The sequence below is a fragment of the Anser anser genome (assembly GCF_964211835.1).
Source record: "Anser anser genome assembly, chromosome: 16".
Lineage (NCBI taxonomy): Eukaryota > Metazoa > Chordata > Aves > Anseriformes > Anatidae > Anser > Anser anser.
Genome location: NC_139737.1, coordinates 73,237 through 353,829, shown reverse-complemented (window position 1 = coordinate 353,829; position 280,593 = coordinate 73,237). Strand labels below are relative to the sequence as shown.

At 46.8% G+C, this 280,593-nt stretch overlaps 12 protein-coding genes across 74 annotated transcripts in view; 4 read left to right on the top strand and 8 right to left on the bottom strand.

Moving 5' to 3' along the window:
• Positions 1-4,007: 4,007 nt before the first annotated feature.
• CDH22 (cadherin 22) lies at positions 4,008-84,674 on the bottom strand. Of its 7 annotated transcripts, none has more exons than XM_083801876.1 (12): positions 84,284-84,378; positions 57,236-58,172; positions 51,833-52,127; positions 43,670-43,789; positions 34,522-34,689; positions 33,276-33,463; positions 32,198-32,451; positions 25,039-25,175; positions 17,489-17,610; positions 17,075-17,192; positions 8,703-8,954; positions 4,008-7,408 (listed from the first exon to the last, which is right to left on the bottom strand). In XM_083801876.1, the coding sequence occupies exons 2-12, from the start codon at positions 57,458-57,460 to the stop codon at positions 6,870-6,872; spliced, it is 2,418 nt and encodes an 805-aa protein (XP_083658002.1). In that variant the 5' UTR covers positions 57,461-58,172; positions 84,284-84,378; the 3' UTR covers positions 4,008-6,869. The 7 variants fall into 7 exon arrangements, with proteins under 7 accessions (XP_083658002.1, XP_083658005.1, XP_083658006.1 ...); XM_083801879.1 differs by lacking the exon at positions 84,284-84,378 and adding an exon at positions 76,381-78,284; XM_083801880.1 differs by lacking the exon at positions 84,284-84,378 and adding an exon at positions 76,393-78,284.
• Positions 84,675-92,381: 7,707 nt separating this feature from the next.
• On the bottom strand, positions 92,382-127,335 carry SLC35H1 (solute carrier family 35 member H1). Of its 15 annotated transcripts, XR_014573133.1 has the most exons (11): positions 127,107-127,329; positions 126,887-127,037; positions 124,142-124,205; positions 123,845-123,917; positions 123,494-123,662; positions 123,123-123,206; positions 122,604-122,779; positions 121,762-121,891; positions 121,382-121,615; positions 95,367-95,428; positions 93,577-94,491 (listed from the first exon to the last, which is right to left on the bottom strand). XR_014573133.1 is itself a non-coding variant. In XM_083801923.1 (10 exons), exons 1-9 carry the CDS (start codon positions 127,203-127,205, stop codon positions 95,406-95,408), a joined length of 969 nt encoding a protein of 322 aa, XP_083658049.1. In that variant the 5' UTR covers positions 127,206-127,334; the 3' UTR covers positions 92,382-93,570; positions 95,367-95,405. The 15 variants fall into 15 exon arrangements, 10 of the variants coding, with proteins under 10 accessions (XP_083658049.1, XP_083658056.1, XP_083658051.1 ...); XR_014573130.1 differs by lacking the exons at positions 93,577-94,491; positions 95,367-95,428 and adding an exon at positions 92,382-93,570; XR_014573131.1 differs by lacking the exons at positions 93,577-94,491; positions 95,367-95,428 and adding an exon at positions 92,382-93,567.
• Positions 127,336-127,429: 94 nt separating this feature from the next.
• ELMO2 (engulfment and cell motility 2) lies at positions 127,430-152,505 on the bottom strand. 26 transcript variants are annotated; one of them, XM_083801903.1, is made up of 25 exons: positions 152,078-152,505; positions 151,313-151,391; positions 145,644-145,765; positions 144,942-145,067; positions 144,759-144,799; positions 144,213-144,285; positions 143,838-143,888; positions 142,881-143,062; positions 139,849-139,948; positions 139,472-139,623; positions 137,043-137,144; positions 136,752-136,830; positions 136,088-136,126; positions 133,042-133,092; positions 132,587-132,709; positions 131,799-131,933; positions 131,312-131,416; positions 131,120-131,228; positions 130,342-130,478; positions 129,852-130,015; positions 129,657-129,769; positions 129,231-129,338; positions 128,803-128,885; positions 128,393-128,470; positions 127,430-127,840 (listed from the first exon to the last, which is right to left on the bottom strand). In XM_083801903.1, exons 4-25 carry the CDS (start codon positions 145,017-145,019, stop codon positions 127,640-127,642), a joined length of 2,304 nt encoding a protein of 767 aa, XP_083658029.1. In that variant the 5' UTR covers positions 145,020-145,067; positions 145,644-145,765; positions 151,313-151,391; positions 152,078-152,505; the 3' UTR covers positions 127,430-127,639. The 26 variants fall into 26 exon arrangements, with proteins under 26 accessions (XP_083658029.1, XP_083658008.1, XP_083658014.1 ...); XM_083801882.1 differs by having other exon boundaries at positions 145,663-145,765; XM_083801888.1 differs by having other exon boundaries at positions 136,088-136,123; positions 145,663-145,765.
• A 146-nt stretch (positions 152,506-152,651) lies between these two features.
• Positions 152,652-155,411, top strand: SNRPB (small nuclear ribonucleoprotein polypeptides B and B1). Its single transcript, XM_083801941.1, has 7 exons — positions 152,652-152,804; positions 152,896-153,047; positions 153,594-153,705; positions 153,976-154,128; positions 154,551-154,689; positions 154,849-154,974; positions 155,219-155,411. Exons 1-7 carry the CDS (start codon positions 152,802-152,804, stop codon positions 155,254-155,256), a joined length of 723 nt encoding a protein of 240 aa, XP_083658067.1. The 5' UTR covers positions 152,652-152,801; the 3' UTR covers positions 155,257-155,411.
• Positions 155,412-156,216: 805 nt separating this feature from the next.
• Positions 156,217-162,847, bottom strand: DDX27 (DEAD-box helicase 27). Its single transcript, XM_083801908.1, has 21 exons — positions 162,714-162,847; positions 162,423-162,557; positions 162,261-162,320; positions 161,801-161,954; positions 161,383-161,432; positions 161,135-161,221; positions 160,244-160,349; positions 159,975-160,148; positions 159,500-159,650; positions 159,247-159,346; positions 158,993-159,134; positions 158,765-158,918; positions 158,573-158,654; positions 158,322-158,499; positions 158,070-158,176; positions 157,796-157,901; positions 157,601-157,695; positions 157,371-157,497; positions 157,008-157,092; positions 156,720-156,794; positions 156,217-156,464 (listed from the first exon to the last, which is right to left on the bottom strand). Exons 1-21 carry the CDS (start codon positions 162,801-162,803, stop codon positions 156,449-156,451), a joined length of 2,274 nt encoding a protein of 757 aa, XP_083658034.1. The 5' UTR covers positions 162,804-162,847; the 3' UTR covers positions 156,217-156,448.
• Positions 162,772-175,895, top strand: ZNFX1 (zinc finger NFX1-type containing 1; the record flags this gene model as incomplete). 2 transcript variants are annotated; one of them, XM_083801873.1, is made up of 14 exons in its annotated part: positions 162,772-163,027; positions 163,654-163,746; positions 164,446-166,539; positions 167,055-167,186; positions 167,440-167,588; positions 167,794-167,937; positions 168,354-168,471; positions 168,690-168,934; positions 169,078-169,217; positions 169,542-169,696; positions 170,341-170,486; positions 170,850-170,960; positions 171,674-171,769; positions 173,356-175,895. In XM_083801873.1, 14 exons carry the CDS (start codon positions 162,772-162,774, stop codon positions 175,786-175,788), a joined length of 6,312 nt encoding a protein of 2,103 aa, XP_083657999.1. In that variant the 3' UTR covers positions 175,789-175,895. The 2 variants fall into 2 exon arrangements, with proteins under 2 accessions (XP_083657999.1, XP_083658000.1); XM_083801874.1 differs by having other exon boundaries at positions 162,902-163,031.
• Positions 175,896-175,975: 80 nt separating this feature from the next.
• CCNDBP1 (cyclin D1 binding protein 1) lies at positions 175,976-185,005 on the top strand. Of its 3 annotated transcripts, XM_083801932.1 has the most exons (11): positions 175,979-176,135; positions 176,225-176,284; positions 176,837-176,916; positions 177,591-177,672; positions 178,116-178,212; positions 180,845-180,918; positions 181,226-181,302; positions 181,760-182,013; positions 182,970-183,030; positions 184,065-184,111; positions 184,501-185,005. In XM_083801932.1, the coding sequence occupies exons 1-11, from the start codon at positions 176,069-176,071 to the stop codon at positions 184,607-184,609; spliced, it is 1,008 nt and encodes a 335-aa protein (XP_083658058.1). In that variant the 5' UTR covers positions 175,979-176,068; the 3' UTR covers positions 184,610-185,005. The 3 variants fall into 3 exon arrangements, with proteins under 3 accessions (XP_083658057.1, XP_083658058.1, XP_083658059.1); XM_083801931.1 differs by lacking the exon at positions 176,225-176,284 and having other exon boundaries at positions 175,976-176,135; positions 181,682-182,013; XM_083801933.1 differs by lacking the exon at positions 176,225-176,284 and having other exon boundaries at positions 175,981-176,135.
• Positions 185,006-185,362: 357 nt separating this feature from the next.
• LOC310882741 (protein 4.2-like) lies at positions 185,363-201,566 on the bottom strand. Of its 3 annotated transcripts, none has more exons than XM_083801909.1 (13): positions 195,109-201,566; positions 193,113-193,298; positions 192,192-192,422; positions 191,470-191,588; positions 190,634-190,756; positions 190,063-190,240; positions 189,543-189,681; positions 189,064-189,167; positions 188,590-188,832; positions 187,258-187,575; positions 186,760-186,917; positions 186,198-186,358; positions 185,363-185,628 (listed from the first exon to the last, which is right to left on the bottom strand). In XM_083801909.1, the coding sequence occupies exons 1-13, from the start codon at positions 195,215-195,217 to the stop codon at positions 185,478-185,480; spliced, it is 2,220 nt and encodes a 739-aa protein (XP_083658035.1). In that variant the 5' UTR covers positions 195,218-201,566; the 3' UTR covers positions 185,363-185,477. The 3 variants fall into 3 exon arrangements, with proteins under 3 accessions (XP_083658035.1, XP_083658036.1, XP_083658037.1); XM_083801910.1 differs by having other exon boundaries at positions 186,198-186,331; positions 195,109-201,564; XM_083801911.1 differs by lacking the exons at positions 192,192-192,422; positions 193,113-193,298 and having other exon boundaries at positions 186,198-186,331; positions 195,109-201,565.
• LOC310882742 (protein-glutamine gamma-glutamyltransferase 6-like) lies at positions 195,197-220,846 on the bottom strand. 3 transcript variants are annotated; one of them, XM_083801912.1, is made up of 13 exons: positions 218,839-220,846; positions 215,160-215,875; positions 214,136-214,375; positions 213,534-213,652; positions 212,100-212,228; positions 210,665-210,842; positions 209,690-209,825; positions 208,637-208,740; positions 206,558-206,800; positions 205,536-205,883; positions 204,389-204,546; positions 202,549-202,682; positions 195,197-201,747 (listed from the first exon to the last, which is right to left on the bottom strand). In XM_083801912.1, exons 2-13 carry the CDS (start codon positions 215,380-215,382, stop codon positions 201,594-201,596), a joined length of 2,166 nt encoding a protein of 721 aa, XP_083658038.1. In that variant the 5' UTR covers positions 215,383-215,875; positions 218,839-220,846; the 3' UTR covers positions 195,197-201,593. The 3 variants fall into 3 exon arrangements, with proteins under 3 accessions (XP_083658038.1, XP_083658040.1, XP_083658039.1); XM_083801914.1 differs by having other exon boundaries at positions 215,160-215,333; XM_083801913.1 differs by having other exon boundaries at positions 205,536-205,880; positions 215,160-220,846.
• Positions 220,847-221,020: 174 nt separating this feature from the next.
• Positions 221,021-239,857, bottom strand: LOC310882744 (protein-glutamine gamma-glutamyltransferase 6-like). 4 transcript variants are annotated; one of them, XM_083801918.1, is made up of 16 exons: positions 237,849-239,857; positions 237,468-237,665; positions 236,452-236,566; positions 234,246-234,419; positions 233,986-234,038; positions 233,799-233,871; positions 229,373-229,491; positions 228,627-228,755; positions 228,284-228,464; positions 227,942-228,077; positions 226,295-226,398; positions 225,973-226,215; positions 224,547-224,864; positions 223,416-223,579; positions 222,546-222,670; positions 221,021-221,527 (listed from the first exon to the last, which is right to left on the bottom strand). In XM_083801918.1, the coding sequence occupies exons 3-16, from the start codon at positions 236,456-236,458 to the stop codon at positions 221,377-221,379; spliced, it is 1,977 nt and encodes a 658-aa protein (XP_083658044.1). In that variant the 5' UTR covers positions 236,459-236,566; positions 237,468-237,665; positions 237,849-239,857; the 3' UTR covers positions 221,021-221,376. The 4 variants fall into 4 exon arrangements, with proteins under 4 accessions (XP_083658044.1, XP_083658041.1, XP_083658043.1 ...); XM_083801915.1 differs by having other exon boundaries at positions 221,023-221,527; positions 233,799-234,038; XM_083801917.1 differs by having other exon boundaries at positions 221,023-221,527; positions 233,799-234,038; positions 237,468-237,609; positions 237,718-237,853.
• Positions 239,858-240,029: 172 nt separating this feature from the next.
• Positions 240,030-261,521, bottom strand: LOC310882745 (protein-glutamine gamma-glutamyltransferase E-like). Of its 2 annotated transcripts, none has more exons than XM_083801920.1 (13): positions 260,491-261,521; positions 252,439-252,606; positions 251,893-252,135; positions 251,217-251,335; positions 250,584-250,712; positions 248,997-249,174; positions 248,690-248,825; positions 247,695-247,798; positions 246,321-246,566; positions 244,475-244,780; positions 242,590-242,747; positions 242,242-242,375; positions 240,030-240,408 (listed from the first exon to the last, which is right to left on the bottom strand). In XM_083801920.1, exons 1-13 carry the CDS (start codon positions 260,495-260,497, stop codon positions 240,261-240,263), a joined length of 2,076 nt encoding a protein of 691 aa, XP_083658046.1. In that variant the 5' UTR covers positions 260,498-261,521; the 3' UTR covers positions 240,030-240,260. The 2 variants fall into 2 exon arrangements, with proteins under 2 accessions (XP_083658046.1, XP_083658045.1); XM_083801919.1 differs by lacking the exon at positions 260,491-261,521 and adding an exon at positions 254,439-254,599.
• A 10,360-nt stretch (positions 261,522-271,881) lies between these two features.
• The window catches only part of LOC310882749 (uncharacterized protein), a 9,534-nt gene continuing 822 nt past the window's right edge, over positions 271,882-280,593 (top strand). For 2 of the 7 annotated variants that reach the window (XM_083801936.1, XM_083801935.1), the window contains exons 1-6: positions 271,917-272,415; positions 276,913-277,063; positions 278,514-278,660; positions 279,833-279,910; positions 280,211-280,291; positions 280,399-280,457. In XM_083801936.1, coding sequence (XP_083658062.1) covers positions 272,326-272,415; positions 276,913-277,063; positions 278,514-278,660; positions 279,833-279,910; positions 280,211-280,291; positions 280,399-280,457 — 606 coding nt within the window. In that variant the 5' untranslated portion in view covers positions 271,917-272,325. Of the gene's footprint in view, positions 272,416-276,912; positions 277,064-278,513; positions 278,661-279,832; positions 279,911-280,093; positions 280,458-280,593 lie in introns of all 7 variants that reach the window. The other 5 variants (XM_083801940.1, XM_083801939.1, XM_083801937.1 and 2 more) reach the window with 4 other exon arrangements.

Here is a 280,593-nt window from a genome sequence, read left to right as displayed (position 1 = left end):
TAAAACCTCTCCAATTACCATGGTTAAAACACTCACTGAGGGGATGCATCCTGATTAGAAATGGCTGGTGCCTGCTCCCCACAGTGAACAGCTGGACTAATCCATGCTCACCTGAGCAGCCCCTCTATGGCAGAGATGCAGGCAGATGAAAAATATATGTCCATAGAAGTACAGTGTGGCTAGACAGGGCACTTATTATCCCAGTGCCACAAACACTTGCTGTCCCCGGCAAGAGATGAGGGATGTCTAAGAACAAGTGCTTGGCATCCTAACCACAAACAACCGGCAAACGCACCAGCAGAAGAGGCAGGTGGTGGCATGCCAAGCTGCACATCTCAGAAGAGCCAAATGCTTGGGGGGCTCAACTCCCACTGCTGCTTTACCCTTCCTCGCTGCCCAGAGCCACAACGTGAAGGGCCAGGTGCTGCCCAGCACCCAGCAGCCGTGAGGGCAGGCTGGGCTGAGGTCTGTCCTACAGCCGAGGCTGTCCAGCTACCGTACAGTGACCCCTTTTTCTGTTTTGCTGTATTGGTACGATGGCTGCATATCCTGATTGCATCGAATCCTGGATCCAGCTTTGCAAAGCCCAATGTCTTTCCCTGAGAATTTGAAGGATAGCCATTAAATCTGCACTGCTCTGGAAAAGGATCACAAAGCCAGGAGAAAGCCCACACCTGAGTGCTCCTCTTGCGCTGGGCCAGGGGTGCACATGGCTTGGGGCACATCTTTGCAGCTGCAGGGGTGAGATCAGCCCAGCAGGTCCCCACAGGCCAGCGTGGCGTGCTTGCCTTCTGGAGCAGCAGCACTGTTCACTTTCCAGCTCACGTTCTCAGAAAAGCCATTCAAAACCAAGGAACTAATTACCTGCAGGAAGACACATATGAGGACTGTTGGAATGCAGTCTGCTGGGCCATCTGTATAGCTGCTCTGTCCACCCACTGATCTCCAGTGCTCTTCCTCCCAGCGCCTTGGCATCAGGCAGGAGGACTACCTGGAACATAACAGTTGGGGGTGGGGTGGGGTGGGGGGTGGGGGGGCCGAACTGGACTGCAGGTCCCCTGCACGGAAGCACAGCACGTCCAGGGTTTGGTCTTCCAGATGCCATGAGGATCCCAGGACTGCCTGCTGACAAGGCTGGGGACTCACTCCTGGCCTGGTACCCTGCGGGCAACGCTTGTATTGCAGACCAGGTGCTTGCAGCGAGTGCAGCTTTTCCCCTCAGCTCTCTGGTGCAAGGTAGATCCTCCCAGATCACAGCCTTCTGCGACCCCTGACACGAGCAGCCCATCGCCAGCCCCGGGCCCTGAGCGGGATGCGGGCACGGTAGGCAGTAGGAATGCCCGTTCTCAGCAAGAACAGGGGAGGTTTCAGCCCCACCAAGTGACTGCCCAGGAGCAAGCTTCCAAGGCCAAGGGAAATTTAATGTTGTTGTTTCTTTTTGTAACTTTGGCTGCGGCAGCACGTAGCTGTGGCGGCTGCCTGGAAACTCAGCTCCTGTCCCCGCCGGTGAGCCAGGAGGGGTGTCTGCTGCTGCAACAAGCCGAGGTCGCCTCCAGGATGCCGGAATACTCCTGGGACAGGCTGGCAGACAGCAGAGCTGCAGCAAGGAGAAAGCACAAACTGGAGCATCATGGCACAGTGAGGAAGCCCTAACAAGTCACAGCTGCTGTCTCTGCACTGAACACAAAGAGCAGAGATGCAAAACTGAGATTATTCCGAGCTGCAAGAATCTGATACCTACCCTAAAGGAAGCTCGAGGTCTTCATATATGAAAGGATGTGGGGAGCTGTGATATTAGCTATGGCAGATGTGGTTAAAGCAGCCAGCTTGCTGGTGATGGAGCAGCTTCTTGGAGGATTTGGGGGAAAGGTGATCACTTTCCCAGGCAGTGTATTACCAAGGCAAGTGGGAGGCAGAGACTTACATGGCCTTGCTTGCACTCAGTTACCAGAGATGTATTTTTCTCCTGGGGGTGCAGATATCACTGCCTTTTTTCATTTCCCATTAATGATCCCCACGGATCACATCCATCTTTTGTAAATAACTCCCTGGAGGAGGCTTGGACACCTTGCCTTCTGGAGTTCGCCGTGGCACAGAGCAAAGACATTAAAGGTGATGCTGCTGCAGCACCTCTGTGCTGGGGCTGAGAGCGGAGTCACAGCGCCCAGCTGCCATTGTGGTCTGCACGCACAGGGGCACAAATCTCACAGGACGCATTCAGAACGAGACCGTGGCACATGCCACCATCCCCAGCGGCAGAGCCACAGGTGTGGGAGTGACTCTCAGCCCCCTGCAAGCCTGTAGGGTTCCTGATGGGCTGTTGCTCTTTGACAAAAGCACTGGACAAAGAGCTGCCTTGCTCCTGCAGAGCAGCTGGATGGAACAGACTTCCTTCTGTCAGGCAAAGAAATACCCCAACATGCAGGTGCCAGCATGCAGGGGCACAGCACCAGCCAGGTTTCTGACCCAGCAGCATACAGCAGTTGCATCTGCAGGTGCCTTCTTTGCTCCTAGAGGAGCCTGTGCTGCCCAGAACATGCCATTTCTGAACACTCACTGCCCTTCTCCACTCAGATGAGTGTGGGTGTTGTTAATGAGCCAGGAGCCTGCAGCCCTGGACAGACCTAGAAGCATCTTCAGCGCACAGTCACCAGCAGAGCACCCAGCTGTTGGATCCGAACCAGTTCTGTTGCGGGATGCTTCTGCAGAGCAGGACTGGCTTCTCCTGCAAAGCAAGGAGGAGATCAGCCTGCCCTTGTCCTGCCCTGCAGGAGCCAGGGACGGCTGTGCAACTGCTGAAGAGAGAGAAGTGCCTATAGAAAAATTTCCTCAAAACGGGCTGTGCTGAGGGGGCACTGCATGGAGCTCTTAAAACATCTTCACAGATGCTTCTGCAATCAGAGCTCTCAATAATCCTACTCTTTTGTAGTTAAGGGTCTGGCTCTGGCTGGCAATTTGTTGCTTTGAGCTCTCTCCATTCCTCCACAATATCAAGACACAAATCCTTCTACACGGCCCAGACTCATCACACTAATACTAGGCACTTATTACCTCCTTTGTTAGGAGTACACTAACTTCAGGCTCTTTCCTCTGCCAGCAGGATCTCCTAGGACAACCAAGCCCACCTGATCCCCAGAAAGTCCTATGATAGCTAGACTGCTTGCCTAGGTGCCTGGAGTTGGACAGCAGGATTCAGAGAGAGCACATCTCTGTGCTTGCTGCAGCTGGAATGTGAGAGCTCCTGCTGCTGGGGACCTGGACTGAAAATCCAGGGTGCAAACACACAGCAACTGTCAATAGCTCTCTGCAAACAGCAGTTGGCCGATGCGTCCAAACTGTCAAAGCATACAGCTGTGAGTGCAGTGCTGACACACTTGCTGTGTGTAGGCAATTAACAATAATGCTTGTAAAAAGGCCTCCTCAAGGTTTACAGCTACAGAATCACTCACTGCAACTGTGAAAAGAAAAACGGTGTGTACACTGAGGTCTGGCAGCACACCTCACGTGTCTGGAAACCCCTCTGGCCTCAAGACTCCTTCCTTCTGTTACAGCATCCCACTAACTGCTGTCATCAAAGGTCACCAGATGCTTTTTCCATACCATTAATTGAATAACCAAGGGAGCAGGATGGGAGTGGAGGCGTGGGGATGGTGACGGATATGGAAGTGCTTAAAGACCTCAGGGATCAATAAGCCTGTTTCTGAGCGAGGACTGCAAGATGCTATTTAAATGACTGTCACTTTATTGAGGAGGTTAAATTCTGCCTGTGTTATCTGCTGACCTACATTGGTGCCACCACAGAGCTGAGCACATGTCCCCCTCTCCCAGTGCTGGCCAGCTGCTGAGTGCTACACCCAGCCCTGGGCAGCATCCCGCTGCCACCGGGTGCCGCAGCAGCCACAGCTGTGCACCCTGACGAGGCTTCCTGAACAGGGAAATTCATGCTTGTGTGCCGTTAACATGTTGCTCATTTCCCAGTCCCTTGCCATCAAGAAAACCACCAGCAATTGATTTATCTGTGGCCAGGATGGAGTGTCATTTATTTACATCATTTCAGTATTAAAACTGGGTTTAAATTATTTTTTTTTCTGCAGCTGATAACTGAACACTGCACTAATACATGCCATTACTGATATGAAAATGGGTCATGGCAACAAAACCTGTTATCAATGTCCAATGGTACCGAAGCTGGGAAGAACATGATCAGGATCCATGCTTGTCAGTGAGGAGCTGGACACCTACGAGGCTGTCTGTGACTTCAGGAAAACAACACTAAAGATTCATGTTTTAAAGAACATTAAAGGACTCTATTGGCTAAGAAAGGATGATGATGAGGATGCATTATCAGACTTTTTTTTGTCATTTAGCATGCAGTTTGCTTCAGGGATGGCGCTAAGAAGCCTGTGCCCAGCTGTGGCCTTGCAGACTCCAGAACCCAGTGTTGCGTGGCTCCCAGGGGGAGCAGAGCAGCAGGCGGGCACCGCGGGCTGCCTGGGGCACACACTGAGCACCTCAACTAGCTGCTCACAACACAACCCAGCTTTCTTTTTCTGAAGAGATGGAGGAAGCCAAGTGCATATTGTTTTTTCATCATTTCCTTCAAATTCAGCCAGAAAAACAACCTGACATTGCTCATGAAGATGCTTTTTCTGATGAGCATTTCAATGAAAAATGGGAAGGAGCCAGAGAAGCAGCACCCTGCCCTGGGAACCCTGCCTGGCTCAGCTGCTGGCCCCAGCAGGGAACGTGCCCGCCCAAGCTGTGCCGGCCCCTGCCCTCTGGGCATGCATTCATGGGACCACGTTAGAAGCGCAGCATTATGAAACAAAACACGACAAGGTAAATAAGACTCAGGCTAGATGACAAGGAAATAATTTATTTCCAGGTCCTTGAGAGACCTTGAAAAAAATAACAAGGGTGAAGAAATCAACCTCCTAATTTTGTTTGAATAGAGAAGACTGTGGCAGCTGCCAGCTCCTCCTGTGGGTGTGGGAGGGCAGGGAGTGCAGGGCAGTGCCCACGGAGCAGCCAGCTCGCTGGGCACCGTGCTCCTCCCGTATTTACATGGGGGATGGAAATTAAAACGCAAGCATGCGTGCATGCGCAGTGGGGAGGACTGGCTGGTCGGGGAGGGGGAAACCCAGTGGGAGGGTGGCTAAACACGTACCCTGTCAGACCCCATCTCCTACGGACAGAGCCCTACTATTGCACAACACTCTTGCTAGAGGAAAGGCTGACTCCAGAGGGACTCCGACACTTCAGCCCAGAGGGAAAACACGTACACATTCCTGAGGAAGAGAGGGCTTTCTTTTCTCCTGCTCTGGGATTCAGGGCATCACCTCCCATTGGCCCTGCTGCCTCTCCAGCATCATCACAGTGAACCAGTGGCACACCAGGCCGTGGGTGCCTGCAGCCTCCTTGGCAGGGACCAGAGAGACCCTGAGAAATGAGCAGCTCCTGGTCCCAGCAGAAAGCCAAGCATGGTGGCAGCGGGGAGGAGCAGCCAGGGGCAGGAGCCATGGCAAAGATGCATCCTGCCTCTCTCCACCATCAGGACTCACGCTGTGGCCAAAGGGCCAACACCAGCAGCCGGGAAGCAAAACAGCATAAAATGAACACGCATGTACATTTACATTTAAGCCTTCTCCAAGGATAGCAAACACTGTGGCTGAACTAAAAGGACAAACCCAGTGACAAGCCCAGGATGTGTCAGGCCTTGGGAAACCTTATCAGTTACCTATCAAATACATCACTGATTGTTTTAAACGGGAACAGATAAGGAGCTGCAATACCAGCAGGGCCGAGAAGCACTTTCCTTTAGTAAGTAGGAAGCCCGAGGAACAAAGTCAAATCCCACCTGCTGCCTCCTGACCCACCTGTTAAAACCAGAGGTCTCATGCAAAGGAAGCTGTGCCACCCACGGGTGTTTTGCAGGTTTCTTGCAGGGTGCCAGGGCAGGGACACCCGGGTGCACCGAGGTGTCACAGAGCTGCCACCACACCTCAGCAGCAGGCAGGATGACTCCGTCCATCACCGGGGCCTTGGAGCACACCAGGATGCCACAGACAGCGCCCAGTGCGCAGGGTGCGCAAGAGGAAGCCCCTTCGAGTCACCAGCATTTTAACTACAGGAAAGGTCTAAGAGCTGAGATGCACAGCAATTGCAGCTTAGCAGGAAGTGTGTTTTGAAGTGAACTCCTGTGCAGCAGTCACTCTGTTCAGGGTGTGACCATGGAGCCGCAGCCAGCGTGAGCATCCCCAGCGTGGCAGTGTGCGTGGCCTGGCTCCGCGTCAGCAGCCCGGGCACTGCCTGGGTGCCCATGTGCAGAAGGAAGGAGGACTCCAAAAAGTAAGCAAATGTAAGCAGAAAAAGCAAAACAGAAGTTTAAAGCTTATTTCCCTCTGCAAGGAAAGTTCTTAAAGAAATCAAAGCACTTCAAATGCTCTGACTCAAGTGACAAAAACAATTTAGACAACAAAAGGCTCCCGGTTTGCTCTTCCTATCCTGAACTGGGCTCACTGAACAGATCTATTTAAATGATAATTTGTGGGAGAGAAACCCCTCCAATCTCTCTTGAATTAGATTCTTCTCTTTCTTAAATTAATGCACAGTGCTCTAACAGACATCGGCATTAAGGAGATTACGATGGCCCCAGCAGCTCCCATGGGCACGCCAGCCTGGCCGTGTGGGTGCAACACAGCCCTGACCAGGAGGCAGCTGTGGGGAACACCCAGCTCAGGCCCACCCCCACAGCACAGCCCCCCCGGCAGCCACTACCAGCACCCACTGCACCCTGCGCGTGGACCCTGCCATGGCCAGAGCCCTGGCCCTGGAAACGCCCGGAGCCTCGTGGGCTTTGGCTGGCACAGCTAGGACTCCTCGCTGTCCTCCTCGCCACGGCGCCCCGCGTAGAGCGCTGCCAGCTGCCGGAAACGCGGCCCCCAGCCCCCCAGGTAGGAGAAGTCCTGCTCCGAGCTGCTGGACCAGGTGTTGATGGAGCTCAGGGAGGGCACAGGGGAGTCCGAGCCCTCAAAGGCATAGGTCTGGAACGAGTCGTAGGGCGGCACAGAGAGGTCCTCATCCGCCTGCTCCACCTTCCTGCAGATGTAGTCTCTGAACACGGAGAAGTCCAGGTCCGGGCTCTGCACCCACTGTGGGAGGGCATGGCGCTCGGAGGCTGGGTTTCCGCTCGGGCCCCCCTCTCCTAGCCCCCCGCCCCCGTCACCGCCTTTGATCTCACTGAAGTCATAGAGGCTGTGCAGGGCAGACATGTCGTAGGCCTCTGTGTCCTGCTCGCCACCCCCTTCGTCATTGTACTTGATGACATTGTCCCTCATGTCCTCGTCATCCTCGGATGTCAGGTGGCTCTTGTGGTGTCGCTTCAGCGTGAGAATCAGAAGGACCAGCACTGGAGAAAGAAGAGACAGTCAGAGCACATGCAGCGGTCTCACACGGTGCCTGGGCACAACGGTGAAGCCCCTGTGTCACAGGGCGCCCCGGCAGCCCGGACCCCAGCTGCCATCCAGCTCCCAGCAGCCAAGCTCATTAAGTAGCAGCCGTGCTGTGGCACTGGCTGGGAGAGAGACTGGCCTGGGCTCCAGAGCAGAACAGGAGCTTCCTTTTCCATGCAGCACAACCACTGTGACAGGTGGGACAGATGGCTGAATGCACGGCTAGACAGACAAACGGATTGCTTCTGCTGAAGATGAATAGGAAAGGGGATGCGTGAACCATGGCAGCAGCCAAATGTTGGGAGGGTGATTGTGGAGCAGATGGCACAGAGCCTGAGCCACGAGCCACAGATGTGTCCTGGATCATCATCCATTCATCCCATCACCTTTAGAGCACCGATGTGCACTTTATTCATTTGGGCAATTAGGCAGAAATTTGTTTGTGCTGCGTTTGAAAATGAAACCAGTGTAAAGTACACCCTATGGGAAAGGGTTTTCTAAATGGAGACACAGCAGGAGATGGCGAGCAGAGACATGCCAAGGAGAGGAGACTTCACTGAGCAAGGCACTGACATCCACTGGAGGCCTGACAGCCCTCAGGAGCCAGCTGCAAGCCAGCATTGATGCTGAAGGGCTTTCAGCAGCAGTGTCCAACTGCACAGTGCTAAACCTGAGGACACCACAGCACACCACCACCCCCTCCCCATGAGCCCCATTCACTTCCCATGTGCAAACAAGCCCACAATTTCTCTGCTCCTTCATGCCACGTCCTGTCGCGCCAGCATAAGCTTGTGCTAGTGCCGATAGCAGCATGCTATCCTGTCCTGGGCAACGCTCTGGTTTGCGTGCACCCCATCTCTATCCTGCCTGCCTGCTCCAACTCTGACCCTGCCATCTCTGTGTTACAAGCGTGACTGTATGTCCCATGCCCACCACCCTTGGCCTCTGTGCTGGGACACACATATGCCCCTTTTGCAGCCAGATGCCTGCTGCCAGCACAGCTTGGCAGCCTGCATATGGCACCCTGGCTCTTGGCACCCACCCACCCATCGCAAGGGCAGCTGTGCTTCGGCTGCATCCCAGAGCGCTGCGTGTGGAGCAGGGACAAAGCTGGAGTCCCCACAACAGCCCTGCCCCCTGCACTCCATTCTGCAGTGAGCCAGCGACAAGGAGTCAGGGGGCAACGGGGCCGGGTTCGTGCAGGGTTGCAGGCAGGGCGGCCGGGGGCAGCAGGAGCCGGGCGGCACTCACCGATCAGGATAAGGACACACACCAGCAGTGCGATGAGGGCGCCTGGGCTCAGCGTAGCTGACATGGCGTAGGCTGTGCTATTGCAGGACTGGATGGCCCCGTTGCTGTCACAGCCACAGATGCGGATGGTCAGGGTTCCCGTGCTGCTGAGGGGTGGGGGGCCGCTGTCCACCACCAAAATGGGCAGCAAGTACACATCTTGCTCTTGGCGATTGAAGCCCACTCTCTGCGTGTGCACCGCAGCCGTATTGTCTGCAGGAAAGAAGCAAACCGACAGCAAAGTCACTCCCATCACAGAGCAGCAGGACCAGCATGAGCTCCTCTGTACACGGGACAAACCATCAGGGTGCTGGTGGGCTGCTACCACACACACATCAGTTGTACGGATGCCAGCTCCAGCCACCAACAGCTCAGCCGAGCAGGGAACGGTGTGCCCTGGCCTCCCACTGTCCCCCGACAGGAGCAGAGCCAGCTCTGGCTCCCCTGCGCCACGGTCCCCTGGCAGCCCTGGTGCCCAGGAGCATCCGGCCCGGCTCCAGCAGGTGCCCTGTGCTGGCACAGGGCAGCCCATCCCACCACCAGCACTGCTGGGGCTTAGCAAACCTGACACAGGAGCAAAAGCGCATGACAGAGGGGAAGAACCTTTCAGAAAATGCTCTGAGAGCGACACAGAACAGGAATCAGGGTAAGAGTCGGTCACTGACTTGGAGACCCATCCCGACCCAACCTGGCCCACTCAGTCTGGAGCGGATGGGGCTCTGCAGAGGGTGCTGAGCCTGCAGGAGTGGTTATTGCCCCCAAACCTGAGAGCCACGGGTAAAGGGTCCTGCCTCAATCAGAGCCCAACACCCCCGGGGTCCTTTGTAAGACTTCCAAAAAGGCAGGCTGAGCTTCTTCAAGCCTGCCAACTCAGCTGGCTGTCCCCGTTTGCTCAAATCCTGCTGCTTCAAGGGCTTAGCTGGCTCAAGTTTCAGTACCACTAACACAGCCGCTTCATGGGACCTGCCAGTGCCCCAGGGTCAGAGATGAGCTTGAGCAGCAACTGCACACAACCTGGAGCATGGAGGCTAAGAAAAGGGACTGAACATCAGCTCCGGACCCTGCTCATGCGTGCCACTTGCTGCCAGCCAGCAGCAGAGCAGGGTGGAAGGAAAAGGACTGAATAGCAGCTGAACAGTTGTGGCCAGATGTCAGAAGTTGCTGCTGACTGTCTGCAGTCTTTATCTAATAAAGCATAGATTGGCCTGGACACAGCAAGGTGCTGCTGTCTACAGACTCTCTCCTCATTGCTCCTGATTTATGCTGGACTGGCCCCTTTCTGTATCAATCAGCAATTCAATTGGAAAAGATATCTATTTTAATCTTGGCTCTTGGGCCGCCTGCCACCACGGAAATTGCCATATGGATCGGGCGCTGCACGAGAGCACCGGGGCACGGCAGGGGCAGGATGGGAGCCAAGCACAGAGCAGGTGCCCACCCGGCTGGGGCAGAGGCACCGGTGGGCAGGATGCGGGCAGGTCGCAGTGGCACCGTGCTGAGCTGGGGCAGAGCAGAGCGCGGAGGGCTCAGCTGCCAGTGCTGCATACCAGGCTGCTGCTCCCATCCCTAAGCCTCTGTACTCAGTCCTCCAGAGTTTTCCATGTTCCAGAATATGGCTGTGTTGCTGCAAAGAGCAGAGCCTTTTGCACCTTAGCTAGGGAGAGTTGGGATTGTAGCATAAAGGAGATAGGAAAACATCATCTCTCTGTGAGCTCATGTGAGAGCGCAGGGTCTGCCTTGAAGAGCTCACCTTCTGACTCAGCAAAGGCGTGAACACCAGGCAGAAGACCACACCAGCCAACATTCAGGGCTGCACTGAATGCCACAAGTCCAGTATTCAAAACCAAATCTTCTCCCTGCACACAGAACTGTGCTGCAGGTTTCACTAGAAAAACTCTTCCTTTGGATGTAGCACCTTTTATCCTTCAAGAGAATTTCCTAGGTAACTTCATTCATCCCTGCTCGCAAAAGCACACTTCAGGCAGGCAACAACCTCAGCGCACGGACCAGGAGACAGCAATAAGGCAATAACGCATGCAGTGTCAGCACTGTGCCTGCAAGGCTGCAGTACCCAGCACTGGCCCATGCTTCCTAAATCAGACAGGATCCAAGTGCTGCAGCATCGCCAGCCGGTGGAGGGGATTACTCACATGGGGAGCAGAGGCTGCCTATGCCCCATGTGCTGCCTGGGTTCCCTGGACATGAGGCTGGGACTTCAGCCCCGGCCTGGGCAGCCACCTGGGCAGCAGGACATTGCCACCAGGGCCACAACTCTGGGAGCTGCACACGTGGCCCCAGCACAGAGGTGACCTGGCAGAGCTGCCAGGGAGAGCAGGAGAAAGGCTTCCTGTTCCCTACCAAGGATAAGCTAGGGAAAAATGAATTGTTATGCTAATCATTTGCACAAAGGTGAGAAGATCTCATTTGGTGCCACTCCCTCAGCTTGCTGCAGTATAGCTGGGAGATATAAATAACATTAACGATGCTATCACAGCAAGAGGCTGGGACTAACTCCTGTCTAGCCCAGCTAAACGAGCCTTGGGCATCTGGATCCAGTAGAGAGACAAAGGCAGGACAGACGGAGCGAGCGAGGATCCAGCCCTCAACCCGGGAAGGTTGGTTTCGCTGGTGCCATTAGGAGCCAAGTAACCAGCCCAAGACTGCGGCCAGATCCCCACGTGGTCTCCCACCCACGCAGGCACCCACTGGTGCTCCCTTGAGCGCTGTGTGAATGTGCTCGTAGTGCCAGCTCCTCACCTCGTGGCAAACAGCAGAGGACTATGAAGTCCCCTTCAGGTTACAGCCAGCTTGGCTCCTGCTCAGGAGGGCCTGCAATGTTGCACAGCATGCTGTATTTTTAGAAATGGTCTCTACAAATCAAGGGGAAATACATGTGCAAGTTGCAGAAGGGCAGCTGCTAACCTCAGCTTGATTGAAATGCTCCGACCACTCGCTGCACCACTGAGCCCCCTACTTCCCAGTACAGAAAGGAGAAATAGTTTCAATGCTGAACCCACAGTCAGAATAAAGCAGCACGACAGACAGCTCTGCTCTGAGAAACCTCAGCTCAGGAAGAGGCTGAGGTCTAGCTGTGCAACCCAAAACTTCATACATGGGAGAGAGACAAAAATCACAAGTGCAAAACTATTTCAGTCGTCATAAAACTACGTTTTCTCTCTCAAACAGGGTGACATGACCACATGCTACAGGAGGACGAAATTTCACATTCACACCAAAGGCAGAGCTTACCAAGGCTGGACAGCCAGACCCCAACCTCAGGCCCCAGCGGTGGCCCCTGGGCTCAGAGCCAACTCTAGCCTCCCTCCTGGCTGCTGCCAACCCACTGTGCCCCTCTCTCCCTGGTGCCCTGGGACCTGCTGTCCCTGTTGGGAGTTTGCACCCATTACGAGCTTCTTGCGTTCCCCTTCCAGCCACAGACCGAAGAACAAGACACGCCAGAAAGGCAGCGCTGCTGCCCTGCGATGCAGTTTATTTGACTACAGAAGTGAGGTAAATTTTGCCTAGATCGGGGAAAAACATGCCCTGGAAAACATATCCAAAGCAACCTCTTACGTAACAATGTATTTTCTCTTGGTACTGCTGTGTCTTCACATGCAGCTGACCCGAGACAGTTGCTGCCAGGACCTGTGTCTCGGCATCCTTTTGTTTGCACCAGCACAGCCTGAGTGGTTGCAGAGTGAAGCCCGACAGGCCCTGGCCCTGCAGCCTCTCTTATCTCTTCCTACGTAGCAGCTTTCTGCTAAATCCAGTTCTGGGGTCATGAGGTTGGGGAGCAGTACTTCCCATAAGGTGGTACTGAAATTTCAGCAGATGTCAATTCACAACTTTCCTGCACAACTTTCCTCCTCCACACCCGAGTTCTGCTGCCTGATCCAGTGAGGTTGTACTTTGTGACATGGTCACACCGCTCCAAAGGCTGTGCTAGGTTTGCTCTGAGGCCCCAAGCCAAACCAGTTGCTATCCTCGCCATCTTGCTACACCAGCTGACATCTTATAATCCTTGGCAGATTTCCCGTGCCACCCTCTCCACGAACACACGGTGGTTTTATCCTGTACCACATCATACTACCTCGTGCAGCAGCACCTCTATCTGCTTGAGGAGCGACTCACTAAAGGCAGAAACCAAAGGGAGTCGAGTGTGCAGGGATCAATCAATACCGCTGAGAGAGCAAAGTTTAGGAATACAATATACTCCATTGGATACATAACATCACTAGGAATAATAAAACAATTCTCTCAGACTCCCTCTCCAAAGAGGCTCTTGGCAGCTTCAGAAAGAGAGCTCATAAATACTTCTCGTAACTCAGTCTCGATCAGCACCAAGACAGCAGAAGACAGCAACCTACCTCCAGCCTGGATTCCGACACCTCTGCCCTCTCACATGTCCGGGCCTCACTGAGCATCCACCTTCCCCTTCTCTGCCTCTGCTCCGCAGCCCCAGCGCCCGCCAGCTCCGAGTGCAGATGGCTACTGCCCCACCTGCAGCCACGCTGCTGACCTGAAGGTCTCCTTAAAGATCTCCTTCCTTCAGCCCTGGGCAGTTGCAGCTGCTATGAGAAGAATGTTTTTTCCCTTTTGCGTGTTTCTTCTCCCAAGTTCTTTGGGTGCCAGGCCTTGGCACCACTGCTGCTCACTTGCCCTTGGCTCAGCCCAGACAGATTTGGTGCCCTTTTTCACCCTGCATCAGATCAGCATCTGTGCTACTGGTGCTGGGAGCAGCATCCCTGCAGGGCTGGAGGAGGCTTTGTCTATCCTGAGGCAATCCTCAAATCCTAACATTTTGCTTGAGACTGAAACACTTTTCAGATCTTCTATCACCCATTACATGCTCTTAATGAGACCTGCAGAGAGTTCAGACATCTGTTTGCCTAGCCCTTGAGCTCTGGAGTCAGTAGCTCCATGTGGCGCTCCATATTATCTACCACCCCTTCCAGGTTGTTGGGCTTAGATGCTTTCTACCATCCCTTCCAACACAATTAGCGTTTCTTGGAGAACATGATTTCAGGCTTTAATTGCCTTTGATCCTTCTCTAATCAATTTTCTCAGGCCAGAAAGACCCAGCAAAAGGCAAGTTAGGAGTCACAGGATGGTGAATGCCTTTGGAAAGGCACCAGTTGGCCGTGGGTGAGGTCAGCTTTTCCAGTGCTATCTTCTCCTTTGGGCACTTCATTAGCTGGGCATCTTCCTTCTGGACTGGGTCCACTGTTATCACAAATGACTTTTTATTTCATGTCTGATGAATTAGCAAGTGCTTGAGCACTCCCTCGGACAGACCAAGAAAAATGCCAGTAGGAAATAGCACTGTTTCTAAAAGCCTGACTCCTGCAAACTGCCTCAGCTATAATTCAGCTAATGCAAAGCATCCTGCAGGGTGACCTTTTGCTCCTCTATCTCTGACCTGGTGCCAAGGCAGCTCCTGGCAGCCAAGGCAGCTCTGCATGCTGCTGGGAGCTGATGAGCAGGGCTGCAGGTGTTAACTGCAGGTACTTTTGAAGGGCCAGCCCCACTCTGGGCAGCTTCAGCTGCAGTGGGGCCAGACCCAGCATGGGTCAGGTCAGCAGCTGTATCGTGGCTGAACTGTGGCAGCATCAGGCTGCAGCAGACGTGCTCTGCGACTGCTACCATACACCTATTTGCTAGCAAGTCCTCTACGAGCTTTTCATCAGCTAGACAGGCTGCCCCATCACCCCGGGCTTTCCCTGAAGTCCTCATAGGCTTCATCTGCGCTGCCCACAAGGAGCCCCAGGAGAGCCTAGACAATGAACAGTGTCCTCTCCTGCCCTGGCTGGCCCTGGCCCCACACGCACAATAGGGCCGCTCACCATCCGCCATCTCACTCCTGCTTTCCCAGTCTCCTGCGAGGGTTGTTAGCGAGGTGCCTGCCTGAGCCGGGAGCACAGCCAGCAGCACCGCGGCCCTCCCGAGGGAGCCCCTCCACGCCGTGGGCCGGCGCGGTGCCTGGAGCCTGGAGCGGGAGGATTCCTCTGCCTGGGCTCATGTCCTGCCTGATGGACTGTAACGAGAGCGGTCCCGAGAGGATGCTGGTCCCTGAGGACAAGTTACCCTCCTGAGATGGCTTTCTGCTGCCTTGCAGAAGCTGAGGGAAGTAGGTGCAAAGCAAAAAAGAGAAGGATTTAAGCAAGAGCTCAGTGAATCCATCTGTGCTGACATCCATCAGTGTCACTCCTTGGCTGCAAAAGCAATATTTATAAATCACGTTTCAAAACTGGCTACAAATTTGTACAAAGAAACAGATGGGCTGGTGGTAGCAGTTTGTCACCACTGATATTTACATGGAGGAGGAGAGATGAGTGGAAGAGGGGTGAATGCACAAGAGGGAGGCAAGGGGTGGGGGGGCAAACAAAGGAGGATGCAGCAAGGGAATCAAAGAGGGCAAGGGGCGAAGGTGAGCACAATCAGGACACTCAATGGACTGGAAAAGTTGAGGCAGGGAGAAATTAAAGGAAGGGAGATGACGCTAAAGCAAGCACACAGCCGAAGTGAGGAGCGTCTCCATCTGCACAGGCAGCCACCGCCTCTCGCTGTGGAAGAGAGCATTGCTTGGCAATTGGGAGGGTCTCCAAACACCCTGGGAATAACCCTGCAGCAACAGCATTTGTTTTACCAAGAGCAGAAGGCAGGAGGTGATGCCAGCTTTTACTCATTTTATGCAGTGTTGCACCACATGCAAGGTTTGTGGGATCATTTAGCACAGAGGATTACCCTGTGTGATGAGCGCGCCTCATCCTACTCAAGAGAGCAGCAGCTCTGGAGGAGACAGCGAGTGAGAGCCTGCATCCTGCCCCCTCCCTATGAGCCCCTCCTGCAGGAGCAGGGGCAACCCCAGAGCTTCTGAGCGGCCTCCAGCCCCTCGGCCAGGCCCCTGTCCTGGGCAGGAGCAGCAGTCGCTGCAGGTCCCTGCCCAGCTGCAGCGGAGAGCCTGCTCCGAGGCACTGCGGCCCCAGCTTTTGGCAGGGTGTGGGCAGGGACGGGCACCAGGGTGTAACTGAGAGTGCTCTCACATGTTTTCCTGAGGTCCTTCAGAGACAGCAAAAGAAGTTAATCGCCGGGTGTGGGGGCAAAATCTTGCAGAGGATTAAAGTTTACGTACGTGATAAGAAACAAAGGTCTTGTGAACAGCTGCCCCATGAGGGGGGGGGGGGGGGCGGGGATCGGGGGTAGGGGCTTGGATCAGGGACAGCTGCCCTTTTTAGGACACAAAGCGATGTCAGTACTTCTACAATTACATTTGAAGTTTTTTTGCGGCAAGTTCAGTTTGAACTACCCTAACAATGCTGATCAATACTGAACAAGGAGAAAGCATTTCAATGGACTGTAATGTAGTCCGGTGGCTTCCATCTGGGCTGGCCCCTTTGACAAATACACACACATCTGGCTAAAGAAAACTCTAATAACTGCAATGGTCTCTGCTGCTTTTACCAGTGCAATCAGCACTTAGATTCATCAGACACCAGTTAAAAATAGGAAGCAGCCTGATAAATACTTTTCTGGACAGCCATCATACAAACACAGCCTGACCTCGTGGCCCTCGAAGCTGTACAAATGGCCAGGGCCCAGCCAACCAGCCCCTCAAAGCAGCCCGTCGGTTACAGCCGCAGGCTGGGGAGACGTACTGGGGAGCCAGCTCAGCCCAGAAGTTCACAGAGCCCCGGTGCACCCAGGGCTCTCAGACGGGCCCAAGGGGCAGGACGAGCCTTGGGAAATCTGGTGCAGCTTCACCCCCAGGCCACCTAACGGGAATCCGGCTCTGCTGGTTATATCTCGGCTAGTCCACAACAGCCAAGGGCCAGCTACTGCTCAGCCCCGCTGCCTCCAGGACCCATGGGCTGCTCCCGTCCGGGGGCACGGGGCTGCCCGCCTGCACAGCAGCCCAGTGACAACCCATGCTCAGGGCCATGCGTCGGAGAAGGATAAATCACAGTGCTCAAAACAGTGTGTTCACCTGTAAATCCACATCATCTCCTTGCCTGCGGGCAAGTTAGAGATTGCACATCAAGGAAGGGACCGAGAGCCCTGAAAATATTGAAGGCTACCCAGACAGTGAGCTAGGAGCAGCAGAGCTGCCTGCAGCAGAGGAGAAAGCTGGTGGAACCTTCTTGAGGAAACCCAAATAGTCAGCTGGCCAGTCCCACAGCTACAGGTGGGCAAGGAGCTGCCAGGGTGCACGAAGGCTCCTGAGCTCCATCAGCACAGCCAGACGGTGACCCCTGGACAGGCAAAGGCACAGGGCTGCGAGCCACTGTACTGCACGGCCCCGTCCCCTCCGCACAGCCAGCCCAGCAGGCACTTACCCTTAATATCCAGCAGAGAAAAGTGGTGGTTGTTGGTGGCTTCAGGTGGCAGCGTGAAGTAGAAACGATGGCCACCCTGAGGCTCGTCGCGGTCCACAACACTAATAGTCTGGATCAACTGTGGGGAGAGAGCAGAGATGAGAACTGGAACCACCGCTGCAGCCCCTCCCTGGGGCCTGGCTCACAGGGCCCAAACCAGCGGAGCATCATCGGCTCCTGCCGCAGCCAGGGACAAGCCTCTGCCCCTGCGGGCCAGCTTAGTGACAGGACACCAGCAAAGCGGTTCCCAGCATGGCAGCAGCAGCACAGGGACTGGCAGAGGTGAAGGCTGGGCAGGCTGGTGCTGGTCCAGAGCACTGCTGGTGCCATGGGACCACCGCGGGCGCTGAAGGAGACCTGGGGGGTGCCCGATACCTGGCCTGGCTTGGCATCCTCACACACAGAAGCTTCATAGGGGGTGGCGAGTTCAGGTGGGTTGTCATTCACATCCAGGATGCGGATGCGCAGAGAGGCCCTTGACACCTGTGAATGATTATCTGAAACAAAAGAGAAGCAAAGCTTCAGAGGGAAGTGCCATCTGCTGATAGCAGGGAACAGGCCCTCTGTGGGTTTTGCCTGTCCGGAGGCCGTGGTGGCCTCTGCAGCTGCTGCCAGCACAGAGGGTTTAGTGACTGATCCTGTAGATCAGGCTGATCCTGTAGAGCATTGCTCAACCTCACCACCTGCATTTCCCAGTCAGTAAGCCCAGTTGCTGGGCTTCGTGTCCAGGACTCCCAAGGAACCACTGCTAGCCCCTTCTGCCCATGGAGAAGCTGAGCAGCCCAGAGCAAGCCCCCGGGGCAGGGGCCAGTCCTGTTGATGCTGCTGCTCTGAGGCATGCAGGGCAGGGAGCTGCGCTCACAGCTCCTCTTGCTGCAGTGCCGCTCCGCCCCGCGGTTTGTGCCCCAGAGGTGTGCTGAGCCCTCTCTGTAACACCGCAAATCACTCTGGAGGGCCTAATATTTTCTGGAGCTCCTCATGTGTTTCCAGAAATGAAAAATCCCTCCGTCTCCTTTGTTTTCCCCAGAGGTGGTAACTCCGACAGACCCGATGCCTCTCTCCCCACTCGGACAGGAGCTCTGCTGTTTGTCTACAAAATTAATGCTGTCCCCAGTGTATTAGGTGGGGGAGGACCCAGGGGAGAGGAGATCTAGTGCTGCTCCATAATTAGCCAGGAATGTGTTCCCCCTCCCAGAGCTGCCTTCACCCTGTTCTCGCGTTATCACTCCCTCTCACCCAGACCAGCTGCTCTGGTGATTAGATGGTTGCTTCGGGGGAGGGAGGCAGAAGTCGTGACTAAAAGCCTGGAACGATGTGTTATTTTAAAAAGTGTGTTGGTGCAGTGAAATAAACTGCAATTGCTTTCAGGAAGAAAGGCAACGGGAGGCAGCAGGGTAGGAAGGGAGTGGAGAGTCTGGGGGCAATGGAGGGCAGAGCCTGGTGCCCACTGGGACTGGAGAGGAGCAGGAGGAAAAAGGGTTCAATTCCTGCAATATGCAGGGTGACAACATCTTATCACCCCCTCCATGGCTTGCTCACCCTACTGGAAGATGGAAAACCTTCCTTGCCCCTTGGTGCTGAAGCAACCTGGCACTGCCAAGAAAAAGAGGAAAGGAGGCAGAAAGAGAAAGGAGGAAGATGGCAGCAGGAGGCAGCCTGTGGCCCCCCTTCCACTTCCCAACTGTGGCATCCCCAGTGCAGGAACTGATCCTAGGGCCGCTGAATGCCCCTGAGCCCCTTTGACACAGGGCATGTGGGGCCACGTCCTGGGTGGGCGCTGACACACAGGGATGAGCCTGAGCACAGCAGCTCCCCTTCCAGGTGCTGTTTCAGCCTCACCAAGAGGGATGCAATCAGTGCAAGGCTGTTCTGAGAATCAGACAGAGCCCTAAATCTGCCCTCTTCTCCCCAGCCCCGCACAGCAGCGGGCAGCGCTTCACAGCGGGTGCTGGACTGGGGCCAGCCCCCTGACAGAGACAAAGCTCAGCCCGCTCCCTGAGCACAGCCCAAAGCAGTCGTCCCTTCTGAACATGCCCCGTCATAAAAACGGCCTCTTGCAGCCCCTTCCACTATTGTTGAAGCCTGAGGCTCACACTTAGTCCTGGCTGTGTGACAGCATTAAAGTTTGACATCTCCAAGAACATCGAGTTTAGAAGCGTGACCACGGCATCATTGGCAATCCTTCCTGCGATATGTCCGCTCCTTTTTATTTCAGTTGCATCATGATCTATGTGAAAGCTCCTCAACTGCTTTCTTTATAAACGTCCTTCTTCCTTTGAGTCAGTACCTGAATGTAAGTTTGAGTCAGTAACTGAATGTACGAAAAATATTTAGATACAGTGGATAAAAATATCTCCAAAACATCTATGAAATCTGTTTTCTGTAACTTGTGAAGCATAAACTGAATTTACAATGGTCAGACGTGTGACTAAGAACGTACATTTGTGATGAAAAGCACATTGCACCCAGCAGTACTGCAAACGTCACATCTGCAAGTCCAAAAGCTCTGACACGTGCTTCCTCCCTGTGAAGCATCCCGCATGCGCAGAAACGCTCCCACCCCTCCACGTGTTCGCATTTAGCACTGCCAGGCAGAGCAGCTGATGGGGCAGCCGCTGCCGCTGGCATGGACCAGGGCTGTCGAAGGGCTCTGGGAAGCAGCAGCTGGCTGTGGAGGCTGTGCCAGGCTAAGTGTGACTGGGGAGGAAAAAAGTCATTTTCCATTGCAGCGTCTCTCCTTGGTATTCCAGCTCAGCTGACTGACATGCAAATTAGTTTAATTATTTCTTCTTCTAAAATAAATTATATTTTGCAGTGGCTGCAATATGTTGTGTCAGGCAAAATTACATTCAATATTTTTAAACTAATTGATGTCAGCCTTGAGAAAACCTGATTGACAGCAGCGAGGAAACTAGGCTGCTACCTAAACGGTTTCCTAAATTAAAATTAAACATGCCGTTCTTCTGCATTTCCTCCAGGAGTTGGAATACTATTAATCTGAAAAGACTGAGGAAAGAGACATGGAAAACACACAGAACAAGGGGGAGACGCTGGAAACAGCAGTGCAGAATGGGAGCGCCAGGTTGATGACTGGCAGCTGCCTTTGCCAACATGGGCTGAAGCACTGCAGACTCGCTGGAGCCCAGGGACAGAGGTCTGCCACAGCCCTCCTACGCCGCAGCATCTCTGCTCTCCTTGCTGCCACAAGATGCGCTGCAGCGTGTAGGGCCCTGAGTCCACACTGAGGTGGTGCCGGTGGGGAGCACTGTGCATGACCGGGCTCCCCAGGTTGGGTCTCACCAAGATGTTCCTGCTACACAGCCATGCTGAGGCTGAGACTCACATTCTTGATGAATCCTCAGCTACACCTCCAACTATTATTATTATTTTAAATACAATTAACCTTGAAAGTAACCTGAACAGCACACTATTTCTGGCTTAAAAACACTGAGATGCAAAGCACCAAGGATTTGCCCTGTGCAGAAGCTCCCGGACAGCTGGCTGACAGAGGGACACTGAGCAGCTCCAGGCAACTGCTCTTAACAAATGCTGGAAGCTTTGCAGCTGAAGCTGAGTGTGATGGGAAGGGGCTGTGGAGATGCTTAGACATCCCCTCTGCAGCAGGAAGCAGGAAGGCCTTGCTTAAGCTGTGCTGGGATCCAGCTCTTGCCTCTCTAGATCTTCATACGAGGTCACACTAGAGCACTTTGCATTTTTACAACCAAACCTCTGCTGTGAAGCTCCAGCTCTAAGCACTGCTGAAGCAGCTGTACCATTTGCACTGCTACCTGCACACTCAGCTGTGTAGCCACACTGCACACAGAAAGGTGCTCTGCAGCTTTCCTGGGGCCTGAAGCAGTTTGAGGAAAGCCCAGCAGACTGTGTCTTGCCACTTGTGGCTGCAACACTCCCAGAAAACACAGCTCACCGCCATGGCATTAGGCACAGCGCACAATCCACCCTCTTCTGCGTCAAGACCAAATTGGTACAATACTGAATTCAGAATTTTTACATTAGTAGGGAAGCCATAAGAGCCAGGGGTGGAATTTTAATCCTCACCATCTCAGCAAATTGGCAGAACAAAATGGAGATTAGCAGACTGAGATGGGCCACTCTGCTTTCCAGCACCCGCACAACGGCACAGGGTGGTTTTGTAGATGTCAGCACAGCTGCTGATTGAAAAGCAGAGCATCGATGGCAAAGACACAACAGGGGCATGCCAGAGGTACAGCTCATCGGACACGGGTGGACACATCAGAGGCTGGAGCTGAAAATGTGGCGCCAAGCTGCAGGGAAGCAAAAGGGGAAGCAGCAGATCAGCCAAGTAACATATAAATGGCTCTCACCTCTCCTGAGTCCTGCCCGGACTCAGCAGCATGAGAGTCATTAAATCGCATCCAAACACAATGCTCTGATTAAAGCCGGTCTCCAGCAGGAAGATTTATCATCTCAATTACCAGCAGTGGACACAGCAGTCAAGGCCTCATCATTTTACATGAGCAAAGAGGAAAACAGGAAGAGAATCACTAATATTAGCCCAAGGAAGGTAAACAGCTTGTGAGTGAGATGAAGATTTATGTCTGGAAAAGCTTGGCCTGGTCCCAGTCCAGATTTACTGAGCAGTCCCCATGTTTCCTGCTGGCTGCACTGTTGCAAGGCCAAATACTCTGCTCATCAGCAGCTGGCACAGGCAGCTCCTGCTGGGGAGCGCCTGTTCTGGGAGGCGCCCTGCCCTCCCCGGCTCCCCAGCAGCACACAGCCCAGCCACAGACACAGGAGCCTTCTGCTGCTTTTCTTACTGCTCTTCAGGTGCAAATACAGTCTCTTGAGTTTTCTGCAGGTGGGGCATGCACCCCTAAACACAGTCGCTGGAGCACCTGGTCCTAGGACATGCTTTCAGAGGTGTGGGGACAGCGCTTGCATGGAGCTGAACAGCCAGCCTGCCTGCAGGAGCATATGCTGTCAGCTGGCACGCTCTCCATCAGCTGCAGCTCATTAAACCATTCACAGGGCAGTGCTGCCGGTGGACAGGGACGCGTGATCCGGGGCATGCCACAGGAATCGCACGGGAACAGCTTCCCACCAGCTCTGAGCAGACCCAGAGCCAGGGCGGTGAGACACCTGGGAGGCTCGCTCCATTGTTTCTGCAAGGCTTGCATCTCACTGGGGAAGGATATTTTACTACTTGCCTCCGATGGAGTTGATACCATCCTGCGGCTGTGGGCAGACTCAAGGGCAGACAACCTGCACCTCAGTGAGTGCAGGACTGGGCAGCCCTGCAAGCCCTGTGAGATGAAGGCACCAGGCACACCGACACCAGCACGGAGGCTCCCAGCCACCCTGCACTCACACCACCGCTGCCAGTCCAGTGCCACGCCAAGCACAGCGTGACAGCTGCTGCTCGGCCCCACTCCAAGCCCCTCTGTCACTTTGAAGGCCTTACCTTTACAACTGCCCTTTCTGCCAGAGGATTCAGACATAAATTGTACTCTAAATTCAATATCAGTCATTAATATTTCATGATTACAAAACGTTAAGGATAATGTCACTGGGAGGAATGTCTGGGCAGTTAAAACAGATGAGTCAGAGCCTGCTGATGGGAGAAGTCAGAGCACTGAAGAGTCTCCCCGGCTTTTGAAGCAATGCAGCCTGACAGGCTCTCCTGCCGGAGGGTATCCGCAGCATTTACTGACTTGCTCTGAAATCTTAGATGCTGCGTATAAATATTTTCCTTCTGATTCTTGTCACCTCACATTTCCTCTGGATGCTGAGCTGCATGGCAGCACCACAAGCCCTCCTCCCTGGCCAGCGCTGGCAGAGCCTCCCCTGCAGAGCCCTGGGGCTGCCCCGCAGCCAGCAGGCAGCATGTGCGCAGCAGGGCACCACAGCCGGCCGTGTGGGGCTCACCCAGCCTGCAGGCACAACGCCTCAGTGCGGGGCAGCAGAGCCAGAGAGGTCCCAGCCTGGGGCAGCGGGGGTCTGGCCAAGGGCACTGCCCCTCCTTCCCTAGGGCAGCATGGGCATGACAGTGCCCCAGCCCCGTGCGTGCAGATCCCTGCCAGTGCAGCGCTGGCCTTCCTGAAGCCAGAATGATCCTGCAGAAACCAGCCTCTGGGCCCCCATTCAGACCCCTGATGCAGTTTCTTGAATCTGAATAGCATCTTCCTATTCAAAAACGAGCAACGAACCAGGAACCCCATGGGGTCTCTCCAAGCGAAGCCTAGGAAAGCTCCCGCACAGAGTCTAACAGGCAGGTCTTGGCAAATATCCGCAGGAATGGGGAGGCGCTTCGCAGCCAAAGCAGCTCCCTGGTATCAGCTGCCATGGGGTGGCAGAGCACAGCAGGTCCCAGACAGACCTGGTGACATGTGCATCAGAAATGAAGAAAACTGAAGAACATGGCAATGCTTTCCTGCTTCCTAGCATGGTGCCTGGGATTGAAGCCCATCTCCATCTTAAGGATCAGAAAAAGGAAGAACACAGAAGATGAGCAATCTCTGGGGCCCCTGGGCAATACCCACCATCATGCAGGGGAACCTGTGCAGCCCATGAGCCAATGTTCGCACTGTTCAAACATTACAGAGGGCAGCAGGATACCCAGGGCAGTCTCACCCTCTTCCTACCTGCAGTGCAGCACCAGCAGGGAATCAAAGCCTTCCCTTTGCTGCTATTATCTTCTTTTCATTCCTCCAGAGGAGTTTATTCAAAGCTCCTTTGCGCAGCAGGACCCAGGTTTGTTCTTTACTGGAGTAAAGAAGACAAACAGAACTTCTGCTGGAAACGTCCAAGCCAGGCTCTGCCACCCCAGTGTCACACAGGGAAGATCAACCAACAAACCCTGTACAGCTGCTAAGCTGCTCCCTCAGCTGGGTGTGCACAGACTTGGCAGTTACTGCAAATACCGGCCCTGGGGTAGCACAGCCACGGGGGAAGGAGACGACTGTCACACAGGAAGGCCAGAAAGGAGCTCATTTCAGAAGAGGACGAGAGCTTCCTCATCCTCTGCCATGACGCGTGTCCAGGAGACCACAGGGTGAGGCTGAGTGCTGTGGCTGGGGCTCAAGCAACCTGGCAGCGCCAAACCCAGCAGGCAGCTCTGCTGCTGCCACCCCCAGCCCCTTCCCCAGCATCCCCCCGCCTATGCTCCCTCCACAGAGCCACATCACTCCCCCTCCACCTCGCTTGCATTCTCCCACGAGGCGGGTGCTCCTGCTCTGCCTGTCACCACACTGAGTATTTATTTCACCAACTAAAAGCACCTCTCATGGGGCAGAGCAGAGCATGCAGGAGGGGAGCATCAGAGGCAGGTTCAGGAAAGCTCTGGGGGCTCTTCCCAGTTTGCAGCCTTCTAGCCCCCAGTAGGGGTGCAAATGCAGGTCTGGCAAGACTTGGGGCCGAGAAGGAAGGGCACGGGAGGCATCTAGAGCCACATACCTGTCGTGCAGGTACAGCCTGCCACCACCTTGAGCCCCCAGCAGCAGTAAGTGCTGGCAGTCTCTGTTTTGCAGGGCTCCAGCTGAGGGGTCATCCACCCATAGCATGCAGCTGACCGGGAGGATTTGGTGACATGAACACAGATCTTCAAGAGCCCCCTGAGCTGCTCACCAGGTGTGAATGCAGGGAGCAAGCTGCACCGGGATGACTGCCAGAGCTGGTGCATAGATAACACAAATTTGATTAGCGTTCATCAAAGACACTATTCGACCATGATCCCTTATTAATGACTGAGTCAGGAAGAGTATTTTTAGGTTGTCTAGGGAGATGTCAGACTAAGTAATGCTGCGTTTATTTATTTATTTAATTTCAGTGTTAATTAACTGTTGCACCTTGGTCACCTTTGCAGTGAATATGCCTGTATTTCTCCCGCTGCCCCCGCTACAGTCTAGCACAGACTGCCTGCTCCACACAGCGCTCCTCCATCTCACCTGCTTCCATCGCGAGGACAGTGATGTTGTGCCACCCTGCTGTCTCCCGGTCCAGGACCTTTCCTGTCACAATGGCACCTGTGTTGGCGTCGATGTCAAAGATCCTCTCTGTGTCTGTGCTGCGGTCGATAGCATACCTGAGACCAGGCAAGAGGGAAAACCATGAACAACTGGACATGCCAAAGCCAACCTCATAGTCAGCCCTGGGGGTATGGGGTCTAATGCAGCAGGCACCGCGTCACCACTCTCACTGTTCCTCTGCTGCAGCTGGGTACACGAAGGCCGTGTCTCTGCCAGGCTGCCAGCCCAGAGTGCTCCCGTGAAATTAAGTGTAGCTTTTGGTGTAAAAAGTAGAACCAAATGCAGACTGTGGACAAGAGGTAAAACCTGCTCTGATGGGAACCTCATGTTCAGGATAGAGCAGTACAGAAATCATGGGCTGTAACTCCAGCCATGACTTTGGAAAGCTGCTGAGCTGTAGGCTCAGGGGCTTCAGGAAAGACATCAACCAAAAGTGAGCCCTCCTCACCCACCGCCCCCTGCCGACCCTTCCACAGGACCCAGACAAGAGCACAGCAGCTACAGCAGGTGCAAGTGGCAATGTCCCCTCCAAGCACAGACCGAACCCCTGCAACCAGAGCAAGAACCCCGGCAGCAGAGGCGTTGGCAACAGCCAGTGCCCCTGCAACCGGCACAGCACCTTGTCCCCTGCAGCCCCTCAGCCTGCCCTCGCTGGGGCTGCCTGGTTTTACCAGGGCAGGCTGAAGGGCTTCAACCCAGCAGAGCCCTGCTGCAAGCCGCTCATTCTCCTTCCCTGGGGCTGCTCCAGCACAAACCCCTGAAGCCCCTTGCCATGCCTCCGCAGCAGCTCCCTGTGCCCGTGCCTCAGGAGCGCTGTTCCTGCCTCTGTCACAGCTCGTGAGAAGGCAAACAGCTAGGCTTCACCCCACGCTTTAGCTGTGACACCATGAGCCTACGCAGCCAGTCCTGGTGGCATGTCCTGCATTTCCAAACATTGTGCACAGAATAAAGCACGCTAACATTAAATCAGGTGCAATTAGGATGTGTGCTCCTTGAAGGCAGGGACTGGAAGGGAAGCCCAATCCAACTGAGGCCCTTGAGTGCAGCCGTAACACAAATCACCACCACCACCGCGATCAGAATTAGAAGTCCAGAAGGCCTAACAAATCACAAACAATTCAGCATAATGTTATTGTGTGCAGCATCTTTCATACAGACTGCATCCCAGAGTGCTTTACAGAATTAAATAATACAAGACAGCAAAGAGTACAAAGGATAAATTACCAAAAGGGGGGCTGTGAATAAATTAAAACCTTCAGTCACATGTCCAACAACAGAAGGAAGATAAACGCAGAGACAAAGCATGCTGAAAAGCTGACAGACAGGACAGTGCTGAGGGCACGCCAGACAAGCAGAGCAGAGCAGGACGGCTGGCAGCACGCTCAGGACGGCGTGGGCATGCTGCACAGTGGCTGTCCCAAGCCTCTGCACCTCGCACAGCCCAGCTGTGCTCTGCAGGCCCACCTCCTGCATGGCCCACAGCCCAGAGCACCAGCCCTGGGCGCGGGGACAGCTGCCCTGCACAGAGCTGTTGGCAGCCCCCGTGCCTTCCCACGCTGGCCAGGAGGGAGCCAGCTGCACGTGGATTGACTCCCAGGGGCACCTATCATCCACACAGCCGAGCATCGCTACCTGATGGAGGCACCTAAACAGAATACAAATGGCTTTATGCCTACAGAATGCCTACTGTTATACAGCACCAGATTGCATTCCTTAGCTCCCTCCTTTTCAGACAGATGGGGATGAGAAAGTACGACAGCACTTACTTGTAGTTAAGGGAAAATATTCAAAAATCACTATCTAAATCTCATTGGTGCACATGCGCGAACTATCACGTTCTGCACCTGTGTGGCTGGCTTCCTCTGTCTTGGCATGTACTGCAGCCTCTCATCCACTCCGCATTCTCCCACTGCGAAGGGCAAGGAGAGTTCTGGCTGCTCTGACTGGTACAAATCAGTACAACATTCTGCTAGAGGAAGGAACAGAAACTGGGATGACAAAACCTAATATCCTTCCAATAGCATAACTGATGTTTGCATAACTGCTTCCATTGTTCTACCGCATCCCCTGACCTCCACTACATCCTCTTCTGTTCTGCTTTTTACTACTGTCAGAGGTCAGGATGGTACTTCACCTCCTTATGCCTCCTTGCTTCTTGGTTAATCCCATGCCTGTTTTGTTCACACTCATATCATTACTGCACAAAAAAAGACGTCTTCAAAAGAAAAAAAGGCTACGCAGGAAAACCCAGTTAGTGATGGGAGACATCACTGAGCCTGAAAACAGCTGGCACCAGAGCCAGGCTCCTGCATGGCCAGAGGGTGGGAGGCTGGTAGGGGAGTGCTCTGTGTCATGTCACTCATAACCTCTTCTTATGCTTCTAATTGTTTTGCTTCTAAGGTTGTCTTCCATCATTTTTAAGTTGTCTGGTGAGGACTGACCACCCTTACTCTGTGTCAGGGCACAAACCAACATGGAAATCTGATCCCTTTGTCATTGCTGCTAGAGGGAGGTGCCACCTTCTCAATGCTGTGCCATGGGAAGAAGACAGAGCTCTGGGTGCTGCCTGCATTTGCCACCAAAGCAAGGCCAAGATTGTTTCTATGTTCTGTGATTTTGGACGTGGCCAGTCCAGGTGGGTCTATAACTCCATCTGCACAGTGTTGTGGAGACTCTGGAGCACCATGCCGGCACTGGATGTGGGAACCAAGGAGTGCAAGGATGTCAGTCTGCTCCCTACAAAGCCACCCCATAGGCAACTCAGAAATCTTCAGGAAATCTGCTCCACAGTACTCTACATGACCATAGACCTCCCCTTCCAAGAGGTTATAGCCAACCCTGTGGAGACCAGGGCTTCCAATGAGAAGGTAACTATTATGCTCAGTTTACACCATTTTGTGTAATATGATCTTTACCAACCAATGCTATGCTGACCTTCACAAGCCTCTCCACCACTAGTAATCCAGCTTCACCTTCACCTGTTCCACTGAAGTGAAACTTGGGAAGTGGCACCAATTAGTCCCTGGTCCTCCAGGTATGCGGAAGTAGGATATATGCTTATTCCTCCTAAAGCCTGCTGCTGTTCCATATCTGGAACTGCAGTCCCCAGCTCTGATTGGGATGCGGACCTTGTAATCCATTTTCTTCTCTTCCTGCTGGCACTGCCTGTTGGTCTGGATGTTACAAGTGACTGTTTAATTTAGACAGCTTTTTTGGTGCTCATCTTTCTCGCGAATGCATTTCTCGAGCAGTTTGTTTCAATTCTCCCCCTGAATGCAACAAGGAGCACATTTTATGCCATGTGTTTTGTTAATAGGGAGCTTTTCAAGCACTGTGTGAAAAGCTTTTTGTTACGTTTGTTTTTTCCTCCTCTCCCTTTTGTGTTAAAGCAGGTTGTAGTTCTTGCTGTGCTGTTGGAGTCTATAAAATGCCTATGTCCAACACGTGCCTCTGGATTTGGTGAAAGCCAAACAAGAATATCTCTGCGAACCTTAAATCCCAAGCAACGTCTTCCCAGTGCTGATAAAGCCTGGAATGCACACAAGCAGAGAACAGACTTTCACTGCAGAGAGAAAAACAAAAGGCTTCCATGTAAACAGCCTCACGTATGCAGACAGTCTATCACTGTTTTACCTAATACAATGGCTCAGCGGAGAAACATCACACTACATGCAGGAAATACACAGCCAAAGCCAAAAAGCCAACTGGAAACTAAATGCTTTCTAAAAAGAGCGGTTCCAGCTTTTGTTAGGCAACAAATAAGGATGGAATAAAATAAAAAGCACCATTCTTGAGAAAGGCATTTCCTGCCTGCCCCGTTGTGGGTTTCCATGTTCCCCAGAGGAAGGAGGCAGCCTGTGCTGTGCTGAGCTTCAGCACAGCTCCCTGCTTCACAGCATCAGTGCCGGAGTGTGCATGCCCCTCTCCAAGCAGCCACAAGCTGGGGCCATCTGGGTGCCCCAGCAATCCTCCCGCCCAGGCAAGCGGCTGCAGTGGGTGCCACATCCGCACACAGCTGGGGCACAGCGCTCCAGAGAAGGGGAGCAAGCAGTGTCCCCGGGATGGCTCCCACCACAGGGGACTCGGACACTACTTCAGCCCTCACATCTTCATAACAGGTCACTTCAGGATCCAACCTGGCTCACCTGGGAGGGATTTGTTCTCACACCGAGCAGCCGCATCTTCATGGGACGAACGAACTGGCGGGGGGCCGGGAAGCACCAGGCTGTAGCCTGCCTCCAACAGCTGCTTCAGACCAGTCTGTGCAGCAGGAGCCACAGAGCCCTCTGTGTTCACTTGGGGATGGAAACAAAGAGCCAAGGGCACGTCCTGTCCCATTTGGCTAAAAATACTTCCAAAACCTCGTTATTGGCAGCCTGGTGTCAGCAGGACCTGGAAATGCTGACAGAGCTGATTTTTGCTCAGCTGTCTCTGGTGATCCTTGTTCTTTCTTGCCTCAAGGGGAGAGTGCCTCTCAAAATGACAGAAGGTGGTGGCCCTCCTCTCCTCACACGCAGAGCCAACAGAGCAGAGTCCAGGAGACAGCAGCCTCTGCAGAAACACAGCCACGTTTTTGCTCCCACCTCTAGCAGAGGAGGATCAGGAAGTTACAGGGATCCACTGAACTGCAAAGAGTTGAAAGTGTTCATAACAACTTCAAGGAGCTGAGGATCAAATGCTGGTCATGCTGTCAGGACCGGTTGCTCTCTAATGTAACAGAGGTGAAGTACAAGTGCTGGCTTCTTGCGACTGTACTTTGAGTAGCACACTTGAAATGTGAGGTGACTTACTGCCGTCTCCTGCAGACGGGCTAGTGTCACATCCTGGCAGGGCACGGCAGGATGCTTGCATTAATGTTCGTGCACCACTTTGAAGCTGCGAGCAGCTGCCTATGCGGCAAAGTATTTTATTAAACTACCTGGCTAGCCAGGGGACAGGAAAGCAGGAGAGATCAAACAGCACCTCCCTCCTGCATTGGTGCCGCCCCAGCAGCAACCTGCAGCTCCACGCAGTACGCGTGGGAACAGCAGGGAAGGCTCACCCACCCGCGCAAGTGCCAGGGGAGCCTCACAGGAGGATGGACCAGCCACCCCTCGTGACAGCAGGCGCTGCCAGAACAGAGGTGAGTGGAGAGAGGGCCAGGTGGAGACCAAATGCCAGAGGGGAGCCGGGAGGATGCAGGATGAGCTATCTGCCTGGGGACAGCTAGAGGGAGGGGGGCACAGATTCAAGTGCATCATGCCTGACAAGGAAAAACACACTGCAATTCCCAAGCTGCAGCAGATGCCCAGGGGTCCTGCTGGCCATGCCCTCATGCCTCAAGCACGAGTCATTACCTTGCCTGGCACTAAGCTTTCTGTAAGACAGAGATGCATGTACAGTGAAGTTTGGCCTATAACACTCTTGCTCCTACTGAGTACTTGAATCTGCTTCTCTCAGCTCCAAGTCCTCATCACCTTCTGCACACTGGTAGAAAGCCTCTCTGCTTTCTTTTGTTCTGTCTGCAAACAAGGCAACAAACTCCACGGGGAAACAGCATAAAGAACAAGAGAAAACGAGAAGAAGGATAGTTCTGTCTCCATGGCACTTTTCCTACAATTACAGATCAGAAAGTAAAATCTACGTTCCGTAGCACTGCTAGAAACACTCCAGTGGAAAAGTACAGGCACATGTGTACACACACACAGATACGTAGAAAGACTGCACGCATCTAATGAGCGCAAGCTAACAGCCATGTGCTCAGGGCAGGCCACAAAGAAAGAAGAAATCAGACATGCAGCCTGAAGGGAAAGGGAACCAATAAGCCAAGGTGCACGTAGGCACTTTGCGAACACGTCAAACAGTTAGCACCGACAGTGCAAGTGTTGCATGCTCACATACACAGTTCATTCTGTGCCAAGGCTGATTCCCTTACCCCAAAGACAACTTTCAGCACCCAGCTTTGACACAATACCCTCTGCCAGCTGCCAGGCATCTGTAGATAGCAGTCTTCCATTTGCAGAATCTTCTCTGAGCTTTCTATATATCTTGATCTTAATTTCCTTGAAGACCTGGAGATGCCCCCCAGCCCACCCTGCACCAACACGGGCCCCTGCAGCCAACACAGCACCCCAAGCAGCCATGCAGGGACACCATCAATGGGATCGGTACAGTACCCAAGCCCTCCCTGGCCATCCCAAAGCCCCGACACATCCCAGTTTATCGCTGACAGGGACAGGCTTCATACAGAGCTCTCAAATGCAAAGCCACTGCAGCTCATTTGAAGTGAGCAGCTGTGCACAAAGTGCCTGCAGCCCCACCATCACCTGGCATAAGAACACACATTTCAAGGAAATTTTCCACATATTGAGGATGTTTTCAGAACACCAGCTTTTCATCCCAACTGCTCATGACTCAGGCCAATTGGCAGAGCCAGAAGGCTGCTTTGTGCCTTAGGTAATAACAATTTAACAAGGTAACAATCTCTTTAGCCACAAATTAAATGGAAATGGGAAATGTCCTGTGCAGATAAGCTGCTGCCTGGATTATGTCCCCTGCCCATATATAAACTCCTCTGATCTTCCATCCCTGTGCACACATGCGCACACACACACACACAGAACTAAGCTCTAGCTCCACACTTCCCAAGCCTCACCTCATTTATCATTCTTCATCACTGCCTGCCTGTCATTTCTGGTCGCTTGCTTGGCCAGTGTCAGGCAGCGCTGCAGATGCCTCACTGTCAGCAGCAAGTACACGCAAGCATCACCCCGCCACCTTCCCCGACACTCCCCTGCCAATTGCAAACCTGTCACTTGCCAGTGACGTGTCTGTCACCTGCAAGATGGCTGTTCTAGCTTGCCTGTACCTGCGTGCGGACTGTCACTCACTGCCAGCCCTGCAGCACCCATTCACTTGCCTGCGTGCATGCACAGTGCTCATCACCCTCACCTACGCTGCCCCTCCACTTCTAGCATTGCCTCCCCTCTGCCCCGGTGATGGCCGTGAGCCCTCCAGCCACAACCATCCCTTGCAGGTGACCCCATGCCTGCTGCTAAAAGGAAAGGAAGAGGATGAGAAGTTTAGGCAGATGCTTTACCGGACAGGGTGGTTCGCTGTATCAGGGTCAAGGGCAGTGACCACCCCCACGACAGAGCCGACTTGTGCATCCTCCTGGACCTCCATCAGGTTGGAGGGGAGCCGGAACTCAGGGGGCTCGTCGACATCCAACACAGACACCCGCACAATGGTCTGGTCCCGGAAGGTGCCCAGGTCCACAAAACGTGGGTCCACAAATTTGTTCAGGGCCTCCACCACGACGGTGTGCACTTTTTTTGACTCGTAGTCAAGAGGCTGAGACAACAGGAGAGAATTAGCCACATTCAGGTCAAGGAGCCCCTGCCACTGCCCCTTCCTTCGCAGGCCTCTGCTCGGCAGACATTGTGGCAGCACTGGAGTCTGCTCTCCAGAAAGGGCCCGAGTTCTTGCACCCAGACTCTGCCCTCCCACCAGCAGCGCCCACACCGAGGGCAGCAGGAAGAAGAGGAAACCTCCGGCCTGCTTCCCAGGGACCCCACTGGGTGCCCAGACAAAACCCATCAAGAAGACAGCAGACTGCACGTTGGCAAGTGAGTGGTTTTGGATCATTAATCACCCTGTGATTATTTCTACAGGGGCAGCGAGCTGAATGCAGTGGCCTTGGTGAATAATTTTTTCTTGCCTGTAACAAGTATTTGCTTGATTGTTTTTGCTGCCAAAGCAGATAGACTCAAAGTGCTGTTGATCAGGTATGGGAATTAAGCGGGCGTATTCCTCTTCCTAACAGGTGCTATCAATAACAGCTGTAAGTGCTGGTCTCCACTGCCCTGTGCACAGCTTCACCCAAACACTGCTCACTTTGCTGCAGCCCTCGGAGCCGTGCTGTGCCAGGCTCCAGCAGGCAGTGCACTGCTGCTCCTTTTCAGCCTTTCCTCCTAGAGACAGGTCTGTGCTTTGCCATCCAGGCAGAACAGGTCTCTCCCTGCATCCGCAAGCACAAAAACGCAACTGCTACTTCTACAGCAGCACTCAGAAGAGCATTTATTTCAGCTCAAATGCATCAGCAGGAGTCCCCAAAGGAAAAGGCCCCCCTAGAGATCCCTGCCCTCCCTATCCAACCAGCTCTCCTTCTCTCTCACCTTCTGTACTGTGATAACAGCCTCTTGGGTATTGCTGTCTGTGGTGACTTTGAACATCTCCACCCCTTCTTCATCCTTCATCTGATACGTCATATCTGTGTTCTCCCCGACGTCAGAGTCCTCTGCCTTCACCCTCCCGATGGCGGTGCCCACAGGGGCAGTTTCAACAATGCTGAATTGATACATCTCTGGAGGAGAGAAAGGCACCAGGTCACAGCTCCTGCCTTTGTGCCCTCTCCACTCTGGTATGCCCATCTGCACACCTGCTTGGGGCCACAAGGGCTGCTCAAACTCTACCAGTATCTATAGTCCAGAATGCCCTACCAGACAAAAACACAAACCCCAGTCAAAAACAAGGCCTCCAGGAAGATAACTGGAGAGCACTAACGTTTTGAAGAGCCAGGTAAGGAAAGGGCTGGTTTCTCAGTTTCTTTCTGGTTGCACTGCCCTGCAATCAGTGTTCTCCAATTCTTTGCAAACCTTGCCATTTCTAATTTCTAGAAGCAGCAGCTAAGAGCTGAGCTTCCTCCAACTGCAGCATTCTTTCTAGTCTGTCAGCCATGTGCTCACACCCTCTGCAGCTGCTGTGCAATGCAGAAATTGCACAGCCCACTCTTCACAGCAGGATCACCAACTCACTTGGGGAGTCCCGGGGGAAGACAAGAACAAGCCACAGGCCATTGGCCATGACTTGGATAACAGGGCTGTCTGGTGACCACACTGCTGTCAGGGCGTCAGGCAGTGTCACGATGCCTCCTGCTCTGGCAGAAGGTGCCAAGCCCTGAGGCAGCAGCCAGGAGGGGTCAGGCCAGCAGCCAATACCCAAGTCCCTGCCCAAGCCCCTGGGAGACAGCAGCACGACAGATCAGGCTGCCAGAGTGGCCCAGCACTGCCCTCTCCTGCAGCACTGCCCAAAGAGAGTCAAGGAGGGGGTATCCCAGGAGGGGGTATCCCTGCTCTCCCTACCCCACAGCCTGGCTCTTTCCTGGGGCCTTGGGCAGGCCCAGCCAAGGGCGCTGCCCCTCCACCACACTGTTAGGCAGGGGTGCATTCAGAACCAGGCACGCAGTTCTGCATGCTACCGTGCCTTGGTGCTGCTGCCCTGCAAACAGCCCAAGCAGCAGGGCCAGCTCGCCTGCAGCCATGTGCCAGGCTGTGCCGCGAGCTGAACTTCTGTCCCACCACCCACAAGGACTGGGATCAGGTCAAGGGCCAGCGCTCAGCCCCTACCGCTGTCAGGACTTACTCTGAGGGAAGCGTGGTGGGTTGTCGTTGACATCAGTGACCACGATGGTGACTGTGGTGGATCCGGACAGGCCACCCAGCTGTCCGGCCATGTCTGTTGCACGGATCACCACCTCGTACCGGTCCTGCGTCTCACGGTCCAGGTCAGCCACAGCTGTCCGGATCACACCTGGAAATGGGCAGGACAGCATGAGTGCAGGCACATCACAGAGCATCACAGGGAAGGGGTTGCTGGGGGATTACCTAGTCCAAGCCCTGTGTCAAAGCAGGGCCAGCTAGATTTCCCAGCCTCTGCTCATGTGGCAGATTATCCAATACTTCACTAATCTTCATGGCCCTTTCCTGGACTACTCCATTATGCCCCTGTCTCTCTTGTATTTGGCAGCCCTGGAGGTGACACAGCATTCACATAATCTCACCAGTGCTGGGTAGAAGGAAAGCACACCTCCCCTGACTGCTGGTGATGCTCTTCATAAGGCAGCCCTAGGTGCTGCTGGCTGCCTTTTGCATAAGGACATGTTTAGCATCTGCTGCTAAAGACAGCATCTGCTGGGCCCTGGAGCAGGCAAACTCCTTTGCAGCCTTCACAGAGATCACACAAGCAAAAATAGACCAAGGGGAGAAATGTGCTCTGGAGAGAGGACCAAGTACAGGGGATTGTCAGCCAGGCAGAAACAAACTGAACCCACCTTCCTGGCACCTGGCCTCCATGGGCCACCAACCTGATCCCCACAAGTCTCGAAGGCCAATTCGCAGGTTCCTGTCACACAAGGTCCCTGCCTAGCTGCAGTTACTGTGGGCTGCCAGTAGCTCCAACAGGGTTAAACTTCCATTTGGAGGAAGTTTTTGCTTCCCCCCAGGGAGGCCAGGAGCAGGGTGAAGGATTGGCAGGGGCCAGAGGTGCTGGGGCCAGCTGCAAGGTTTGCAGAAGGCAGCTGTGTAAAAGCCCCAGCTGAGTCATGAAACCCCTTTGGCACAAATCCGCAGCAGCCCTCTTATCCTTATCTGCTCAGTCAGGAGCCACAGGAGGATGCGCACAGCTTGGAGCCACGAGAGGAGCAGCTGCTGCTGAGCAAAGCAGCACAGATGGGACAAGGGCAATGAGGGCAGAGCTGGCCCCGCGTCCTCTGCCTGCCTGGCCGGCCTCCACCCCAGTCGCTCTCCCCATATTGTGGGCTCTACGCACCGGTCCTGCAGCTGCCAGGACAGGCTGAGGGCAGCAGACGGCTCCTGCCACAGCCACAGCCCGAGGGGCCGCGTGCTGGTCCCCAGCAATGCAGGTGGCGTGCACGCACTCAGGGCACTCACAGTCATCGGCTCATTACAGAACAGCAGCACCTGGCTCCACTTCATGTGTGCCCAGTTCCCCAAGCATGCCTGGACGACACCTGAACAGAGAATAGGATAGCTGGAGAATCAGGGTCAGGGTATTTCCCAGAGTATGGCTGCACAAAACCCCTCATTTTGAAGTGTCCCTATAAGTTAAAGATGCTGGAGATGCTACTGTTACATGCCCTATGTACCAGAGGCCGAGAACATACTAGAGACCTTAAAGCAAAAAAACTATGTATGGTATGTTAGTGCTTTTTATGAAATGAAATCTAAAAAAGTCTTTATAGGTCATCACTTATCTGGGCTTGGAGAAGTGACCACGATCAAAATATACAGGAATGTAAAACAGGAAGGAAGGAGTAGTGAAACCCAGAGAATACTGAGAATGGCAGAAGACAGCTTTTTATGTCAGCCACAATGTTTCATTTACATGGAGACAAAGCACAGAAGAAACATTTTGAGAATGAAAGAAAGAAGTGACTCTGCCCTTGGGTGGCACCAGGGGCACACGTGAATGTGTACATGAATACAAGGTTATTAGCAGCACATTCCCAGTCCAACTGCCCCAGCAACAGCCCATAACAGCTAGAAATCAGCCTAAAATCCCCTCCAGCTCAGTTTCGTAACATTCCCCCGGATTTAGACACTGCTTTCTGTTTTTGTAATTGCTCTCTTCCAGGCTTTCCCATTTAACTATTAGCTTTACCTCCTCTTATTATGAACCCTGCAAAATCCTCCTTTGCTTTGTTTCACCAACAACCCTGCCTGGCATCAGGGACAATGTGGGATGGGGATGCCCAGCTGTGTCCTATGTAGCCTCCAGTGATGGGGTGCATCCTGGTGGGACTGAGGAGCTCCGCCTGTGCCATGAGGACAGCAGAGGTTCACCCAGATCCTCATGGCGACTTGCAAGACATTTGCTTCATGCTACAAAGTGAGCGACGGCAGAGCACAGCAGCCGCCCAAGCCACTTGCCTCACTAAAGACTCTCTGGGCAGCCTTCAGCACAACCCGCGCAGGGTGGAGGGGAGCGTTGGGTGCCAGCACCCAGCTCCCACACAGCAGGCTGCAAGGAGGCAAGACGAGGCCTCTGGGACATACCCTGAGACTTCCATGCACCAGCCCACCGCAGCCAGCAGGCTGTCACAGCTTCCCTGTTCACGTGTCTAACATGAACTCAGCCTCCTGACAAAGGCTGCGGACGGGTGGGTCACACCAAGGAGCCACTGGTGCTGTGGCCCAGAGGTAGTCAAACAAACAGCACCGAGCTGGAAGGAAGAAAATGTATTTTTTCCTCCTCTGCATGACATTACAGGTGCAGCAGTAGCTGGCAACACTGTTCTGTAGACATTTCTCTCTCCTTGCTTTCTGAAACTAGCAATTATTCCAACAATTACCACTGTTAGAGTTTATTATAAAGACATCACCACTGTTTCGGATCCTTGCAGCTCCCTGGCTCTCGCGGACAGGCACAATTTCACCGAGCTTTCCCCGGTCCCTCTGTCATGTCAGTTCTGTAATTGCCTGGACCGTCGCTGCCTTGAGCCCCATGAATCCATGGGAGGCTCTACCTCACCCACCATCTCTTGGGCACTTCCAGCAACTGCCGGTTCACACTCTGGGGTAATCCTCAGCCCTTCTATTACTCCTTCAATGAGGTCCACGTTCCTGGTCAGCACACCCATCAGAGGCGGCTCAGGGCACTGTCCAGCTCCTGGCAGGGAACATCCCAGCCCCTCTGAAGGGGCGTAGCTGGTGTTTGCCTTGTGATGGGCCAACGGTCTATACTGGTTGCCCAGTTCCTCCTGGGTCTGCTGAGGTGGAGCCATTTGGCCAGGAGTCCCACCCTGCCTCACCCAAAGGGGTGAACGCACCTCCAGGCAGGCATCCTGGCAGAACTGCAACCTGCAGTCTGCAAGCAGCAGGCCTGGCCCTACACATGTGCCCATTCCCCAGGGGCTGCATGGGACTGGCCTCAGCTGCTCATGTTTATAGGCTTCTTCTGTTACTCTGCTATGAATATAAAGCCGTTAGTTCTGGGCAAGCACCATCTCATTGAAATTTAAGCAATTCTGTTAATTAACAGGGTCTGAAGCATTTTATAATGAAAATGATTCATGTCAGCACAATAGTGATGAATTGGGATGAGAGGGAAAAAGCTCATGTATTCACCAAGGCTGTAATGACTTAAGTGAGCTGCTCATAATGATATAGCTCATAATACTCCATGCAAGATGGGAGTAGTGCTCAGGCACTTCCCAGTACACTGCCAAGGTCGCCTGTCCCAGCAGGGAGCAAGTCTGGGCCATTTGGCATGTGCAGAGCACAGCAAACGGTCCCAACCGGCACTGGTCCTTCTAGTGGCACAAGGTAGACAAAATCCTTGTTTTTTGCCAGGGGTGCAGACTGTCAGCAGAAACCACCTCCTGCCAAGACATGCACTGCTCATCCAGCCCATCCTGGAGAAGTGGGGGTCTGACGTAGCTGAATTCCCCTTGCTCCAAGCCTCGGTGAACCCCAGCAGGATTGTCACTGAGAAAGCTGTTCCCCCTAAAGTCACATGGGCCACACCAGGCTGCTACTAGCATATCAGGATGGTTTCATATTTTGTGCTGTGGTGCCACTTACCACATGCTAATGGCCTTGGCAAATCAGGGTCTCCAAACCTACTCCACACCAACTCTGCATATGGCACCATGAACGCTGCCACAAATACCTACGAGCATCAAACTCACATGGTCTCATCTCCTACAGCCAGATAAGCCTGTGCTCCCCAACCATGACCCCCAGGGACTCTGCAAAAGAAACAGTAAGAGATGGTGGCAGACCCCCTTTTTCAAGGCACAGAGACAGAAGAGACAAGGACCAAGAAATTGGAGATTCACCCTCTTTCCAGACAGAAGAACTGCCAAACATCGTCCTTCCCAGACACTGCCAACAAAGCAAGGACAACCTCCATCTCAGACTCATCTCCCTAGTTCTTGTCAGCATCTATTATAGTTGAATAATACAGACATGTAGTGGCACACCCTCGGGTACAAGGCACATGTGGCTTTCTAGCATGATTCAAATTAATCAGTGTAATTAACCAGCAAGGGGACACTTACAACAGCACATAAAATACCACCAAATCTGCTCAATAGCCTGCACTATTTGGGTGATAAAACCAAAGCAGGACAAAGCACTCAGCAGGTAACTGCCTTACAGGAATCTAATAATCATGGGCTTTACTCTGCTGTGAAATACTTCTAGCTCAGATGTCCCATCCTCAGAGACCCTCTGGGCAAGGCACCTTCCATCTGAGGGCAGTCTGGACTAACATGTCCCCTTCCACAAACTGAAAAGATACAACTGTTGTGAAGTAACGCATGTGGAAGGAGCCTCAGGAGGTCTGTGGTTCAGCCAGAGCTCAGAACAGGCCACCATCAAAGCTGGATCAGATTACTCAGGGCCACATCCAGTCAGGTTTTGACCATCTCTAAAGACAGAAGTGTCACCCTCATGGTGGCAAATTTTCTCTTTATATCCTATTGCTATTCCCCTTCCTGCAACTTGTGTCCTGTTGCTGTGCATGTCTGAGAAGAGTCTGGCTCTGTCTCCTCTAACTGCTCATATTAGTTACTTGGAGAAAACATTCACTCCTCCCTGAAACTTCATAGACTGGTTTGGGTTGGAAGGGACCCCTAAAGATCATCAGGTTGTTCAAACGTCGTTAAAACAAACAGATCACTGCCTCAGCAGTGATCAAGGGTGGCAAGCACTTGCCAGATCCTTTGCCTTTGCCCACACCCACCTGCAGCGATTGGGAAATACCAATGTATCTGCCAAGACAGAAGTGCTGTCTGGGGCACACATCCTGGAGGAGGTCAGCCCACTGAAGATGGGATCTCAGCCCCAGGCACCAGCTCCACACCTACCCTTCAGCTCAGGACGATCTGGGAGGCAGAAGCTACGTGCAATCTGAAGAAGGCAACAGACCCAAGGTTCAGAAGGCTCATTGCTCTTCAAACACGGCAGGGAGCTGAGACCCAAAAATGGAAGCTGTATAGCTGCATCAGCTTATCCGAACTGAACAGCAATGTTAATAGGAAGGGTACAGAGCCACATGGCTACTGTGGCTGAGGGATGCTGAAGCCCACAAAGATCATCAAGTCCAACTCCTGGGTCCCCAAAGGATCACCCAAAAGGACCACGTGTCTGAGAATGTTGTCCAAACACTTCTTGAACTCCAGCAGGCTTGGTGCTATGACCACTTCCCTGGGGAGCCTGTTCCAGTGCTCAACCACCCTCTCGGTGAAGAGCCTTTTCCTGATAACCAGATGAACAGGAGCTGTGCCTGCCACAGAAGAGCTTTGCCCCTACAAAGGTGAATAATCTACAGAAGCACAGAGAGTGCAGTGTGGTATAAAGCAATATGGAAAAGTTGGCCTACAAATTTTAATGCATGCTGATTTCTCATCTCACATAAATGTACTGTAACCCACATGCTCCTTGGGCCCATCTCAGCATTGGATAAGTAAAAGAGAGAGGAGGGTGAGGGAGAGCTACCTGGAAATAGAACAGGATCTACCCCCCAACAATGTGTCTTCCTGGACAAAACTTGGGCTCCCAGCCCCTGCAGTGCAAAGCACATATACAGGTGCTGACTACTGTTAAGAGTGCAACCTCCTCCAACAGGAATGCAGCTGCCACAAAACAGTGCAATACAGCTCTCCTCTGACAAAAAGCACATGAAGATCAGCTGCACACTATCTGCAAACTGAGAATGAATAGTGAAAGCAGCACAAAGCCTAAATATGACTAATGCCTGCAGGCTTTTGCAAGGAGCCACAGGGATATTCTCATAGCCGACATTGAAGATCATGCCTCTGAAGTTTGTGCATACGAAGATCCCCAGTTATACACCAGAAAAGCTAGCCTAGATCTTTAACACTTTCCGGGTAAGTTCTAGGACCTGATATGGGATATACAACACAAACCTGGAGACAGTTTCAATGGCTGAAACTTCTCAGAGCATGAGAGGTAGTGCCCTATGTATGTGAAAAAAAAAGCTCATTTATCAGTGGTGCTTTTTCTTCACCATTCCTGCCACTGCAGGAATTAGAATCGTTCCCTGAAGCTTTGCAGACACCAGCACATACCATGCCTCAGTTCCCCCTATTCCAGTGGGGCCGTTTAGTTTCTTGACTCCCTCCTAAAAGACTTCTGAGGGATTACAGGAATTCAGGGCTTACTGAGGGAATTCAGGACTGCACATAGTGTGCTTTTCTGGGCATCCAGGCAGTTTTGGTCCTGCCTTTGAAACCCCTGTCAAATTTGAAATACCAGACATATAGTAAAGCTAGTAACGTCCAAGAACGGAAGACAAACTAAGCAACCCACACACAGTTCTTATCACGTACCCAAGTGTGCAAACCACACTCACACATGCAACACCTACATTATGAAGGACAGCATGAGAAGAGCTGGTTGCAAAGATACGGGAGGAAAAGAGAACCTGAGTTTGAAGGAATCAGAGGCTTATGTAGGGTGCAAGGGAGCACATACATATATGGACCTGCAAAAAAAAGGTGGAGGAGGTCAAAATCAAAAGGGGAAAACAAATTGCTCTTCATTATCGTATATTATAAGAAATGTAACACTCCAGGTGTTGTTTTTTTTTTTTTTAAATGGCCATTAATAACAATGGTGACTCTGAGAGTTATGCTGCTGTTATGGATAATTAAATCTTATGATTAGGGCAGAAGCCTGGCCACCCAGAGTGGTTAGGCCAGGATTCCCACGTGGGGCACTAAAAACGTATTCAGGTGCAGAGCAGGAGCAGGAAGGGGTTTGCTCAGGTGGAAGCTCTGTCTCCTGGCTGGTGCCAAAGGCAGACAGGATGAGACATTTGGCTTCGCACAGTCAGTCCTGTGCCTGCTTCCTCCAGCAGTGCAGCCACGCATGCTAGCACTGACAGAAGGGCAGACAGCTTGCACTGCCATGAAGCCACAGGCAGTGCAGGACAGACGACAAACACACCCTCAGCAGCCAGCAGGCAGAGTTGCACAGAGCATTCCTGGAACCCAGGCGAGGCCTCTGCGAGAGGCTTTTCACAGCTCAGACATCATGAAAGAGTCAGTCCCAGTACATACTCAGTGGTCAGATATTCTGGAAACAGACTTGCTCAAAAGAGGACAAGGATTCTTCTGCAGACTGTCAGCAGTTTTGCTCTTATGAGTCGCAAGCAAGTAGAATGGTAAATCTACCCACCCGGTGTATGAAACAGCCAGCGTAAGAAACAGCCAGTTTGTGAATTAAGATACAAAAAGTCAAGGAATCAAGAAGCTTGGATTCCTGGAGTGACATTAATTCTCACCACAGTCCCACAGGGCACATTTTAGTTTATGCCTTAATACAGCAGCATTAATGTTGTTGCAGGAAGCTGAGCCTCTGCACGTCCTGGCTTGTGCATTTTGCTCCCAGTGGTCCCTCTTCATTCTAGCAGCCTGATTCTCAGCTTCCACTCACATAAAACTGTCTCAGACTAGCAGGATCCCATATGCAAATGAGTTTTCAGTGCTTAGTCCATTGTTCTATACACACACCATTAAAAAGAAAAAGAAATTCTGTGAGAGAAGAAAGCCCAGGTGCAGCAGCTCCCAGGCTAGTAGCGGGTGCAGCCCTAGCTCATGCAATCTCCTGGCCTCAGACAATAACACTTGCCACCACAGACCCCCGCCTGCTGTCCAGCGTGCTTAGGCACCGCTCAGGTTTGAGCAATCCTCCAGCTGCAGACGGGCTCTGGCTATCTGGCCCATGCACACCAGATGGATTTCAGGAGATGCTGGGTTTCACACATGCAGAGGCTCAGGCACGCGTACCTTCCTTACACTTCCCTTATGGCAGAGTCTCTGAACAAATTTCACTCTGACTCCTATAAAAACAGCCTTAGGAAATCTCTATTAGTCCAGACAGGTCAACACAACAGAGATGTAGCATTTCAGGCAAGGAGCTGATCTCAGCCACAACAGGGTGGGGGGACTTTGCTGTCCAGCTTTCCAACCAGAGCTGCAGCTACTCAGCCTGCTTGTCCTCTGACAATTTTTCATTAAACTGCGGGTACTTTACTGCATGCTTTGTGCCTTAAATACCTCTTATTAGCATTTGAGTGTATTCCCTCCTCAGCAAGCTTGCAAGGCTCCCATTAAGGGTAATGAGAGTCACACTCCTGGGAGGCAAGGAGAATATATACCCCAACATCTCTTGGTTATGGTCTACTCTAACCAGTTTGTCAGAGCATCATCTGCTAGGGATTTATTAGAGATGCATTTTACAACAGGCTCTATTATAAGTTATTAAGGAATGGATCAGCTTCCACTGTTCTTTCATTAAATATTAATAGAACATTTATAAACCGATCCTTATTTTAAAGTGTTACCTTTAATCAAAGCCCTGGCGATAACAACGCTGCCTTTGATAAGGCCCCTCCGGTAGCACTTAAACCTTTCATGCAGATTTTACATGCCTACAGGCGTACTCTGCTCTGAGCACAGAGAAGCTATGGCTGATGCAGGCACAGGCAGGGCACACTGGGCTGGCACAGCACTGCCTGCTGTGGGTGCTGCACGGAGCTGCGCAGCAGCCGGCTGGGCTGGCAATTCTCCCTCTCCAACACCTGCAAACACCAGTGCATGGGTACCCCAGCACCAACAGCCTGCATGGAGGTTCAGCCTGGTGGCATACGATTATGCACGGTGCAATGCAGGACACATGGCCAGGGTCTCCTGCTGCTCTCAGCTGGGTCTCCCGGCTGGGTGCTGCTGGATGCCGCTCACCTGTTTTACTGTCCACAGTAAAGTGTTGCTCGCCCTCCAGCACACTGTAGACTACCCGGGCGCTGCTCCCATATGTGGGGTCATCAGCATCAGACGCCATCACCTGCATCACAGAGGTGCCTGCAGCAGGGACAAGAACAAAAACAAAGTCAGGGAGGAGGTGAGAAGAGCAGCACAAACCTTGGGGCCAGGGAGCTGGCAGAATAGAAGAGTGGGGGCCAACACTGACCACTCACACGTTCTGATGAAAACAAGCAGAACAGCTGTGCACAAAGGCAGCACCACCTCCCCCCAAAAGACTGACATCCAGAAATCTGAACCCTTCTAGAAAGGACCCTTTTGTCCTGCAGAGTGGCAGGAAGGACTGGACCGTGGACCACCTCAGGGCTGCTGTCTGGGCAGGATGTGCTCTCCAGATCACTGATCTGAACACCTGGCAGCTTTTCTCCCAAAAGACATCTCTGCTGGTCCATCTGGGAAAGAGCTGGGTATGAGAAGTTACCACCACAGCTTCCCCTTTTCTGTCAGTACTGAGCAACACAGTCACCTCCAGCCCACGGAGGAACTTTCTGGCCAGGCCCTGGTCCCCACTGCAGTGCCACATCTCTGCAGATGAGGGTCTCATGAGGGTCTGCTGAACCAGAACCAGACACTGCACCACATCCTCATGCTCTATGTGTAGAAGGGCAGAAGGACCATAAATTGAATAAAAGCCCTTCAAATGTCTGCAATTAAGTTATTGATTTTTCAACCCTGCCTCATTAAACTGGGTACTTCACTCCAACTGCCCCTGTGATGGCTTTATTTTGACATCATGTTCAATTTGACGAAAGTAGGAACCAGGACATGAGAATTAGGTCAGGAGCAAAAGAGCTAAGGTCTTCAGAGGCAACGAAAGGGAGGAACAAGGAGAAGCCTAGTCTTATCTACAGACACCCCTGAGAAAGGAGATGGTGTGACCAAAGACCTGTGAGGGACAGGCTACTCATGTTCCACCTCCAGTACCAGACTGAGCACATCCCTGCCCAGGAGTACAAGCACTGGCACCAGTCACCTCTCTGGGTTGAGAGGCAGGATGGGGAGAACAGCCCTCAGCTGCTCGAAGGAAAGAGCTGCCATGAGCAGCAGGGATGCACATGCTCCCCCCAGTCCAATTCACTTCTGATATCCTGGAAAGGGTTTTACTGAAGAAAATAATCAGTTATCATTGCTGCTTTTCATCCTCTCTGGCCATCTTCTCAGAGCTGAAACTCTGCTGATAACATGAGAACCCCCCTAATCAGTCTTCAATAACAAGCTGCTTTGCGTTGACTTATTTATGCTTTGATGCCTTCAATGAATCTGTGGTGCATCCATGCCCACCCAGAGGTGGGTTTCGTTTCTGTGTTTTAAGCTAGGCCATGAAGATGACAGGCAGGTGGGCTGCTCTCTATTCTCCAGCACCAGCACAGAAGGCTCCTGGCTCAAGGGAGCACCTCTCACTGCTGGGCGCTCCCAAGCACTGGAGCCACAGGGCAGCAGGTCCAGCTTGCCCAGTCTGCAGCACAAGCACCACGTCTGGGACCTGTGTTTTCCAGTCCAGCGTGAGGGGAAGCCAAGCAGCATGAGAAGCATTGCGGGAAGGCACCCTCAGCTCAGAGGCAGCAGGATCAAGGTGCCCTTGAGCTGAAGCCAGCAGCCCTGAAGGTGATGAAGGCTGTGCTCTTCCCTACCTGCTTACACAGCATCTCATGAACAGACAAGTGATACTGGACAGATAGGTAACATCAACCCCACTTGGCAGGCTAGAAATCAAGGCACAAAGGTGCAATGCAGCCTGCTCAAGGTCACTCACAGGATATCGGGAATCTATGAGCGTGACTTTCCAGCACCCTCTCTTAACCCCCACTTACCCTTTTTCCGCTTCTTTCTTCCCCTTCTCTTCTGAACTGAAGAACAAAGGTCTGAAGCTCCAGTTTAACCACTAAGGTCTGACCGCTCCCTCCCAAGGGGACCAACCCAGGGAGGACACTGGTTCCCACCCCTGCTCTCCAAGCATAGCACTGCCCACAGCAGGTACAGAGTGTACGACTTATTTAGTTAAGCACAAACACTGAGCACAGGAGGCCTCCCACCACCGCAGCCACCCTGTGCGGGCTGGGACCTCTTCCCACCGGGGCAGGGCTGAGTGGCCAAGCTGCCAGCCCCCGCCGCAGTCTCCCCTCAGCAATCCAGGCAGGTGCCATCCTGCATGATGGTTGCTGATGGCTCCAGACCACTTCTTACGCCACTCCAAACACTTATCTAAAGTAAGTGTTGAACGGCAGACTCCAAACATATCTAAGAGTAAAGAGGTCCCACAAAGAACCCCCAAGTGAGCTGGCAGAACCTGCCACTTCCCCAGGTACAAACATACAGCCAGGCTCCAGGCCCAGGTGACAGCTCACGTATGCTCCTCTCCGTGCCACAATCACCTTTCCTGTGCAGATCTTGCCATGCAGAATACAAAGGTCCCTGAGAAGAACACTGTCATGCCCATGTCATCCCACATACCCTGGGACTGACGCCATAGGGCAGCACTCCCATCTGAGGGGCCTGGATTCTCTAAAAGGGGCAGCTCCAATTCTATAAACTGTATGATTTACAGCTTTCACCTCGTCCCAAAACATGCAGTGGCTGGTGCAACCCAGAAGCAAGCCAGGAGAACATCATGGAAGAAAATAAACCAGAGGAGTTTAAAAATTACTGGAGCAGAAATGAGCATCTGGCAGTCTCAGGAATGCCCTGATTGGTAGAAAGCCAAGCCTGGCCCAGGGGGATTCACTGCAGAGCCCTCACCCCTCAGGACAAGCCTTGGCTGTAGCACAGCACCTCAAACATACAACAAAGGAAGCAGCCTTTGGGGTGTCTCTGGCCCGAGAAACCTGTGGGACAAGGCACCCAGCCGTTGGCACCAAGCAGTAAGCACGGCATCTTGGGGAGTAAACCAACACATCAAATTCTTGGGGCACAGTTTCCCTGAGGGGCTCAGCCCATGCTGACCGGATGAGAGGGTATAGCAGGTGCTCAGGTGTGCAGATCAAAGGGCTCAGAGCTTGCACCATGACTGGAGCGAGGTGCTGAAGGGAAAGGGGTGTTCTCACCAAGGACCAGCAGGCAGGGCAGTGCCCCACTACCCCAGCTCGTGCCCACTTGCGGCCCCAGCCACTGCCAGATGCACACAAGTGTTTTGAGCACGTTGTGTTAAGAAAAACCCATCAGACTGCCTGCAAGTGTTCTGGCTGCATGTTAAACAAAGTCTTTTCCTCTGCTTCCAGTGTGGAGATTAAGCAATTTCTCTTCACAATAATCAGTTTTGCATTCAGCCAGCTTTGTGCTGGAGCCAGGGCTTGACCCCAAGTTTCTGTCTGCACAGCCAAATCATCTCTAATCTTGGTTCTACACAGAGAAATAAGGAGAGCAAAATGCACCAAGGGAGGAGTTCTGTTCCAATGAAAGGATGCACATTTCCTAGAATGTCATCTACTACAGACTCTGCATGCTCCCCAGACTGCCCAAAAGCAAGCTCTGGGCTGCAACACCCACCCTGTACAAGCAGCAGGGATGTCTTGCAGGAGGCAGCGTGTTCTGGATTTGGGCTCATGCCTGTGTGCACCAGACAGCTGTTAAGCAGATCCCAGGGAGCTCAGGAAGGGAGTCCAGAACTCAGCTAGTTTTAGCATCTTCTGTTACAAGGTGAAGCTCCTGCAGTTCCCAGGGAGTTGGCTGGGTCCATCCTACCTCCTCTGCAGCTGCAGGTCTTCTCCTTCAAGACCTGCTCAACCCAGGTCTTTTGGAGTGATCAGCATTAGGGTGTCCAAGCAGAGGCCGAGCCTCAGGTGTCAGACACAGCAGCCTGCAAGCTCTCAGCCCACGGTTTCTTCTTGAGGTGACAGGACAGCAATGGGACTGCAACAGTATTTGCAGCTCAGGTCCCGTCCCAAAGCTGGACTGTACTTGGCTAATTCCGATGTACACGTGGCAGCTGCCCAAAGCAACCGAGTGGTGAACATGGAGGGAGTTAGCAGAAATGCTTGCAGGCAGCACTATGAGCCCCTGCCTTCCTCTGTCCAGGTGGACCCAGTGCATCGCCTCCAGCCGCTGCTGTCAGCCCGGGGGCAGGACAGTGCTCTGCTCCCTTGGGAACTGCATGAGGAGAGCCCACAGCCTGACAGGCAGAGCCCTCTCCCCTTCCTGAACAGCCTCCTACAGCACCAGCTCAGACTGTATCCTCTGCACCCTGACAGCAGCATCCGACAGCCACCTCAGCTGGCACTGTGCTGGTCGGTGTCTGTGACAGCCTCTGAGGGAAGAGGCAGAGTCCTGCCACCTGCAGAACAGCTGCATACTCTCTTCTGACACCCAGTAACCCCAGAGCAGGTGAGGTTTCTGGAGATAAGTCATTTAAAGCTGCCCTTGCAGCTGGTCCTGCCATGCCATGTCAGGGGAGCCTAAGTGAGACTGTTGGGTCAGTTTCCATTTTGCATGTGTTTCCTCCAAGTGCAGGAGCTCCATGCCAGCCTCAGGCTGGTGCTGTGTGTGTAGAAAACACCACCATCTTTTCCAGGAGCATAGCATAGGCTCAGCCTGGCTCCATGGGCTGGGGTTAGCTCCAAATACCACCTCTGCCCTTACACATCCTAAACTCTAGTCTTATCATCCTACCCAACTTACACCTGCCATTTTTTGATCCATGACAGCAATGCTTTCCCATAAGCATCCACTTTTGGCCACCGTCAAGACAAGGTCCTGGAACAAAGAGGCCTTGATTCCACCTTGAGGTAGTCTTATCGTCTCAAGCAGAAGTTCACAGTGAGTCGATGAGTTCACGGAGGAGACCAAATTATGCTGCCCTGGTCCCAGTGCAGAGCACAAGACAGATGTCTTGCGAAGCACTCCCAGCTACTGTTCGAGAGTTTGTGCAATTCTCTCATTATTTATTATTCCCTCTTAGGCAGTGGGAAATCAAATGACTTTCCCTCCCAATTAGTACTCCTTCATTATGCAAATGATGTCCTTTGATCTGTTCCTGCTGTCACAGAGCGGATCTGACCGTATTTGTTTTACTCCTCTTTATGCTCCAGGAAGGTACCCACCTCTGAGAGCTGGGACTATGCTTCCGGCAAGGAGTGGGAAGCTGCGGTTGATTGCTGCCTCCAGTGAGAGGAAAAACCACCCACTTGGGCACCCCCTGGCACAAGCCCCAGTGAGGTCTGGAAGACAGGAGCATGACACAAAGAAGAAGGGGGTCACACCTTTCACTTTTCAGGCTGGGCAGAGCAGCAGAGATGAGGAATGAACAGCAGCTCCCTACAAACCTCTGAGCTGAAGCATAGCCCTGCTTCCTGGGTTGGCGCCATCCCAGCAGAAAGCACAGTTGAACCAGGAGCACTGGTGATCTGGGGAAACGGAGCAGAGGCCAGACATGCTTGCCAGCAGGTCCCCAAGCTTTGACCTTGATATAAGTCAACCCAAGCTGTTCTCAAGCTTCCCAGACCTCCTGGCCCTGCTCTGCCACTGCAGGAGACTGCATTCATCCACATCCAGAAAGGCAGTAAAGGCATGCTCCCCATTCACTCTCATTAAAATACCCCTCAGGTCTAGTGGAGATCATCTGTCCAGCCCAGGGATAGCAAATGTTACTACCAATACCAACTATAAAAAAAGCCACAATCACAGCTGCAGCAAGCCTTGCTACCACAAAAGGAATACTCCCACTGTGGCAAGGAGGCAACTTTACCTCCCCAGCCCTAGGCATCATCCCAGGTTTTGCATCTGCACACCTTCCTGAAATTCACACACCCAGGTCCATGACCTGCCCCATCTCCCACTGCGTCCTGTACCTCATACTCTGCACCAGGGCCACTGCAGAGCAGCACAGCAGCCTCTGAACATTCACAGAACATGCCTGTCCCATCCCTTGTGCTACCTGTTCCTTTGTAAAGCACTGATAAGCTGCAGGAAAAACAGGAGGAAGCTGGGGACTTGTAGCAGCAGCTGCAGCTCTGCATTCACACTGCAGACTGTGCAGCAGCACCATTTAAAGATGCTGTGTGAAGCTCTCCTGCCCTTTTAGCTGGGCCATCTCCAGGGCTAGGCTGCTGCAGAGCAGCCCTTACACTCCCCAGTTTGGCCAGGCTACAAAAAGCTCCAAGGTTGTCACAGGCAGAGAGACATCAGCCTGGTAAGCAGGCTCTTGGCTCCAGCTCCCCTCTCTGAGCATGAAGCTTGGAAGCACATCCCACGCCGTTCATAGCACTTCTTTTTACTTTTAACTTCTGAGTATTTTAATTTGCAGGAATTGCCTCCTTTCATGTTGTGAAACCGTGTTTCTTTCTCGCTCTGATCTCCAATTTCGCATAGAAACTGTCTCCTTTGATATGTCTTGTTCACATCAGTCTGTGATCAGGCAGCTCCATAATTGTTAGTGATTTTAAAAGAATTGGGATCCTTGTCTAATACTCAGAGTCGAGAATTCCTTCCTTTTTAAAAGTTGTTCAAGCAAAATAGATTAATTTAATTTCTTTCTTCCCTTTGGGAACAGGATGCTTCTTCCTGCTTTGCTGCCCACATGCTGCCTTTCATTTCTCCAGGAGCACATGGCTGTAGTTCAAGGGGTCACCATCTGACTCAGGAGCGGATTTGTGCAGGTAAATGGAAGAGGATGGAGAGCTTGGGATGCCTCGTGAGAGTATGCTCTCCCATCCGCCAACAGCAACCCAGGCAACAGCAACTCCTGGTGCGGGCAATTCCTGCACTTCTGTAGCTGCTGGAGGCCATGCGCCAGCCTCACAATATACTGTACATTAATCATGGAGAGCCAGAGCTCTGTCCTGAGGCAGTGCAGACCCAAGCAGCATCCCCTGAGCTCAGCTTCCAGAACACCTCCTTGGCCGGATCTTCCTGCATGCATACAGCAGCACCTGGCAACTCACACAACCTGCCCAGCCCCTTGCACAGCTCAGCTCTGCTCCCCAGGGGCTCTCCTCTCTGCTGCGTGCTGCCTTCCTGCCACCATCATTCCCCTGTCCATCCCTTGCTGGCAACGCTGGGCAACCTGCCTTATCTTTGATGCCAGTCAGTCTTTTGCAGGCTGCCTTTTACCTTGACACAGCCTTCAGAGAGCAGTGATTTATAGTTCCCTGCTGAAGCACGTGCCTGCACACACCGTCTGCTATGCATTCTGGCTCATCGATGGGGGATAACAACCTGATGAGGGCAGGGAATAGAGTGACATCCTGGGGCCGGGCAGTGTCCCCCCCTCCCCAACCCCCCCCAGTGTTGCTCAGCAGTCTGGGGACCCACTGGTGGGCCAGCACAGGGGCTAAGGGCAGTGATACAGCATCCCCTCCCTGTATCCCTCTCAATGCTCAGGAGAGCGCAAAGCTCACTGCCCCTACCACTGCCGCTGGGGGATGGACTCGCGCAGCCTCACAGCACCTGTCCCAGCCTGCTACTGCTCGGCACACCATCCAGGCTGACGATCAGCAGGCTTAAAGATATCTGGCAGCAGGGGGAAGGGCAGGCTAGCGGTAGCACAGAGGAAGCCACTCTTCCATCACATCGGGCATGAATTCCCTGATCTCAGCAATGCCTGGCCCCTTGGAGGAAAGCCAGAAATCAGTCAAGAGGGCTCAGCAGCACTGCACAGGGATGCTCAAGGGAAGAGCCAGGCAGCCATGGGGCTCTGGGTGAGCAGCAAAGCTGCATTGTGCAGCAGGAGGGGCTAGGGCACAGGCAGGCAGAGCAGGAGAGAAGGCACTCAGGTTAATGCAAACCACAGGTAGCTGTGGGCCCCTTGGCATGCAAGGGCTCATTCCCATCCCCTGTCCACAGCATCCAGGATCCAGGGGCTGAGCAAAGGCAGGGCAAAGGCACAGTGGGCAGCCGGCACCTCCCTGATCCATCTCCAGGGCACAGCTTAGGGCTGAGACTGAGCGCACAGCCACAGGCTGGCAATCAGCTCAGAGGATTTATTCACTTGTTTTCCTTAAGCTACCTTATTTATTTGTCCCTCTTGGCTCCTCAGCTCTGGTCTCTGCTGGAATCCATGCTATTTGCAGCCTGTTTTGTGGGGTACAGCAAGCTCAAGGCTTGACAGGGGAGGCACAGGTTTCCCTCCCCCCTGCTGCCCAGGAGACCTACCAACAGGGGACAGCTCAGCCACGCTGCCGATGTAGGGCCCCTCCAGGAAGCGCGGCTCACTGTCGTTGATGTCCTGCACCTTGATGATGAACTCGGACTCGGGCTCCAGCAACTGGTCTGTCTGCCGGTCACGGGCCTGAGCCCGCAGCGTGTAGAAGGTTTTCTGCTCCCGGTCCAAGCGCTCGGTGGCGTGGATATCACCTGTGATCTCATCGATGAGGAAGATGGTCCCTGCACCCTCCCCGGAGATGGTGTACTTGATGGAGCCGTCCCCCTCATCCGAGTCTGAATGGATCTGCCAGGGAAAGAGGGAGAGAGTGGGAGCAGGCTGGGGCCATGCTCATGCCCCACAGCTGTGGAGCCCCTGCGCAAGGTGCCCCCAGCCCCTGTGCGACACCCCATCCACTCGCTTTGCCACCACTGGACTGGAGAACCACACAGAGCACCACGATGGATGCCCATGCACGTGGTGGTGGGGAAACACACCACAACATCAGTCTTGCCTCTGTCACTATAAGCTTGGCAGATCACAAATGCTGCTGGTACCCAACCACACCACATGCCAAGTGACAACCCCCCCCCCCATCCCCCAAAAACAAGGCTCAGAGATGCTGACAAAGGGAAGGACAACTCAACAATAGCCCTCAAAAAAGAGGCTTTCCTGTGGTCAGAGACAGTGTCTGAGGTCACCTCTCCCATGCTGCACAGCAGACTGGGGTATCAAGGTAGCTCAGCACCAGCATCAGCCCCCCACCTACCTGGCCAGTTGCCCAAAAGCCCACCCTCCTTGCCCACTGCTTTGACCACAGCCACACTCACCATCCAGGCACTGGTGCTGGCAGGCCCCCCTACCTGTGAGCATCACACCCAGAGCCAGCCTGGACAAAGCCTGCAGTGAAACAAGGCAAATCAGGCCTGCATTCAGAATGAAAAACAGACCCTGGGAAAGGTGCTTTTGTAGTCGATCTCCACTTCATTTTCTAATTAAGACAATGTTTGGAATTACGAAAAGAAAGGGTAAACAGCAGCTCCCCATGGACTAGGAGCTGACTGGAATCCAGGCCAGACGTCCAGAGGTAATTTTATTGGTGGCATTAAACTGAGTTACGAGGTTTTTACAATCCAGCCACTTATGAGAAATCTATTAACAGTAACTGGACAGGCAGAATGCATCTTGACAGAGAGCAGCACGGGTCTTAATTGGGACAATCCATAACAGGACAGGGCCCCCGAAAGGTTTCATCAGCTGTCTTCGTTTGGTACCTGCAATTTCTGCTTAGAATCAGCAAAGTTCCCCACCCCCTCAAAAAAAAAAAAAAAAAGCTGTCCATTAATCGGCTAATGAAATATGAAAATGTTTATGGGCCATTCAATCTTCCAAACTGCAGTTCTATAATCCACCTTTCAGACATACAGCTCTACCAGCAAGAATTTATACCAGAGATGCCTTTTTTTTTTTACGATGCCTTCATTATATTTGTCTTGTTAGATACAGTTTATATATTTATTTCATGAGCGAGGTGCCCACACATCAGACAATTTAATGCATTTTATACAACTGTTCTCCTATTACTTCCCATGCTGAAACACCTCCCTAGGTTTGCCCAGGATGTGGGCCTTTGCTCAGCTAGTGTCTACAGCCATGAGCCCAGCAGTGTCCTGGGACCACTGTGATGATCTGGGACCACTGTGCAGACCTGCCAGGGCAGCGGCCCTCAAAGCGCCCACAGGGATGGTCTGCCCTGGTCTGCAGGAGCATCCTGCCCTGGAGATCCTGCACCAGCCCTCTGGCTGCTGGAGAGCATGCTGCCTCCTCCGTGATATAATCTCCACGACATTCACTATTACTCCATCAGAGATCAAGCTTTTCAGACAGAAGGTGCGCCTGATCTGTTCAATATAGGTAACAGAAACCCGCATTTTCCTGCTGAACACCAGCCTCATGATTAATAATTAGGCCAGAGATCAACCACCCTGCACCACACTGAGCTCTCAGCACATCCTCTTTACATATTTGCTCATTGCTGACTGCTTGGAGCAGACACCACCATCCACGAAAACTGGAAAGCAAGGAAGAAAAATGGAGCCTGGGCTCAGGGGGCTGTAGAGATTGATTTACAAGGGAAGATTAGAAGAGCTAAATCTGTGCTGCTTGGCTAAACAACAACTAATGGGGGAGGGCTGGAAAACTGACTACAGGCATCTGGGGGGAGATGCCGCAGAGCGCAGGCCCAGAGCACGTCCCGGGGATGCTCACTTCTGCCCGGGCTCACAGAGCGCCACGCTCCCACGCCGCCACCAAGCAGGACAGGCGAGCAGAGCTGGGCAGCCCTGGTGCAGCACAGACCCTGAACCTCAGGGGCAGCCGTGCCCGGAACCCCCCCCGCATCCCCACCCCTGTTTGCCTCATTCTCTGAGAGGGAATCCTCCCCCATGGCTCAGCTCCTCTGCCCAAGGACAAGAGTGCCCACAACAGAGTGCTTCAGTTTGTTAAACAGGAAATAGTTCCCTTAGCCTAAAGGGCTAAACCCAAGAATTTTATGAAGCCATTAATTACTTGCTAATAATTAAAACAAAATTAAATGTGAACAGAGGTGCACATTCCTTATTAAAAGCGATTAAACAGGAAGCACAGATACACAAATAAAAATGACTTTGGGGCTGGAAAAGAAAGAAAATCAAACAAAAACTAGCCCGTAATAAAGGCGCACTCTGTTTGCTCCAACTCATAAAGCCTGAGTTCATCAATTTTCTTTAAATATTAGCAACTTAATTAAATCTCCTTTTTTCTCCCTTTAATCCCCTCCTCTATCTAAAATAGATCTGTCCACATGCAGAAGTTTGTAACTAGTGCTGACCCCATAATTCTATTAAAAAAACACACACACACAAAGAAATCCACATCAAACTGACAGTAGCCTCAGGGGAAATTACAGTTCAGAAGAAGGATTAACTAGAGAACCCAGATTTTATGGAAACGGCATTGGCCCTTTGAAGAACACGTGGAGGTGTGGAAGAGGCATCCATGGAGGGCAAGCCCCAGCCACGTCACTGGGAGCCGCAGCGCCATGTCTGCAAGGCTCCCGCACTCAGCCCTGCTCCTCAGCTGGCTCAGCCAGAGGGCTGGGGGCTCCCAGCCTCCCCAGGCAGGCACCACAGCTTCTCCCAGGCACAGAAAGAGCCTGGCCCAGGCTGCTTTCAGCTCTGTGGAGCAATATCAACAGGGAATTGTTTTTGGTGCAGCTTGGTTTTTATTCTGAGTGGGGCGGGTGATGCGTTGAATGATGTGAAAGAGACTGTAAAATGGGTTAGTTTTAGGTTCCTGGGTTCATTTTGGAGATGAGGCTGTTGCTAGGCTACCTCTGGAGTTTGACAGGGCCTGATGCTTCGAGTCACCTCCCAGAGGAGCTGTGAATTAACTGTAACCGCATCGAGCGTCCTGGCAGAGGAGTGCGGCTTTCGAGTGTCTGCTGAAATGGACACAAATCACTGCTGAAATTCCACCTGGCCCACAGCCAAGAAGCCCATTTTCAAGCCTACTCCAGACTCACGACCAGACAGTCGAGGCCATCAGACAGCCCTGCTGCATGAGCTCTTGGGCATTTTCCTTTGGGGAGAGCCCGTGTCCCCACAGGAGCAGCTCTCCCCTGGGGCTGGTCCCAGCAGCTAGCGCTGCCTTCATCAGTATAAAAAGGGCGTCCTCCAAACACCCGAGAGCCACATGGCAGCCTCTCCACAACTCCTAGAAAAGGACAAAGCCCAGCAATCCCAAGGTGAACGGCTCACAGAATCACAGAATTGTAGGGGCTGGAAGGGACCTCCAGAGATCACCGGGTCCAACCCCCCCGCAAAAGCAGGTTCCTTAGAGCAGGCTGCCCAGGTAGGTGTCCAGACGGGCCTTGAATATCTCCAGAGGAGGAGACTCCACAGCCTCCCTGGGCAGCCTGTACCAGTGCTCCGTCACCCTCACCGGGAAGAAGTTCTTTCTCATATTGGTGTGGAACTTCCTGTGATCCATTTTTTGGCCACTGCCCCTTGTCCTGTCCCCACAAACCACTGAAAAGAGGTTGGCCAAATCCCTCTGTCTCCCACACTTAAGATATTTGTAAACATTGATAAGATCCCCTCTCAGTCTTCTTTTCTCAAGGCTGAACAGACCCAGGTCTCTCAGCCTGACTCCTCCAGCCTCAGGATGCCATGTCCATAACCAGCATCCCCCTGCCCCAGGAGGTCACACTCTAGGCAAGTAGCAAGCTCCCAATGACAGATCCAGTCCTGCCCTGCACAGCACTGTATTCTGCCAGCAAAGGCTGCCTTGGGTTTGCCAGCATGCCCCTCTGCAGGGTGTGATAGCAACAGCAAGAGCCAGAACAGCATGAAGAGTCACTCCCTTGCAGAGAGGTGAGGGACAACCAGGTCTTTTCCAGGTGGGGAGACCAGAACGCTCAGTGCCTGCTATCACACCTTCTCACAGCGGAGCAGGATGATTACAAGCCTGAACATTCCCAGCACCTCCCTAGGTAAGGTCATCGGTGCCACCGCCTGTGCAAAGTCCAGTGTGAGACCGGCCCCAAGGGCAGCAAGACAGCACGGTGCAGCCCCTGGCCAGTGCTAAGGAGCACCCACCCACAGGCCTGATGGGCAGACCCCTGGCAAGCTCTATCACCAGTGCTGGCCCTCATAGCCCCTCCAAGCCCTGCATATCTAGACAAAGCACCTTCCACACTGCGTTGTGCAGGCCAGCCTGAGATGCATCAATCCTGAAACAACCTCCCTCTGGCCACATGCAGGAGCTGGGTTTCCACGCCACAACTAGAGTGGGACATCTGCTCTGCCAGCCCCAGTCTGCTCAGATGGTTAGCTCAGAAACAGCTGCAGCCTGCAGGTCCAACAGAGCACAGTCCTTCCAGGACCAGCAGGGAGCCTCAGGGAGGAATGAAGGGAAAAAAAAAAAAAACAACAAAAAAACACACACAAAAAAAAAACCACAAAAAACAGCACATCATCCCCATGCTGAAGGGACTACAGGATGGGGAACTGAACGACTCCAGGAAGACAAGGCTGTGCTTATTGCAGCAACTGCCAGTGCGGGAAGTTCCTGGTGCTCCAGCAGCACTTCAGCTCCCAGACAAGGCATGGAGCAGTGTGAGCAGATGCCCATCGCACCGGCCCAGCACGGTCTGCATGTCTGCCTTCCCAGAGACAGGGCTGAGCCTTCCCCACTGCCCCCACAACACCCAGCGCTGCACACCACGAGCTCCTACAAACCCAGTCCTTAGGGTACTGCCTCTGTGAGCAGCCTTCAGGCAGGGCCCCTCACCCCCACCAGGTTCAACCATGCTGCCAGCATGCCCTGCTCTGCACAGGCTTCATCAGCCCCCGGGATGCATAGGGTTACCTTACCTTCCCCACGTACAGTGGCTCCGTGCCTGTGTACTCCTCCACCACAAAGAACTGGTTCCAGACCCAGCCACGCTTCACTCGCCCGCTGACCAGCAGTGCGGGGTCCCCTGGCTGCCCCAGGCCAGGACCCTCTGCTGCAGTGTGCACAGCCCAGGCCCCCAGCTCCTGGATGGCACAGAGCAGCAGCAGCATGGTCCACGAGAAGCCCTGCAGACCCTTTGCCATTGCACTCTAGGAGGCTTTTGGACAGGCAACTGGCATCCTTAGGGGAAGAGTAGGAGGAAAGTCCACACCAGCAGCATTGGGCTCACCAGTCACTGCAGAGCATCCCCATCCCTGCTGCATGCCATGTCCTGCAGCTGGAGCCCTCCCATCCCAGCGGGCTAGAGTCACATCTGCAACTGCAGGCGTTCCAGACCACCCACTGCTAGCATGAGAACAGTCAATGCTGTTGCCTCACAAGCTGCTCCTGGGTCTCCAGAGAAGAGTCTGGCAGCTGGCATTTGTCCCCAGGGACAGGGCTGCACAGCTCCGAGCTCAGCTGCCGGCGGCCTTTCCAGGGAGCGGGGTCACTTGCAGCTTGCCGCCTGCCCCGCCACAGGCAGGCAGCTCCACAGCCGTGCATGGGGCACAGCTGCCCAGGACCAGAATCCACCGGGCGCAAGGGACAGCTTTTCCACACAAGGTTTCCCAGAGGAGTTAAGAGGACGAGCTGCTGTGGCCAGCCTCTGCCTGTGCTGTGGTGGCCTGAGGGGTCCAGCAGCACAGGGACCTGTGCTGTGCGCTCTGCTCACGAGCCCATTTGTAATTCCCGTCTTCAGGGGGGTGACATCCCAGCACCTGGTGAAGGGTCCTTGGCCCAGCTGATGCCAGTCGCTTCCATCCTCTGCCAGCTCACACAGGGAGGCGAAGGGCAGCCAGCAACATCCCCAGGAGCCTGGAAAATGCCAAGGTGTCAGTGCTGGTACGAGAGCAGGGCTCTGTGCCCCCCCCACTGCCCCTGCACCCTCAGTCAGTACCCCTTCCCCCCAAAAAAACAAACCTCCCAGGTGCCCCACAGCAGTGCCTGGCCCTGCAATCCCTGCCGGGCCTGCAGGGCCGACAGGCGGGGGTGGGTGTGGGGAGCAAGCAGCAGATCTCTCATTGCTGCAGATGCTTGCTCCAGCAGGGACCAAGAAGGTCCAGCTCCGAGAGTGCCTCTCACCATGCTGCCCCGTTCGCCAAGGAGGCACGAGCTCTCCTGCCAGCCAGGCCTCACCGCTGCTGCTGCTGCACAGAGCCAGAGCTCACCAGGGCTGCGTGCAAAGGCACAGCTTGCTCTGAGGGATGCCAGCACCTGATGGTGGGACGTGCTGGCTGTCCTGCCCCCTCCACCAGTCTCGTGTTCCTGACACCTCACTTCTGCACCTGCAGGCTAGGAGAAAAGCACCTGTTCAAGGGCTCACCACCTGGCTGACAGTAAAGAAAACATTTTTTAAGAAAGGGTTCTACAGTAAGTTTCAAGCCACACTTGAGATACCAAGGATAGTGACATGAGACCTGGGGCCAAGGGTAAACTGCATTCGACAAGCAACTAAGCTCACTGGAAGCTCAATGGGGAGAGGGGGATAGGTATACAGCATCCGTCTCTCCCTCTACCAACACCCTGAGGTTCCTGAGATTCCACCAGAGCTCTGCAACACCAGCCACAGCCAGAATTGCTCGTGAAGCATGCGCACCTTCACTACTTTTGCAGAGACTCTCCTGTCATCTCTTACTCTAAATAGCAGAGGGAAAAGAGGAGGGACTATCCTGGACCATGTGCACGAGGCAGTAGATAGGCGTCTGCTCCCTAGAGAAGGGCAACTGGGCAGCTGCCTGGACCATGCTCTGCGCAGCCCCCTGCATGACTCTAAACAGCCCTAGCAGTTCAGAGCAGGGAAAACTAGCAAATATTGCCTTAGCCCTTCCTTGCACTTGCCATTCCCCTGTTGTGACCGCAGCTACAGGGCAAATTCTCAAAGCATCCAACAAGCTGCACTACTCGTTCTGCATTTCCTTGTCTGGGCAAACACTGAGAAGCACAGGGCATTTGACCTGAGGAAGTGCCTGACACCATTCAGTACTGCCTATCAATGGCTCACATGTAGTGTGTCATGCAACGCGCACAGATATATTCACACACAAGGGCTCACACTCATACTTCATCACATGCACAGCTGAGAGCACTCATGTACACAGTCACTCCTTTTTGTCCATATTTGTGCCTTGTTTGGGTGGACACATGCCAGTTCTCCCTCAACATACGCATGCTGTATTCTGTGCACACATGCGCATATCTCACACATGCAAGCCCTGTGTGCTTCATGCTTCAAGGAGCACAGAGTCTCCAGTGTATTTCTTTGTTAGGAATCATGGTGCAGAAGTACTAACATTCCTTCCCACCCCTCTCCCCTGATGGGCAGTTTCTTATTAAGACATCTTCATACCAACTACATAAGGTTGTTGGCAACGGCAAAGCTCCCTCTTGCAGTCAGGCCTCCCCACGCAGGAGCAATTCTTGCCACTGCTCCAGAAGGGCCAGTTACACTTGCCAATACAGGGGCAAAAATCCCTATAATCAAACATGAGAAAATATTTAACATGGCAGACTACATATAGGGGAGTAGGATGACTTGTATACAGATGGACTGGCTTGTTCCTTCCCACTGTTATAAGTGTGTTAGGGTAAAGCAACTGCACCTTTCATGTATCAAACACAGATGCAAAAGTCCCTACTCTAGAGCTGCCCCACCTGCATCACACGTCAGAGCAGGAGATTCACATTGACAATAACAGGACACATACAAAACTGTTTAATCATTCTTGCATGGATATATAGAAGATACATAAAACAAGATACAGAGCATCGCTGCCACAAACAGTCTCTCTCCAATTTCTCACATCTGGGAAATTTATAGCTATTTTAGAGTGAGTTCCCCAGATAGTGAGAGATGTCAATAAACTGAATAGCACAAGTCGTGCCAGAGCAAGAGCTTCAAGCCAGCATCCAGGGCATACAATAAGTTTGGGAAGAACCCCCTACCCAGCATCTCTGCCCCTGCTACTCCGCAGTACTTTTGCAGGCAGTGCTTCCAGATGTGTCCAAAGTCCCTGTACAAGTACATTGTACCTGATAAATGCAGATGCCAGAAACAGAACTTAACAAATAGCCCATTTGTCCATGTCCTCAAGGTCTACTACATAAGCAGAGCCTTAGGGAGAAGCAGTCACCAGCTGTAGACATCTCCTGCTGCCTGCCGTGAGGCCCTCTCTTTCCTTGCCATCCAGGCTGCTCCATAAAGCCCTGTCAGAAGCCTTACAGGGCAGCAATGCCACCCACTACCAGACAGAACAGTTCTGCAATTACTGAAGACCTCCTGAGCCTGCGGCAAAGCTGAAGGAAAGCCAGCACAACGGTGAAGTGCAGGCATGATAAGTAACATTAGCCAGCAGGCAGCACCAACGCTGGCTCAGTGAGGGCGGTAGGAGCCACCCCTGTTCCTCTCACCACGCCATTCCACACCGTGACCTGACTACCCGAGCCATACAACAGAGACTAGCCCTGTATGCGTGCAGGGATGGCATTGCACTGCCACCGTGCATTTTCTTTCAGCCTCACCAGAGTTACAACGCATAAATGGAAGCAACTAAATCCAAAACACTGTCAATAAACCAGTAAAAGCAGCAATTTGAATGCACACACTAAAGCAAAGCAGAGAAGCGTACGCAAGGGCAAAAGGCGCCGCAGTAGGCGAGCACAGCTCCAGCGGGGCCACTCCCCAGTTGGCGGAGGAGCTGGCCCACAGTTCCCAAGGCAACTTGCTCAGCCCTGTTGCATCTCAGCACTCTGCCGAGCTGCGACTGCCATGGAGAGGAGCATCCCGCTGAGCGCGCATGGGCTGGGCTGCCGTTGCTGTGGGAACCACAACCTTGTGTTTTGAGTCCCAGCCATTATGCTGCTTGTTACATTTAACAGATTTCTCATCTTACTGCTATGCCTGAGCTAATGTGGTTTGCTAGGGGCTGTCTCATATTGCCGAAGTTCAGCTACATTCAGCTGAGCTGTTTGCAGGCTCTTCCTATGGGTTGCGACAGACACGGCGCATCCCAGTCTCTCTCAATGCACCTGCCAAGTACTTGGGTCCCAGATTCTACCCAGCCCAATGCACGCTCCAGATCTTGATACTCAGAGCCACCTAGAAACAGACACAGAGACACATCTCTGGCTAGGCTCAATGCCACAAACTAGATTCTTCTCCACCCATAAATTCTCAGCCTATTTCTCTTCTGTCAAAGCTTCAGTCACAGCTAGGGTCAGCGTTGAGTCACTTTTCAGCATGCACACCTTTCTTTCTGACTGGCACATCACAGAGCTCTTCCAGAGGCAAAGAACCCAGATCCCCAAGCCCTGCTTGTGTATTTGTTGCAGCAGGATTCAAGGTACCCCCACAGCACCACAGAAAGTTCTGAGCACAGCATTTATTTCCTCACACTATTCAAGAACGTTCACCAACAGCTGGAAGTGCCACTTCTCGCTGCCACACGTGAGCAGCAGAGCCATAAATAACTAAGTGGGAGCTGCTGCAGCCAGACTCAGCCCCCAGCACAGCATCCTGAGCAGACAGCAGCCCACAGCTGCAGGTGCACAGCACACATGCACCCACATGGCCGCACGCCTGGGCTCTTGCTGTGCCAGGCAGGCTTTCATGCACGCAGCAAAGCACTAGGCTCTCGCACCACCCTGAGATGCCCTCCCTCCTGCTGCTGCTGCTCTGTCATCCCCGCTTCCCAATTATCAGCACAGCTCCCCCTCTCCTCCCCGCAAGAGCTTGTGCAGTTTGTCGGTGTGTATTTGGCACAGTCGTACTGTACATCATGTTGACAGTAGAAATTACATCCTGAGCTTATGTTTTACACTCTGCACTGTCAGAACTCACCGCAGCCCAGTGATCAGGACAAATTGAATAGCATCCCGTCCGTGTCAATATTTATTTCATTTTACAAATGCAGCCTGATGCAGGGGAAAGAAGGCAGGGGAAGGGGAAGACACTGGCAGGCAATAGCAGATGAAAGCAGCACTGCCTGATGCATCACAGCCCTGCAGTGTGCTGTAACATTGCTCAACACGGCTGCAGTCCCAGAGCTGGGGGAGTGGTGCTACACTAGCCCAGAGCCTGCCATTCTGGCCAGAAGCCACTTAGTGCCCTGGGAGCTCACAGCACTCCCCATGCCTGCAGCCATGTTGAAAGGTCTGACACACCAGCATCGTTCCTGAGACAAGCCCTTACAATCATCAGAAAACACAGAGCCCACCATCAGCTCTGAAGGATGCAGCAAGGCAGGAGAGCTTTTGCATGCCTGGAGGCACTCAGCTCCGCAACGCCCTGTGGCAGAGCATCACCTGCCTGTGACAGTGCCAGGCCTGCTCCAGTGGACATGAGGAAGCAATGGCTACGGCAGGAAGGTGGCTGGTCAGAAACGACAGCTCAGCCCCAGTCCCCTGGAGCACAGACATGGCCTTCAAGGCTCGGTTAGCCAGGGGCTGGACTCATTCAAACAGGGCATCAGCTACCCAGCTCCAGCGAGCCCACAAACACTGAAGGGGCAAACCACAGCACCGCAGGAACAGCCTGCAGGATGGCTGGCTGCTGCTTCTAGCACAGGCATGTGGACACCCAACCTCACTGCTGGAGACTGGGAGCCTGTGGACTCTCATGCTGCCAACATCTCCTCATGCTCTGCTCCCCACTGGCTTCCAAAGGGCAGAGCAGGCAAGGACAAAGGCACTGGGGAAGAGCTGCAGCATTCCTGCATCCCAGTCTTGTTAGTCTGGAGCTAGTACCTCGGTAGTCACGAGGAAGCCACATTGGTCTAGCACTGCTCCATCAGCTTTGGCACTAAGTATAGCTGCCACACAGGGAAAGTGGATAGAAGAGCATGGGAAGACACAAGGAGAAGGATGGAGATAGATGTAGAGCACAAACGCAGCCTTGCCAGCAGTTCACAGTGATGCTTCCAGCAGGCAGGACTACAGCACCTTTGCAGACAACCCAGGACAGGAGTCAGAGAGACAAAAGTTCCTGCTAGGCTCCCCAGCAACCAGCCAGACGTGCATCAGCATTGGAGTGGCAAGAAGAGTACAGCTTCACACTGACAGCTTCTTTCCCAAGTACATAAGCCCAGCTGGAAACCCCCTCCAAAGAGGGGGGCAGACCTCCAGTACCAAGCAGACCTCTCCATTCTCTGCCCAACACCTCCTGAATCAAATGTGCATTTACCCAGGAGCTCAGCAGGCCAGCCTGAAGGGCAGCTCTGCCATCTCCTGCACACAGCAACGACGGCAGAGAGCAGGGAGCCCAGCACCACACACACTCACCAGCTGTTTCAGCCACGAGGGAAGAGCTGAGGCCTCCTGCAAACATAAGCACAACAGCTCTGGGGCCCACACTAGTGCCAGCTCAGAGTCAGCATCCCTGGCCACACGGAGCCCCACCTGCCTCACACCTTGAGCATGGGTGGCATGCCAGTCCAGCCTCAGACAATTCTCTGGGATACGGGACAGCAAAAAGCCTGCCATTACTTTACCAGCAATTTTTTTTCTCACACTGCCTGCAGTGCAGCACACAGCGTGTAACTGTGCCTCCTCCTGTTAAACAGGATTCAAATCCACTTAATGCTCCCTTTCCTGGGAAAAGGAACAGGCTGGCTAGTGCATACTTCCACTATCTGATGCATGGAGGCAATACAAGCACGGCAAGGCTGCTACAAAGCTTTAAGATGGTTCATAATCTCCAGGCCTAGGGCTAAGACATGAACTTGGGCTCTCTGGAGCTCACTTTCTGTACTGGATATTGTAAGACAAGATGAGTTTTTTTTTTTTTAAAAAAAACTTTTATGAACTTCTCTTCAAAATCCAGAGAAGAGGGAGGAGGCAGTCTTGCCAGACATGTGATGCTGTCAACTCCAGAGCAGGCCACATGGGCACACATCAAAAATGTATACAAGTGCCCGACATCCCCCACACTGCCTCTGATAACAATGCACCTCAGTACCACACCCACTGTGGACCACTGCACCATGCCCAAGCACCCATCTATGTGCCCTTATCTTCCCACAGCTCCTTCTTAGCATCCGAGAGGCATTTTAAAAGTACCCCTTTGGGCTGGACAACAGAATAGTCACAACACCCGTCAGCTTCAGCCCTACAGATTTGGAGATTTACAGATTTACGGATTTTCAGCCCTATCAGCTCTGCAGATTTAATATACTATGGACCAACATCACCACCATCCCCTCTGCACCATTACAGCCACCATAAATAAGTGTTTTTGGCTGGAATACATCATTTTGCCTCACAAATTCCATAAGTGACATCAACACTAGCGACAGAAAAGGTGCAGAATGCCCACTCACATCAAGAGCAGTTACGATCATAGCCACTGCACTGCAAGTTCCCATTCCATAGCAGATTCCATCAGTGACACAGCACTTAAGGTCCAATACTTTGGTGAAACAAAGCTGGACATCCTGTCTGAATAATGTGGTACCAGGGAGAGCAACTGCAGGCTAGACAGGTTGCCACCACTGCAAGCTCTGGAACCCCCCCTCACAGCATCCCCTCTGCTGAAATTCATGCACAAGGCACACTCTAATTCGGTGCCCTTTCCATAATCTCAACACATTTACCAATCAAGTAATATAGAAATGGCTGGAGATATTGATCTGAATGGCACTGTGAGTAAAAATGCTGAAGATAAGTGGCCAAGAGATTCAAAACTGTAACTGTAGAGGCTTTTGAAAGAGGATATTTAAATTACTTTTATTTTTGCTTACACAGCGAAAGGCCTTTGTAACCACAGCTACCAGATAAACTTATCCCAAGTGCAGGTCCAGACTTTGCAAAGCAATGTTTGATAGCAAGCTGCCTTTCAGCAAGTCTTCTGTCCTGATCCAGAGCACATGAAACAGGCAGATAATGATATAATGTCACCCCAGCCACAGCTTTGACAACAGGGAAGAAAGCCCATTATACTTAGTGAAAATTTAGCCGTGCTTGTTCTTGAAGTAAATCTCTTGGCTTCCTCCTTCTGTTTCCTTGGAATTATTCTCCCAGGGGACTTCTTCCTCTGCTTTTCTTCCCAGGTGAACTTGCACACACTTCAGGTAAAGCTCTTTTTCCAGAGGAATTTCTACTTACACAATGCTCAGGACCGTATGACTAAACACCCATTTTCTCCCTTCTTTTTAAGTTGCTTTAAGTTTAATTATTGTCCCCTCTGATGCTGCCTTTTGAAATTCCAATAAAATGGCGCAGCAACTGTCAGAGCAGGACCTATTCATGACCTTTTGACTTCTCATGCTCAGTCACTTTCTGCTATCAGACACACTGGGAGGAACAGTATTTGTTAAATGCTTGCTCTCATGCATGCAGTCTTTGGGAAAAAAAAAAAGTTTTTTTCAAAGTTCAGGAGATTATTTCCTCTACATCTTCTTCGGTCCAAGTTTCAAAGAAATTTTAATTACAAAGAAAATCTCAAAGTCTGCCTTAGGGAAGAGGGTTTTACAGCCATAACGGTCTCGCTCTGCAGCGATTCTTTTCCAAAACGGAATTTTCATGCCTTGTCTACGTGAATACAATGCTTTTAATTTGCCTTTAAAAACAAACTCAGAGGAGGAGAAAGCACAGACAACTTCCTCTTGCCCTGACTACATACACAATTCGCTCTTCCCAGGCCTGAGAGAAACCACCTCTAAGCCAAGAATGAAAAGAAGGTGTGGAGCGGCTCTGCGCCCAACGCACCCGCAGCCCAGCTGCCGCACTGAGCAGAGCAAGCTGCACCCGCCAGTTCCCAAGGGCAAGGAGCCAGCTCTGACTAACCAGGCAGAGTGGTCAGTCTCCAAAACAAATTGCTGTCCCAGCTGAGCAGGCAAAAGCTCTGCCTCTGGCTGCCAAGGAGGCAGGTTGGATGGGAGAAACCATAGCACCCAGAGAGTATTGCTGTCCACATCCAGAGCCTAGAAACTGCCTGACCCTGGGAACGGCAGCCACTGCCCCCAAAGCCCTAGAGCACACCAGGTGCTCCCTGTGCCCCATTCAGCACGGGTACTGCAAGTGCTTGCACTGCCCATCTGTTACACGCAGCTCTGCTAACCCCCACCAGTCACCCCACTCCCTGGACCTTCCCACCGCTCCCCGCGGGATCCTGCTTGCTGCAGTCACGCACACAACACCTAGCATAGGTTCCGAAGAGAGCAGTCAGAGGTGTTTCCCTCCCTCATCCCAGAGAGGAGGTCTCCCCCACCTCACAAATCCCCAGTCAGCTCCAGCAGCAGCAGCCTCTGACACCAGAGCAACAACACAGCCCCAACAGGCCCTGCCTCCACATCCCTCTGCCAGTTCAATGCAGTGCTAAAGCCTGAGCCTAGAGCAGCTCGGGGAGCACCCATCAGCACCAGCACAGCTGGGCTGTCGTTACTGTAACACACATGCATTGGCATAGAGCACAACCCATGTAGCGGACACTGCTGCTGCTGCCACCCTGCCAAGCGTCACGTATCTCTGATCCAACGGGAGAGAGAAGGCTGATCCCAAAGGATGATTCAGGGAATCACAGGCCAGGCACTCTTTCCTGTGAACCTGACTAACTGCCTGAAGTACTAACAAAAAAGCAAAACAAAGCACTTGAGCACTCAGCGATGACAGGGCACAACTACTCTTTCCTTTGCATAGCAAAGCTGTGTGCTAGGACCCACTGATTTGCTGCAGAAGAGAAAGGAAACACAACGTATCTGTTCAGGTTCTCAAAGGCTGGTAGAGCAGGATCATTAGCAGAGGCAGCAGAAGAATCAGTTCTCAAGGGCTGAGTGCAGACAAAACCAAGAGGGTAAACACAAAAACAAACAACCAATAAAAAAAAAAAGGACATGTCCCATTGCCACAAGCCCAGATCTGACAAAGATTGAAAGTGAAAAACAAGCAATGAGTTCAATCATGATCTGCCAGAAAATGCCAAGGGGGCCCATGTAGGAAGCAAAATCCATAAAAGACATGAGATTATATCCTAGCCAAGGCTATTGCAAGAAACTTGTGAAGGGCAGCACTGAGCCAGGGGACTGGCCAAACAGCAATTGACAGCCAGTGCCAAATTGGCATTGGCATTATCACCCAGGTGTAGCTGAAAGTACAAGGAGACACCATCCCTAGCTGGGCAAGACGAGGTGACATTGCTGATCCTGCAATGCCTGCCTGTAGCACTGGACATCAACTCAGCCACCACGCTTCCTGCACATCCCTGCCCTCGGCATGCCACCAAAGGCAGAAAGGGCATCAGGGATCCTTTGCATCCACAGACCAAGGAGGAGTGGTGCTAGCTACTGGGAAAACACCTGCAGCCACTGGCAGCATCTCTGTAACAGCTGCTGGAGTGGACTACGTTCCACCATGGGGAGAAAGCTTCAGAGGTCAGCACAGGTCTTTGATTTTAGGATCTGGATCTTAGACACATCTGAAATTTATCCCCTAACAAATGCCCTGTACAGAGTCGGAGTTGCATTCCCATCTTTTATGACCCACTGCACTTCATGAGGAGCCAGCAGTGCTCCCATACAGCAGGGCAGAGAACAGCCCCAAGCCTCCATTGCCACCACCAGAGCTGATCTCCCAAGCACAGTCCAAAGACATATAGAAACCACCTTCACTCCCCTCACCTCAGGTGAGAGTGGTTTCTATCAGCATCACTACACCCCACTTACGGCCACTCCTTCAGCCCCTGTAAGCCAGCAGAAGTGATGAGAAAGTAACGGCACAAGCACTGGGCTGCCTGAAGCAGGGTGAGTGGAATCAAGGCTGACAGACCAGACAAGTGGGCATCTGGATAGGAGTTAAAGGACAGATTAAAATAAAAGACACAAAATGGAATTCTTAGACTTTGAAAAATGTGGAAGGAATTGGGTTCTTTTAATCAAATGTTTGGCAGATGTATGAATTATTTATCACTCAATATTGTGTGCTTAAATAGAAAATTGAAGATGTTCACAGCTTTCTTGTCTGCAACTCTCTACCTCCCCTGCAAGTCCCCCCAAATTCCTACAGAGAATAACAAGTGGGTATTATTGAACCAGAAGGGTTCAAAGCAGCTTCCTTCAATTTACTGCTTGGGGTCTGAGGTCAGGCTCAGACTCAATACTCTAGTTAAATAAATACTATGGCAGGTACCCATCACTCTCAGGAAGGTCTTGCTGCTGATCATTCTTCTTCCCTATATATTTTAATACTTTTGGCAATTTTGTTCCTGGAAATCTCTCAGTCTTTATGATAGGAGACATGATCTCTCTTTCTAGTGTGTATGAGACAAGGGAAGTGTCTTCCTTCAGCAGCATGTTGCCCTTCCTAAGATAAGACCACGGTCATCGTAGCATCCACATGGAAGTTAGGAAGTCACAGGGAGAGAACAAGGGCAGTGAAAAGCAGAACAAGTCTTGGGGGATTTGCACCACAGGTCTCACACCTGCACCTTTAACAGTGCTTTCTGCCAGTATAACAGGACAATTAAGTCATTCACAGCCTAAATCAGAAGCAGACGCTGACGTTCTGTTGCTGATACCTCCGGCCAAAAGCAGCCTGTGAAGATGCAAGGGACTTCCTCAGCACCTCAGGACAAGCTCCGCAGCAGTAAACAGCTGTCAGGAAGGTGGAAGAATGAGAGTAATTAGTCTCTTCAATGCCAATTTCAGCCTGATCTTTCACACTTAAGAAAAGTGTTCCAATGCTTTTCTTATTTTCGGAGGAGCTCATTAAATAAGAATTAGAAACAAGATAGTAGAACAGATAAGAAAATTGTTTCTGCAACAATAACATGCCAAAATCCACTGCTCTGCATCTGCACTCCTCAGCCTCCTGATCTACCAGACCTGCCCCTGGAACATCCACGCCCAGCTGGGCTGACAGCACCACACCACCATGGGTCACTCCAAACTGCACTGCCATTGCCATCAAACCACCACCACCTGAGCAGTGCTGTCTTGCCTAAACACAGGCTTTGCTGGTATGTTGAAGAGGCAGCTCCAGGCCTAAACTTTTCTGCTCTCCAGAAATTACTGAGAAACCACAATGGGGAAAGAGAAGGAATCTTGGTACCACAGAAGTTGAGGAACCTGAAGTTGAACATTGTACAGTCTTATACCCCAAACAGGAAGCAAATATGCTTTGTTAAGAGACAGCACTGCTCAGAAAAATCCACTGCAGTTGGCAGATAACCCTGGTAGCTGGGTCTAATACATGAGAAGCACGTATTAGCTATCAGGACCGGAAAAGTAAATCTGAGAGTTGGCTTCTCCAAGAAGGAGGAGGAGTTCCAGTGGGAACTGAGCCACCACAGTTGCCCACCACAGAGCAACTGGAGCCCTCTGAGATCCCTCAGGTTGCACTTCAAGCAGAACCAGGCCAGTAACAAGGTGTTCCTGACAAGGGCCACGAGAGCCTCACAGACTCCAAAGGGACTCTGAATTGCCACCCAGGACTCATTCAAAGCAAAGCCCACCTCACCCTCAAAAACACAGCTAGGAGGAATTTGACCCTCTTGTTGGGGACCTACAAGCTGGAGCAAATGGGCCAGGTCTCTAAGCAGGCAATCCTCACAGCACACTGCTCACTGGTAAATAAAGGCTTTCTCCAATCTATAACAGACTAAAAGGTTACTACCTCCATGTAAGCAACGTACAGACAACAGCAATAGGCTAAATTTTGCATTCAGTCATTAATGATAGATGTATTATTTATTTGGAATCATTGCTTCATTCTCTGAATTACTTCACCACTACCAGCTTCTGAGGATGTGCACCACTTGGAGTAAGACCCTTTCCAGAGTAACATCAGCTGCAACTGCCAGCCCCACAGCTCGGCAGGATAAGTGCTATTTCACTTCCCCGGGAAAAAGAAGCAAGATTAGCCAAAGGCTGTTCACTGCATGCAGATACCACAAGGTCACATACACTCTGGATAGATGACATTTGGCACTCCTGCACGCTGTCAGATGTTCAGAGGGAGCTAGTAAAACCACTTATTGGCCCCCAAAAGCTCACTTGCCAGATTCAGAAAAGACTGACACAGCTCCCTCTTGCATTCCACTCCCCACCCAAGCCCTACTTGCACCCATAACTCAACTTCTCTGCTGCAAGAAGACGGAAACATCAGGAGGTTATGCCAAATCCATTGGCCAGGTCAGCACTGGCCCAGCAGGTCTTGGTGACGCTGGGGGCTAGCGTCCCAGAGAAGAGAGAGCACGCGGGAACCAGCCTGCTGTGGAGCAGTGGCCCCTTCTGCCCAACACTGCCACAGCCCTGGACTTTTCCTCTCCACCCCTCCAGGCACACAAAGGTAGAGGTGCCCCAATACCACCACTGTGTAAACAACAGCAGGCAATGAACAGAAATGACAAAAGCCCTCTCCTTGGAGGAACCAGTCCCACAGGCATGAGGCTGAGTCAGGAAGGAAACGTGGTCACACTACAGACCCACGCACAAAAAAAATCACACTAATGCAAAACCAGAAGCTTTTAGCATCCTGTCCAGTAAAATCAAATTTTTATATCCTTCCATGCCCAATAAATTCTGTTCACAAAGAACAAGGGGAAAAAAAAGGAAATAAAAGCCTTGATAAATGCTAGAAGAGCAGGGAGCTCACACCGACTCCCAGCCCAGCGTAGCTCCTGGATAATCTAGGCAATAGTTTATTTTTCTCTCCAGTATCATTTTCCCAGCTTGATCTCTACTGTCGCAGTATGATGGTTTCACCCCATTAGCCTTGCTTAAAAAAGTGATCCCAGGACTGTGAGTGTTATTGCCCACATAAATCAGGAGGCTTTGAATACGGAGCACCTTTAAATAAACAGCTGATGGAAGTGAAGTTCCGGGATCATTATTAATAGCTTTTCATTTCTGTGTCCGCTGTGCTGTGACATTCTTTCCCAGCAGAAAGCCTCCGCTTCCTATCCCCAGTACATCTGATCCCATGAGTCCTCCAGTCAGAATGAATGACTGTACCTTTTTGTTAATTGCATAGCCCGTTCCACAAACTGAATACTAATATTAACTAGCAAGAGGAGGAGAGTTCACAGAGCGGGAGCAAGAGGACAGTTTGAAGACAGGCACGCCAGCCCCACTGCCTTCCCCTGCGCACAGGGGTGAGAAGCGCTCAGCCTCTTGCTTCCCTCTAAGCAAGGGAAGATCCTAGCACTTCCAACACACACCAGTAAACCCCACAACAGGTCACAAGAGCCCACTCCATTTCCAGATAGTCTGCCTGGGGAGCATGCCCTACCTACACTGGCAGGAACACTAAGGTTGCCCTGCTCCACCACACTTTGCACATGCCCCTCCAAACAGAATGACACCTTTTGCTCTCCTCATTGCATGCAGCTCCTGGCCAAGGCCAAAGGGACACAGACCCATGGAGAGGCAGCCACTTCAGAACAGTCCTGTCAGCACTTACAGGTACAAAGACTTCACCTTTCCGGACCCATCCGTCTCTTTCTACTAGCATGACTTGTCTAGGGAGGAATCACTCACTCTCCTCCCTCCGCCTTCAGCAATTAGGGGGCTCTCAGACAGCTGCAGGCAGATGCACAGCAGCACAGGGCTGGTGGGAATTCTAATTGCCACAGACAGATCTGAGGTCAGCAACAGCAACTGGAGAAAGGCAAATCACCCACTCCCTTCTCTCAGGTTGATGAGCATGGGATGGACTAGAGACCTCATCAAGAGGTCTTGGCCACCTGCTCTGTAAGCAGACTGCTTTGCTGTCTGCTGCCAGCACTGGCATACACATTCCTACTCCAGATTCCTGAAACCTTCAGGCGTAGGACCCATGCAGAGTTACCAATGCCACTACATCAGCAAGTGACATCATGGCCCAGGCCCTGTGGTTCAGAAGGGAGACCAAGTTTCTCATCTGAAGAGTGTTCAGGCTGTCTAAGCCACTTTGCCCAAAGAAAGGCGAAGAGTGACGTGCTGTTTCCTGATTTCAGAGTCCTTTCCTAGCTTGAGTCTAAATCATTGATATATCATGATGGACTAGCTCAGCAGCGCCATTACTTCTGAGAAATCAGCAGGAATACCTTGGGTTTCTGGTTATGATTCAGCAAAACAGATACAGTACTAGCCTTCCCTCTGCAAGGAACTCTGACAATTTTGTCAGGGGAAAAATAAAATTTGATTCCTCCACCACCCTTTCCAGCATTGTATTTGCAGACTGTGGACCAACATCCAGCAGTCACATAGGACACTTCTGTAGAGGAGGTATAGTGGGCACCACATATACAAAACAAGACAGCCACAGCGTGTCACTAGAAATGCTGCTTTCCATCTGCCAGACTTCAGCATCCCATTGAAGTATCAGCTCTCAGCAGAGGCCAAATGTGCAAATTGCACTTGAAAAGGTGAACATTTCTGAAAGCTCAACACATGTGAACACAGCAGATTAGAACAGAATCCACAAGTAACTTCAGTTTTATGTCACTACCAAACCAACGTCACAATGAGGAAGGAACAAAATGGAAGCTCTGGGAACAACCACTCTGCTCAGCACAAGTGATAAAGGGAGATTAATTGGCCAATTCATCAAACAGGCATAAGGGTTCAGGGCTTTAGTGTTGAACTCCATCAAACAGGAGACCTGCATCTTCACTTCTGACATTCCAGAACAGACACAGTGTGGGGTTTTGCACAGGTCAAATTTCACAATCAAACCCTTCGCCTCTGCCAGTCCTGGCAACAGTGAGACTATGGGAATCTGCTCTCTCCAGCACACAGGCTTTGAAGGGTCTTTCCTGATGTGTCTGCACAAAGCAGAGACCTTGAGGCCTTGTATGTAGGTTCTAATGTTATTATTATCAAAAGAAATAAAGAAGGACATGGTGAGGTGAGAAGCAGCAAAGCAGCCCAGGGAACAAAGGGAGAAAGAGAAAGACATTACAGTACCAATGGGGAAGACAGAAAAGCAAATGGACAAAGTGCATGTGAAAGAATAGACCCAAGGAGAGATATGCATACACGTGAGCAGGCAGGATCATGTTGGAACACGTGAGTATACATGCACTCAGGAGGGGGCACAGAAACCCACGTGGGCAGATGCAATTATTTGCACTCTAAGTCCTTTCAGACCTACTGCGGATTAGTAGCCTTGCACCGCTTCGGCAAGGGTCCTCCCCTGGAGCTGGTGATAGAGCTTCCCCCCTGCGCATATACGGGATGCCTGCAACCCACTTTGCCCCATCCAGCACACATCCCAATAGCCACCCTGTACCAGTGACAGAAAAAATCTTCACAGCCAAAAAACAGGAAAAGCTGACTGTGTACCCCTACCAGGAGTACCCCTACCAAAAGCCCTCCCCAAAGCAGTGACATGCTTGAAATGGGGAGTACTACCAGCATACATGTATGCAGACACTCCTGCTTGCCGACATGCAGACTTGGCTTTCTCTGACTTCGTTATTCTCACACACTGTGTTTGCATCCTGCTGTCTTTATCATTACATCGCAGACCCTTGCTCACTCTCTCCCCCCTTATTCCCTTAGCTGTTTCACTTCCTCCTCCTTCTCCACACTCCTCTTCAGCTTGTTTGACGACAGTCGTGGTAGAAATCATGCACAAAGCCCCCAAGCCCCTAGTTTGTGCCTAAACAGGAATAGGGACACCCAGAGCCCAGCATCTCCAGCACAAGCAGTCAGATGCAAAAGTACTGAAATCCTGAATTACACCCCCAGCCTCCTCACTGGCAGGGCAGCATGAAAAGCTGAAAAGTCCTTGACTCTGTGTAAGCGCTGCTCTGCAACAACTAAGAGCATCAGTGTGTTATCACCACTATTTTCATCGAAAACCCAAAACACAGCATCCTTTGAGTCTCTATGAAGAAAATTAATTCCATCACAGCCAAAACCATGATACACCCCTACACCAGCCATGCTGCACTGCTCTCCTGCACACACAGGAGAATAGTAGTCCCCAAACCACCATCACTCCTAATACAAGAGGAGGTAAGCATAAAACTCTGTAAAATCTGGCTGAAGTCAACTAGGAGCACTACAACACAGAAAAATGTGCTTGTGTTCTCCTCTCCAAATAACAACCTTTCTCAGGTTGCTGGGCTGGCAGCAGCCTCAGACGGAGTTTTGGGAATCGAAAGCCAAGCAGAGTCCAGACAAAAGGCATTCTCCTCCATGGAGGAGCTGGGAGCTGTACATGTCTCCTGCCACCCTTCCCTCCCATCAGATCTAATGGTGAATTGACACCAATATTCACACCTGAATGTGAAGTAGCTGTGATTCAAGAATAAAGCAATTAGTCACAGCTGCCTTGAGCAGCACCAATACTACACTTTCAAGAGGTTCAGGACTGAACCAGATACAAACACTAGATCTGTCCGGTTCTCAGCTCCCTATGGTGGGGCACACCAAAAGCACTGGCTCACAAGTCAATTTTCCTCATCTTGGTGCACAGAGAGACAGACAGACCTCAAAAACAGAAACATAAAACTTTATAAACTTATCAAACACTTTACCTAACAGATAGTAAAGGAGAAAGAAAAACTATCATTGCTCTTTCTAAATATACTTGGGAGGCACCAGATAGAAAAAAAGATAAGTCTTAGTACCAGCCTTTGAGCACTTACAAGGAAAATGCACATGCCGCCTTGTGGAAGCCAGGATGAGGCAGCACATCCCACCCCTGCTTAAGCCCAACTCTGCTGTGCTTTAAAACAAAGGCCCTCCAGCCTAGTTCTTCACAGTGCCTCCCTCTCATTTCTATTTTTCAGCAGACAGCTTTTAACAACCAGGACAGCTCTTGGCATAAGCAATACAGACCTTAGCTGCAGGATTTCCTGGTTCTGGGACAGCAGAAGGTTCAGAAAAGACCTCCTCAGCAGCATCAAGCTGGACTGAATTCTGTGCCCAGGAACTGAAGAGAGAGATTCAGCAGTGGCCACAGACCCCTGACAGTGGTCACAGGTCAGATACTATCCATCCCAGCTCCACCACTGTGATCAACTGAGGCTAATTTGCAACAGCTGAGGTAGCAACTCACTGCATGCATGCTGCCCTGCTCTGAGGCTTGTTTTCCGGTGCTCAGTTTTCTCCCAATTTGTTAATCACAACAGAAATGTGACTGACAGCATCACAGGCAGTGGCATGCCTTTGCCTTCAGATCCCCATGGCAGAGGCTGTATCTCCCACAGGTATAAGAAGGGCTCCTTGGCAAAGGTCACCAAGCAACTTCCTACAGTGCAGGCACCCCAAAATAGTATGCAATAAAAGTGTTTGAGTCCCAAAACACACTGCAGCATCACCACTGGCCATGTTCACTGCCAGAGCAGAAGAAGACAGATCAACCCCGTTTCCAGTGCATTAACCAGAAAGCAGCAGCCATGTCACAGTATGAATTTGCAATTGTTCTTGTACAATGCTTTGAGCCTCTCAGTCCTGTAGTCAGAGCTTGCATCTGTTGTGGAGCAGCTCAGCACCACCAGCTCATCCAGCTGTAGTCACCTTCCAGTGCAGCACCCACCACCCATATCTGTACTTCACCAAAACGCATGGGCACTCTGGATGAAAAACCAGGTCCAGCTTGAACTGATGGTTCCAGCATCCTTCGCAATCAGACATGAGTCCCCCCCATTCCACAAAAATGTTAACAGCTTTTTGAAATTCCATAAATGCTCACCTCTGGTTGCTACCCCACTTGGGGATGGTTCAGTGCTTGCATTTCACTTCACGCCTTGACCACTTTGTGGTACCAAGGAAGGAAGCAGCTTTGTCTGCCAGCACAGCACCCAGGACTAGGCAGGACTAACAATGTCAGACTTCACAACCCCAGATCCAGCTCATAAACTTTTGTCTGCCCTTGCTAAACCCTTGCCAAGTCCCAGACAAGGCAAAGTAAGGCCTTATCTACTCCTGCAGGGTCAGCCACAGTCCCTGGTGGCTCGCAGTTGCAGTCCTAGTGCAGTAGGTGTGTGTGGAGTGCCTACAGCACATCCAGCTGAGGTACCAGCATCAATGCCATCTGTACCTGCCATGAAGGCTGTTTATGCCTTGCACAGCCCCCAGAAACTGTGCCAGATCAAACCTACCCAAAGGTTTACCTGATCCAAACTCAGGTGGCGACACAGAGAGGAGAGATCTGGGGACGGCACGGGCACTTCCCAGCCTCAGCAAGCCATTGCCCAGTGGAGGATCCTGCTCCTAATCTCATCTCTCGCAGCACCTTTCAAATTAATTCGTTAATTGGCGTGTCAGGCTGTGCATACGAAAGGAGGATGCATGGCTCCCTCTGCCGGCACGCGGCGCCCCACGCCCTCTCTTCCCCAAAAGCCGAGGAAGCGCCGGCCCGGACCCGATCGCCCCCGGCCGCGGGCCCGGCGGCCCCTCGGGGGTCCCAGGGGGCTCCGGCACCCTGCCTTCGGGCTGCGCTGCCGGAGCTGGAGTTCTGTCCTGGAAATAGCGTGCCCCAGGGGAACAGCCGAGGAGGGCCCCTGCAAAGGGGTGTTCGGCTGACCTGTAGAAGTTTGAGCAGGGATGTAACTTCCTAAGGACTCTGCTGATGCTCAGCTATTGCTACCTGCCTGCTATCAAAAGGTTCTGCTGTATTTCACAAGTGTGAAACCAGCCAAGCTCTGAGAGTTGGCAACATCCAGCTCCTGAAGGAACCACTCACCTGTATGTCCTCGACCTTCCAGACTCCAGCAACGGGAGAGAATGCCCTCTCCCACACACACAGCAGTCACCAACAGCCATGCGTCTTTCCAAGACCGTGACAAGAGGGAAGAGAAAGTATTGTCACACTTCAAAAAAGGAATAGCAAAAATCCAAAAGAATCCAAGGCCAGGGGTAACTCTAGAGTTTGGTTGCTGAGGATGAGGGGGTGGTAGCATCCTGTATCAGAATATAAATCCAATTTGCTCACGCTTGGTACGTGCCCATCTCAGATTGTGCCTCTCTAAAAAGGATGACAAGGTGCTGGCTGGGGAGAGGAGGAGGTGCTCAGTTTAGGAGCCACTTTTAATGACAAGGATTACTGGAGAAACAGCATTTTGGGGATTTCAGATTCCAGGAAGCAGATGCAGCATGAGCAGAGGGAGATAATCCCAGTGTGACAGAGATGCAAGGAAGTAGGACCAGGAGAGGCAGTGCAGCATCCCCACGCACACAGAAACCACATGTTGGACCCTGTGAATCCCCGTCTCAGGGAACAACCTCCCCATAGCCATACCCACAGCCAAAAGAAGTGGACAGAACAAGGGCCTGGCCCAGGACTCCCAGCACCTTTTCTGTCCTGGGATGGCCAGACCACGAGGGTTTCCATGCCTCTGGAGCAGCCAAACCCTCAGCTGTCCCTTCCTAACCCTGGCCAATGTGGGGACTCAGTCCCAAAGGAGACGTCTCAGGAGCCTCCTGCCCCCAAGCCTGCCAACTGATAGCAACAGTCCCTGCCCAGCTCGCAGCCCACCAGCAACCAGCCAGCAAGCAGGCAGACAGGGGAATCCAGGCTCTTCTGGGAAGGCAGAAGGGGGGCACTGAGCGGACAGGAGGGAAGAGACACAAGATGCTTCCCCCCACAGAACCCAACTGCAGGGCTTTGCAGGTGGGCACGAGGCCCTCGGAGCTCGCATCAGCTGGCGTCTGCGTGTGCCCAGCTCCTGAAAGCAAAGCCACAAGGAAGGGCAGCAGGGGGCAAGAAAGGACTGGGGACAGATAGGGCTCCCACAGGAGCCGTACCAAGCTCCCAGGTGCTGCAGCACAGAGCACCACAGGTCAGGGCTTTCCCTGCTGTCCATCGCACAGGGGAAGGGCCACATCCTGTGAGGTAGCAGGTGCAGTTGGCCAGATAGAATGAGCCTCTCCTGCTGTGCTGATACCAGGACTGTATCACACATTCCTCTTCTAACTCAGTTTTGCAGTCAAAATCTCAAGGAAATGGTAGCTTTCCAAAGCAGTGTTTAAATCCTATACTTGTTCATGCAGCTGCTGTTTCCAAATGTCCCACATCCTTGTCTTGCAGGGTATATACACCTTTCTGTATCCATGCGCACACCACTGTGTGTCTGTGCCCCTTTTTGTGCAGGGGCTTCTGCTAAAGGGAGTTGGCTGTTTTTGAGACTCTCTATTTATTGCCCAGGATGTTTCTATGGAGACTCCCATCATTGGCTGCAAAAGGCTTCTGGCCATCAGCAGCTTCAGGTGAGGGCCTCAAGCTTCACATCACCAGCAGTTGTTATTGCTATCAGCTACAGCTAGTTAGGAAAAAATTAACAAAACCCCACCTGATGTAGCAATGGTGAGTGACGTAATGTTGCAAGTAGAGAGGAGTGGTCCTGCATTTGTTTTCCTTCATTGTCCTCTGGAGTACTGTAGCAGGGAAGAGCAGAAAAGAGGGATGGGGGTGTCTGGACAAAAGGGAGCTGGACAAACAGTTTAGCTTTTGTGATTCCTTGAAGTATTTCCTAGTGAGCAAGTTTTGCACAACTGCTGTAGCCTTGGAGCACAGGGCCACTTCACCCTGTATAATGGCTGGCTCTGACACACTGCTCCCCAAGCCAGGGCCAGGATGTTTCCAGTTCTGTTCGGTGAGCACCTGGCTAAATGCTTCTACAGAGCAGCCGCAGACTTGTGGCTGTTGCTGACAAGCACCAGGCCCAGCATCACCTCCATTGTACCCACAGCTTCCTTCCATTATCAGCCAGTCATTGCCAAATTCAGCACGGGGGACAGGCAAGGCTGTTCACCATATGTACAGCAGACCCTGCACACAACAGTTTGACAATAGTGTTAAGAGGCACTTTGCCCAGAATATCAGTCCTGCAGTGTGTGAACTAAGCCACAGATCTCTTACAAGTGATCCCAAATTAGAAGGTGAAGTACAGAGCACAGTCAAAACTAAATGAGCTCTGCTGGGCTTATTTTCCTCATCTCCTTGCTGGCACTGCCACAGCCAATGTGAGGGACAAGAAAATGAGTAAAAGCAGGGCAGGAGTAAGGGGCACAGCATGCAGAGAGAGAGTGAGGACACAAGGGCAGATTTCTCACAGGCAAAAGAAGCAGGACAGGACTGTGAATCCAGAGAAGTGCTGCCTCTTTTTGAAAAAACGTCATTAGCTTTAAATTAATTTTATAGCCTTCACTTGTGCTTAGTGAGCTATCCTAAGACCGGGCACCCAGGAGAAAGGAGACACTTTCTGGAAAGCACCTTGATTTTCAGCACTGCTAGTAGGTTTAGCAGTAGTGATCCAGTCCAAACCTAGCCCTTGGGTTGCAGTGCGGATGGACCAGCTTTGGGATAGCTGCCTTTCCTGTGCAGCCAGGGCTGAGCTATCCCAGTCTCAGGAGGAAAAACGCAGGGGTCACACTTTAGCAGGGTCTGTCCTCCACTTTTTGTTCAAAGAAGCCTTATAGGATCTCTGGGGAAGACTGCCTGACAGCACCAGGGCTGCCTCTCTCCCCATCTGATACCACTGTGCTCACCCACCACCACAGCAGCTCTCCACACTACCACGAGGCAGAGGGGCACTGGCAGAGCAGGCACTCCAAAACCTGAAGTTTGGAGATAAAAGACGAGCCCAATCCACTGAGGCACAGGCAGCCCCAGACCAACATTTGCATTCTGAACAGCCTCCTCATGCTCCCAGCTTCCAGTAGTGTCATCTGTCCCAGTTTGACTTACATGCACCAGGCAACATTAACAGCAAAGGGAGCTCTGCTGCAGCAGCAGCAGGCTCCACGTCCAGCTGCCAGCTCCCACGTGTTAATGACCATGGTGTCCCACAGGCCCTCAGAGGAAGGTTCTATAATGCTATCAAAGAGCTGGAGACATCCATTTGCAGGGAGAACTCAAACCACAATGCAAGGGGATCACAGGAACAACATCACAAAGACCCACAGCTTCCACAGTTGAAGAGAGAACCTACACCCTCTGTAGGCATCCCAGTCAGCCTTGTGGGATTGGTGAAGGCAAATATTGCTGAAAAAGACATCCAGACATTGCACCACAGAACCCACAAAAAAGTGCCATCCAACAGCCCTTCTCCAACAGGATAACACAGAACTATCTCCTCTCAACCACAGCACAAATAGGAGAAGGAGAAGGAGAAGGAGAAGGAGAAGGAGAAGGGGAGAAGGAGAAGGAGAAGGAGAAAAGGAGAAGGAGAAGGAGAAGGAGAAGGAGAAGGAGAAGGAGAAGGAGAAGGAGAAGGAGAAGGAGAAGGAGAAGGAAGGAAGGAGAAGGAAGGAAGGAAAGGAAAGGAAACAGAGCCAGAGTAAGGTAAAGTCTGGACTAGTCTCTGGACACAGGGTTGTTGTAAAGGATAAGACTAAAAATAAGTGGAATGTGCTGTATTCCTTTTACAAGCTTTGCAAATAAAATGCCAACAATAAATGCAAAAAGAATTGTGATTCTGGTGGAAGGGTCTCTGCAGTGGCTACTAGTGGGATGAGAGGGTCTCTTGCTGCCCTTCCACAGCTCTCTAAAGTGGAAACCAACACTCAAACAGGATGTAGCTGCAGACACAGGCGTCCCTTAGAGCTGAGCAGGTAGCGGGCACCCAGCTCATGCCAAGTGAATGGGTGGGTCCCAATCCAAATCCCTGAAATGAGCTCTCCATACCGCAGGTCTGCACAAGATCAGGGGAAGATGACAGGCAGCACTCTGCTGACCAAACCCTCCCAGGAATACTCAGCTCTTTTGCTGGGGTGGAGCAGGGGCTGTGCTTTACGAGCAACACGGCTCACAGGGACAAGCAGGCATGCAAAGACAGAGCCCTGCACATGCTAGATTAGCCCAATGCAAGGGGCAGAGCTGTGCGCCCCTGCCTACAGCCCAGGGCACAGCCACACAGACATCACCAAGGACAAGGTAACATGGGGGGAGCCCTCTGGATGGAGCGCAGAAGCTGGCAGGTGCCAAGGGTGCAGGGCAGGATACTCTTGGGGCTACAAGCAGGGTCCAAGGCAAAACTGGTAACATCCCTCCTCGTCAGTCACCCTTCTCTGTAATGGACATGCCGCAGAATAAAGTGGTGGTAGAGACAAAAGTGATCCCGGGAACAGCAAGGTGCTGTACACCATTTCCACCTACTACCTCAGGCAAGGAATCTTGTTGGGACTCACACCCACCAAATTTCTACATGCAAATTTACAAAAAAGCGGATCATTCAAAATGGGCTGTGCCTCAGGACATACGTGGACTTATCTGCAGAGAAGCGTCATTCCTTGTAAACCTAAATACAGTTGCATAACCACATGGTTAAAAGATATTGACACATTCATACATGGTTGTATTCTACATGCAAATGCTGCTTAGTGACCTGATGGCAAAAGAAAACAAGCATCACCACACTATTTCTTCTTCAATGTGTTTTACTTTAGTCTTCAAATACGGGCTTTCAGAATATAAAAATAATTATTTGAAAATTATGTAATTATATTTCAAAGGAATAATGTCAGATTGAATCCATCTAAAGTTCAGTTTTGTTTCAAAGCTTTTATGAACAATCTAATCCTTCTAATAAAATAAAGTCCATGGGTAGCAAAAGGGATTGCAAACAAACATTCTCCCACTGTCTTTGTAACCAAATTTTGCTACCATGGGCTAGTGCTGAAGAACATGAAAGTAAAAATTGCTAGGAAAAAAGCCTGATATCTTAATATCATTGTAAAAGTGAAAGGAAAAAAAGTCTCATAAGACAACATACACAAAATATACAGCAAATTATGCCCCCATTCTGAGGATCCTTACACATGAGCAAGGAACTATGAATTTTTAGATGTTATTACATTTTAAATCATGAAAATATCATGCTATTTGATAAAGAGCTAGGAAAAATAGAATTATACATTATTTTTAACCTAACAGTCTTTTTTTTTTTTTTTTTTTTTTTTTTTGGAGACCTGCTAGCTTCTTTTTAAAAAGAGTTTTAAAATTGACCTTGTTTCAGTAGCCACTTTTCTGTTCTAGGTATGAAATCACTGTATCATATCATAAGGTGTCAATGCACCAAAAAGCAAAGTTGTTTTTTTTTTCTTTTGATAGGAACAAAGCTGGTTCTTTTTTGCCTATGAAACAGCACATACCATTTTCTTTCACAAGCCCACCAAGTTCGATGTTATATTATTCAGCAACCAGCATTTCACAGAGTCCAAGTCCTACTTACTCTGACCCCCCCACCTCACTGGAGCAGAGAGATGTACGCAATATAAAAGTCAGTATAGAATCTGGGCCAGCTTATTCAGATTTTAGTAGACTCTACCTTGTGCTACTCTCAGGGTCCTGTCAACATTTTCAGGGATTTCATCAATGAACAGCAGAACCACCTTTTGGCCTTGAACACAAGTAAACACAGTATCAATACATAAAAACCGTTTCAGACTCTTGTTTCCATTTTCCCCTGCTATGTGATACCCAAAGCCAGAGAAGCAATTTATTCTCAGCCTTTGAAAACTGATGTGCCAGGATCATGATCTCCAACCCTGATAAGTGTTCACTGCACATACTCCTTACCCAGTGCTCATGAAAAAAGGTGGCCAGCATTCACCAGCCTTGTAAGGGAAAACCTGGCAAAGCCTGGTCTCTGAGCTGGGCAAAAGATCTGCCAGTGCTGAGTCTGTGGGCTTCAGCCGTTGTCTGAAACTTATGTCCTCTAAAGGGATAGAAACAGGTCCCAAAGTAACAGTCATCACCTGAGATTTCCTTGGTGGCATGCAAGACTATAGTACCGGCTGTTGCTGGAACGTATGGTATTTTAACAGCATAGTACTGAGCCAGCAGCAGGGACAGAGGGAGGCACATCTCATTCCTCAAGCCATGCAAACAAGCTCTGGAGAACCAGAGCTTTGGTGGAACCATTCTTCTTAGCCATCTCAGGTCCAAAGCCTTCCCTGAGATGCATTGTGCTGTCTTAGGAAGTTATGTCTGAACTCTGAGCCTGCCTCTCCTTGCTGCTATCTACACCATCATCCCTGTAACTGGTATTGTTCATGCATAAAATGAGGTTAGACGAAAAGACAGCACAGATCTCCCCAGATTGTACAACTGAATGTTACAGATGTCAGAAATCAAACAAAAGGAGAACGGAGGCATCTACTCTATCTTTCCTTCCCCTGCTGGCACAGAGAGTGACTGTGGGAGCCTGGCTGCCACAGGATGTGCTCCTAGGACGCTCGGCAAGAAGCATTTGGTGCTGGCAGCTCTGGGCCTGGGCAAAACGCTGTGGAGGAGCAGACGTGGCTGCAGCACTTGCCCCAAGAAGGCCTGTGCACAGCCGTTTGGGAAACGTTTAAATTAGGAAAGTGCCAGTTTTAGCACAGTTATTTTTAATTTGTTGTTAGAAAAAAAAAACGGGGCTCCGCAAAGAGAGGTGTTACCCTGCCTGCTAAAAGGACTTGGGCAGGACTCCTCAAGCATCTCAGCTGCACGTTCACACACATCTCTGAGCAAAGCCTCTGTGGAAACTAGCATGGAGGGCTCGGTCTCACTAAGAAAAAATGTGGAGATCGTTCTTGGGTAGGAAGGAGCCCAGAGAGGCCGTTTTAAGATACCGCCGGTTTGAAAAAAAGAGCTGCAGCGCTTTAAGCTCCCGAGCCCTTTATCGAAAGGTACGCTGAGCCACGCAGCTGACCGAGCCGGTGCCACAGCCCTGGGTGCCACGCGTTAACCACCCCGGCAGGGACGCCCCAAGGCGCGTAAGATCCACGGCTTCGCCCGCCCTCCGAAGCCGAAGCCAACGCTGCCGTCCCAGCGCGAGCCCCGGGGCAGCGCCGGGGTGCCGGCGCCGAGCGGCCCGAGGTGGCGGACCCCCGGCCGCAGCCCGCGGTCCCGGGCCGCCGGGGGCAGGGCCGAGCCCGCACTCACCTGCGGGGAGCGCCCGCCGCAGCCCCGCCGAGCGGCACCAAAGTTTGCGGCGCGGCGAGGGACGGGGAAGTTGGGCGCCCCCGCGGTGCCCGCCCCGCCGCCCGCAGAGCCCCGCCGCCCGCGCCCGCTCTTACCTGGGGCGGCGGCCGCGGCGGCCCCCCCGCGCGGGGCGCTCGGCCTCCCGCGGCATCCTGCGCGGCGGCGGCGGCGGCGGCGGCGCGTCCCCCCGGCACGGAGCGGCTCCCCGGCAGCCCCGCGCGGAGCGGAGCGCAGCCTCGGCTCCGCGGGCGGCACGGAGCCCCGACCCGCGGCGGCGGCGAGCGGAGCCGGCTGCCGGCACCGGGCGGGCGCGGCGCGAGGCGGGGCGCGGGCGGCGGGGTGCGTGGCGGGGGATGCATGTGCGGCGAGAGCCGCCTTCCTCCCCCTCGCTTCCCTCGCTCCTTCCTTCCCTCCTTCCCCGCCGGCCCTGCCCAGCCCAGCCTCTGCTGGAGACTCTGAGAATGCAGCGCCGGGTCCCCGCCCGGGACCGGCCCCGGGGTCCCGCCCCGAGGACCGGCGCGCTCCTCGCCTCGGGAACCTGCCCCGGCTGCCCCAAGGACCCACCCCTGCGCTCGGGGCCGGCCTTTTCCCGGCCCTGGGCACCAGCCGCCACCCCCACGGGGTGCCGCGGCCCTCGGGGGGGCTGGGGGACGCCGCCCGGACCGCGCGCCCGTGCCCCCACCCCGCGGCCCCGGCAGCCCTGGGACCTCAGCCGCGGGCACCCGCATTGCCTCCGCCGACCCCAGTACTGTGCCTGCCGGTGGTGTCGGGAGAGACTGGGGCCATCCCCAGGGGCAGGGGGCGAGCCGCGGTGCCCGGGGCACGGGGCTGACTTTGCCTCCCCGGGCTCCAGCCAGGCCCCACCGCACTCCAATGCCTGGCAGCGCTTGCGTCTGAGAACACAGAAACTTGGTGCATGGGAGCATAGCAGTGAACACCAGGGGATCCAGCAGGTCAGGGTGACCCCAGCCCACACTTCCCCAGCCCTTGAACGAGGCCAGATCCCTATGGCCCAGTGGCAGCTTGGAGAGGTGCTCTGACAGGGGCTCTGCTGGGGCTGGAGCTGGCAAATTCCCCCCTGATATGTACCTGGGCAGCCCTGGCAGCTGGCATCCTCAGCACCCACCTTACGTCTCAGGTGCCCCCTCCAGAGCCCTGCCCAAAGCGTGGCAGGCAGCACCCAGGCTCAGCAGCACTCTGGCGTCATGGGGGGTAGGAACGTCTGCACTGCTCGGTGCCTGCAGTGGGAACCCATGTGCCAGCAGGATCCACAGTGGGGTGCCAAGTTTATAGGCCACTCTGGGCATTATTAGGACAGGCAGAAAGTGGAAGCAGGTGAAAAGATCAAGGCTGGTGAGACTGCAATATCATTTTTGGACTGATAAATCTGATCATACAAGTCAGGGTTTAGCCACAATTCAGGCAAACAGCCCCCAGTGCGACATTTTTCAGTCTCCACTGTTCAGGGCCTCACATCTTATCTGAAGAAAATGCTCTCTTGCTTTCACATGAACCGCTGGTACTAGGCCTTGGAGTTTGGCCCTCGAAGGAACAAGACAGAGCAGCAGAGAACAGAATGCCCTTTTGCTCTATGTGTGCAGTGCCTTATACAAGGCAGATGAATCCTGTGCTTAGCCAATAGGTGTAAGAAGCCGTGGTAACTCAGCTGCAGTGTCCTACTCACTTACCACCAGGGTATGTATGGTGCTTCCTGCAGGCAGGTGATCTGCAGGTCAGGGAGAGGTGGATGGTAAGCAAAAGACAGAGGTTTATAATCACAGAATGAACACGGGATTGACTTCTCCTTTGCAGGACCAAGAGATGAGCAGGGCACAGATCTAGCAGCAGGCTCAGGCAGATGTCTTCCAGCCCTCTTGCTCTGGCTGGCAAAAAGCTTCCAATCCTCATTCTGTTGCTTATTCCCACCCTCAAAGGCCAATGGGGCCCTAAAAGAAGACCTAGAAAATGCTCCTTGCCAGACCCTTCAGACAGAGAAACATCTAGAAATGTTCTGAATCCCTGTGTGAGTATGAGAAACCTTCCAGTTGCCAGCACTGCTGCCAAAGTAGATCCCACTCGTGCCTGATGCTCTTACAGGGAAAGAAGCAAAGCCTGGAGTGCAGCTCCTCCACTGCTAGCACTGTCTGCAAACAGAGACTTTGCTCAATGTTGGTGTAGCCCTAGGAAAGCTGCTGGGCTCTTGTGTCAGCATTGGCACAGTCACTGGCAACATCCAGATCTTTTCGCTGGGACAGCCCCTCACAGTGCAGCTGCAGCCCAGATGGAGTTCAGCCCACCTAGCAGAAACCATCCAATTAGCTGGTGTTATACTGGGTGGCGACAGTTCCAGCACTTGTCTACATTTGTGCCCTTTTCCAGTCTGCTTTTGCTGAGACCTCCATACCCCAGAGCTAGGGAATGTTTGTCTCTCCTGCCATCACCCCCTCTCCTGTGCCACAGCTGCTCCATGCCCTCTTGCTGCTGTCCTGCAGGGTGCTGATAAGCCCAGACAGCACTGTAACAAGGCATGTTATGACAGTCGTTCCGTAAGAACTGAAGCCAGCAATGCTTCAGAGTATGCTCAGAAGCACAGGGGGGAAGGGATGACGGTGGATGCAAGGCAGGAGAACATGGGCCACCCATGACATGATCACTCCCTTTGGGAATGTGGCTCCCCATATGTATGAACAGTGAACACCGCTCCCACAGCTCTGTCCCACAGCCTCTTGCAAACATCAGCATGTCACTTTCATGTCATGTCTTGCATTTTCAGTGAGGCAGGGATGGATTGGTTATCCTTTGACTTTGCTGGCTTCTCCTTTATCTCCATGGCAATTTAGTCCCCATCTGGCTTCTCCTTTCCTCTTATTCCTATCATTGCTTTATCCCAGCATTCAAATAGCTCTTTTGTATGTCTTAGCTCTCCCGTACCTGCAGCACTCTTCCCTTATGCTGACGTACTCTCCCCATCTCATTGAGCTCCAGGCTCCTTTGCTTTGTTCTATCCCTATCCTCTCCTTTTCTTTCTGTTAGTGACTTGTTCCTTCTCTATCTCCCATGTTGTGATTTGTCTTCTCTGCTCTTTACCTTTCACTCATCATTTCTCCTTATCTCTTTTTGCTCTTTCCTCTTCTTTTTCCCAGCCTTTGCCTCCCCCCCCCGCCATGCCTTTTTCTGTAGAAGCTGAAAGTTAAAAGCTTTTCCAACTTGATCCTGAGCAGCGTTTCTTGGTGCTTTCATCTCCACAGCAGATTTGTAAAACTGCTCAGACTGAAGAGCCATGACATGAACTAAAGAAATATCAGGAAAAACAAAACAAAACAAAACAAAATCAAATCAAAAAAAAAAAAAAAGGATTCCCAATGTAGAACAGAAATTTACCTTTTCCATTAAAATCTTCCTGGTTCACTACCACTGAGGTTCCCTTTTCTGTTCCTGTAAACACAACATAAAAGCAGTTTACTGAAATTTCCTCTTCTTGGCCTCATCTTTCTCCCTGTTGAGTTTGGTGTTGGGAGGGGCAGAGACAGGGTTACTGAGCCCTTCCCATCACTTCCTGCCAAAAAGAGGTAGCCATGACCAACCTGTTCTCCCTCCTAGCAGCTCTCACCACATTTGTCATTCCTGCTGTGTCAGAAAATGCTGGCCAGAGGGAAGAGTAGATCTCACCAGGGAAGATGCTCTGGTTATTTATTGTCCAGGTCTGCTCCCTGCTCCTCCTCTATATGAAGATGGCAGAGGCCGAGTGAACTCTCCCAGCTGATGTGTCACCCAATCCTTCCAGCTGCCCAAAGAAGTTCTTACTCCTTTCTCATGTGTTCTGTGCAGGGTCCAGCATTGTTTGGGGCAGAGCAGCTGCAGACAATGACTTCAGGAAAAAATCAGGGAGCAAGTGCTCTCAAGCCACTGCTTTCTTGGTGCTTGTGTGCAGACTGTGCTTTGCAGGGTTCATGTTTGAGTGGGGAAGGACAGTCAATCCTACCTGTGACGAGTGGAAGGGAATTCCAAAGTTACCAGTATGGATCTATGCTCTGTCACACAAAGCAAGTCAAAATGCTGTCTGCTTACATGGAAATCTGTTGCTGAGAAGCACATGAATGCTGGCTATTCTCACAACTCTATGAGGGATTAATCTTGCTAAATCCTCCTACTTCTTCCCTATTGGAGAAGCAGATTCAGCACAGGACAGGCTCTGTGACTCACTTCTATGTTGGCAGAGCCAGCTCCCATTAATCTAACTCCCTGTCTAATGTCCACATCTGGGTGGCAGGCAATCCATCTCCAGTCCAGCTCTCTGTCCAGGACCCAGCTCCCCTGTCAATCACAGCCCATCTAACACTGGATGCCCTGCAGAGCTTCTCCCTAGTGGGACAGGGGCAGTCTGCAGCCCACTGCACAGGATGACAGCAGGGGACAGAATCTGGGATGGACATGTCCTTGCTAGGCAAAGCAAAATCAGGCCATGGGGAGAGCTGGGCTCAGCATCTGTACAGCAGGCCATTTTTCATTCTCAGACCTCACCTGACACCATCTCAGAGGAACAAACAGATTCACATAACTCAGTCCCACCAGTCTCGCTCTTCACAGGGTTGAGGATTCAGTCTTCTGCCCTCCAAGTTCAGCCTGAACTTTTTTTGGGTGGTCCTTTGGGGACCCAGGAGTTGGACTCAATGATCCTTGTGGGTCCCTTCCAACTAAGGATATTCTATGAACACTGGGTGTTAGGACTGGCAGTGAAGGCTCTGCTCCCAGGGCTGCGGCTCAAGAAGAAGGCCATGAAGTAAGTCCCTCTGTTAGATTCCCTGCAGAGGGTCCCTGGGTGCTCACATTTGCTCCTGCTGTGCTCAGCAGCCATCTTCTGCAAAGCACTGCATCACACTGCCTGTCTCTCAGAGACCGTGATGCCACATTACACACCCAGATTGCCTCCTGCCTTTCCTCAGACACTGCCCCAGTGCAGGTTTAGAAGGATTGACTCCACAGGCTGGTTGCTCCACATGACTAGGGGCCTTTCTGCATACTAGGGAGAGGCCTCTGCACACCCAAAAAGGCCCAGGAATCCCATGACTCCTGCTGGAGATGGTGGAAAGAGCTGGAGGCAGCAATTCTGTGTTCACACAGGTTGAGCTTCTCCTTAGCATACCACAGAGCATGCCCTACATGAGGCCAGAGCCAACATGACATGGTTGGGATGGACACAGACGAGCACTGCCTTGGTCTTCTGGGCACACACTGGCCAAAACCCCCAATCTATTGCCCAGAGCCAGTTCTCATACGCCACTCTACTTCTGCTAGACAAGCGGCACCACCTTGCTTAGGCTCGTTGGTGCTGCTTCCAGTCTTTTTTTGGGAGCATTTCTACTGTCCCACACAGTCAGGCACTGTGTGTCACCAAAGCCTGGAAGCTCTCCTCCATCTTTATTCTCCCCAAGTACTGTGTCATTTGCACACTCCACGGTGTCAGCCTTGTGATTAAATTCCAATGCCTTTATGAATAATTTGTTGCGCAATTATAAAGCAAATATTTAATTGAACTTTATGTAAAATTGCTTCTCCCTCTGAGCACTGAACCACTGGTTTTGGGTAGGGAGACATGCGACTTCACATCATGCACCAGGAGCCTAGTGAAGAGCCCAAAGGCAAATCGGCAGACACCCTCCCCCGCACAGCCCCTTTGGCTGCGTGCAGACGGCTGGCCCGAGCCTCTCCCAGCTGAGCCAGTGGGCAGGAATGTGCAGGGGATGGCTCTGCTCTGGCCCCAGGGACTGCAGCAGGTGCACCAGGCACAAGGCTTCAGCAAAGGTCCCTTCCCTTGGGAGTGTGTCCTTGGGCACAAGCAGGAGAATGCGTCTTCCTCAGCTGAGGTGCAGCAGCAGGAAAAACCACCTGGGGCACGCCCAGAGCTGTCAGCTGCTGTGTGACCAGGGTGACTCTGGAAGAACCCAGCACGAACTACTTTGTTGTAGGAAATGTCTGTGACAAGCTGGCAGTGAGGTTTCAGATCAAGGATGAGGACAGACACAAAGAGACTCGATTTCCTTCTCTCCAGTCCTTTTCCTTCCAGGCTAAGACTGGATTATGCAGATGGAAAATTTGCACTGCAGCTGACTCTGCAAGGGAGGGAATGCTTTTGCTCACTGGACACCTCTGAATAACACTGGCCACCAGTCAGAATTTATAACAAGACGTTTGTCACCGCGGTGGCAATCCTGGGAACGGCTCCTCAGCCCACACTAGGACCAGCGCTCTGTGCAGAAATATTCTCTGTACCGTGACATCAGCTACAGGCCTGGCTGGAAAAGTTGGAATGGAAGGGTCTGGACACAGCTCAGACTGGCCATGTCTTTGCCTCCGTGGGGAAAAACATCTCTATCAGCAAAACCAACAGAACTGGACGAAATCCTAATTTACTACGGTCTGTAAAAGAAGCTGAAGTGCCTATTTCCAGTGAGGCGAATTTGAAATCGAAAGAGGAAAATGAGTGCATTGAAGATATCAGAAGCTCCTCTCCAAGTGCATATCTGGTGCAGGTAATTGCTAACTGACCTGGAGGGGCTCTTGAAATAGACCTTATGCAGTGGATTCTGCTGCACAGAGCAACTCAGGACCAGGGACTGGCATGCGCACGCGGCACCCCCGGCTGAGAGGCTGGCATGAAAGGACAGGCCGTTATGTGGTGGGGGTCTGGCATGGGAACGTGCAGGGCCTGGGGCCGGGGATGTGTTGTGGGAGAGGACCAGAGTGGCCCTGTGTAGTCCACCCCCGTTAAGTACGCTAAGCATAGGCAGTCTGCGCAAGTAGAAGGAGGGGACTGGTGAACTGCTTGAAGCTGGAAACCGGTCTTTACAGAGGGGCAGGCCTATTTGCAGCGAGGGAGGAAAGAGGGCTTGAAGCCTGGCTTGAAGCCCAGCCTGTAGAGGCTGCGCTGACACACTGGTGAGGGGGACGTGCAGTCTGCTCAGCTGAGCTCAGCAGCTGAGGCAGTGGGTCTGGACCAGGAGGTGGGAGCTGGTCCCTGCTCCAGTGTTGAAGGGGACAGAAACACAATGTACACTGGTGACGGCGGTGCATGGCGTTAGCTTCTATGCAGAGACCACGGTCAAAAGTAGCAGTTCCCTGTGCAAGCCCAGGAATATCCCCTTCCCCAATGGCATTTTCTTGCCTCTCAGCTCAGCTTGGGCAGTGCCTATGCTCAGCTTGATGACAGTCCGTTTGCTTTGCTTTTATGGCTACAGATGAAGCAGCACAATTTACCCTATGGCTCCCTGCCACATGCTCCCTGCTGCCAGCTCACCCCAGGACCAGGTCCATTAGCTGCTGCCTCTGGCAGCTCCCATTGCTTCACAGTCCTTGTTACTTTTCACTCTTAGGTGTTAAAGGTTCCTTTCAAGACACACCCCTCTGCTTCCTCTGCAATCCAGGCATTTCTTTAATAAATAGCACTTGTGCTGGTTCTGTGATGTCTGTTTGGCTTCAAGCTTTCATCTCTGTCACTGGTTGTGCCCAGCATGAAGTGCTGTCACTCAGACTATAAAAATTAATGGTTGGAGCAGTTACTTGTATCAGTGACTCAGCATTTGCCCTGCTGGTCCAGTACCAGACTGTGGACTGAAGAAAGCCCAACAGCAAGAGTTTGGACCTGCTAGTGGACAGGCGGACAATGTGACTGAGATGTAATCTGGGGAGGGGGATCCACTGCTGTGGGGTGTGCTCACACAATATCCTTCTGCAGGCAGCGCAGGCACTCTATTCCAAGCTGTGTTTGCTCCTGAGATTTACAGCTGGATGCACAGCTCACCACCTGGGTGGAGTAACAGAGTGGATAACTGAAGCCATCCCCTAGATATGCAATATAACTAACCAGAGTAAAGAAAATGGAGGAAAGGCAGATGTCTGGGCTATGGGGTCTGGGCTACATACAAGGGTCCCAGCTAGATGCAAAGCTTAGAACAGGGCTATGTCAGAAGGAGCATGATACAATTTCCTCTTGTCATTCTCTCCCTAGTAAACAGAAATGCATGCATACACACACGTTCATACTTGTGCTCGTCCATGACCCTCATGCCAGCTGAGAGCAGACAGAAACAGGGCTCAAAGCAATTGTAATCTTCCCATACAGACAGTAGGAGAACTGTGGTGCAGTCACATGCAGTGAAAGCCAAAATTTGGCTGCAAAAAGCTGTGGAGAGTATGTAAGTTGGAAAATAGTAGTTGTTTATTTCTGGTACTAGAATGCTTTTTGGACTCACATCCCAGAAAGGCATGGCGATCTGACCACTTCTGGAATACACTGGTGCTGTAATGGCTGAGTCCAGCACCCTGAGGAATAACATGGTTGGGAGGGACCAGCAAAGCCCTTCTGCACCGCAGGGGAAGGGGCCTTCATCCAGCGGCTACATCTAGAAGGTGCAGCATCAGACCCACCTCTGCTCATCCTTCATCAAGTGTAGTCCCCTCTCATGCAAATCCCGTTGTCACCACCATCAGACCCACTGCCTTTAACAGATGACATCTGTGCATGTCCAGTCAGCCCACTGGCTTCCATCATCCCCCTGGTAGCCCTTGTTGTACCAAGTTCTCTTTAAACTTACGCTTTTCTTCTGCCATGTATTGTTCTTCTGTTGTCAGTAGCAGGCTTCTTTGTGTATCGTTTCATGATAAGCGTCTACAACTTTTCCAAAGTACAACTGCAGGAATCTGAACCTCCCGAAACACATGGTGCAAGCACATCACGTTGAGCTCCTCTGCTCACGCAATTACCAGGATCCAGAGAACGATCCTAACTTTCTAAAAACGTTAGTATTTCCAAATTGTGAAATTGTGTACATAACCAAATATTCACCTGCTTAGCTGTTGTATGCCTTCCTCTCCTTTTTCCACGGACACCATCCTACCAACCCACCTAACCCTTTGTCTTGAAGCTAACTGTTGGCATCTCTTGATTGTTTTCACCACTTCACAGGGTAAAGCCTATCATATGCTTTTACTGAAAGAGAGCCCTCCAGAGGCTGCAGCCTTTATGAACACAAATTCTGAATCACATTTTTCAGGCTTTTACAACGATATATTTTAAGGCTACATTTGTTGCAATTTGGGATTTTCCTGGGAAATACTTCTACTTTCTGTAGGTGCTCAATATCTGTTACCAGTGATGGCTTCTCCTCTCCAATGGGTCCTCCTCTGGGTGGGCAGAGGAGTTCTCTTATCCAGAAGGCTTCTGCTGTTGCAGCTTCTGTCTCTTATTCATCATATACTTGCCTTTCCTTTCATGCTGTATGTAGAATTTCAAAGATTATTCTGTGTTCACAATTCTGTCAGATCCTCAGCTCCATGGTTGTACTGCAGGTCCTCAATTCTGTCACATATGGATTGACTGCTTCTGCTTGCATGAAAAGGATGGGAAAGGTTAAACTGATTCATTGTTTTGTGGGATACACAACCACATTTTGTCATGTTTACATTTTCTCTTATACGTTCCTCTCCTCCTCTCATCCTAGGCGCAGAGACTGAGGCTTTCACGTTAGTGCTTCTTTCATCCACACTAATTGCTATTAAATGGATCTCAAACTGTTTGACAGTTTCTGTTCTCTACTGCATCCCAGCAGGGAAGAGTTTAACGCTGGACCCTGTGATATGCTTGTTAGTTCTTCCAAGAGCTCCTGGAAACCATGAAAGATCATACTTAAATTTTGTGAGCACCACCTTGCAAAAAGATGTGTATATCAGGAAAAGATTGCCTCCACAGTGGCTGCTACTGAACCAGCCTTGACAGACGTGACTTACCTTTCTGAACAGTAAACTACAGGAGGTTAAAAATAATTTTCCAGCATATCTTTCTGTGCCCCTTGTCTTGAGAACTAGCAACACTTGGCACTGTGCAAACACAGACCAGAGAGACCACTGATGGTCTGACATGTACCCTGGGATCCAGTGAGGGATGTCTCTTCTGCTTCCTTACCCTGTGGAGTTCAGGGCACACTGGAAGAGCCAAGCAAAGTTCTGCTCTGCACTCAGCAAACATAAACAATACACCCAAATGCTCTGCATCTCCACCTCTCAGTCCACTGCAAACACTTCCCTCCTCCACCCGTGCCTGGAGACAACAGCACGATGACCCTGGAGGTATATCTTTTCGCCCAGCAGCAGCTAGCCACCAAGTCAGTTCTCCAGCTCAAGTCCAGAAGCATAGGAAGATGTGCCAAGTGATCTTCTCAGAGTGAGCAAGAAGCCATTGGCTGGACAGTAGCTCCCACTGTCTCATACCACCTGGTTCTGCCATCAGTGCCACAGTGCTAGCGGTTTCCTGGCAGTGAAATAGAGACACGTGATTCAGGAGTCCCGCTTCCAAAAAGCAATGTCTGAGCAGTTCTGCAGTAGGGTAGGAAAGCACTGCCTCTTCCCCAGGATAGACTCCCCAAAGCCATTTCCCAGCAGCAGACACCACTTGAGACAAACCTTCTTTACAGTCTCTCTGTGACCACCACCAGCCCTGTCAAAGATCCCCAGGATCCTTTCTGAAATCCAAAGAGGAACTTTGCAGTAGCCCTCCTTCTCCCTGTCTTAAAAACAGCTTCTGCTTGCAGAGAGCTCTCTGAAGACCACTTGAGAAGGGTTTGCTGCCAAGCGTGAGTGCCTGTGGATGTGGCTCCCACCATCTTTGTCAGGGAAGAATTTTCATTTTCTGAAGGCCTTTCAGCTTTGGGTTTATGCTCTACTGTAAACTTGTTTACAGCAGGTCATGTTTGCCCATTGCCTTCTTCACTATGCTTCAGAGCTGCCAGGATACACACACTGGTCTGGAATTTAACCCCTCCTGGACCTGGGCTGCCAAGCAGGGTGCTGTGGTTCAGTCCACAGCACTCTATGGCCTTGCAACATTCTTCCAGTGCTGGTTCCGGGGAGCTGCCTCCCTGAAGAACAGCAGCCTGTACAAGCAGCTGGATGAAAACAAGCCTGCTGCCCTGTGGTGGCCTGGCAGCCTTAGCCTCCAGGCTCCAGGATCTGGGAAGGCCATGTCCAGGTAGGGCCAAGCAATGTTCAGTGTGGCTCCGTAGAGTATCCCTGAGATTGTCTTTGGAGCAACAGCAGCAGCTTGCACCACAGCCCTGGGACAGGTATGGGGGGGAGCAGGCTACACATACCACTTCCTTCCCTGAAACTTCAAATACATCATCAAACCTGAAATATTCACTTGTAATCCCTGGAGCTGGCAGCGGCTCAGAGAGGATCCAGTTCAGGTGCTAAGAAGGAAGAAAGAAAGAAAAAAAAAAGAAGAACCCATTAAATTAAAAAACCTCTGAGAGTCATAAGATGTAAAAATAAATTCAGGATGAGAGCCAGGCCAGGCCAGGGAGCCTGGGTGCAAGCATTGCACTGGCAGCTCTCTGAGCGTGAGGGGGCATTACAAAGGTGGGGAAAACTGGGGCTGAGGAAGGTGCTGGGCTTGGTGGGCCTGGGTGCTCAGCTCTGTCATCTCTTCTAATGCCTTGCAGTCCCTTGTCCTCTGTCTGTGGTGTGGATGGGGTGAGGAAAGAGCAAGAGACAGACACTGAGGGAGCAGAACTGGGCAAAGTGTCCAAACTCTTTGAAATAGCTGAAGAGCGGAGTTCTCAAAGTGGCAGAGTCATGGGACTGCCCTCTCCCTTGCCACAGCCAGATTCCTGGCACAGTCTCTCCAGAAAATGTGTTGGGGGGGCTGGGGGTGGTCCCCAAAGCCAAGGTGCAGAGCAGCTGTCACTGTGCCAGAAGCACCCAGCAGTGGGTGCTGTGGGCACCTGCTAGCTCAGCCCTTCCCAGAACCTCTGGGATAGCTTCAGGAGACGCAAGAGAAACCTCAGTGTCCTGGTGCAATCTCAGTGGCTCCACAGCCACAGAGTTTGAAAACACCCCAGGAAAGGTCTTCAGGGTCTTCAGTCTGGACTCCATTCAGGCAGAGGGGCAGCTTTCCCTTCACCTGCTGCCAGTGGCACAATGCAAACAGTTGTGGTCCAGACCGGAGAGCCCCCAGCATCTTGCCTTCCCTGGACCACCCTTGCTGTTCACAGACCTCTGGCTGCAATCTGCTTGCTCCAGAGTGCTACAGGAGTGAGGATAGTCAGAGAGCAGTGACACAGACACTGACCATGTCTGCCAGCAGAGCCTTGATCCCAGGTGTTTCCTGCCCTGGCAGACCTCTCAGAGAGGACTGTGCCTCATAGCAGTTGGGAGAAATTGTGGCCTTGGAATCTCAGCAGCTTTGTGCATCCTCTTGCTCCATCTCTCCACCCCCAGTGCTCTGAACCCAGACCCAGTCTGAGCTTTGTGTTTTCAGCCTCCTGCAACATAGGTCAAGCTGCCTGAGCTGACACAAATCCCAGGACTCCATACCAGCTCCCATCTGCATATCCAAGGTGAGAAGAGAGGCCACAGGCCCTCCTGGGGTTGCAACAAGCTGGCTTGGAGGGGTAAGGCTGACTCTGTCACTAACCAGCGTCACCTCACAGCCTTTTCTGCACCAAGACTTTACAGACAGCGCATCTGTACCTCCTGCCTCAGGAGCACCTGCGAGCGCTCCCTGGCACCTACAGGCAGTGTGGCTCACTCCTCAGAAGAGCAGCCAGATGGGAAGGGCTGTGTGAGCCCGATAACAGTTACTGCTTGGCTCCTCTCCCTGGCAGGCCTGCACGGGGCACACAAGTGCCAGCATCTGGGGCTCCAGAAAAAGGGGGGGGCAGGTACCCCAAGGCCAGCCTAGCATCTTTGTCCTTGAGAGTACCTACCACAGCTCCTCCTGCCAGAACCTCCCCAGGGAATGCTATGGCCGCAAATGCTCACCACCATGGCACGAGGGCAGATGGGATGTTCATACCCTCAGTGCGGTCAGATGCTCTACAGTTGCTGAGCCAGGCTCCCTGTGCCCGTGTAAGCACAGAACTGGGTGCTGCTGTACAGGCAGAAGCTGGCACCTCACCCCTGCCAAAGCTCAAGGAATTTGTCCCTGTCCCAAGGCAGAGTGAAGGACACAAAACGAGCAAGTCTGGCTGGCTCTGCACCACCCAGGGCAGTATGGCAGCCCAGGGTCAGGCAAGTGCTTTGCTTGCTCTGAGGTGCCAGCAGAGAAGCTGTGGGTACAAGAGGAAAACCAGGTGAGAGAGAAGAGTGGCCTGGCTGTTAATGGCAGTAATGCTGAAACTCACTATTAAACTGCCTGCTAAACTGATTTTTAGTTCTCTTTTCTCTGGAGATAGTTAAAACACAATGACGAGTAAGCTGCCCCACTTTTCTACACTGCAATCAATAACCCATCATCGCATCAAACTAGATCATATTCGGCACCTTCACCCAGCACATGGCAATTCCAATTCATTCACCCCCAAAAAGGCATCTCAACAAGTAAAGCAGCTCTGTGCTTCTTCACCTTATGAACCAACAAAGCACCAGAGCAAAGCCAGGGTGCTGAGCAGGCTGGGGCAAGTAAGCAAGTATGGAGGATTTTTCCTGGGTGTGGAATGGAGAGGAAGGCCTGGGAAAGGTCTCCTGCTGCTCAGGAACCTTGGAAGACACAGGTAGCAGGACAAGCAGGAAAGTCACGCACTCAGCTAAAGCGCGTGCCCCAGTCAGACTGTTCTCCCCACTCAAAGCAAGTGACTTGGTTATGCAGCAGCTCCATGCTGACATCCAGACCCCAGCAGAGCTCACCCATCTGCTGCAAATGTTGTAACAGCCCCCACCCCCCCGCCCCATTACACCCTTATAACCCCCTCCTTTGCCAGTTCTTTTTGACTTGAGGGTATGTAGCTCCCAGCACCCCATCCCACCCCAGCTGCTTGGTGCCGCAGAGCGAAGCCAGGCAAACAGCTCTTCAAGAACAAAGCCCTTTCCTGAGTGGGCTTGGCTGCCTTGCCTGCGACTAAATATTCAGAGGCACTGTGTGATAGCCCTTTGATCAGCAATTTATCTCTCCACGCCACAAGTTTCCTGGAGCCTGGCGTTTCCTCCCCATGCTCAGCCAGGCTCCCAGGAGCCTGGGAGACAGGTGTGAGGAATTAGCTATAGGGACTAATGCTCTGACAGGAACCGGCACCAAAAGCAGAGGACAGAATGTAATGTTTATTACACTCGAAGCAAAGCAAACATGTGGCCTACTTATGTATCTACAGAGAATTAATTGGGGAGCTCCACAAAGCAGCAGATTATAAATTAGAATCATTTTCACCAACTTCAGCCCATTCATCTTACTTCACACCAGGCCTGTCAGCTCAGCCTGACGTGGCCATGTGCAGCCCTGTCCCACAGGCTGCTGCCTGGTGGCAGAGGGGGGCTATCAACAGCCAGTCCCATGGGCACGGCATGCCTAATCCCACAGGAAGCATATAGGGTTGAGCTGAAGCACGGGCCTTGAATGGAAAGCAAAGTCAGAGCCTTGAAGGCAGCCCTAGAGGTGCTGAGTGCCACCAGCTCTCATCTGCAGGGGTATCCAGAGTACGCTGCTCCAGGAGCTGGCCCCAGGGCCAGCAGAGGCACCACTGCCTGTCCTGAGCTCCTCCATTCACCTTCACTCGCAGGCAGCCAGCGGAGGCAGCAGGAGTGGTGGGAGTCAGCAGGGCTGTGCATGCACATCCTCATCCTCCCCAACCTGGTTAGCATCAGCTCTGGTTAGACCAGGCTTTGGGGGTGTGACGTAACGGGCAACCTCAGGCTAAGGTCAGGTGCAGACCCCCTTTGCACAGCTTAGGGAGCCGCTCCTGGCGATATCATCCATGATGTGCCCGATCCCTACCCAGAGCTGCTGGGAGTGCAGTGCCCAAGGCACTGGGGGCCTTGGACTCACAGCTCATTGGGGCAGCAACTCATTCACAGTCAGGTTTCTGTGCCCAGAGCAGCAGCAGTCAGAAAGTGTCAAAGCAGCTTGTGTCTGAGGCACTCTAGCCCTTTACAGCCCAGGGCCTGGTAAGTGCCCCAGAGGCATTTCAGGGATTCTGGTCTGGGTCCAAAACAACCACTGTCCAAAAACAGCCACTGACCTCCAGATGGTGGGATCTTGCCAGCACATCACAAAGCAGGGGATTAGAATAACTCAGATGTGGCCTATAAATACTTACAGATTCCCAAGGGGTTAGCACACAAAATATCACATTGATGCTGGGATCATTTCTCTTCAAAAGGTCACTGGCTGCCTTGATGGAAGGAGCAGTAAAAGAGCCAGTGGAGAGGGATGGGCAACACCTGAAGAGCATGATCTGTTCCTGAAGGTGCAGTTTGGGGTCTGGCAAGCACAGACCACAGCCACTCCTGCCCTTCACAGTGATCAGAGGTGGACAGAATCAGAATTCTTCCTGACAGTCTCCCTGACTCCAACAATTTTCAGCTCAACAAACACCTGCCAATTTGTACTCAAGTCTTTTCCACAAAGCTACCCAAAAGCAGGATGCCTCAGGAGCTAGCGTGCTGCCAAGGGCTTCAGAGATACAGGTAACAGCCTTGCCTCTACTAACATGGCCAGATAAGCTCCTTCCCATGGCAGGGACTCATGTCAACCTGTTTTTAGCAGCTGTAGCAACTTACATTACATATGAGTCATCTGGTTCAGCAAGACCACAGGGGCCTGCACCATTAAGGGTGTGCAATCAGGACAGAGCCTCCCAAACACCCCAGCCTGGATGTGGCACGCCACGTGTACCAGCTCCCCTCGCACTGCGGCACCTAGCTCTGAGCGTGCAGGGATGCCCAGCATGCAGCCAGACGAGGAGCACCGGCCGCTGCCCGGCCCCATGCCAGAGCAGCCTCCCACCCCGTAATCGCTGCTCTCCACTTGTCAGCTGCAGCCCCCGCACTGTGCCTGTCTGACTGGTAATTTGTATCATTAAGTGAGAGTTCGTTCAAACAGCATTACTAATTAGTTCAGAAATACTATTAGCATTGCTAACGCATTCCAGACATTTTTATTAACGCATCCTGACACCAGTAAAAGCAGCACTGGGGCAGAGACCAGGATGGGGAAGCCAGGCCAAGGCCTGGACTGAGCCCAGCTCAGTTCTGCTAATGCTGAGCAGTGAAATGGCATTGTCTCTGCCCCAGCACTGCTGGCCCTGGTAGAGCAACCAGCAAATGTTGGACTAGGACAGATTTGTGTTCCTGTGTGTGCACAAGCACATGTGTGGTAGGGAATCACAATAACAGAAGCTACCCAGCAAGGGAATTTCAGGACAAAAGAGGAAACAGAAAGGAGCTGAGGCAGGGGGGTGGGGGCAATAAGAAAAAAAAAAAGGGGGATAAATTATTTACTGCAAGAAACAATTGTGAAGTTACTTACTCTGGCTCTGTGCATCCTAAATGGGGTTTGCGGCATTTCTCACATCTCCCTAGTGTGCTGAGTGATTTTTTACAATTGGATGCATGAGACTGGGGTAATCTTATAAAGGACTCCAGAAGATCAGTTTAGTATTGATCATGTGCTGAATTTAAAGGCTTTCTACATCCATCTGCTGCTGCTCTTCAGCTGGGACCTGGGTGCTCACTGGGTGCCTGCACCCCAGAGCCACGTCATTCAGCTGCACGCTGTGGCGGGGCTGGTGCACAGCACCATGGCAGGGGCAAGGTGTCATGCTGGAGACCAGGTTATGGGCCAGCAGAGTCACATGGCTGCTCCCCACTGAGCTTTTTGATGAAGTCCCTCCATGGACCAGTATGCTGTGTTTTTCTCATCACTGTAGACAGCTGGTTGTGGACTGTACTGGATTGTAGGGTCATCTAACAGGCGCAGCACCTGCTACAGACCAACAGAAAAATAGTGATGTGGTACAGAGAACCATTTGCATGGAGTAGGACCTAACAACACCACCCTGTACCTGGGTGACAGCACCTGGCACTGTCCCATAGGAGGTGACACTGCAGGACAGCCACAGCACCCATTCCTCTTTGGCAGTCCCTCACCAACTCTCATACAGGTGCTGCTAGGAGCTACTGCCTCCTGCACAGAGCAAACAGTTGGTCCTGGGCACAGACAAAGGAGCTCAGAGCATCTGGTGCATCTCTGGGTGCAGCAGACAGGGACTATAAACTGAACAACCCTTCCCTAGCAGGCAAAGGCCCCTGTGCACTCTTATCTGTCATGACGTGATCTGATTACGGCTGAAGCACAAAGAGCCCTATCATTGCCACACTGTGTCAGCAACAGCCTGGAAGAACTTCCAACTCTCAGCAGACAAGGTGATGAGAAAATGCACAGAGAGAAACAGATCAGAGGGAGGAACAGACATAGAGCAGGACCTCTGCCCATCTCTTGAGAGCAGCGTATCCTGGTGTTTGCCTTGGCCTCTGCAGGTGTGGGGCTGCAAAGGGTGGGTGGGACCTGACTCCAAAGACAACAGCCTGGCAGCAGGATAGTTTCTGTGACATGCTCACACATCTGACAGGAAGAGACAATCCTGGAATTATGGGACTATTAAATATATTGCATCAGGATGTGATTTTTTAAAAATAATATGCATATTGCAAGTTGTTACAAAGTCATGAAAATTGAGAGTCATGACGTCCAAAATGCAACCTGCTTTATGATGCTAAAATAATAACTTATGAAGTGATTGTTTTGCAAAATAAGTTAAATGTATGAGAACTCTACTGATTTCCTGAAAATGGGGATGAACAAGGTAGGAAAAAAATGACTCTTCCAGGTCCATATTTACTCAACAGAAGACTTATACTCAAATAACTCTTAGAGTAGGTCACTGGCATTCTCACAAAGGTTGAGTGGCTGAAAGCAAGGCTACAACATGAAGAGGCCCTCTTAATCAGCAGAGAGAGCAGAAAGGTATGGTCATGCTTTAAAACAGCAGGAGGTTCTTCAAAAATTCCCAGACAAAAATTTGAGTCCAAAAATCTGCTTTGCAAAGCTGTCAACTGTGGTGAAGTGGGGCTGAGCTGACACAGCTGCCCACAGGTGAAAAAGTGCTGAGAGGCAGCACTCTTGACACAGGGTGCTGTCCAGTGCAGAGCTCCATGCACTGTACCTGAGAGGTGCTTAAATGCAAATCTTAAATCCAGGCATTAATGAGGCATCCACTGCTTTTGGTGTTGTTGCTGCTGCTGTTGCTTTGTTTTCAATAGCTGCAGCTAAACATATAACCTTTGCGTTGATGGAATGACCCGAACATGTTCTTCCAGCCTTGTCAGCATAAGACCGTCTTGCAGCAAGCAAAGAAATGCCTTTCCTTTCAGCCTGGCAAATCAATACACAGTGTGACTGGCACAGTTGCAGGTGTCTCCTGTTCAGAACAGGTGGAAGGGTCTCAGAGGCAGGACACAAGCATTTGTCCACGTTGTCTAGTCTAACACAGAGGTGGGCACAAAACTCCACATCCTTGGCAAGCAGGAGAAGAGCAGCTCACAATGTGGAAAATACATAGTTGTTCCAGCGTGGAGGCTGGTTCTGGCAGTTGCTGCCCCAAGCCTGTGGCTCTGCTTGCAGCTGAGGCACTTACTTTGCATCCTAGGCTTTCAGATGGCAAAGAAGGAGTTACAGGAAGGAGCAGCAGAGTAATTGTGTGTTAATATGGTCCCATGTTTTTTATTACACTCAGAGTTTAAAATTGACAGCCTGGTACCAAAGGCCAGAAGTGCCACCTCTCAACTTGATGAAATCTGTGTAGCCCGTGGAAGGGGAAAACTGCAAGATTCATAAAGGTGTCCATAAAATTAACATTTGGATGAGAATGGGAGAACAGAGACCACAAACTGCAGCGGCAGACTGGCAAGTACTTGTCCCCCCTACACTTAGAGATCTTTCAGCTCAGCAGACATCGTTGCCTGGGTGCATTCTCCTGCACTGATGCTCAGCTGGGTGAGGCCTCGGAGCCACTCCATTGCCAGGAAGGAGCTGCCAAGAAACTTTATGGAGAAGGGGGCATTTTGGCACTGCCATGGGGTTGACGGCCAGCTCCAAGGGCGGCTGGAGCTGGTAGGTCTGACTGGGAGGCTCTCCTGCTGAAAAAGCACTGCATCATTGCTCTTTACACAACAAACACAAACATAAACCAGCAACATGTCTCGTTCACAAATACACAGGTTTGCTAAACACGCCAGTGTGCCAGGCTTCCTGTGAGCCTCGCAGCACAGCTGGAGCACTGCTTGGCCAACATTGTCCAAAGAGTAAACACCTGCACGCAGCTGCTTGCTGAGCTCCCTCTCCTCAACACGTGTCAGCAAGAGAGAACACCAATGGAGGAAAAAGGGCAGAGCATGGTGAAACAGCCACACTTGCCTTGCCAGGGCATGGTCCTAGACAGCCTTGCCTCAGTGTGTGAGGGAGCACCAGAGGCTCCTCTTCCCTCCTCAGGCTCACAGGAAGCCTGGCCATAGTGCAGGCAAGAGCACGCCACATCCCAGATCCCCTTGCGAGGTTTCTCCCTGGCCCCAGCAGTGGAAACATCTCACCGGAGATTGGCTTAGACCAGACAAGAAGGCTTAGCTCCTCTCTCTACCATCAGCTTTCTGTGCTGAGCAAGTACAAACACCAGCATGGCATTGGGAACTGGGGAACACACTTGTCCATGCATCATAGTCCAGTGAGCCCAAGATATATACTGCCCTGCCAGGAGCCACAAAGCAGGACCGCAGGCATACCCCACTGCCCGAGACCAAGACCCCCCCCTCACCTATCTCTTGCTGCCCCAGGGCTCCATCTCACCATCCAGGGCCTGAGAGCTGTCCCTCAGCACAGCAGAAATGCAGGACACCCAGCTTCCAGGGTACACACCAAGGTGACATGTCTGCCCACATGTCACAGTGCAGGCACACACCGAGGGGTAGAGTGAGGAAAGGACTGTGGACACTTGGGCCCTGTTCCTCCTCCACTGCTTGTGGAATCAGGGTCTCAGTACCTCTAGGCCTCCACCCTTCCTCCGCGCAGCAAGGTCTATGCTCCCACAGGACTGGGGACACCACAGACCTGCTGGGATGCCACCACGCTCAGGGCCACTTATCCAGACTGGTTGATCCTGAATTGCACAGCACACATATTTAGACACCGTGGCAAGTAATAACTGCATGCACTCAGCTGCATGCCGTGTGTACTCTGCTGCAGGCTCACACACCTGGCACACTGTCTCAACACCCAGTGTAAATGGAGCCGTTACTACCACTGCCTGCAGTATGACTGCTTTGCAATTAAAGCAATAAAATGTTTATACAGGAATAAATCTATGTTAATGAGGTGAGTCCTGCTACTGCCCTGACAGGCTCTAATACGAGACTAAGAACGTGTGGAAGGTGGCTTTCAAATGTGTACTGTTCCCAGAAAGTACCCAGGTTTGGGAAGGGGAGTGGGGACTCAAAGGGGAACAAGTTCAGGCAGGTAGTTGGTTGTGCACAGGAGCCACCAGATGTTTGATTTCCATCTGTTTTCCCCCACAAAGGGATTAGCAGGAGAGATCAGACTATTGTCAGGCTTGCCCATGCTTGGAAGTTGTTTGAGCTGTTTTCTTCCCTGGGAAGGGGACTGTACCTGGCTCAAAGAATTATGAAGAGCATATGCAATTTGGGCAGCAACGCTGCCACAGAATGGGGACATGCTGCACCTTGAAAGCCTGTCCAGAAAAGTCCTATGCTGAGGCTAGCAGCAGGGGTTATACAGGAGGAAATCCCCATGCGGGCCATCATCCTCACTCTCCTCTGTTCCTCAGAAACACCGCACTAATCCCTGTCGCCTGCCTACACAGGGAACCACAGAGACACAGAATCCAATTAGCTTGAAATCCTGCTCTGGCTCCCACACAGCATCTCCCTTCTAATAAAGCTGTGGAGCTGCAGAGATAAACGGTGCATTAGGATTCCAGTGGGGTATGGCATGCAAGGATAGCTTTGGAGCTGCAGCACCAGCCCAGAGAATGAGTGAAGTACCAGTGCAACTTTTCTAAGCATCTCTCCCTACCTGTTCCTCATACCAGCTCTTCCTCACTTGTCCCTCAGCTGAATTCAGGTACATGAGGTGAAAGCTGAGGACAGGGGCTAAAGCCAGCAGGTCTCCAGGCTGGCTTACTTACCAAGAGGCTTTCTCAGGGTGAGGAAAACCTCCTGAGGGCTGAAGTCTCAAAGTCTCTTGGCTGCAGGGGATGGCCAAGGTGGCATGAAGGACAATGCCAAAGCCCATCTCCTCAATGCTGCAACCCCCCAGGGCATCCCTGTGTCCAGAGGTCCCCACAGCACCAACAGGATACAGGTGGCCCTCAGCTAACCTGTCCCTCCTCCACCAGGGGCTGGCTCCGTGGGGCTTGGGAGCCACTTCAGGCTGGCTCTTGAGATCAGTCTGAGGCACAAAGCATGTCCCACCCCCACAGAGACAACAAGGAAAGGGACTGAAACAGATAATCTGCCCCTGGACAGCCTCTATACCATGGCCAAGCAGGGTCCAAGGAGTAACTGCTGCTGGCCCTGTGCTACAGCCTGCTCTGCCTGCAGTAACTAGTCTCCCGTACCTGACGCTACCACGCCTGCTGCACTCACACTCTCCCTTGCACCCGCAATAAATTACCTGCTTTGCATTTTGCAGCAACAACTTAACAGTATTAATTTATTGTGTCCTGTCTTTAACAAACACCATTATCATATCACCACCCAGGATTATGCAAATCCTGAGAAAGGAATTATTTCTCTCCCCAAAGTCACCTTGATTTATCAGTTTTAGCCCAAAATGAAATAGATGTACTCTAACAGTTGCTAAACACATGACCACACACAAGGGGCTGTGACAGCCCCAGAGGGTAAAATGCACATCCAGGTCAGCTGGGTGACCCTTTGCATCCACAGGTGACGCAGGGACAGCCCTATGCTTGTCCCTGCCTTGACTGCCCCTGAGCTGGAGTGCAGATGGACCTGCACCCTCACAAACATGGCCCTGGACCAAGAGCAGGGCAAACATCCCCCTTCACAAAATACTCGTGGGAAAAACTCCACAGCTCCACTCCCTGGGGCCGTGGGGCAGGTCTACAGCTATGCAGAAGCATGTGGGGCTGAAAACAATAAAACTTACCTAAACTGTGTTAAGGATTGCTCTGTGGCTGCCACTGGGCTGCTCCCATCCCTGCCCCCACATAAGGTTGAACACGTGTCATGTAACAAAACTGGTGAGTCTTCCCATGCAAGTGTGGATGCTGCTAGGGATCAATGAACAATCCTGCATCTCACTCCAGGAATTAGCTCTTTAATAGGGTCCTCAAATAACAAAATACACTTGTCCCTAATTTCCTTTGCTGCAGAAAGATTGAGGCTCCCCACCCCTCTGATGTGACTAGGCCTGGCTGCAGCTGTCCCTGGGCATGTACGGAAGCACTTGTATGATACGGGTAACATTTTTCCCGTTATTTGTCAGCAATTTAAGTAAGTCCTTCAGCAGAGAGCAAATACCAGTACCCTAATAAGGTGGAAGGACTTCAGCTCTTTCTCAGGGCAGACAGCAAGCTCTACAGCCTGCTCTTGCAAGAGGAACCAGACCCTTGGCTAGGGCTTTGCCCTGATGGTCAGCAATTACTTTACATACTCCAGCTTAGTGCAGAGGGGCTACTCAAAGAGGGCAGTTTTGCTTCAGGCTTCATCAACCACAGATGGTAGCAAAAACCAAACAACCCTCCATAATACTTTTGTACTAGTATTTTTCGTTTGCAAACTCAGCACATTGTGGCAGACAAAGAAACAAGGGTAGCAACCATACCTAGGCAGAGCACCATGACTGCTGGTTGGTTCACTGAAAAGCCAGCAGCATGTGTATGCATAGCACCTCTCATGCTTACAGTTCACACATAACTCTAACACAGATGGGAAATTCCTCAAAAAAAAGCCTGTACTGTGACAGAGACAAAGATGAGATCAGGCACTGGTAAGCTATGGTCAAATACAGCTCAGGAAAATGGAATTATCCCCAAACCAAACCCTGGAAACAAAAATCTTAAAAGAAATGCCTAGCACTGTGCCTGGACACTTACAGCCAGCACACCCGCATCCCTCAGCTGCAGCCTGCAGTTCTCACAGTGAGAAAGTGTCCAATCTGCATTCAGCTTAACCTGCTCCAGGCCAGGGGGGCAATTAACTGCCACACTCCGTGGGGACACCTGAGACCAGCACAGAGCTGTGTACAGGCCAGCTGGTGGCGTGGGATGCTTCATACCACAAACAGACACGTGGCAATGAGGAAATGGTAAGAGCCACCTTGGCCATCCCAATACATAGCCTGAGTGCCGATGGGAAAGCCATGCCTCCACCTGGCACAGCAAAGACCTGGAATTCAGGCTGCTCCTTGTCTCACAGGAAGTCAGTCTCTTTCCTGCTCCAATGTGTTCAACCTGTTTTGTCCCCAATCTGTTCCAGCTGCTCTCATCTTTCCCTCTGTCAAGCCCCTCCTACACCCTGGCTCCTCTTCACCACCTCTCGTTTCTAGTTGTGCCCGTTGTCTTCTGATCATTTCAAGCCTCCACTCATGCTGCCCTGTGACAGGCTCTGCCAGGCCACCAGTCCTTGCAGGGTCAGAAGGAAGCTTAGAAAGAGGGTCTACATCTTCCTGGCCTTTAGAGACCAGAGGATGAATCCTCACAGATGCAGCCAGTCCTACCCACCTTCCAGCTGTGGCACTGTCTCTCCCCATAGACATGACCCACTCATAGACAGCCCCTGCTCTGCTGAGCATGGGGACAAGGGAGACCAGAGGCAGGGAAGGTGAGCACAAAGCTACAGCACAGGAGGGATGCAATAGCAGAGAGAGAAACAGGGAAGCCAATTCAATTTTCAAAGGCTGTCCCACCAATTCAGCTCAGAGGGACGATAAGAAACCCATTTCCAGCGATAGGCACCCTAATCCCCAGCCATCCTGGATTTCCATTTCCGAGAGGTGCTGTTTCCAACAGGGAGGCATTTTCCCATCTAAGTTTGCTAGAAGAGACAGGACTGGATTAAATACCAATTTTCCCAGCACTATTTAACTCTTTCTGTGCCTACTCTTGCCACTTTTGCAAGCACTGTGGGTACATGGCAGCAGAACAGCTGCTGCAGACACCCAGAGCAGACGAACAGAGCTGGGGGCCTCTCACAGTCTTTTCCCAGAGGGCTGCAGCTTGCAGAGAGAGATAAGAGGGCAAAGGGGAAGAACTGAAATGCATTGGCAGTGTGAATTTAGATATGGAATTTTTTATTGCTCGAGACAGGACTCTCAGACACAACTGTGGGACAAAAGTCACATAGGAAAGCCTACATCCAGCGTTAAAACCATGAGACAGGCCCAAAGTATTGCACAACTAACTTAAAACTACAATTGCAAGAACACAAGCACGTGGAGGGAGAAGGAAGCAAACCATGCAGTGAAGGCCATGCCCCTCAAATGCCCACCGTGTACCCCACATCTTTTCAGCCTAAGCACTGTGGTGCAGGTGCAGCCTTTGACTTGAGATTACTGAGAACAGTGAGCACAAGGACAAAAGCACCACAGATGCAGCAAACAAAAGGGTACATTGGCTGAACAAGGACTAACTGGCATAGCAACGCATACAGATCTCACTGTCTTGAAGAGAACCATTCACAACACTGGGCAATGGCTGCAGTTTCAAACATGTTGTGTCTTCCCTCATCACTGTATGCTGGAGCTGCTCAGGGATAGCCTCCCCCAGGACAGTTGACATGTGTTTCCAACAGTCCTGGATTTTACTATTAGAAATGGCTAGCTTACAGGAGCCTTACCTCCACCATGAAGGACTTCTCTGCCACCTGCAAGACACTAGGCTGCTCCATTCTGTAGATGCCAGAACAGTTTTTCCCCAGGTGCCTGCAACCAGTAGCCCTCTGTGCTTCTATCACCCAGCCCAGCACTCTTCCTCTGCCATCCTCTCCTGAGACTCTCCACCCGTCCTTCTTTTCTGACATTAGGGCTCCTACCCACAATCTGAATCAGTCCCTCATAAGCAGCTGCAGGGCATGAGGCTCCCAGCCCTGCCTCTGCAGCACAACCAATTGTCCTGGGCTTGGCACCCCACGTAGCAGCTCTCTCTCCTCTCCCTGACATCAAGCGCAAAAATGTTCCCGCAGTACAGGAATAAAGACTGGATGTTCTGATTCAGCCTCTACAAAACCCTCCTTTGACCCATTATGAACTGAACCATGGAAAGGGAAGCCCCGGACAGCTGTTGCCTCACAACCTAACAAGGCCTCCAGTGCAAGGCTTGCCAAAGGGAGCACAGTCACTGTAACGGAGCTCTCCTATCCCTCTGCATGGCTCGACCACCAGTCACCCCTGTCCATTCATCATCCACTAAACAAATGGAAATTGAAGGACTCATGGCTCTAAAACACAGAAAACAATTCCCATTGCATTTTAAAGGTGTAATTTATTGGATCAGAAATGATGAATGGCAACACAAGGTGGCTGGGCCCAGTGCACAGGGAAGTGCTGATGCAGCGGGAGCCAAAGGAGATGTACAGCTGAGGGGAGACCCTGGGAAAGCTCCCAGGATCAGTGTTGTGTGGGGCTGAAGGAACAACACTATCTACGTGGACCAATTCCCTCTCCCACTTTCACCATTCGATATAAAATTTGTAGTAGAAGCTTCTGTAAGAAGCATCCACACAAGAAAGAGTAGAGTTAAGCCCTGTGCAAGCTATGCCTGTTCTCTGTACTCCTGAAATACACACAGTTACGCTTCCCATGCAGCCCTTGCTGGTGCCACTGCAGATCCAAGGTACAAGCAAGAAACACCAAAACCACTTCAGCCCTTGGGGGAAGAGGAGCACCTGGTGGAAAGACAGAGTAAACATGAGCATTACCGCTCCTCCCCCATGTAATCTCCTAGCTCTGGAGAGTTTGAGCTGTATTCATCAGTAATTTAAACCAGGCTCTTTAACACAGGTGGCCATTACTGCCTATTAATGCAAGCAGCTCTGATAGATAAAGCAATCACCCAGCCCTGCTAGACAGAGAAGCATAAGAGCAAACAAGATGGTAGGGATACCCATGCTACTGTGGGTTTTGTAGGACAGCTCCGTGTCCCAGCAAACTCTCTTGCAGTGCTAGACAGAATGAGTTCTTGCACTTATGCCCTCTAGCTGCATAACTCACTGCATTTCTCACCTTCCTTGTTTTCTACATTCAGTTTCTCCGCCCTTCCTGGTAAGCTGCCTTTTCTTCCTTTTCTCTGCTTAAAGCTCCCCTGTTTGCTTTTCTGTGGAAGATATAGCAGCTGGGAAGGTGGCTGATCCACCTTCCCAACTGAAGGTAGCTTACTGATGATGGAAACAATGGTACATGCAATTCCCAGCAAAAGCTCACTGCTCCTTGGTCTTTTATTCTCCAGCAACTGCCAACCCGGAGGGACAGCACTTTGGGAGAACCTCAGTGGGTATTGACAAGAGGACTGGCCCACGTGGGCCAACATCAAATAGAGGGGAAATTAGTCATTCATGGAACCAGGGAGTCTTTTTTGCTCTACACAGAGCACCCTTTGTCCCCTGTTCACGCCCTCAATAGGGCAAGTGCTGGTAGCAAGCTCTGAGGTGTGGACAGGGAGCAGTGAGTGGGAGGAGGCTGGCAAGGTTCCCCCCTAGATGGTACTGTCAGTCAGTTCTGGAGCCCACATCTCTAAAGGGATTTTGAAAAAAAACATAGGATATGCAGAAGAATGACAAATGTGATTTGGAGGCTGGAGAAAACACTTGCCAGGGACAGAATGAAAGAGTTCAGTCTGTTATCTCACCAAAAAGGGAGCCAGAGAGGTGATTTGATTCTAAGCAGTTCATAGAGAGAAAATACTTGGTGTGAAAGAGCTCTTTAAGTTGGTGAAGAAAAAGGCTGGAGCCTGTAGTCAAGCAAGTGCAAATAGGAAACGCGGCACTGGGCCACGCTACCAGGGAAGTGCCATCTGCTCTGCCTCCTAGCATACTCTATCCTGTCACGGAAAATACATCAACTGAGAGATACTGGGTTCATTACAGGCAAAACAGGATAATGACATTTCTCACTTGGAGATACACAGGGGCCACAGATATCTGAATAGTCACTTCAGGCCTTAAAAATCTATGAAACCAAGGGCAAAAGCAACAGATGGCACTGCGTAAGGAGACATCCCTGACACCTGCAGAAAACAGGGAGCTTCCCTACATGATGTCCCCATGTGACTGGACTGGAGGAGGGACAACCCCAGGCATCCCAGGTCTTCAAGCAGCCACTGGTCTCATCTGACAGGTGGGGATGGACCTAGGAATGTCAGCGCTTCCTAGTTTGGGCCCACCTCTGCCCAAACCCACAACAGTGCTAACACATGGGATGGCTACTGGGATGGCCAGGGTCACCCCTGGCCGTAGCAATGTTTCCTTTCCCTCTGAGGCTGGTGCAAGGAGAGGTATCAAGAACATTCCCCCCAGGCCGTCTCCCCACATGTGCTCCTTTCTTATTGCGCTGTTCCTGCTGCCCACACCAAATCCCATCAGACTGCCAGTGCATAACTGCCTATCGTGGCCACACAACCAGCAGGGAAGTGCAGCTGCAGTCTCTGATACCAGTATTAACAGAAAGGGCACAGCTGCTTCATCTGCAAAGAGCAGATGTACATCAGAATCAGAGCTGCAAGAGGAAATCCAACCCCACCCTGCACATGTAGGGGGTCAGATGCTGCAGCCACTGAGGGAGGTGCTGGCAGGTTGAGGGCAAGTGTCTGCGGAGAGACAGGGCAAGTGGGGAGAACATCAGCAGTGGGCTTGTGCCAAGGAAGCCAAAGACCTGTGTCCTACAGCAGAAGCTATGCTAGGTTTGCAGGATTCAGTCTCCCACAAGAAATGGTTTTGGAGGACTGCTGGGCAGGAATAGCATCCATTTCCATAGAACATGCAGAGGTCAAGAAAAGGTTCACGACCTGCAGGCCTTCGAGACCTGGGAGAAGTCCCTTCCCGAAGAACTTACCAGCAAGGCCAGCCTGCACCCAGTTGAATATGGAGAACTGTCAGCCATGCTTATGCACTGTACGGTCTTGCAGACAAACCCTCATTTACCAGTCCTGGTTCCAACGTCACCAGGCCTAACTCACTGACTTTGCAAACCAAGTCCTCCAAAACCACGTTGTTTTTAAAATCATGCTTGTTTTCTTTCTTTTGCAGGGAGATTACAGCCTTCAAGATCCAGTCCCTGTTTTTCCCCACAACGTGGTTTCTAGAGCCCAGGATCTTCATTCCTAACCTAACTCAAAGTTGAGATTCTCTGTGGGTCAGAAACTCCAGCACCTGGGGCTTGGATGGTATTGCTGAGGATTCACATAGGCTGCAGTTACTCCAACTGGTGGAAACACCCCTGCAGTGTCTGGGCTGTGACAGTAGCCTAAAACATGTACTGGGGCAGCTAAAGGCTCTGCGCAAGTACCTCCAGGACCATCCTTGTCTCTCCAGCTCTTCATCTGAAAAGAACCCGGGCACCTCAGTAGACAGCACATTGAACACAAGCCAGTAGAGTGCACTGGCAGTAAAGGCAGCTGGCAGTATCCTAGGCTGTGTTAACAGGAACACAGCTGGTGGTAGATCAAGGAAAGTGACTATCCCTATCAGTATTTGTTAGGCCTCATGAAGAATACTGCACCCAGTTTTCCTCCCAGTACAGCAAAAGACATGACAAATTGGAATGATTTCAACAGAGACCACCAAAGTACTCAGGGCTTGGAGCGCTTGGTCTGTAAGGAAAGGCAGAAGGGCCCTGGGCTGGTTCAGCCTGGAGAAGAGATGGTTTCAGGGGGACCCCAAAGCAATCTGTCTGTACCAACACACAAGTTACTCAACAAGATGGAACCAGGCTCTTACCAGTGGTGCTTGGTGGGAGGGTGAGAGACAACGAGCATAACTTGAGAGATATTCAGACCTGAGAAAAGGAAAAACCTCTTCCTTATGAGAACAGTCAAGCACTGAGCAGGGGCCATGAGAGGCTCCCACCAGAGAGGTTTTCAAGATCCAAGTGAATGAAGCCCTCGGCCACCTTGTCTGATTTTACACTTGACCCCGCCTGCATAGGGAACTGTTAAGGTCCTTTTCTACCTGAATTATCCTGTGATCTCTAACAACATACAAGGAGAAAGGGTCTCTTAACATACCCTTTGAGTGTCAGCAGCCTGCCATCAGCTACACAATCCCTTCCTAGCACACACGTTTCTGCTCTCCCATACCACGCCATTCAGGACAACTGAACATCTGCTTCCCCAGCCTCATGCTTTCAGAGTCCAGGAAACTCCTGCTTGGCCAAGGCTGATCCATCTCATCTTCTTACATGGAAGGAGAATGCAAAAGCTGCAAGCAATGTGCTGTGCAGCGCAGTCTCCAACACCTGGCACCGCTCCACCTCCTTCTCCCCGGGAAGTTCCACTGGAAACTTTCAACATCTGAAAACAAAGAAGCAGCTCCACAGGACAGATGACTCACCAACTTTCAAACCGATTATGTTTACGAGGCAGGTGGGTCTGCCTTGTGCAGGATGGTGGAGGAGAGGCTGAAATGTGACATTAGAAGAATTACTAGGCTGAGACCAGGAGAGTGGCTCTTAGCACATTCATGAGGATGGCTCCAATTACTGCAATTACAGGGCTTGGACACATCTTCCTGCTTGCGATTTTCATTAACAATTGTGTGGTCAATTCTGCTACTTTTCACTGGGCAAGCAGCCAGAAGATGGCAGCAGCCTCTGCTCCTGGCAAGGTCCAGAGGAAGGACAGGTACAGGCTGCTCCACCAAGAGACCAAGCTGGCAACACAGGTCCAGCCAGACATACAGAAGTCCTGCCTCCTGACAACAAGACCACCATCGTGGAAAGGGGAGATGAGTGCCACAGCTAACTGTCCTGATGGAAGAGCACACTCCTCACATGAGGTTTAGCAGCACTGAGCACAGCTGGTTCCTCAGCAGGAAATGCCATCACAAACACTGCCAGTCTCCTAAGTCCCAGACACAACTCAGTTTCGGCTACATCAGCTTTCCTGACGCAAAGCAAGACAAACAATTCTGTCCACAAGGCTATTCCCAATCCATGACTCCCCAGGAAACTGCAGGACACAACCTCTCAGGTTAGTGTGGCTCCAGGAAAAGACACATGCTTTTCCATGCACAGGATGCAGACTAGAAGCAAATGTTCTTTCAGCAGCCTTGGAGTGAAGAGGGTTAAGACCATTAACATCAAAAACTGCACACTCCAGTGATTAAAAAAAAAAAAAAGTCTCAGTGCAGAAGCAGGGGGGTGGAGGTAGGGGGCAAAGATTTCCCACTACAAAGATCACGAATGTATGGGAGCCCTTTGCAGCCCTGAGTTGGGTGGAAACCAGCCCCCCAGCCATCTGTTCTCCTTCCCAGCTCTCCTTCCCCACTCTGTCATGCTAGTCCTGTATTTTGGAGCCAGGCGGGCTTTCCCACTATGAGACGGAGCTGCTGTAACACTACAGAAAGCTTGATGATGACACCTTGTCTTCTGGGCAGAACTAGGGAGTGCAGAGGGGTTTTCAGGGACACCTTCTCCTTGCCCTCAGGGCGTTTACTATGTTGAAATTTCAGCAGGAAGGCAAGCAGCTGTTCCTCAAATATAGAGATCTCCCAGGGGAAGGTGGGGGGCAAAATCAGCACACATGTAAACACCTGGTCTTACAGGCAAGAACAGAGTTTGTGGAAGGAGTGCAGCACCTCTGAGATCCATTCAGCTTTGTTTCCACTGGTTAATTAATTCAAACATCAGCAATATTCAACCACAGCCCTCTATTTCCTGTATCTGCCTGCGTGTCAAAGTGTGTGTGCACTGGCCTGCACAGAGAGGGAAAAGCCTCCCCAGTACAAACACATATGTGCATGTTCTCCCTCAAAAAGATGCCAGTGTATCTGTGTTGCTGTACTTGCCTCTTTTTCTATTTCTGGCATTTTTGGTGCACACTTGGGTTTTTTTCCTTAGAGGGGAGAAGGTGGGCAGGGATTCCTTTTTCCTCTCATTCAATTTCAGTGCCTACTCAAGAAAGAGGGACATTGTTAACAGACATGCAGGGCTCTTAGACACTGTTGCGCTACCCTGCACCAGCACACAGCCCCTCCTGAGCTCCCCCCAAAGCTCTGCCACATTCCCATTCACCACTAGCCTGCAGCCCTGCTCCTGAGCGAGACCACATCCAGGTACAGAGTGACTCCGCCTGAAGGAAGGGCTACAATTTCAGCAAATGCAAAGATGAGGTCCGTCAACTTCCTTTATAGACCTATTCCAGCATTTTACCCAAGAAGGTAGTTTCTGTTCCCTCACTAAGTCCCATCGCCTCATCCTGAGGCTTCTGGGGAGGAAAGACAGAGCATTCACAATGAGAAAGGAGCCACACACCATGCCCCAGCAGAGCTGCCTAGACAAGAACACTGCCATGTTCCCAGAGAATCACAAAGCTCTTACCCTATCCTTCTTGCCAGTTCGTGCATGGACCCCTGCCAAAGTCTGTGGCCACATAAAAACTTTGTTCATTGATCTCCTACACTCACAAGGCACTGCTTGTACTAGCCAAGCCTGCAAAATCAGGTACATCTAACTGCAAGCAATGGAGATTTGCTCTGAGAGCAGAGATGGAGCACCAAGATATGTTCTCAGACTCACAAGGAGTCAGAGTCCCAGGAAAGAGGCACTCAGGAGAGCATGAGGCACTTCAAACATGGGAGCATCCCTACCAGCTCCATGGTGGGTTTAAATAGGCTCTTCTGGGGCTCTCCATACAGCCAGTGCTTCCACTTCCCAGCACATCTCTAGCTGAGAGAGAGTACTAAAGCAGTCAAGAAGAGGGTGTTCTGCCCAGCACCCTATGATGTCCAACCAGGAGAGCTAAGAGCCAGCATTGCTCAAGCCTGTCGAAGCTCTGGAGTACAGGGAAGTCTTGCAGACACAGCAGTCAGACGTGAAAGAAAAAGCAGAGTGCGACTCTATCCCTAACTTACTACTTTTCTAAATTGCAAGTGCCTCTGGAAGGCTCTGAAGTGCAATGGATAGGCAAAGAGAACTGAAAAAAGACACCTCTGGCCAACAGGACACCTGTGCCTCACTGCTTTGAGTCATTTATTCAGTCCACTTCCCACAAGTGCCAATAGTGCTTCCCCATTTTGTTATCTCTGTATCTCCTTTATCCAAAGCCTCAAAATTTATGAGGGAGAACTGGTCTCAGGTCACTGTTCCACTCACCACAAATCACAGGATTTGCCCATCCTCCATCACAGTGCTCCCGCCATTACTGAAAGAGTAACGCAGAACAGATGGACACAGTAGATTCGGGTGAACAAACGCAAAGCAAGCAAATCTGGGACAAAGAACAGCAATACTGCCACAGGAAGCGTGGGGAGTGAGGAAGAGGGAAAATACAAGCTGCGCTCCCTCCCTTGCAAAGTTGAGGCTCTCCCCAGAAGCTGTTACAAAAGCAAGATAAACCCACAAACAATAGGATCCACTCATTTTCCTTCTATGTTTCCCTGGCAACACCAAGCACTCAATGACAGTTTAGAGTGCAAAAGACCCATCTGTTTGGTCAGTTAATGGCAGGAAGGCAAAGAGACTTAAGCAGAGCTTCTCAGCACTTGTTGTTTGGTAACCCCATTGAGGCAACCTGCAGTACTAACATTTATATTCAACATTACACTGTATTTAAATCCAAATCTCTGTGCTGGAACTCTAAAACTCTAGTGAAGAAGGTGTTTTTTCACTGATAATTTACAGATCTACAGCTGTTCCTGCACACATAGATGGGAATGCATGACAGCATCATGAAGGTAGATGCACACAGATCTCAGTGGGAGTGTTCCAGGCAAGAGAAAGTAAATTCCAGGACTGTTGCCCAAACACACTGATGCGCAGACGCTAAAAGAAGCCCTAGCTGGACAAAGAGGTCTCAGTAGACCCCCCCAAAATGGTCAAGCTGCATGGTTCCAGACTGGACTCTAAGAAGTTCCTCTCTTCAGTCAAAGGGCAGGACCATGTCTTTACTATATAGCTAGGCCCACCTATTTAGCATTCCTGCTAGGCATGTGGGTTTGTTGGCATTTTTGTTATGGTCACTTGTGGAATAAGGCCCTGAAGGGCCAACACTGTCCATTCTCACCTCTTTATAGGATGCTGGGGCTGGCCAACGAGCCTTCACCTCACACAGCCCTGACTCAAGGCTAGTACGCAGATGGACCTCTGCTTGTCACACAACTCTTGATATAGCTGTTCAAGTAGAACCTTAGGCAATGAACCTCTATTCCTTAAATCACAGGCAAGCTGACTTGAAGACTTTTAGTACAGCCCCCCAAAGCTATCAGGGCTCAAGAAGAAATTATGCCCACCCAGGTGCTTGTGCCTTCTCTATCTGATGAATTATCACACAAATTTTTTCATGCCTCAAGTGTGTTCCAAGCATGCTATCCCAAACAATGTAATCAAATCAATGTGACATTTCACCTGAATGGTAGGAGTCACTCTAGCATAAAACAGAAAAAAAAGAACTTTTAAAGCAGTAGAAAGGAAAAATAAACAAACAAACAAAAAGGATTCTGCCTATTCTGCACACCAGCAGTCACGGCATAGTCAACTCTACCCCAATGAGATTCCTATCCTGCTGAGAGAACTGCACAGGGAAACATCATATAAAGACTGCGAAACAGCAGTGCTTTCCCAGAACCAGAGGTAATCTTGTGGGTTAGTCTGTGGCAGGAATCCTTGCAGGACCACCTTCAGCAATTCCCAGCCACTCATAGAATGGAAAAACCCTTTCCATCCATCTCACTGCAGACCAAGATAAATAGCAAAAGTATTTCAGCATGAGCTGGATTAAGGCCTCCTTGCTGTGTAACAGAAACACCTTTAGAATACGACCTACCACGTACGTCCCTGCACCACAAGATCCCGACATATATTTATTAGGCTGAGGAAAAAAATCTTCCTCCAATGAATCTCAAGGAGTAGTTAATAGTTAATTATCATCAAGCAACTCACAAGGGGTTTTTATCTTCCTGGGCAGGAATAGGACAGAGATCCTCTGCCATTCCTACCTGTATACTAGAAGAAACTAGAAAACTAGAATAGGATTTTTTCCAGAACAGACAAATGATGCTCAGTCAGTCCCACAAGCAAGCTGAACTGACTATCCATACCATATGCTGTGACAAAATCATGAAGCAGTAGACACTTTCACGTTCCTACTTTTGTGTTTCGCTTACCTTTATCTCCAAAAAGAACAACATTTTACTGAACAAGAAAATAGATCACAGAATCACAGAATTGTAGGGGCTGGAAGGGACCTCAAGAGACCACCCGGTCCAACCCCCCTGCCAAAGCAGGTTCCCTAGAGCAGGTTACCCAGGTAGGCGTCCAGACAGGCCTTGAATATCTCCAGAGAAGGAGACTCAACAACCTCCCTGGGAAGCCTGTTCCAGTGTTCCATCACCATAGATACCTACCAATCCCCACCAAAAACAAGTGGTGACACAGTGTCATATCTGTCACCAAAAAGTTGTGTTTAGATCAGAAACGCAAAGTATTGGGACACTAGGTTCTAGGGCATCCCCTTCACCTTAAAGAAGAAACAATACCAGAACCAAAAGGCTACACGGCTTTACAGTTCCCAAGCAGCAGCATTTGCACTATTACATTTCATCTTCCAGCACCATATAGAGTGCAAACCCTTGCCTGTGAACAAATTTCACCTTTACCTTGGATTTACAGGAACCAGAAATCCCAGTCTAAGAGCTACACAGCAGAAGAAGCCTAAGGTTCAGTTCTAGGAGAGTGAAAAGTAAAATGCAAAGAGCAGTTGCAGTATTGCTAAACAGAGATCACACACAGAAAGAATCACTGCCTCGGATCAAGTATGTGCAGCATTCAGTGCTTCACCAAAAACAATGGGGCTTACGCGTATCAGTACGGCAAACAGGCTGAATCCTGCTGGAAGCATCACGAGTCCTAGCTATTGGAAAATTTGGCAAGGAACAGACCAAGCCATTCTTAGCTCCAGACAACATCCTGCTGATGCACAGGATCACTTGGTATGCCAGCCTGGCCAATAATTGCTGGTTCAGAAGCTTTATATGAAGTAGTTGCACCACCTGCTGTCTGCTCCAAGAGAAGCTACCAGTGTTCATTAGATTCACAGAATGGTTTGGATTGGAAGGGACCTTAAAGATCATCTAGTTTCAATCCCCCTGCCATAGGCACGGATGCCACCCACTAGATCAGGCTGCTCAGTGCCTCATCTAGCCTGGTCTTGAACACCTCCAGGGACGGGGCATCCACAACTTCTCTGGGCAACCTGTTCCAGTGCCTCACCACCCTCTGAGTGAAGAATGTCCTCCTAACCTCTAATCTAAATCTTCCCTCTTTTAGTTTAAAACCATTCCCCACTTGTCCTGTCATTATCTGTCTGAGCAAAAATTTGCTCTCCATCTTTTTTATAAACCCCCTTTAAGTACTGAAAAGTTGCAATCAGGTCACCCCCAAGCCTTCTCTTCTCCAGGCTAAACATACCCAGCTCTCTCAGCCTTTCTTCACAGGAGAGGTGCTCCAGCCCTCTGTCATCTTCATGGCCCTCCTCTGGACCCATTCTGACAGATTAGCAAGCATCCTTCATGTGCTGGGGGCCCCAGACCTGGACGCAGTAGTCCAAGTGGGGCCTCACAAGGGCAGAGTGGGGAGGGACAATCACCTCCCTCGACCTGCTGGCCTCTCCTCTGTTGATGCAGCCTAGGACGCAGTTGGCCTTCTGGGCTGCAAGCGCACATTGCTGGCTCATGTCAAGCTTTTCATCCACTAGAGTAAAAATCAGTATTGAGGAAAGCTTTCTTTAGAACCAGTTCTTTGTGGAACATGCTCTTGATTAAAGTCATCAAGAAAGACTTTGTATCTGGAAACTAGGAAGCAAAATCAACAGAGGGACAGCTCTAGTTGAAATGGTTCAGGTTCTCAGATTATGAGAAATTCACTTTAACGCCCAGCTCCTCTCAGGAGAAAGACTGCAATGTTAACTCTTTGGGAAGCACTCATGTCATTACCACCCCAGAACTCTAAAAGCTAACATGGAACAAAAACTTCCAAAGAAATAAAAATTCTGCTGAGCAAAACAAACAAACAAACAAGCAAAAAAAAAAAAACAACAAACCAACAGCCATCACCAAACCCCACTTTTAGCTAAGCAGAAAGGAAGTAGACATCTTAAATCCTGCACTATTCCACTTTTCTGGACAAGACTACAGCTCTAACTGATCTAAACCAATGGGGCAAAGAAATGACTCCTACAGCAAGACACAATACTAAAAGTGTTCTTAGGGTACAGGCTCTTGTGGACACATCCAGGCAGACAAGTCAGTCTGCTCTCTCAGCTGACACAAACAGAACAGATTGCAGGAAGATCCCCCCTAATCCTAAAGGTCAAGCAACCCGTTCATGGGCAAGTATTTGTGTACCTGGCCTCAAAATTAATTGGGCATGCAGTAGCAACGTAGTGTGGGTCTAAAATGAATTCAAAAGAGAAACGACCTCTGCTTGCTGAAGCACAGGTGTATACTGTGCAGACAGAAGGAAATCAGAAAATCAGTTTATTTAAAATTAAAACCAAACTACCAAAAACAAACAAACAAAAATACCCACATACTTTCTGATAAGCTTCCTGCTCAAGCTAGATCTCCCGTGATACTACTTTCTCCCCCCATGGCTGTGTGGCCAGCAGTACTCACGTGTCCCTGTTCTTCCTCCACCCAGCATCATTTGGTTATGTTCAATTGGTCCCAAATACCAGCAGACATTTACGTCTTCCCCTTATATGCACACATGGAGGTCACTAAGTGCAAAGGCTTTTTCTCGCTGGGACAAATCTTGGGATTTATGTGCAATCATCTGCTTCCATGAAGAAAGGAGCTCTCACTTGGCAGAACCATAAAACAAGCATGAGAAGATATATCTACCTTCTCCATTGAAGCCAAAGCCTAAACACCACTAAAATCATCCTTGAACCATTCACCCTGCGGTCCAGACATGTCCATGCTCAATCTACAGCTGATGGTCTACCCTCTCCATGTACATCCCTCAGCATTCCCTAGAAAGTCTTCTGTAGCATTTCCCAGTCTCACCACTCCATTCTACTTCCACTGAACTGGGGCTCATCTTCCAAGTTCACTCTCTGGGAAAGGGGTATTTCCTGTTCGCTGTGCAGCATCTACAGATCCACATTGCAGTAGAAGAGCAGGACTCTCACCAGGCACTGGCTCTCCTTTGGGAAGTCACAGAGTCTTGGACCTTCCTCCCAGACAGTTGTCAGACAGGTCCGGTTAAGAACAGAGAAGCAGCCTTTCTTTGTGCTTCATGTTCACTCAGTGTTGTTGTATGGTTTCAACATCCTCTTCCTCCTCCCCATGTTCAGTGTGGTGCAGCAGCAGCTCCAGGTCAGGGTCAGAGCTTGCCTCTTCATTTAGATTCAGTGTTTTTTCACCTGCATGCAGACAGCCTATTTACTAATAAGCTAACTCGCTATAGTACCCATCAGTCCTGAACACTGGCAACGAGCAGGAAACTCGAGCTCAGTGAAACTACAAGGATGCCTACAGAGAAACAGAAAGGCATTTAAAACAGAATCACCTTTGGTATTTATGGCTTTGAGAATGACATGAAGGGAGATTCCTGACAGACAGACAGCAAAACCCAGCCAGTTCAAGAGACTGAGGTGGTCTCCCAGCAAACGTGTGGCGAGGAATAAAATGCAGATTTCCTGTGGAAAGAAAAAAGATGACAAGTGGCAGGGCAGGACCCAGTGAGATACGCATGAGATATTTTACAGCTCAAGCCCAAATCAAGATGCCAGGCTGCTAATTTCCACCAGCACGTTCTTCCATGTGCAGAAGTTCTAAAAACAGATTCCAGAAACAGAATGACTTGTCAAACTGGAATTGGGAATTTTAAGTCTCCTGACTGCACAGCTTGGCTACGTAGGATTAGACAAGTTTCACATGTCACCAATCAGCTCAAAAGTACCTGTCCTGGACCCCTCAAAGAAGGGGAGAATGTGCCAAACCAGATTAATAGTTACCTCAAACCACTGGTTTGCCCTTATCCAGGTCTGATGCAAGAGAGTGCCCTTCTTAACCTCTCTTCCCTCCCGCATCATCCGTTGCTCATGAAGCCCATATGCTTTAGTTTCTCCCACATCCCACCAAACTTTGGACTTCAATGGTATTTTTATAGAACAGCCATCAGACTCTGTCAAGCAAGGACCAAGGGCTCTGCTACTCTGCTGTCAGAGTAGCAGGGATCAAGGGCCTTCACTGCAGAGACTGCAAGGAAAAGCATCAAGCTCCTGCGCAAGGAGAATAAAAATCATAGGAGATTATTTATAAAGCTGTAAGGAAGTTCCCACCACAGGAAGCCCATTAGGGATAACTCAGTACTTGCCTTCTAGTATTAGCACAGGAACCATGCCTTACCTTAAAAATGCCAGCAATGGAAAGGGTGAGGCTAGATGTTCTGGAAACCAAGAGGAACTCAGAAAAGCCTAGACCAAAGGCAAGAATTCCACCCAAGAACAGCTTCCCTACCAGACAGAGCAGCATTCCTGCTTCATGGAAATGGAAGAGCTTCTCTGATACGGACAAAGGCAGGCCTAGGAACAAGAAAGTGAGTAGCACAGTACCCTTCCCGATTCCCAGGACTCCCCACAACAAGATGGGGGTGAGCTGCTCACATTCCAGCATATGGAGAACATGGAGCCAGTTTTTCACAGCCCTTACTTCCGCAAGTGTGGCGGGCTACTATTCTTATGCACTCTATAATGTTCTGCCAGCATAAGTTCTATCTTGGTCCTTTTATCTCCAGGTCTCTAACTGCTGTGTGAAGTTCAGAAGTGTTCACTTATCCGCATGAATCACCTTTAACAACAAACAGCTGAGCACTCTCCCCAACCACTCTCTAAAGCTACCCTTGCTTTCTCTAATTAACTCACGCACCCTCAAACACTGCAAACAGAGGGAAGAGCACCAGGAACATGAGCGGCTGCAGGTGAAACATGATATCAATGGGGTTCTGGAGCCCTGAAAGAGGAGAATCAATAACAGACCGGGTAACAACAAGCCATGGAATAACATAGTTCCCTGAGTTTTTATTACCATATGTAGATGTAAACCTTATTTGAAATGCCCATACCTAGGCTGCTGCAGAGGCCAAGCCATCTTCATTACCCACCAACAGATGACCCCCATCCCAGATTTCAAACGCTGTCCCTTACACAAAAAGTTTTGTTTCTGCAGCAACAGTTACCATTTTCTTATTCCCCTCCCCATCACCAGCAAGGTGACCCACTTCTTAACTCCGTACATACCCAGTTCAGCCTTCTGCATAAGTATCTGCGTGAGAGTCCAGCGAACACCCCCAAGGAAAGAGGCACAGAGCACCAGCATGAACCCTTGTGTGTTGAACTGTGTGGACTTGTAGGTGAACATGAAGAGCCCCCCAGCGATGAGCAGAACCACCAGCACCAATGCTAACCTCTGGGCGAGAGCAAACACAAAATCACTACAGAGACTCCTGAAGATGAACACAGACAGGCACCTCTTTCGCATTCATCCGCACAATTGCATTCCTCCTCTACTTACACGTATCATCTACATGTACTGCCTGTTTCCCTAGGCCTAACATTTTGCTTCCCTAAAGCATTGCATTGGACCCTTACCATTTCCTCCAGCTTGAAGAGCAGTGAAAAAAGCAGGATGAAGAGAATGGCAGAGGATTTGGTCATCGTGTAGCTGTAAGGACCAAAGGACGTTATCAGTATCCTCTAATACAGTCCTTCCTAATAAAGTACCTTCAAGAACTAGATCACCCACTGATACATAGCTACCAGCCAGGCTATCATATACCCTGCATGCCAACCCCACCAAGCCATATGCCTCTTCAAGAAATTGACCCTGACAAAGCATTTTCCAAGCCACACCAGAGGACTCCCAGGGAAGATGAGATTTGTACTCACAGGGAGACAGTGACATACAGGAAGCTCCAGTTACTCAGTCCAATATCCAATGAAGTAGACAAAGCTAAAGAATCAAAGAAAAATCCTGAAGTTAATTGTCTTCCACCACGTAAAAGAAATCCCTGTTACGTGACCACACAAATAGGAAGGAGAGCAGATCCAGAAAAAAAATTGTTTTCCTCACATTAACTCTTCAATACCAAAATGGCTCAGATATTCTCAGTTTGTTTCTATCCTGTTCCCTGTGATTCAAATTTGGCCCAGCACCACCTTATTTAATATATGCCATACAAAAAAAAAAACAAACAGAAACCCCTTTCCCCCTGCTGTGACTGAAAGCCATCACAGATTTGCACCATTTAGACTTTTTTGAATGCATCAGAGCACGATAACTGTTAAGTATGAAGGTCACTTCAAGAAACCTGAAGAGGCAAGCCTGGCAACAATCCTCTGCGTGCACCCTTAATCCTCACAGAATCATAGAATCACTCCGATTGAAAAAGACCTCTAAGAGCATCTAGTCCAACCTTTCACCTAGTACTAAAATCCACCACTAAACAATGCTACTAAGTTCTATATCTACATGTTGCTTGAAGACCTCCAGGGATGGTGATTCAACCATTTCCCTGGGCAGCCTATTCCAATGCTGCACAACCCTTTCAGTAAAGAAATTTCTCCTAATATCCAACCTAAACCTTCCCTGGTGCAACTTGAGACCATTTCCCCTCATCACTTGGTACCTGGGAGAAGAGTCTGATCCCCACCTCACTATAGCCTCCTTTAAGGTAATTGTATAGTGCGATAAGGTCTTCCCTGAGCCTCTTTTTCTCTAGCTAAACAAACTCAGATCCCTCAGCCGCTCCTCATAAGAATTGTTTTCTAGACCCCTCACCAGCTTTGCTGCCCTTCTTTGGACATGCTCCATCACCTCAATGTCCTCCTTGTAGTGAGGGGCCCAAAACTGAACACAGAATTCGAGGTGCAGCCTCACCAGAGTTGAGTATAGAGGGACAATCACTTCCCTAGTCCTGCTGGCCATATCATTTCTGATACAAGCCTTAATGCTGTTGGCTTTCTTGACCACCTGAGCAGCCTGCTGGCTCCTATTCAGTTGGCTATTGACCAATTACCCCCAGTCCCTTTCCACCAGGCAGCTTTCCAGCCACTCCTCCCTCAGCCTGTAGCGTTGCACAGGGTTATTGTGCCCCAGGTGCAGGACCTGGCACTTGGCCTTGTTGAACCTCATACAGTTGCCCTCAGCCCACCAGTCCAGCCTATCCAGACCCCTCTGCAGAGCCCTCCTACCCTCGAGCAGATCAACACTCGTGCCTAATTTGGTGTCGTCTGCACGCAGCTCACTAGCTTGCTACTACAGAAAAGTTTTAGTGATCCAGTGGCATGCTATGCTGAAAGGAAATATTGCTACAGAAATGTAGAAAAAAAATTTCAAGAAAGCACGGGACATGTTATGCAAGGTATTACAAATCTCACAGAGATCTTGAACCAGATGCTCTGTATGAGACATTACAACTACAACTAAACCAAGATAATATACAACCAAGAAATTGCTAACATAGCTAGAATTCCGTATTCTTGAGTAGGAGCTTTGCTTCTCAAGATCTACTACAGCTGCTTTGTGTGTTATACATAAACTTCTGTATTGCAAAGACCAAGTTCTAACTAGAGAAAAGGGTTAAATTAACATAAATGCATGGCTTGATATCAACATTACAGAAAAGAAAACTGTGAGGAGTGGCTCATTCACCAGACGGTCACGCTGCCATCCAGAAGGACCTTGACAGGCTGTAGAGGCGGGCTGACAAAAATCTCCTGGAGTTCAACAAGGAGAAGTGCAGAGTCCTGCACCTGGGAAGGAACTCCAGGCACCAGGGCATGCTGGGGGTCACCCAGCTGGAAAGCAGCAGAAAAGGACCTGGGGGTCCTGGTGGACACCAAGTTGGACATGAGCAGCAGTGTGCCCATGCTGCTAAGGAGGCTAAAGGTATTCTTGGCTGCGTTAGGCAAGGTATTGTCAGCAGGTCAAGAGAGGTGATTCTTCCCCCTCTGCTCAGCTTGGGTGAGGCCGCACCTGGAGTGCTGCATCCAGTGATGGGCCCCCAGTACAAGAGCAACGCGGACATACTGGAGATAATCCAATATAGGGCCACCAAGGCAATGGGTGCAAACTGAAAGAAGACAGGAGGTACCGTCTAAACAGCAGGAAGCACTTCTGTGCTGTGCGGGTGACAGAGCACCGGTATAGGTTGCCCATTGGTGCTAGAGTCTTCTTCGGAGATGTTCAGAATCCGCCTGGACATGGTCCTGGCGCAGGGCGACCAGAGGTCCCTGCCAACCTCCTCTGCTCTGTGATTCCGTGAAACAACTTGCAGAGGTGTCTACAACACTCCCATTGTATGTTTGCACGTGCCAGTTGTTCCTTAAAAAACTACGTTCCGAGGGGCCCGCCTGCGTTCTGACTAGCTCTTGTTATGACAACAAACGCAGCAGGTCTCAAGGAAAATCTGCGCCCGAAGCGCCGTTAAGGAAACGCACCGGCCGCCAGCAGCAGTGCCCCGGCGGAGCGGCGGCGGCTGCTGCTCCCCGCGGCTTTGCGCCTACCCCCGGGAAGCGGCGGACCGCCGAACCGCCGGCCCCCGGCCCGAGGGGACGCCGCGGCTCCCGAAGCGGCCCGGGCACCCCCGAGACACCGCCCGGCGCCCCCCGCCCCGCCGCGCCCGGCCGTACCTGCGGGGGCCGCCCGGCGGAGGCAGTCGGCCCAGGAGAGCGTCGCCCGCGGCCGCCCGGAGCGGCAGCGCGCCAGGGCGCGGAACAGCGCCGAGAGCGCGAAGATGAGCAGGAGGTGGAGCAGGGTGGCGAGCAGCGGGAACGGGAAGCTCTGCGGGACCGACAGCCGCCGTCACCGCCACCGCCACCGCCCGCCCGCCCGCCCGCCGCCGCCCCGCACCTTCACGAGCCACTTGTTGTAGAAGGTGATGCCGATGGAGAAGCCGTAGTAGAGCAGCACCAGCGCCGCCCGCCCCAGCGCTGCCGCGCCCGCCCCCATGCGCGCCGCCCGCCCGCCCGCCCGGGGCCCCGCGCCGGCCGTAAGGGGGGGGGTGTGGGGGGGGCGCGTGCCGCGGCAGAGCCGCGCCCGGAGGGGAAGCGGGGCCGGCGGTGACGGCGCGGCGGGGGGCGGGGCCCGCGCCCGTGGCGTCACGGCGCCAGGCCGGGCCGGAGCTGGCGGCCCGAGGGCGCGGCGGCGGAAGGAGGGAGGCGCGGGGAGGCAGGGCCGTGCTACTGGTTATTATTGGGACGCGTACAAAAGGCGCACGGGCGCGAGGCAGCTGCGCAGCCCGCCCCGCCGCGGGCCGGCGGCTCTGCCGCGAAAGGAAGGGGTGCGGGCCGGGCGGGCAGCGGGGCGCCCCCAGGCGGCTGCGCCCGCCTCAGCTCAGGCGCCCGCCGCGGGCCCGGGCCGGCCCAGCGCGGGCAGAGGCCCCGTCAGCCGTAGTGGTACACGAAGTCGTAGCTGCTCGGCTCCTTGGGGATGGGCGGCGGTGCTTCGGGGATCTGGATGTTCTCCAAGTCCAGGAGCCTCAGCTTCATTTCCATGCTCAGCAACGTGTCCAGGTCACTCTTAGTTAGCTCACTGGACATGTCCTTCCCCAGGAGAGCATTAAGCCCATCGATCCAGATACAGTACTGTAGAGAGGAAGGGTAACTGACACCTCCATACATAAGCGATAGATACTCCTTACACAGCTCCAAAATAGGTAACAGGAGGGAGTTAATCAGTGGGGCAGGGAAAAAAAGGGGGGTGAGCAGAGATGCCCCATGTAAATTAAAAACTGAAAGGTAAGCACGAGCTTATGGCTTCAGTGAGAGGGCCAAGAGTTGTGATCGTAGTGTAACTGCAGAGAAAGCAAATCCATTTTAGGAATCGGTGCCTTACAGAACAGTAAAGAAGGAACAACTGACCAGGAAGAAAGAACTTTTCATCATGCCTTTTAAAAGCAACCAATCCTTCTCAGTTTCCTAAACTAGACTTCATTGTTTTTTATTCTGTTCCTTCGCTCCCCAGGGCAGTGGTCACAACATCAAGTCTGACAGCATTCAAGTGTTTGGACCACACTCAGAAACATGGGTTGATTTTTGGGTCGTCCTGGGGGAGCCAGGAGTTGGACTCAATGATACTTGTAGGTCCCTTCCAACTTGGGAGATTCTATGACACACATTAACCGCTATGCTTCTTACCTCATATTTGTTAGGTGCAATGAAGTTCAAGGTCTCATCAGGATCATATAATATCGAGAAGGCCAATTCTAACACTTCCTGAATGGAAGAGAATCTTTCGCTCGTTAACTGAACAAAATATCACAGTACCTTCAACCTGCTAACACATGAGCAGCTGTACTGCTGCAGCTCAGTGCACTTTCCCATAATAGTATTTTTAGTCACTGTGGCCTATAGCAAAACCAGACTATGCTCAGGGCACCCTGCAATCACAAACTAGAACTAGGAAAAGGCAGAGATATTAGATGGATTTTTGTAAATAATACACCAGACAAGTTGCAATTTGGAAAACAATTTGCTCCTCTTGCTTACTCCCAGTCTTCATCTCTATAACATTAGGTATTATGTATAGGCAAAAACAGAACACTTACCTTGTTCTGTTTCAACGCACTTTTCTCCTTCATGTGTGGACAATCCTTCCCTGTGACAATGGCTTTGATGTCTGCAACTGGAACTAACAATAAAAAAGTAAAACTTGCACAAAGGAAATCCTAACCAGGAAGAGACAGAATTTTGTCTTTGCAGCTATGCATTTTTCCTGGTTTTGTAGTTCATTACTGCAGTTTTCCAAAATATGTTACTCGTAGCACATCCCTACAGTTGGCTATCATAAGAAATACCAAGCAATTGCCAAGACAAAAAGAATTTGTGCAAGGATCGAAAACTGATCTCATTGCAGTTAGGAGCTTCAGCCACAGCTCTTCTTCTCTCTTCTCTGAGATGGTACTCAAAACAGCCTCTAGATGGCAGTGCACAGAACAAGACATAGTGGGCTCAGAACATAGTAATTAGGACTTACTTTTTTCCTGCAGTGATTCAAAGGTCACTTCCCCCTGGGCGTTATCTTCCAGATCCCCATAGTGCAACACCTTGTGATTCAGAGCCAGGCGACAATACCAAAATCTTTCTGGAACACATAGAAAGTAGACTAAACTGAGTAAGATCATCCACATAAGATCTTACAGCCACGATGTTGTTACGGTCTCCCCAGCCCAACCCCTCTACTCCAATTCCTCAGCATTACTTCCTGTTCATAAGGGGATAACTGTATTCTTAGAAATTAACTTCTGTTCCATCCCAAACTATTGGCTGGTACAGGTAATCAGGTAAGACCAGGTAATCAGCTTCCCTTTCCAGCAACATGTTACTCTCAGGTTAACCTATTAGGTATTATTTGCCCACAGTTCTTCACATGAAGAGATGCAGTAGACACTTATCATCTTACCTTGCCTTCTGCGATTTCCAATTTTTCGAAAACTACTTCCCTCACAAAGCCTGTTCAGGCGCTGTTGTTTTATCAGCTCCAAGATCTCAGGCTGGATTTTCTCTCTGAGCTCCCTGGTGATCAAATATGGAAAAGTAAGCAGGAACTAGAGATAACAGCAAGCATAGAAGGCAATTGTTTTTGTTAGACACTTACACAATAGGTGGTGACTGGAAGTCATCCTGGCTCATTCTCTCAGACTGGCGTAGTCGCAGGATCTCAGAATAGCTTAGGCTGCGCAGTTTGCTCTTGAACTGGTCCAAAGAGTTGGGTTTGGAGGGAAGAGCCCGTGTGATCTGTTCCCTCACAACCTGCATAACCTAAAGTGGTTGGGCAGGGTGAAAAGCAAGTCATATTCTTGCTGTTTAACAGCAGCAGAGAACCAGGGCAGAGCTCAGCGTCAAAGAACAGACATGAAATAACCATGGCCAGGAGTGTCAATATATCGGTGGCTTTGAAGATCCAGATGAACAAAGGATGATCTCGGGTCATACCAAATAAAAGTTTGGACAATCCTCCCTTACAGCCCACATCAACACCCTGTCATACCCTTCTCTTTAACCAAAAGCATTTGTCACTCAACCAAGGCTGAGCGAACACACTGTTCTGCAAAAAATTCTACAAAAACTGCTCTCCTCACTCTGACCTTATTAAAATCTTCTGCTGTTGCCCTCATTTCTTTCCAGGTCTTGTTCAGCAGCTGGATGCAGATGGCAAACAGCTCCTCAAATGCACGGTCATGGGTGAAAAACATGGGGTGATAGTCATTCCGGCCTTCATTGGCTTCAGGAATAAACAGAAACCACAACCATGTGAACATACAGCACACAAGCTACTAAAAGCATCTAAAATCCACTACAGTGACAAGAAGCCAATGGTGTACAATAGTACTTACTCAAAAGAGGTGAAGACAGTTTTTGTCTGTCTCTGAAGACAGTGCTTTGTCTCCCCATAGACAGTCCCTGTTGGGAATGGCAACTAGCCCCACACTTCATCATACAAGCCTCTGACACTAATGTCCCCTTTTCAGACTAGTCCCCCCAATGACTGCTTGCAGTTTTTACTGGTTTTCCTCTGACAAAATTTCTTCCAGTTGCTAATTGTCTCCAAATGCTTTTTTGAGACTGAGCTACTAAACATAAGTTTATTATGGTTTCTAGAATGGTTTTTATATAGTGCCCTGCTGAAGCCTTCCACTTGTGTCAGTTTTTAAGGAGAACTAGAGTCCACACAACAAAATTTCTTAGTTAACTTCAATACTGGTATTATCATGGGGACACTGACAACGCAATTCCAAGCTCCCACTGTCCTAACAAGGCAGAAATGAGACCAATGTATAAATGCTTGTGAATCTTGGTCAGCCTGTAAGTTACCCCGGCAAGCCTCAGCCCAGCAACTCAGGAAGATGAGGTAATGTTACTTACGGAGCTCGCCAACTTGCAGAATCTCACAAAGCATCCTGGTAAGCTCAATGGCACTGCGTCCAAAGGGACACTCATGCTTATCTTCTCGACTGCTGTTCTCCAGAACAATCTGCAGAAAGAGGATGCAAGAAACAGTGAGCCGGAAGAGTTGCCAAGGTGTTTGTCTCTGCATAGAACAGCAGTTTCACTTACCCGGATATAGGTGTCCTGATGAAATTTGGCCAAGTACAGCATGTTATCCAATGCCAGCATCCCTGGAGGAGTCTGAGTAAAATCCATGGCTGGATTGATGTGATTCTGTGAAAAGAGCGTGCAGAAAGAACCCAAAGAAATTAGCCCAAAGAAATGTTGTAAGAACCTTTTCTGAATTAATTTTACAACAACCTGTCCATCAAGCACTCCTTCACATCTATCCAAGAGGTAACCATGGACACTTGCTGACAATGCTATCTGAACTTCCTAGAAGAGAGGCTGATTCTGAGTTCTTCACAGAATGGGTAAGTAAGTATCTTCAGAGGATGTGCCTAACAAACCCTGGCATTTATCCAAACAACAAGTTCATAATAATCTTCTCTGGGAGTCTGAGTTTAGCTGAGTTTCTAAAACTCAGATAACAGAAGCATGGTGAAGCAAACAGCTGTTTGTTTCTTTTTCCCCACCACTCTCTCTAAATGCATACAGTGAATCCCAGCATCTTGTAGTCCTTGGTGTACATTGCTTTGCGTTTTTCTGTTCCGCTGCCAGGGATGGTGTTGCTGTCAGATTCTGCATCAAATGCAATTCTTCTCAGCTCAAATATGATGTCTCTCTGTGCCTGAGGGACAGAAGGGAGGGAAACAGTAACACATAAGCAACCAGTAGGGTAGTGTTTTCACATAATGCACAGTCCCACCTCTCTCCAGAGCTCATGTACTGAACGCAGAGGTGCCAAAGGTCATTAACATTACATAAAATAAGGCAATCCACTTCAAAATGGCAAGTTTAAGTATATTGGATAAAACAAAATGTTCATTTGCATTTTCTTTTAACTGACCCAACCTTACTTAAAGGCAATTTCTAGGCATTTCATTTAGATAACGTTAAGGTATTTTTCATTCAAGACTACTATGCATATAAGAACCAAGTAACAGACGCTTTAATAAGTGCCTGGCTTCCCTGCATATCGCAAGGGAAAGTATCAGATAAAAGCAAATGTCCTCAATAGAGGCAGAGGAATCAGTTTGACAGCTGGCATCACAGAGGTCAAGAAAGGAATATATGGCTTCCAGCGACCACTTATAACTAAAAAAGCCCCACAGAATACAGTAGGTTAGTCATGAGCATACTGGAATCTCAAAGACCACAATGTGAGGAGTAGTTTCAAAACTATATGCAAAGTCTATACAAATTCCATGGAGCAAAGCATCCTAGGAATAAGGCCCCTTATAGTTTCTATTCTATCAACTCTTACTCAGCTCTAATAGTGACCTGATCATTGGGATCCATCTTGGTCATCATTCTCTCTTCCAGGAGATTAAAAGTCAGAACCTGTAGCACATACAGCTGATGTGCCATTTCTGTTTTAATTGGGCGGTTTCCTCTGATCACATGCTGCAAAATAAAGGATAGGGTAGGAATGAAAATAGTACAGACCGACACTGAGTTGTTAGCTGCAAGCACATGGCAGGTTGCATGTACATCTCTGTATATGAAAATTCAACTGTTTAACTTCCATATTTCATCAGAAGCATAGTGTTAATGCTCTCTAACAGCAGGAAGAAGCATGCTGATTAACTCTCTTTTGAACAAGTGACTCCAATCTCACCTTTGAAAGAGTCACTTTTCTGGAAATGCCCTGAGGGCAGCAGAATTTATACTCTGCACAAGGGACACTTTTATTGAGAAAACATTAGTAAGTACTCTGTCATTTTGGACATACTCACGTTCAGGATTATAGACCTCAGGTGCTTCTGGGCAAATGCATTAGCCATTTCCTGATGGGGATTTAAAGATGAAACAGCAATGAGTGAAATATAAGAAGTTCACATCATATAGAAAGGAGAAAAAGAATGACACCTATGAATTGGAGACAGCACTGACAAATAACAAAGTGCTTTCACCACAGATTGTCAATTTAGCATGGGGTCTCACCACAAAGCAAGCATTAAGTTGGGATGCTAGGGTCAAACTCATGGCTGGGCCTACAAACATCATTAACATGAAGGAAGGCTCTAAGGTAACCCAAAAATAGAAGAAAATTTACCTTAAGACTGGACATCTAATGATACCTCAGCATCAGGACATATGGCTGCAGGGAGTATACTATGGGCTGCCCAGAGAATGTGATCTATAAAAGGTTCCTTCAATGAGTGTTTTGCAGCTTTCTATAGCTAGATTCTATTTCTACACTCAAGAGAACCAGGACTGGAGGACATAGTGTTCAGTTCTCATCTATCTCAAAACCCTTCCTCTGAAATTTATATTTCCTTTTATCTCAGTTCCTAAAGAGATGTTTAGAAATAAGTTTAAGGCCAATTTTCAGAACCACTCCAGTGAACAAAAAAAAAAAAAAAAAGAGGAGAGGGGTAAGTGAATTTCATGCTTAAAGAAAACCTTCCAGTTACCACTTTTATTGTATGGCTTCCTTCCCCAGATGAGGAGGGTTTCCCAACCATCAAGTTGTGATGTCAAACAGATGCAAATATCTGCTGCTAGCTTTCAATTCTAGGACCAATTGCACGTGCACTAGCAAAAACCTAAGCAGTTGGACTTCCCTTGTGAATTGTGAAGATGCACTTTTTGAAATACCAGCAATCTCATTACACCTGCAAGGTGAACAGCACAAGTGCTGATGTCAAGATGGAACGTTATCTGAAGGTTGCTGGTATAAGCAACATCTTTGGGTAAGAAAAATCTGTTGGGTGATATGTCATCTGGAGGAAGTCCAAAAGAACTGTCAGTCCCAGATCTCTTCACAGTCTCATGCAGCACAGATTGAGAATTGGAAACAGATGTGCAGTCTTAGTCAATTCCATTCAATCAGCAGAACATTCTGAGCAACCCAAGACAGTTCCAACTGCTCACATCAACCCTGCTCTTCACAGGTTGCATAAGGAGTATGGTTAAAATACATATATTGACCTCATTCTGAGTCCCTATGATCATTTTTGCTCCAAGAAGAAAACTTTGAAAAGAAGAGTGCTCTATGCTGACTTATAGCCAAGCCATAGTGGCTGCCAAGTTAAGTGACACTCATTTTACAACCAAAACGAGTCAGTGCTTGGGTGGAAGATATCTAAGAAGCATCTAAACAAAGAAGGAAGTGATTTCAGATTGCCTTCCAAGTCATCATTTTTAACTATGACTGATAGGAAATATTACTCTAATAGAGTAATGCCTGCTGTTAGAATTTGTTCATGCATGCAACACAATTCTTACCCTAAAGGAATTAGTTTGCACATGGGACCAAGTAACAGGTGACTGAAGGACAAACAGTGGAAAGGATGAAGACAATTAAATGATTCTGAATAGCATAGTAAGAAGCATGAAGACACACACAGCCTAACCACTGCCAAAGGATCTATTTTTAGCAGAGTCCAATAATAACCATTTGCTGCCTGACAGGGTCATGGAAACACAAAATCATTTACGTTGGAAGGGACCTATTGAGGTCATCTAGTCCAATCCCCAGGTTCAAGCAATGGCAGCTCAAGATCAAGTTGCTCAGAACAGTGTCTAGTCAGGTTTTCAGTATCTCCACTGACAGAGACTACACAACCTCTTTGGGTAACCTGTGCTAGTGTTTGACTACCCCCACAGTAAGATTGCTTTCCCTTGTGCTCAGGTGGAATTTTCCCAGGTTTTAAACTTTGACCATTGCCTCTTGTCTTGTCAATAAGCACTAATGAGAAGAGTCAGGCTCCCTCTTCTTTATTCCCTTCCATCTGATATTTATACACATTGATAAGATCCCCTCAAGCTTTCTCTTCTTCAGGCTGAGCAATGCGAGGTCTATCAGCCTCTATATGAAAGATGCTCTCATCATGTAATAGTCTTCATTGCCCTTTGTTACCATGTGGATTGTGTTCAAGGGAGGGAAAGAAAAAGAAAAAAGATTCCTTGGAATTTTGTTTGCTATGAAGTTTATTATCTGGGCCAAATTACTAACAGAGGAGTAGTATGTTCTTCCTCATTTTCATGTGTTAAACATATCAATTAATTTTGGATATTATGTAAAGTTTACTGAGGCTATAGTTTCCCTTCTGATGGCACTCATCTTCGGCAAAAATAGAGCATTCTCTATGCCACCCAGAAAACCTAAGAAATATGCCAGAATCTCAAGATACAGAGGGTTTCAAAACAATCTATTAATGAGAGTGGTGATTCCCCTGGAAATAGAATGAGGCCAAAAAAAAAAAAAAAGAAACAACCCAAACTTTCTCGTACAACCCCCATGAAGGAGGTCACAGATTAGGCAGAATTTATGCTCTAGCCCCCAGAAAATTTTGTGACTGCTCTGCAGTATATTTTGTGACTGCTCTTCACAGTTAAATATCTACCTTCATAAAGAGTCAGGTGGATAAGAAACTAACACTAAGGCAGGCTAGATTTGTGGTATAGACTCAGGCTTTAAGTTTAAGGAGACAGATGTCTACAGAACTGTCTCCAGTTTTAAAATTGGTTCATGTGATTAGTCTTATTGTGTGAGTTTCCAAAGTAAAAGCAAGCCTTTCATGATCATCTTTAATATTCTGTGCGCACAACAGGTCATTCCATTTTCTCCTGCCACTGATTCTTCTTCCCTCAAAATCTGAGTCCATTCCCTCAAAATCTGAGTCCATTCCCAGGAGTCCTCCCATTCTTTTCCCTAGGCTCATCCACTATCTGAAGCTTTTATGCATGGTCTCTATGACACAAGGAGGCATAATTGGAGAAAAGCTATCATGCCTACAGTTCCACATGACCAGCCCCCAGCCTCGAGTTACTTACAGTGATGGGCAGGTCTAGAGGGTTAAGCAGCTTGTCCTGCTGGCAGAAAGCAAAAAAGGCACAAAGAGAAGCAGACAGGATTTAGCTCAGAGTCGAGTCCAGAAAAAAAAAAAAGACACAAACAGGGCACTAGAGAAGATAGGCTTAACACAGAAAAGCTACACAATACAGACATATGCACATCTTGCATGTAGCTGAGATGTCAGGGGTTTCCTCAGAGCAGGTGTTTCATTTCTCACATTTGCCAGCAGGAATATCCCCATATAACTTAAGAAAGGATTTTTTTTTTTTTTTGATTAAGTTGGCACCTAGAACACCAAGGACACTACTCACAACCTCCCTCTTCCTTGGTCTCCCATACAGAATTCAGTTTCTTCAAGAAGTTTCCATGCTGCATAGATTTTTTTTTTTCTGTCTCAAGGCCTTTCAAATCCCTTTCTGAGCATCTCCTAAACAAAAATGTGCAGCTTGAGAACACGTTATTAATAGGATAGCATTTTTTACCCCTGTGCTGCTACACTGAAATAGCTGTTTAAGTGCTTGGCAAGGTCTGAGGCCTGCCTTGCGCAGACAATTCAATTTCTGAGGCATAAAGGTAAACCAGGAAGTATGAAGTAAGCTAGGAACCATCATTCAGGTTTAATGTCAGTTAGCAGCTACAAACCTGTCTCTTGTCCTCAGGTGCCTTCAGAAAGAGGGCATTAATCAGGGCAATGGCATATGTCTGGATCTCTTGGTTTGAGCTGCAGAAAACAGTAATGGGAAGCTCATAAGAAGAGAACATACAGTATAGAAAAACTATAGCTTGCTGCTTTGCCTTCACGTAAAAACATTTACTGCAGCTCTCTTGCATTTCAGTGGACAGGCAGGATTCAGGTAATCTACTTGTATGTCATCCAACCTTTCATGAGAACTGCGGAGGCTTAGGGGAGACCTTATTGCTCTCTACAACTACCTGAAAGGAAGTAGTGAGGAGCTGAGGGTTGGCCTCTTCTTGCAGGTAACCAGCGAGAGGACTGGAGGAAATGGCCTCAAGTTGTGCCAGGGAAGGTTTAGGCTGGAAATTAGGAGACATTTCTTCTCAGAAGGAGCAGTCAGACATTGAAACAGGTTGCTCAGGGAGGTGGTGGAGTCACCGTCCCTGGGGGTGTTTAAGGCAAGGTTGGACATGGTGCTTAGGGACATGGTTTAGTGGGTGATGGTGGTGGTAGGGGGATGGTTGGACCAGATGATCTTGGAGATCTTTCCCAACCTTAATGATTCTATGATTATAAAATCTGACAGAAATTGTCAACTGAATAGAATAATTTAGTTGGAAGGGACCTACAAAGATCATCAAGCCCAACTGCCCAACCACTTCAGGGCTAACCAAAAGTTGAAGCATATTATTACGGTCGTTATCCAAATACCTCTTGAACACTGACAAGCACAGGGCAAACACCTCGCTAGGAAGCCTGTTCCAGTGTCTGGCCACACTCACAGTAAAGATTTTTTTCCCCAATATCTAGATAGCTCCATTATTCAAAAGATTGTGCAAACTGCAGCCCACCAGAGCTCAGTGTCTAGCACCACCACAGTTAATTTTCTGTGCTGAAATTATCTCTGTAAAACCTAGCTATACTGCAGTCTATTATATAGCTACAACTATAAACTTAAGTGGAGCACGTCATTTTTCTCACTGTGTTGATGGAAGCCACTGAACACTTTCATCTCTGCCAATGTAACTAATGTAGAAGCATGCCTCTATTTATGGCATTGCCCTCCAACCTCATGTCATGGGCCCAACCCATGTCTTTTTCTTATTGTCACTGACGAGCCTCTTGAGGTAAAGGTTGCTTAGTCCCCTCCCAAATCACGCACAGCGTGTGGTTTCACTTGTAATGTTTTCAATAAGTTTCTGAATGCTGATCACACTGTTTTTCACCCCCATCTTGATTCAAGATTCTTGATCAAATTCAGTTTTGTTTTCGGTTTTCTATGACTCCTGGGAGAGTTCTGCAGTACTTCAAGATCTTTTGATTAACACAGGTCCAGTACATCACCTAAACAAATACACACGCACACACACTTTTCATAAAACTTCTAAAGCTAAAACACCTTTTAGCTTAAATACTTATTTTCCCACTTTGGCATTTATCCATGATATATCTGTGGATAACAACCATATTGTCTTTTCTACTGTTCCCTCCGAGTCTTCCTCATTCTGATCAATCTGCCGTATTTCAAACAGGCAAATGTTCTTGCATCATTCTAGGTTTACCCTGGGCCTCCAAGATCCGCAGGTCTCTGAAATGTCACTTCACCTGTTCTACCCTCCTTTCTGGGGCTTGCTTTCACCACACAGTTTGCTTTTTAACATAGCAAAACAATTTTTAAATTAAGTTTTCCTCTTCTAACGCAACCCTTTCAGACTTATTTCCATGGACCTGTTCTTCCAGAATCTATCCTCCGTTAAGTATTCTTCCCTATGCATACTCTTGCCAAACAAGCACCGCAAATTCTGACTCACTGTGCAGCCTCTTTCCACAGTACTCCACACACAGAATCTATCTTCAGCAACCTACTTAATACTTCCCTAAGCTTCTGCATCTAGTCATCTGCCACCTTCGCCCATCTTTAAACTGTGTCTATTAGAATCAAAGAGTTAATCATCTGTTTTTCATCCCACATATCAAGGAAGAGAACAATGGCTTTTCTTGCTTTCTTCCCCCCTCCTCTTCTCCTCTTTCCAAATCATCTGTTTCTGACCAATGAATATACAGCTTTTACAGTTGTTTATCTAGTTCAGTTCTACTCTTCCACAAAAAGAGAAACATGCACTTGATCTAAGTTAGTTTGTTTTCTCAAACCTTTTGACTTGGAAAACGCAGAAAACTCCATTTGTGAACATAATTAATAACTCTTAATCAAGGAACTGTATTTTAACTAAACTGTAGTGCAAATGATGTGTCACTGTGGGCATAAAATGCTCATACATTTGACCTTAGTTAACAAACAGAAAACCTGAAGAAGTTCTCATGAACACTTTGTTCTGCAAGGGGTATGCTATTTCAGCTTTTTATTTTCTGTGTTAATAAAACATACCGAGGGGTTTGTTCTAACACTGAACATACCTTTGCTGCTGTTTAGGCAAAATATCTTTAAGACATATACTTATAAGCTTAAGTGCTTACAGAACACAGAACACATTTTTCTAGGACCATCTCTTTTTTTTTTTTTCCCCATGTTAAATGTTAGAAAATCTCAAGTTCAAATAAGACATTGTATCAGTAATACCTTCAAAATAGCACCTTTATATATTTAAAACATAAAAGGATATATTTTCAAATTAAAAGAGATTCGTAAAATTGATTTAGATCACACCACTGTTTGGTGGATACTCACACTTGCAGATGAGAAATGAGCTGCCCTACGGTGATCTCTTCTGCTATCTTCTGATACAGAGTCTGACTGTTCAACACCATGCTTTCTAGAATGGCTAGGGATCGTTGGAGTATGGAGACATCTACCATAGGCTGACTCACATACCCTGCAATCTAAAACCAGATAAACCATCAAGTCAACATATGCCCATCCAGGAAATCTTGTGGTGAATGAGACAAGCTGAGAGAAACATGGTTCAGAAAGCTGGGCTAAAATTTTAAGATTGTACTGGGCTCTCAATCAGTACTCAGCTTCTCACAGTCACCATGTAGGTCCTGGATGCTTCATTAAAGCTCAAAATGAAATAGCATGCACTCAACCCCTTGACCCAAACTCACCTGTTTGATGAAGGTTATTGAAACCATGTCCCAGGAGACAATACCATGGTCCATGAGCTCCAAGAAGGCAGTCAAGGTGAAAGCCAACATTTCACTGTAACTAAGAAAATGAAGAATGCAGTTACAAGCAAGTTAGTAGTTTGGTAGCAAGGAAGAATCCTGTCCAAGCTGAATAAGTGAAGAACGCCACCATCTTTTCCTAATACAATAGACTGCAGTTTGTCAGCTAAGGGACCAATAAAGCATTTGCATTTAAGAAGAGAATTTTATTGTTCTCTGTAATCCTATTTTATTTTTTCTGACTACAAGCACAAATTAAAACCAGCAACAATAAGTCCCTAGTCCTGCCACCAAAGACTCACAATCACCTGGATCAGTACCCGGCTAGTCAAAGGAATAACAGTAGCAATGGAAGAACAAAAGAAAGAATGCAGTATTCATTCCTGAGCAATGCACAGAATCGCTACTCAAATTCAACATTTTCACGGGAGGAAAAGAACAATAAACAACAACAAAAAAAACACAGGATATTCATTATAGGGACAGACAGTGAAAAAAGACCAACTTGAAAAGGAGAAAACTTCTTAAGATGATCAACTGAAAATTTAAACCATCTGTAAATACTATATTTTTCAATAGTCATCATATTAGAGCTCCAGAGAAAATAATTGCATGAAAAATGCACAAGTCTTTGGAAAGGATAAGCCCTTCACAAATGCACAAAAAACAACCAAAGTGTTTTAACACCAGAGAAAAAACAATAAAACATGTCATGCTGTAAATAGTGGAACCTGGCTTCAAACAAAACTAAAGCACAGCACAAATTGTGGAAAATTTAATACAAAACCAGAACAGTGAAGGGAAAAAATGACCATGAGGTATGCTGAAAACATTAGTTGCTAATATATCAAAAATAGACGATCAATAAGTGTAACAACAATAATTTATCAAGACTTTTAAAGTGCTTTCAATGAAAAAACAACTAGAGTGGAAAAGCCAAGTAAAATTATTTGCATCAGAGTTCAGCATGAATGTGCTTGGAGAAACCTCAAGAACAAGCCATAAAATATGAAAAACAGATGTACAGGAACAGACAATATTCAAAGAATTCCAAAAGAACTAAGATACACTACTGTTAAACTACCTGTTGTGCTGTACAGAAAGCAGAAAATAACATTTTCTAATAACACTAATATTTAAAGAGGACTCCAACAGGAACATGAAGGACGTATCAGCTATTTGTATCTAAGACAATATGGGGAAACTATAATAAAAGAATAATACCATTATGAAAAAAAGAAGAGAAAAAAGAAGATATTTCACAGAAAGGAATTGCCACAGCTCTTCTAGAGGGGAGTTATGTTTCACATGTGTATGTTTATTGGGCTTGCACGGCAAGGTTTTTGGAGCAAGGGGGCTGCAAGGAGAGGCTGGGGCTGCTGGGGGTCAGACTCAGCCAGTCCCAGGCAGCTGTGTGATGAATGTGACGCTAGCCAAAGCTAGGTTGTCAGCAGCACTGGTAGTGCCTCTCTGGAAACAGATGTCTCAAAGGGTATTAAAAACAACAACAACAAACCAAAAAAAGCAACACTGCATGGCAGCTGAGAGGGGAATGAGAAAAATATGAGAGAAATAACTCTGTAGACACCGAGGTCTGTGAAGGAGGGAAAGGAGGTGCTTCAGGCACCAGAGCACATTCCCCTATAGCCAGTGGAGAAGACCATGGTAACGCAGGTTGTCCCCAGCAGCCCATGGAAGACCATGGCAGAGTGGCTACAAATACTACATACAGCCCACAGAGGACTGCACACCACAGCAGGTGGAGGATGTGTCCTAAAGGAAGGTGCAGCCCATGGAGAGCCCATGCTGGAGCATGCTCCTGGCAGAAACTGTGGCCCATGGGGGACCCATGCTGGAGCAGTCTGTTCCCAAAGGACTGCACCCTGAGGAAAAGACCCACACTGGAGCAGTTCTTGAAGAACTGCGGCTCCCAAGTCAAGTCTGTTCTGCTCATGACAGTGACTGGTAACCTGTCTTTATCTCAACGCACAAGCTTTTTCATCTGATTTTCTCCCCCTGTTCTGTAGGAGTGGGGGAGTGAGAGAAGCTTGGTGGGCATCTGGCTGCCAGCCAAGGTTAACCCACCTCATAGTGAAGCACAGAAGAAATTGTAAGACAGGATGAGAACAGTTAAGTTTGACTCCGGACTTCGAAAAAGATTTTTTAGGAGGTGCTTCCATTAACAGTCCCCAAAACAAAACAAAACAAAAGCAAACAAAAATACCTGTTAGCAGATGGGGGTTGGTGAAAACAAAGCCCTTTCTTGCATTAGTAACTGACTAAAGGACAACAGATAAAAGGGTAGAAATTAAATAGCCAGGTTCCGAAACAATGAAAAGTTACAAACAAATTTCCCAACTAAGAGCCAGTAACAAGTAAACGTGAAACTTCCTTCCACACAGTACTACTATAGATGCCAAAAGATGAAAGAAACTCCCAAAGGTTCTTAAGGAGATAAAAATTCTGCTCGGAAAATTCAGAACTTGGAAACTGTCGAAGATGGAGGAGTTATACTTTCCCTTATATACATTTCTTAGTCCTTTCCATTTCCTGAGATAAACAAACCTTTGGCCTTTATGTCAATCCTTCTGATGCAGATCAAAAAGTACCAACCACATATACAAGAGCCAGCAATGTGCTTGCTGCTGACTGGAATGTAAATACCGCCAGTTCTAAAGGAATGTTCTTGTGTGCAATTGTATGTGGGTTTTAAAATGGACTACTTTATTCATCTGCAGTCTGAAGCAGAACTGCTCTAAGAGATTATGAGCATAAGAAAGGTAATAAGAGTCTTTTAGTCATTACGAGGTTTACCAAAAGACTAAGAAAACTTTGTCTATATTACTACACCAGCATTTGCTATGAGGTTAGCTGCTCAATGCCACTTCAGCAAGCAAATTAGCCCCTGATTGAGGCCTTGTTTTATTAACTCAATAGCCCTGTTCCAGAGTCCTGGAATACAGTAAACTTACTGGGACAGAAGCTTGGTCCCACTCTCCACAAGCCGTGTCAGCACTGTAATCCCTTCCATGTTGATGAACTCTGTGGCAAAGGTCACATCTGCTGAAAGTTTAGCCAATTCCTTCATGGCATCCAGTCGAGTGTCCATACTGTGTGACTGGATCCTCTCCATCAGCTGGCGAGCTGCCCTAGACTGGGAAGATACAGGGATGATGCTTGTTACAGACTGCAGACTGAGTCCTGCCAACATCGGCAACATTCTGTGAGAAGACTACAGATGGGCAGTGCACAGAGCAAAGCTAGAGAGATACAAGCCATTGACAGAGTAAGTAGCAGGAATGATCACCAAGTCTAAGATGAACTAAGAAAAGGCTGTTCTTGACAACAGTTGCAGACAGACAGGAGATAAATAAATAGCATTTACCCTAATGTGTAAAATAGCATGTTTTTGTTCTTCATGAGGTGATTGGAAGTGGATACAGAAATCTGGACTGAAACCATTAAAGAAATATGTTTTAAAAAATCTCTCTCATTCAAAGAGAAACACAAGTTCATTTTAGGTACCCACATGATGTTCTGTAAGATTTCTCAAACACAGATCAATTATGTCCTCTCAACCATCTCTTGCCAAAGTAACTTCTTCATGTTCTACCCACTCTCAACTAATGACAGTTGCCCAAGAAGGTTTAAGAATTTTCTGAAAAGGAAGCTACAGCAAGTAAATAAAATAAACATACTTTTTGGACTTATTTACAGAAAGACCTATACAAAGGCAGAGCATCCAAAAGAAAGATATGCACCACAACCAGGAAGGAAAACAAGAGCATATGCTTCACTGAGCAGAACGGCCCACAATAAAGGTAAGCCCCCAACAATTCTGGGAGAAAAAGGAAGAAGAGATGAGAGGCAAGAAGAGCCTACCGTAGTAGGACAGATACTGAGAAAAAGGGATGTGAGGAAGTGTTTACCGGGGAGACTGCCAACTGTAGGATTGTTCCATTCTTGATGTCACAGCGAGTCTGAAAGAAAACAGAAACTACAGAGAACTGGGGAAAAGGAATGTAACTGGATCTACAGCGCACATTTGCATGCACAAGTAAAGGGGTTCCTATACCACATAGCCCTGGTGAACATATTGAATTGGACCACTGGGTCCTTGCACCTATAGGCATTCAAAGGGAGAAGTGCAAGGTTCCTCAGCTGAATGACACCATTCAAGTCAGTATTTTTGATAGTAGAGATGCTGCACCTCCAGGATTAGTAACAGTATTGCTCTGTGATACTAGTCCAATGCATCTTCCACTTTTGCCTTGAATATCAGCAAATTGCTCTCTCAGACTGACCTGCTCTGTGATGTACAGCTGAGGACCATCAGCATATCGTAAGGTGTAGTATTCAGGGTTTGGCAGCGACCACCTGGAAGAGGAAGGATATGTGAGTTTCTTCTTCCTTTCAATTAGGAACAGCAGCTTGATTGCAGGAGGGTGAAAAAGAACTTCCAAGCAAAACCTTAGTACAGGAAACTAAGACTCCCAAAGGGAAGAGAAAGGATATTGCTTTTGGGGAGAAGGGGCTTCAACCTACTCCAAGTCACATTCTGTGGAACTTCCCAAGATGCCTGCACTTGGGCCAATCTTCAGAGATGCCAAGGCTGGGGGCACACACATACACTCAGAAGTGGAATAAAGATGCAAAGCCTCAGTTTTCCAGGAGTACAGTTCTTCTGACATAAACCCAGGCCCATTCTGTGGCCAAAACTGCAGCAGGCAGCATGGATCACACTAGCAGCACATTGACAACCATCAGCAGAGACATTCCACAGTACCCCAGCAAGACTTGTCAGAGGAACAGACTTTCTCCACAAGGGTTCCCAAAGGAACTAGACTTACCCATCACAGACCTCCTTGATGATGGATGCAAGAGGCCTTTTCTAGAAGAGAAAGAGAGAGTTCTCAGCAGCCATGTTCCTCTCAACCAGAAAAGAACTATTTCTATGCTTTCCGCATTCCAGCGTCAAAGTCGTAGTGCATGGAAGAAACAGACTCCTCCACCATCTGGTTACGTTGTCTCACCTGATCTATTTCCAGCAGCTGAGCATTGGCACCAGGCCACTCAACAGCTACTTTCACAATGTCTGAAGGTGGTGGCATTGCTCCAGACTCCTGCAGATGCCTTTACAACAGCATACAACTCCACACCTGTTAAGAGAAAAGACAGTGAGAGCTCTCTGATAATTATTTGAATTGTTACATTGCACCTGACATCAAGTTTCAAAGAGATACAGAAGACCAGCAGTATAGTTTGCTGGGCCTGATCAATATGGACAAAACATCCAGTGTACCTGGGATCAAGGCCTCATACTAAAACAGCACATTGTGAAATGTTATGCCTAATGTTACCCCCTAAAGAATATTTCTGAGAGCTTGTTAGGATACTCATACAAGACTGAAACTAACTCTCTGATTAGCAAAGTCCCATCTTCCACCCTCTCTCTGCACTACCAGGTCAGTTTTGAGGACTAGTAAAGCAACAGCTCCCTAAACTCAGCTACTGTCTGTATGTGAGAGAAGGAGCATACAGACCAGGTAGCCTCCCTCCCATGGGCTGGTGATTATTGATGCCCTTATCGCATTTCTTAAGATACCTTGATCTACTCAGGATACCCAAACAGGCTCCTATACAGAGTAGCAGTAGTTAGCTTTATTCCTTTCCCTTTCTATAACATTGTATTTTCAAAACACAAATATTCATTACAGAAGAAAAGTTCACTCAACATTTGCTCTGGAGGTCTACCTTTCACTCCTTTATCTGCCTTAGAGTACAAGCTTGCGTTCAGGGTTTGGTTCCAGACAGTTGTCAGACACGCTGGTTTGTGCTTCATCTGGTAGTTAAGAGGCTGTAAAGAAATGTACTTGTTCAGTTCCTTTTTAACCCTCTCCTAGGCGGAGGGATTTGCCCTACTGTCTCCCACAGAGCCATGGAGAGAAAGTCACATTGGAGAGAGATGACCCTTACCACCAGTTCTCAGGTGCAACAGCTTCACGCTTCCAAACATGAGAACTGACTGGCCGCAAAAGTCCTGTCCTTAAGAACTCTTCCCAAGACTCAATTTCCAGCATATCCAGATGGAGATGATAAGCACCTAAAGTACAATTCCACAGCTCCTATGGGAGCTGCTGTTGTGACAACCCAATCCCCCTTTCCCAGAACAGAGGTGAGACGATACAGAGCAGGGACGCTGTTTCATGATTAACATATTTGCCTGACTTAATCAACTGGGAAAGAGATGCTAAGAAAGGTAAAACAGCCACCTTTGGAGCTTTCCTGATGTGAGGCAAATGACTAATAGAAGGGAGTGCAGAGGAGAGACCTTTCCATGGATCAGCAAAGACCAAGCAGCCAGGGATACCTGGCCCAGGAAGCTGGTCTACATGACTGTCCTGGGACACAGCACTTCTAAAAAAATTAGCTGAGTCTACCACAGAAGGTGTGAATGCCTAGCCCACATAGGATGTTAGCCTAGAGATCCACAGATGGTCTCAATTAATGAAGCTCACGTGCCTCCTCCTTCCCTAGCACAGACTGGTATAACTCCACGGACAGATATAAAAACTCATGCATGCTAATGTTTCTCTGCTTCCATGCACACACAATCCCCTGTGACTATCTTCTCACTCCAGTTCAGGAAACTTCCTAGCCACAGTTTTAAGACAGTGCGCAAACTGTGTCTTTCCCTTCTCTGTTTCCAAGCGTAGAAAAGAACGTTACAGCCTCCTGCTGCAGTCTTCTTAGATGGTCACAACATTACCATCACTCCTACCTGCTGGAATTGAGGACGAGGGGTGCAAGTTTAGCATTTCTTTCACAGCACCTCCTGGAAATGCTCAGTGTTACCACTGCAGCTAGCCTTACCCTCAAGTCCCCACTAGATCATAGATGCTTGCTTTACAATGAAGGCACTTTCTGGTGAGAGTTATTTTCCTATTAAACCAAGCATTGTTTAACACAAGAAACCCTTCTGAAGGTCTCTGCAGTTCCTGCAGGACACAGGAATCTTGAACTCCAAAACTACCTGGGTCCTCAGCCATCCCAAAAAGGAGACTGGAATGACATGGGTACAGGAATACCATCCTCCTCCACTCTTATGACAGCTGGATCCAGTCCACTACCATCCCACCCATTGGAAACTATCTGACAAACCAAATTCTAAATTTCATGATATTCTGAAAATGCAGTTTAACCCTACTCACGGAGACGAATACAGTCACTGCTCCTTCCAACTTTCTCCTTTCTTTTTAGCATCAATCCGAAGAGCCGTTTACATTTTCTTAGAACCCAGAAAATGACTAAGACTAAACACAATTCATGTGGAAAAGTACCTGTCAAGTTGAACCACCCATAATCCACTCAAGTTAGGTTCAGCTTTGCCAGTCTCTCAAAATAACGTCTCCATCCTTTGAGACAAGCAGCACAGGACCAGTTCAGACTAACTTTCAGAAAGAGCCGGCCTTCGAAAAGCAACAGACTCAGTGACCCAATCAGGCTGAACAGGAAGGCATTAATGACAATGAGAGAAAAACGTTTATGATTCTCATCATACAAAATTGCGCATTAGAGTCAGCCAGTTGCACAAACAACACCTGGTGTTTTACTTCCTAATAATGGAGGGAAGACAACCAAGCCATCTCCCTCTACAAGATTCTCTCTGGATAAAAAAATTACCCCCCTTAACAATGAAGGTGTCCCTCAAAGAAGGTACACCAGGTAAAAAAGTCTAGCTTGAACAAGTTGAGGTCACGCAACGGAAGACTGCTCAGCTGAGAGCTCATTTAGATTAGTATTTCAAAGGAGCCTGCGCAGCCCTAGAGCTAGGCTAGTTCACAAACAGAAAGCACTGACTGTATGCTGTCCTTTGTAAACATTGCCTCCAAATCTCATGAGCACACGGCAACATCCTCCTGTTTCTTCATAAATTTTGATTATCATTGTTCTAGTCTCTCACTCCAGGAGGGAAACATACAGACATTTTACTCTTTGCTAAGAGACATGTTAACGTGCAGCAAACACATTCTCAGGATGCTTCTAACCGTAAACTCATAACACAGTCGCTGGTACTATTTTCATACCCATTGCAACCAGTAAATTGGACCCAACTCCTTTTTTCTACACTCATTCTTGAAGCAGATGACTTCTTTTGTCCAAACTAAATTAAGAACTCAGGGAACAAAAAAGCACTAGGAACCCAGGACCAGAATAGCCCCTTGCCTCATTGAATAAGCAGAACAAAGCCTGTAGGGATCTGCAGAACAGGAATGCTTTGAACCCAGATACATTTAGGAGACTGCAGCCCTCCATACAGCACTGATTAATAAGGCTTGCTGTGGATACTAGCCCATGCTATACCCATACCCTATCCTCACTCTGTTCCTAAGTCAATGCCCAATACCTGCTATTTCCGAGGACGTAAAAGGTCTCCCAAGCATGCCATACTACAACTGAGGAGTCCCTCCTGATCCTAAAAACATGACTTTCTCTAACATCCAAGTACACTGTAAAACAAAGTAGAACCAAGAATGTCTGCTGAAGCAACAAACTCTGTAGCATCAGCCATTTTGTCTCAGAAATAAATGGATGAACCTAATAAAAACCGAATCAATCTTTATCACTTCCTTTCCCTTAACCTTCCCTCTCCCCCATATCATTCAAACTTTCATATGACTTTTGCAGCAGTAGCTAATGAGTTACACCTGTTTGGGGCTAATTCTTTAAGTCCATTATCACAATTACTAGTATACAAGAAGTAGCACAGCTCTGTACAGATTCTCTAGACAAAATACCCAACTTGCATGACAGCTCCAGATCTGCAGGACATACAGATTTCTACCAATGAAGTATAGCAACAGATAGACAATTCACAAATGATATGCAATTTCCACTCACTGATCTCCATTCTGCAACTAAACCCTGCAATGACTTAAACCTGGAAGCCTGAAAAATCATAATCGCACACCATCTCCAATAATCAGAACAGCTTGCAATAACTGAGAGATAATTACTTCTTCCACAAATGAACTAACTCATGACTAGAAACCATCTAAATGCACGCTTGCAGCCCAGAAGGCTAACTGCATCCGGGGCTGCAGCAACGGAGGAGTGGCCAGGAAGTCGAGGGTGGTGACTGAGAGCTGGGGCTGTTCAGCCTGCAGAAGAGAAGGCTCAGGGGCAACCTTAATGCATCTTTTCAGTATTTCAAGGGGGCTTGTAAAAAAGATGGAGAGCAACCTTTTGCTCAGGCAGATAATGACAGGACAAGGGGGAAAGGTTTTAAATTAAAAGAGGGAAGATTTAGATTAGAGGTTAGGAGGAAGTCATTCGCCCTGAGGGTGGTGAGGCACTGACACAGGCTGCCCAGAGAAGCTGTGGATGCCCCATCCCTGGAGGTGTTCAAGGCCAGGCTGGACGAGGCTCTGAGCAACCTGATCTAGTGGGTGGCACATCTCTGCCCATGGCAGGGGGTTGGAACTGGGTAAGCTTTAAGGTCCTTTCCAAGCCGAGCTGTTCTGTGATTTTATGATTCACCATTCAGCTTTCAAGGCACTGCAAATGTGAAGAGGCAAGGCTCAAACATCACTTACTTCCTCCACCATTAAGAACTGAATCTGCAACACTCAACTACTATACCCATAATTAATTAGCATCTGACTAATTACCACTTCTCCCGTTAGCCTCTTGCAGTACAGTCATAGTCCTTTATTTATACTGCAACTTACATTGCAAGTTGCTACTGAAGACATCCGCATAAGGAATTCAAGTTATAACAATGCCTGTCACAGAACACAAAGAAATACAGTGTTTTATACACCAAAACAAAAATACCCAGACTACTAGACACAGAAGCCTTTACAAATCTTTACAGAATTTATCTATCTTCTCTCTTGTGAAGAACACGATCATTCAGGGAAAAGAATTGCATATTAAAATAAAAACATTGATGCTCTGGGAAATTCTACACAAAATCTCCTGTTTCACTAGAAAAAGTACTACAGAGGCTAACTCACAGCTCCTACATACAACACACTCTACCTGCAGCTCCCTCAGTATCCTTGTCACTGAAAACAGAAACCAAACAAGTTTTAATACGCTACTTTCGTATCTCAAACAAAGCTTTAAGCTGCATACAAACTCAGAAAATAATTTACCGTGATATATTAAGACTGTGTGTGCCCCTAAGTTCTTCCATTAATAAGCACATACTCATAACCAGAATTCCTTATTCCAAACAGCATTCAAGGAGCAGCAAACAAAGTGAATGAAACATAGCTTACAGACTATTTAATTCAACAGCAGCACCACAGAACAGATACCACAAGAGCCTACCAAAGACGAGATGCACACATCAAAACGAATCAGCTAAACAGAAGAACACAGAAAAGTAGGAATTAAAAATTCAAAAAGGTACAAAACACTTCAGACACTCAGGTCAAACAAACTTTTGCAGGACCTACACAGATCAGTGGCTCAGCAGTATCTGCTTTCCGGAGGAAAGGAGAGGAGAATAAAGACTAGATTAAAAAAAGCGTACTTCAGGCCAGTCTCTGAACAGGAGATGGTCTGTCAAGAGCGCTCTGAAAGATTTTACTGTATGTCTGCAGACCTGAGAGGTGACAGACATTAAACATTAGAAGAGGTATTCTGCAGTACCCTAGTGACACATCTGTTAAAACAACTGTTCAGAAGCTCTGGGGAAGAAGCAGAGGTTGCAATTTTGCATAATTATTGTGATCAGTTACTTACTGGTCTCTCATAGCACATTCTTTTCAAAAACAGCATGTAAGCAATTCTCACAGTTTTATACTGGGGGAGAGCAGCCAAGCTGAAATCCATCAAAGATGAATTCACTCTGCTTCTGCAGAGTGAGATCCTTCATACAAATCAGTGGCGTAGGGGTAGCTGCAAGGCAAGGAGAAGTCAGCAGAGCCACTCATAACACACTATTCAAGAGACTTCTGAGAAGCTGCAAGCTAAAACAAGTGGAGTATTTTAAACAGACTTTCCCTATTCACAAACTCAATCTTTTCGTTACAGATAGAGAACAAAGCGTGCTGCACACAGAATAAAAATGAGGAGGATGAAAGAACATTCAACGAAAAAGAAAAGCTGCCTGGTAGAATCCCGCAGTTAACTAGTGAATAGCTGCGGCTTCTGAATCCTGCAGATGCAAAAAGACATCCTAGTCAGTTCTCAGCAAGTCTCCAGATGGTGGTACCAACAGGCCAAACGTGAGGTGGAAGTGACATTAGCAGAGTGACCAACTGGATGAGCAAGCAGAGAAGACAGCTTCCTTGACCAAGCAGCAGGAGAGGGCAGCAGACAGCAAAGTCCGACCTGAGGACTACATACAATCTCATAGGTTATTTCGTCTAGAAGGCAAAGACAAACGTACTCCACTAGAGAAGCCAACGAACCAGGTGGCTCAGATCCAATGCCTCTGGGGTCCAAAGCTGCACACGGCTGCACTTTGGCTGTAAAAAAACAAACAAACAAACAAAAACACAAACAAAAAAAACCACTAAACTAAACGGTCTATGACATTAGACCCAGTCTTGCGACTTCCAACGCAGTTGGGCAGATCCGCTAGGAAACACGGAAACAGACAGTAAAAGGCAGAAAGAAATAACCGCTTTTTTATTATTTTTAATCAGTCAAGTGAGCTGAAAGAAGGCTGCAAGGCCAGTCAGCAACACCCGGATCTTGGGCCCAAGCCCCCCGTAAGGAGCAGACTATTTCTCCAGACGAGCCGCTGTCCCTTTTGTATTTCGGGTCCGCTCGGCTCCTGGGAACCGCGAGCAGCGCCGTTCTCGCACGGCTTCTGGGCCCGCGGGCCGGAGGCAGCCGGGCGGGCACGAATGCCCGGTCGCGGCCCATCCCTGGACTCACCAAGAGCCAGGGCGGCGCGGCCCCTCGCGGCTCCAGCGCACCGGCCGCTCCAGCGCACCGGCCCCTCCGGCGGCGGGCGCGGGGCGGGCCCGGCGGCACCGCGGCGGCCGCCACCAGGCCGAAGCCTCGCGGCAGGGCCGCCGGCTGGAAGGACCGCGGGCAGGCCCCGCGGGGCGAGAGGAAGCAGCGGCAGCGACCGCGCCCCCCCGCCCCAGCCGCCGCCGCCCCGGGGCAGCTCCCGCCCCCGCCCGCACCCGCGCCCCGCGCTCACCCGGCCCCGCCGCGGCCGCTGCGCGCTCCGGCCGCCCGGCAGCTCCGGCCGCCCTGCCCAGGCGCTGCAGGCCACTGGTGCCGCCGGCTGTCACTCAGCCGCCTTCGCCGCCCATTGGCGGCGCGCCCACTGACGTCACGCGCGTCACGCGCCCGCAGCGCGCTGCCATGGAGACCACGGCCGGCCCCGCCCCGCCCCGCCGGGTTCGGCCGCCCTGGCGGTCGCCGCTCGGCCCCGGCGGCCACCGCCCCCAGGCGGCCTGCCCGCGGTACGCGGCCCGAGTCGCCCTCGCCCCAGGCCCCTCCGCCCTTCCGGGACCGCGCGGGACAGTTCGCATCGGCTGCTCGGGCCAACGATGCCGGTCTCCGGGACCGGCTCCAATAGAGCAGCCTCCCCGCGGCCGTGCCGGCCGCCAGCCGCAGAGCTGGCAGGGAACGCCCGGGGGGCGCCACAGCCGAGCACGGCCCCGCCCGCCGGGAGCGACGCACGCCCCGTCACCGCCCCACGCCCACCCAGCGAGGGAGCCCCGCCGGCCCGCCCCCGCCGCCGGCGGAAACGCGTCCATCGCGCGGCGGAAGGGGCGGTGCTGGGGCAGCCGCGTGCGGGCGGGCGGGCGGAAGTGGCGGCCGGCGCGCGGAGGTGCTTCCGGTAGAGCGGGGGCTGCGTCGGGAGCTGGCGGCGGCGGCGACGGCGGCGACGGGGAGGATCGCGGAGCGCCGCAGCCATGGTGAGTCGGGCGCTCTGCCGGGCGCGCGCGGCGAGGGGGGCGGCGGGCCCCGGCCCGCCACCGCGCTCCGTGTAACGGCGGTCTCTTGCAGACGGTGGGAAAGAGCAGCAAGATGCTGCAGCACATCGACTACCGCATGCGGTGCATCCTGCAGGACGGCCGCGTCTTCATCGGCACCTTCAAGGCCTTCGACAAGCACATGAACCTCATTCTCTGCGACTGTGACGAGTTCCGCAAGATCAAGTGAGCGGTAACCTCGCGGCGGGAGCGGCGAGCGGAGCCCCGGGCGGCGCCTCGAGAGCCCCTCACCGCGCTGCTGCGGCGGGGGCCCGCCCGGCGGGGCCGCTCCGAACGGCGGGGGTCGGCCGCGGCGAGCCTCTGCGTACATACCGCCCTGCGCGAGTCTCGCTTCTCAAATCCTGCTGCCGCCGGGGCCTAACTGGCAATGTTTGGTTCTTACTGTCCTGTTCCAAAGTGCTCGTTTCTGTTTCAGTTCTTCCTAACCAAAACGTACCGTTATGTGATGCTATTGTAGTCAGTGTAACAATTAAGCATCATGGAAAAGCTCATGGAGAAAATATGCATCTTTTGTTTGGATTTCTCTATGTGCGGGGCATGTAAAATACAGCTTCTCTGTAGCTTGGGGCATGTAAAAACGCTTTTTTTTTTTTGTACAGTAGGTTCTCAGCTCTGGAATAGTCAAGTCGTATCTTCAGTTGCAACTTTAAAGAACAACGTGTATTTTTTTTTTCTTTGTCTTGTAATGTTTTCTCTTTGTTTTCTCCTTAGACCTAAGAATTCAAAGCAGCCAGAGCGGGAAGAGAAACGAGTCCTTGGTCTCGTGTTGCTGCGAGGAGAAAACCTGGTATCCATGACAGTTGAAGGGCCACCTCCAAAAGATGTAAGGAGAATGAGCGTAGATCTAAGGAGAAAGGGAAGGGATGTCTGATAACTTTGTCTTCTTGCAGGAGACTGCTGCTACACCATTGTCCTAGGTTTCTAGACACTGTTGTGACTCCAGGTGCAGCAAATTTCACTGCAGGAAGTTCTAGACTACTCACTGCCTCAGGCATTCACTGGACAGAGGAGGGCTGATGGGATTCCTAAGACCTGAGTATTTTTGCTTTGATAATTTTTTTTTGGGGGGGGGGGGGGGGGTATCTGTTTTCAGACTGGAATTGCCCGTGTGCCTCTTGCTGGAGCTGCTGGAGGACCTGGAGTTGGGAGAGCAGCAGGGAGGGGAGTACCAGCTGGTGCACCCATGCCCCAGGCTCCAGCAGGGTTAGCTGGCCCTGTCAGAGGAGTGGGAGGACCGTCCCAACAGGTGAGATGCTGTGGCCTGTTAAAAAAGATCTGTCCAGTATTTTCTGGGGTGGTGTTTACTTCTTGGTGGTAATGTGATGGAAAAAAATGGTGGGGTGGAAGAACTGCATGCAGTCTTAGCTTCTGGTACCAGGGTGCTTGAGGTTGCTTCTTTTTTTTTTTTTTTTTTTTTTTTTGCTAGATCCTCCTAGGAACTCTGTATTTTATCTGGTAAAAGAAAATGCTTGAAAAGTGCAGCTTCCTGCACAGAATTCAAGTGGTATTAAGGGACTTGTACTATAGGTTTGGGGCATTATTTAAAATGTTAAGGATGGGCAGGGATAATTTTCTGAAGGAATAAGAATGTAAGTTCTGCTTATTGTCTAGTTAGGCATGTAAAGCAGATACGGTGTTCCTCTGTGAACTTCTTTATGTTGTTGACAGGTGATGACACCTCAGGGCCGTGGAACAGTTGCAGCTGCTGCAGCAGCAGCCACTGCTAGCATAGCAGGAGCCCCCACCCAGTACACACCAGGGCGTGGAGGTCCTCCTCCACCCATGAGCAGAGGAGCACCTCCTCCAGGTAGGAATTACTCTGTAGAGTGAGGCAGCAAGAAGTCTTTATTATTATGTGGCTAGATCGGTCATGAAGAGCTGGTATTAAGAAAGATTATTCTGATATCCAGTTGGTGCCTAAATATCCAGCTGACTATACATATACTTGCTCTTTTTCTGGCTTAAGGAATGATGGGACCTCCTCCAGGCATGAGACCACCTATGGGCCCACCCATGGGAATGCCACCTGGCCGAGGTGCTCCGATGGGAATGCCACCACCAGGCATGAGACCACCACCCCCAGGAATGAGAGGTTAGTGGAAGCTATCTTAAATGCCTAGAAGCCATAAGAAGCTGTAGCATAAATGAAAACATTTAAAGAGCAATACACTTTAGTGGCTCCCTAGGTCTGCTAGTTGTCAGTAAATGTATCCATGTTGAAAGAGGATCCCAAGCCCACGTTGGGAATGGGGAAAAAGGTCGTCTTGGTTTCGCTTTGCTTCCTCTGTCCTCTTTGAAATTCAAGTTGAATATTCAACTCTTTCCTTTATTCTCAGGACCCCCTCCACCTGGCATGCGTCCACCAAGGCCGTAAGATACTCTCTAATGTACCTTTAAACTGTGAGAAGACTGATTAAGGGAATATACTGAGCAGTACCATTTGTTTCAACTTTGCTATGTATTATTTTCTATTTACTGCTTGTAAAGGTTGCCCTTTTTAATAAAGTTGGAAAACCCTATAGTTTGTCACCACTGTGCTGGTCTCTTTCAGGAGTGCAACGGTTACCTTTCACTTCTGTAACTTGGTCATACCAAAAGCTCAATTCCTATAGCTAATTAAGCTGTGAACAGTTTTTCTGGCTCACCTACATCTATGCTGACCTGTGTCCTTCATAGGAATTAAGGCATATTAAATAAATCTAGCAATTGGTATGGCTAGCGGAGCTAAGTAACAGTAAAAGTTTAACATTTCTGCAAAATTAGAAGTTACTAATCAGAATTTGTGGTTTATTCAGTGGAGTAAGTATAATGCTATTTCTATGAGTAATAGTGATCTGTTAAGATGCTGGTTTTTAGCCTGCACTATCTCAGGTTGATCTTTACGGAGCCACATTGCTTCTCGTGTGTGGGGGGGAAGCCGGGATAAGCAGACCTATCATTAATTTCACACTAACATCAAGCACACTATTCTGGTTGCAGTCTTCCCTTATTGCCTTACAGCTGCTTTCTTTTCAATCAGAAGGAAGCTGTCTACTTCTACCCATTTGAGATGATCCTTTATTCACAGAGTATCCCAGAGATACTGCTAATTCTTGTGTTTTCTACCTCTCAGAAAGATGTCTTCAGGAAAACATTTTTCTCTATCTTAGAAATATGTCTGAAAATGATTTCTATGGTTAAGTAACAGAAATCACAGATGTGTAAGAACTAATCAGTAAGCAGTCTCTAGCTTTTACCATAAAGACAGGTTGATTTACCTGAAGAGCCTGAGAGAAGGAAATAAGGTTTCCTATCTCTCATTTCTCTAACTATCCTTTGAAGTAGTAGAGGAAACTTTTTTAGAAAGAAAACGAATCCATCTTTTATTGTATTGGCTGCTGAAGGTGTTTTTACACAGGCTATTCAACCAGGTATTAATGAACATCCCAAAGCTATTCCAGAACTTGATGAAAATCTATACAATTTTACTGAAGATGCCTTCTCATAGTACAAGGAAATCCAGACCCTGGAGAGAGTGTATCTGAAGTATCTGGATTGCCCAAGTTATCCATTGAGGAAAACACTTTTTACTTCCTCTTGTACCTGGAAAAGAAGATTCCCTGAAGTCATATTCCACCAGCTTAACTATCAATGATAAATAAGGAACAGCAATGACAATGCTCTCCCACAACAAAACCTAGAAACATGCTATTAAAAGCAGTATCCTTTATTTCTCCCAGCAACAGCCCCTTTGGTAGCAGATTAAGCTGCTGTAGAAGAACCAAACCTCTTAGCAAGGCCCCTTAAATAACTGCAGTAAAAGGAAAGCAGGAAAAAAAATTAAGAAGGGAGCTATACCTGGATTTGGATTTGAAGTTTCCTCCTTTCCTACGACAGGCCATACCCAAGCGTTTCCGATCCTCAAATGATGGGCTAGTACAGAGAGTGGGGGGGAAAAGAGAAAGCAGCAAGAGTCACTGATTTGGATCAATGGCACAGGTATTTCTTCAAAGACACCCTTCTCAGCTCTGCAAATGATGCAACTATAATTTTCCCCAGTATCAAGCGAAGTATCCCTGAGAAAGTCCAGAGATACAAAAGAACTGTTAAAGTCTAGACTAACACATTGCTGCTAAGACTTATTACCCTGCACGATACTGCTTCAGAGCCTTCCTGCTTGTGTTGGTAAGCTCTTCATCAAATACAGACAGTTTTTTCTTCTGCTTGGGGCCTAGTACAAAGAGATAATAATAGTAAGAACACTGGCAGTAAAGAGAAGACTAGAGCATCATCATTTTTACTGAAGACCAATAACACTGACCACAATAATAAGCATGACAATCAGGAGAAGTGATGTCTCCTCTCTGCAAATGTGTTCCCTGGCCAACACCAGTGGCCATTCCTCCTAACTTGGTGTTTCCCACTATGCAGATTACTTTACTTTACTCTTATGTAACAAAATAAATGATATAAGGTAGGTCAGCTGTAAAAAAATGTAATTTTCTCTACCTGCTGGTACTGCTGCTGGTTCCTCTTCTGGCAAGGCTCGGGCTCGCTTTGCTCGCCGATTCCTTTTTGCCAGCCGCTCAGCATACATTTGAGATTTCAAGATTTCAAATTGTGACCTCTCCTCTGGCTGGAAGGTAATAAAATGCAAGTTTACAGTAACGGGAGGTTTTGCTGAGGAAAAAAACAGGGCAATTCACTCTGGGATCCCACTTATCCGTAAATATACTCACTGTCATTTGGACTTTTCTCTGGGTGTCCTGCATAAATTTCTTCCTTTTTTTTTTGCCTCGTAATGCCAGGTCAAATTCCTGCAGGGCTTTAGCCACTAGAGAGAGAAAAACACGGAATAAAGAACCTTTTGAAGTACAGAGCACAGTCCAGTTGCACCTACGGAATTTAACATGACTAGCAGTGCCATGACTCACACTTTTCTTTCTTCCTCTCCTCACGGGTCTGAAACCAGCTCCGCTCCAAACTCCCATTTGTAGTTTCTTCTTTTCCTACCTCTAACTGCTTCTTTGCCCTATTGATCTGAGACAATTCAGGCAAGAAGTAAGCTCATGGTTATCAAGGAATAGGTACGTCTTCCAAGGAAGATGTACATCTTCCAAGGAACATGCATTTCCCAGCTACAGTACACTAGGATAATCTCCTAATACGCTATATCTACTCCAGATTAACATCCTGAAGAAATCTTACCTGAGCCTCTGACTGCTGCATCTCACGTTCCTCACGCTCCAAGCACAGAACTGCGTACACATCTTTCTCTAGATTCTCGATCCTTTCTCGAAATTTTAGTATGACGTCTGAAAAAGATCCATTGTGAATAACATCAGAAGCAGCCCATGCAAGGTCTGCTTTATTATTCGGCACCTCTTTTAGTAGCCCTTCTCTGTACAGTGTGACCTTCCCTGCCTGCTGCTCTCCTTTTTACCTCAGTGAAGTGCATACCTTGGGGGAGAATTCTGGCTTTCACTGGTGTTTTGGCAGACTTCACAATATCCTTCAGCATCTTGCGCTCTTCCTCACCCACAAGTGAAACTGAACGACCAGCCCTGCCTGCTCTTGCTGTTCGACCCACTCGATGAACATAGTGTTTGGTGGTATTGGGCATGGTGAAATTGATTACCTAGAAAATAAAGTGTTAGTAGGGTAACTACATTAAAGGACTCATTAAAAAGATCAACAGCGTAAATACTCACTGTTTTTACACCTTCAATGTCAAGTCCTCGCGCAGCCACATCTGTAGCTACCAAAATATCAATCTGCTCATCTTTAAAACGCCTGAGCAAAGATAGCAAGTATATTAGCAATGAATACAGAAATTCACTTCTGCCCTAAAACTTCCAACTTCTATTTTTTATCCCGTGATGGCTGACTAAACCTGGTAATACCTGAGTGCCTCCAGCCGCTGTGCCTGAGAGAGATTTCCATGAAGCTCCCCAACCCGTAAACCCATCAACCCAAGTAGGATGTGCATACGGTGAGCTTGCTTCTTTGTCTGGGTGAAAAGCATCACATGATCCGTGAAGGTCCGTGTCAGTAGAGCTGAAAGAAAGTCCTCTCAGCAGCCTGCTTTGCAGTCGCTTACTAATTCCATCTTTTCCTTCCTCATCACTCACCTGATACAATGGCCTCACGGTCCCCCTCTCGGTTGGGTCTGATCCGGATAAATTCCTGCCTCAGGAAAGGGGCAACATCTGTATTGCTGTTCACAAAAATTCGTGTCGGATTTTTCAGGGAAACTGAAGCCAAATCTTTCACCTACCAAAACAGGTTAATAAAAAGAAGTCCACATACTTTCTGGTAAAAGATTTAATAAACAACTATCTATTAAACTGTCTGCCTGTATGTGCTTCCCAGCAGCCTGTTTTACCTCCTCTGTCATTGTGGCAGAGAAAAGCATTGTTTGGCGGTGGTTGGAGCATAACCTGATTATTTCCTTCATCTGTTCCTCAAAGTACTCATCCAGCATCCTACACAGGAGAAACACAGCAAGATGAGGCAGCTGTATCTAGTCCTAGCTAAGAACTGTTACATAAGGCAGAGCAACAAAGACTGCCCTACGCTGGGAAACGGAGAGGAGACAGCTGCCACCCCATTTTTCACTGCTGTTCTGCCTAGTTTACCTGTCTGCCTCATCCAAAATGAGCACCTCTACACTGGTCAGATGGAAGGAGGGGCAGTTGTGGAGATGATCAATTAGTCGTCCAGGAGTTGCAATAAGAATGTCTGGCCCAGAGCGCAGAGCTGCTTCCTGAGTCTTCACATCTAGGCCACCTGAAAGAGAGCAAACACAGTCTGCTGACTTCCTGAGCAGGTTGCAACAAAGTACATATTTCCAAACTGCCAGAGGAATGGGAAACAATGCAGATTAATACCACATTCGGAATTAGAAATGACCCTACCTTTCCCTTTTAATTAAAAAAGAAAAAAAAAAAGCATACTACATAGCATGGGAAAGTAAGATTTTAAACTATAAGCACACCTACTAAAAGCATGTCTGCAATAATTCTAAGTATCCAGGTTTAGAACACAGGATTTCCAGTTCTGTATAGTGTTTACAGTGACCTGTGCAATTCACATAAGCAACTTAATACACACCTACAGCAAGGCAAGTTGTGACACTGCTGAATTGTGCCAGCTGTTTTGTAACAGAGTGCACCTGAATACCCAGTTCTCGTGTTGGCACTAGAACCAACACCCGTGTAACTGGAGCTTGACGAGGTTTGTATATCAGGCGCTCAAGTACCGGCAAGATGAAGGCAGCTGTTTTACCTATAAAAGAAAATTAAGATGAATTATCAAGAATTACCAATTATTGTCAATACTCTGAACTCTCCATGTTTTGTATGCCCTGCTCTAGTCCCTACCTGTCCCAGTGGCAGCACAGGCACAAATATCCTTCCCCAGAAGACCCACAGGGATACAAGCCTTCTGAATTGGAGTTGGTTGCTTGAAACCAAGAGCTGTGATTGCCTTCAAAGGAGATAAAGCAGTTAAACACTGTCTCTACTCAGCTCTGTCGAGGCCACACCTGAAGTGCTGTGTCAATTCTAGGACCTCCAGTACAAGAGAGATATGAACATACTGGAAAGAGTTCAACAAAGGGCCACAAAAATGATGACACGACTGGAGCATCTCATATGAGTAAAGGCTGAGAGAGCTGGGGCTGTTCAGCCTGGTGAAGAGAGTACTCAAGGAGATCTTATCAATGTATCACCTGTAGTGAGCACATAAAGAAGACTGAGCCAGACTCTTTTCAGTGGTGCCCACTGACAGGACAAAAAGGCAACAGGAGCAAACTGAAAGACAGGAGGTTCTGCCTGAACACCAGGAAACATTTTTTAATGTGGTAGTGACTGACTGCTGCAACAAGTTGCCCAGAAGAGTCTGTGGAGTCTCCGTACTTGGTGATATTTAAAAGTTATCTGGACATGGTCCTGGGCAACCTGCTCTAGGTGTCCTTGCTTAAGATGAGAGGGTTGGACAAGACAACCTCCACAGGTCCCTTTTGAAGTCAGACATTTTATGATTTTGCTACAAGTCTCACTCAAGACAACATTTACATACATTGCAAATCAAAGAACGTTTTCTGTTATTTGGAAAAAAAGAACTCCTAAAGGGCTATCACACCCCCATCCCCAATTTCTTTTTCGGAGAGGCTGCAAAGAGAGAAGGAATTTGATGGTTCTGAGTGGTAGAGGGGAGGCTGTCCAACATTCTTCACAATAACATAGGAAGTAATCAAACTAGATAAATACCTTTAGCAAAGGTCGTGAAAGATTCATGTCCTGGAATGACAAGTTATCATCATATTGAGAGGCATCTTCAAAAAAGCTCTCTGCTTCCTAGAAACAGCAACAACAAAACCGGAATGCTATAGACAGCAACACAGCAGGTGACCAAAGGGCTCTGGGATGTTCTATGACCTACAGTTTGTTAACCAAACTCAAAAGCCTCCAGAAATAATACTGGAGAATGACCTAGTGTCATTCTCTCCAATGCTTACTGCTTTTCGTCCCGTTTTTGATCTCCTTCTTTCCTTCACTTTAATTGTGTCTGCAGAGAAAAAGAAACATGACATTAATAAGCACAGCTAAATACATAGCAAGATATAGCATGTACCCTCATCTTGTGCTTTTTGCTCTTAATGAGGTATTGACGGAAAAGCCTCAGAAACAAATATAGGCAAGGAGATCTCCTTCTTCAATGATCACTGCAAATAAAATACCACTGCTACCATTCAAAATAAATTTGACCAAAGTCAGAGGAACATCACAGAGGCCTGCAGACAAGACAACACAAAGTAAGAAATTTGTCCACAGTCACCAAGACTTCACTAAAGACTTTAAAAACTAACGACTCTTCTCCAGTCAACAGTCTGTCACATTCTCACTTCTGACCATCTTTCTATGTACTACTAGTACCTGCTTTTGTGAGGATAGTTTCATCATCCAGTGAATACTGGGACTCCACATCTTCTTCTTCCCTACTGAAATCCTCACTCTCTGTTTTTTTGGATTGATCATCCCCAGTCTCTGCATCACCGTCTTTCACTTTTGCTTGTTTAGTTTCTCTTTCCTGTGCCGAAATACAAAGCAGTTTAGAAGAACTTCAATTCTTTGTGAGCTTTCTTTGGTGTGTTTGGTTTGTTATGAGCCCACTCACAGATCCAGGGTTTTGCATAACCTTAAGCGTTAATAATTCTACGTTCTCATCACTACAGCGATGTATGATGCGTGGCTGAAAACCCAGCTGAGGTATTAAGCTCCAGCTTGAGCACTGTAACTCTGGTTGCTTCCAGAGCCTACGCCTCTGAAAAGGACACAGCAGACGACCAAACCAAGTCTCTACATTAATAAGAATCACTAGGAGAAAGGCCCTGACCTGGAACTTCCTTTTTTGTCTCACTTTCTCAATCTTCTCGTCCAGCGTCGTAACTGATCTCTAGACAGGGAAACAAAAGAAAGGAGCTGTAAGAGGAGCCCGGAAGAACACAACAACGTGACTGCGGGCACTGCAGCCCCGGGACCGGCCGCTGGGCCTCACCTTGCCACGAAGCTGGCGCAGAGCTGACGCCCAGGTACCTTCCCCACCGGCCTCCGCCTCGCCAAAGACGAAAGCAGCACTGAAGTCTCCTCCCGCGGAGGCCCGCCGCCAGCGGCCAAGAGCCACGCGCGGCCCCTACAACAACAGCCGTGAGCGACGACCGCGGGACGGCCAGGCCGAAGCGAAGCGGCCCTGCCCCTGCCCTCAGCCCCTTGCGATCCAGCCCGGCCCAATCCAACTCGCCGCGGCCCCGCCCTGCCCCTGCGCCGGCCCAGCCCGGCCAGCACCCACCTCTTCGTCCTCGGAGTCCTCGGACTCGGGGTCCTCGGGCCCCTCATCCCCCTCCGCGATGGTGCCCACCAGGCCCAGGCTCTGCAGCATGGCCACCTCCCCCCGGGTCGCGCGGCGCCGCGTGGCCCGGCAGCAGCGCGTGCGCGGAGCCGGCCCAACCTTGGGCGGGGCGGAGGCAGCCGTGGCCCCGCCCCTCGCCGCCCCGCCCCGCGGAAGGGAAAGCGAAAGCGGCGGCGGCCGGGGAGAGCGAGCGGCGAGAGAGGCCCGACGGCACCGGGGCGCTCTTTCCGTGGCGGTTGCCGGTGCTGCGGGACGTAGGTGCTGCCTGCTGGGGGCAGGGGCTCGGTATCGGGGAAGGGTGGGGAGTATTCCCGGCGGGGGCTGGTACTGGAGGAGGTGCCGCTGCCCGCTGGGGACGGAGAGGGGGGAGCCGGTACGGGGCGGCGGTGGGAGGGCGCTGCCCGGAGTGGCTGGGGCACGGGGGGACGAGGGGGACACGGGGGGGTGGCGCGGGGACAGGATGGGGGGGGGCGCGGGGACAGGATGGGGGGGGGCGCGGGGACAGGATGGGGGGGGGCGCGGGGACAGGATGGGGGGGGCGCGGGGACAGGATGGGGGGGGCGCGGGGACAGGATGGGGGGGCGCGGGGACAGGATGGGGGGGGCGCGGGGGCACGGGGGGGGGCGCGGGGGGGAGGGACACGGGGGAGGGCGCGGGAGGGCGGGGGGGACGGGGGGCGAGGGCGCTGTAAGGGTCTGCCTCGGTGCTGGTGCCCCGCGCCGCCCCTGGGCGTGTTCGGTCCGGGGGCGCGGGGCGGGCCCTGCGGGGAACTGGAAAGCGAAACCCGGCGGCGGTGGCGCGGGCGGGGCCGGGGCTACCCTGGCGTGACGGCCGCCGAGCCGAGCCGCACCGAGCGCTGAGCAGCGTCCTCGCCCCGCAGAGCCGCGACGCCCCGCAGAGGAGCCAGCGGCCGGAGCGATGGAGGGGGCCGGGCGGGGGCCTGGCCTCCGGCTGCCCCGCGCGGGACGGAGAGGTGAGGGTCGCCCGGCTGCCGCAGAGCTAAGGCTGCGGGTGGGCTGGGGGTGGTGCGGGGGGAAATGCTCCTTCCCTGCCTGCGCGCGGTGCAGCTTCCTCTCGGCTGTAAGCTCCTGCGTTTACTTGTTTACCTCCAGCCTCTCGCTGGAGCCCACAAAGCAACGATGTACTGCAGTGGTCTCTCTGCTAACTGATACTGCTAGCAGTCAGTGCCCTTTGAGTGTTCTGCTGGGCGTGTGAGAAAGGCTACACAGCCTATGCTTCCTGCTACTGCGAGAGGCTGGGTCTTGCGCAGAAGGTTGCGTTTTAACTGTGCGATTTGAAGTCAGCTGCTGCAGCCTGGGTAGTTATTTCAAAGACAGCTAACTCTTGAGGAAAGCCTGTCTCGTGCAGGATACGTCATCATTGGCCTCCTTTAATTCTGCTTTGTGGAAAAGGTTTATTTTCTCAGTGACTTCCCAGCTTCACAACTGACATGGGCTCTAGATATGGTACTCTTTAGCAGTCAGGAAAAGGATTATAGAGGAAATACTGAGGGTCTGGATATAAGTGAAGTGCTAGTTGTCTAATGTGGTGCAAGATGCCCAAAATATGCTCACAAGCAGGCCAAAATACTTATACTTTTGTGTTGGGAGGCAGGTTAATATGGTCAATTATAATTAACAAATGTCTCTTTTTTTTTTTTTTTTCTTTTAAGGGCATGCAGATCATTGGGATACTGGATTTATACAACGAGGGAGAAACAGAATAAATAGTGTGTCAGGCCAGACTCATAAAACAGTAGCTCAGGCAGGGGAAAATCCCCAAACCAGTAATTATACTCCTCTACTTGGGCAAAGAGAAGAAAGATCTGAATGTTTCTTCAGTCGAGGAAGAAGAAACCAAGGTGGACAAGCCAACAGTGGAGCCACAGGACATTGGAATGAACAGGAGAATGAGGGGAGAGGAAAGAGGTATCAAGGTGGACAAACACACGAGAGGGCCAGAGGACCCTGGAATGAGCAAGAAAATGAGGGTAGAAGAAGGAGGCATCAAGGTGGACAAGCGTATGAAAGAGACAGAGGACTCTGGAATGAACAAGATAATGAAGGTAGGGGAAGGAGATATCAAGGTGGACAGGCATATGAGAGGGCCAGGGGACCCTGGAACATGCAAGAAAACGAGGGTAGGGGAAAGTGCTATCAAGGTGGACAAGCTCTATCTGGACAAGCCCAGGAAGATGCTAGAGGGCTGAGGAACGGACAGGAAAATGAAGGGAAAGGAAGGAGGATACAACCTGGGAGGAATACTCACTTCTACCAGAAACCTACCCCAGGTGGTGCTCAGCTCAGTGAGCAGCCTCAGCAAGTCAAAAAGATTGGCTACAAATTCCTAGAAGGTCTCCTACAGAAAGACCCTTCTGAAGTTGTCATCACACTTGCCTCGAGTTCAGGTTTGAAGGAACTTCTTTCCCAAACCGCTATGAAACCCAGTTTCCTTCAGCTCATTTGTCAGGTGCTTCGAAAAGCATGCAGCTCCCGAATGGATAGACAAAGTGTTCAGCAGCTTCTTGGAGTGGTGAAGGAGTCCAACTTTCTCAAGATCTGTCTGCCACAGTATGTGTCTGACATGGTAACAGAAGCAGTCCCTGCTGTCCGACATCAGTATCCTGAACATATTGGCAACATCATTTTGCTGCTTCAGGACCTGATCAGTATTTTCCCAGCTAGCTCTGTGCAGAAAATCTCCATTCTCTTAACAGTCTTGCCAGCATCCATAAATGCCTTGCGAGCTTCTGGTGTGGACATCATGGAAGAAACAGAGAAGAATCTAAATAAAGTCCAGATGCTTGTGCAGCACCTGCAAGAGAAGAGACGTGAAGGCACGCTGAGGGCTGATAACTACACTCTTATGCAGCTTCAGGCTGATGGTCAAGAAGAAACCTATCGTACAATGACCATTTATCCAACATATAATGAGGTACACCATGATGAGAAACCCTTTCTACGTCCCAATATTGTTTCTGGAAGATATGAGAGCACCAGCATTTATCTTGACACCCATTTCCGGCTTCTGAGGGAAGATTTTGTAAGGCCTTTAAGGGAAGGTATCTCAGAGCTTTTGCAGAGCTTTGAGGACAAAGGTTTGAGGAAGAAAAAATTTGATGATATCAGGATCTACTTTGACACACGGATTATTGCCCCACTCTGCTCCCCAACTGGTGTTGTTTACAAGGTTCAGTTTGACACAAAGCCGTTAAAGTTTGTGCGATGGCAGAACTCCAGACGGTTGCTATATGGATCCCTGGTCTGCATGTCTAAAGATCACTTTGAAACATGCCTGTTTGCCACTGTTTCTAATCGGGATAGTACAGATCTTGCCAAGGGGATTGTACAGCTATGTTTTAATGCACAGAGCCAAGCACTGCTGGCAGAGGTTCGGCCCTCAGACTCCTTCCTCATGGTAGAGACAACTGCCTACTTTGAGGCATATCGGCATGTGTTAGAAGGGTTACAGGAAATCCAGGAAGAAGATATCCCATTCCAGAAGTACATTGTGGAATGTGATGCACAGGTGAAGGAGCCAACATACCTTACAGTGGATACTACATACAACTTTGCACCCTTGACAGAGGATCCCCTGGCAGATGAAGAGAGAGCTCCTGATGGTTTGAGAAGGCAAAGTTTCCATGTTCTAGATCCCAACCGGTGGCCTTCAATGGAAACCTTGGGACTAGATGAGTCCCAGATGGAGGCATTGAGACTTGCACTCACCAAGGAGCTGGCTATTATCCAAGGACCACCTGGGACTGGTGAGAAACATTTGCTTTAAGTCTCTGTCATTTAAGGAGTTCTCCTTGACTTCCTCATTTAGGGAGACTATCCCCAGAAAAAGCCAGCTGCCCTGTGTCCAGAGCTTTAGTTCCATGTCTATTTGATGCTTGAGAAGCCCAGTTATTGTGAGCTGTGGGGAAGAAGGTTAAAATATTCTGAAATACCCATATGAAAATGTTTTCAGCTATTTGATGCCGTGGTACCTCTTGCTGTGCAACAGCTCTATTAACCTTTGTAGCAGGTTTGAACACTAGGAATGTTCAACCCTGATTCTCTGCATGAAGAAAGAATTGCAAGACTAATGGTAATTAATTTAAATGGTACCTGAACTCAGTACGCACCACTGCTTGTCTTCTACTAGTACATGAGTGTTTTATGTAAAGCCAATTGTCGTGTGTTAAGCTAGCTTCAGTGGCTTGGGAGAAGCAGTGGCGGGAAGAACCCTGCATACAGGGATGGATTACCCTTTTCTGATTCAGAGCTTGTTTTACAGGGAAGACTTATGTGGGTTTGAAGATTGTCCAGGCTCTCTTGACTAATAAGCATGTGTGGCAAACGACTGTCCAGAATTCTCCCATCCTTGTAGTCTGTTACACTAACCATGCGCTGGATCAGTTCTTAGAAGGTAAGAGTATCTGGCAAGTATGATGGAATGGAGGGTAGAAATTATACTATAACTCTTACTCTGTCATACCTTTTGTCATGAAGACCTGCCCTTTTGGCTCTTTCTGGTGATTCTAGCCCCATTCTTACATAGTAAGAAAACTTCAGACAGACCAGTCCAATGTGTTGCGTGCAAAGACTGTTCTCCCTACCCTTTATCAGGCTGCAGAAAACAGTTAGCCTCTTTAGCACTAATATTTCTTTCTCATTCACAGGAATATACACATTCCAAAAACATGGGATGGTACGTGTTGGGGGGAGAAGTAGCAGTGAGGTCTTGAAGCAATTCACCTTGAGGGAGCTGAGGAAGAAGTGTGAGTTCCGACACAACTTGCCAATGCATCTCCGCAGAGCCTACGTGAATGTACGTATAGAGTCCCCTGGAAAAGACTGGGTTACCTGTCCATTGGGGAAGCTAACTAAACTTCTTCCAGACCTGTTCTTTCACATTGTTTTACACTGAAGTCAACCTTTTAATTCTTCTTTGTTCACAGTATCATCAGTTTCTTGTTCTGCTGTTTCTGAACTTTGTTCTTCTGCATATGATGTCTTCTCTCTGTTATGAGTAGATAACCAGTCAGATGAAGCAGGCTGAGGAAGAGCTCCATAAAGGAGCAAAGCACTTAGAGTGCACAACATATGGAGTGCTGCATGAGCGCCACTTGGAAGCGTGCATTGCCCCCCAGCACTGGGACAGTCTGATGAAGGGTCTGGTAAGAGAGGTTCCTTTCTTATGAGTCGAGCAGTCCCCAAATATACTTACTGCCCTTTCTGCAAATGTGTCTGAGCTTCCCTCAGATTTAATTCCTTTAGCCTCACTCAACGACTGGGAAAGAAAGGGAGTGAATGGCAAGCTGTGTCAAAGTGACAGGAAAGCGGAGTTAAATTTTGCTCCTTTAAACTGCAGAGATTTCAAGTGATCTTTGTCAGTGTAAAAATACAAGTGCACAAATGAAAGCCTTAAACTGAAGGAGAGGAGGGATGCTATTTCTAGAGATCTGAGGTTGCCTAGACTTCTTGGCTCTGGAGGTCACTTGGTGGACTTGTCCTAATTGTCTTATGCTTCAGGGCGCTGCTTTGTCATCATCCTGAGACTGATGAGGCTAACTGATTTGACTCTTTATATTAGGATCATGAGGAATTCTACTACAGTGCTGCACAACACTCAGTGATTCTGGAGTGGCTGGGCCTTGGTGTAACTGTCTTTACCCAGAGTGCTGCAGAGGATATAGAGGCTGAGAATCCAGGTAAAAAAAATAAATAAAAATATTCATCTTCTGTAGGCATTTGCCTAAGCAGTGTATGCATGCCAGAAAATAGACGCTGCTACTTAACAGAGGCTGAAAGATGCATAACACTGTAAGGCAATGGAAAGATTAACCTTAGTTTCTACACAGTGATCTGCTGCACTGTGACTCTGCTAGAGTGGCTGTGACTTGCTGCATGTAATTGGTGACTCTCACAGGTGGTCAGCAGGAGAGAGAGGAGGAGCAGGAAGGTGAGGCAGAAGAGCTGTTGGAGATTCCGGAGGAGGCTGACCTGATTCAAGCTGATAGAGTGATTGAGGATGAAGAGGCAGCAAAGCCTCAGAAGAGGAAGGAGGAAGAGCACAGGGCTGTTCGTGAACTAGCCAGTGTGTTGTTGGCTATGAAGCTGGAGAATGAGGAAGAAGGAACAGCCCAGCCACAACAGAAGACTGTGCAGTGGGAGGTAACTGTATACACTAGTATACTGTGTCTCTGCTTGACTGTGTAAGTAATAACATGGGCATGCTAATACAGAATAATCTTTGTGTTTTAACTGCTTATTTTGGGATGGGGGCCTATTTCCCTCCCTCCCCCCCTTCTCTCCAGATAACTGCTTCCCAGAGGAAGAAAATGAAACAGAAGATGAGAGTTGAGCTCCGTAAACTGAGTGCAATGACAGAGTTAGAGGCCAAATCTATTCAGGATCTGTGGCAACTAGACCTCAGCTCTCGTTGGAGGCTTTACAGGTGACAAATATATTTTACAGGGTCTATCAAGCAAATGTGTGATAAGACTGTCAGAGTTCACAAACTCCTAGCAAGCTGGGGTATATCTGTCCATACCTGTTCAGTTCATTATCTGAACATGTCTTCCTGGAAGATACTTGCTTTTACCCTGCCTATATTGGCAGGACAATGCTGTCATCTCCACTGTGTGTGTTGGGGACTGAGTAAAGATGCTAGTCATCTCTTGCCGAAAAAGCACGAAAGTTCTGAACTGAACCCACCCAAAACTTCTAGGTCGCTGTCCTCCTTCTCTTGCTGTGTGTGGTAACAGCTCTTTCTTCTTAGGCTTTGGCTGCAGACCTATCAGGGGTTTATTCGAAGGAGGATTCTTCAGCATGAACAGCAGTACCAGGCAGCAGCAGAAAGGCTAGCAGAACTAAGGCTGCAAGAAGATCTGTGCATTCTCAAGGAGGCCAAAGTTGTGGGGATGACAACTACAGGTGTGCAGCAGTTGGGATGCAAACCAGCATTGCACTGCCTCCAGTAATGACTAAAGGACCTTATTGTCAAAGGATTAGTATTCTGTGCTGCTTGACAGCCTGGGTCAGGCTCCACGTTAGTCTGCAGCCACCTTCATTTCTGACTCCCTCTGCAAACATGTCTATCACACAAAGTTGTCAGTTGGCTGCACAAGCGTTTTCCGTGCACTTTTGAGCAACGTTATTTTAATAGTAATGCTCCATTTCTTGTGCCTCAGTTAAACACAGTTCATGTCTCTGATATCTCCACATCACCTTTTGGTGAGCAGAGGCAGCATAAGTCTTGTAGTATCACCCTTTGGGGAGACAGTTTTGGTTTTTTATGTGTGGCGATCGATGTGTTCTGGATGTATTTTATGTCTGAAGAGAGTCAGGAAAGGGCCAAGGCAGGTGTAGCATTCTAATCCCCACCTGTCTTCCCTAACTTCTCTGCATATAGAAGCCATCCTTGGAACAGTGCTGTTTTAAAGTCCACATTCCACAAGACTCAGCATTTTGGAATCTTGGGAATTTTCTGGAACACAGCTTATACCTTCCTAAAAACTCTTATCATACCACCTGCGCGTAACTATACTTGTTAAGGCTTGTCTTCTCTCCTTTCTCAGGTGCTGCCAAATACCGTCAGATCTTGCAAAAAGTAGAGCCAAGAATTGTAATTGTAGAAGAGGCAGCAGAGGTGCTTGAGGCTCACACCATTACTACTCTTAGTAAAGCTTGCCAGCATCTCATCCTCATTGGAGATCACCAGCAGGTAATGTCCATGGCAGATGCCTCTAACTGTTGTGCAAATAAACTAGAACACTTTCATCAAACATGTTTGGCAAACACCAGAACTTCCTGCTTCTCAGTTTCCACAGATACCACGGGTCTTGTCTCCTTTGATTATGGAGCAGAGTTACTGGGGGACTTATCTTTTTAGTTTAACTGACACAACGTGACATGTGCTCCAATCCACTTCAGTTATGACAGTACACAACTTTGTTATTAGCACTTCTGCAAGAATCCAGTCTCTGGCCTTTCTACTAGAGACCAGTGATAGGAAAAAGAGATAAGTGAAATCTTACTAATAGGTAAGAGTGCTGTTAAAAAATGGACCCAATCCCTTCTCTTTCAGCTGCAGCCTAGTGCCAATGTATATGACCTGGCGAAGAACTTCAATCTGGAGGTGTCTCTATTTGAACGGCTGGTGAAAGTTAATTTCCCCTTTGTCCGTCTGAAATACCAAGTAAGGAACAGCTATAAAACACTCCCTTATTGCATTTGTACTTAGCTTGCTTTAAGTTTATAGTACATTTAAGGCTGCTCTGTGAGCAGAAATATAAAAGCTAAAGTAATGTGCTACTTTGTTCCTGAAAGGAATGGTAAGAACAGTCAAACTGTCACAAATGGTATACTATTGTTCGACTAAGTGTCTGATTCATCAGTGATGTGACCTAGAGCACTGTGGTTCCCACAATTTTTAGTGCAGAGAACGTGACTTATTGTGGCATCCAAAACTGTTCCAGAACTGTGGAGACACAGAATCTTCTTGAGTTGCCTCCTGTTAAATTGTTGCAGCCATATTTCTTGGTGCCTGGAGAAATTCTACCCCTAGCAGTCCTGTATTAAAATTGCCTGGAACAACTGGTTAGGGGTTAGGGTGAGGTGCTGGCTTTTGTTACTAGAATACTGTTGTTCTTAGATCTGCACTGAAACCAGTATTCTTATTACAACAACGTTGCAAAATGATTTTATTGAAGGTACTCTGATGCCATTTAGCTGTGACTGGTGGTGGTGGTGGCAGCAGGGGTGAGATAGGAGGCACTCTATTCTTGGCTTACTGAAAAAAGTCACCCTTGTCTTGTATTTAGCTATGGTCTGTACAGTGGAAAAACAGATTATTGGCAGGGAAATCGGGTGCTCCTTCCTCATGACTGATGCAGCTGCTTTGTGTTTCAGCACCGCATGCGTCCTGAAATTGCCCAGCTTCTCAGTCCTCATATATACCAGGAGCTGGAAAACCATCCCTCTGTCTTGAAGTATGAGAACATAAAAGTGAGTTTTCAGTAGTGCAAGCACTTTCTCTTGCCCCTGTTACTGGCTAAAATAAGTTTCTGTAAAATGTAGTGTTAAAAGATTCCAACTTCTAAATCAAGTTCATCTACTGAAATAGATGAAGGAAATGCGGGATATAGAAATAGGCAAGTAATTTGTAGCTCTTCTGGTATTACTGATGGCAGACACTGGAAATAGATCCAATATTGATGATTGTAAAAGAACAGTGAAATATGGAAGAAGGACCAAAAGAATTACAGGAGATTGAAAGCTAGGAGTAAATCTTAAATGAGACACTTGAGGCATAATTCGTGAAACTCCAGTGTAAGACAGGTGACTTCACTACTGGAATCTTCCTTCCCCGAGTTCTTTGTTTGGGCATTTTACCAATACACAGCATCTGCAAGCAAGATCTATGCAGTATAAAAGTATAAAGCAATCTTTTATTGATTAACGTGCATAATAAGCATCTAGAAATTAATGAACTAAAAGCACTAGTATGCTTGCCACACCATAAGACACTTGAAGAGTCTTTGCTGTTGTCAGGTAGGCATCAATCAGAAGGGTCAGCCTTTGCTTCTTCCTTAATGTTATTGTTCTTATCTTTCACTAATTCCCTTTCTTCTGATTTTTTGTTTTTTCCCCATCCTAATTACGACTTCATATCTTCCCATGTTAGTGCTTTTCTTGCATCTTTGAACTATTATTAATTGTATCACTGTCTATAACGTTACCTTTCTTATCTTGCATAGTCCTGTTCTGCAGACTTGCTCACAATACTGTCATAACTAATTTCCTCAGAAGTCTGAGCCAAAGTTACACTGCTATGCTGTATCAGAGTTAGGCTTTAAATTCCTGAAACAAGTGACTGGATACCTTTTGGAGAAAGAATTTGATGTGGTTATAGAGAGGATTACAGTAGCTTAGCCTACCTGCATCTTTCATAACGAGAAGACAGTACTAGTTATTTAAAAGCATTCTAACTTGTTGAGAAAAGCATACGAAAACCGATAGAATACTGAAGACAGACAAGACAATAGTGAGGGTGATTTAATGACTAAAAATAAGCTATCCAGGAAACTGGCACCTCCTCTTGGTATCTTGAAATCCATATCAAGTATTTTGTAGAAGATGGTCTAGTTAAAAATAACCTGCTTACAAGACCACAATTTTACCCAATTTCTCCTAGGGATAAGCTACTCTGGAGAATCTTAAACAAGTTCAGGATACCAAAAGCCATTGAAACTCAATCTTTTAATCTAGTACAATAACCAACATAGGTGACCGCTGAATTAAATTGTACAGCAATGGATGTTATGTGCAACTATGGACACCTTGGAAAACCAGAGATACGTGTTTGGTCCACAAAAAACATTCTTTCCTCATAAAAGCAGTTTCTGGGTTTTGGTACACAGCCCAAGAAATCCTTAGAGAATTATTAAGTTTGGAAAAGACCTTCAAGATCATCTGGTCCAACTATCACCCTACTACCAATGCCACACACTAAATCATGTCCCTGAGTGCCAGGTCCAACCTTCCCTTGACCTTCTGCTTCTAAAATTCCTTTCTGTTTCCTCTTGTTTCAGGGAGTCCTATCTAACCTCTTCTTTGTGGAGCATGACTTTCCTGAGCAAGAGATTCAAGAAGGGAAAAGCCATCAGAACCCACATGAGGCCCAGTTTGTGGTGGAACTGTGCAAATACTTCTTGTGTCAGGATTATCTACCTTCTCAGATCACCATTCTCACTACTTATACTGGGCAGCTTTTCTGTTTGCGCAAGCTCATGCCAGCCAAGACTTTTGCAGGTGTGAAGGTTTATGTAGTGGATAAATACCAGGGGGAGGAGAATGATATTATCCTGCTGTCACTTGTGCGGAGCAACAAAGAGGAGAGAACTGGATTCTTGCAGATACCTAATCGGATATGTGTAGCATTATCCAGAGCTAAAAAAGGGCTGTATTGCATTGGGAATATGAGAATGCTAGGTAAAGTTCCTCTCTGGAGCAAGATCATTCACACCTTGCGGGAGAAAGGCAACATTGGCCGCTCACTGATGCTTTGCTGTCAAAACCACCCTGAGACCAAGACGCTGGTATCTACAGCAGCAGACTTCAGCAAAGTCCCAGAAGGAGGCTGTAGTCATCCCTGTGAATTTAGGCTGAGTTGTGGCCATGTTTGCACAAGGGCATGTCACCCCTATGACGCTCAGCACAAAAAGTATCAGTGTCTGAAGCCTTGTCAAAAGGTGCTTTGTACAAAGGGACATCGCTGCCTGCAGTCATGTTATGAGCCATGTGGACCATGCATGGTGATAGTAGAGAAAACTATTTCTAAGTGTGGTCACCTGCAGATGGTGCCGTGCTCTTGCCCAGATAGTGAGTTTGTCTGCCAAGAGCCTTGCCAGAAAAAGCTGAACTGTGGGCATACATGCAACAGATTCTGTGGCCAGGAATGCACTGCGCGGTGTCCTGAACTGGTTGAAGTCACACTGCAATGTGGCCACAGCCAGCAAGTTAAATGTTGGATCACTGAAGAGATGAAACATGGGAAACCTGTTGAATGTAGAACTAAGTGTTCTGTCACACTGGAGTGTGGTCATGTATGCTCAGGTTCCTGTCATACCTGCTTTGAAGGAAGATTTCATAAGCCATGTAGCAGCCCATGCAAGCGCTTCTTGGTCTGCTCGCACAAGTGTCGGCAGCCTTGTACTGTAGAATGCCCTCCCTGTCAGCTTGACTGTCAGAACCACTGTGTTCACAGCAGGTGTAAAAAGAAATGTGGAGAGCGCTGTTTTCCATGTGTGGAACCATGTGAGTGGCGGTGCCAGCACTATCAGTGTACCAATCTTTGCAGTGAACCATGTAATAGGCCTCGCTGCAATGTACCATGTACTAAGCTGCTGCGTTGTGGGCATCCTTGTATTGGATTGTGTGGAGAGCCCTGCCCAAAGAAGTGCCTTGTTTGTGACCATGAGGAGGTCACTCAGATCTTTTTTGGCTTTGAGGAAGACCCAGATGCTCGATTTGTACAGCTTGAAGACTGTGGCCATGTCTTTGAGTCCCAGGGCCTTGACCATTATATGGATGAAGATGATGACGTCATCAAGCTGAAGGTATGTCCTGTCTGTCAGACACCAGTCAGAAAGAATTTGAGATATGGTACCATTGTGAAAAGGCGGCTGGACGAGATAGAGAAGGTGAAAGAGAAAATCCAAGGCCCAGCACAGGAAATCGAGTCTAGCAGACGAAGACTGCAGGCTGCACTCATAGGGAATGCTGTTCTGCAGAGGAATCTACCCCATAAGTACCTCATGTTGGAAGATAAACTAAAAGCTTCTGATCTCTCAATAAAGAGTATTGGACTAATTGAGAACCAGCTTAACTTCTACAAGCGTGTAGCTGACCTAACTGATTCTATGAGCAAAATTGATGTGAATGAGCGGAAAGGGCTGAAAAAGCGGCTGGATGAAGTCCAAGAGTGGCTGGATCTGCCACGCATCAGCTTTACGGGGCAGGAGCTCTCTGACCTGCAAGCTGAGATCCAGAGACTGACCTTTCTACAGAGCCTCTTGTCAAGGTGCAAAAGCGCAAGTGGCATGATCACCGCGGCCCTTGCAGCAGAGATTGCCAGTGTACGTGAGATCTTGGAAGGGACAAAAAAGTTCACAAAGGCTGATGAAGCTGCAGTGAAGGCTGAACTGGAGAGGCTCTGCACTGCCTTGCCTGTATCGGGGCTGGGGATCTCTGAAGCTGAGCGGGTGCAGATTGTCCGTGCCATAGGCTGTCCCCGTGGCCACTGGTTCAAGTGCAGAAATGGGCATATCTATGTGATTGGGGAGTGTGGGGGGGCGATGGAGAGGAGTAAGTGTCCCGAATGCCACGCAGTCATCGGGGGCACAAACCACACTCTGGACAGCACCAACAGCCTCGCCCCCGAGATGGACGGAGCGACCCACGCAGCCTGGTCCGAGGCAGCCAACAACCTGCTCAACTTCGAGGAGCTGCGGCGGCTGCTGTAGCTGGGCGTCCGTCCCCGCTTCTCGTCCGCCCCAGCTCCGGGACGCGCCGCCGGCTCTCGGGGCTGCTCGCTGCCCTGCCCGCAGTTAATAAAGTGCACGCACGCGCCCCGGCGCTGCCCGCGCGCCTCCTTTGTCCGGGCCGGGAGGGGGCGGCCGCGGCTGCGGGCGGGTTGCCGTGAAGGGGCGGGGCCGCCCTTTTCCCCGCCTCTGTTCTCCGGAAGCGGATGTGACGCGCGGCAGCTGCGAGAGAGGCCGCGCGGCGGTGGCAGCTCGCGCAGCCATGGAGGCGCGGGAGGCGCTGCAGGAGCTGCGCGCGGCGCTGCGCGCGGTGCTGGCGCGGGTCAGAGGTGGGGGCCGGGGCCGGGCTGGAGCCGGCGCGGGCTGGGCTGGGCTGGGCTGGCGTTTTGCTGGCTGAGGCCTATGTCTGCCTTTACAGAGGGCGAACCGGGCGAAGGCCGCGAGCCGTTCGAGCCTCCGCGCTTCTGGGACGCGCTAGGTACGGGCCGGGGAGCGGGCTGGGGTAGGCGTGGCTCCGGGCTGGGCCGGCGGGGGCGGGGGCGGGTCTCCGCGGTGCACGTACGTGGCAGGGCTCCAAGCTGCAAGCAGGACTTCAGCCGGGGCTTTTGCACTTGCCCTCGGCTCCAGCCGTGTTGGCGTTGCAAAGCGGTAGGCAGTATGGAACAGTTTTTATAACTACGTTTTTAAAGCTCTTGTTCTCTGTTAAAGCCTTCCAGAACATTCTGGTGAAGGTGTCCTGGACCAGGAGACAAATGTGATTGTAGATATCAGTAGTGGCTAAGTAAAAAAACTAGAAATGAACAGATATATAAAACATGCTACGTGTATGGCACAAATACACCAAGGAAATCTTCTAAGTGGAATTTTAGCTTATGGCTTTTTCATGCTTGGAAAAAAGAAACGGTAATCGAGCAGTAGATGTTAGGGTTAAGTAGTGTCAGAGAAGACATTGCTCATTTATCCGCTCCGTTCTTTTGTCTGTTACCCGAGATACTTCCTAATGTCTTGTTCCCACTGTATCCTTTCTAAGGTCGGACATTCAAAGAAGCATCACAAGAAGCTACAAAGCTCAGTCTGGCTTTCTCAAGGTCTCCACTGCCTTCTGCAGAGGTGAGTAAAAGCCCCCTACAGAGAATGAAATTTCAGCGTATGTGTCAAGTTTCAGGTATCTCCCGGTTTACTTGACTAAAACAAAGTCTCATTGGGTTCAGCACAAAAAAAGAACATCTGTGGGAACCATGTGTTGTAGAGAGTATTTACCAAATTCAAGAATTGCCTAGAGAACTAGTTTCTATAACTTAGGGGGACATACCAAATAGATGTATTCTTACATGTTTTTTTCTTAAACATCTGCAACTGGTTGCTGACAGACAAGATATTGAGCAGTATGGACCTTACTGCTAACAAAGAATGGCAATATATTTTCTGTTAATTGAGAGAAGTTCAAACACGTGGATGTTTGAAGAAGGAAGAAAAGACCTCCAACTCAGAGTAGTGGTTTAAGCTGCTACTTCCTCTTTTCACAACCTTTGAACCAGGCTACTCGTAATACATACAGTGAGTTTGGAACTCCAGAAAGTGATTTTCTTCTGTATTTGTAGGCTTCACAGAAACTTAAATACTGTATCTTTTTGTTCTATATTTGTTTCTCCATTATTATGACCATAACTATGCTTCCTCCTTTTTTTTTTTTTTTACAAAGTAACGTGGATAGGATTGTTTGTGAGACTTTCTAAATGAAGTGTAGCCATGTGATATTGATACTTTTGCCTACCCGTTTTCAGAATTGTCAGAAGCTGAGCGAAGATGTCCAAAATGCCATTCTTGCAGTTGCCACAGCGTACTACTGGCTCCCCAAGGGCCAAGGTGAGATAGTAACAGCAGGATAGTGCCAATTCTTTCACCACTGTATAAAGAAACCCAGTATTTCAAATCGTAGTAGGAGATCGGGCATCTACAGGAAAGCAAGCTAACGTGAGCAGAGTCCCGTTGTCAGCTATTCTACAGACTTGCAACGTGGTTATAAGTGAACCACTTGACCATCTAATTCTGCAGATTTCAATCTGTGAATGAGTGATAATGTAGGAAGTGGTATAGTTGTTTGAGCATTCATAGTTATAAAGTGTTGATATCTTTGTCCAAAGCCCTTTTGGAACTGGAGAAGGTATATTGCTTCCTTCAAAATACCTGCAACTTTATTTATATTGTGTATCTGCACAAACAGAGCATTCTGCATGTTCATCTGTGTCAGTTTCTTTCTGTCAGTGCTTTTTGTGGCAACATTCTTGCTGTTTCTCAATCTCAACCAGGTACTACTCTTCGGAAGATGGTACGAGATGCTACCACTGAAGTGGTGGAAGGAATGATCCAACTCACAGAAACTATTCTCATTTCTCCATTGGAGAGGTAGTAACTTTCCATGAAGAAGGAAGAAAAAGTTACAAATATATCTGTTAAGGAGCAGCAAGTGCAGACTTGGGGGAGCACCCTAAGGGAAGTGGGGAGGCAGGAGCTGAGCACTGTTATGAGGCAGGCAAAGGCAGCAGCTTCACCAAGGAGGGCCCATTCCTCCAATATCTGAGTGAGCAGAGCAGTGCTGGTGAGGGTAGACAAATGTAGTTGAGAGTCGAAATCACCGGACAAGTCCATAGCAACAACATCAAGCTGGAAAGTTAGGCCAGAAAAGTCAGGATCAGATCTGGAGAGAGTAACCAGCACCAGACACCATCCAGTGATTGCCCAGCAAGTCCATTCCAGTGAGACAACCTCAGAGAAGAAATTTTACCCTGTATAAAGCACGGTGTTTTAATAACTCCTACTGAGTTTAGTTATTGATTGGAACAAAAAGCAGGAGCTTCTTAAAAAGACCTCTGAAGATGGTCTTTTGTAACATCCTTACATTCCTAACGATATTTTCCTTAGAGCACAAGAATTCTCCATCCCCGTGTGTCAGAAAGTGAGCAGGGAGGGCAGAAAACTGGGATGACTGAGCAAGGACCTGTTGGTTAAACTGAGGCACAGGAAGGAAATGCACAGGCAGTGGAAGCAGGGACAGATGGCCAGGGAAGAGTACAGGAATGCTGTTCATATACTCAGGGATGGGATCAGGAAGACCAAGGCACAGGTGGAACTGAGTTTGACAAGGGGATGCAAAAAATAACAAGAAGGGGTTCTATAGGTACATTGCTCAGAAAAGGTGAAGGAGAGTGTACCCCCTCTGATGGATGCAAAGGGTGATGACAGACAAGGAGAAGGCTGAGGTACTCAACAACTTCCTTGACTCAGTCTTCACTGCCAGTCAGGTTTCCCATGTCTCTCATTTCCCTGAACCTGAAGGTGAGGACTGGGGTAGCAAAGTCCCTCTCACTGTAAAAGAGACCACCTGATGAAACTGAGCAAATACAAGTTTGTTGGGCCTTGTGACATGCATCCCAGGGTCCTGAAGGAACTGGCTGATGGAGTCACCAAGATACCTACCATCGTATTTGAAAAGCCCTGGCAGTCAGGTGAAGTCCCTGGTGACTGGAAAAAGGGAAACATCATTCCCATTTTAAAAAAGGGTAGAAAGGAAGAGCCGGGGAACTGCAGACTGGTGAGCCTCACCTCTGTGCCTGGCAAGATAATGGAACAGATCCTTCTGGAGGCAATGCTAAGGCACACGGATGCCAAGGAGGTGATCTGGGATAGCGAGCATGGCTTCACCAAGGGCTCTTTCGTGCCTGACCAGTCTGGTGGCCTTTGATGGAGTGACTGCGTCAGTTGACAAGGGAAGACTGACCATAGTCATCTACCTGGATTTGTGTAAGGCCTTTGACATGGTCCCACATGACATCCTGATCTCCAAATTGGAGGGATATGGATTTGAAGGCTGGACCATTCAGTGGATAAGGAATTAGCTCGATGGCTGCACCCAGAGAGTAATGGCCAACGGTTCTGTGTCCAGGTAGAGGCTGGTGACGAGCGGTGTCCCTCAGGGGTCTCTCCTGGGACCAGTATTGTTTAATAACTTTATCAACGACATAGACAGTGGGATTGAGTGCACCCTCAGCAAGTTTGCAGACAACACTAAGCTGAGTGGTGCGGTTGATACGACAGAAGGAAGGAATGCCATCCAAAGGGACATGGACAAGCTTGAGAAGTGGGCCCACGTGAACCGAATGAGGTTTAAGTGTAAGGTGCTGCACCTGGGTCGGGGCAATCCCAGACGTGAGTACAGACTGGGAGAAGAGTACATTGAGAGCAGCCCTGTAGAGAAAGACTTGGGAGTTCTAGTGGACAAAAAGCTTGACGTGAGCCAACAGTGTGCGCTTGCGGCCCAGAAGGCAAACTACATCCTGGGCTGCATCAAAAACGGTGTGACCAGCAGGTTGAGGAAAGTGATTGTCCCCCTCTACTCTGCCCTTGTGAGGGCATGCTGTCGTTCTTGCAGTGTTGTGAGGGCTCTGCCACTTGGAGTACTGCATCCAGGTCTGGGACAGGACCCAGCACAGAAAGGATGTTGATGTGTTACAACAGGTCCAGATGAGGGCCACAAAGATGATCAGAGGGCTGGAGCACCTCTCCTGTGAAGGAATTTCCATGAAGGCGATTGATACCATTTGCATTGGTTGGCAGTTTTTGCCTTTGGAGTGAACATTGCATACATACATACATGATGACTGTGTGACTCTACAGCTAGTTAGTGGACTGCTGTGCTTCAGGGAAGGTATTACTCATCCTCTCTTTACTGATAAATGCCACTGCCTGTAGGCAAAGATCATCAGCCTCTTCTGATTCAAAGAGATTCTGGAAGATAAATAATACTCCTAAGCACCTTTGGGGGTCTTTGTAAGAGGCTTCTGCTACTTGTTCCAATTAATAACTAGACAGAGTAGGAGTTATTAAAATACCTCTTGCTTTATGCAGACATGAGATACCAGTGACAAGCTGGTTCGCTGACATCTTTCCAGCAGACCCCCTTCTAGCGCGCAGAAAATACAAACAGTCTAGCAGGATGGTGCTATTGAACCTAACTTTGAGGGTCTCTGTTTTGTTTCAGCTTGTCTCAGGAACAGCTTATATCAACTGGTGGTGTGTGGGAAGCATGCGAGCAAGTGTCCAGCCTGCCACGAAGTGAGTACTGTATATGCAGAACAGTGGAACTAGGATGCGCGATCTTGAAGTGTTGATAATACTTGCGAGGGGCATTTTAGCTAGTAGAATGGAGGCGTACTCATTCTGTAGAACCCTACTGTTCTTTGAAGTGGATAAGCATGGAAGACGGGTCAAATTCCCTGTATAGCAACAGTGCAGCTCTGAGGTTTGCAAAAAATTTGACCTTATGATCTCAAGTTCTGATGGTTGCAGACCTAGGTGAATGTTGTTGGAAGCTGATTTGAATCAGTGCAGCACTACAGTTGTCTTCCTTTTTGTTTTGCAGATAACCAGGCAGCAGTTGTGTCAGCTCTGGCTGCCTGTCTGAGTGTGGTCAAGGATGCTCTGGAGGAGATGGAAAACGTAAGGAAGCCCCTAAGCCTTTGAGGAACCTGCAGTGATAGACTGCAGTGATGGTTCAGTGATAGAACGCAGAGATTGTTTTATGTACAGGCTTTGATGTAAGTTAGTTCTTACATGACCAAAGTTACCGTTTTATGTCTGGATCTTACTGAGTTTTCAAACCTGAGTCTAGTTTACCTTACATGTGGTTTCCATGAAGCCACGTTCTGAACTGTATGTGTTTGTAGTTTTAGGTTAATGTAAGAATGGGACTATCTGTCACGTTCTTGCTGTTTGCTCTGTTGAATTAGTTTTTCTTAATGCGGTCTTATTAAGATTAACAGAATCAAGCAAATGAGATGCTGGTTGAAGAGGGATTCCTCCATAAATTGTTTTCTAGATCGTATTTTACCTTTCCTCCTGGGTATTGCTGGAATGGATGTTAGGTTCTGGGTTTTCAGAGCATCTGTATTCTCAGGCTCTGGTGGAAGGGCAAGACCCCTACAGTGATATCACGGAAGATGAAGAGCTTGGCTTTCGGGGCAACAGAGATACCTACTGGTCAGAAGCTGACCGGAAACTGCTTAGCTCTTGCATGGGATTAATAAAGGCTTCCAAAGCTTGCCTGAAGAAGGTCTTGAGTGTAGTGAAGGCTTATGGCAAAGCTGAATCTCCAGAGCAGATTGCTCAGCTGGATGACCTTGCAGACATTGCTAACGAGATCAGTCCAAGGTAAGTAGGTCTCTCCCCATGCTGCATTCTGCTCCAGAGCAGTCCCTTTCTTTCTCGAGGTCTAGAAAATGGACTAGAAAAAACATTATGATACTTAAGCTGTGACCGGGTGGTTGAAAGGGGGTATGATGGGAAAACTATTATATCATAGGCTGTTGAGAGTCGTGCAGGTTAAGAAAGGAGTATGTGCTGCTGCTTGGGGTGGAGCTGTGACTAGAAATAAGGTGGAAGTGCCACACAGATGCCTGAGAAGGTGGTGAGAAGTATTCACTGGGTATAACCAAATGTCCCCTTGTCATGCCCTGCTATTCCTGACTTGCACTGAGGAAGTGTTACCAGCAGGTCAAGGGAGGTGATCCTCCCCTTCTGCTCAGCCCTGTTGAGGCCACACCTGGAGTATTATATCCAGTTCTGGGCTCCCCGGTACAAGAGGGACATAGAAATACTAAAGTGAGTTCAGAGGAGGACTATAAAGATGATTAGAGGTCTGGAGCACCTGTTATACAAAGACAGGTTGAGAGAATGGCCTGTCTAGCCTGGAAAAGAGAAGACTGAGGGTAGACCTCATTAATTATCTGAGGGGAAGGTGTTGAGATTATGGAGCCGGTCTCTTTTCAGTTGTGCCCAGCAACAGGATGAGAGGCGATAGGCACAAACTGAAGCACAGGAGATTCCGGCTGAATGTGAGAGGGCACTTCTTTACTGGGAGGGTGACAGAGCACTGGAACAGGTTGCCCATAGAGGTTGTAGAGTCTCCTTCTCTGGAGATACTCAAAACCTGCCTGGATGCCATCCTGCACAATGTGCTCTAGGTGGTCGTGCTTGGCAGTGGGGTTGAACTAGATGATCTTCAGAGGTTCCTTCCAACCTCAGCCATTCTGTGATTCTGTGACCGAGATCTGTGAACTGGGCAATTGCAGGGCTTTCTTCCATTGCACTTCTCTCTTCTATTCTAGTGTTGATGAGTTGGCACTGAGCATGTATCCACCTGTGAACCAGTTGGCTGTGCGACTCAACGTAAGTTTCTGCAGCCTGCATGCAGTTCTACTTGCTTGGCTGTAGTGAAGGGGAGGAAATTAAATTGGAGGAAATACGTTTGTCAGGGAGACAAGGGTATTAGTCACTGTCTAAGTAACATGCTTGGAGGGACCAAGAGTCCCCTTTAGTTCTCACACACTCGTCTTCTTTCAGCTGGAAATGCATTTCTCATCTTTATTTTGGGGAAAATGTCCACTCTAGCACTGGCTCTAAACTCTAATCCATAGAGATATCCAGTGACAGTACCTCAGGAAAGTGAGGTCTAAGGCTGCCAATGTACCTTATATCTACTTTTTTCCCTGGGTAATTTAGATTAGCTCAAATAAAGTGATCTAAATTAAAGAAATTAAAAACATTCACGATGAGCATGGTTAAGCACGTTTCACTTGTTAAGTGAAATAAGCTGCTCAGAGAAGTAATGTCCATTGCTTCCATGAGAAGCAATCTCCATCTTTGGAGATGCTCAAAATTTGATGGGGCAAGGCTCTGAGCAACTTGACAGAACTATGAGGTTTGCCCTGGTTTGAGCAGGAGGTTGTACTTAGGTGGCTTCCAGGGGTCCCTTCCAACCGAGATTAAGTATATACTTTCTCATATCTGAAATTCTTTATTCTGGTTTCATACATTTGGCCAGTGGCTTGATTTTTTTGTTGTTGTTGTTACAGTTAATGAAGTATTGCTTAATATCAAATTGTATTACAGTGAGTCACTTATAACTTCATCTCTTACTATCAGTTACCAAATTCTAATAGACTTATCTTTTTAAAGAAAAAAAGCATACTAATGTATACTTCAAAAAACGATCTGTCTGTATTTTTACGTGTCCCAGTCAGCAACAGGTCAGGCGATACTCCCACCCGTGTTAGATTGCTTCCTTTTGCATCAGGATCTGTGGCAGTTTTACTTATTTTTGGCTGTGTCAGGCATTCTTGCACCTTCCCTTTTTTTCCAGTATTGCTGGACCCCCTTTTTCCATGTTTGGTGTACTTTATTTCCCTTTTGCTTCTTTCTAGGCTGCTAAGTTGGCCTCGGTATTAAAGAAAGTCTTAGAGATTACAAAGTGAGTATGAGTTACAATTTATAAGCATGTGATGTCTGCTATGGAAGTTGATATCTTTCTGCCTCCTGTCAAAGATGACTCATTTCTAGGCAGAAAACGCTGTCATTTTGGAATAATTCTGATGTTATACAGTTGCAATGGGATAGGAATAGGATGTCAGGAATTAAAGTGGTTACTGCTGAAGATGGACATATATGTGTCAAAGTGTGGAACTAGAGACGTGGATGTTGTTTCTTCGTGCCTCAAAGTACTGTGGAGCTATAATGGTCCTGTATTAATGATGCAGTAATTCGGGATTTCACAATATGTATGTGTTGTGGGGGTTTCCGGATACATAGATATAAAACCCCCAAGGTGGCCTTCCTAATGAATTTCCTCCACTTTTGCAGGACAAGCCATGTCTGTCCACCATCAGAGGAAGGCTGGGTGCAGTTTCTGATTGGTGCAGTAGATCACAACATGGACAAAATCAAGAACTTCACACAGGGTGAACTTTAGCTCTTCTGTGTCTGCATGTGTAGCTGCTACTGGCCCCGATGTATGCTCTTCCAGGGAATCTGGCCATTCTCCAGCTACAGGGAGAATGATGAGGACAGTGCTCTTAAGAGAGAACTTCGATGCCACCTGGCAAAACTCACAAAAAATCACCCTTTGCAATTGCAGGTGGTGTCATTTTGCTTGGACTCTTGGGATGGTGCAGTGCTGAATCTTACTGTTGTGAATGTGCCCAGTTTTTCAGACATTACAACTGCCGTGGGGTTCAAAGAACAATAAAATGCTGCTAGATTTGCTTGGTTAGCTGCATCTGTTCTCAGGTGGCAGAGAATATACATAGAAGAATAGGATCTTGCTGCTTTTGCAAGCCAAATGAGCCATTAAAAAATACAATGCTGATATTTTGTGTCTAACATTGAGAAGGGCAAATTATCTTCTTCTCTTCTGTTCCCTAAGAAAGCAATAGAAAATGCTGTCTGCTGCTTTATCAACTTCAAGGATCTGTAGGATATGAGTACATCTCTAGAGAAATACTACATCGATCATCACTTCAAAGTTCTAAGATATGCTTTTTTTGCCACAAGGGAAGAATGACTAAGCACTGGTGAGTTCAGCGGGTATGCACAAAGAAATACAGCATCTGCTTGAGCGTTTAGCCCATCTTTGTCACAGGAAGGTTCAACTTGCAAGATCTGAGAGTGGATATAGTTGCAGATGGGAGAGAGTTGAGTTTGTATGAATAATACAAGTCGGACATGGTTTTAAATATAACTTTAAATAAACTTTTAACATCTATGCTTGCCAAAGGTCAGGAGGACAGATTGTGACCACTCTTGCAAATAGGACAGCAGGACTTGTTCTAAGCTGGGCATCAGGCAGCTGCAATGTTGATACTTTTGTAGCCCTTCAGGTTCTGGAGTTGAAGGCAGGTAAGATTCACAGTGAGTCTTCTGGGCCCTGCTTCAGTGGGAGTGAACGAGATACGCAGCTGTTGAGTGCTTCCAGGCTGCACAGAACCCAGCCTGAAAGGCAAGAGGGGATTATACAGGAAGCACACCTCTTTGCATTTCTTGTTCACAGGGCTCAGGAGATGCATTTGTGAAACACGAGTGTGATGCCAAAAAAATAAGGGGTGGGGTGTAAATAGAAAAAGACTAGCAGTCCCCTAAACTGCCATGATGGAATTGTGATCAGACACCAATTTGGGAGGGAGTTGTGAGGGTTGAACTCCCCATGGAGTCATCTACTTTGTCCTAATGCAACTTTCTGAGAAAAATTTTGCTTTTTCATGTGGAGAAGAGGATGCCTTTTTGGAGGACTCTTGGCTAAGTCAATTTTACCTGGCTCTTCAGCAGAGAAGGGGAAGATCTGCTGAAAGTTGTTATCTGGCTTTTCTCTTTTTCAGTGTGAAAATTTTCTGTATCACACCTAAATAAGGGAGTGCTTGGGGCTTTCAACTGTAGTGGTCTACTCCTGTCTTGTTGTTGCCTGTTTATTCTGGGGGCAGGCCTTTCCAGGACAGGGGTTTCTCTAGCTTGTATTGTGTCTGTTTTTGCATATCCTGTTCTTAGGTCAATCAATTTGCACTCACCTGTACTTCCTTTGTCTGTAAATGAGCCCTCGCCCTCCAACCACTATCATGCACTTCTCCAGGGGTTCGGTGAGAGGGTTCAGGAGGCTGATCTCCACTGTGGCTGGCTGGTACTGTACCATGTGTTCTGGAAACTGTTGAAAGAAGGGAATGAGCTGAAACTGAGAGAAGAAAAGAGAAACTTTTATGGTTAAAGGGAGAGGTATTTTTTTGTGCCAGAGGTCCCAGCATGAGCTGCCAGTTGCCGGAAGACTCAAAGTCCAGCTCGCTTTCTTTACTACTACAGTATTCTGTAGTTTCCTTTACAGCCTCTGATTTGCGGACTGGTGAGGGAGTTACGAGTCATCTGGATTTCCTTGTCTTTACACATAGATGAGATAGAAGTGGGAGGAGTATTGTATACAACAGTGCAGCACGGCGCTTTTCCCAAACTGATGTCTCAGTGCTTTGAAAGAAGACAGTATGAGGAAAGCCATGCAACATAGCAGGCATGTTTCTGCTGCTTGTGACTAGGAAAGCTGTTTTCTCACCACTGCAGTACAGAATGATGAAGCAATCTAACCTTAATAATGAGAGGGGGATCACAAATGCTGATCTCTTCCTGTGCAAAGCATATGTAGGAGTCCTTGTCTCTCAGCATGGCAGTCAGACGAAGCAGATGGTTCTCTCCCAACTCTTTTATGTACTGTGAGTAAGGCACAGAGGCCTGCAGGGTGGTAGCTGGAATACAGAGTGGTGAAATAGAGGTGACAATGCAACTAATATTAAGTTCTTAGACTGCATGCTTCCTAGGAGTGTTTAGCACCCAACACTGCACTAAAAGCTGCAGTATTTAAAAGCTTTAGTGACCCCAACTGAATCTGCAAATTCAAAAATCTGTAGGGTGATCCACCTAACATGCTGCAGCTTGTTTTCCTCTTCTCCCCACCAAAGTGATTTGTTTGAATAGCCTACAGTCAGCTTTCCAGCCAGCCTTTTGCAGACTTAAAGCTAAGTGCATTTTTCCTAAACAAGAGGACAGGATATACTTTTCTGGCCTTGCGTCCAGTAGAGTCCTTACCTTCATTGCTCTTGAGGATAAAATGAAACTCTTTCTTCCAAAGTTGGGTAATGGGTGTGCCACCATAATGTAGAGACTGGGCCCCAAGTACCAAATGAGTTGCCTTCTCTCCACCGCTGGGGTTAAACACTTCAACAGAAATTGGAACATCTTGTCCCAGTAGCAGAGAACTATTGGACTGGAGTTGGATAAAAAGGTTAACTGGCTCTTCAAGGGCAGTAGTAATGGAGCTGAACTCTGTTTTGCTGCTGGTAGTTGTCTCAAGTGTCTTTATTCTTCTGTAGACTTTGTCAAGTATTTTTTTTTCCTGAAGAGAACCTGTCACAAAAAAAAAAGGGGGGAGGAGGGGGGAGAGGGGAGAGAGTGCATATTTCAGTGTTATTTCCTGTGTAGTAATTGTAGAGCAGTAAATGTAGAAGGATGGAGTTTAATTGTCCTAACAGTACTGTAGACAACTATTTCTTAGAGCATAGAGAGACATCTCATTGAGCTTCTGGTTGGAGGAGATTGAGAATTTCATCTGACAGCACGTTGGACGTGCCTGAAAGATTCTACTTCGAAAGAATTCTATTAGTTTTTGAAACACTTTAGTGCTAACATCTGTCAGTAAGAGAACAGTTGCGCCTCTGTAACTGTAGCTATGGTGCAGTACTATCTTGTCCTGGGATAGACCGCAGCAAAGAAGACAGCATGCCATAGGCTAAGATGAGATTGCAGAGTTGGGGAACTGGGCAGAGTAATAGATTTTAAAGGGAGAGCTTCTTTTTGAGGGAGGGATGTCATAGAATCATTGAATAGCCTGAGTTGGAAGGGACCCACATAGATGATCAAGTCCAACTCCTGGGTCCCCAGAGGACCACCCAAAGAATCAGACCATGTGTCTGAGTGTTATCCAAATGCTTCTTGAACTCCAGCAGGCTCATTCCATGACCACTTCCGTGGGGAGCCTATGAGGATTTAGACTATTTGGGAGCACAGCAGTCCTTTTCAGAAAGCTGGAGTCTGAAATGTAATACAAGGGTGATGGGAGATGAATGTACAGAGTTTACAGGTTAACAGAGGTCAAGAAAGGAAGTCTTCCGGACAGGAGAGTGTCTGGTGGAGAAATGCCTGGCCTTCTGGTAAGCTGGTAATTAAGCAGGATGAAACTTTGGGATATGACCTGTGCTTTGATTCTGTAGACAGCAAGAGTAAGGTGTTCTTGTGCCGTTCAGGAAGAAGTAGTGAGAAGTGGATGACCATAATGCTCTGGTATGGCTCTGTAGTATAGTTCTGTACTCTTCACTTGTAACACTAGTAGGAGATGTGTTTAGACGCTTTTCCACCCCATACCTTCAGGATATTTGTAGTTGTGTGTGATATCCTCACAGCGTTCACTGCCCACACTCTTGGTGCTGATGTTGTTGCCCGTATACTTTGTGCAAATGCAAGCTGGCTTGAGGATGCCATCTGCTTTGTGTATCCAGACATGGCACTTGGCATTTATGGCAGCAAAGAAGTAGCAGACATCATAATCCACTTCAGTGTCCCCTTCTTTGATGGCTTGAACAGGGGCTGGCCCACAGAAGGATGCGCCTGAAGAGAAAATGCAGCCCAATTAAGAGTTAGATGCCTTTACCAACCAGGCCTATGCTTAGAGCTCCACAGGCTGCACGAACCAAAAGAGTTAATGATGATTTAGTGTGTGAAGTCCTTGGGGTGATTCCCTGCCCTTATCCATCCTTCCATTGGAAACTGAAGAAGGAAGGAATATTGAACTGCTTTATTCGCCCCCTTTTTTCCCCAAGTCTGTCTTTGATATCTTACCTTTGCTTTTCTCCTGGCAGGTGGCATCTAGTGCCTGCCATCCGCTGTACTCTGGTAGCAAGTCTGTTCGAGCCATCCAGCATTCGTTCCAAACGTGGAAGGTCCTGTGACAGACAACATCATGTGCTTATAACAAGATGCTGAGCCCTGAGGTACAGGAAACTTTTAGCCAAACCACAGCAAATTAATACTCCTTTGAAAGAACTCAGCACACAGGAAGAGACCATGTTTTTTGACGTAAGTGTAGTTTCTCCAGATGGTTTGGGTTGTCATTCTTCCTTTGTGGGCCCTAGCAATATAGCACTCTTCGCTTTTGGTTCCTGAGATTTCTCGAGAACAAGTCATGTACACTGCAGCTCAGCTGAGCTCTTTCTTATTAACCTCCCTGCAGCTGTTTACCTTTTCCTTTTTCTCTCAGTCGCTTCCTAGACCCAGGTATTGTCTCAAACTTTAGTTTGGACCCTGCCGTGTTTTCTTACCAGACTCGGGCACTCTTGTCATGTGTAAGCAGCATCCCATTTTCGTCATAATACTCATCCACATTCAGACTGCTGTTCGTGTTGTGAGCCCATGTGAAGCCTGTGACAACTCTGGTGGGAATTCCCAAGCACCTCAGAACTGTGCAGAAGAAAGAGCTGTGAATCAGTTGTGCATCCTGCCGTAAAGGTGTCTTTGATGGTAGATGTTGAGCTGGTTTTGAAACTTGGCCTGTCAGAATGGCACCGGGCCTGATATCTGGAGTTTGCAAGAAGCACTGTTCCTTCAAGAAGTAAACTGTCATCGGTGCATTCAGTGAATGGTGTGTACTAACACTCTTTTAGCCCAAAGCTAGCAATGTTAAATGTTGATGAGTAAACTCTGAGGATCTGCCTCACACCTAAAGATTAAAGGTTATGTTACTGGGATCTGTGCTTTTCCAGGAATTCAGGCATATGCTAGAGGTTCTGTGTACCAGGTAAGGCTTTACTTAACCCACAAGTCTTTGAACCACAACCGTACCTGAGCACATGACTGCAGCAAACACCCAGCACTGCCCGTAGCGGACAGGTTTGCACTGCAATGCCACCCACTGCCGGAGGATGGGGCTGCTGCCCAGCCACTTGAAAGGGGATGTCCCATCATAGTATTTCCCGGTCCCATATTCTGTCATGATTCCTCTAACCTCATCGCAGTTCAGCTTCAGGGAAGGAGTAGAGAAAGATGAATTAAAGAATTACATCTTAGTAGGTAAACCATATCCTGTTTGATGGAACTACCTTCAAGGCAGCTGAAACAAAAAAGATTTTTTGTGCAAAACATGGAGATCGTGACTGGCCAGAGCAGGTGCAACAGTCTCCCTTGAGATTTATTCAGTAAGTGTGCTGCTACTGCTAAGAAATTCCTGCAGCACTACTTGTCTGCTGCAGGAATATCAAGAAGGGCTGGAGATAGGTGGGCGATGTTTGGAACAGCCCCAGGCAGTCTTACCAATTAGTCGGTGGGTTGCTGTAAATTGGGATTAAGAATATACTAGCCTGTCTGCATTCAGATCTTCTCTGCTAGGGACTAGGCTGCTGACTACTCTCCTTACCATGGCAGCAACTGTGCGGCAGATGTAAATAGGGTTCTTGCGCTGAGTGTGATCCTTGTCTCGTTGATGGCGTTCACCTACGTCCAGCAGTGTGAAGCAGATGTCCACAATATCCTCCTCAAACTAAAACAAGAACACGACAGCTTGGGAAATGTGGCCTTAACCTTTGTTCTCTGGAATCCCTGCAAGGGCTTGTAACTGTGCAGATTTTCTCCCTTTCTACTGCTAGTCTTATATAGGTGGGCTGTGGGGGAAAGCTCCAGGCAGAGATTTGAAGATGGAGCACAACACCCTAAAGGCAGAACTGTGGCTTTATTGAAGCATAGTGAGAAATGCACTGGCATGATACTGCATCCCATGACTGAGGGAAACTCCTGATTTTTTTCTGGAGCACTCTCTAGGTTGGCAGAGAGGTACTTGTTTAATCTGTTGTCACTAAAGTGGAATAGAATCCAGGTCTCATCTCTGGCAGATTAGTCTTGGGCAAATTGGAAAATCTTGTCCTCCCTTTATCTGTAAAACAGACCGTATTACTAAGCTCTGCAAAATGATTTTTTATCTGTTGATGAAAGGAAGAGATAAATCCCAGATTGATGTGTTTCTTCATAAAAGGACTGGCTGAGAAAGTAGCTAAAACTACATACGTTGGATTATGGGACTTCATACATAGGTCCCTGTTCTCCTGTGTGTTCCTAGAGAAAGACAGTGGGTGCAGAGAACAGACTCTTTCATCAAAGTCACAGCATGGGAATGAATTGCGTTCTGTACGTACAGGAGATAGACACCCTTCCTCTGCTGGTGGCTGTAAGAGAAGACAAACATATTGGACCTCTTACCTGATTGAAGTCCCAGGGCTGTGCCAGGACTGCATTTTCAGTCCCCCAGTAAACGATACCCTCTTGGTTTAGAATGTACTCCTGCCGCTGTGCCTCATTAGCCAAGAACACTTCATCATCTAGAATGGAGGAAAAAAGCATAAGGAGAAAAGCATTCTTGGTCTCAGATGCCCTTGCATCAGCAGACTATGCTACACTTAGGCAGTCCCTGGCATTCTACCCTGGGGAAATACCACAGATTCTGAATTGGGCAGGAGAGAAAAATTTCATTGCAATCTCTGCTCAAGTAGAGGAACTTAAGAAAGATCCTACAAAGCTAGGCTATTGTACTAGCTAGCTCTTTTACTCTACTCGTTGTTGACTTCTCTGTTCCTAAGAAAGATCCAATGGCATTAATCAAACCAGTTATAATCTTAACTCATCCTTAAGTCTTTATTATAGGAAATAAATTATTGAACTGCTTTTTCCTTTGCAAGACCACAGGGTTCTGGCAACAGAGTACTTCAGGAACAGGATAGGAGTGCTGAGGCAGGTTGCTTCAAGCTGTGCTACCTGTACAAGCCCCTGTCTCCTTCCTGAAGTGCTGAGAGGAGCAGGGCAGGAGTAGAGGGAAGCACTGGGTAGGGTCAGCCTTAGCCTTTCCAGAGGCAGAGTGTCAGAGCTCAAAACTGTTTTTGTGAAGTGACTGATCCCAGACTGCCTTTTTGTTCCTGACTCCTCACCTTGGCACCAGGGATTAAAGAGAAGGATGAAGTTTCCCAGGAGACAGTAAGACTTGGAGGCATGTAAAAGCAGAGCATACTGGCCAATGGGAGCATTGGCAGGCGTGTTCACAGAGATGGTCCAGAAACATGGGTCCTGTTCTTCTAGTGCTGCACTCCACTGCTTCTGGTCTCCCAGGCGGGAGATAGGAAATTCAACCTGAGTTCCATCTGTTTTGGAAGGATTCGGTCCTGCAGCAAAAGAGATCTGGTTTCCACACATAGATTGCCACCCCCTGCATGTTTTAGGGACCATGGCTAGGTCTGGAGTCATAGCTATCCTTTCATGTGGGACACTTAAGCCTAATGCTTACCTTAATGCTGCTGTCTTAAAGCTTACTGAACCTTCCTAAGGTTAGTACTGGACTAAGGCCACCTTTTTTGATAGTGAAACGTGTATTTCATAGAGTGTAGAACGGAGGAACAGCCAGAATGGCACAGGCCTGTTGCTCTTGGGATTCAGTGTCTTGTGACAAAAGTCACAGTGAAATACTCAAATTATGGTAGAGCAAGCTGGGAGTGGATGGTGCTGCCCTTCTCAGGGCTCTCGCTGAAAAACACTCTGTAGTAGAAAACATCTGTAAAAGACTAGCTGAGTTTAAATATACCAAAACCAAAAGTCAGGAGTGAGGAGAGATCCCATGAGCACTTTCAAAGAGCAGTGAGCTTGCATTGATTATCGTGCTGCAATGTGTTTTGGGAAAAAGATTTAGTTTTGACCTTGCAGTCCCAGCAGCAGGAGACTGCTCTGGCTTAGATAAACAGTTTCTTTGCCTCACTTCTAAATGTGGGCACATCTGTCCAGCTATGGAGATGCCTTTTGGCTCTGTTCTTCAGGTGGCTGTTGTACAAGAGCTCCAAAAAGTATGGTAATCATGTTACCTGTCTGTACTATGAGGAAGGTCCTTTTCAGCTGCTGCAGGTAGTTGTATACTGGAAATGAGAAGCCCACTGTGATAATGAATGGCTGCCCACGCCTCACCATTAGCCTTTTAGTGCTGATTTCTTCTGTGTGGTGGTTATTGTTGTTCATTGTGATCTTGAAATCACATCTTTTGATGCTCAGACCTGTAGCATGAGAGGAGATAGAATGAGCTTGAGGCTGTGAGCTGCCCACACTCTGGCCCTGGGTCCCATCCTGATACAACCTGTTTCTCCACTCAGACAGTGCTCCATGCCCTTGAGACTTCCAGTCCAGTAACCCTGTAAGGGCCTTCACTATGAGTTTGGTTGTTCTCTTATCAAGTGGCTAATGAGCAGCTTTTGCTTATACCTTAACAATGTTAAGTGAACCAAGTGACTATAAAAAAGCTCCTCCTGCCCAGCAATGGACATAGAACAAACCTGATCCTTCAAATGGTACAGCTATTGTGGTTAGCACTGAGCATGCAACTGTGACTACAGTTGGAGTCTTACGGTGTGTACTCAAAGCAGCTTTCCTCCATATGGATATGTGGTTGAAGTTGTGCACAGGAGACCAGTTGTCACACACCACTTACATTGTGGATGCAAGGTCTTCTAGCAATTACTGTTCTAGATATGTCTGCTGTGCATCAGACGTCAGCAACTGGTCCAAACTTCACTGCTGGTGCAAATGCATGGTGGCTGTGTAGTCTTGGAACTATATCGGATCACAGCAAATAAAACACTAGTTTTTCCCTCTTTGTACAACACGGTAATCTTGCACACAGAGGTACTACAGGAGACAGAAGAACGTCATGTCTCATATGCATGCATCATACACATACGTGCCTCTGTCTGGTGACAGAAAGAAAAAAAATTGTCTCAATTTCAGGCACCCTGTTCTTATCTAATTTGGTGCTCAGTGGCCTTAGTGTGATCACCTACTTGCACTTTTCTTCTGGTTTTGGTGGTGTTCTTAATCTTCCCAGACTTTCTGTGGAGAAGCAGATGGCATTGTGATTTCTCTCAGCCTTGGGATCATCCTGACCTCACTTATATCTTCAGCTCTCAAATAATCACTGAGGTCCTTGAATTTGAGAGTTGTAACAGCTGCCCTTTATATGACGCATCCAGTCATATACCTCCTTTTTCAGACCCAGGTTTCTCTCTTTGTTCCAGCTAGAAAAGATGCACAGAGCATTCCCTTCCTGCCTAAACCCGCTGCTCCCATGCAAAAGACAACTATTTCTCTTTGCAGTTTTCTTTGGTCTGCTTTCTCCTCCTGTTTAATTTGCCTTGTCTTCTTCATTGATACCTCGATACCTCCCATTGCAGTCCCTTCTCTGTTGGTTGTGGAAGCCCTGCTGCATTGTTTGCAGTTACTTCTTGCGATCTGGAGTTCAGGTCCCTTTATGGCTGTTCCATACCTGTGCTGGTGTAAACTTTACAGCACCAACTCAAAGCTTGTGTGTTTTCTTCTGTATTGTGAAGATGTCTGTTCTGGCTGTCTTGTAGGCTGCTGAGTTGTATGCAGTATGGGAGTCTGGGTTCCTCTCCTTCATATGACTTTTCATGGATCTTATTGTCACTTTCTTTAAAGTTGCCTGGAACCTGGACCCTCTTCTTCTTCAAGTGGCTAAAACAGTCATCTCTCCGCTTCAGTTTTGTAGTCTGGCTTACATTCCTTTTCCCCACCCCCCACGTTAAGGATAACTCTCTTGCTCTTTCTTCCAATCTTTCACAGCTGCTTCTTACTGCTTCTCTCAATCTACTCTTACTCATCGATACAATCTTTTGTTTTCCCTGTTTATGTGAAGTCCGTGTTAATTGACCTCCCTCAGACTTTGTCTCCTGCACTGTAAGAAGCTCCTCTCTTCCTCTAGCCTCATGAACACTGTCTTGGAGCAGGGACAGTTGTTTTTCCTGACAGACAATCAGCAAATGCTTGGGATTAGCAGAGATGGTTTTCACTTACCTTGGCCCATGTCTGTTTCCCTGGTGCTGTGGAAGTCTTCAGCTCCTGCTTGCTCTGGTGGGCAATGCCTCCTTCCTTTTTCTTTAAAAAAAAAAAAAAAAAAATCCATTTGCAAAGTTGTTTGCTCAATTTCTTTAAGAGGGGTGGGACGTGATGTTGCCACCTCTCTTTCATCTTATCTTGCTGACCTGCTGTGCAGAAGTCGAAGAGTTTTTTTTATCTCTCAGACCATACTAAAGAGCAGAAGGGATGACTTTTCCTGTCTACGGGTGAGGTTAAATTCCACAGTGGGATGTGAAGCCTTTAGAAACCTCTAGATGGCAGTTTCTTCAAAGAGCTGTGCTTTAGGGACCCCAGAGTAGGAAATGCAGATTTTGGCTTGGCCCTAAACAATGTACAGAATGCGCTTCAAATATTACTGTTGAAGAGCTGCTCTCCAACTGTAACTATAAGATGCTTAGATACTAAACCCTTCAAGAAGTAAACAAGTCAATACATCCAGTGCCCTTGTTCAGAACTTTAAAACGTGAAAACACTTCAAAATGAGAAAACTTGTTTAAAGTAAAAACCTAAAGAGCAGAATTTCTGTAGCATAATGCAGTTTATTCAAAACCATCACACTTTAGTCTTGGACTAAATAACATATTGTTCTTAAAGTTGCCATAAGATAAAAGGAAGTCATAGAATCATAGAATGGCTTGGGTTGAAGGGGACCTTAAAGATCATCTACATCCAACCCCCCCTGCCATGGACAGGGATGCCACCTGACTAGATCAGGTTATTCTGAGTAGTAAAGATGAGGGAGACAGCTTTGGAAAAGTTGTAGAGGAGTATGAAGATGCTGAATGACTACGCCGTAAAATAGCAAGTAGAGATTAGTGTAGACATATGTACAATAAGAAAAATGAACCCAACCCTTATAAATGCATTGATGGATTTGGAGGTAGATGTAGTCATTCCAGAATGACAATTGGATTTATATTAGATAGCTGATGCAAAATACGGTGCTATGTTCCTGGCATTTTTCTTATTATTTGCTTATTGAACTTTATGCATCAGGTAAGCTAAAGACAAATTCTCTTAGTAAATTAAGGCTATGCTATAAATATATAGATTCATTTTCATGGAATTCCTGACTGGTTGAAGTTAGAGAAGGGATCTCTGGAGGTCATCTTGTCTACCCCTCCAATGTGAAGCAGGGCTACCTAGAGCAGGTTGCCCAGGATCATGTTCAGATGGATTTTGAGTGTCTCCAAAGTGGGAGAATCCACAAGCTCTCTGGGCAACCTGTTTCATTGCTCAGCCACCCTCACAGTAAAAGAAGTCTTTCCTGGTGTTTAGACGGCACCTCCTGTCTTTCAGTTTGCTCCCCATTGCCTCTTGTCCTGTCACTGGGCACCGCTGAAAAGAGCCTGGCTCCATCTTCTTCATGTGCTCACTCATATATGTTAAGATCTCCTTGAGCCTTCTCTTCACTAGGCTGAGCAGTCCTAACTCTCTCAGCCTTTCCTCGTATGTGAGATGCTCCAGTCCCTTCATCATCTTTGTGGCCCTTTGTTGAACTCTCTCCATTATGTCCATGTCTCTCTGGTACTGGGGTCCCATCACTGGACACAGCACTCCAGGTGTGGCCTTGACAGTGTTGAGTAGAGAGGAAGGATCCCCCAGTCTGCTGGCAGTGCTCTGCCTAATGCAGCCCAGGGAATACCATTAGCCTTCTTGGCAACAGGGGCACATTGTTAACTACTTCAACTTTTATTAGTAAGCATTGAGGTCAACGCGTTTGCAGAAATCAAGAAAGCCTAAATTTAAGCACAATGGGGAGATGTTCCAGAAAAATCCTTGGTTGTGTTGTTGTTGGCGGTTGGTTGTTTGCATATTTTTTCTTTATCAATTATATATGACTTTAATATGTATTTTGAACTTTTTTAATAAAGAGCTGAACACAGAATGTAATTACCGATTCATGGTCTTTAAGTGTACACATGTCGTAAGCCATTGATCGTGCTCAAACCTCTGTCTTTGCATGATCAGTGTTTTTAAATGCACCTTTGCAGAAATAATCTCTAATCCAAGAGGGTGGTTTAGATACAAGCAGGTATTTATCCCATCACCACTGCACTGTAGTGGCTGTGTGTAGATAGTACCATTTCTTCGACAAAACTGCAACTACAAGTAGTATTTACTAAGTAGGATGCATTGATGAACACGTAGTAAGTACTTCTCTGTTCACAGTTTACAGTCCCTTTGTGTCTCTCGTAACATCAAAAAGGGTCTAAAAAGGAAATCTGTTGAAAGGCATAACACACAAGAGAGACTTCCACAGGCAGTGCTCAAGTGCTTGTACTGGCATTCCACGTAGTGAGAATTTGCAATCTGAAATTAGGTATCTGAGATCTTCCATCCAAGATCTGGGAGAAGTCCAAACCTATACTTGTTTCTAAAATGCAACAAAAGCAAAAGCTTGTACAACTTGCCAGACTGGATCAGAATGGAGGTTCATCCAGTCTAATCTTGTCTCTGACAGTACGCAACACCAGATGCCTCAGAAGAATGTGCGTGAGCCCCACCCCAGCAAGCAAAGCATTGTCTTGTACTAGATGATTTTCAAGATTAAGTATGTCATGATAAACAAGATTTAATTTCAGTCTGAGAGTTCTTGTTAATGATAAAAATTCTTTGTAGAGGTTTCCTCCTCTCTACTTTGCAATCTAATGTGTCATTAGTGGGAATCATAGAAACACAAGATGCTATAATCTCAGTTGAGCTGCCTGTTTTATGCTGTTTTCTTTCTGCACGTGATACGGTTGCTATAACACACTGCATGATGGGTGACTGAAAATCACTTTCCAACTGTGCATTTACTAACCTGAATCTCACCGGTTGTTATATTGTCATCTGTTCTGCCTTGTTTGGAACCCTCTGAAGCTCCTCACAGTTTTTTGGTCCTGATTTATTTAAATGGCTTTATGTCATGTGCAGGTTTTCTAGTCTTTTTTCACTCACTTCTTGCATTGCTTCTTCTGAAGGACTTCATTCAGGTCCAGGCAAGTGTTGTGACAGTTCTGTGTCCACTATACCCCTGAAATGCTCACAGAAATCTAAAGGAAAAGTGATCTATAAAATCCTTGGAAGTATTCATTCTGTGTTATTTCTTTATAGTGCTTAGGGATTCTTGATGTTTTGAAGGTCCAAACAAGAATCCATAAAATTATTTATCATCTTTATTACCTTTAAAAATGGAACCTTAAAATGTTACATTAGCATCTTTAATGACTAGGTCTCTTTCTGAATGTAGTGATTGAAAAGTATATACAGCTAAATTTACCTTTTATTGTGTCTACATTTCTACCTTTGACATGGCACATCCATGAATTAGATGTGAATTTTAGTTTTGGGTGTAATTTCTTGTTGCCTTAGAGCAACAAGAAATGCTTACGTTGGTCCTTTTATTTTGTCATTTATATGAACAGCATCCTCCACGTTCAGTACACAAGTGTGATAGATACCATATGCTAAAGCATAGAATCATGGAATGGCTCGGGTTGGAAGGGCCTTAAAGATAATTTAACTCCAACCCCCCTGCCACAGACAGTGATGCCACCCGCTAGATCAGGTTGGCCAAGGCCCCATCCAGCCTGGCCTTGAACACCTCCAGGGATGGGGCATCCACAAATTCTCTTGGCAACCTGTTGCAGTGCCCCACTAACCTTACAGTGAAGAGTTTCCTCGTAATGTCTAGTCTAAATCTATCCTCTTTTAGTTTAAGACCATTCCCCCTTGTCCTATCATTATCTACCTGAGTAAAGAGTCCTTCATCTTTTTTATAAGCCCCCTTTCAGTACTTAAAGTTCGAAATGAGGTATCCCTGGAGCCTTCTCTTCTTCAGGCTGAACATCCCGGCTCTCTCAGCCTTTCTAGCAATGCAGCTTTGGTGAGAGCCAAAGCAGTCAAGTGATTTGAAACTACCAACTTTGGCTATTTCGGGTTTAAAAAACAAATAATCTGTAAAAGGGTAGTCATTTAACTGACTGCTTGAATCAAGGCCCAAGAAACTTACCAAGAGAACAATTCAGGGGAGAAACATTTACTGTCCTGGAGACCATTCAAAACCAATTCAAAATACGAATGTGTGATTTCAGCAAGTGTTTACTTTTTTTTTTTTTTGAGTCATCATGGTGGAATGAGGGCTGGGCCAGCCTCTTGTGTATGTTCAGATTAAAAGAGCATATTTATAAGGAAAAATACTGATAATTAGCCATATTTTACTCCACTAGCACCTATTGACTTCTGACTACGGGCTGTGTAAAGATTGTAGGTTTGGCAAAAGGTCTTTAAATGCTCCCATGGGCACTTAAACATTTTTCTCTGTAATAATTATTAGTTTATTTGAATGGTTGTCTTATGTCTAACACAGGAAGAATGTGTGTTGTACATCACTGGACAGATTTTAACACTGCATTTTAACACTGAAACTGAACTGGGTGCAGTTGCTGTGGGCAGTTAATGCTGACACCTGAAATCCCAGCAACCCCAAGTGTTGCAAAGTTTGGAACTTTGCACAAGCTTTAGTGCTGATTTTCCTTTGAACAGTAGGCTTCCTTTACAAACAGTTAATTAGGATGAGGCCATGTCAAGCTCTTGTGACAAACACGGTCTCAGATAATTTCCTGGCTTGTATTTAAGAAGAAATACTGAAGGACTTTGAATAGCTTAGCTGTGTGTTGAATGTTATGACAGTCTGCATTATTGCAAGATTGAATGAGATTTTGTGAATGTAATCACTACCTCCAGGCCCTTTCTGAAATGAATGGAGAATTGTATACCCTGACTTTCCAAGATCCTGCAAGACTTAATTGATAGGTGCAAAAGCTACCTATTCCCCTCTTCTGTGCCTGGAGAAATCCAAACTCCTCTGTGCGTGTTTGTGTGTCAGTCTCTCTAAGCTGACCGGTTTCAACACGCTTCAGGAACCTTTATAAGTATATGTGCGGGTGGCAAAGCATTGTAATTGATGTAATAAAACAGAAGTTGACATGTTTTGAAGATTTTCTTGGCTTTGAATCAAACAAATTTTAATGAGACCTCAGTTTAATCTGTCAGAGTTAGTTTGTGTCTGTGAAACATTATTTCTGAGGAAGCTGAGATTGCATTCTTGGACAGTGCTAGGTGTTGTCAGGAGGAAAGGGGCAAATTGTCTCTTAGGAAAATTCACATCTTTGCTATTCTGGTTTGTTAACTCTGTAAGGAATATATTGACACACTGCTGGGATTTAGGTATGTGTGGCACAATGCCTTTCTCACAGAGGATGATGACCTACTTTTAGAAGCTTTGTGGAAGGAGGATGTGTGACTATTGTGAATTTTCATATATCCTGATTATATTGTCCTGAGCCTCTTTTACCCATCATCTTCTTCCTGAGCACTTCTGGAAGTATTACACAGTATCTCCCTTTGCAGACAGAAAAATCGGTCTTTTTTTATATTTTATTTTTTTCCCGTCTGATTGGTGATACAAGTGCGAAAGGGAACAGGTCATAAGTCAGGAGGGTGGATACAATGGTTTTGTAAGATACAGATAAAGGTTTGGGTAAAGCATAGAGCAGCAGGTCTAGGCAGGTAACAATCTTGAAGGTAGTGCCAGTACAAAACAAAAATACACGTCACAGGCTGCTTTTTCTCAAGTGGTCTCTGACAAGTTCGTCCAATTCTTCAGATAGTACAGTGAGAATTTTTTGACCTGGAGCAAAGTAAAAACACCCATCATTTCCCCCAGACCTCCACTGCACTTTAATCAAAGTGCATAATTCCAAAATAATTAGGACCAATCCATTGACTGATTGCCTGTGCTGATTATAGCTTCTGATCACTACTACAGCCTATTAGTCCTAGAATAGATTTAAACTAGAAGAGACTAAAAAGCCAGAAAGCATCTAAAGTGGTATCTCTACAGACATTTATTTTTTCTTTTCAGGAAATTACTCATGTTTAGACTTAGCAAAGCCTTTGTAAATAATCCAAGACAATTGCTGCAGTTCCTTTATGAAGAGGATAAAGTTTGGTGTCCTTCATTTTGGGCCAGGATGATTGCTCAGCCAGTTTTTCCTGCAATAAATCTTCCAAATTGGTACCTTTTTCTTGCTGTCATTTCTATTGAAAATGCAATGAAACAGCAGTCAGGCCAGAGTTGCATATAAGTCCTGAAAGCTTTTATCTGTGCCTAAGTCAGAAAAGTGCAGATAGAAAGTATTTGCACCATTTCTATCAACAAAGCAGTATAGGTATCAGTTTTGGCTTTGTCTGAAACTTGTTTCCAAGCTTTGCAGAATTCGGAAAAGAATACTGTATAGTAGCTTTTTAAATTGATTTATTTTCATATCACACCTCGTTGGCCAAGTAATCTGCATTTCTATGTTTCTAGTCATAATAACACTTGAACGCTGCACCAGTAACTTAAGACAAAATGAATGGATGTATAGGTTGTATCACTGGACGGGAGTCACATCAAGCATCACAAATCCCTTAACGTCTGTAAAATGGTTGGAAACCAAGTCCACCTGAAGCTGCCTTGTGCCACTCTTGTAGGGAATGATCTCAAACTCAGTTGTTGAGGACTCCATGGGGGCCATTCGTGCCACACTAAAAGAGAGAACGTGTTTGTAAGTTCAAGCAGCAGAGAAATTCTCGTCTTGTATTCTTCAGAGTTTCCAAATGTAAGACAGTATGAAAAGGAAATGTCAGAGTACTTTACTGGTGTGGTTGTATGCTCCACAGATGGACATAGCCTACCATGTTCACAGCCCCCTCAACACTAGACTTGAATTTCATGTTCAGTGTAAGTGAAATCTCAGTAATTAACATCATTATCCAGCTTCTCCTATCTTTTTTTTTTCCCTCTCAGTTTCTTGGTGCTAACTCCATCAACATAAATATTTTGGAGATTTTAAAAATGTTTCCAAAATAATAACCGTAAAGGAGAGGGGAGAACAATTTCTTATCAGTATGATATCAGTGGATGTATTCAAATATTTCATTATGGTATATGTCCTGGCTCTTTAGTAATTTAATATTTGATGAAAAAATGATACCATCACTTTTCCTCTTATCCTTCAAGTTTTTTTTTCTTTTTGCAAACTACAAAAAGAAGAAAGTTTTGAAATTTTTGCCTTTTATGTAATCTAGTCAGTAAGTACAGTGCTCCAAGTTATACACTAATTAGAAGCAGGCCACCTCTCCACTCCTGAACCATTCTGTAATTCAGAGTTTGGTAGAGGAGGTACAAATTCCAACTAGATATGGAGAGTGCTAGCATGATGATATTTTGTCCAAAATCACTGCAAACAAAAGTCATGGGTTGACAGAATCTTTTTAAAAACACAACTTCTATTCTAGATTTCTCACCAAAGTGAATGAGTTATTAGCCGGACGTCATTTACATACTTGATTTGGAGCTGTTCTTTGAGCAAGCCACTACCTTCTGCTCTCAGCACACAGTCTGTCACCATTTCAGACAGTGGGTTGGTAAATGTGACCTGCACATTAGCAGCCTTGTGTACCACTGTTGGACCAAAGACCTACAGAGAGAAAACATTCTGCTCAGTCACAGCATTAGTCACACTTCTTTCTCATGGTTTTCTCTTTTCATTTCCATTGCAAACTGCTTACCTTCTTAGGATCTCCTAGATAGGGAGGAGACAGGAATTAATCCGTGTACGTATTTTCAGGCATCAGAGTGCAGAGCTTGATTCAGCCCTCCAGCGTGGCTGAGGAACAACAGACTACTGTAGAATCTACCATTCAGTCCTAACTTTTTAGCTAGGCCAGAGTGTGGTGTTACGTATTAAATAGTGTATGATACTTATGAAGAGTGATAACAGAATAAGAATACAAGTATTAACTTGGCATATATGACTAACTACTGTAGGCAGCTTAAGTGAAATTAGCTTTAGTTAGGCTAAATGGAAGGTTTAGGATTAGAAAACATGAGAGGTGTGAGACGGAGGTGGGTTGTGGCATCTCAGGCAATAGAATTAGAATGTGAAATAGCAAATAAATGTATTCATTACCTTATTCTGACTGAGATAACATAGAATTGGTGTATCTGGTTATCTTCATAGGTAATAATAGTGTTAATTAACATAATGGAGAAGTCCAGCACCCAAATTGCATTTGTCTGTCATTGAATGTATGTTTATATACAGAAGTTTCAATCAATAGAAATACAAAACCCTTTTGAACCTTGGTCACTAAATTGAAGTAATTTAATTCAAGTGTCTGCCCTGGTAAGGTGACCTGCATGATATAGAACAGAAGATTTTACACGAAGTCTCTCTAGAGCTTGGTATTCAGAACTCACCAGAACTAATAAAAATTCAGTTTTTTATTCCTGTGTATAACCTTCGATTTCCTGTATGCTACTGACAGAGTGGTTTGAGAGGTCTGATCTAGTCTGGAGACTCTGAGATACTCTGAGAATTCTCGCATTCCCTCTAGGTTGTTTACAGTACAGTAGGCAGATAGGTAGCATTTGATTCACAGAGCTGATGTAGCATGTGAACGTGCTGAAATGTCCCAAATATTGTTAAACTAGTTTATGTGGATGTGATGGGCTGTGCAAACCCAGGACTGTTCCTGGGCAGACACAACACACGGTCTTTCCTGTAGACTAAAAATTGTTCTTTGCCTATTGTACAGCATTTGTCAGAAGTCAGCCTTAAGTGAAAAAATGTCTACAGTTTAACTACTAATCATATAGAAAGATGCTACAGAAGGTGGAAAGTGCCACTTTTCCTAATAAGGTGAAAGACTATTCTTGAATATTAGTAATAACTAGCCTCGCATCCCCAGGCATTACCAGCTAGTCAGCTAGTCTTTCGTAAAAATCAGGCCTCCTAAATAAAATCGAAGAGAATGATCAGACTTCCCTGACAAAAGTGTAGACCTAGATATGGACTAGATCTTTCTGTCTTTCTCTGTCTGTTTCTCTGGAGACAATCTTACCTTGTAACCCTCATAATACTGAGACATTTATCACTGCCATGTCAGCAAGCACTGTTAAGAACATCAGCGCACAGCAATGTCTTGGAGAGGTTTGCTTTTCTATAGCGTATTTCATTTCACTTGTGTCATGTGGCTTATTACTGGAGCAACAAGATCAAATCACCCTAACGTATGATTTCACTTTGCACATCCCTTCTCATGAGGAGTAGATGGTGTGAAGGATTCTGGTTGCTTCTTCTCAACACGTCTCTCTAGGAACACAGAGGAGACTAGATTTTACCTTGATGGTGAGAAAAGGATCCTGAAGTAAAATATCCTTCTCCATTAGAAGTGAGGATCCCTGTCTGACTTCACAAAGAGCAGTCACTAGGATCTTCCTGTCATCCATCAGAGCATTTTTGTACTGGGAGTAGGAGATCTTGAATGGAATTTCTTTCACTGGAATGCAAATAGAAGCAGAAATTTCCCCTTTTCTTTTCTGTGTCTAAGTACCACGTATCTTTAATATGCCTATATTTTAGGGAGAAACAACAGTATCACCCTGGGACTGTACATTCGTGGATGTTGGCAGCTTGTAGACAGGAATGACGCTCGTAGGTGACTTCTACTTACATTCACATCAAACACTAAATGATCAGGTACAGGTCGGTAGTTGGACAGATCTGAGGATGGATATTTGTGGTAACCCCTGCTGGTGGTTTTCTCATGAATCTGAAGCTGGGAATTTCATGTTCTGTCCTTGCAAAGAAGGCAGAATTGAAAAGATGGCCTGGTTTAAATGCCCTTTCAGATGCAGCTGTTCAGCCCCTTCCTGAAAGAGGGTGCACGTTTGGTATGTGTGCCACTGAGGAAGGCAATGGTTCTCAGTACACTGAGAAAAAATCCTCATCTACTGCTGGAGTAGTGAAAAGAATTGTAAAGTCTTGGATTAGTTTGGGAGGGTAGTCACATTCGTCTGTACTACAACTCATTTTTCAGTATTGTCCATATAACAGCAGGGCAAAAGCCCTGCATCTGCAGGTGATGTACCTGTCAGTGCAATTTGTAGTTATTGTCCTACTGCTGCAAAAGAAATATATACATTTCTCCCATTACTTTATCTCTGTACTTTGCTTACCGGGAGCTGGTAGCTGAGTAGTCTCCAGTGTCTCTCTTAGTTGTTTTCTCTTAGCAAAAAATGTCACAATGTAGAACTAATAGTGGCTGTGCTGGGTCAGACAAAGGGTCACCCAGGTCAGTATCTTTCTTGACAGTGTCTAAAAGCAAATGCTTAAGACAGGGCAAGTATGTATTTTTCTCTTCTCTTGAATAGCCTTAACCTCCAACCATTTGTAGGTCATGCACTGCTTGAGCCATTCATGATGTCTGTGATCTGGCCACAAACTAGAGCTATATCTTGTCTTGAGCTGTAATAAAAATAAAATTACCTTCTTCAGATCCAAGTTGAATAGACCTAGACCACTGCAAAATCTCTGCCTTTGGTTTTCTTGTGTAGAGAACAGCTGAAGCACTCAGTTTAACCTTTATGGTCTTGAAATCTGTGATCAAGTTCCTCAGTGACAAGGTAAGGAGGATATCCTGGCCGATTACAGGAGATGCATCCAGGTTCAGCTTCCCTGAGATAGTAGGTTTTCCTGTGGGCACTGTCATATTTTGTCTCTGTGCTACTGAAAATCGTCTTCTACGTCTTGTAACTTTGGTTCTTCTTCCAGTGCTGCTCACACCGAGCAGCTTCAGTGCTTTTTTGTACACCTGCCTTTCTTTCAAGGATCCTGCTTTAAAAGATAACACGGTTAAGAGATCTCATACATACTGGACATAGTGCAATCGAGCCAAAATTGCTCTCAGTAAATACAGTTTGGGAAAGCTGAGGAGGGCAAAAATATATGAGAGGAAAAAGTGAAGCCTTACCTAAAGGCTAAATTTGACGAAAAAGCAAATGAATATACCTAGCCACAAAGGCTGGAAAGTAAAACTTGGCTGTTAGCTTTAGCTGGCTGTTCATGGATGCCTGTTAGAAGCTTTTAGCAGTAGAAAGATAACTCCTGGGAGATCTCACTTCTCCTGCATAAGCTGGGTCAATTGCCATCTCCTCTGAAAGTAACAGTGAAAAAATCCTTCCTTTTGCAGAAACTCTGCCTGCATAACTGTCCAGAAAGGCTATTACTGCATGTCATGACAGAAATATTCTCACCACCTGATCAGGACTGCTGGGACAGAATCTTTTACATGAGCAGCTTTGCCTGTGTAGTAAATAAATCAGTATTTCATCAAGGGCCATAACATCTATATTTAATCACTGCTTTCTGACAATGAGTCCTGAGCCATTGAAAATTCACACTCTTCCAAAAGAAGCAAAGAAATTAAGTCAGTGTCCAATCCAACAAAAGCCTAAATCCTTTTCATTTCTGACCATTGATGGCAAAGACACCTGTAGTAAAGAATTTACCTTCTGGATATTTGTAATTATGAGTGACATCCACCCGGGAGTTGGTGCTCACTGCTTTGGTGCTGATAAATTTTCCGATCTTCCTAGTATTGGAGTAAATTCTCTCTTTTCTTTTGTTGCTATAGTGAATCCAAGTAACACAGTCAGCATTCACTGCTGCAAACACAAATGAACTGTCATAATCCAGGTTCACATCCCCTTCCTTAATGGCTTTGGTGGAGGCAGGGCCACACTGAAATATGCCTATATTAAGGAGAGAGAAGTTAAATGTCTACCTATTGTGAAAGATCAGGTGCAGTCCACAAATCCTCATGCTGACAGAAAAAGGTAGTCACTCTAAAGACATGTTTGGATAAAGTCCATTGTTTCTGGGTCTATACATTATGGTACAGCATGTCAGAAATTCCACATACATTTTCTATCAAAAGGTACAGGCAGAGAGGAGGCTGTAAGGCTAAAAAGGTATAGCTAACACTTTCTGTGATGTGTGCTGTGTGAGTTATTCTAACCCTCCAAAGCTTGCAGGGCTGTATGCTAACTTGTCAAATGACAGGTGAGGAGAGGATGGGAGCTGTGTCAGAAGTACAGTCAGACTTATGAGATGTGAGTCATTAATGCCGCACGTGCATTCAGAAGAAATAAGAAGTTAAATTCGGTAATCTGAGGAGTGGGGAATAAGAGGCAGCTTATCTGGCATTTGGAAGGTTTTAAATAGTTAAATAAATGAATCTTTTGATGGGGCTCATCAGATAAGATCGGTAAATTTGTCTGTATTAGCAAATAAAACCAAAGCAAGAGTGGGAGCCCAGGTGGTCATCCACACTGTTTACTTGCTAGCAAGCTTCTTAGTGATTTTTTTTTCCCTTGCCACTGTTCCCAGCAGGCTGTGCTGTATTGTTGGTTGGTTGGTTGGTTGGTTGGTCTGGGAGGGAGAGTTCAGTGCTGTGAACAAAAGCCATTCTATATCACTTGGTTTCAGAACCAGAGAACAATTTGTGGCCCTTATCATGTAGTTTTGTACCTATATTCTATGTTGTTGCATGTCACAGGAACACCGTATGAATTATCTTCCTACCCATTCCAGTGTGTCCTATGAAATATAGGCTAGGGTCAAATGGCGTGTTTTCTTTTCTGTTGTAAAGTCTTTGGTTCAACCCTGTTACTCTAAAACCCTGTAAACTCTGAAATTTTTACTTAGCATCTTATTAGATGGATTTTTAATTTGTTTTGCTGCTAAATCTGTCCAAGGCAAGACAGCAAATATCTAATGCCAGCAGTGTGCCCTTGAAGCGAGGAAGGCAAACAACATCTGTGACCGTATTAGGAAGCGCATTGCCAGCAGGTCAAGGGGGGCAATCCTACCCCTCTACTGATCTATTGGTGAGACCAATTCTGGCGTGCTCTGTCCAGTTCTGGGTTCCCCAGTACAAGAAGTACATGGACATAAGGGAGGAAGTCCTGCAAAGGGCCACAAAAATGATTAAGGGACGAGAACAGTGACTGTTCAGCCTGAAGAAACTGGGCAGAATCTTGTCGATGTGTTTAAATATATGGTGGGAAGGTATAAAGATGACGGAATCAGACTCTCCTCAGTGATATCCAGTGAAAGGACAAGAGGCAGTGGGCGCAAATCGAAACACAGAAAATTCCATTTAAACATAAGAAAAAACCTGTTTTATTATGTGGGTGGTCAAACACTGGAGCAGTTTGCCAGAGAGGTTGTGGAGTCTCCATCCTTAGAAATTTTTAAAACCCAACTGGACATGGTCCTGAGAAACCTGCTATGATTAACTGTGCACTGAGCAGAGTGTTGGAGTAATCAGTCTCCAGAAGTCCTTTCTAACCTTAGTTATTTTGCATCATTTTATGAATTTGTGTAATATTAGGAGCTAAGGCAAGCAAGAGTGAGATGAATGAACTTAAGATGCACTTGTTTTTGTGCTGGCAGAGGATCAGAAAAAGTAAGATTTTGAATGCTGGTAGGAATACAGAGGCTGACAGAAAGGTTATCCTGCAATTCTAGTAGCAATGTTTAGGAGTAACAATATCTACATCTTTTTATATTTACAGCAGTGTTACCTTTGCTTCTTTCCTGGGGTGTTGCATCCAAAACCTGCCATCCATCATAAAAAGAGCCAAGATCTCTTCTAATAAACCAGCTTTCATTCCAGACATGGAAATTCCTGTAAGGGAAGAAGAATAGGGAATCTCAGATTAATACAAATCATTCTGTGTTGAAAGACTTGGTACATTTGTGGTGCAATGCAAGAAATAACCCTAGTGGAGTGAATGATAACTCCTCTGTAGAGACCAACTGCTGCCTCCTTTCTTGAGTACTTCTTTCTCCCTTTTTTCCTGTTTTCTGGGTTGAGATCTCTCAGAAATATTGGGATGTTATATAAAAAATAAATAAATTTAAAATGTATTTATTGCAGAGTCAACTATTCAGATCTGTGTCACTCTTGTCCAAATTACTCCAAATGGTATAGGGTGATTAGGGACTGAAATACTGGTACATGCAGTACAATGCACATTTGCAGTGTAATAGTTTCTGTGCACTTGTTTCTCGGAAGCATCATATTCAACAGCTAACTTCTCCGAGGTGAAAGAAATAGCATGTCCTTCCTAAGTGATGGGGTGACATGGGATTTTTCTCTGCTGTATTAAACATACTGCTTTTACTTTAGTAACTTCTAATATGGTGCAAGGGGTGTGTAATGGTCATCATGAAAGACTGAGACGATCGACAACATATAGCATAGGAGCTGGGTCTAAAACTTAAGGACTTCTGAGAGTTCTAGGACTCAAAGACAAACAGTTAATCTCTTTCTTTAACTTTCCTTTAGAAAAATTAAAATTGTTATACAGTAGAGACAAAATTAGAAGTTATATTTTCAAATTGTGTGTTGAATAACAATAGCACCAAATATCTCCACTAGTAATTCTTCAGAATGGTGACACTGACTACACTTTGTATTTCTGAACACTCTGTTCTGTTGATTATTTTGGTATGGGGTTTTATGTCTTTGGGAGCATGAGGTAGGTTTTCAGGAGTGTAATGAGTGTAATTCTACATCTTGCAATTAGAGGAAAATATAATGGGAGAAATATTAAGAAAAAAATAATATTTACCACACGCTGTCTTCAGTCAAGTGCAGGGTCTTTCCAGAAACGTCAATGTATTTATCAATACTCAGGTTTATATTCCTATCATGGGCAGAGTTAAAGTTTGTAATAACACGGGTAGGTATTCCCAAGGATCTCAGAACTGCAATATAGAATACCACAAAAGTTCTCTAAACGTATTTTACAGACATTTAGAAAGTATTTCTCCATTTTTCTTGGTAAAGCAGTCTACTGTATATGCTTTCAGTGGTGAAAGAAACCCTCAGAAGCATCCCTCAGATACGATACAAAGATGTCACATAGTCATTGTACACAATTGTTTAGAAGACAGTTCCACACTCACTTGACATTGTTAGCTGCCATGTTCTTTTTAAGAAGAGTTAAATTCACACATTTATTTTAATCTTTCATTCTTCATCTTGTTCTGTCCCCCATTCTCTCCCTGTATATGTTTCTCTTCTATCTGCTTCTTTTTCCTCTCTGAGACATCTCTCTCAATTGCATTATTTTTCCTTTGTGTTTTCCTCAAAGTGACCCTTGTCTCTCAGAGCAGCTCTGAGTGGAAACTGCTAGGATGAAATGCTTTTCCTCTCTTGCAGCTCCCTTTACAAGCCCTAAGCATTGTAACTTGTTTTTGTGTCCATTAGGCTAGACAAAACAGTAGAAAACTGTCAGGAGCCACACTTAAAAGAGCACTGTTTTTTTTTGATTTCTAGCTATGAAATACGAAACCTCATTCGTTTCTAGAGCCCAGCCTGGCAGACAGCTTTCCACCTTATGTGCTGACTGGCAATACTGGGCTGCCATACGACAATCCATGCCTGTATAAAAATGGAAGAAAAAGCCTTCATGCATATATAGCAGAGGTTCTTCACTCTCTCCATCAAAACTGCAGCAGCTTCAACAATAACATCACCAGGTTAAAACTACAGAAATTCTAGTAAGCTTCCTTTCTGATAGCATTCTCCCTTTAATGTATACCTGTGCACATTACTCCTGCAAAGACCCAGCATTGGCCATACCGGACGGGTTTGTATCTCCCTCTGTACCACTTTCGAAGAATGGTCACGCTTCCACTCCAGTGCAAGGGGTTGGTTCCTGAACAGTACTTTCCATTCCACTTCCCTTCCACTACTCCCTTTTCATCATTGCTGTTAACCTGAAAAAAAAGCCTTCTCATGAGAGAATTACAATATTTACAGAAAAAGGGAGAGAGGGAAATGGACAGAATCATAGAATCATACAATGGTTTGGGTTGGAAGGGACCTTAAAAGATCATCTAGTTCCAACCCCCTGCCATTGCCAGGGACACCTTCCACTGGATCATACTGCCCAACCCTGCTCTTGAACACGTCCAGGGAAGGGACCTCCAAAACCTCTCTGGGCAACCTGTTCCAGTGCCTCACCAGTAAAGAATTTCATCCTAATATCTAATCTAAATCTACCCTCTTTTAGTTTTAAACCATTAGTCTTTGTCCTATCACTACACCCCCTGATAAATTTCATCTTCTTGTGTGTCATATCACTGTTACATTGTTTATTCACTATTGGGTCACATTCTCAAGTCATTTTTATGGAAGCTACAAGAAGCGTGTATTTTCTCTGAATGTCCATGTATTGCAAATATTCGTATAGTACATTTAGCTTGCTCAAACGTTTTAAATGTGCTTGCATGTATTCGTACACATCCATTTTAATATCCTGCTAAGTGTCATATAGTGTCATCTACAGAAAAGAGTAAGTTGTTTTTTAATTTTTTCTTCGGTATTCCTACTTTCAGTAATTTTGTACATCTAAGTAGAGTTATGAACTTCATATCGAAACTGAAATTGCCAAAATCAAGTGCCATCTAAAAAGGTGAAAAAGATCAAGTCTGTAAAGTATCAGCCTCAGATAAGGAATGTGAAAAGGCCTGTAGTATTTATAGAATGAAAAATTTTTAATTTGCCTGTTTGTGCATTTGTAGGTGTGTGAGGATGGGGAGTTGTTGTGGAGAGATGTAACTGTTTATTGAAGGAAATGCATCCAGGCCTCATTGAACGAACTCCCCTGAAGTGAAGAATACTAAATTAACACATTAAATGCAGCCATACCAATACTAGTTTTCCAAAATATTTCATGCTGCTTTTGGTATTTGAAAAACAGAGCATATGATTTCAGAGTGGACACATACTTTCTAAATGAGTGAAAAGATCTAATGGCCTGAACGGTCTTGGAAACATTCTTCATTCCTTCAGTTATGAGCAAACTTTTGGGAAGAAGGTAAATTAAACTTTTAGGGGCATTTTTTTCTTGAGAATAACACTCTGTTTTATCTCTTTTCTACCTATTTTTGCAGCAAAAAATATAGCACATTCTATAAAACATTAAGTATTGTGTTTTTGTTAGTGCAGCTGTAACTAATTGATCACTTTACCATAGCACTAATAACCCTGCTCACATAGATGGGACTGTTTCTGTTGGATACATCAGTGGATGGATCTTTGCGGTGGTTCAAGCTTCGATCCAGTATAGCCAGAGAGATATCAAGGATATCCTCTTCAAACTGAAATCAAAACAAGCAATAGTATTAAAGGTTAATTTTATAATTAAAACCAAGGATTAATTCCATGCCATTTTTCCTTCTCTAAGAACAATGGGATGCTGTTGATAATATAAGATTTTTCTGTACTGTTAAAGAAAATAAGGACAAGAAGAAAGCAAAAGCACTAGAGTAATGACTATCCATAGTATTTAATAACAAGCATGTTTACAAGCATGATTTGGGACCATAGCGACCAGCATTCACGAAGACTGGTATGACCTGGTGGGACAGACAAGACCACTTCAGGACTGGCTCAGCAGGCTTCACATCCTCCCGCATCCTGTCATGTCCCAGAAGGTCCCCTCCCCCTCATGGTACAGAAACCTCACTCTGCCTTCACCTTATATCAGATAATCTGAGCAGAGGGGAAAAAATAAAAAATAATAATAATACTAAAAAATTAATAATAACAAATATTAAAAAAATTACTATGCATTAGAGTCACAGAGACACTGTGTTAGGCCCAGAAAAAAAACAGGGTGAAGTGTTATGCAATATAAATGTGGTCAGGCAAGGATGCCACCTGACCTCAGAGACAGAAAGCAAATTTGGCCTTGATTCATTAATTAGTATAAAAGTAGCCACATTGATTAGAAGGGTTAATAGTGCTGTCTGTGCAACTGTTGGTGCAGTTTTAAGTCATGAAGCGTTCACAAATGGTTTTGACTGGCCTCACAAATTGCAGGATAACTGTGACTACAAATGGGCTGTAGTTATGACTATATTCATAGCAGTTGCATTTAGAAGGCCAAGGTGATATTTTAGAATTCCAACTTGAGTTGTTTCAGTTGAGTATATTTGGGCTATCCTTTCTGTATATTCTGACCCATTATTGGACCAACTATGTAAATATTTAGATGTACCAACCTTGCAATAACTAGAAGTTACTACTGGAATGGCTTCCTTTGCCCTTCACAGGGGACAAGAAAGAAGTAGAATTTCACCACTTTGTGTAATTTAAAAAAAAAAAAAAACATACAAAAAACACACACACACAAAAAAGCAACCAACTAACCAACAAGAACAAAACCCACCAAAAACTAAAATTAAAATTGTGCTTTCTTTCTCTTGTTTCTTTTATTAGCATATGCCAGACAGGGGAAATGATCCTAATGCTGCTGCAATGTATCAATAACTGGTAAGTGTACTGGCAAGAAAATCAAAAATGAAAGAGAATAATGAACTCTTAGACTATGATATAATGACTCTCTCCCCTCCAGACCCTCATCCACCCACTGGTCTTATTTTCTTGTTTTCCTTGTTTACCTGTCCATAATTCCAAGCTTCTTGCTGAATATATTTTTCCAGTCCATGAAATATGATTCCACTATCATTCAGAACATACTCCTGTCGGTCCTTTTCATTAGCCATGTAGACATCATCATCTAGAAGCAGAATGAGAAATGATAGCTGAAAGGATTGCTGTTTTGCTCTAACTGAAAATCTCACTTCGAGGGGATTTCTGGGGAACACGTGAGGCTATACCCCTGTAATCATTTAGAGAGTGAATAAAATTAGCATGAAGTTCCTTTGAGGGGAACTGAATATACTTCTGTCCCTTCGCAGCTTCCCTGATCACAGTGTGTCTTACTAGTAGACAGTGAGTCACAAGTGAATGCAGTATCAGAGGAAAAAATTACAGAATAAATATTTGAAGTAATACCTTCCTGTAATTTCTTACTCTGTGAGCAAGAGGCTGGATCTTTAATGCATTGGAGCACTGAAGAAGGATCAAAAACAACATCCCTGATGTCGAGCAAAAACATCACACCGCAGCTGTCACTGTCAGGTGCATGCTTTATTGTGGCACCCAGATTTCCTGACTGATACAATGAGTTACCTGAAGGACATAAAACATTAAAACATACTTGGACACCAGGGATTGAAGAGTAACACAAACTGGCCCAGGAGCGCTGATGAGACCTTGTTCCCAGAATCAATCTGGAGTTTGAGTTTGTATCGTCCAATGACAGCATTGGCAGGGCTGACTATTGTGAAGTTCATGCAGCCATGCTCACTGTGCTCTTGAGTTGCACTCCAGCCACTGGCACCTTCCTCAGAAAGGTTAAATATGACCTTGGTCTGCTGTGACTCTGCTGGAGATGGTCCTGCCAGAGGGAACAGGAGACAGCAATTCTGAATGACAGCTGTGTGTGACAAGCCAGAGTCAGTGATGATCTCAATTACTACATTGAAGGATTATGGTTTATCCGCCACATACTCATTGAATGCAAAGTAGCTGCACTCCAATCCATAGAATCACACTATGCAGCCCTCTGTGTTAAATGCATGACTTAGTAAAGGCAAGTAGTCCCACAGTCATCTGAGACAAGTGAAGAAGCAAGCCCTTGTCCTGAAAACCTGATGGTTGAAAGCTACATAGGCAGGATGCTCCACACATTGTAATATGCATTTCATTAAGAGTTAGCAGCTGCCTGGAGAAATTTTTGGAGAAGGCTTTTTGGAAGATACGGTCGGGAGTCTTAGCAAATGGGTCATGTGGGCTGTTCCAGGAATAGGGAACACCTGAAGTTAATCAAGGGGAATCTGAACAGGTGCAATAGAGCATCAGGTGAGAAGACAAACATATAATGAAGGTCTGTGAGGGGTAGAGCTGCAAAAAGTTTAGGGCTCAGAAGATGAAGACAGTTTGCAGTATTGCAGGTAGGTCCTTAGGAGTAAAGATATGGTGTGGGTTTTGCTTTGTTTTATTTTTAACGAGGATGGCCCATACCTTTCCAGTAATTATTACCTTAAGTGTTTATTGCTTTAAGATACAGAATAAGATTTAAAATGGGAGTTCCTAGGCCTAAAATGACAGTGAATCCTGAATGACAGAGAACAAGGCTTAATAACCACACAGGAAGCACTAGCATTTTGAGCTGGAATTACCTGTGCTCGCAATAAATGTGAAGTTGTCCCAAGGCTGCACTATTGTTCGGAAGCTTAGGCTGATGGTGAAGGCCTGTCCTCTCCTCAAGATTACTTCTGTGTTGCTGTAATCAGATGTGTGATGTGCAGCTTTATTTAGCTTGGATTGCCAATTGATGTTTGTTATTTTCAGGGCTAGAAAGATGCAAGGCAAGTTAATTGAAAACATTGTTCCTTTAAACATGTACACCTTGTCAGCTTGTCTAATGTAGTCACTTCATTATAGCTAGAGTTATATCCTTTTAGGAAAACAGAAAAATCCATGCTATTATTTAAAAAAAAAAAAAGGCAATGATGAATGAGCCAGAACAGCTAAAATATCCCTTCTGCGGGCATCTTTTAGAGGCAGGAAAAAATACCCAGGTAATTCATCTTTGATTTGAGAAACAAACAAGTATTGTATTGAAATAAGAATTCCCAGAATTTGAAGAGACCGTTCTATTCTATATGATCCTTTTCTATGGGGATCTCTAGTTCCTACAACGCTGTATGGATGCAAAAAGAATATTAAAACTCTCATAAGCAAGTGCATGCATGATCTTGCAACCGCTGTAGGACCAGATGATGAATAGAAGGCTAGTGTCATCGTTGTCAAACTTGCACGTTGTTTTGTCATGTACATTGTATCTCAGTTAATTTACAGACTTGTTGCTTGCAACTGGATGTTATTTCACGTTCTGTTGGAAAGAAGATGGTAGGATTAGGATCTGTTGGAACAGATGGTAGGATTAGAAGCTGCATATTCTGAGGCAGTGCTGTGGGTTTCTCAATCATATTGTTATCCTCTGTATTTAAAATAGGATACTGAAGAACAGATTACATAAGCTTTCAACCTTTCTCATTCACTGAATAATAGTAATAATAATAAAAAACACAAACATAAAAAAATGTAGATCCTTCTAAGAACATATGTGTGTTCAAGAGGTGCCCTCTCCCCAGTATGATATTCCAGAGGAATTTCACTTGAAAATTTCCTGCTGAGACTAGAATGTGTTAACCCTTTGCAGGCTAATGGTGCTGAAAGCAATGCTTCTATTGTTTCGCTGAGCTGAGATGCAGGACTTGGTTTAGCACCACCTTGTGTCGCTTGGAAAGAGATTTGTATTTCACAGCCCAGGAAGCCAATCATATCCTGGCCCGCATCAAAAGAAGCGTGGTCCATGGATCAAGGAAGGTGATTCTTCTTTTCTACTCCACTCTTGGGAGACCCCCACCTGTAGTACTGCATCCAGCTTTAGGGTGTCCAGCATAAGATGTGAACCTATTAGAGCAGGGTCCAGAGGAGGGTCATGAAAATGACCAGAGGGCTGGAGCACCTCTCCTACATGCTCAAAGAGCTGGGATTATTTAGCCCAGAGAAGAAGAGTCTCCGGGGAGACCTTACTGCAACCTTCCAAAACTTAAAGTGGGCCTACGAGAAAGATGAAGACTCCTTATTGTGGAGCATAATGATAGAATAAGGAGTAATGGTTTAAAACTAAAAGAAGGTAGATTTAGTTTAGATGTTAGAAAGAAATTCTTTACTAAGAGGGTGGTGAGGTGCTGGAACAGGTTGCCCAGAGAAGTTTTGGAGGTCCCTTCCCTGGATGTATTCATGCGCAGGGTTGGGCATTGTGATCTAGTGGAAGGTGGGAAGGTGTCCCTGCCAATGGCAGGGGGTTGGAACTGGATGATCATTTAAGATCCCTTCCAACCCAAACCACTGTATGATCTGTAGGAACAGGTAGGGTTCTACTACAGAAATGGGGGGACCCAAATTTTCTGCTATGTTTGCACCAAAGAGTTATATTCTGTGAAGCTTTGATATAGTCATATATATATATATGTTTTAAAAAGAAACATGAATGTGCACGTGCAATCCTAAATCTGCAGTAAGAGCCTGCAGCAAGTTGCTTTTCCATAGTCTGTGAGCGTAGATAAATCTGAGTATTTTCAGTTAAATGAAGGGGTTTGTCCCTGGAAAAGTCACCTCGAAAAAAAGAATTCCATTGATAGGAGTGTAACATTTGAGTCGTGTAAAATGTCTAGGAAGCTTCTCATTTGCATCATTACTTTATTTTCCTGGCTTAAATATTTTTAATGGAAAAGAACCTACAGCAAACAATAATCCTACCATCAAGTCCTCTAATTTAAGAGTGAATTAGAACATGTTTCTGAAGAGCACTTGGGCTCAGAGTTTGAAAAGAAGTTAGTCTTCCAAAACTTAAACCTTGTATATCTTACCGCTGTGTATCCTGAGCTGTACAAGTTAAATACCCAGACTCCTCACAGATTATGTGAGGGAGAGGTTTATAAGACTGCTGAACTTGGGACCTATGTAAGCTGTCCAGGATTCATATGCAAGAAAAAGAGGTAGATCTTAGAGATCTACATCACACAGTGACAAAAAAATGTAGCAAATACACAAAAAATGTAGCATACGTACATTTAATAACAGTTGAGCCATAGTCTTGAGGATACTAGTGGGGCCTAATAAATTTTGGAAGATTTTCGGAGTGGAACGTCGTAAGTAAAGATAAGGTGTACAACAGAGTAAGAGATGACACGTGAAGAAGGCTTACCTCTAAGAATTTACTGCATTAGTATTTTGGCGTGTCTTGAAAAGTCAATGGTTTTAGAGGTATTCCTAGCGAATATGTCCAGGAGATTATTTAAAAAAAAAAAAAAGGCTTCTGTATGTGATAAAACCACACTAAAACATAACACTAGTCTTTGTCCATGTATACTTCAAATTTCTACTTATTTTGTTTTTTGTTACAGTTCCAATTTTAATCCTCTAATTTATTTTTCTGACTCAGTATCTTTCTTTTGGAAAGGCATATTTTCAATAATCCTGTCAATATACAATTGGAAAAACTACTAAAAAAAAAAAAGTTGTTTGGGAAAGTGATTATCCTCTAATGTATAGAGTTTGGGAGCATGTTCATAAGCAAAAGACTGCAGAATTGATGTTAGCAGCTGAAAATGCTGACCACTACACACACAAGGTCCTTGTTTGTTAGCTCTGACAGAAAGCTGAAGCTATAACAGAAAAAAATAAATCCTAAAGACTAAATTGTAGATAGAGTGAGTGCATGTGTGTGATATGACAGATCTATCTAACTAGAGAACTTTCCTGTCAGTATGGGAGTTAGAGCAAGTGCAAAGCAATACATAGATACTGGCACTGCACTTCAACCAAGGAGTACACAGGCCAACACACCCACTTTGTCGAGGTGAATGTGGGAGTCCAGAGGCCATCGAATTATCTTTCTGAGACCATTTGTCAGTTCGGTATCGGGAAAGGACTAGAGCCTGGGATTTCTGCATGGCAGTTTGATTCTCAAGTCACTAACCAACAAAGTTGCTTACATGGCAGCAAAAGCACTGTATAGAGCAGTTAATTGATATGATTTAAAAAAAAAAATCATTTCTTACTCTATTTTTCTGTTACATGGAAAAAAAAATACATTCAAGACACATCATACCAATAATAATAATTTCTAATAGCATAACTAATAAATGCGTTAATTTGCCAAGAGAACAATGAGATGTAACTTGGCCTGTTCCCTCAGCAAATGTCACTTATCTGTATTGGAAGAGAGATGTCTGGAAGAATCAAGCTGTTTCCTCTTTTTTTTTTTTTTTCTTCTAAACTTACCTGCCATAAGGTTTCTTTCTTCTTTTCCACCCTTTTGTGTAGTTCAGGCTGTGGCTAAAAAACTGTGCAATAACTTTCTGAATCCTCTTCCACCAGCATAGGTAATGAAAGGCTTAGGACTCTGACTCCATTAAATAAGCTAGAGTTTATATAAGCAGGGTGTGACTTGTGGTAGCTAGTTACTGTTGTTTTAGTAATATCCTACAAAAGCATCTATTTAGGACTGATTTAATTGCACAATCTTGAATCTAATTATGACTATTTAAAATTGGTGAATCCCTGAGGAAATATTATAAACAGCATCCTTGTGTCTTAACTGCTAAGAGAGGGGGGGAAAAAAAAAACCAAAGTGGATCAAAGAAATAGTCCATAAGGAGACCAAAGAAACTTCATTTTGGATAGTTCAGTTTGTGTCAATTTAGGTTTCTGGAGACAGCATGAACAGAGGGCAGGTATAGACAAACACCCTACACATATTCTACAACAAGTGTATATAGGATGTGGAGTAATCAGAATAGATTTGTAATTTATTAGTGTTACTATAACTCAGTATCATCATGACTTTGCATAGCATAATCCTTTTTTTTAAAAAAAAAAAAAAAAGACAGACCTGCCTGAAGATCTTTCACATAATTTCATATAATTGATTCTTTCTTGAAAGTATACTGAGTTGTGATATTCTCATTAGCTGTTTCTGACATGATTACCTGTAATATCCATTTCTTATATAAGATACAATACATTCCACTGGGAGGTCATGGTTATACAGTCATTTGTGCATCAGGGGGTTCTATTACATACAGAGGAGTGTTTAGTGTCCGCCTTTGCTTTTAATTATTTTTGTTTATAATTTGCATTCATAATATATGTACATAATTTCTCTGTAGCTATTTGGCATGTCATCCTGAGCTGCGCCCTGGAGGAAGCTACAGAGTTGTTTTTCTGGTGTAAGCCTTGCCCATTCTAATTACAGTCACTCCTCTCCACCCTTTAAGCGCTCTCATGCTCTCTCCTCCGTCATCTTGTGCCAGGTCTTATCTAGAAAAATTCCCTGCCAATTTGTCCTGACAGGATGTTGCGCACCATTCTGAATTTCCATTGGACTGTGACTGAGGAGTAAGGGGGATAGAAGAAAAAAGGGTGATCCCTTATTTTCCTCACCTTAACACTTCTACATTGTATATTTTGTCTCTGTAGCTGTTTTCTGTTTGTGTTTCCAATTTCATATCAAGGTTGCGTGCAACCAAAAAAGGCAAGTTAGTTACCTGCAGCTTAAATTTAATTTAGAAAGGGACTCTAGAGTTTTGATGCGGTTTCTTGTATATTTTTTTTCAGTAAGAATTTGTAGTAGTGTCAGGGTGTGTCAGACCCGAAATACCATCATTTGTCCGACACCAGATATCCATGTCTAACTCCTACCAGGTCTGTGGCTCAGATTTTTGGCTTTATTAAATCTGCTTTAAACTTTTTATAAGCCAGAGAATAAATCTAAATTCTCAGTCTTGGCAGAGACTTTTTCTACACCATTATTGCATCACACTCTAGTTCTGAAGTGTGGCTAGATAGTTACTGTGCCCAGTTAGCCATTAGCTTTTACAGCTCTCCCTGGAGAGGCTACGTTAGCTGCGGTAATATAGAAGTTCTGAGCCTACTCGAAAGGAATCAATCAGGAACCCACAAAAGGGCCATTTGTATGCAAACACTATGACAGAAATGTGAAGTGGGGGCTGCTCACGAACAAGTTGCATTTGGAAGGTTTGATGGTAAATGTGTTCTTTGTTTCTAGTGACCTTACAGTAGTGGGCAAAAAACATTAGTTACCTTGTGTTGCTGGGCTTCTATATTAATGTCAGATTCTCCCTGTCTTGTGCTTGGCAATCTGTCACATTACTGATTAGAATATGTATATGTGTTGTCTGCTCTGTTACAGGCCTTATTCCTACAGGCTAGAGAAGTACTGTTTTCATGGGTCCGAAAGATAACTTTTTCTCAGTCTTTGTAGGCTTTTTCCCCCATTCACAAAGGTACAGGTGTCACAAAATAAAGAAATGAAATGATCAATGGAGGAAATGTTCCACTTCTTAAGGTATAAAACTTGTTAAATGCAGGAAAATGAACTTTCCACGATTTTCTGATTCTTTTCATAATATTTTCATGGAATATACAAGCCATTAGAAAAGAATACAGTTATTTTAATAGTTTTTTTTATTGCTGACACTTAGAATGAGATTACAAAGAGATTGCATTAATTATCTGATGGAAAAGTCAAAACCTGCAGCTTAACACAATGAGTAGATTTGATAGAACAGTGAAACTATCTCTACAAGGAAGGGGTTTTATTTCTCTGGACAAGAGGACTAAAAAGAAATACAGGTAGAGACTAGATAACTAAGCACTGTAAAAGCAGAAAACTTAATTCTATTGTAACGTAAGAAGTCACCCATTTCTGTGGGAAGTTTCTCGCTGTCATCACTGTCCCTATATAAAGAAGAATATCTTGTCATGTTAATGCTGAAATAGGAGATTGACTCCATCACATTACATGGGTGCTACTGCAATGGTTACAAAGCCCTTAATATGTGAAAATTTGTCACAAGAGAAGTCTACTTGCAGCTGTAAGGGCCCAGTCCTTCGAGGTGTAAATTCAAAATAAATTCTTGATCTCTCCTTTGGTGCCAGTCGTGCCAGACTGAAAACAAAACAAAAAAATCAATTCATTCAGGCTTATATTGCGTTTCACTGAGATTCCCAATAACCAACAGGACTCCAGACCCAACTTTGTTTTCTGAGAATTACTTAGGGTTTTGTGCAGACTAAGAAGTGAGGGAGGACAGTACCACAATCATTTACTCTTGAATAGAATTATGGGGGTTAGAAGCACTACAGCATGCTTCCGTGTTAGAGCTGGATACAAGTTTGGTTAGTCAACACCAAAACTCAGAATAGGAAGACATGTTAAAGTCAATTCTCTGCTTGATGCCTGCTTGGCTCATGTCCATTTTAGCAATAATATGATTTCTTCTCATGGCCAGGGTCCTTTTTTTTTGTCTCCATTCAGCTTAGTTTTTCACTGCAATTATGTTTTCCGTATTTTATGGGTGATTATGTCCAAATATTTCCAGAGCCACAGCAAGTCAGGCTGTTTCATAATAAAACAAGCTTTAGAAAATAATAAGTATGCAACACTGAGTTAACCCATAAAAAAATCAGAGTCTAGAGGGGGGAAAAAAAAAGTAACAGAACATCTTGCTGTCATGTCTTGAAAAGGCATAATTTTCTCCTACACTAATGAAGTACAGAGCAACTTCTTGTTCAGACTGTAATCACAGAAGCTATGACACTGTTCTGTTGGTTTGCTCTAGCTCAGAATTACTTTTGTACTATTGAGGTATTGTATATAAAAACAGAAATGCAAAGCCAAGCTGATCTAACATAGAGACAAAAGAACATGACATGCACACGTGCTCTCCCAAGAAGAATGTTAGCAGTTTTTAGTTCTTGAAGAAGTTCCTAGGTAGAAAAAATACGTGACTGAGAAATCATCAATTCTCAGTACATATTTATTTGGTGGTGTTTTTATTTTCAGAAATTGAATATATATATTCCATAATAAAGACAATTTAACCTTGATTTTTTTCTTACTGAGAAACTAACCATGCTATTGGTCATGTTAGAAGCACTGAGTAAATGCTGCAGCTTTCACTTACTGTATTTTGACCTGTTGATTCATCACAGTCACTAGTAGTACACAGCGGTTCACAGGTTCAGGGAGGGGATTGGCATATGAGATCTCTAGAGTAGCAGCTTTGTTCACTACAACCCGCCGAGGAATCTAAATGACAAAGACACTTCTCTGATCATTTACACTTTTACGCTTTTCTAGAGTCAGAGTTCAGTTGAACTGTAAGCAGAGCATCTCTTATATTTGAAGACGAATAAGATATTTGTAGGAGCACTGGAATTTCACACATGGTATGCCTTTGCTAATATGTGAAGTTGGATTTGGATTTACTAAATAGTGCTGTCAATCTGCATGCAGTGTTCTATATACAATTTCAGTGAAACAAAATACTGACTATACAGACATCTCATTTAAACCTGTCTGATATTAGGGTTGCTAACTGTGTTTTTCTGGGCACATCATTCATTACAGTGTTATAACAATATAAACTGTCCCTAATATAAATTAGAATTCAGGGCTTATGTCTGTACTTTGGGAGAAGGCAAAATTGTTTAAATGCAACACAAAGGCTTGCCAACAACTAGAATGAAGATGGAATGAAAACAATTTCTGTAAACTCATAGCAGTGGAACGTGTCTGGGAAAGAAGAAAGGTAACAGCTGTTCTGAAGAACAGGGGGCAGATTCCAGCAAAGATTTGAAAGTGGTTTCTCACATACTGCCATTTTGAGAAAACATACTTTCTCCGTTTAAGCATTCAGAATTTTAGAGCAACATCTGAAACTGCAGTCTAAATTCATGCATTTATCCTCAAATTTTCGTCTTAAGTTCTGAGCTCCAGAAAGACTCTTTAGTTCTTTCTGTCCATTTAGGACCTCAACGACAAAATTGTTTACCTTAATGATGATGTTTGTGTCCTCTAAAATGATTGTCTTCTCCACCAGCAGCTTTACCCCATGCATGTGCATGACTTCACACAAAGCGGTAACTTGAATCCGTTTGTCAGTAGTCAGGTATTTTCCATAATAAGAATAAGGGATTTTTAACCGGATATGTTTTCCTGCAATTCAGACATTTAGGAGCCATTACATTCTCAAAGAATGCTAAAGAAGAGAGAGTTAGTGTGAGGCTCTTTGAAATTATGGAAGAGAACAAAGATAAGACCGCTGGAGTCTGTGTATATTTCTTCCTTGTGAGGCCAGTTGTGTATTTCCCTCTACTGATGAATCTTCAGTATTTTAAAAGAACTCATTTGACCCTTATGGTCTGGAATAGAGAATTTTGACCTGAAACACGGAATCTGCTTATCTGCATTTTACTGGATTCCTGTACCTTTGTATTTTATATAAACAGATATGTAATCATTTTGATCTATTCCCTCCATATATTCTGTTTGTTTAGTCAAGTCAAGTTTCAGAGATCCTATTCAAGTGTTCTGGTCAGCTGCTTACTGTCTTGGTCCTAGTGCTTTTCTGCTGGGGGCGAGGGGGGGGATGAAAAGTTTCTTTGCAGAGGTTGGGGATGAAAAAGATCTCTATAATAATTTAGGCTAGTTTCCACCTTGGCTGGGCGGAGGGGAGGTGATAGGGTGGGGGCTAGTAACTGTAAATTTTAACTTTTGCCCGTTAATTTCTGTTAAAATCTATTATATTGAAGTATTGCCTGTTGAGTGCCAGAAAGCATAAATCAGAGTTCTTTATTTCTTAAGAGTTCCTATACATCTCATACTGACCACAGACACATGTATATGTGTGTTGCTTCTGTTGCTATAATACAGACGTAGCCTTCTATATAAGAACTCATGGACCTTCAGTTCCTGGTTGAACTAGTGAATGTTTTCAGAGGGGGAAAAAATAATTGTAAAATAGTCATAAACAATGCTGCTAAGCTAAGATATGGACTAAGTCAATGTACTATGAGGCTGATACAGACATGATATCGACATTTACTCCTTCCAGTTGCCTTCAGGTGATTTTTAATGGCGAAGAGGAGTCCTATATTGGCTCCTTGGGGATATTAAATGTTACCTTGCTTAGAACCGAGATCCACAGATGCGGTTGCCTTCAGGATCTCTGCCACTGCTCTCCTTGTGTACAGGACAGTTGATGCACTCATGTCCACCTTCACAGTCTTGTGGTCAGAAGATAGGTTATTGAGAATTAAGATAAGGGTAACATCTTTGCCAAACACTGGAGGTTCAGCCAACTTGAACTTCCCAGAGATCCCAGGTTTTCTAATGGCCTCTGAAGATCTTTCACGTGGAGGTTCAGTGTGTCCTTCCGTGATGTTTGATCCAAATATCTTGGCCAGAGCCTTTTTGTAAACTCGTCTTTCCTCAGAAGAACCTAGTTGAAGGAGAGAACCAAGTCAGATTCAGACTTTTTTCTTCCACTGAACTTTTAAAGACTATCAGAATGACACAGGATGTCAACTCTGTACTGCAAGATTTCTTTTTCTTTGGTCAGAATATGGAGTAGTGTGATAAGTGTCACTCTGCTAACCTGATGATAACCAGCCTCTGTATTAAATATGGTTGCACTAAAAGCTTGTGGCCTGGAGTATTGAAATACGGCCACTGATTCTGAACGGCAATCCTCAACTCTTATGAAAAGACAGATACCGAGTGTTTAAGGGAAGAAAAATATTCTTGCAAACATGACTAAGCTGTTTTTAACCTTTGCTGCTTTGTTTTCCTAAGTACAGGTGAATGGCAATTATTCCCTTTACTGTTTCCCAGTAGTTCTGTTTTTAGAATCCAATACTCTGTAGACTGAGTCTACAGGGAGTACAAACACATAACAACTGAACAGCTGGTTAGCTGATGGCTGGATGTCAGAGCAGAAGCACAAAAGAGCGTAGTTCGGTGTATTAGTTAGACAGGGAGACCAAGTTAGTCACCACCCTTGGGAGCAGAGTATAGTGGCGTCTTCAAAAGGAAACATGAAATATTGGAACGGACACAGCAGGGGAGAATTTATTTGCTGAGTCTGTGGTCATATGGGAGATGATAGGTGTACAGCATTAGAGGACTAGTTTAAGGTTTTCGATTAGAGCTTTGATTGTTGTCCCAGTCCGTCTGCCAGATAAACCAGAAAGCTGCTATCTATTAATCTGTAACTGCCATACTACAGTCCTGTGCACTCTTTGTATGACGGCTTGAGAATTTGTCTGCCTTAGGTAGTAAAACATAATTTATAGCCCTGTTTTCTCTATACATTTCATTTTGTAATTTTCTGTGAGAGACTAAAGTATATTTTGTGCTGTGCCTTAGCAAGGAAACTACTGAGTACACAAAAACAAATATAATACCTACTGTATTAGGAAAGTAGCCTGACAACAGAAGTATTTTCTAAAGGAATCAGAGATACCCAGGCAAAACAGGCTACCCATCCTAGCTGCCTACCACCAAGAATTCTGTAGGAGATGAATTGTGATAACAAACTCTTCCTTTACCTTCTGGGTATTTGTAGTTATAAGTGACGTCCACACGGGAATTGCTGCCCACAGCTTTGGTGCTGATAAACCTGCCAATTATTTCAGTATCACAATAAACTCTTTTCTTAATTCCATCATTGTATACTATCCATCTGTTGCAATCAGCATTCACCTCTGTATATACAAATAATGTGTCATAATCCAAGTCTACATCGCCTTCTTTGATGGCTATGACAGATGCAGGACCACACTGGAATAATCCTAAAACATGAAAAAAATAGTCAAATTTCATTAGTCATGCTTAGTTTGGGGAAGCAATATTAAGTCATGATACAGTTACCTTTGCTTTGTTCTTGCGGAGTCGCATCTAAAACTTGCCATCCATTGTATTGTGTTCCCAGGTCTGGGCGAATAAACCAGCTTTCATTCCAGACATGATAGTCCCTGGAGACAAAGAACGGTGTCTAGAAAGCATGGTAATACAGAGGCATACAAACTTCCAATTTGAAAGGAGAAGGGAACTGTGGTTTTTAAAGATGCCCTAAAATGTGTTACAAGCTGTCCGGAGACAGCAACTCACTGTCTTTCTCAAAGTACAGATCTTCTGCTTGCTGTTGAGCTGTAGGCCTCTGTGAGTAAACAAATCGGCAAACAACAAAAACCCACAACAATAACAAAAAGTCAACAGCTTGCTTTTGTAATGATATGAAAGATTTAGGCTGTGGATATAGGCAACATTTGGGGATTGGGCTCAGTAACCTTCAAATGTGGGAGTTGCTAAGTTTAAAAGAAATTTAACAAAGCTATAATGGAATAAAATAAAACACTAATGAAGTACAATAGTCCATCTATAGTAGTGTGCAGCAGGAAATGTTTAGAAACAAGCTAAGAAGAGTATGTGAATTGAGTGACCCCTGCCATGATATGCCTTACTGCTTTCTAGCAGTCAGAGTTGAGACCACTAAGTTAATGGTTATTAGTCATCTTATTCTCTGCGAATCTCTCTTGTCCTGTTTAAAACTTCTTTGAGTTCCACAGGCCAAAGGAAAGGATAGCGCAAAGGATTGGTTAATCGTAAGTCACAGGAAGACCCAGAAAAGATGCTTTGTCTGCTTTGTTCAGAGGCCAATGCTTTTAAGGAAGTTAGGGGACGGAAAATGTTCCCATGTTGTTCAGCCACATACGCTCGGGGGGGGAAAAAAAACAACACGCTATGTAAAAGTGAAATTTTGGCTAAGCACAAAAATACAGTTATGTCATATACCCTTGGGTAAATGGCTGTAGTTAGTTCACATTCTGATTTGAAATTGGGGAGTAAATAAAGTATAAAATGGTATAGTATAAAAAAAAATCATGTTTCTTTGGCTATTCAAATTTTGGGGCTTGAGTCATGATCGTAGATCACTTTACAGTTTAGAGCACTGGACTACAAGGCCTCAGTAATCAAGTCTGGAGAGTGTTGGGATTGTTCCCTCTTACAGCTCCCATAAAGGGAAGGGCCAGCTAAAGGAGTGCTGGAAAACTTCTTGGGGAGGCTCCTATCTCCCTGAGGAGAATGGCAGGCCACTCTGAGAAACACAGGCTTTAGATATGTAATGAAAAAGTTATTGCAGCAGTAAACTAGTTAGGAGCGTGGAAGGTACATAGCTGCATTATTAGGAACAGTCTGATTAAGGGTAAATAAATCAAAGACTCTGAAGTTGGTACATTCTCAATGGAAACATACGTTTTTCTTAAAAAAGCTGCAACTAGTCTGAGGTCTGGGACTGCAAGAAAACTTGTTGTTCTTGTTGTTGTTTTTTGTTTGAAGTAAATGTTACCCCAAATCTGTGCAATATGGTTTCTTTCCAAATGGGTGGCTAGTCTATTAATTTAGATGTTTGTATTAAATATCCGCTCTGTTGCTTTTGTACTACTAATGCTCATGTTTTTTGATCTCATAAATCCTCTCTCTAACTGTGGGTGAGATGCAAAAACTTAAGTTTACCACGTGGAATCCTTGCTGATATTAAGACTCTTCCCGGAGCTGTCATAGTATTTATCAATGCTGAGGTTTCTATCCACATCATGGGCAGAGTTAAAATTTGAAATCAAACGAGTTGGAATCCCCAAGCACCTCAAAACTGAAATAGATTAAAAACAAAACAAAAGACTCCAGTGATTACAGATATTTTAGAAACAAAGTTTTTTCTAAATGTTGTGGTTCTTCAGCATTTGCAGTCTTCAAAGCATTATTCCTCTTGTAGAATTAATTGCTTTGTAGTTCTGACAAAACCACAGGTCACATGTTGCCTCCATTTCACCTTAGTCCTTTATTCTCAAAGCTTACCTGTACACATCACACCTGCAAAAACCCAGCACTGGCCATATTGAACAGGTTTGTAGTTGTCCTGACGCCATTTCTGGAGGATTACCACACTGCCGTCCCATCTGGATGGATTCTCATGTGAATGGAAACTTCCTTGCCACTTTCCAAGGAGAACTCCATTATCATTATCATTTCCATTGATCTAAAAATAGGCCAATGGACAGAATGGGCAAAATCAGCTGCGTGTAATGCACCATATCTAGTTTTTTTCAATTATATTGCTCAAGGATCAGGTGGTTAAGTCTCACTGGGGCAGAGACTGCTTTCTGTGTGCAGAGTTTAGATTAAATTGTCCATTTCCTACCATAGAACTGATTACTCGGCCCACATATTTAGGATCTCCTCTTCGGGATACATCAATGGCTGGGTCCTGACGATAGTACAGACTCAGATCAAGCATGGTGAGACAGATGTTTAGAAGCTGATCTTGAAACTGTGATCAGATAGGAGAAATGTTAAAGAAATAGATAGTTATGCTAACAAAATTAGGGGAGATTCCACTTCATTTCCTTCTTTTTTTAGCTATTTCAGCTCAAAAGTGGCAGGAATAGTGAGGCACAAAGATGGTAGTGTGCAGTTGGTTCACGCTGCAATATTGGCTAAAGCCAGGGATAACTAAACAAACCAGAAATCTGGCATGGTGTCTTTGGCCGTCAGGAAAAAAATGACTGCAATAAAACTGAATCTGGCAAGTTTATTGTCTGCAGTTATTGGAATTATATCAATGTTGGTTCTAGCCCATTGTAACTGCATTAAAAAACAGTGGGTGTCTTGGATCCACATTAGTATATTTTCAGTCGTGCTGTGGATGTTCTGATCGCAGATGAGGCCCATGGTACATGTAGAAATCAGTCCTAGCTGCAGTGCTGTGCTAAGTCATCTCTCAGACCTAAGTCCTACAAGGTCCGCAGTGAGCAAACCGCAAGTAGAGCTAGCCAGGTTTGTCCAGTTTCCATATGCATATGTATACTTATCAAAGAGGCAAACAATGGTAAGAGAAAATGATATTGGAGACAGAATGAGAGTCCTACTTAATTCCTTACAGCTTACCTGTCCATAGTACCATCCTCTTGCTTCAATGTACTTTGCATTGCCCACAAAGATAATTCCATTTTCATTTAGAACATATTCCTGTCTCTCGTTTTCATTAGCCATGTAGACATCATCACCTGAAAACAAAGTTGGACATGCTTTTACACTTAAAGCTGGGAACACTAGCAACCTTAGAAAAAAAACTTTATCTTGACCTAACATGAGGAAGTAGCTTTACTATTTGGAAAACAATATCTCATTGCTATAACTCCCTGGACATGCACAGTTCAATGAAAATACCTAGTTACTGTTTGGGGGGGGGGGGGGCAGGCATGCAGAGGGAGGGAAGGAAATGCATGTTATATTACTGTGACTCTTTCCCCCAATTTTTAGTGTAGCCTTTTTATATTATACAAATGTTCCTTCTCTTTATGTTGTAGTTTTGTGGAGAAGATGGAGAAATGTCCAAGTTAGCTCACTGCCTTATTGGAGTAGTTACAAGCAGAAGACACATTTGAAAACAATCGTACAGATGATAATGATATTTTACTCTATTTTCTAGTGATCTTAACCTTGTTTTAAGAGTCCAAATCACTATCAGAAATGTTATTAGGATATCCTGCTGAACCATTCACTTTGATTTCATTGTTGCTCATTGGTCGCCCTAGTCTATGACACAGTATATAGCTGCTATGAAAGCACTGTCTTCCAACAGATTTCCAGGTTGTTTTGTTCTCTCTTTAGGTTAGTACTATTTACTTAGTGTTGTATTCAATCTCATAATATTTAAAACTATTTTCTGAAACTTCAGGATTTAAAAAAATAATTTACAAATAAGTTTTCTATTTTACTGAGTCAATTTCTTTACCTTCTTATAATGAACTCCCTTCCCTCCCTGCAAGTAAAAAGAATGTGTAATTTATTTCACAGAATGATTTAGATTGGGGAAGGGACCTCTGGATGTCCTCTGGACCAACCACCCTGTTCAAGCAGGGATACCTAGAACACAAGCAGAGATACCTAGAACAGGTTGTCGAGATGAATTCTGAAGATCTCCAAAGAAGGAGTCTCTAGCACCAATGGGCAACCTATACCGGTGCTCTGTCACCCACACAGAGCACAGAAGTGCTTCCTGCTGTTTAGACGGTACCTCCTGTCTTTTTTCAGTTTGCACTCATCGCCTCTTGTCCTGGCACTGGGCACCGCTGAAAAGAGCCTGGCTCCATCCTCTTTGCACCTTCCCTTCAGGTATTTATAGACATTGATGGGATCTCCCCTGAGCCTTCTCTTCTCCAGGCTGAACAATCCCAGCTCTCTCAGCCTCTCCTCGCAGGAGAGGTGCTCCATTGATGATCTTGGTGGCCCTATATTGGATTGTCTCCAGTATGTCCACGTTGCTCTTGTACTGGGGGCCCATCACTGGATGCAGCACTCCAGGTGCGGCCTCACCCAAGCTGAGCAGAGGGGGAAGAATCACCTCTCTTGACCTGCTGACAATACCTTGCCTAACGCAGCCAAGAATACCTTTAGCCTCCTTAGCAGCATGGGCACACTGCTGCTCATGTCCAACTTGGTGTCCACCAGGATCCCCAGGTCCTTTTCTGCTGCTTTCCAGCTGGGTGACCCCCAGCATGCCCTGGTGCCTGGAGTTCCTTCCCAGGCGCAGGACTCTGCACTTCTCCTTGTTGATCTCCAGGAGATTTTTGTCAGCCTGCCTCTACAGCCTGTCAAGGTCCTTCTGGACGGCAGCGTGACTGTCTGGTGAGTCAGCCACTCCTCCCAGTTTTGTGCTGTCTGCAAGTTTACTGAGGGTGTCTTCTACCCCTCATTCAGATCATTAGTGAAGATCTTAAAAAAAGATTGGGCCTAGCATTTACACCTGGGGTACTCCCATTGTTAATGGCCTCTAACTGCACTTTGCACCACTACTACCCTCTGGATCAGGCAGTTCAACCAGTTTCCAATCTACCTCACTGTCTGTTCATCCATCCCATACTTCAGCTGCTTCTCTATGAGGATCTTATAGGTGGTAGTCTGAAAGACCTTACTGAAGTCCAGGAAGATGACATTCACTGCTCCCCAAAACCTCATCCCCCATCCATCAGGCTAGTGATTTCATTACAGAAGCTTGTTGGTTTGGTCAGACATGACTTCCCCTTAGTGAATCCATGCTGACTACTCCTGAGGATTATCTTCTCCTTCATGTATCTGGAAATGGTTTCCGTGATTAGCTGTTCACTTCTTATTCTAGTAGTTGACTGTACGTTCCTTCAATAGCATCAGGATATAATGCATTATTATCAAAGGCTGGCTTGTATGTATCTTAAAGAAGTTTGCCTTAAGTCTCAAAAGGACATTTAATGGTAAAACATCACTTTTGTTTTATCTACAGGTTTGAAACAAATACTTGAATTGAATTATTAAGCTTATTGGCTTATTACCATTGTAGGAAGATTGGTGTTTTCTGTGTCCAAATTCTGTGCTTATTTCAGATATACAACCTGTGAAATGAATAGCTTTCTGCTTGCTAAACTAAAAATTTTAAAGTAGTTTTTATCCAGAAGGCTTTTCTTGTGTTCAGTCATGATAGTAACCCTGCTCTGAACTTGTTATACTTCATAATTCTTGTTCATGAAAGATGTATTGAGAATATTCCAAGTGAGATCACGCTACCTCCTTGTGCAATGCCATTAATACTTACATATCAGAGGGACTGTTTCCTCTTACCCAGCTTAATATTGCATTTGCCTTTTTCAGAGCCACTTCACTGTGGTTCTCATCCTTTGATTAAAAAGTACTTTCACGTTACACGTGATTTTCAGCTGGTGAGCCTGTCATCGGAATTCTTATTTCTCCCTGGTCTTTTATTTTCTATTATTACATCTTATCCTTTCTCTAGCACTCCAGTCCCTAAGGTCATCCAGTTATTTTTGTGGCATCCCAGTCCATCTGTCTATGAACAATGCCACTTAATGTCAGCATTACAAAGTCAATAATGAAGCTTTTGATAAGTGTGTCCTTTCAGATGGCGCTTAAGGATCCATTAACAGCTTTTCTCTAACCCACTGCTTTTCCTTTCATCTATGGTCCTGACTGTTTAGTTTTAGGTAGTTCTTTACTGATACTACAGTTTATGAAGTAATCCCTGTCTTTACCAGCTTAGTGACTAAGCTCCCATGTGGAACACTATATACAGACTGTTTCTGCCATTTATCCTTTGAGAATATTTTTTTTCTATATCCTATCTACTGTGACAATTACTGTGTTGGTAACATACCCTCAAAGTGAACGTGTTTCTGTCTGTCAGGATCAGAGAGCTATTATGCTTCGCAGAAGCTTGTACAGCCACATCCTACTTTAAGGATACTCCCTTTTTATTTGGCAGTGGTCACTGTCTGATAAATTTGGAGGACTCTTCTGCAAAATCATTAGTTTTAAATTATAAGGTCATAGCTTCCTTTTTCTCAGTTTTCCTCTAGCAACAGTTTGTCTGGTCTTACAAGTACCAGTGTCAAAGACTGACAATTTTAATGTCCCTGCAGTGTGGTTCCTATCACTTAGAAGTTATGCAACAAATGATTTTTCAGGAGGTTCTACAGGAGTTTTCTTTTTTTCTTCAGGACTGTCCATGCAGAGACAGCCTGAGTTTCCTCAATATAATTATTTTCTGTCTTCCAAGACATGCCAAACTAGTTAGCAGATTCTTATTTTTTAATCTTGGCTCTTGACATACTTCTTAGTGGCCCCTAACTAACATCTGATCACATGAAGAAAACAGCAGATGGTGGTAACTTCTCTCTTCTTACACAAGCTGTATAGTCAGTTGGCTGGATAAGAACTCTTTAACTCCAAAGTGGTATAGTTTAGGGCTAATCTAGGTTTGTCATGTATTTGCAAAATCAGAGTTTAGGAACTTGCATTTCTTCTGCAATATGCTGAGGCTGCAGAAATAAAAAGTGGGAGTGGCAAGAGATGTCCATTTCTAACCCATGACGAAAGATACGGGAAATACTAATCTTCCTCACACTAGCCCTCTATCAGTTTATAACGCTAGTTGAGCTATTATCTTTGCAGGTAACATCTACAAAAGCAGACTTGCTTTGATTTAGGTGCAAGTAAAGGACATCACTGTATGCTTGTTCTGAAATGTACGTGCACTTAAAGTCTATCAGCCCTCATCTACAGAAAAAGTGATCTGCTCAGTCCTGAAGAAAGTCTGTGATGTCATCCTCCACAGCACATTCCCTTTAATTAAAAATAAATAAATGGGGGGGGGGGAGGAGGGCTGGTGCATTTTTAATGCAGTTAAAACAGATCTGTGAACACATGGCTAAGATTGCTGCCCCCAGAGACACAGAGACACAACTTGAGGGAGCAAGCTTACTGTGCAGATAGGAAAGTAAATAAATCAGTTACGTTCAAGAGCTATGGCATCAGTACCTACCTGGGCACCAAGGGTTGAAAAGCATCACAAACTGCCCTAGGAATCTGGAGAAGATCTTGTTCCCTGAGGTTACCTGGAGGATGAGATTGTATCGTCCGATGATGGCATTGGCTGGGCTAGATATTGTAAAACTCGTGTAGCCAGACTCACTGGATCCTTGGACAGCACTCCAGCCACTTGCACCCACCTCAGAGAGGTTAAATACAGCCTTTGTATGGTGAGATTCTGAGGGGGATGGCCCTGCCAGAAGGAAGGGATGATTGATTTGCATTATAGAGTGTGGTTTCAGTATTAATCTCACACTTGAAATGAGCACAATTGGGGGCGAGGGGGGAGTATTAGAAATACATGAAGAAAAATTAAATTTCTAAACAGAATAGGGGGAAGCTAAAAGGAATAAAGACTTACAGCTCTATGAGAGCATGGAGTAACCTAAGGGAGTGTTACCTATTTCAGTGACAAAGGCTAGGCTCTCCCCAGGCTGCTTTGGTCTGTTGAAGTACAAAGTAATAGTGAACGCTTGTCCTCGCCTCACAGTCAACTCAGTGTTAGCATATCTGTCAGTATGGTGTGCACCTGCATTTACTGATGGCTGCCAGCTGATATGTGTTGGTGTCAGATCTGTAAAATAAGAGAAGACATTAAAAAGTAGCCAGTGTGGAAAGAAGTCATTTATTCCAGGTGGAATGATGAGATTGCTAGCAGCAGTTATCTTTTACTGGAAGAAGGATGGATACAGAGCAGATGGCCAAATAAATTGATTAAGTCTAGTGGTCAATAACAAAAAAAAGCTGTGCTTGGGTTTTGTTACTGCACTATCATACACCAAGAACTCATTTACTTCGTAGACGGTATAAGATACTATTTTATCACTGGACTTTAAAAAAAAATGCAAATCAGGGTCATTTCAAAGTTGGCACCAAATAAAGTGGCTAGCAGCCCCTCTACATTTTCAACATATGTATTTTTATTATTCTAGAAATGGCTATTAGGAGATGTTTTCCTGCTTACATTCTGGTGCCATCTGGCCTACAGTAGGGAAGGATACACGGTGATAGTCTGTCTTTTACAACTAGCCTGTCTCTTACATGCATTGGAGCTTTTGACAAAGAAAGCCATCTAAATTTAGCCCCATCCGAAGTTACAGCTGGCCTGCTTGTGTTTCTATTCTCATAGACCCTGCCCTTATGTCCTAGAGGAATTCTGATGACTTAGTGTGCTTGCAGTTCTCTGATATCAAATGTCTCCCTACATACTGTTATTGTGCTCTACAGTCTAAAACCCACAAAGTGGCATTTGCCACCTTAAATGCTATATTAGCATTAAAGCACGTATGATTATGCATATAGCATTTATAGCATATATTTTATGCCAACGTAAAAGCAAGTATTTATACAATTCTCTTACCAAGAGTGTTTTCCCTTCTCTTGCTCATGCTTTATTGCCATGCTCCAACTGGTGCAGTTATACTGCCTTTAGGAGCTCTGAGAGGCCCTGTGTTTGTCCTGTGAGACTCCAGAGAATGCATCTGGGGCATTGTATTGCAAGTACCTTGGGGAAGGTTCTACAAAATAATTTTTTAGTGCTAGTATCACATATGCAATGAGCTTTTTTCTGGGGGGGGGGTGGTGGAGCAGGGGGTGACACCACCATTACCATTTTAAAGGAAACTCAAATGAAAACAACAACAAACAACGAGTAGAACGGATGGATTAAGACAGATTAAGGTTTGTGGCACAATGCAGTATTATGGCAGAGGTCTTCAAAGAAGTTTCCAACTCTGTCATATGCCATAAAGCACAGCAATGAAATATGAAGTCAGATCTGAACCAATATAGCTGCATATTAAAATACAGCTTACATACAATCTTTATATTAAATTTCATTTTCTTCCTTTTTCAATCTGCCAAAAAAGTGAAGTGCTATGATTAAAATCAAGAAAGGAGGATTTTTTTCTTTTAGTCCAAGATCATATAGAACTAAAGTGAGTAACTTCTGACGAGCTGAAAGAGACTATCTTTAGCACTAATATCTTGGACAAACAAGAACTGCATTAGGCTGTTGTTTACCCCGCAAAACAACATTTTAAAAACTGATTTGAGAAAGTTTCTTTCATCAGTGAATAAAAGATAGAGCTGCTTTCCAGTTGCCCAGGTCACCAATCATTCTAAATTTTGATCTCTGTTAATACTAAGCGGAGATATTCTCATTACCATTTTCCTTGAGTATGGTTTCAGTGCTTCTTTGAATCCCGTCTACAAGTTCCATGCTCACGGCTCCGTTAAGATAGATTATTTTGTTTTAACAAAATTAGTGTAAAGTATAATGTGTGTGAAATAGCATTTTAAAAATAAAGAGTTTAGCTAGATTTATGTGTGGTGACATTGAAGAAATGGGAATTTATTTTTTTCTCTCTTCCCTCCCCTCTCCTCCTCCCCCTCCCCCAACATCTTGTGCTAATCTTGAAAATTACTTTCAAACAGATCTGATAATAATAACAAAACACTGAAAATGAAATGCAAGAACAAATTACAATATAAAATTTCCTCTAGATAAGACATCTCTATGCAGATACCTACAGGGCATATATCTTAAAGAAACAGTCCCGAATAAATAACCTGCTGAAGGTAAGCAAATGACATACAGAACTCACCTGCCATTCCCTCAACTTATGTGAATCGCATACACCTTCTACTTTGTTCTTCAGGGTTGTCCAATTCACGTTAATCATAAAAAGAAAAAAGCCAGCAAGCTTTTTGTGCTGTCAGCTGAAATTCAACAGAAGGAATAGGTACTTAGCACTTGTTATTAATACCTGTAGACTTGTCAAATGAATTGACTAGTTACTATAATATATGTAAATCTAATACCAATGGTACTGCTCAACGTGGGTGTAATTACGGGAGGAGATACCAAAATTATTTACTCAGAGGAAATGCATTCTCTTGGATTCCAAGACAAGTAGAACTTCCTACAAAGAATAATAGGTGTGCCATGAATAAGTTATCTTCAGGGATGAGGAAACAGGGAGCGTGGTGGGACATATGAACCACATGAAGGAAAAGAGGCATTTCCTGATTACTTAACTTCCAGTTTGGTTCATGTCACTTCTGGTTTTGTTTAACAACCATGAGCTTTTTTTTTTTTTGTCTCAAATTAACTCAACCCCAACGCCCCTGGAACAAATGTCTGTCTACCTGGTTTGTTAGCCAGCTCCACATTATCTATTTAAAAATAAATAAATTCTTATGAACAAAACAAAAGTGAAACTATGGAGCACAAGTAGCTTCTATCAGTGCAAACCTTAAGGTCTACTTAAAAAGTGTACAGGTAATAAAGTGACATTTTTGTGGGGATGAATAATTATCTGGATAAGATTCCACAGCTCCACTGGTTATGTTTTAGTACTCAGTAAAGACTTAAACAACAACAAAAAAGTAGTCTGAATTTTACAATTACAAAGGAAATAATTGAAAACAAATAAAACTTGAGCTCTAACAATTGCTTCTAAGGCAGATTTAGAAACAAACAAACAAACAAACAAACAAAAAGTCGTCTTACATCTTTCTTACATCTTTTTGTGAATATCCCTGTCTTGAAAGAAAAACACTAAATCTTTATGTATTTGGCAGTATGATATCTGCTATGACCTTGTATATCTCCACTTACATTATAATTCAGAGGTCCTTCCTCTTCTTGGAAGTTTCTGGGATGTTCAGTCTCTTAGAATTTATTTCAGGAGTCTTCTTGAACAGATTTGATTGCACAGAGCTGTTTTAGTTGGTCGTCTTCTTATCCTTAATTCATATTCCTTGGAAACCAGAAGAGCCACAAGCCTCTGATGTTACTTGATCTGTACACGCAGCCCTAGTGATAAACCACATTGACCAGTTCTTTAGTTCATGTGTTCAGTACTTACAGTGATTGCTTCAGACACTGCACATTGCTCCCTCTGGAGCATGACTATTTCCTTTCTTCTTCCTTGCTACTCATACAAGCAATTAAATCTCAGACCACTTTTTCTGTCTCAGCAGTAACCACCTCCTTTACCTCTGCATGACACACCCACAGCAGTGTTCACCAAGCCACCAGAAACTTTCAGAGTGGCCTACATCCCAAATTGACACCTGACAGTTGGCACCTTCACCACACCAAAGCATCAGCAGCTGCTTTTGTAATCCACTTGGAATGCAGCAGTCGTGGTTCCTATGTAACTAATGACTTAATAGTGTCACAGGTGTTTTTCGTAGCCCAATTCCACCCACCTATAATCCCAAATGGCTCAAAATATTTTATTCCTTCTTTTCCCTAGTTCCGTGGCCTTGAAATTGCCGTGCAGTTCTTCAACTTTCCAAGGAAAACATAGTTTTATATTTTTCTTGCCTCCTTAATAAGTTGTTGTTCAAGTATTGCACTGTCATAACCTTAGAGTAGCCATATTGCACCTTAAACTTGTAATGATTCTAGTCTTTGCTAGAAAGAGATCAGTATAACTTCCATGGAAATGTTGCAGAATCCTTTCTGTGAGTCTGTATCCCAGTAGGTACGCATTTAATTAGACACATCAACTTTATGCATGTGTGCACTAACACAGGGGAAGGGTGTTGCCTCTCTTTAATTCACCTAGAGGTCCCATTCACCACATTCTGTCTTTTCTGCTACTGCAAATCACTTGACTTAGCACAGTCTGGTGGTTTTCACTCATAAAAGGGATGCAAAAAGAGGTCATTAAGAGTATATTGGCATCGTGAGTGTAAGGCTATGCTTGAGCTCGAACTGTCATCATTTGGTCGATGTGATGCGAGCTTTTGCCTCTGGCAAGCCTTGAAGAACATCAGGAGAAAAACTGTGGTTTGCTTGTACAACCTCTCTGTAGTCCATCTCATTACATAGCCAGTATGCTGTCATACTGATGTTATGTGACTGGCACTGGAAAACTAAGTGACTGCAATTGCCCTCCTAAAGCACTCTTGCAGGCTAAAAGGACAAAAGGGGTTTATAGCTAATCTGAGTGTTGGCTGCTCATGTGACAATGAGTGTTCCCTATTGAAAGTCACACATACTCTGTGCTGTGGGGTAGAAGTGCGGGCACAGAGCTGGCTCCAGGCTCTTGCTAAGTTTTTACCGGTTCCCTGGCCTTGCAGTCCAAGTACAATAGAGCAGTAGCTTGACTTTCCATTCACTTCATCTACACAGCTCATTTTCAGCCAGATATTGACTTACCGTTGTATAATTATATAATCCATAAACCCAGTCACTCAGTGGGCTACACCTTGCTCTAGGTCCTGGAATCCAGCTTTTAGCTTTTGTTTCCACTCAAAGTACTTGTCCACCTGCCAGACAGAGTTGTGTTGAAAGAACATTTGCTATTACACATACTGTTTAGCAACAGGAACTCGAGATGTGGAATTCAATAGTTAAGTTAATTATACAATTTTTAAATGAAGCCTAAGACACCTTTTATTAAGACACACCTCTTTACTACCATTTTTGGGCCTCACAACACCCAAACAAAGTTGAAAGTATTCTTTCCCTTGCTATTTTTGTTTGTTTGTTTGTTTGTTTTTCTCCATGCTTGCAGTCTGTACCCATCTACTGATAGAGGGTTTAAGTAAACTGTACTAAATCTGAATTCTGATGACCTTGATATTAACCAGACTCTGTATTTAATATATTATTCCCTGATAGGGATGGCTTCCTGACTCACAAACCATAATGAAGAGTTTCTAATTTTTCTCTAGGTAAAATATCCCTGGTCTTAAGATTACTCTCCCTTTGATTCCCAAAGAAGAGTATCAGCAAGTAAGGGAAAAAAAATAAAAAAAAAAAAAAAAGATTGAACTGTCAATTATCCCAATTTGTTTGTGAAATGGCTCTCAAATTGGACATCATTCTAAATTCACTTAGAACATTTCTGTCCTGTGATTTGCAAAAAGAAGGAGAAAGAGAAAAGAATATGTCTAGATAAGTGCTCAAGTTACAGTGACAGACTTTACAGGAGGGAAGAAAAAAAAAAGACGACAAAAGCTAAATAATGTAAATCATGTTCCTAATCCTGGCTACTTTCTTGTTCCATGGTTGCAGTGAAGGGGAAACACTGCTTTGCAAGTCCACTGAATAAGGCTTTGAATATGTAAAAATGTATTTATGAATGTTTGTGTAGAAACATCTGGAGCCAGAAAGAATGATTTCCAAACAAACAGATGAAAGTCAAACAAGCAGTCTATGAATAGAAGGTAAGATGTGCTATTTAATAACATGAACACTCACATCAGTAAATGAAGAATCACCTATTCCAGAGTTTATTTAAAATTGCAATGTAAAATTTTAACGATGTAAAGTTGGTAACCCATTATCAGGAAAGCAAGGATTTTATTTTCCTCATGGTTTTCTTATACAAGATTTCTTATGACATTTTGTTCAATTTAGAGAGACACAGACCATTTATAATGCATCTTCCTATTAGTCAATCACATTTACAGTCTTAAAGGCCTTGATATTTGAAAATTTATCACAGGAGAAATTAACAAGTAGATGCTTGGAACCCATCTCGACAGGAATAAGTTTAAACTTTGTACTGGATTTCTCACCAGCTTTCAGTGGCGGTACGCTAGAAATAGGAAACAAAGGGAAAAATATCAGCAGAAAATAGGTTTATACATCATGCTTGAATTTCCTCAATAGCCAGCTCCCATTTTACATAAGCACTCCCATCAGCTCAGTGTAGGATGGTCATGAAACGACCATAGAGGACTTAGCTATTTGATAAATACCTAAATACTCAAGCCCATGCATTAAGTGCTCTCTCACAAAGCATTGCGCAGTGATCCAAATAAGCTCATTTGGGGTGAGGGTGGGAGCATACTAATATCATATGAGCTAAAACTTCAAGCAGATCAGGAGGCATAAAAGACATAATGGAATTATTAAAAAGAACAAGCTAATACCGTGATGCGTACTCACGGTGTTACAAACTCACAAATTACAGTAGATTGCAAACTCACAAATTACAGTAGATTGTGGCACCATGGAAACCTAAGTGTTTAGACACCAGGAAATTCTAAATGTAAGTTAAAATGTTTTAAACTAGTATGGTTTAAAATTCTGGGAGATCCATATTTATGATTTTACCAAACAGGCTTACCATGTGACATTATTTTGTCCTGCCTGAGGATAAAGTTGTATATGATACATAACACAGGGTTGCCAAATTCCCTCAGGAGAGATGATAAATTATGGGTAGACCGTTCCTAGTTGCTCAAGTGCAAATGGCAATGCTAAATTGCTGTGTTTGGGTTTGACAGCATGCATGTGTGTGTTTGTGTTCAGTGAAAGAGCACACTTCCATATTCCATGTACCCGGGATCTATAGTAAAAGGAAATTATTTTATTCCAGTCTTCCTATTACCCATCTCAATATCATTTAGTAGCTTCCTGACTGTGTGCCCTTCCTTTCTACTCTCCCAATGTCATTATTTTGTAAAGTTCTAAAAGCAGAAAATCAATGTACTTGTAGTTCCTGTTTTGAAAAACTTCTTTAAAAAAAAAACCAACACACAAAAACAAACAAAAAAAAACAACACCACCAAAACGTTTTTATTATATTAAAAACAACAACAAAATGCTGCAACCTTTATGATAATATTTTCCCTATTCTTTTCCTGCCTGCCTCAGGAATTTAGGTTGCGTTCAAGTTCCAGGCCTTAGACAAGTAAATTCAGGCCACAAAATGGATCACAGGAAGTTCCGCACCAACATGCGAAAGAACTTCTGCACGGTGACGGTGATGGAGCACTGGAACTGCCTGGGGAGGCTGTGGAGTTTCCTTCTCTGGAAATACTCAAGGCCCGTCTGGACGCCTACCTGGGCAACCTGCTCTAGGGAACCTGCTTTGGCAGGAGGGTTGGACACGATGACCTCTTGAGTTCCCTTCCAACCCCTAGAATTCTGTGATCTGCTTTTTACATGCGTGTCTGTGTGATGTAAATGCAAATTGTTTATAAGTCTGAACAATCAGACTAGCACCTGCAGTCCATTTTAAAAAGTGGGAAAAAATATCCTGGTTAAAAGACAGCATAGTTCGGACAGAAACACTCATAGTCTATTGCTGGTCCTATGATCAAAACAAGAAGGTTTAACCCATCTGGCCTGTAGCAGCATAGGCAGCCTCAGCAACATTCACTGCATGTGTATACATTTACATTTTGCTGAAACTGTGGGGTCCTGCTAGATAGATAGGCAAACAAATTCTATCAAATTGTGACGGTAATTATTTACCCTCCCAAACTATGGAGCCGAAGCCTAATTGAGATGGAAAGGTGGTTTAAAGCTATGTGCAAGAAGAAAATTCTGCGTCATCTCAGTGTTCAGTTCAAAGTCATCCGTGTCTATGTTCTGGTTTATGTAGTTTTGATAGCAGGAAGAAGGCACTTCTTGTACTTACTCTATCTCAAGGATTCCTCTCAGCAGGTCATTGCCTTCTACCTGCAGCACACAGTCCATCACTTCTGTATTAATAGGATTGGTAAATACCACTTCTACATCAACTTCTTTATTCACTTTTGCTTCACCAAGTACCTGCACAAGGAAAATGCTTGAAAGGTCAGACTCAGTATTCTTTTCAAATCTAAGCCTCTTCAGCCATTACAAGAGGCACTCATCCTAGTGTCTCATTACTACGGACCAAGGCAGAACTGAGCAGAACATCCCTTTCTGGGGAAGGAAGTACTTATAAAAGCTCATTTTCCCTTTTGTCCTACGCTGCAGTTAGAGTAAAGGGACAGTGATTCACCTGTATGTCGATAGCAGGATTGTCCAGGGTAATGTCTCTTTGCACTAGTACTTGAATTCCACCTTCTACATGACATAACGCTGTTATTTGAATTGTGTTGTCTGTAGTTAACTGCTGTTGATATTCAGCGTAAGATATCTTAATGGGAAAATGTTTCTCTGAAAGAAAAAAAAAATGATAAACACTTTTATAAGGGAACAGAGTGTCATACCTAGCATTAATGTTTTCCTTTTGTGCTGTGCCTGACTAGAAAGGCCTGTAGCCATCACTGCCAAAGTCAGTTCATGTGAATCTATCAGTTTGCTAGAGAAACAGAGATTTCTTCAATATTATCGCTCCTCTAGTCTCTAGTATTATCTTGCTCGGCTTCTGTTCCTCCCAGTTGCCCTGAAAAATAAGACAGAGTTTAAGGAATTTACACATGTCACTACATTTGTTATGGGATGCTCTCTGGGTAGGCCTCATCAGTCCTGGCTGCTCTGAGGTGGGTTAAATGCCGTGTTTACATTCCTTTTTTCTTTCCTCGTACTATTTTTTATTCATGTGTTTTTACAGTAGTTTCCATGCTGTAATTCAAATCAAGGAACGTTGGATTGGCAAGGCTCTCCCTTGTCTTTGAATCCAGGTAATTCCACAGTGGCCATTCATACAATAGATGTCAAGTTCAGATGAACTGTAGAGCATCCATGCTACATGCAAGCATTGTGAGCCACAAAGTGTTTTTCAGCAGTGTAGAGCAGATGAAAAACACAAGAAAAGATGACAGGTCACCAGCATGAAGTCTTACAAAAGCAAGCAACAAAATGGAGACACTGTGAATTTCCTAGATTCTGCCAGTAGCAAGATTTGTTAAGTACAAATCCTAGCAAATGGAGCATACCTCACTTGACAGAAGGGAGCGAAAATGGCCCCTGTCATCAGACTTGGTGGAAAACTCTCCCTGCTGACTATATTCAGCCCGTGATTTAACATAACAAGTGTGCCCTGGCAGGGAAAAAAAAAAAAAAAAAAAGAAAGAAAAAAAAAGGGGGGGGGGGGGCAAACTGTATTTTAGGATGCATTGAATGTTCCGGATGCATTAAATGCAGCATAGCCAGCTGGTCAAAAGAGGTGATTTTCTCACTATATTTAGCGTTGGTGTGGCCTCAGCTTGAATACTGCATGCGGTTCTAGTCTCTCCAGTACAAAAAGGATGTTAAAGTCATTGAAAATGTATGAAGGAGGGAAATGAAGCTGGTAAAAAGGCTGAAGGGCATCTCTTATGAGGATAGGCTGAGGATACTTTGGTTGTCTACTCTGGAGAGGAGAGGGCTGATAGGCAACGTCATTGCTCTCTACAACTTCCTGAAAAGGGGAAGTGGAGAGGGAGGTGCTGTTCTCTTCTCCCTTGCAGCCAATGACAGGAGGGAGAATGGCATAAAGCTGTGCCAGGGAAGGTTAGATATAAGAGAAAAATTCTGTATCATGAGGGTGGTCAGACACTGGAACAGGCTTCCTAGAGAGGTGGTATATGCCCTGTGCCTGCCAGTGTTCAAGAGGTGTTTGGACAATGACCTCAAAGATATACTTTTACTTTTGGCTAGCCCTGAGGAGGTCAGGCAGATGGACTAGATGATCTGTGAAAGTCCCCTCCAACTTAACTGTTCTAGTCTTGTCTAGTCTACTCACTGAGATTCCAATTCCTAATGAGGATGTGAAACATGTCTTTTTAATCTGTTTATAAGTGCAGTAAATTTTTGGCTGTTTCAGCCTCTTCTGTATAGAACTTTCAGATTACAGTTTGTTATGCCTTTTTCCCCCAAGTTGACCAACTTCTATTGCCTTCTTACTGATAACCTTTAGTGAGAATTGTGTGATTATTTTTTTTTTTATTTTGAAATATTACCTTCCTCAGGAGACAGAGTGACAGATATGGAGTCCTTCCAGATCTCACGAACTGGTCTTCTAGTGTACACAGTGCTCCAAGCAGTCATATTTACATGAACAGACTTAACATCAGATTGTAAATTTACAAGAACCAGAATTAGATTGAGATCTTTGCCAACTTCTAAAGGACCAGCCACTTTGAACTTCCCTGAGATATCAGGCTTTTGTTCAATTTCCTTTGGTGTCGGTGCTGTAGGATCAAATTTATCTTCAAGTCCCAGCTTCTTACGGGCTTTTTTAAAAATATCTCTTTCTTTTCTAGAGCCTGTTAGAAAGAACCATGAAAATTACCCTCAACAGTTAACACACATCTCTTCTTTTACATTACACCTAGAGACTAGTCAGCTGAACTTAGTGTCTGTTCTTAGAGAAGAACAGAGCCAGTGTTTTCCACAGCCACACTTAATTTTCTAGATCTGCAGCCAGCAATGTCACTTTTCCTGTAATAGCATCTTTTTGTAACACAAAATCCTAAGTCCAAAGTTTCTCACCCTTCCCTTTTCTATGTTTCTTAATGGTTGTAATATCTAAAAATGTAAATTCATATTTGCTGATACAGAAAAGGACCCAAATATAAGGGAATGGCTGTGGTACTGTGTTAGGTTGTTAGGTTGTTGTGTTAGGTACGGTGTGTTAGGTTGACTTTGACCAACAGCCAAACAACCATCTAACCCCTCACTCACTCCCCATTCCTGCAGGATGGAGAGAAACTAGAAGGAAGGTGAGAAGACTTACAGGCCAAGATAATGACAGTTTAAAAGGAAAAACAAAAGCTGCACATGAGTGCAGAAAAAAGAAAGAAAAAAAAAAAAGGAACTCATTCACTACTCCCCACTGGCAGGCAGACGCCCAGCAACTTCCTGGAAAGCAGGGCCTCAGCAGATATAACACTTGCTTGAGAATACAAATGCCACAACCACAAATGTCCCCCCAGTCCTCCTCTTCCTTTTCCTGAACTTCTATTGCTGAGTCGTATGGCATGGAATATCCTTTTGGTCAGTTTGGACTAGCTGTCCCAGCTCTGTCCCCTAACAATCTCTTGCCCACCCATAGTTTATTAACTGGGACGGGAGAAGGGGGAGGGAGAAATAAAGCCTTGAGACAATGCAGCACTGTTCAGCAATGCCCTAAACACTGGTGCGTTATCAATATGTAGCCATAAATACAAAGCACAGCACCATAGGGGCTGTTATGTAGAAAATTGACTCCATCCCAGCCAGACCCAATATACAGTGGAAGCTAGTTATTTGGGCTCTACTTTATCTTGCTTTTTAACCTTGGTATATATATTTCCAATAACAGTGTTCATTCTTTGCACTTGCAAATTCAGTTCATGATTATCACATTTTTTTCTGCACTGTCAAAACCAAAGATCTGACAAGTTTGCATACTGTGTGACCCTTTGAAAGAGTTGCTGTTCTTGGACCTAAATGTTGATTTAGCTTAGGTTTCTGTCACAGGCCTTTCATTCTTGCTGTCAAATAACTGGGTTGTTGGCTAATTCTCACAAAGCAGAGGCAGTGCACATTAGCATAGGCAGGCAGAACAGTGAATGCTTTACTCAAAGTTGTTTGGACTTGTCTTATTTAGGTCCCACAAAGCAGCTATGTATCAAAAAGGGTTAGGCATCATCTTTTACTCTTTCCCTTCTCTTCCCTTTTCTGTTAGAAATGAAGCAGCTGAATGAATTATGCTCCCACCTTATAGATGGCCAAAACTGCCCACCAAGAGACTCCTATCCTGAAGTTTACATAACCTTTGGAATGAAGCAACTGTAAAACTAGAGTATTAATTTTTTTTCTTACCTTCCTCATATTTATAATCACTGGTGACATCTACACGATCATCTCTACCAACTGCCTTTGTGCTGATGAACTGGCCAATTGTTGTAGACTTAGAGAATATTAATGTTTTCTTTCCAGTTGCAGGGTCATAATTCCAGTACATACAGTCTGCATTCACTTCTGCAAATACAAATGGGCAATCGTAGTCCAAATCTATGTCTCCTTCTTTGATGGCATTCCGTGAGGCAGGACCACACTGATAAATTCCTATGGCATTAAGAAAAAATAACTTGGATCTAGTCAATGGTTTCACAGTAAGCAGCTTACTAGACAGGTATTTGTCAACGACCCCTGAATTACCAGGTGCTGGTGTCCCACTCATAGAATGGCTCGGGTTGGAAGGGACCTTAAAGATCATCTACTTCCAACCCTCCTGCCATGGGCAGGGATACCACCCACTAGATCAGGTCGACCAAGGCCCCATCCAGCCTGGCCTTGAACACCCTCCAGGGATGGGGCATCCACAACTTCTCTTGGCAACCTGTTCCAGTGCCTCACTATCCTTACAGTGAAGAATTTCCTCCTAATGTCTAATCTAAATCTATCCTCTTTTAGTTTAAAACCATTTGCCCTTGTCCTATCATTATCTACCTAAGTAAAGACTCCTTCTCCATCCTTTTTATAACCCCTCTTTAAATACTGAAAGGCCACAGCGAGGTATCCCTGGAGCCTTCTCCAGGCTGAGCATCCCCAGCTCTCTAAGCCTTTCTTCACAGGAGAGGTGCTCCAGCCCTCTGATCATCTTTGTAGCACTCCTCTGGACTCGCTCTAACAGGTCCACATCTTTCTTGTGCTGGGAGCCCCAAACCTGGATGCAGTACTCCAGGTGGGGCCTCACGAGGGCAGAGTAGAGGGGGACAATCACCTCCCTTGACCTGCTGGTCACCTCTCTGTTGATGCAGTCCAGGACGCAGTTGGCCTTCTGGGCCATATCTTTCCAATTTGGAGATCAGGATGTCATGTGGGACCATGTCAAAAGCCTTACAGAGGCAGACCCTCATACCAGGCTGATCACCAACGTGTCTTGCATTTATTCTGAAGATACACTTGATCTGTGTTTCTAGTATTCATTAATCTTCAATAGCTCTGGATTTGGAAATATATTTCCTATATTGGAAATATAGGAACAGCTACAAAAAACTGCTCCTAGAAGCCTAGTTTGTTTCTTGGCAGCCACAGAAGAGCAGAGGCTTTTTTACTTAGACAGATACTGTCACACAATTTCTGAGCAGGGAAAGAAATTACTTGTACAATGGCTTTACAATTTCTTTTTCTCTCAGAAAGTGGCTGACTTCATAATTTTTTGTCATTATTCCTGGAATTAAATCTGTGTACCTCCACTTTCTTCTTGGGGAGTTGCATCCAGGATTTGCCATCCACTGTATGAGGGGCCCAAGTCACTGCGGGAAAACCAGCTTTCATTCCAGACATGGAAATTCCTACATTCATGAATGAACAAAGTAAACCACTGTTACGTGTTTCCAAATTCCTATTCACATCCATTAATCAGTCATCTTAGTTAAAGTTATCGAATATTTTAATTTCTAAAGGTTCGTATCTGAGACTGACCACTTCCACTTTGATCCTGGCTATCTTAATTAGATAGGAGCTGAAAATTGCGTTGTGAAACAGACATAAATGTTCAAGGGGAGAAAGCAAATTTGTGAAATTAGATACAATTTCCTGAGACTTTTTATTTTCCCCAAAAAGTTCTGAGTTTGTGCACATTCTTAGTTTCAGGTGTGTTTCTTACAGCACAATGCCACAGGTATTTCTGTTGTTCCTATATGTAGGATGGTTTCAAAACAAGCAGGGAAGTAATCAAGGCAAGAAGTGAGGGGGTACACCAGATCTTTGCTGAATGCAAACTTGTTTCAATTGCATTTGATGCTCAGTAGTGATAATTAAATTATTTTCACTGCAAATGACTTCATTGCAGGGAAAAAAAAAAGGTAGGGGAAGGGGGACAGGTTCTGTCAAAACTTTAGTAGTATAACAGGAGCTGCTTTTGAAGAATAGTTCCAAACTAAGTGAAGTCCCACTGTTTGATATTTCCAGTGTAATATCCCAAATTTTCAGTCGTTTGTTTCATCGTAGCTATAACCTTGTCTGCCTTGGTTTCAATTTGCTGTTTTTAGTCATGCTTAATTAAGAAAGAGTGAAAATACCAAATTTTGTAGTTCTATGATTTTTTGTTGATCCTGTGTGTGCAGTTGTTTTTTGGTCAATTTTCAAGAAGTTAATGCAGCATTTTTCATTAGAATATATGTTCTGCACCTGAAGACTATAATCACTGACAGATCCTATTAATAAATATTGTAGAACTTTACCAGACACTGTCAGCTCCTCTCTCCAAATGATTTCCAGAAGCATCGTAAAACTCATCCACACGCAGGTTTCCATCTGCATCGTGGGCAGAGCTGAAGTTTGTAATTGTACGAGTGGGAATCCCCAGACATCTAAGCACTAAAGAGCAAATAGAAACCCATAGTCAGAAAGCACTATTTCCAGCATATAGTTTCATATAACATATTAATGTCTGGATAGACGTTCATGTTGAAAGCATTATTAGTAAATTTTTATTTATTTTTTTAACAGAATCTGTGCACTATCTTATATGCATTACATGAAGCATACCTGTGGTCAATACTGCTGCAAAAACCCAACATTGTCCATATCTAACAGGCCTGAATCCTGATTTCTTCCAGTTTTGCAGGATTTCACCACTTCCAGTCCAGCTGCTTGGACTTTTCCCACCTTCATAATTTCCACTCCAGTTTCCTAGTACCACTCCTTGGTCATCATTGGCGTTGACCTGTAAAAATATTCACTGAATTTATAAGACAAATTAAGAGTTTATAACAGATTAAGTGGCAGTGGGGAAGGAGAAAAGCACTGAATGACATTTTAGTGGACAAAAGTCATTGCTTCTTGAAGTTGGCCTTCAGGAAGAAGTCTCATCTTTTCAGGGAAATGAAATATGTGTCCTCATAAATAATGAGGAGCATTTATCTACTGTGTCTTCCACCCAAGTGTAGTAGTACCCAGCAAGAAGAGAAACTGAAGTCTGTAGTGAATCTTTCTGTCATAAGGTGGCAACTTTTCCGCTGTACTTTTCCACTGAATGGCATCATCAATACATATATGCAGCTAAGCTGTCAGAATGTGTCTGGATAATAACAGAGTGAACTCTTAGCAAATTCGTAGACAATGTTACATTAGGAGAAGAGTCAGACACAACAAATGCAGAGTCACCTTGAGAATCTTGGATACTGAATCAACAGAAATATCATGAAATCCAGGAAAAAAAGGTGTAGATTTCAGAACTCAGGGCAGAATAACACCATGCATTGGTACAGGCTGGGAACGGTTTGCTGAGTGGCAGCTCGGCTGAAAGGAACATGGGAGTTACAGCAAATGCCAGAGATTATCAGAATATTGAGGAAAATTGTTATCCCCCTTTTATCACTAGTGAGACTGTGGCAGGAGCGCTGTCTCTAGTTTCAGGGTCTTCAGTTCAGGGGAACGTTGAGGCATTGAACAGGGACCAAGAGACAGGACTACCATGATTGTCAGGGGCCCTAGAGCACACAGCTTATAAAATGTTGAGAGTGCTAGGCTAATTCTGTCTAGTAAAGGTGAGGGTAAGGGAGAATGAAATAGCAGCTTACAACTACTTGAACATACAAAGTTTTGAGTCCAACTTTTCTCTGTACTGGCATATTATATAACAAGAGGCAACAGCATTAAGTTGTAGCTTGGGAAAACCATATTGGACATAAGAGAAAAATTAATCACTAAGAGGCTAGGGCAGCTCTGGACTGGTCACCTAGAGAGGCCATGAAATTTTCCATCCTTGGAGATTTTCAAGACAACCTGACAAATCCATGGCTTACCTGATCTAGTGCCACCACGTCCCACTTCAAATGGAGAAATTGGACTAAAGACCTCCAAAGCACTAGCCCCTCAGCATACCAGCCCACAACTTAACTTTCAGTTTGACTACTGGATATCAAAGTTTGTAATATCAAACATACCACAGATGACATAAATCTAGAAGGCCTAGATCAGACAGCCATGTAGGGATTTCTCTGACCCATATTTGTGGTTTCTGGTGTATACAAACAGTGGCCTAAAATTTTCTGAGAAGTCTCTTCGTACTTACTTTAACTAACTATTTAAAAGAATATTTAGTAGTTTGGACTTTTTGAACATGTTGCTTACCATTGCGCTGAGAACTCGGCCCAGATATTTGGGATCATTTCGGTGAGATACATCTGTGGCAGGATCCTGACGGTAGTTTAAGCTTCGATCCAGCATGGAAAGGCAAATATTGAGAATATCTCCTTGAAACTATGTTATAGAAATAAGTTAGTGTATTGGAACCACAGATTATGCTACTGTGCTAAAAATCAGGATAAGTACAGCTACATAAGCATTTAATGTTTATTTAATCACTAAAATAAATCTTGCAGCTCAGCCAGGAATTTCACATAAAAATACAGCCTCAAAAAACCATAAATATTAAAATTCAAAGAGCTCTTCAGAAGTCAGAATCTGTGGACTGAAGGCCAAGCCTGTGCCATACAGTGTTGCTACACAATACTACCCAGCAGACACTAGGATTTCTGCTGGCTGCATCTCTGAGTCCTAGATCATATCACTGATTGGTCAATTACAAATTTTCTTATTAATCAGCATAACAGGGCTTTACAGGAGTTCTAATTGCAATACTAGACTCCTGCTTTTCAGAGGTGTGTGACTGTGATAAACTGGAAAAAGCAAACAAGCTGGTCACCCACCTTATGTGAAAACCAGAGCACAAAACACTGTCTGGTGTTTCAGTGCTGTGTTTACCTGGCCAAAGTTCCATCCAAAGCTGTTGATATGATGTGTATTGCCAGCAAAAATGATGCCAAACTCCTCTAGCACATATTCCTCACACTCAGCCTTGTTAGACATGAACACATCATCACCTGAAAAGCCAAAACAGAAGCATGTACCACCACAGCAGGCAAAATAAACCAAAAACCTCCAGAGTTTTGGTCTTCATCAGCACGAACACTTGTAGATATTTACCCTTTACTATTCTTCCTGTTATATCCGTATGATGAAATGCAGGACTTCCTGTACTTAGAGGAAAGGGGTTGGAAGTTGTGTGTTTGAGTGAAGACAGAGTATGACCATGTCAAATGTGGAAGAAGGCAGAGGGTAGATACGTCTCTTTTCCTGGTTCTAGAGAGACTGGATGCACTCTTCTAAACTTGTGCAGAAACACAGAAGCACTGGCAAAAGCAGCACTTAATCTGAATCTTTTAGGGCAAGGAGCCCTCCAGTAAGTACATGATACAGAGCTGATCTGATGTACCAGAAGGTCCTAAGAAACTATTATATGCTTTTCTCTTCTCAGTACTAGATTATGTGGTGAATGTTCAGCCCCTGTATTAAATCATAGATCAAACAGAGAAGCTGCAAATATTAATCAAACTACAAGTGAGTTAGTTCTTTCAGGGGAATGCCAACATATTCATACCTGAAGACCAAGGATTAAAGAGCAAAACAAAAGTGCCAAGGGTTGCTGGAGATGAGCTGCCACTTGAAGTACTTTGAACACTCAGCTTGTAACGTCCGATGACAGCATTAGCTGGGCTGGAAATGGTGATGCTTGCAGAGTTGGAACTGGTGGACTGCAGAACTGCACTCCAATTCTCCTTACTCGCTGTGCTGGAAATACCAAATGTGGCCTGGGTCTTAGCCTGCTTTGAGGGTTTTGGACCTTTTAAGGAAAATAAACAATCAAAAAAATTTTTTTCCAGCTTGCTGAAATTTAGTTGTCAAGAATTCAGCAGAGATGTAAGCCTCCCCTCAGATGAATGTGCCACATGTTTGAAACTGAAGAGCGCTATCACTGCTAGCTGGGGAGGGAGTAATACAACAAAGAACTCAAACATTTCCATGCCTATGTAAAGCAGCATGGTGGTTCTGAGGTATTATCTTGCTACCATATAGCACATACCAGGCCAGAAGAATGTGGCCTACGAGGCATTACAATTTCTGTGAAAGAAGTTGGGAGCCATACCTGTTTCTACGATGAATGTTAAGTTTTGCTCAGGCTGTTCAATTCCATTGAAGGTGACAACAAAGGCTTGACCTCTCCTCACAATCAACTCTTTGCTCGAAAATTTATTTGTGTGGTGATCTCTTGTATTTTCTTTCAGGTGCCAATTGGTACTCGGCTGCGTTGCAGCTATGAAAAAGTGACAAGAGCAAGAAAATTTTACAGTACATCCAAGATTTTAAAATGAGGAAGAAGCGCATAAACACTCTCACAAATTGCATGTTACTTTCTATAGCTAGCTAGTAGCCATGTGAGGTTTGCACCACAAATACAAGTAATTAAATTATGAGCGTATTATTTATTTATTTTGGAAATTCTCCACCTTGCAGAGATTGTTAGAGACTATCTGCAAAATTCAGTAAAAAAGGCAAAGTATATCCAGTAGTAAAGAAAAATCAGAAAGGAATCTGAGAGGGGAGAACCATGAGAGAATGGAATACTTGTGAGTTACTTGAATAAGGAATCCAACTGAACTCTGCTAATTCTTTCAAGGTTTCATTCATTCCATGACTTGATGTTATACTAACAAAGTCACAGATTTGCTGTCTCTGAAAAAGCAACAAAGAAACCTAAATGACCTGAGAAAGATTTCTGCATTTTAAATTGTGATAAGTAATCTCCAGACACATTTATGTTACATGTACCTCTGACAAAACTACCAGCCACTATCTCTTGGAAGCACTTACCAAAAATATGTTGATGGACACTGGGCTATCATTTGGCAGTGGGAGAAATGACAGAATTGGAGAGAGAACACTACTGAAGTCATGTATGTGAAATAAGCTGCAGAAAGCTCCTGTGTGTGAGCTATGGCTTCATCAGAGGCCAAAGAACAGGTATTTGAGGTTGGTTTGGCTCTGACATCACCAGTCTATGGAGGGTTAACTAGTAGAAGACAGCTCGATGGTGGAAATGAAGTGCGGAAGTACAGAAGAAAAAGATGGCACTGTGTGTTTTCTTTAATTTTTTTTATTAGTCTCTATCCAACTCTTCCTCCATTCCACTCACCCCCAAAAAGAGGGATAACAGTTAAGAGTAACAGTGCAGTTCTTAACAGTGGAACAGAAGTACCCTGTGCTGTTACTGAGTAAAAAATTACTATGTCAAACAGATTCATCCACAGAAAGGTGTTTTTTTTTTTCTTTTCTTTTTTTTTCAGCGTGATCTTAGGCTTATGAGTCAAGCCTTGAAATAACTATAGCAAACAACTTAGCAATGTAGTCACAGTTTAAATGGGGAGAACATGTTTCATAGTATCTAGGCAAGCAGCATGTACTTTGATTTTTTCAGGAACACACCTATGTTAAAAAAAAAATTAAAATCAGAAACTTAGCAATGAAGCACATCTGTTGTACAGCAAGCCCAGGGGTAGGGGAGACTTGTCTTTAGAAAGGCTAAGGCTATTATAAATGGGACCATTTATAATAATTACTGGATTGGGCAAACTGCTTATGTGTAAATACTAGCAAGTAAAAAACAAAACAAACAAACAAAAAAAACCAGACAAATGAAATCCTTAAATTTTTGTATCCTCTCAGCCTTAACTTCAGGTATCAACCTCTTCTTCTCATTGTACCCTCCGTCAGGCTTTTCAATGATAACTTCTCCAAGATCTGTGTTGCCTCCTATGTCAGATTTGTCAGTCTTCATTTGCGCTCATCTGACAACTTCAAATAGCTGCAGACTTTCCTTTCCTTACTATTTGCAAAGTACAACATGTCTATATTGGATAATATCTGTTCTCCCAAATTTTGTTCTCATAAGCTTGTTTTTCCCATATGAACATTTAGTGGAAAAACAAACAAACAAACAAACAAAAGCACACACACACCCCTTTTTTTTTTCTTGGATCAAAAATCCTTAGAATAGTGATCTTTCAGTGACCATTACAGAGCTGAATATGAGGTATCAATGTAAGAAAATGACAGAGCACCACAGAAGGGGCTTGCCCTCTTGCTCACCTTGGCCCATATCTGATCAATTTGTCCTGTAAGAGCAGCTTTTGGAGGTTTCCTCTGAATGGCTGCCTCTACTTCTGTTGACTCAAGGAATGTCTGATGCTTTTCACTTCTTTAAAACTCTAGTTGTAAAGTTGCCAGTTTGCTACATTTCCTGGGGGGCGGGGGAATGGGGGGGGGGGGGAGGAGCTTCAATAGCCTCCTTTGCTCCCCAGCAAAGGGAGCAATCTGACCAATGGAGCATGAGGATTTTTTTTGCATTTTTTTTCCCCTCTCAGTCCCCACATCCTGATTTCTCTTTCTTGCAACCTACTATATGAAGTTTGAAGAATATTTATGCTTAAAATTCAGTCACCTGTTAAAAGATTCTTATTGTATTTGAATTTGTAAGAATTTCAGTATTTAGTTGTTTTTTCTTTCTGTGATAACAAAATTATAGTAATAGCATAACTTCTTCTTGCACCACATTGTTTTCAATTTTGCAATTTTTCATAAGCAATAGTTACAGTGACATTCTTTTAACATTAATATATTGAATCCATCGTTTTCCTGGGGCTGCTTCCTTGAATGCTTCTGACTCCACCACAGGTCTAAATGAGGATCAGAATAATTTATGCCCTTGCACAGAAAGCCTGTTTCCAGGTCTTCTGAGGAGTTTACTATTGTTGACATGTCATCGTCTCTTGCTGGGGCTAATCAGAGTGCATACTGCGTAAATAGTTTAATTTAGTTTCTTTCCCCGAATAGAAAAACAATGAATGTACCTCATACTGTAATTATATTATTTTTTCTCTGCAGTGTAGTAGTTGCAAAACAATGAACAAGCTATTGTCTGTCCAAATCTAATCATGCGAAAGTTAAAGAACCAATTTTTCATTTATCACATAATTACTGTTTAACAACATTAAGTAGACAAACACTCAATGTCATATTTGCATGACACACTACAGAGATGATAAGTAAATACATTTGTGATTTGTGATAAAATAGCTATCATTGTTTCCAGCTGCTGTACTATTATTTTTTGATGGCAACATGCAGTTTTGCACAAATATCTTTCACTTCATTTCAAGGAGAAAGATTTTTACACATGCTTTGCAGGTAGTTCCATTTTCTGGTAAAAAAGAAAAATGCTAATTCTGATACTTCTTTGAAACCATGTGTAAAATTTGATGTATTCAATGCACAGTCATAAGCATACCTCTAACTGAGACCCAGTATGCTGGGCTGGCCACTGCTGTACATATTCCCAACTGCAGAGTTTTAATTGGCTGGACATAGTATTCAACAGCCCAAATATTTCTGTTCTCAGGTTTGGATGATTTCTGAAAAGTCTAGAAATGAAAGTTGCTGTATCCATTTCACATACAACTATTTTATTCATATTTCCTAAAAAAAGGTTTTATTAGAACAAAGAGTTTTTACCTGGGTGTAATTCAGACTGCTGCTGTGAATCTCTGTTTATTAATAATATTTAATTTCAGGGAGGGCCATAGTTTTATCACATGCAATATCCAACTGTGATTTTTAAAAGATACAACTTTAATTCCTAAATTTTATTTTTTTTTTTAGAATCTGATTTTAAAATGTTAAGTCCAAACTATGAAGGTTTCAGATGTTAAGCTATATTCTCCTTCCCATACTCTACATTCTCTTCAATGACACACTAGCGATTTTTAGAATACATTCTTGGTAGAGTTTGAGCCTATCATTGGAGACATAGCAACCCTCTTCTCTTTAATAGAAAGATTAGTTACAATGATTGAAAGAAAAAAAAAGGTCATTGATTATTCCCGAGATAGCTGTCAATTCATATATGGTCACGTTTCTCTCTCTCTCCCTCTTTTTTTTTTTTTTTTTTTTTTTTTTGATAGCAATGGTGAGCTGGGTATTGTCCCATAGGTCATTGGCATAATTGTTTTTGGTACCTGATGGTACGATAGTATAGTTATAAACAGTACATTAGGGAAAAGAGGTAGAAGGCTCAGGGGCGACCTTATCGCACTCCGCAGGTACCTTAAAGGAGGCTGTAGCGAGGTGGGGGTTGGTCTATTCTCCCACATGCCTGGTGACAGGACGAGGGGGAATGGGCTAAAGTTACGCCAGGGGAGGTTTAGGTTGGGTATTAGGAAGAACTTCTTTACTGAAAGGGTTGTTAGGCATTGGAATAGGCTGCCCAGGGAAGTGGTTGAGTCACCATCCCTGGAGGTCTTTAAAAGATGTTTAGATGTAGAGCTTAGTGATGTGGTTTAGTGGAGGACTTGTTAGTGTTAGGTCAGAGGTTGGACTCAGTGATCTTGGAGGTCCCTTCCAACCTAGATGATTCTGTGATTCTGTGAATATTGTGGAAGACAGTATGACAAGGAAAACAAGTTGTTTCTGTTGCAGCATCTTCCTGTGTTTTATTCCCAACTCTGGCTAAGTTGCCTTGCTGGCCTCTCCTTTGCTTTGTTTGTAAAACTGATGAATGGTACATACCAGACCTGTGCATTAAAGATGATGGGCAAAGGTTGAGAATGAGAGTTGAATTATGGAAAAACATTAGCCCTAGTCAGAACAGTAGTCAAGCAGAATGCATCTGACCCACCTTACACCTTCCTGTAAGCCAAGTGATATTTGCAGAGCTTACATTGCGTCTGTAAATGTAAAGAATACACAGGTAGGCACTTGATATGCTTGGTGGTCAGCTAGAAAAGATTATTATGGAGCTCACAAAATGCAAGTTCTAAGCCATATTAGTATTTTGTTTCATGTACACAGAATGAGCTGTATCAGAATCATCTTTTGCAGACTGGTTCAGTTGCATAACTCATGACAACCTTTTCTAGTAATACACAGATTTCTTCCCTCACTCCAGTAACCACGTTAAAGAAATGAGTATACAGGAGGAAGAGTTCAGCACTGAACAGCGAAGGACATGATTTGTAGTAGAGTAATTACCCTCGTTATTCCTTTTGACCCTTCTTTCAATTAGCTTTCTCTTCCCCACCAACTCTGTATTAATCCACAGCGATACTTGATTTCTATCAAATGTCGCCTATAAATAATTGTGTCTTTCTTTGAGGATGGGAAATCAGTCTTTTTCTGCCCCTTTATTCTTTCTGAGAATAGCTCTTCCATGCATATCCCTAAAACACAATGTAACAACCATCTGGCCATGACTCACCAGAGACCATCACAATTCCCTGGGAAGTCTGAACGATTCTGTCTCCCCTCTCATTCCTTTGTTGGATAATTCAGCAAGGAATTTCATCACCAAAATCACTCCTGCTATCCTAGATGCTGGAAGTCAAGTGGTTTTCTGCAGCTGTTACTATATTTGTCAACCACACTAGGGCAGGAGTTGGGACCCTGGAATAGTGGTATGGACTGACTTATGTCAATACTCTTCAGGACTAGAACCCTCTGATGTAGATGGGTCAAGTCCACATGGAAAAGCACTTGGCTGAGATCTCCTCTAGGCCCTACATATTGTCCGTTACATAGTTCTTATTTTTTCTCTTCCTCTTCCATTCAACATGCCCTAACTAGCAGGGCACAGCCTGCTAGGAAATTCCTAGAGGATTATTCCTGAAGTTCACAATAGCCCAACTTTGCAGGCAGACAAACTTGGAACAGTCAGCACTCATACTGTCTGTGTGAGGGCAAACTCCCCTCTTAGCTGGGCTCAGATTTTCCCTTAGGATCTTGGCAGGAATATTATGGCTCATTCCAGACAGGAAACTGACAGTGATATATTACTGACATATACTACTGTGTGAACTTCATAAAGTACCAAGGGACCAGCACCCAGGAATGAATCAAACTGATGGCGCACGCACTGGGCTGAACCTATGCCAGGCTTCCCAGCCAACTCCCACATAGTCACACATGACCTGTTATTTATAACCTATTATATTTAAAGGTATTTCCCTACCTCTCCCACTTACGCACACATCCCTTCCACTGGAATGGAGTAAAGACGTTATTTGGAAGTTGTAACTTCCAGTTACAGCTGCCCACTCATCAGCAAAGAATACCTCTTTGCAAGCTCCATTCACTACGTGGCTCTGCTCATTTATTCTAAGAACATGAATCCAGCATATTGTCCCATTCTGTGGACAAGCACTCTTAATTCTACCTTACAAACAAGATGCTTGCAGGTGTGATTCATGCCTCGGTGGTAATGACTCAGAGGTGACACGCAGAAGCTGAGATAACTATTTTGAGTGAGACTATGAAACAAATTGCTGACTCCTTAGTAGAAGTAATGTGCTGCAGATTGTCAAAATCTTTTTTTTTTTTTTTTTTAAGTTATCAAATTTATATGATCTTTTAGGTGTTTTCCCTTTTCTTTAGGCACCTCCTTCATTTCTCTTTCTGGATCCTGTTAAACTAAGTCCATTAGAGATTGGCACACAGATGCAAAAAACTTCCTGGAAAAAAAAAGACTATATTTGCAGGATGTGTGTGTCTGGAGCATGTGCATGTGTGAAAACAGTTCTGTGTGCGCAGACACACTCACAGCTTTTTACACTACAGTTCTGCATGGCGCTGTGAGAAGGATCCCCTGGGTACTTTTGACATGAACTTGGGCGTGCAATATGACCTGGGTATTTCACAAGCAAGAGTTGACCATGATCAGCAAATGCCAGTTTGTTCGTTAAATGCTGCTATTGCTTCTTGCATTTAGTATGATGAGAAAATTGTGGTTAGGAAGAACAGACTGTCGTATGACACCTTAAAAGGAAGTTTTTAAGGATTGCCTTGCTAAAATGGCTTGGCTAAGTTATTAGCACATTGTTACTTAAAAGGAAATGTTGCAATGCAGAAACAATTGGTTTGTGGTTATTTCACCATTACTGGTGTTGAAGGTTTTTGCTATCTACTTTACAGCACTTTTTTTTTTGTTAAAAAGAAGGATTTTTCTACTCATTCCAATGTCTTTCAGACTGACTCATATTGTGTTTTGCCATTTATTTAAGTTCCACTCAGTGGAGGAGATTTATGAGTGAAACAAGAGCCTTATGCTCATTGCATGCACCTGATTCCCTCCCAGACCATGTTAGGCGCTTAAAAAGTGAACATTTAGATAGTATTACACTTAGCATTACACTTAATGACTGAGACAGTCATTAAGTAAGCACAGTCAGGCCAGGCAAAGAGCAGACGCTGTTGAGGGATGCTAGCACAAGTAATTCAGGTCAATAGCATAAATTATTTGAAATACTTGTAAATAGATGAATACTTGTGTCCTAAGAGTTTATGCAATCAGTTCTCCTAAAACTTTTTGACAATGGGGTAGCTGTGCCTCTTTTAACCTCCATGAGGGGGAAACAATACCCCTCGTTTCTGCACTTTATCCTCTGTTCTGTGGATGGTTGCTTTTTCATTAATTTCCTGAACTTTTCAAGCCTGCGTCACATAAAGCTAGCATAGCATGAACTCCATGCCTAGAAGAGGTAAAGTGGTATCTGCACTCAGGCCTCACTATACGTTTTTACAGAGGTCCCAACAAGTTGGGTCTAAGCAAGTACAAGGCCAGCCTTGCTAAAGTGTATTGATTCAATATCTTTCCTCCTGAGGATATCTGTACTGATTTGTCTGTATTTTAAAGTCCTTTTGCTTTTCATACATTGCATTCTGCTGACTCTGAATCTCCATGAAGGAATCTAGTCTATAGTCTGTTCTCAGCACAGATGTGACCATTAACACAAGATTCATTCCTACCTGAACTCTCTGATTCATTACGTTTCACAATAAAAGATGGTTTGCAGTTTGCCAGTACTTCTTCTGCTCTATCTGCAGTTTTATAATATTTAGCTCCAGTATGGTAGTGGATGGATTATCTTCTTTTCCTCGCTTGTGTCTTTTGGAAAATTCAGGAAAGAAAATGCTGAAATAACCCATTCAAAACCTCTGCATGTAGTGTACTCCAACAATTCAGAACCCTTTACAAACATTAACTCCATAGAAAAAAAATAACGTATGGTAAATTATTCACTTGCCCATTCCTTATCCATGAAGAGATTTATTTAAATTTAATTTTTATTTTATTTTATTTTTTTTTACTTACCATCCATGCTTCCTTGCTCCTCTGTGTCTTGGACTTTGTATTTCTGAGAGCAACTGTAGGGTTATATGATAAGACTTCAACCTCTGGTTGTGTGGCAGCATTTATAGAGAAAACTTTAGGCCTCTCCTTCTGTTCAAACCAATTATAATTCACATTAGGTGGGTGAGGCAGGTAAGTCATACCAGTGGGCATGTAAACTTCCTAGTGACCATATATTAGCTCATGGGTTTTAACACACCGCACTTATGCAATTCAGGCTACATATCCAGAGGGTTGACTGAGATGCTCAGAAAAGTAGAACATTTAATTGCATACTTGGAATCCGGAGTTTCACATACACTGATGCATCACTTGGGAAGAGGACAGGGTATTTTTTGAGTCAGTATGAATGAATATATTTTCCTAGCATGATCCACAGGTGATTATTAATGAAATAAAAGTATGTATTCATAATAAAATTCATATGGTTTCCTCCCTATGAGTATACTCATAAGCCTTATAAAAAAAAAAAACCAACCACAAAAAAACTTTTCATTTACCTCATCAGTCCTCTTTTTGGGATCACCAAAGTAATGCTTTTGTGTCGGTCCCTCCTTAGAGTCTCTGTGAATTAATACGAATAGCATTAATGCTGTAAATGCAATGTAAGCTGCTATTAACTTGACAAACTACTGAATGCTGAATAGCTCTGAGGAGTAGATCTCAAATAGTAATTCTCCCTGCACAAAGGGAAACTTCATCCTCATAAAATTAAAGAAAACACTAATTTTGTAGCAGGTACAAATTAAGACTATAATTTGTACTTCTGTAGCGGTTACTCATCTAGTTTCTGACTATAAAGGCACAACATTATAAGTTAAAATACTTTGATCTGCGTGTACAGGGCATTTTATAGATACAAGGAAAAAAATGATTTGTTGGTAATGGATCTCTGTATCTTTTCATATTGGAGCTTCCATTTCTTTACATTTACACAGATTTGAATAAGGTATTTTGTCTCATTTTATTATCACTTTATCTCACTTATCTACAATGAGGAGCAGAACCTGAAGTTATCTCAGGAATGTTAGTGCTTATCTTGAAGAACTTGAAGAGTGGAGGTTTCATAAGATCAGAAATGGACAGGCATAATACCTGCATATAATAAAATGAGGTAAGAGCCATGAGAAAGAGCTTATAAATTAGATTACATCAACTAAATTGATGTCATTTCCTGGAAAATGCTGGAATAGATAAAATTGTTAGCATCTAGAAGATGATTAACAGCTAGCATGAACTTGCCAAGGAGTCAGCTAAGCTCATCTATTTTTTTTCCTAGACAGATCAATAAACCGGAGGACAAATGAGATCATCCATATTGACTTCTATTTGCAACAAGAGCCGACATAGCATTTTCATACTTTGGAAACAGTATTTACACAAAAATTCTGTTAGGTAATGGCATGATTTGTTGAAATAAAATAAATAGTGTGTTGTTTCAAAGATTCACTGTCAAAGTGGAAGGACGTAGTGACCAAATTTCCATGAAAAGCTGCCTTGGAACCTTCATGTCTATTAAATATGCTCTTTCTGTTGGGGATCAAGTTGGATCAGTCTAAAACAGAGGCAAGTGGGAATACATGATGACAATTTTTCAAAAATGTGAGAAGTGGTTATAGAAAGTGGAGGCCAGTCAAGGAGTCATGGGCTTAAAAAGCTTTAGTCTGTGACTAAAAATATTAAGGTTAAGTATCAAATAAAATGTTGGCAATGCAGATAGGTATTCAGCTTGACACTATAGGTAGGTTGTGAAAATATTCATAATTTTTTTTCCATGGATATTAAGAATGGACTGAATGCACATTTGTCAAGGATAATACATACATCTGTAGTCAATCTTACCTTCTGGAATTTATTTTGATGTCAAAGCTGTCACAGTGACTTTTTTGCCCCTGTTGTGTACTCCTGGTACTAGAAGTTGAACTGTATGACGTAGAGAGGGACTTAGCTGGGAAACTAAGTAGGCTGCATCCAATATTGATTCTGTCTTGTTTGCCTTGCTGTTGCTTCATTGCTTTGACTTACTTACCCATAGTGAATAAACTTCCCATTGTGTCCTATGGTGAAGAGTTTCTAAATTCCTGACTTCCTAATACACAAGCCTGTAGTTTTTTTGAATGTCACATTCATCTCAAATGCTCATTTCGAGAAAGGAATGTAATGTTTTGCACAGAAACAGAGGAATGTTAGCACAGTATTTGCCCAATATTGCATCAGTTGAGATTCTTGTTTCTGTCAATACAGGTCAGTTCCCAAGAACTGTCAGGAAGCCCCCCAGCAGTCTTTATTGCTTACTTCACGAAGGTTACATTTGTCCTACCTTCAGACACTTCGGCACTTGCTCCCCAAAAGAAGGCATTTATATGTGACCCTAAAATAACCACATCTTCTTCTTGTGCAGAGAAAAGCTGCCTCCTTTTTAGAATTCATTAAAGTTCACTGGCTTTCTGTATCTTAGAGCAATGAATTTCACATGGTAATTATGAGTTGTGTAAATAATCTTCTAAACATTTCCTTTCACATTTAAAATTCGCTGTCAAGGTTAAGAGATACCCATGGCTTTGCTTCACTTACTGTTCAGTGTTTTATATTCATGTAAAATATTTTTTTTTTTATCCCTAAAATTACATAATTTCAGACTTTTCAGTCTCTTGTCACACTGATGTCTTAGCTGGACTATGTCATGCATTTCTGAAGCTCACTTAATTTCTTCTGTATAATTTTTTGTGTGTAGTATTGAACATGATGCGGCAGGAAGAATACACCATCAATAAATAGCATTATAATACTTTTTAGAATGTCCAGATCTATATTTTATTAATCCAGTTTTTGGTGGCTTTGTTTGTTTTAAGCATCCCAGAAGACTCTATTTCTGAATCCTTTACAAATGAATGCTGCCATAATGGGATATAAAATAAGACCCTGGACAAGATGTTTAGATGTGTAGATGAATAAAGAAGTGCATATTTGAAATGTGAAAATGTTTTCTAGTTGCATGTGCTCACCCTGCCAATCTTATTTGTTTTGTAACCTCGGAGCATTATGGCTACAGCAACACTAGCATTAGAATAGCCTTTGTTTTTTGGCAAAGCTGAAATTTTTCGAAGAATTTGAAGCAGTACTTCATCTGGAACTAAGTGCTTGCCTCTCTGACCACAAATCTTATGATTTATAACTAGACATTTTGTTCTTTTAGTAGGAAATTATGTAGCACTATACACTGTAGCTGTGCTTAACTAGTATGCTTAAGGTAGCAGCATTCCACAATTCCTTTGACAGATGGGGGCTGGCCATGAGGACTGGCTCCAATAGTAGGCAAAGCAACAAACTGCCGAGGATGAAGACTGCTGGGGTGTCAGCAAGATGTCTCCTCTATCTGTGTCAGAGTGCTGGAAAGCCTGGCAATTGTTACTGCTGCTGCCAAGGCTACAACCCCGCTGTCAGCAGAGGCAACTTCTGCAGCAGTATGGGGTGCCCATCCCCGAAGCAGTGGTTACCATCCACACCTCCTGCCATACCATCTGTCCCTTTTCTCCTGGGCTGTCTCTACAGCTCTGTTGTGCATTACTGTCATCTTCCAAATTCTGTTTCTTGCAGCAGGGGCAGTCAGACCAGAGTTTAGGAGTTTAAAAGACCTGAAATATATAGTTAGAAGTTCGCTATAAATGCCTTAGTGAATAATTGTGCCCGACATGCTCTCTGAAAGACAATTCTCTGGAATCTATGTGTGGCAAGGAAGAGGTCATGCCTACAATATATTGGCCAACAAACACTGTGCCATGGCTTTGAGAAGTTTTTCTCCCCAGACACTGGCACAGCATAAACCTAAACTAATGAAACTGTTCTGCAGAATCTAGCACTGTGCAGAAGTGCTCCCTCTTTCTTAACTCACCTTTACTCACAGCCACACCACTTTTGTCAGTTTCAAATCAGACTGGATATTTCTGGCCACCAGTTTGACATCTTACTTAGCTTCAAGGCCCTCCTGTGCTTGTTTTGAGTTCCCCATCAATAAAACGTAAAGTCAGTTTTGAACACGTAACTATGGCTAAAATAGAATATAATCCATTTAATTCCCACAGTAGACTGAATCTATCAGTCTGACTGGAGTAAAGGGAGTGACCAAGATTTGGGAAGAGATTGGAGAACACAAAACACGACAAGCAAAAGAAGGGCCTAGCTGAGGATTATTTTCAAGGTAAAAGATCAGCCTATATTTGCATTTTAGAGAGTTAGGTCAGTCTCACTGCAGATTTAAGGAAGCATTAACACATCAAAGAAGGTGCATTGTGTCACAGAGACCATTTGTTTGTCTTTATGGAAAATGTAAATAAAATTTCTCTAGCTGTACAGGAAAGAAAATGCCTTCCGTTGTAAGAAAATAGAGGCTTCTGTCATTTGTAACCATGAGTTAGATTTGACATAAGAAACTTACTATTTGGACAAGATTTACTTTTGAAAGCCTAAAGGCACTTTTAATTGCAAAAGAGGGGAAGGAACACAGGTAAGGAATATGTTCTTATCTGCAGATATTATGGCTTTGTTACTATCCATGTTGTGTCTCTGGACGCGTAATAATTTGCTATGGCAAGAGCATCCATAGCACGATTAGCTTACCTTAAACTCATTTTTTAAAGCTAGTATCCGTAGTGAATAATATCCCTATTTTATAGAATCATAGAATCATAAAATGATTTGGACTTGAAGGGACCTTAAAGATCATCTAGTTCCAAACCCCCTTCCACTAGACCAGGTTGCTCAAAGCCCCATCCAACCTGGCCTTGTGCACCTCTGGGGATGGGGTATCCACAGCTTCTCTGGGCAACCTGTTCCACTGCCTCACCATCCTCATAGGAAAGAACCTCCTCCTTATATCTAATCTAAACCTACCCTCTTTTGGTTTAATGCCATTTCTCCTTGTCCTATCACTACACTCTCTGATAAGGAGTTCCTCTCCTGCTTTCTTGTAGGCCCTCTTTAGGTATTGGAAGGCCGCAATGAGGTCTCCCCAGAGAGAGGTCTCCCCCTCTGTTCATCCTCATTGCCACGCCCCCCACTCCCCAGGACTCACTCTAAGTAGATCCTTGTCCTTCTTATATTGGAGGCCCCAGAGCTGAAAGCAGTACTGTAGATGGAATCCCACGACAACAGAGTAGAAGGGGAAACTGACAAGATAGGTGCCGTGACTTGACGCCCAAGTCCCACCCCAGCACATTATTGTCAGATCTTTTGTCCTATTTAATCCTGTCTTTTATGATAAATTATTGGAACATTGTTTCCATTTGGAAAATTTTGAAGCAAATAACATTATAATAAATGAGAATGCAGTATTTTTTTTCCTTGTGTTGAACAAAAATAATCATTGTTATGACTTGGCAACACAGGAAAAGAACAAGTCACTTGTACCAAATATCCCTCAATTTTAAACAACTGCTGTTGGTATTAACAGTAATGATACTGACTATTGCAGATGATTTTGTCTTTCCTCTTTCCATTCAATTAAAAATAGTAACATTCCGAGAAGCCATGAAATCTGCAAATTGTATTTTGTATTTGAAATCTGGTTTCTAAGCCTCACATGTATTCAGGTAGACAGAAATACTCATTTTATTGGCCCTCCCTCTGTTCAGGGTGCTTGTATTAGCACAATTGTACGGGTATCACTGTATAGAAATATTTAGGACATTTCCTGTAATTTCATACTTGGTATTACTTTTGAGAAGCTAACTTATTTTAACAGTTATTACTTCTCTGTGAACTGAAAACTAAGAACTTCTTGGTGTAATAGCAGAAACTGTAAATGTGGCAAATCTCTTCCTTTGTGCAAAACATGTAAAAATAAGTATTGCCTCAGAAAGATGAGCTATTGCAATCTCGCTGCATCCTTGCTTCCCTAAATAGCTCCCTCCCTTTTTTGACATGCTACTGTAACCACACACTACTAGGATTTATTGAAAATTTTAAGTGATCTACGAGGAGCAGTCCATGGTGTAAAATGAATATAGCAAAGCTAGTAGTAATGCTGTATAAGAGGGGAAGCTGATTTTATTTTAAATGAAACTGATTTAAATCTCTCGTTAATTTTCATATAGATTTCATTCAGCTAATCTGTCATACTTGTTTTCTATATCAACATTTTAGCAAGAATCAAGATGTATATGTCTGTCCAGGATTACTTGTGGTGAAACAGAGGATAAAGGATGACAGATTTGGAGTCATCATCATATTTTGTGGGTTCTTTTTGCAGTCAACTTTGTGGTCATTCTGGATGTGCCTTTTGTACCCTTCAGGGACCCGGGTCTGCAGTGTTTGGCAGCAATACATTTTGAGAAATGTGGAAAGCTATGAAGATTAGAGAGGTGGGAAATGGCGTAACAGAGAGCAACAGTCCTCCCTCTACCTCCTGGAGGTTGATCCTCCTCCTCCCTGCATTTTACAGCTGCCTTCACCTTATCTGTTGCCCGCAGCAACCACACTTACCCTTATCACCAGGCTCTCCCGACAGCCCTACCAAGCAGCCTTTCCTTTTGTTGAGGAACGCTGTTGAATATATGGAAGTACCCTGACCATGCTAGGGGAACTGCACTTGCTCCTTCATGTTGTGTGGGAAGTTCTCTCTCTCTCTTGAAGCCAAGAGAGGGAAGAGGATAGGACAAGAGGTGGGCAGATCAGAACGGGAGAGGGGATGGTTGGTTTAGAGGTACAAAGATGATTAAGGGACTGGAGCATCTGTCATATGAGGAGAGGCTGAGAGAGCTAGGATTGTTTAGCCTGGAGAAGAGAAGGCTCAGAAGGAATCTTATGCCTATTAATGCTGGAAAGGAGACAGTAAAGAAATTGTCTCCTCTGCAGTGCACAGTGACAGGACAAGAGGCAAAAAGTGCAACCTGAAATACATGAAATTCTGTTTAATCATAAGAAAAAGCTTTTTACAGCGAGAGTAGAACACCGGGACAGGTTGCCCAGAGATGTTGTGGAGTCCCGAGCTGTGGAGATATTCAAAACCAGTGGGACAATATGCTGAGCAACCTGCTCTAGTTGATCCTGCTTTGAGCAGGAGGCATTTTACTGAATGATCTCCAGAGGGTTCCCTTCCTCCCAACCTCACCTAGTGATTCTGGTTTTGCTGGGGGGGGGGAACAGCGCAGAATATGTGGCAGGCCTAAGCAGCTTAGTAGCAGACTGGTAGAGATGTGGCTGCAAAGAAAGGCCCTACTCATGGCAAAGTACCCACAAGCAAAAAGGAAAAACAACTGTAGATAATGAATTTGAAATGAGTATGACTTGTGACAAGTGTTTCTCAGAGGCAGACACAGGAGAGAACATCAGAGGCCTGGGGTAGCCAGTATCTTGCAGGCCCTGCTATCAGTTGTGCTGCTTGTTTATGTTTTGGGAGTTATGCTTTTCTTATCACTCTCCACAGGAGAGCAGCAAGACTCCTACTAACTTCCCTCCCAAAGAGCTTGCAGCTAGCCATAGTGTCTGATGGAGATACCCTCTCTGGCCCCATGGTTAGCTATATGATAGTGCCCCATAGCAGAGGGCTTTGGCAGGTGCCTAAGAGGACAAGTGTTCCACAACCAACTCTTCCTAGCATGTTTGCCTAGCCCCTCTCAGCTTACAGAGGCTGCTGCACGAGGCCTTCCTGAGCCAGCCTCCAGCCTTTCCTGTAAATCACCCACAAGAAACTGTCCTTCCTTGAGAATATCTTGCTCTCTGGTGATGAGAAGGCCTATACAGATCAACAAGTACCACCGTGTGTTTAAATGTGTCCCCAGGGAGTCCAGGCTCATGTACAGGATTCATGATGCAGATGACCATGGAGTTACGGATGGGGGCTGTACTGAGTCTGGCTGGGATGGAGTTCATTTTTTTCATAGAAGCCTGTTTGATGCTGTGTTTTAGATTTGTGACTAAAACAGTGTTGGTAACACACCAGTGTTTAAACTCTCACTGAACAGAGCTTGAACAGCATTGAGGCTCTTCTCACTCTGTCACCCTGCAATAAGTAGGCTGTGACTGGGCAAGAGGTTAGGAAGGGACACAGCCAGGATTTTATTAGTAATATATTAATTTATAAAAGGTGTGCTAATAAATATCGAATGACACCTTTCTCTCTTCCTTCACTACGTAGCCTTTTAAAGGAGAATAAATTTACAGCATTTTTTGCTGAAGGCTGTTGATGGGTGGACATGTAGATGACTAAAAGATTTTTTTCTTAAGTTCTTTTTTTTATTTTTCACCATTCCAAACCCTCTGTATATGCAAGAGGACTCTCTTACATGGTTGATGTGGGACAATAGTGCAGTGCATGATGCCTAAGGGAAACACTAAGATAAAATTTCAGGCTAAGGAATAGCCTAAAAAAGTGAAAGGCACAGAAGGAAGAAAAAAAAAAAGGAAAAAAAGAGCAAACTGAAGGCTACAGGAAGCCCCAGCCATGCAGCTGGAAACAACACAGTTTTGCGGCGCAGCCTCAGGGAAGGACAAATGTGTTGCACCGGTTCAGAAGACAACAGTGATACTGATTACCACCTTTAGTTACCAAAAGGACTGTAAAAGCAGAAGTGGCTAGAGATGTCTGCCTATGCAGCAGCAGAAAATGAAGCTTATGTATAGAATAAAGCCAAACCAAACTAAACCACAACAACGAAGCCTAAACCAACCTAAGCAAGAAACAATTTAGTCCTAAATAATAGATAGAAGTAACTTTAAATACTGTGAAGAGAAGTGGTTTCATCAATCCCAATTAAAGCTTTGGAGAAGTGATCTGAAAATCAGGGCCTCAGTGGTCTTTTTGGTTTGTTTTGCAGGCTAACCATCCAAAACAGAAAAAAAATGAAGAGAAGTAGCTCCACTTAGTGGTCCCATCATTCATTTCAGTTATCTTCACTGAAAGAAAGGATCCAAGGATAGGAGCAATCTAGGAGAGGTATGAAAAATATAATGTTTGAAATAGAGGGAATCAAATTAAGTGCTGTCACTCTTTTATGTTAAACATTGAGGAAATTACTTATTAATCATGCACATATGAGGGTTTGAGAGAGAATGCTGAACAGCAGAATAATATTAAACCAGAATAAAAACAATGTTTCTCAAAGATTCTTCTGGCTCCCAGACCTGGTTTCCAGACCAGGAGTTCTCAGACTGGCAGGCATTTTCTTCTGTCAGTGTTTTAGCAGACATTTTCTGACTGTATTTGTCCCATTATGCCAGGTTGCCTCTGTGGCTGTTCCCATCAAATGTGTGTTCCTTCTTGGGTAGCTGGGATAACTGTTGATAACAGTTTGCTGTTTCTGTGTCCCAAGGGCTGCACTGAGGACTAAGTAATCCATTCTTACCCTGTGGATATTGTTAACTGTAACTGGCTTAGCTTTGGTTTGGTTGTTTCTGCGTTTTTTGTTTTGTTTTGTGTGTTTTGTTTTTAGATCATTTTATTCATTTATTCAGTATTTATCATTTTTATTTTCTTATGTGCAAAGGGAAAAATATAATGCTAACTTTTTAGATTCATTCTCATGGCTGAGCTTGAAGAGATCAGAAAAATGGGTCTCCAAAGAAGAGAAACCCTACTTCTCCCAGTGAGGAGGGATCACTGTTAAATTGTCATCAGGATAGCATATCAATAATGTATAGGGCAGGGTCTGCATATGTAAGAAAAAGTATCATAACTGCATATACTTTCGTTGTGCATGACTTTATGCAACTATGAAGCATATATTTTAAGAGCTACAAGACACCATGTTATAATCTTAGGTGGATGGTACATGACCAAAGCTACATAAAAGGAAGTGAGAGAGGGAAATTAATTGTAAAATGAGAGAAGTTTTGGTAAAAGTCAGTTACTGCAGCTCCAGGTTTCCTTTCAAACTCAAGATCTAAATCCTATTCCCAAAAATAAAAGATGTGTGTGTGTGTTTGTGTGTCTGTGTGGCAGCTGCTCAGTGATTTGCTATATCAAGGGCAGGAGGACAAGTTTACCCTTCCCCAGTGGGCTGAAGAACACTGGCCCATTAATGATGCCTAAGGTGTTGCAGGAAGAGGGGGAATACGTTGGCACCAAGCCCCATAGCATACTTACTCCCAGGTATTGTTCAGCTACCTTAACTGATAAGCAGTTGCTTTATTCTTTGTACTCTTGACTGTGGTTCCTTCTCACCGTTATAGAAAGTTCCAGAAGACGGTGCCCAAAGGCTATCAGTGGGTCTGAGTGGGTGGAAGCTGGAATCCCCAAAAGATTTCCTTCTGACATCTACCAAAAATGTCTCCCCTTTTAGTTTAAAACTATTCCTCATTGTCCTGTCATTGTCTGCCTGAGTAAAAAGTTGCTCTACATCTTTTTTATAAACCCCCTTTAAGTACTGAAAGGCTGCAATGAGGTCTCCCGGGAACCCTTTCTGCAGGCTGAACAGCCCCAGCTCTTTCAGCCTTTCTTCACAGGAGAATCCCCATCATTCAATCTACTTTTGGTTGGACACTCGTGTTTTTGGTTCTTTTATTCAGGTGGAAGTGAAAAGCCAGCTGTCATTACATTCTTAGGATGTGGTTGCAGGCGACCTTCTTTCAGTATCCTAAGCAAGGCCCACACCACTGAGTATCATCGACTTCAATACAGCATCTCATACGTATGAAAACCTTATGGACAGGTTTGCTGTGTCAGTTGTGATTATCTGCCAGGTTACTTGGCATCTTCAAAAATTAACAGATTAGGAAGTAAAGGATTGCATGCTAATATTTCAGAGTTACAATAAAGTAATGGCCGAAGGAAAATAAGTAAGAATCCCAAGCTTCCCAATGTGGGTTTTTTTCCTAGTTGCTGTCCACAGGAAACCACATGAAATGAAATAGCAAATATGGTTTACAGTGAACAGTGCATGCTTGTTTCTCCAAGTGTACATGTAAAGGGGGCTTTACAAAGAGGGCTCAAAATTCATGTTGCGAAGAAACCACACGTTCTAAAAATCATATCTGTGCATACACAATAAAAAGGCACAAAATAAAAATGCTGCAGTTCTGTGCCCCGTGCAACACCCTCCCTCTGCCCCAGGGCTGTCCGAGGTTTCTTATCGCAGAGCGCACCCTGCCGGCAGTCGCTCGGCTCAGCCCCACCGCCGCCCTCTGGCTCGCCCGCGGCTCTGCAGCGGCCGCCTCCCACGGCTCCCGAGCCAAGGGCGGGAAGAGGCGCGCGCCCATCCCGCGCCGCAGGGACGCTGCGCGAGTGCCCGGCGGGAAGCGGCGCCCGGCAGTCGGTGGCGGGCACGCGCGCGGCTGTGGGATAGGGGATGGGAGGCGCCGCGGCGCAAGGGGGGTAGCCGGCCCCTTCGGCGTCGCCGTCGGCGAGCGGTGGTGCGTACCAACGGCTCCTCTGACGGTTCCCCACGGGCGCTGCCGCCGACAGCCCCGCGCTCCCGCCCCCCGGCTCCCTTCAGCCCAGCCCGGGTGTGGCAGCAGCCCTGAGGGCCGCCCCCGCCGCGGACCCCCCGGGGTGGCTCGGACGCGTCCCCGTAGGGATTCGCGCGGTGTAGCGGAGGGGAGCAATGTCCCTGGCTTTGCCGGAGCGGCCCTCGTCTGTGCTCCCACCGCTGCCACCCCTGCCGCCACCAGCGCCGCGGATGCCCGCAGGCGGGGCTGAAGCCAGGCGGCGCGCGGCTCCGGCTCCGGCACCGGCTGCGCTGCCGGCTGAGCCGCGTCCGAGGGCACTGCCGGGCTGGCTGCGCGGCCAGCCCGACCCCATGGGGCTTCCAGGCTGTCGGGGGCGATACTTGTGACCAGGGTTCGCAGGATTCGCCGCAACAGATGGATGCGGAGGCCTTGTTTTCTCAAATTTCTGTTTGTTGCTGCTTACCACAAATCACCACTTGCAGACGTACGGTGATTATTGAAAAGGTACGTGTGAGTATTGATAACAGCGTGTTCCCAGAAAGTAAATAAATGCAGGTAGCAGATACTGAGGGCATAACCATAGGTAATAGCAGCAATAAGAGGTAATCAAAAGGCAACTAGATGTAGTAAAAAGGAGTCATGCAGCAGCAAATAGAGCTTAGTACAATACAGTAAACAAACACGGCAATACTATGGCAGTGAAAATCCTCACGATGGATTACAATTTAAGCATGCTATAGCAACCAATCAAGAGCAGCTGGGAGGGCGTGTAGCCAGGATGGCTGACCACAGCGTGTGGTGTGCTCAACAGTAAATGCTGGGGTAAAGACAGAGATGGGGCGGAGGGGGACTGGACTCCTTTTTTTACTTTGCTTGCACATGCTGCTTTTGCTGTACCTTTTAAGCTGTCTTGACCTCAACGCGTGACTTTTCTTGCTTCTGCCTTTCTGATTCTCTTCCCCCACCCTGCTCTTGACGGGGAAGTGAGCAAGGATCTGTTGGGGCTCAGGGCCCTCTGTGGGGGCTAACCCACAACCTTTGGATAAATGCTCATATTTTCTGTTACTTTGTAATTTTGAAAATGTTTTAATGAAACCATGCTTAGGAGTATGCCTTAATGTCTCAGAGATGTTTGTGCTTTGAGGAAAAAAGTTGCACCAAGTTCTTAAACACCTTCAGAAAGGACCGTGACTTTCCTAGAGTCAGCTCAGGTGGCAGTCACCGGCAAAACAGAGCACACTGGCAGCTTGGACCTTGGATGCAAAGTGCAAGGTGTTTCCTAAGTGTATACTCCTTTCTGAGGGGTGTTTTATTGTGTGCTGTCTAGCATCAGTTTATCAATTTGCCTCTAATGGGTTTTGGTATTCCCAAAAGGACTGGGATTAAAGAATGGGTGTGTGACTCAGCACTGCATAATTTTATTTTGCAGCCAAAATTTCTTGTTTTGTGGTTAAGTTTTCTGCTAGCTTGTATTTTGCAGAAAGCACTTAAAAATGTATTTAGGTTGCTTCCAAACAAGTAAAGAGAAAGTCCTTTTACCTTTAGGGTAGGGCTAATTTTCCCTTAGGCCAGAAAACATAGGAAGATACCACCTGCTACGACCTTTGTTAAGAGAGGACCAAGCATACCCGGACCTTCTTAAACAAACAAACAAAAAACCCACCACTTAAAAAAAGGGCAACAAAGAGGCAACTTCTGCCCGAAGTGGTGTAAACGCATAAAGCTGTCAGTGTTTTTTTTTTAGCTCGCACATCGGCACTGCTCGGGAAAGCCGTGCCTGTCGCTCTGCTTCTGCGCATGCGCGGAGCCGGCCGGCTCGCCTCGAGGGGGAGCCGGGCGACGCCGCAGGACCCCTGCCCGCGGCAGAATGGCGGCGGCCTTCTCCAGAGCGGGAGCCGCGCCGGACCGGGGTCGGGGCGGGACGGGACGGGACGGGAAGCGCGGTCCGCGGCTCCTGCGGAAATGGCCCTTGTGCGGGGCAGGGGCGGCGCCGCGCCGGAGCGGACCGGGCGTGCGGCGGGGTCTGCACTGCGCGGGGCTTCGGGCGGGCTGGGGGGGAGGGGGCCGGAGCGGCGGGAGGTGGCGGCGGGGCGGGGCGGGGCGGGGCGGGGAAGAGCGGCGGAGTCCTCTCTGGGCTGGGTGGACTGGTCCGTCCCGGGGCATGCTGGGAGCTGTAGTTCTGTGGTGCGCGGCCGGTCTTTCCCCGAGCCGGGGCCGGGGCCGGGGCCGGGGCCGGGCCGTGCGCGCCGGGAGGCGCAGGTTGCCGCTGGCTGCGAGCGCGGCTGCCGGCGGTGAGGCGAGCGAGAGCCTTCGGGGGCGCTTCCCCGGAGCGTCGGGCCGGGAGGGGTGGGGGCTGCGGCGGCCGGGCGCGGGTCCTCGCTGCGCTCGATCGTCGGGCTGCGCCTCGGAGGTTTTCCTGCTCGGCGCAGGGAAGCGCAAAGGAAAGCCGCGTGGTGCCTGCCAAGCTGTAGTAGCTTCTTAGACCTAGAACGAATTGGCCTGTCGAGCTCTGTCTCTTTGTTGCTCAGTCTGTGGTACGCGAGGCTAACCTTTGTCCCACCTCAGCTTTCAGAGTTGTCCTAGAAATAAACCGGTGCTTGCGGGGCTTTCCAGAACACTGGTTGTGGTCGGTCAAGACAGACGTGAGAGGCAATTTCTGCCTGTCTGTCTGTCTATTGGTTATGTCCCGAGAGTTTTGCTTGAACAGTGTGCAATAAAAGTGGCCTCGGGCCCTTACTGGTGGTGCAGTTTCTGCACGTGTCTTATAACGTAGGTTCCCTGCTTAATTTGCAATTTATGAGGTTTCTACCAATGAGCACTTTCCTGTCCATGCCGAATATAGCTGAATTGCAGTCTACGATTAAACATCAAATGTTTAATATAGATTGTTAATAACAAATTGCAACTGTTAAGAATATATGCTAAAAAAAAATAGCACAGAAAGTAGAAGCTCTAGGCTGTGAGTGGTCTGTCCCATACTGATACTGCATGTTTGCACCGAGGCAGAATGATTGCTTTTACTCACTTGTGGAGCGATGAGTCTAGGCTCTCACTGCTAGTATTTTTAGCAAGACTGATCGAGCATTTCTCTAACATATGAGCAAGTGTTTGAGGAGCAAGTGATGGGTATGGGCACTTAGAAAGAGACTGCCAAAGGGCAGCTTCCTATTTTATAACTAAATTTTGTGAGCGTTGGTCCTCGTTTCATACTGAAGGGGAGTATGCTCTAGTGAAGGGAGTATGTTCACGTGAAAGGAAAAGGCACTAGTCTCCCTCGTCTGCCATTATTACTTCCTTGCTGCTAGCTTCCTTGCTGCTAGCTTTCTTCATAGAAAGCCAGTATGTTTCCTCGTCACATTCTAGTCTGCCTTCCTAGACTTCAGCCTTTGCCTCCTGGGTCTCTTGCCTTGCATAGACAATCTCTCCCCTTCTCCTCTTCTTCTTCATCTCATTTGTAAACCTTTTATCAGGCTGATTCTTACTGGCTTCCCACCCCCACCCCCCGACCTTTTTCTATTTTTTCCTTTTTTCCTATTTTTTTTTTTTACGGACTTAGGATGGCTTGTCTTGTTAGTTACTTTTCTTCCTGCCAGCCCCCAGCCTCAAGTTCTCTGATGCGACGTCAGAGGATCATCTTTGATACCTCCGCATCTGAATAATACGGTTTCTGTCCCATGCTGTAGCTGACGGCAGGACGGACTCTGAGTGCAGAGGAGGGGTTGCTTCCTCCCTAGTTTCCTATTGCGTCTCATGCTGGTTTGGGTAAGCAATTACAGAGGAAATTTGACTTCTCCGTGGAGAAGCGTGTGCCTGACAGCTAGCTGGAGACAGCACACACGGAATTGAGTCAGCGCTCCGAGTGCGGTCCTGAGTTGCAGTAAAGGTAAAACAATTGCAGACTGACAGTTTAGCTTGTAAGGAGCATATACAAATAGCAGGTTTGCCTCTAATGCTTAAAAGGCGAGGTTTCGAGATCATATTTCACGGACTACTTCCTATAGATTTCAAGAAATGCAATCGTTCTGAAGCACAGCCGCGCTCTGTTATTGTTTAAAGGGAACAAACTGCTTTGAGAGCCGTTACGTGGGAGGGAACCGAGGGCGGATGTGACGTCAGGGCGTGCCTTCCCTGAGGGCCAAAACGGCTCCGTGATTGGCTGGACCGTGAGGGCGGATGTGGTGTCCTAGCGAGCCGTCATTAAGGGCAGAAGGGCTCCATGATTGGCTGGGAACCCAGGGCGGAAGTGGCGTCACGGCTAGCCTTCGCTGAGGGCGGAAGCGTTCCGTGATTGGCTCGGAGGGCTCGGAGGAACCCAGGGCGGAGGTGCCGTGCAGGGCTTGCCGGCACTATGGGCGGAAGCTGTCGGGCCGGGCCGGGCTCGGCTCGGGCCGGGCCGCCGAGGCGCGGTGCCGCAACGAGGTTGGTGGTCGGTGCCGCCCCGGGCCGGGCCGGGCCGGGAGGGGGCGAGGCGGCGGGCGGTTGGGGCGCCACGCGGTCGGCGGCTTCTGCGGAAACGGCCCTTGTGCGGGGCGGGGGCGGGGGCGGCGCCGGAGCGGAGCGGACCGGGCGTGCGGCGGGATCTGCACTGCGCGGGGCTTCGGAGGGCTGGGGGGGAGGGGGGCGAAGCGGCGCGGGGGGGGGGCGGTTGCGTGCGCTTGGCCGACTCCCCTCTGGGGCGGATGGACTGGTCCGTCCCGGGGCATGCTGGGAGCTGTAGTTCTGTGGTGCGCGGCCGGTCTTTCCCCGAGCCGGGGCCGGGGCCGGGGCCGGGCCGTGCGCGCCGGGAGGCGCAGGTTGCCGCTGGCTGCGAGCGCGGCTGCCGGCGGTGAGGCGAGCGAGAGCCTTCGGGGGCGCTTCCCCGGAGCGTCGGGCCGGGAGGGGTGGGGGCTGCGGCGGCCGGGCGCGGGTCCTCGCTGCGCTCGATCGTCGGGCTGCGCCTCGGAGGTTTTCCTCCCCCCGCGTGCTGACGGCCGGCTCTCTCCTTTCCCTGCGGCTCACCAGGGCAGAAGCAGCTCCCCGCCGCTGGGACCCCCGCGGGGTTTGTCGCCGAGCGAAGGTGGCGCGGCAGCTGAAGGGAGGAAAGCTGCAGCTGGTGTGCTGCAGTCGCAGGTTTCCCAGGAGAAAGAGCAGCCCGTCTGTCCCAGCTGTCCGGGTAAGTCGCAGCGACCTTTGGGTGGAACCGAGGCGTGCTCGTAAACTTCCTGCAGCCCAGGCTCAAAGGCTTAATCGAATTTGCAGAAGCGCAAACTGCTCGGCGCAGGGAAGCGCAAAGGAAAGCCGCGTGGTGCCTGCCAAGCTGTAGTAGCTTCTTAGACCTAGAACGAATTGGCCTGTCGACCTCTGTCTCTTTGTTGCTCAGTCTGTGGTACGAGAGGCTAACCTTTGTCCCGCCTCAGCTTTCAGAGTTGTCCTAGAAATAAACCGGTGCTTGCGGGGCTTTCCAGAACACTGGTTGTGGTCGGTCAAGACAGACGTGAGAGGCAATTTCTGCCTGTCTGTCTGTCTATTGGTTATGTCCCGAGAGTTTTGCTTGAACTGTGTGCAACAAAAGAGGCCTTGGGCCCATACTGAGCAGCGAGAGAAAGCAAAACTCCAGGTAAGCGCTGGCCGTGGCAAAGTTGCTTGGGAATTGAGCGGCTGGGGGTCTTTCCAAAGGAACTCGGTACGCAGACAGAAGCGTGACCTTTGAGGTCCCTGTCTGTCTTGCGTTGAAGCTGTGGTATTTGACCCATGACTGTATGCAGTTGCTAAATCCTAGAGGGGATGATAGAGACGTCCCTGGTGCAGCCTTTTTTGCCACAGTCATTGCAGAAATGTTGGAAAAGTGAGTAACATCCCTCTCTTTAAATTCACCTTTTAAAGCATTCTTTCTGCAGACTCCTGTCTGTGATTTAGGTACTTGATTTGCGTGAAACAGAGCCAGACTTTCCTATTAACTAGCGCCCTGATTGAAATTGCCTGTCGTCGGAGGACAGGAACTATAAATGGTGCTTGGCAGTTTAAAATCTCTTGGCTTCTACGGAGGCTAACTTGCCAAAGCGAATAGGAAGTAGCCTAAAGTTCGGTAAAGACGCTGAATAGAAAAGGTCCTCTTCTTGATGGGGAAAGAGCTTCGCAGAACACGAGCTCTGTTTCCCGTAGGGCTCCCTACTTACCCACCTGTTCAGCGATTATTGCAGGCTTTGACTGGTCCCCTCAGGTCCGATATCGCACAAGCGTTGTGCCGCAGACGGTACCTTAGCTTACTTTCCATCTCGTGCTGCGTTACTTATACCCGCAGAAGACTTACTTCAGCATCAAATAAACCCTGTGCGAAGCGTCCCTGACTCATGCCAGTGGGACCATCCCGTTGTGGCTGGTAAAATCCAGGAACAGGACGGTGCTTAGAAGAACGTAACCTATGGAGGAGCAGGCAACAGTCTCCTGTTAGGCAACAGGTTTTCGAGACTGGTTTTGCCACCCCTCAGCGCATTTTGAAGGAGGCAGTCCCTAAGCTGATGCAATCCAACTGCATCTAAGCTGTAGGTTGTTACTTCCATAAGTTATAAAGGAACTTCACTTTTTTTTGTTTGTTTGTTTTTGTTTTTTTTTTTTAAATCGAGGCTCGTGTGCGTGCGTTTGGCTTGTCCCGATGGCTGGTGTAGATGATCGCTCACGTGCCCCAAAGCTCCTTGTGCTGATGTTGGATCTGCCCCTCGGTAAAGGACGGCATCCCGTGTGTTCAGCTTTTCTTCCTTACTGTGTCATATGTATGTATGTCTTTATTTACTTTTCTGAAAGAAAGGGTGGATTTTTCATGGGTCTCTCTGTGAGCGTATCGAACCAGGCCGCAGTAAATACGTGTAAGCGAGTAGGCTGCAGCGCGTACTGGGCAGTATCGGAGTGCTACCCTGCTAGCAGTGGAGAGCCAGGTGAAGGTGTCTAGGGTAAGGGCTTGTTCTGCCTCAGGTTGAACGGAAAGTTTCTGAAGTTGAGCATCCCGGGGGATGTTTGTAGGACTGTTGTTAGACAATAAAAGTTCAGATGGCTGTCGACAAAGGGGATTTTGTTGGCTCTTTTAGATAGCTATACTTACCGAAGATTGAATCGGTTACAAAAGGTTGTAGTAACCTCGCAGTCTCTACGTTCTGTAGCGTCTGTAGCAAAATAAACTGGCAGATGAATAAATGAGCAGGTACAAATACATGTGACTCTACAGCTGAGATAAAATAACATGCAGTTTCTTCTGTGTTTTGTCTTTCAAAGCACATTGTTGCCGAGCGCCTGAGCTTTTTGCTCGCGTTACCGAGGCAAGGAATAGCTGCGCTTCTTCCCCCCTCATCCCTCTCTTTTTTTTTTTCTCCTCTCCCTTGATGACAGGGACTCGAAATGTTTTCCTCGGATGTCCACGTGAAAATTAAAAAAAAAAAAAAAAAGGCGACGGTGAACACTGACAGAATTGGGTGACTTTTTCAAGGTAGAGGGCAAAGAACGTGGAAATTTCTAGTACGTTAGCGTTACTCTGTTAACAGAACCAACGTACACGCCACTTGCTGTTCCTAGTTTTTTGGTTTGGTTTTCCTTTCAGTAGTCTCCCCAAAGGCTCCACAAAGGACACCTTGTGTATCTTTTCTGTTCTTCCAGGATTCATTCGTCAGGAAAGACGACCGTGAAATCTGAGGGCTGTGGACGAGGGCTGTGGAACCATCTGGTAGATGGTTGTTGCAGTTGCCTTTGGTCACGTCATTCGTACTTTTAGCTTGCCCTTTACTTTACCTTGAGTGGAATTTTTCTTGCCACGCTATGTTTGCAGTGGTAACATTGCTGCCGAGGTGTTTTTTGACTAAAAATGATCTTAACTGTAGTAGTGAATTCACAGCGTGTGGCTTTGTGTACTGACTCCCATGATCACAACTTTTTTTTTTTTTTTCCTTTGTCATAGATAGGAGAAAAGCTCTTTCCAGAGAGATGGAGAAGGAATTGATTATACCTCTGCCTCATCCTGTGAGACCGGAAGACGGTGAGTGACTAACTGTAAGCTGCAATTCTCAGGAGTCGCATGGCTAAGAGTCTTGGGTTCCTTCTCTGCCTGACCCCCAGGGCCTTAGGCACGGGAAATCTTAGGCTTAATGTTTTTCCCTATGAAATACTGTCACGCTAAGGGGCGTAGCTGACTAACTGTTACGGATATGGTCGGATTCAGGTTACTGAACTATCACGGTCACGGATTCACCAATAACGTAGCACGCCCTCGCTCTAGTCGCGTTCAATGAGAACTGTCACGGCTAGGAACAATGCAATGAACAGCAATTTATTACAGCAACAAGGACACAGGTTCTTTGGATCGCCGGCGATAAATTCACTGTCCACGAAAGCAAGCGAGCACGCATGAAATACACAGGTATTCGTCCTGGCTGTTAATGCATTAAAAGGCACAAAGGCTCTAGAGATTTCTAAGTTTCCAAGGAGACACCTGGTACAACCAAGCGTTCAAATATTACCTCACAGCGTCCCAGTGCGGGGGGAAGAGAGGCTCAGCCCGTCGACTGATCCCGGAAGTCAGAAAGGTATCCTTGGTGATGGTATCTTCCCTAACACCCCCTTTCACTTAAGACAGTTTACATCTATTTTCTCTCCTTTAGGTGGGGCTTGAGTGACTCTAGTCAGGCATACCTTGGTTATGTTTGGTGTAAAGTTTTCTTG

What these genes read in the sequence shown, in the direction of transcription:
- SLC35H1 (XM_083801921.1), bottom strand. Translation starts at nt 127,205, where the DNA reads ATGGGGGCGGGCGCGGCAGCGCTGGGGCGGGCGGCGCTGGTGCTGCTC. An exon ending in CCGCCGGGCGGCCCCCGCAG is followed by an intron (nt 124,206 to 126,886) that starts GTACGGCCGGGC and finishes TTGATTCTTTAG; the next exon opens with CTTTGTCTACTTCATTGGAT. An exon ending in TCTGTTTGCAGTGTTTGAGG is followed by an intron (nt 122,780 to 123,122) that starts GTGCGTGAGTTA and finishes TCTTGTTCCTAG; the next exon opens with GCCTGCCTTTGTCCGTATCA.
- CDH22 (XM_083801875.1), bottom strand. Translation starts at nt 84,547, where the DNA reads ATGCATCCCCCGCCACGCACCCCGCCGCCCGCGCCCCGCCTCGCGCCG. An exon ending in TACTGTGGACAGTAAAACAG is followed by an intron (nt 34,690 to 43,669) that starts GTGAGCGGCATC and finishes GCCCATTTCCAG; the next exon opens with GTGTGATCCGGACAGCTGTG. An exon ending in CCCACCACGCTTCCCTCAGA is followed by an intron (nt 33,464 to 34,521) that starts GTAAGTCCTGAC and finishes TCTCTCCTCCAG; the next exon opens with AGATGTATCAATTCAGCATT.
- LOC310882742 (XM_083801912.1), bottom strand. Translation starts at nt 215,382, where the DNA reads ATGTTTAAAGGAACAATGTTTTCAATTAACTTGCCTTGCATCTTTCTA. An exon ending in TCAACTTGGATCTGAAGAAG is followed by an intron (nt 204,547 to 205,535) that starts GTAATTTTATTT and finishes TTTGCATTCCAG; the next exon opens with TGAAAGAAATTCCATTCAAG. An exon ending in ATCCTTTTCTCACCATCAAG is followed by an intron (nt 202,683 to 204,388) that starts GTAAAATCTAGT and finishes TTCTCTCTGTAG; the next exon opens with GTCTTTGGTCCAACAGTGGT.
- ELMO2 (XM_083801903.1), bottom strand. Translation starts at nt 145,019, where the DNA reads ATGCCACCACCTTCAGACATTGTGAAAGTAGCTGTTGAGTGGCCTGGT. An exon ending in AGCTGTACATCACAGAGCAG is followed by an intron (nt 143,889 to 144,212) that starts GTCAGTCTGAGA and finishes GTTTTCTTTCAG; the next exon opens with ACTCGCTGTGACATCAAGAA. An exon ending in GTGCGTTGAAACAGAACAAG is followed by an intron (nt 128,471 to 128,802) that starts GTAAGTGTTCTG and finishes TCTTCCATTCAG; the next exon opens with GAAGTGTTAGAATTGGCCTT.
- DDX27 (XM_083801908.1), bottom strand. Translation starts at nt 162,803, where the DNA reads ATGCTGCAGAGCCTGGGCCTGGTGGGCACCATCGCGGAGGGGGATGAG. An exon ending in CCGTGAGGCCATTGTATCAG is followed by an intron (nt 158,919 to 158,992) that starts GTGAGTGATGAG and finishes ACTTTCTTTCAG; the next exon opens with CTCTACTGACACGGACCTTC. An exon ending in AGCCAGAATTCTCCCCCAAG is followed by an intron (nt 158,177 to 158,321) that starts GTATGCACTTCA and finishes GATCTTTTTCAG; the next exon opens with ACGTCATACTAAAATTTCGA.
- LOC310882744 (XM_083801915.1), bottom strand. An exon ending in TTTCAACCCTTGGTGCCCAG is followed by an intron (nt 229,492 to 233,798) that starts GTAGGTACTGAT and finishes CTTTGTTTTCAG; the next exon opens with GTGATGATGTCTACATGGCT. An exon ending in GCCGAGTAATCAGTTCTATG is followed by an intron (nt 228,465 to 228,626) that starts GTAGGAAATGGA and finishes GCCTATTTTTAG; the next exon opens with ATCAATGGAAATGATAATGA.
- CCNDBP1 (XM_083801931.1), top strand. Translation starts at nt 176,069, where the DNA reads ATGGAGGCGCGGGAGGCGCTGCAGGAGCTGCGCGCGGCGCTGCGCGCG. An exon ending in CTCCACTGCCTTCTGCAGAG is followed by an intron (nt 176,917 to 177,590) that starts GTGAGTAAAAGC and finishes ACCCGTTTTCAG; the next exon opens with AATTGTCAGAAGCTGAGCGA. An exon ending in CTCTGGAGGAGATGGAAAAC is followed by an intron (nt 181,303 to 181,681) that starts GTAAGGAAGCCC and finishes ATTGTTTTCTAG; the next exon opens with ATCGTATTTTACCTTTCCTC.
- LOC310882745 (XM_083801919.1), bottom strand. An exon ending in TTGGATGGAACTTTGGCCAG is followed by an intron (nt 250,713 to 251,216) that starts GTAAACACAGCA and finishes TCTATAACATAG; the next exon opens with TTTCAAGGAGATATTCTCAA. An exon ending in TGCAGCAGTATTGACCACAG is followed by an intron (nt 248,826 to 248,996) that starts GTATGCTTCATG and finishes TTTGCTCTTTAG; the next exon opens with TGCTTAGATGTCTGGGGATT.
- SNRPB (XM_083801941.1), top strand. An exon ending in GACGAGTTCCGCAAGATCAA is followed by an intron (nt 153,048 to 153,593) that starts GTGAGCGGTAAC and finishes TTTTCTCCTTAG; the next exon opens with ACCTAAGAATTCAAAGCAGC. An exon ending in CAGAGGAGCACCTCCTCCAG is followed by an intron (nt 154,690 to 154,848) that starts GTAGGAATTACT and finishes TTCTGGCTTAAG; the next exon opens with GAATGATGGGACCTCCTCCA.
- LOC310882741 (XM_083801909.1), bottom strand. Translation starts at nt 195,217, where the DNA reads ATGGATTTTTTTTTTTTTTTTTTTAAAGAAAAAGGAAGGAGGCATTGC. An exon ending in GACAAGAGTGCCCGAGTCTG is followed by an intron (nt 189,168 to 189,542) that starts GTAAGAAAACAC and finishes TGTCTGTCACAG; the next exon opens with GACCTTCCACGTTTGGAACG. An exon ending in CAACTACAAATATCCTGAAG is followed by an intron (nt 187,576 to 188,589) that starts GTATGGGGTGGA and finishes TTTTTGTGACAG; the next exon opens with GTTCTCTTCAGGAAAAAAAA.